Below are 288,358 nucleotides of genomic sequence, written 5' to 3' on the forward strand. Positions count from 1 at the left end.
CTCAGTGCTTGCCATATCTTCTCTCTTACTCGTAGCATTAGTAGTTGAAGTTTTTGAAACTGGAAGGTGCCTGAGGTGCTCGCAAGACCAAGATATAGCTCATTCTTCCCTGTATTGGCTCTGGAGTGCCAACAGTAGTAAAACATTATTTTAATCGTTAAAGCTCAGAGTATGACCTCTCCTTTATTCATTTTTGGTGAACAATTTCTGAAATCAGTGGATCTACCTGTGATTATTTGTTCAGCAGTGTTAGTAAAGGGCTCACACACTGGCCTACAGTAAGTCGCTAAAATGGAGTATAAACTTAAAAAAAAAAAAAATACTTACCAGATTCTCTTCTAAGTCACTTTGCTATCCTTGCTGTCCAAAACTGCACTTTGAATTTTAAATCATCTTAGGTTTGCTTTATGGAACAAGTGAAAGGCAAATAGAAATCTTCATAAAAGTTTGGCAGTTTGGTTAAAATAGCCAAAAATCTACAGAATGCAGAAATGTAGTTTTGTTATAAACAGAAAGAGGCCTATTTCTTTACATTTTACAAGTGTACCTCTGAATGTTTCTATATGTGGAATGTTACATATCCGTGATCTCTTACTGCTACAGTGGCAAGTTCACCAAATCATTTATGTAACCCAACAGCATCATACTTACTGTGTGTTGAAATGGGCTTCCACATTTCAGGTTTGTTACAGGCTGTTCATTGCAATGTTCACTGCCCACCCATCCAAGGGTAAGCCATGGCCTTATGATGCCACAATGGCCTATATCAGATAAACAAGTGCAGCAGTTTAAAAGGAACTACATAATCTCCAAGCTGTAGGTGAGGCACCACTTTACAAAAAAATTCCAAGGATGAATGTAGAGGAAAACACTTATTTCCTAATACATTAAGGCAACATTAAGTTTCAATCTTAATAGAGTGTAACCTCATCATTCTCTTATACAATGCCAGTCAGAGTGGATGTTTAATATTGTGCAACCTTAACTCTACCTCCCTATGTGCATGCATTGTAAAAAAATGATTTCAATTTGGATAATGTTACAGGAATCGAAAATTCACAAAACAGACCAAGACTGTAGGGAAAATCACTTTTATTCTATTGCATTATTTGGGAAATAGTAAGTGGTCACATAATTAAAGGCTGTATTTTAAGACATGTTCATAGGACAGAGAAAATTGCACATTCACCTTTACTTTGCATCCCCAACTAGAATGTTTCACAGTGCCACCTTAATGTTACAGTAACGCATGTTTGCACTCTAATGGAGATGAGGGCTGCTATATTAGACTAGGTCTGTACTTCAAAATATTCATTTGGCTCAGTGTCCGCAAAAAGACATTAAAAAAGAGTAGGGGACGTTAGCCCTTTATTATTATATACAAAATTATGTTAAAAGCACATTAAGGTTGCAAGTCAAGCATTCAAAGGTTAAGAAATGCCAGAATTAAGGTTGCCTGTGCAATTTTAGAACCCCACAAGTCTGAGTCAGCTGTGACAGGCCAGCCAGGGGTGTTTAATTGCAGTGTAGACATACCCTTTGTAACCATCTATGAAAAGTCTGGTTTAAGTGATTTGCCCAGCATGACACGGGAACTCTGTGGCACAGGCAGGCATAGGACTTTAGTTCCCCACTGCACCTTTCAACACAACCATAAAACCATCCTTTCTCTTCCTGCAATGCGCTGCCCCATTCGCTATATACCTGATAGTTCTACAGCCAACAGCCTCCTCTAGAACACAACTCTTTAATCCCTAGAGCAGGTTGCCTGTGCAACCTTAATTCAGCCCCCTTCTGTAAATGCATTAAGAATTAGTCTTTAATTACAGGGTTACACACTATTTTCTCCCCCAGAACCTCTGCCTCATTCAGTGCACAGACTGGATGGTGTTCACTTTATGAGCAGCTATTCAATATTTTATTCTATTCATTGTTCAATGTATGGCCCCATGCCTTATTTACTGCACATTATTCAAACTCTATTCTGAAGACAAATTATTAATTTCCTCATGGGCCATGGTGCTCATCACTAACAGTATCTGTGTTTCACATACAGTGATGAATTTATTATTTTCACAGCATCCCTATGAGATGGAGGTGGTATCCACATTTTATAAATGGAGAACTAAGGCAGAGAGAAATTAATGTAAAAAGTATCCACTAATTTTGGGTACCCAACGTAAGACTTCATTTTTCAGAGTACTTAATGTTATTACACAGCACTTTATATGTTCAAAGAAGATGCTCCCATTGACTTCAGTAGCAACTGAGAGTGCTCAGCACTAATAAAAAAAATCAGACCTCAGGATCTTAAGTCAGGCAGCCAGAACACAAGGGACACACAATTAGGATGTGTCTACATAGCAGTTAAACAGCTATGGCTGGTCTGAGTCAGTTAGTTGGGGCTCAGGCTGTGGGGCTGTAAAACTGTGGTGTAGACATTTGCGGGGTCCCACAGCTCTGGGCTCCAGCCCAAGCCTGAACGTTTAGCTGCAATTTTACAGCCCCACAAGTTGGAGTCTATATACCTTCTGACTGTTCAACAGCCTCCTCTAGAACACAACCATTTAATTGCTAGAGCAGGTCCATTCTGTACATTTAGAGCACACAGGAGAGAGAGGCTCCCTGCTCTCAACTCCAATGCCTGGACCCACCACAACCCAGGGCACCCAGAAATTGCATTTTCAGGGAAAATCATGCTCAGGGAAGATTGAATCTTCAGAAAATTGAACTGTTTTAGCAAGTCTCTACTGAGCATGTATGAATTGAGGTTTTTTCAGTCTTATGCCTTGGTCAAATTTGGACAGATTTTTAAGGGCAAGGCAGAAGGCACATGCCTGACACAAAGGCTACCCTCTACTAAATTTCAACTTCCTGCATGGGGGTGCTAGAGCCATTCTCAAAGTCAACAAATCCTGACAATCTTAATATCAGCAAAATGTACCCAGCCCTAGCCTTGTTTTCGGAAATGGCTGAATTGTTTTGGCTGAAACTTTCCAAACAGTTTAGCGGGGTTATAAAGCAACTGAAAACAGGGTCTTATAAAAGGGAATTGTCAAACAACCTTTATAAGGCAGTACAGCCTATAATTATGATGTCAATATATGTGTTAATTTCCCTCAATAATAAAAGAGCTGTAATCAACACACCATTTTGAACTGAAAGTGGGGGATGCTTGCAGTTTGAACAGCAGTATCAACCCAGACCTTTTTGGTTTGTATTAGTTGCCTCTGTTCTTTTATAGCTTCATACCTCAACTGCATATTCCCTAAATGTAAGCTATTTTACAAGTTCTAATACATCACTAGTACACAACCTCAGGCAAAATGTGCACAGAAGGGGCAATTGTACCTCTCTGATTCATGATGTACAGCCTGTAGTCTGAGCGTTAGAAATCACCCCTTCTTGACCCACGCCAGCCTCTGCATTGATGAGAAATGGCTCAAGTAGTGTTGAGTCATTCTCTAGCTTGGATTTACTGGTCATCATCTGTGGAAACTGTAAACATTTCAATAAGCCATCTTTAATTTACTAAAACCAGAGAATGCTTGTTTCTGATTAAATACATTATTCCTTTGATTTTAGGACCTTCTTTCAATTATACTCCCATCTATTGCTGATTGTGGCAATAAAATCAGAGTGATATGAGAAAACAGGTGGCTTTTCTCTTGTATGAAGATGGGCTTTTAGGAATTCAATATATGAATTGCAGCACTGTGACGTGACAAGGACCGAAGCATTAAAAGATTAAAAGAGCAGATATTGTAAAAATTGCATATTTAGTAAAAACTAGCTCTGTATGAGAGGATCAGCTGAGGTGCTCAGGCTCCCTGGTTTAAATGCGGACAGACAGACAGCAAGTGAGGTGCTCTCAGTGAGGGGGCCACAGGTTTTCAAATGAACTTTCTTTTTTGGCTTAGTGTCTAGGTTTTTAGTGATATTTATGGCATGCTGCAAGCCTTGCCTATTATTTGGGAACAAAGATTAATTGGAGATATGTGGTGGCTAATAGGGTATAAGAAGAAACAGGAAAGTGGATCCATGCATACTTGAAAACCAACTTTGAGTAACAGGTTCACAGAGCCAGCCCTCCCTTGTTATAAATTGGGCTCGGCTCTGGGATACATCAAACTGAGGAAGTGATTGATTAAAACTATGCTCCGCAGTAGGAGACAGTAGGAGTTATTTTTTCTTAAGTACAGTTTTTTTCTTAGATTATTAAAGGAGGAGAATTATCCTTGGCTATGGAAGTTGTCTTAACTGACAGACTCTTTGTGGGCAGGAGAGACCCCTACCTCCAGTGACTGACAGTCTGGTTCTGCCCCAAAGATGCAAGCAGGCTGAAGACCCACTGTAAAAATCTATGCATCTTATTCAAAGAAAGGAAATTTTCAGGTAAGCATGGATGAATTATCAGTCCAAATAAATTTAAGTTTCATTGTCCTTTATATTGTAAATATGTTGAGAGGGAGGAGAAAATATACAGTATTGTGAAAACCTTCAAATAAACACACAAGAAATTAAAATCACTTACTTCAGACAACAATGGACTTTCAAGATCTGTCAAATGAATTTTCAAATGTTATATATCCTTAAAGAGAAAACAGTTAAGAGTCTAATATACTAACTTTCCTTCAAAAGCCCTTTTTAGAATAATTGCATAGAATTTGCCATCCTCAAAGCAAAAAGAACAAAATGTAATCTCAAGAGAGTCCTTGAACCCTTATTCTGTGGAATTAAAATGAATATTTTGATCTGAAAGAGTCAAGGGGGGTACATAATTGCTACATATTCTTCTGTATGACTTTGCCTAGCCTGTTGTACAGTGTTGCTGCTAGGAATAACAGTTGCCACAGGTTCCCATACATGTGCATACCAGGGAAAGAAGTTGATCACAGAGGTAAGGCACAACTATGAAGTAGTGATTAGAGTAAGAAGTACAACTGGGAAGAGCCTGGAGTACCAGAGACCAGATTAGTATCTACATTTTACTATTTTCAACGGGTATCACGGAGGAAACAAACTGAAAAAACCCACAAATACTGTACTGCAAAACATTGAAAGTCAAGACAGTCATGTGCAAAACTACCACACATCCCCACTATTTGAAACTCAGGACATAACTAGTTTCTCAGTTTCATTCACCAAAGAGGATGCAGCCCATTCCTTCCCATGCACACAATCTGTTTAGAAAGTACATAATTTATTACATTGCACTTGTACATTAAGAAAATGTCATACAAAATGTAATTAAATCATTTGTACATACGGAGTAAAGGTGTTTATAATTGTCAGCACATTGGTATATACTTCTTTAATACTACTTTGTCATGATTGCCATTAAATCAAAAAACCCACACTATGCACAGTACGCTTGTAATTTTACATTGATGAATGTGGGCTTCATTTTACATAAGAGATCATTATATTATTTTGCATACTCTCATTCCTGTATTTACTGTGAGCTTTTTTCCCCCTTGCGCAAACAGAATGGAAAATGTTTATGCAAATTACACAAGTCTAGCTGTGTGCTATAGGCTTTAATGCTCCAATACTGTATTCCTCTGACAGATTTTCCAATTCTTAAGTGGTGTGAATGAACAAAGCATATTTTTTAAATATTTTCTAGATCCACCATGGAGGCAGCTTTTTTCCTCTGCACAGTAATCACATTGAGCTGCAAGTAAAAACAAACAGTCAATAGTTTCACTATTCCACGAAAATCTCAATAAGCAAAATGTCATGGAGGAGACAGAATAAACACAAATAACTGAAATTTTGGATACTTGAAAGAATTCTCAATATATGCCCACGGTTGTGACCCTATTTCACATACAAAAGAGTTTTGAATGACGGAGGATTGGGTAATAGAGGTTGTGCTATACTAAAATAAAATGCATGAAATGTAGAATTCAAATTATTTTAAAAAAATGCAATGTCTGTCTAAAGGATTGCATTTTAGTGGTGATTTTTCAGTGTTGCACCCCTCTTTTATGGGTATTAGACTATTAAGTAAAAACCAATCACTGACTATTTAATAGAAATATTACATTTTATAGATAGTGTCATCCTGAAATGGCTATACATGATACTTTATATACATACTGCATCACTGAAATACAAACCTTTGCGGTAGGTGGCAACAGCTAAGGGAACAAGTGACACATAGCAAATTATATAACAGTAGACAGATGAAATTGGGTCACTGTTACACGGGGAAACTCCTACTCTTAAGAAAAGGTATGTGGGATCTTTAATGTTGAAACAGTAGACAGGACAGATTAAACATTTGCAATATTTGTATGCAGGACATAATTTGCAGTGGGGTCATTTGAGTTTCAAGTTTTCTTTCTTCCTGACACTCACTGCAAAGGTGAAGCAAATAAAACTATGTATTTTCCATGCTGTTCATTTCTGCTTATTATCCCGGTCTATCAGACTGCAGTTCTCCTAATATCTTTGGACCTAACAAATCTATCTATTTTCCATCCACTGCTTGCACACTAATAAGTAGTAATGCACTCCAGAGGGTTGCACTCCAGCCAATCTTAGAGAGAGTAACATTCAAGACTACTGAAGTGTAGTAAACAGTTCAATTTGGGAGCACAATGCTAATGAGGAAGGGATGGTATAACTGTTCCATGTACAGGATCGTTTTCCTGCTAACTGTTTACAGCTAGGTAATTTTTGCCTTGTGATTCTAAAGTAGTTAATGTTATTACTGGAAGGGATGTGTGTGTATGGAGGGCATTCTGGTGCTGGATCAACATCAAACTCTTTTAAGCTGTAAAACTGCCCTCCTGACTTTGTAATTTGTCTAAAATGTATCATGACTGCTTCTTGGAACAGCCTGTCCTGGAACCAACAAGGGCAGAGTCAATTCTTGATTTAGTCCTAAGTGGAGCACAGAATCTAGTCCAAGAGGCGAATATAGCTAAAACCTCAGTAATAGCGACCATAATGAAATTAAAGTTAACATCCTTGTAGGGGGAAAAATGCCAAAGAAACCCACCACAGTAGTATTTAACTTCAAAAATGGGATTACACAAAAAAGGGGATGCTAGTTAAACATAAATTAAAAGGAACAGTCACAAGGATGAAATGCCTGAAAACTGCATGGAGACTATTTAAGACCACCATAATAGTGGCTCAAACGAAATGTATGCTCCAAATTAAAACAAAACAAAACAAAACAAAAAACAGTAAGAGGACCAAAAAAAAAAAAAAAAAAAAAAAAGAAGCCACTGTGGCCAACTGGCAGAGTAAAAGATGCAGTTAGAGACAAAAAGACATCTTTTAAAAATTGGAAGTCAAATTCTAGTGAGGAAAATAGAAAGGAGCATAAACTCTGGCAAGTCAAGTGTATAAATATTATAAAGCAGGCAAAGAAAATTTGAAAAGCATCTGGGAAAAGACACAAAAACTAACGGCCAAAATTTTTTTAAAGTACATCAGAAGACGGAAGCTTGCCAGGCAATCAGTGGGGCCACTGGACAACTGAGGTGCTAAAGAAGCAGTCAAGGAAGACAAGGCTGTTGAGGAGAAACTGAATGAATTCTTTACATTGGTCTTCACTGCAGAGGATATAGGGGACATATCTAAAAAGAATGGTTCATGTGTAGGTGACAAATCTGAGGCATCGACCCAGACTGAGGTATCTGTCAGTAGAGGTGGTTTTGGAACAAACTAATAAATTAAACAGTAATAAGTCACCATGACCAGATGATAATCAGCCAAGAGTTCTAAAGGAACTCAAATACGAAATTGCAAAACTACTATGGTATGTAACCTATCACTTAAATCAACCTCTTTGCCAGAAGACTGGAGGATAGCTAATAGCTAAAATAACACTGACTTTTAAAAAAAAAGTTCAAGAGGCGATCCTGGCAATTATAGGCGACTAAGCCTAACCTCAGTAACAGGCAAATGGGTTGAAACTATGCAAAAAAACCCAACAAATTATCAGACATGTAGATAAACATATTGGAAAAGAGTCAGCAAGGCTTTTGTAAAAGGAAATCATGCCTCACCAATCTAATCAAGGAAATCATGCCTCACAACTCTTTGAGGGGATCAACAAACGTGTGGACAAGGGTAAGCCTGTTGTTCTAGTATACTTGGACTTTCAGAAAGCCTTTGACAAGGTCCCTCATCAAAGGATCTTAAGCAAAGTACGCAGTTATAGGATAAGAGGGAAGGTCCTCTCATCGATCAGTAAATGGCTAAAAGACACGAAAGAAAGTGGCCAGTTTTCACAATGGAGAGAAGTAAATAACAGGGTCCTGCAAAGATTTTTACTGGGACCTGTATTGTTCAACGTATTCGTAAATGAGCAGAAAAAGGGAGAGAAGAGTGAGGTGGCAAAATTTGCAGATGATACAAAAGTACTCAAGATAGTTAAGTGTGAAGCTTACTGTGAAGAGTTACAAAGAGATCTCACAAAACTGGGTAACTTGGCAACAAATGGCAGATGAAATCCAATGCTGATAAATGAGAAGTAATGCATACTGGAAAACATAATCCCAACTATACATACAAAATGATAGGGTCTAACTAGCTGTTACCACTCAAGACCGAGATCTTGGAGCCATTGTGGATAGTTCTCTATAAACATCTGCTCAACGTGCAGCAGCACTCAATAAGGCTAACAATGTTAGGAACCATTAGGAAAGGGATAAATAAGACTGAAAGTATTATGCCACTACATAAATCCATGGTACACCTATACCTTAAATACTGCATGCATGCAGTTGTGGTTGCCCCATCTCAAAAAAGATAAATTAGAATGGGGAAAAGTTCAGAGAAGAGCAAAAGAAAAAAAAATGATTAGGGGTATGGAACAGCTTCCATACGAGGAGAAATTAAAATGACAGACTACATCTTGGAAAATAGATGACTAAGGGGGGAGGATATGACAGAGGTCTAAAAAATCATGATTGGTATGGAGAAAGTAAATAAGGAAGTGTTATTTATCCCTTCACATAACACAAGAACTAGGGGTGGGGGGTCACCCAATGAAATTAACAGGCAGTAGGTTTGAAACAAAAAAAGCAAACTATTTCTTCACACAACACACAGTCAACATGTTGAACTTGTTGCCATGGGATGTTCTAAAGGCTAAAAGTATAACTGGGTTTAAAAAAGAATTAGATAAGTTCATGGAGGATAGGTCCATCAATGGCTATTAGTCAAGACGGTCAGGGACACTACCTCATGCCCTGGGTGTCCCTTAACCTCCAACTGACAGAAGCTGGGACTGGATGATGGGATGGATTATTCAATAATTGCCCTGTTCTGTACATTCACTGTGAGGCATCTGGCAGTAGTCACTATCAGAGAAAGGATACTGGGCTACACGGACCATTGGTTTGACCCAATGTGGCTGTCTTATGTCTTCTCCCCAAAATTATGAACTGTGTGATGGAGAATCACTCTCCTCCCCACACGGCAACACATGCTTCTTTTTTAAGTTATTTACTTTTGTGGAGGGAGACTGAAAATTGTAACCTAAAAGTAAGAGGGTATATGATAGAACTGAGTAGACACAGAACACGATTAAAAATTTCCCCTCCTTTGACATTCCAACTTGTCTCTTTTTCCAGTATGAGACATCTGTCAACTAGTTAGGACCTAGAAATTCCTGACCCACAACTGTGTCTGTCTTAAACTAGCTTCAACTGCCTAAAAAAAGCCTAGACAGAGTTCTATAGCTGTGAAACGAAGACATATTTGTCTTCTGAATCAGAATGAGATTCTACAGGTGCCAGTCTGTGGGAGCTAGCACAACATCTGCATTTTATTACTATGAAGCCATCATTTCTAATGAATACAGCCTTACTGGTCAATTTGCAAGGGAGCTGGATCAGCTGTTCTGTGTAATCAGTGGTGATAGGTATTTAAACTTTATAGATTATTCCCTCATTCTGACATTGATTCAGTTTTGCACAGACTTAATAAGTGGGCTCCTTCCTTTGTTGCAGAGGATTACTAAAAACTCACATGCTTTCATTAATATGCCGACAACCACATAAACAGAGTTTACATCTAATTTATTTCCACAAACATATTACATGAAAGCACTGGATTTTCAGTGATGTGCCCAAGTGAAGTATTTCACTCATTCATAATGGTCAGAAGCTTGGAGTGTAGTTAAATATTCTGAAATGACACATTTTGCCAAGTTAGAACTGTATAGTTGTTTGTATCAGCTAATTTACTACATATAACAAACAAACAAACAATCAATCAATTACCTCTATCCTAGGGAGATTCCAAAACAACATTTTTTCTTGTAACATTCAAAGACCTCTTGTTATGCAGCTGTAATAAGGTTGCTTTCTGATTACAGTTTTGTACCTGTTGAGATGCTGTAGCTGCCCTCTGTTCTGCCTGTGTTAGTCGCCTTTGAAGTCTGTTGACTTTTTCTTGATGCTCCATCATTAATTTTTCATTCTGTATAAAAGTGAAAGATCTTATTACAACTGTAAGTTTCATATATATTGCAGTGAGAAAACTTTGAGCAAATGGAGTTTGGTCAATGCCAAATATTGGAACTATTTACCACCTACAAGACAGGAAATTATATACGCTTGTGATTCCGAATAATTTCCAGGTTTCAGAGTAGTAGCTGTGTTAGTCTGTATCAGCAAAAAGAACGAGGAGTACTTGTGGCACCTTAGAGATGCTGCTGCTAGCAGAAAGGAAATTATTGTATAAGAAATTTTTCATTCTTCAGCCTAGCATCTCTCACAATGATGATACACATGGGAAATAGCAAGCTGTGAACAGGAGAAGGGAGGGTCAGAAAAGTGAACATAAGAAATAGGAAAGACACTCTTTCTGAACTGCTCAAATAGCCAGGTTATGTCTGGACCACTACCTGCAGCACCTTCCTGCCAACAGGGGAGCCGCTAACAGGGAGTTTCAAGAGGGAGTTCTCCAGGTGAAGGAGGAGTAAATACGGGACCGTTGGGGTAAGTGGCTGTCTGTAGTGTGTGTTTGTGTTTGGGGGTTAGGTGCTGAGCTTGTGTTTGTCTGTCTATTTGAAGGACCGTGTGCTGTGGCCGGCAGTTGGAAGCTGTGAGCTTCTAAACAAGGTTTGAAATCTAGAAGCCTCTGTTCATTGGCTGAGCCTTAGTCAAGGGTGGGGCTATGAAGGATGCCAGGGCTTTATAAAGCAGTGAGCGAGAGACCAGGGGCCACTAACAGGGAATTTCGAGAGGGAGTCTGGAAGGGAGCAAGGTAGACTTGCCATTCTTTAAAACCTTTACACTAAACTATAATCAAAACTTCTTGATTTAAACAAAAACCCTATCATTAACCTAGGTAACTGTAGGAGAAAATGCAGGCAGAAGCCCAGCAGCAGAGTGGAGGCTATCCTGTTTATTGCACTCAGTGTAGCATGTATGATTACTTGCCCTGTGGACGGGTGGCGTACGTGTGCATTCGGTGCAAGGAGCTCCTGGCCCTCAGAGACCGTGTACAGGTTTTGGAGGCCAGGGTGGTGGAACTGGAGGAGCTAAGGAAGGCAGAGAGGTAGGTTGATGAGGCTTTCCGGGACACTGTAGATTTGTCCCACCTCCGGTCAGACAGCCCCTGCACTGTTAAGGAGGATGAAAGGCCCAGAAAAGGAGAGCAGTCAACGGGAACAGAGGGAAACCTTCCCATAGTTGGGACCCTCCTTCCAGATGATGTTGGGGTATCCTCTCGCACTGAGGTTACCTCTCCGGGGGAGGGAACTCTGGTCATTAGGAAAAGGCAGGTGTTACTAATGGGAGATTCGATCATTAGAAACACAGATAGCTGGGTTTTTGATGACCGGGAGAACCGTATCGTGACTTGCCTGCCTGGTGCGAAGGTTGCGGATCTCTCGAGGCATCTAAATAGACTTATGTGTAGGGCTGGGGAGGAGCCGGTGGTCGTGGTACATGTAGGTACCAGTGACATAGGGAAGGGTAGGAGAGATGTCCTGGAGGCAAATTTAGGCTGCTAGGAAAGAGACTGAAATCTAGGACCTCTATGGTGGCATTCTCAGAAGTGCTACCAGTTCCACGCGCAGGGCCAGGTAGGCAGGCAGAGCTTCAGTCTCAATGTGTGGATGAGACGATGGTGTAGAGAGGAGGGGTTTCAATTTATTAGGAACTGGGGAAACTTTGGGGATAGGGGGAGCCTATACAGGAAGGATGGGCTCCACCTAAACCAAAGTGGATCCAGATTGCTGGCACTTAACATTAAAAAGGTTGCAGAGCAGTTTTTAAACTAAGAGATGGGGGAAAGCCGATTGCTGCAGAGGCGCACGTGGATCGGACAGAGACTTCTCTTAGAGGAGAGTCTATTGATAGAGATTCTCTAGGTTTTAATCAGGAGGAGGGGATGAAACAGGACAAAGTAGGGGCAGATCAGACGAGAAACATTCACATAAAGAATCTGACACATCAGAAAAGGGCAGACAAATAAACAGTGACAAGTTTTTAAAGTGCTTGTACACAAATGCTAGAAGTCTAAATAATAAGATGGCTGAACTAGAGTCCCTCGTGTTAAAGGAGGATATTGATATAATAGGTATCACAGAAACCTGGTGGAGTGAGGACAATCAATGGGACACAATCATTCTGGGGTACAAAATATATCGGAAGGACAGAACAGGTCGTGCGGAGGGGGGGCACTATATGTGAAAGAAAATGTAGAATCAAATGAAATAAAAATCTTAAATGAATCCACGTTCCATAGAATCTCTATGGATAGTAAGTCCATGCTCTAATAAGAATATAACAGTAGGGATCTATTATTGACCACCTGACCAGGACCGTGATAGTGACGATGAAACGCTAAGGGAGATTACGGAGGCTATCAAAATAAAAAACTCAATAATAGTGGGGGATTTCAATTATCCCCATATTGACTGGGTACATGTCACCTCAGGACGAAATGCAGAGACAAAATTTCTTGATACTTTAAATGACTGCTTCTTGGAGCAGCTGGTTCAGGAACCCACAAGGGGAGAGGCAACTCTTGATCTAGTCTTGAGTGAAGCGCAGGATCTGGTCCAAGAGGTAACTATAACAGGGCCGCTTGGAGATAGTGACCATAATATAATAACATCTAACATTCCTGTGATGGGAAGAACACCTTAACAGCCCAACACTGTGGCATTTAATTTCAGAAAGGGGAACTATGCAAAAATGAGGAGGTTAGTTAAACAGAAATTAAAAGGTACAGTGACTAGAGTGAAATCCCTGCAAGCTGCATGGACACTTTTCAAAGACACCATAATAGAGGCTCAGCTTAAATGTATACCCCAAATTAAAAAACACAGTAAAAGAACTAAAAAAGAGCCACTGTGGCTTAACAACCATGTAAAGAAGCAGTGACAGATAAAAAGGCATCTTTTAAAAAGTGGAGGTTAAATCCTAGTGAGGTAAATAGAAAGGAACATAAACACTGCCAAATTAAATGGAAAAATGTAGTAAGAAAAGCAAAAAAGGAGTTTGAAGAATAGCTAGCCAAAAACTCAAAAGGTGGTAATAAAATGTTTTTTAAGTACATCAGAAGCAGGAAGCTTAACAACCAGTGGGGCCCCTGGACAATCAAGATACAAAAGGAGCACTTGAAGACGATAAAGTCATTGAAGAGAAACTAAATGAATTCTTTGCTTCAGTCTTCACGGCTGAGGATGTTAGGGAGATTCCCAAACCTGAGCCGTCTTTCGTAGGTGACAAATCTGAGGAATCGTCACAGACTGAAGTGACACTAGAGGAGGCTTTGGAATTAATTGAGAAACTTAACAGTAACAAGCCACCGGGACCAGATGGCATTCACCCAAGAGTTGTGAAAGAACTCAAATGTGAAATTATGGAACTATTAACTATACTTTGTAACCTGTCCTTTAAATCAGCTACTGTACCCAATGACTGGAAGATAGCTAATGTAACGCCAATATTTAAAAAAGGCTCTAGAGTCTAACTTCAGTACAGGGCAAATTAGTTGAAACAATAGTAAAGAATAAAATTGTCAGACACACAGAAGAACATAAATTGTTGCGCAAAGTCAACATGGTTTCTGTAAAGGGAGATCATGTTTTACTAATCTATCAGAGTTCTTTGAAGGGGTCAAAAAACATGTGGACAAGGGGGATCCAGTGGACATAGTGTACTTAGATTTCCAGAAAGCCTTTAACAAGGTCCCTCACCAAAGGCTCTTACGTAAATGAAGTTGTCATGGGAGAGGGAAGATCCTTTCATGGATTGAGAACTGGTTAAAAGACAGGGAGCAAAGGTAGGAATAAATGGTGAATTTTAAGAATGGAGAGGGGTAACTAGTGGTGTTCCCCAAGGGTCAGTCCTAGGACCAATCCTATTCAATCTATTCATACATGATCTGGAGAAAGGGGTAAACAGCGAGGTAGCAAAGTTTGCAGATGATACTGAACTGCTCAAAAAGAAAAGGAGTACTTATGGCACCTTATAGACTAACAAATTTATATGAGCATAAGCTTTCGTGAGCTACAGCTCACTTCATCGGATGCATGCAGTGGAAAATACAGTGGGGAGATTTATATACACAGAGAACATGAAACAATGGGTGTTACCATACACACTGTAACAAGAGTGATCACTTAAGGTGAGCTATTACCAGCAGGAGAGAAAAAAAACCTTTTGTAGTGATAATCAAGGTGGGCCATTTCCAGCAGTTGACAAGAACATGTGAGGAACAGTAGGGAGGGAATTAAACATGGGGAAATAGTTTTACTTTGTGTAATGACACATCCATTCCCAGTCTTTATTCAAGCCTAAGTTAATGGTGTCCAGTTTGCAAATTAATTCCAATTCAGCAGTCTCTCGTTGGAGTCTGTTTTTGAAGTTTTTCTGTTGAAGAATTGCCACTTTTAGGTCTGTAATCGAGTAACCAAAGAGATTGAAGGTGTTCTCCAACTGGTTTTTGAATGTTATAATTCTTGATGTCTGATTTGTGTCCATTTATTCTTTTACGTACAGACTGTCCAGTTTGGCCAATGTACATGGCAGAGGGGCATTGCTGGCACATGATGGCATATATCACATTGGTAGATGTGCAGGTGAACGAGCCTCTGATAGTGTGGCTGATGTGATTAGGCCCTATGCTGGTGTCCCCTGAATAGATATGTGGACACAGTTGGCAATGGGCTTTGTTGCAAGGATAGGTTCCTGGGTTAGTGGTTCTGGTGTGAGGTTGCTGGTGAGTATTTGCTTCAGGTTGGGGGGCTGTCTGTAAGCAAGGACTGGCCTGTCTCCCAAGATCTGAGAGAGTGATGGGTCATCCTTCAGGATAGGTTGTAGATCCTTGATGATGCGCTGGAGAGGTTTTAGTTGGGGGCTGAAGGTGATGGCTAGTGGTATTCTGTTATTTTCTTTGTTGGGCTGTCCTGTAGTAGGTAACTTCTGGGTACTCTTCTGGATCTTTCAATCTGTTTCTTCACTTCAGCAGCTGGGTATTGTAGTTGTAAGAATGCTTGATAGAGATCTTGTAGGTGTTTGTCTCTGTCTGAGGGGTTGGAGCAAATGCGGTTGTATCGTAGAGCTTGGCTGTAGACAATGGATCGTGTGGTGTGGTCTGGATGAAAGCTGGAGGCATGTAGGTAGGCATAGCGGTCAGTAGGTTTCCAGCATAGGGTGGTGTCTATGTGACCATCGGTTATTAGCACCGTAGTGTCCAGGAAGTGGATCTCTTGTGTGGACCGGTCCAGGCTGAGGTTGATGGTGGGATGCAAATTGTTGAAATCATGGTGGAATTCCTCAAGGGCTTCTTTTCCATGGGTCCAGATGATGAAGATGTCATCAATGTCGCGCAAGTAGAGTAGGGGCATTAGGGGACGTGAGCTGAGGAAGCGTTGTTCTAAGTCAGCCATAAAAATGTTGGCATACTGTGGGGCCATGCGGGTACCCATAGCAGTGCTGCTGATTTGAAGGTATACATTGTCCCCAAATGTGAAATAGTTATGGGTGAGGACAAAGTCACCAAGTTCAGCCACCAGGTTTGCCGTGACATTATCGGGGATAGTGTTCCTGATGGCTTGTAGTCCATCTTTGTGTGGAATGTTGCTGTAGAGGGCTTCTACATCCATAGTGGCCAGGATGGTGTTTTCAGGAAGATCACCGATGGATTGTAGTTTCCTCAGGAAGTCAGTGGTGTCTCGAAGAATGCTGGGAGTGCTGGTAGCGTAGGCCTGAGGAGGGAGTCTACATAGCCAGACAATCCTGCTGTCAGGGTGCCAATGCCTGAGATGATGGGGCGTCCAGGATTTCCAGGTTTATGGATCTTGGGTAGAAGACAGAATACCCCTGGTCGGGGTTCCAGGGGTGTGTCTGTGCGGATTTGTTCTTGTGCTTTTTCAGGGAGTTTCTTGAGCAAATGGTGTAGTTTCTTTTGGTAACCCTCAGTGGGATCAGAGGGTAATGGCTTGTAGAAAGTGGTGTTGGAGAGCTGCCTAGCAGCCTCTTGTTCATATTCCGACCTATTCATGATGACGACAGCACCTCCTTTGTCAGCCTTTTGGATTATGATGTCAGAGTTGTTTCTGAGGCTGTGGATGGCATTGTGTTCTGCACGGCTGAGGTTATGGGACAAGTGATGCTGCTTTTCCACAATTTCAGCCTGTGCACATTGGTGGAAGCACAGAAGTCCAGCCTGTTGTTTCGACCTTCAGGAGGAGTCCACCCAGAATCCTTCTTTTTGTAGTCTTGATAGGAAGGTCTCTGTGGGTTAGTATGTTGTTCAGAGGTGTGTTGGAAATATTCCTTCAGTCGGAGACGTCGAAAATAGGATTCTAGGTCACCACAGAACTGTATCATGTTCGTGGGGGTGGAGGGACAGAAGGAGAGGCCCCGAGATAGCCCAGCAGAAGAATCTGTCCTAAGAGTATAGCTGGATAGATTAACAATATTGCTGGGTGGGTTGAGGGAACCACTGTTGTGGCTCCTTGTGGCATGTAGTAGTTTAGATAGTTTAGTGTCCTTTTTCTTTTGTAGAGAAGCAAAGTGTGTGTTGTAAATGGCTTGTCTAGTTTTTGAAAAGTCCAGCCATGAGGAAGTTTGTGTGGAAGGTTGGTTTTTTATGAGAGTATCCAGTTTTGAGAGCTCATTCTTAATCTTTCCCTGTTTGCTGTAGAGGAGGTTGGTCAGGTGGTTCCGCAGTTTCTTTGAGAGCGTGTGGCACAAGCTGTCAGCATAGACTGTGTGGTATGTAGATTGTAATGGATTTTTTACCTTCAGTCCTTTTGGTATGATGTCCATCTGTTTGCATTTGGAAAGGAAGATGATGTCTGTCTGTATCTGTACGAGTTTTTTCATTAAGTTGATAGATTTCCACTCCATACGGCTAAATTCAGTGCCTTGCATAAAGACAGGTTTCAGAGTAACAGCCGTGTTAGTCTGTATCCTCAAAAAGAAAAGCAGTACTTGTGGCACCTTAGAGACTAAAATTTATTTGAGCATAAGCTTTCGTGAGTTAGAGCTCACTTCATGGGATGTATTCAGTGGAAAATACAGTGGGGAGATTTATATACACAGAGAACATGAAACAATGGGTGTTACCATACACACTGTAACAAGAGTGATCAGTTAAGGTGAGCTATTACCAGCAGGAGAGTGGGGGGGAAAAAACCTTTTGTAGTGATAATCAAGGTGGGCCATATCCAGCAGTTGACAAGAACAATTACAATTAACGATTACAGACCTAAAAGTGGCAATTCTTCAACAAAAAACTTCAAAAACAGACTCCAACAAGAGACTGCTGAATTGGAATTAATTTGCAAACTGGATACAATTAACTTAGGCTTGAATAAAGACTAGGAGTGGATGGGTCATTACACAAAGTAAAACTATTTCCCCATGTTAATCTTCCCCCCCCCGCCTCCCAAACTGTTCCTCAGACGTGTCTGGGTTGTGGCACTGCATGCTCTGGCCTGTGAGCTGTGCCTTGCTGTGATTATGATTAGCCACTAAAGACTCTGGGTACAGAGGTGAATCAGAAGAAAAAGGCTTTGTCACGCTAAGGACTTTGTTTGGAGGAAAATTCATGTAGGTTTCCTTGGAAACTTCGGCTCCAGATTTTCTCCTCCTGCCAAAGTAACACTCCCTTCTTGGATAACCTTGGTGTTGGTAGCAACTAACAGACTGCAGTGCTGGCTTTGATAGAGAGGACAGAGACCTCTCTGCAGTCTCAGCTACTAATTTCTCTAATGTTCCCCTAACAGATCATCACTGGTAAATCTAGATGCACAAAATATCTATTTAGAGTGAGTGATGACTATTCACAGAAGTAACATGACATCCTTGTAGCGACCGAGTTAGAAGCCATTGCTCATCACAAATCACATCAAGGATTTGACCAAGACAGGACCCAAGACATTTCACTCCAGTCAAGGATCATACCCCCCTAGAAGATGAACCACTTGTTTATCATGAAGTAGGCTTATCTATTAAATAGATGAAAAACCTTTGGTCTGAATAGCTATAGCTGAAGTTTTGAAATTGCTATGCAATGTTTCATTGCTCTTATGGTCTATGGGTCTTGCAACACTTTCTGATGGTGAGACATCCTCATTTGGATCTTATGATGCCCTCAAAGGAGGCATCAACTGGAAAACACATATCATAATAATGCCCAAAGGAAACTATTTTATTATTAAGTTTCTTGTAGGCCAAGACTGACATCCTGTCGTGGACAGACAAGGTGGATGAGGTAATATTTTTCATTAGACTGACTTCTGTTGGTAAGAGAGAGAAATTTTCGAGCCAGAGAGAGCTCTTCTTCAGGTCTGGGAAAGATATTCTGAGCGTCACAGACAAATGCAAGATGGAACAGATTGTTTAGCATAAGTAGTTAGCACATATTCTAAGGGACCATTCAAGGAAGAGTGGCCCCTTAACACCTATTGAGTCATAGGACAAAAAGGGGGGTTAATGGGTTACAGATTTTTGTAATAAGCCATAAATCCAATGTCTTATTACAACAATCTGTAATCCACTAACCTGTCTTTTTTGTTCTAAAAAGGGTCTTGTCTTATATTTGCAGTCCTTTGTTGCCCCAGGAATTACCAGGAGGAGGCCAGGAGGCTTGAAAACAAAAACATTTTAGCTTCTCAGAAAACAGCTAAAATAACAAATCTAAAAGAAAAAGATGGGACCAAGGAAAACTACTGCCTTGGAGGCAGAAGATCTGGCAGCAAGGAGGAGAAGGGGGTGTGGCTAGCACATGTTGTGATGCAGCTTTGAGCTGCCTCCAGAAACTGCAGACACGAGGGGTATAGTTCATGCATATCAGAAATGTGGGAGATGTGGGGCTGCATAAAATGGAGGTTACTTACCTGTAACTGGAGGTGCTTTGAGATGGGTGGTCCCAGTCTGTATTTCATAAGTGGGTATGCATGCGAACCATGTGCCTGAGTCTTTTTTTTTTTTTTAAATAAGTAGCGTCTGTTGGCCCACACATGTGCTCTCAACTGAGGGAATGAAAGGTGATGCAGGCAGATTCCTCTCCAGTTTCCCATTTTCACCACAGTCCAAATAATTCACAGCAGAGGGAACAGAAGGAGTGTAGTGGAATACAGATTGGAACCACACATCTCAAAGAATCTCCAGTTACAGATAAATAACCTTCCTATCTTCTTTGAGTAATGGTCCCAATGTGTATTCCACGTGGGAGATTAATAAGTAGTAGTCAAACAGGAGGTGGATGCCAGGACACAGAAGTGATAGTGGACTGTAATACTGCTGTCCACACAGCTGAATCCATGGATGACTGGGACCAGAACATAATGCTTCACGAAGGTATGCGAAGAGCTCCAAGTAGCTGCCCTACCTATCTCTAGTATAGGTACATCATTTGCCCTGTGGTGGAACGAGCTCTCAAACTGTGTGTGTGTGTGTGTGTGTGTGTGTGTGTGTGTGTGTGTGTGTGTGTGTGTGTGTGTGTGTGTGTGTGTGTGTGTGTGTGTGTGTGTGTGTGTGTGTCCAACATCCACTTAGTTGCGTCAATATAGCTTGAGCCCTTGATCGCTCTGCTATGAAGACAAATAGTTTAGGTTTCTTTCTAATGTCCTTTGTAGATAAAAGGCCAAAACACTTTGCATATTCAGAGAGCCTTCTCTCTTCCCCTGAAGCATTGGTTTTGGACAAAATACTGGTAAGTAGACTACCTGATTCTCATGAAATTCAGAAACTACTTTAGGGATGAATCTGGGGTGAGGGAGTAATGAGATCTTTTCCTTATAGAAGATCGCAAATGGCAGGTCCGCCATGAGCGCTCCCAGCTCACTGACTCTTCTGGGTGATGTCATAGCTATTTGAAAGGCCACCTTCATAGAGAGATGGGCCACAGAGCATGTGACTAGAGGCTCAAAGGGAGGTATAGTGAATGATGACAGGACAAAACTGAGGTCCCACTGAGGTGTGAACTTTACCAATGGTGGAAAGGATCTGAGAAGCACTCTCAGAAATCTAGTTGTGACAGGATGAGTGAAGATCATATGGTTATCCAGCAGAGGAGGGAAAGTGCTGATCACTGCTAAATGTACTTACACAGAACTGAGGGTGGGACCTGAAGACTTTGAGGTAAGCAGATACTCTAAGGCTATGTCTACTTTGGTGTAATTTATGTCAGTGTAACTTGTGTCACTCAGGGCTATGAATAATCCCCACCCCTCTAAATTATGCTAACCTAAACACTGGTGCAGATAGTGCTATGTCAGCGGGACAAGCTCTCCCATGGACACAGCTACTGCCTCTCATGGAGGCAGAAGTTATTAAGCTGATGGAAGAGCTCTGTCCTGTCGGCTTGGAGCGTCTTCACCAGAAGTGCTACAGCGGTGCGGGCTGCAGGGACGTTCTGGCCGCTGCTTCCTACAGCTCCCATTCACCAGGAACGGCGAACTGTGGCCACTGAGAGCTGCAGGCGGCCATGACTGTGGACGGTCAATGTAAGCAAACTGTCTCATGGCCCACCAGCAGATTACCCTGACGGGCCACAGGTCACCACTGTTCTAGAGAGTGCTATCCCAGATGTACTAGAAGTGTGACAGAGGCATAACTGTGTTCAAAGCTGTCCATTAATTATTTAATAAGGCACACTCTTCAAACAAACCTTCCTTTACTTTTAATGTATAATGGAAGGCACATTAGTTTATTCATACCTACAGATATTATGTAAACTCTACCACTCATAGTATGGTAAGAACCCTACCTTTTTTTACTGTGCTACTTCATAATGAATATAATAGGCCCACCTTTAAAAGGCATGCATGAATAAGATTAAATAATCTTTAAATAACATTTTCTGAGTCACCACACAATTTATATATTAGTAACAATGAAAGAGGATCTCTCCTTTCTCATGTTTTATGATTCGGGAGCAAAGTTAAGAGAGATTCTAAAATCTTCAGAGGCACTTATAAACTAACTACGTAACTCATCTGGATAAGGTTCAGTAAGATTCTACAATATGTGCATGTAGTTGTATCAAAGTAGTTCCCACGAGGGTCATTTTCTTACCTCAGCTATCTTTTCGTTTGCCACTTCCAGCTGAGAAATCAGCTCTTGTGTATGAAGTTTCTGTCGACTCAGCTCACTTCTATCAATCAGACAAAATAAGCTGATTAATGTACAGTAATGCATCTGTTATCCAAATAACTAACATTTAACAGATCCTTTCTAAAGGAAGTTTTCCTGGTTTAGTCCATTTTTAATTTGAATGTTGCTCACAATACACGCAGTCAGAAAATATCCCAACTTTAGCTTCTCAGTGATATATTAAAAAGGGTGATGGCAAAGACATGGTGTATTTTTTGTGAAGACCAACAGCCCTTGGAGTTGTCTTCAACATAAACACTCACATTTTACAAATATAGCATTAAGCACACTGAGTACACATACAAATTTTATTTGCAGTGTTCCCCGCTTACATGTTAATAAACTGATAAGTCAACTAAATTAAGGTTATATGATTAACCTAAAAAACCAAGCATATTGACCAATTCAGGGAAGTACCTCTCTTATGCACAGTCTGAAGTACATAAAGTATAATTGCTCACTTTAATCTTTAAAAACGTAGACAGAGATATGGCAATACAACTTTTAGAGAGAAAGGTACAGTAGCATGATATAACTACAAATGTTTAGGTAAGACGTTACTTAAGAGTAGAAGGAATTATGTAAATTGTAAGGTGGAAAAAGGATACAGGAAAAGGACAACAGCCATACACTCAAATGGAGAAAAGAGGCAGAAAGATAATTTTCAAACAGAAACTAATCAGCTGGAAAACAACCTCTCCCCCAGAGGTAATTCCTGTTTTCTCTCCGGGATTGTTAAACTTCAGAGCATTTTGGAATAACTTGTTCTGTATGAAAAGTGCTTCTAAAAACACATTCTATTGTATTATAACTGGCCTTCAATGACCTCAAAAAGATTGTCAAAGAATCATAGAGTTTAAAGCTAGAAGGGGTCACCAGATAATCTACTCTGACCATCTGTATATCACAGGCCACCAACACCACCCAGCACCAGAACACTAAATACGAAATCAAAGTAAATGAGACCCACAGAAGATCAGAATATTATGAGCCACAGGCAGAGAATAGGAGGGACTGAGGTGCACCAGTGCTCGAGGTTAGTGCAATGGCAGGGAATTAAGTGAAATATACCCGTAATCCTGGCAAGTGACCCACCCCCACATGCTGCAGAGAAAGGCCAACCCCCGGTCCCCCCAGCATCACTGCCCATCTGACCTGAGGAAAAAGTCCTTCCTAACCCCACATATGGTGATCAGTTAGATCCTGGGCATGTCAGTAAGAACCAGACAGCCAAGCACCTGAGAGAGAATGCTTGGTGCATCTCAGAGCCCTAGCCCTCTCTGCCCAGTGTCCTGTCTCCAGCCATGGAAATCCCTGACGCTTCAGAAGAAAGATATAAAAAGCCCTTCCCAGAATGCATAGGTGTGGGAGGGAGATGCCTTCCTGACCCCCGATGGTGAGCAGCTGAAACCCTGAAGCATGAGCTTCAGGAACATAAGACATAAATTAGAAATGAGCCCCAGCACTGTTGAGCCCTGGCCCCTACCATCACAAACAGCCCTGTCATACAACTATGTTCACAAATTTGTACAGCTCCCCACAACTTCTATAGGGAGTCTGTTCTAGAACCTGACCCTTCTGATGGTTACAAACTTTCTTCTAATTTCCTTGAATTTGTTCATGGCCAGTTTATATCCATTTGTTCTTGTGCCGCCACTGTCCTTTAGTTTAAATAACTCTTCACTTTACCTGGTACATACACCCCCCCGCAATGTGTTTACAGAGAACAATCATATTTCCCCTCAGCCTTCTTTTTGCTAGACTAAACAATCCAAGCTCTTCCAGTGTCCACTCATAAAACAGAATGATCAGGGGAATAGAGGGCCTAATAGCTTTTCTCTGCAGCTGTTCTAGTTTAAATTCATCTTTCTTGAACAAGGGTGACTACAATTGTTTGTACACAGTGTTCCAAATGAGAACTTACCAGTGCCTTATACAATGGCATTAATACATCACTATCACTACTGGAAATGCCTCACCGAACACATCTTAGGATCACTTTTGCCTTTTTCCTCCACAGCCACGTCACATTGGTGGCTCATGGTCTTCCTGTGATTGATCTACACAACCAGGTCTCTCTCTTCCTCCATTACAAACTCCCAGCTTGTAGCAGAAATTCTTATTATTAGACCCTAAGTGCATGACCTTGCACTTTGTAGTATTGAATTTCATCCCATTTTTGTCACTTCAGTCTTCCATAGCTTTCCTGCACAATATTCCAATCCTCCTGTGTATTGATGCTGCCTCCCAACTTTGTATCAGCAGCAAATTTCATTAGCACACTTCCTAATTTTTGTGCCAAGGTCATTAATAAAAATATTGAACAAGTTTGGTCCCAGGACCAATCCTTGAGGAACTTCACTAGTAACCTCCCTCTAGTCCAATAATTCATCTTTCAGAACAGTCAGTAGCCTTCCCCCATTTAGCCAATTCCTAATCTACCCTAGAATGCTCGTACTGATCCACATTTTCTCTAATTTAACTAATGATTTCATGTCAAATGCTTTACTGAAGTTTACAGTAGATTTAAGTACATTAAATCTACTGTACTTCCCTTATCTTAAAAATCTGTTATTTTCTCAAAGGAGGAGATCAGGTTAGCCCACCAATCATGGTCTACCTTTGGTAAACCTATGTTGTATTACATCCCCTTTACCTGTATGGTATGTATTACTTCCACCTCATATGTAGTAATTTCCATTTCTAGACACTGATTTCCATCAGCCCTACTGCCTTCATACACACATTCCATATCACAATTGTTACTTAAAACTGAGGCAAAGTATTCATTTAGTTTTTGGGCCATACCTAGATAATCTTTAATTTCCCTCCCATCCACACTGCATAGCGGCCCAATGTATGTAGTTCAAAAACTTGTCTCTTTCACTGTCATAAATATAAAGGGAAGGGTAAACCCCTTTAAAATCCCTCCTGGCCAGAGGAAAAATCCTCTCACCTGTAAAGGGTTAAGAAGCTAAAGGTAACCTCGCTGGCACCTGACCAAAATGACCAATGAGGAGACAAGATACTTTCAAAAGCTGGGAGGAGGGAGAGAGAAACAGGGGGTCTGTGTCTGTCGGTATGCTGCTTTTGCCGGGGATAGACCAGGAATGGAGTCTTAGAACTTTTAGTAAGTAATCTAGCTAGGTATGTGTTAGATTATGATTTCTTTAAATGGCTGAGAAAAGAATTGTGCTGAATAGAATGACTATTTCTGTCTGTGTGTCTTTTTTGTAACTTAAGGTTTTGCCTAGAGGGATTCTCTGTGTTTTGAATCTAATTACCCTGTAAGGTATCTACCATCCTGATTTTACAGAGGTGATTCCTTTATTTCTATTTACTTCTATTTCTATTAAAAGTCTTCTTGTAAGAAAACTGAATGCTTTTTCATTGTTCTCAGATCCAAGGGCTTGGGTCTGTGGTCACCTATGCAAATTGGTGAGGATTTTTACCAAACCTTTCCCAGGAAGTGGGGTGCAAGGGTTGGGAGGATTTTGGGGGGAAAGACGTGTCCAAACTACGTTTCCCAGTAAACCCAGTTAGAGTTTGGTGGTGGCAGTGGATATTCCAAGGACAAAGGATAAAATTAATTTGTACCTTGGGGAAGTTTTAACCTAAGCTGGTAAAAGTAAGCTTAGGAGATTTTCATGCAGGTCCCCACATCTGTACCCTAGAGTTCAGAGTGGGGGAGGAACCCTGACATTCACCAACAGAAGTTGGTCCAATAAAAGATGTTACTTCACCCACCTTATCTCTCTAATAACCTGGGACCAACATGGCTACAACACTGTAAAACATCTCTTATTATTTATTTTAATTTCCTTGGCAAGAGCTAATTCATCTGGACTTTTAGCAAGTTTACTTCATTGTTACATTTTCTAACCTCCACAAGGTAGCTTTCTTTACTTACTCCTAATAAGCTTTTTGAGGTAGCTGTTCATCTATCTGGGTCTGGAGCTTTTCCCTACAAGTTTTTTTCCCTTTTGCTTGGGATTTAAATCCTTGAGCTCTTTAATCCAGCTGACTTCATTAACTGCAGCAATTCCCTTAATTTCCCAAAGTCTGCCCTTTTGAAATCAAAACTCATAGTTGATTATCTGGTTTTGATTATCCTGCTATTTCACTGAAATCATGTTATCAACTCATGATCACTCGATCCAAGGTTATTTCCTACAACCAGCTCTTCTCTGATGTCCTCACTACTTACCAAGACCAAGACTAAAATGGCCATCACCTCTTGTTGGTTCAGTGATGATTTGATGAAGAAAACTGTCATCTTTCACATCCAGGAATAAGTGGGCTCTACCAGTATTAGCAGCATTATAATATATAATCTATATCCAGGAAGTTAAAGTCCCCTGACTATGACAATACTCAATAGTATTTATCACTCTAATAGTAGAGAGATCACTATCCATACCTGAATCTGGCCCTAGGGGTCTATGGCAGATCCTTAAAATTATCCTTACAGAACCTCTTTTACAGTCCTTCACCAAAGAGATTTTTGACCCAAACAGATTCTGTTTTTTCCTTACTATCAATTCATATTTCTTTACAGTTTATCACTTTGTTGATGTTCAGTGCTACCCCACCACCTTTACCTTTATTCTTCTCTCTCCTAAACAGAAAATACCTTTCAATTCTACTATTCCAGTCATGGGTGCTATTCCACTATTTTTATGTAATCCTTGTGTATCTGGTTTGACCTTCTGTAACAGTAGTTCCAGTTCCTCCATTTTATTGCCCAGACTCCTTGGATTCATGTACAATTATTTCAGTTGTTTTCCTAATACCTCAACCCGATTTTCTAGCTTGTGTTCCATTATCCCTTATTATATATTCATTTAGCAGATTTTCTTGCTCCTGTGTACTCAAGCCAGGCGTGGAGATGTCAGAAGTCTCTCCCAGCCTTCCCCCATATCTCCTAGTTTCTTTTTTCTAGGAAGAGGGTCTAGGAAGAGAAGACAACGATGGCTACTGAGGCAGCAGTAGAAATGATCCGAGGAGAGAGGAGAGAAAAGAAAGAAGATGGTTGGATGCAGAAGCTCGGGATGTACATCATCCTTGATGGGGTATTTGATGGAAGCTACTTATGCATGAACTATCACTAACTGTATGGGCCGTGTCTGTATTTAAATAGAGTTAATATTAAACTACACACATACTGATAAAACAAATTTTTTTGAAAATAAGGAAACTGTTAATTTTAAATCATCCAACACCACCTTCTTAAATATCACCTTAAGGTCCAAAGAATAATTCTGAATTCAAAATACTAAATAAGTCATTGAAAAATAATCTATTCCTTCTACACTTGTGCGATGAACTGTGGAACTGGCACATTCAACAGCACGGACTTTATCAGAGTGGATGTGATCATGTACAGTGCTACACCAAGAAAATATTTTTAGTTGGAACGTCACACCAAACTACTCTTGAATCTGTTAGGGTCTGCTTAGCAAGTGTCTGCAGTGTGAACTTCAGTTCACGGATATTAGGGTGCAATTCCTGTAATGGACTGTCACAGTGATATCTGGGGATCACCCAGCCCAGTAACGGGTTTTGTCACTGGCTGCCCTGTAACACTGGGATGCCTTAATAGTATGCTGTTATGGCTCAGATCCACAAGGACAAGGTCTCACCCTGACTTCCAATAGCCCAGTTACTCCTTGTAGGGTCACTCCAACAGTCCCAAGTCTTCCCAAGTTCTGAACTACCAGACATTCACACTATTCCCCTCTGGTTCATCAACCCCAAAGGGATGAAACCAGCCCCCCTGTTATCAGTTCACTTTGGCACATACATTCCACAGTTTGTGAACCAGATGCCTGCTTGGGTAAAAATAAACAAAAAGTTTATTTAATAGAAAAACCACAGATTTAAAGATGAAATAATAAGGGAAAGCAAAAACCTACAAGTTACACAGAAAACAAACAAAGATGCCATCTCAGGCTTTACACTTCCATATTAGATAACTTGTATTAGAAAAGGGATTTTATCTATTGCCTCTGAACAGTTTCCCAATGTACACACTAGCTATAGGAGGGATCCAACATTTCACCAGACAGCTTCTTGCCAACAGGCTGTCCCTCAGTTTCTAGATGAAAACTTCAGTTTTAAGACTCCTTTTTTTAAATGGCTGCCCCTGCCCCTTTTTTAAACCCTCTCCTGGCATAGTCACTCATGGTTATTCAGAGTCGGGAAAATTCCCTTGAATTGATAGCAGAATGCCTCAGTATCTTTCCATTAACTTTAACGGTCCACAACTGTGTTTTCCTGGGTTGCAGAGTGGATTGTTACTTGAGTCTAGTTTTGTGTAAACACCTGGCTTGTGAAGCACCTCTCTTCCTTTCCCTGTCTCATTGCTTGCAGTCCTGCTGTGAGGTGAAACTGAAATTGCACAATTTTCCATATACACAAATACATAAATTCATAACCATAGTCTGTATATAACTCATAATAAGCATGAAGTTCTGAGCATTACAACCTTTCATAAAAGACCTTACTCGATATACTTCCATAGTACACTAATGATAATTTTTGGGCCTAAACCTTCTGGTGTCCTCTTAGGGTTTCTGGACCCTGATTGTCATACTAACATAAGTTTAAAGGAAAGGATTTAGCCTTATAAATGACAAGGAACACTAAAAGTACTGGGCTAAAGAGCTGATCCATTCTGCTTATTAAAAAAAATAATATTAAAACAAAGAGAAAGGCTTTAAAAAAAGTTCATCAAATCTGTTTCTATTTAATATTGTCTTTTCAAAATAAGTAGAAAACAAAAGGTGAGCTGTTTAGTATTTTGGCAGATGGATGATGAATCTGCCAGCTGCAGCAAGTACCTACCGCAAAACTCTCATATGACAAATATAGTATGTGCCAGATGTTTTTTTCTGTTGAATTATATACTATCATATGCATCAGTTACTCTTAATAATTATGCATTCTGTAGACTGCCAGTACCTGCAGCTGTCTCTCATCCTTAAAATAGGCAGCTATGGCTGCCAAACATTATAGTAGTATATCCAAGAATAATGTTTTAGAAATGGAGGAAACCTCCTTCGGCTAAAAATGCTGTGTAATTCAATTAATACATTGTATGGTACATCAGAGTACACGGTTCTGGTCAACACCTATATTTAGACATGAAAACTGGAGATTAGTTACATACAAGGACAAGTCTGAAGACTTCCGAGGAATTTACATGACTACATGTGTAATGACACGGGCACTATAACTATGACATGGTGAATGAGAAAACTGGAAGAAAGATACCAAAGGCAGCTGCAGTCAAGTGAAGATAGTGTTTAGAATAAAATTAAAAGCATCATAACGAATAGAATCCTTGCCATGCAGTTTGTGAATTTATGTAATCGATGATCACTGCTCATTGATGAAAGCTTAAAAAAATAAGTAACTCATCACCTTATTTGCTGAAACATAACAGATCTGTTCTCTCAGCCAGTTAGATTTCAATGCAAAAAGCTACATTAATGCAATGTTAAAGTTACAAATGTAATCGTATAACTAAATCTCACAGCAACTTGTCCCCATATTATATTTTTTCATACTGAGACTGCTAAATGCACGTGTCAATATGTACAGTATGTGTATCAGTAGAAACTTTTTTCATTGACTGAAAATTGTGAATTTTATAGTTTCATGCAATTTTTAAATACATTCTTTTTTATAAAGAAAAAGACAGCTTGTGCTTAATGATGCTAGCCTTAAATGGCTCTTGTTAGCTTTGTAGATAAAAATTTCATTCTAAACAAAAAAGCTTAGAGATAAATATTATTGCCCTTACTCAGGTTGAGTAGTTCCTTTACTCTGGAATCATCTATGGATTTCAGTGAGATTACTGGCAGACTAAGGTATGCTCAATGCTAAGGAGGCAAAATCTATCAGAATTTGCAGAAAGATCTTAAAATTGTGTGATCTACTTTTTTTTTTTTTTTTTTTTTTTTTTTTTAACATTTGTAGGTTTCATTTTCTCCTCTGTTGAAGGCCATTTTTAGTATCATTTTACTGTTTGTTTCAATGAGATATTTGCAATCTTCTTTGTGAATATTGTTTTAGCCACTGTCCCTACCAGAATCCTGTTAAGGAGAAATATGCTAATGTTACATGGCAAGGAGGATTTCCTTAGGATCTGCTAAAACGTTATGGTCACTAATTATCTGCTAAGTCATTTTTAAACTTACTTCCTCCCCTCATCCCTAAATTTAGGACATATCATGCCACTGAAGTCTAAATACCAAGATGAGTGAAATAGAGTGCCTGGCATTAAGTGAGTACATTGATACAATAGGCATCATGGAAACTTGGTGGAATGAGGATAATCAATGGAACAATGCAATACCAGGGTACAAAATATACAGGAATAACAGAGTAGTTTGCACTGGTGGGGGAATGGTACAACATGTTAAAAAAAAAAGTCAAATAAGGTGAAAATCTTAAATGAATCAAACTGTACCACAGAATCTCTATGGATAGAAATTCCATGCTTGAGTAATGAGTGTAGCAGTACAAATGTACTACTAATGGTGGTGACCAGGATGGTGACAGTGACTGTGAAATGCTCAGGAAGATTTAGAGAGGATTCAAAGGCAGAGAACACAACAATAATGGGTGATTTCAACTATTCTCATATTGACTGGGTAAAAATCACCTCAGACCATGATGCAGAGATAAAATTTCTAGACACCATAAATGACTGCTTCTTGGAGCAGCTAGTTCTGTAACTCACAAGGGGAGAGGCAATTCCTCATTTAGTCCTAAATAGAGCAGAGGATTTGGCTCATGAAATAACTATAGCCAAACCTCTCAGTAATAGTGACCATTACCGCTGGGTAGTTAAGTTTAGCATCCTTGTAGAAGAGAATATATCAAAAACCCCACCACAATAACATTTTACTTTAAAAAGAGGATTTACACATGAAGGACAACACTAGTTAGATGGAAATTAAAAATAGCAGTTACAAGGCTAAAATGTCTGCAAACAGCATGGAGATTGCTTAAAAACACCGCAGTAGAGACTCAGACTAAATGCATGCCCGCAGTGAAAAACAACAGGAGGAGGACCAAAAGAATTGCCATGGTTAAACAACAGAGGAATGGAGGCCGCTAGAGGCAAAAAGGCATCCCTTAAAATGTGGAAATCAAATCCTAATGAGGAAAATAGGAAGGAGCACAAACCTTGGAAAGTAAAATGTAAAAATATAACATGGGCCAAGAAAGAATTTGAGAAGCATCTTGCTAAAAATAAATAAAAATTACTGTTATTTTTTGCAAGTACATTAGAAGCAGGCAGCTTGCCAAACACACAGTGGAACCACAAGACAACAAAGGTTTTAAAGGAGCATCTGAGGAAAACAAGGCCATTGTAGAGGATGTGGGAGAGACACTCATATCAGATTTCAGAGTAGCAGCCATGTTAGTCTGTATTCACAAAAAGAAAAGGAGTACTTCTGGCACCTTAGAGACGAACACATTTATTTGAGCATAAGCTTTCGTGAGCTGCATCCGATGAACTGAGCTGTAGCTCACGAAAGCTTATGCTCAAATAAATGTGTTCGTCTCTAAGGTGCCACAAGTACTCCTTTTCTTTTTACTCATATCAGAGCTATTCTTTTGGGGCAACAAATCTGAAGTAATGGAACTGATGTCAGACTAACTGGCCTACTGTTGCCTGGGTCATTCCATTTACTCGTTTTGAGCAGGCATCGCTGAATTCAGTGGGGAGTGGATCTTAAAAATTGATGCATCATGTCCCTTTTAGCTATGAGACGTCTTCAGAGAGGAATAATTACAAGTCAAGTTTGGAGGATATTTGAGTTATGGGTGTTGAAAGAGATCAATAGTTTTGAAAAAAGTGTTATTTCCCTCCAACACACTCATAACTCAAAAATTGCTGAATAGATTTTAACAGGAACAATTTCAGCTCATCATTAAGTTTCACCTCAAAAGAATTTACAACAAATATAAACGTGAAAATAGATAACGGAAATCTGATCACAATTTTAAATAGGCTTTGCAACTGTAAAGATAATAATACGACAGGACTGACACCATAACTTGTCAGCAACAACAACCAGCAGACAAAAATATTACATCTACATTCCAATGACAATGTCTCCTACTTCTAAAATAAACATTTTGGGTATGTTACAGCAATTCTATACCAGCAGAAGACCATTATCCAATGAAATGGTTCTATTCTATTGACATCTCTTAATTACTACATACTCTTCTATAATAACAGGCAGAAAGTCTAGAAGCTATTAGCACTAGGATGCATGAAAATTTCTAATCCATTGAGTTGAACTCCTGACCCAATGATATTTAATATAGAGGGGGAAAAAGGCACAGCAGTAGCATGGAAGTCAAAAGGTTTATATGAAACTGACACAGGAACATACTCTGTCAGTTCTTCATTTGGCTCTGCATATTTCCCACCTATGAGTATTGTGCTACCTTGAGATGCCTTATGGTAGAACCGTCTTAGCAGTGTTGGAATGCTCTCATGTCCCCACCTCTCCTCTGAGCATCACCTACATTCCGAGGGCAAGGCTGTAGTGGGCAGAGCACCCTCACCACCTCAGTTCCTTCCAACCACATTCTTGGACGGATGTGAAACATTCTGATCTCTTTGGAGTCTGAGTCTCTCTTTTCTTTAGATAGTTAGTGTTAGTTTTTTAGTACAATTAGTTTCTTTCCCAGTTTCAGGTTATGGCAGAATCTAAGCAGCAGAACAAGCCGGGATTCATGAGGTTGTGCTGGTACTGGAAAGCAGGCATTGAGGGCCTCCTCCTAACAGAGAGAATCAACTCTAGAGAGCGGGCTGTCAATCTCGTGTCCTTTAGTTTTTCCAGAAGTTCATCTGTCTTTTCACTGAAAAGACCCTCCCCCTCGAAGTGGAGATCCTCCAGCATAATCTTAGTGTCTAGAGCTACAGAGAATGAACCAGCATCCTGATAGTCACAGTAAATGTTAGTGATCTGGCAACAGAGTCCAAGCATCAAGGGGCTCAGACAGTGTTTGGCTACATTTTGGCCCTCCATTAAAATGGCATTTGCTAAACCGTTATTTTGACTGGTAAGTCTCCTGTAAAAACAATGCTATCTTCTCCCATAAATGGAATTGGTAGCAGGCCATGACCACCTGATAAGTCACCACCCTAATACCAGTGGACAATGAAGACCATTCCCTAACCAATCAATTCTTCCCCCACTTGTTGCAGGGGTGAAGTGTAGTTGTCCAGATCTTGCCCCATTATTGGCAGCAGCCACCACCAGTAAATTAGGGATAGGATGTGTATGGAAGTAAGAAAGCCCCTCAGAGGGTATCTGATCCAACTTGTCATCTTTCTTAGAAATAGATTGACAAGAAGCAGGTGTGGTCCACACAGATTTAGTTGGCTATAGCAAATTATCCAAAATGGGTGTGGACATTCTGGTCCTCAAAGTAGCGGTAAAGATATCAAGTACCAGGTGAAAACTCTCTTCCACAGGCACTGCAGGAGGATTTAAAGGGGACATCATATGATCCACCAAACTGTGGAATGGTTTAGCATCCTGGGAAGGAAAAGAGCCTGATGCCACCCACATGTTCATCTAATGTGATGGCAGTAATGAAAGCTACTTAGATAGATAAATGATAGAACGCTCAGGGTACTGAGAGTAGTTCAGAGGGCTCAAAAGGACAGTTTCATTAGTATGGCCAACACCAAACTGAGATCCCAAGAAGGGACAGGCTCTCTAACAGAGGGATATACATTTGATAAACCTTTAGACCAGTGTTTCCCAAACTTGGGATGCCACCTTGTTCAGGGAAAGCCCCTGGCGGGACGGGATGGTTTGTTTACCTGCCACGTCCACAGGTTTGGCCGATTGCGGCTCCCATTGGCAGTGGTTTGCTGTACCCAGCCAATGGGGGCTGCGGGAAGTGGCGCGGGCCGAGGGACACGTTCTGTGTCATTTGCAGACTTACTAAACCCCTCCCCGCATTATACTAACTGCTCGTGTCAGTCGCTTATACTAACTTTCTAACATGAGCTGGAAATTGGTTGTATCATTTCTCTCCTACCTACAATTCTGTTTCTTTCCAGTATCTTCTAGCTGTCTAGGTAGAGCTTCAGCAGTTCCTGATACAGTATATGTGAAACCATCACTTTTGGTGCTGGAAAAGGCCTCAACATTGGCGACACAAGTGTTTTCTAAGTTTGTGTTAACAGTCTGCCTCATTTCCGAAACTTCCATACAGTCTTTCATTTGCAGATTTTTTTTAACCTATAAAAGCCATTTTTCTGATGGGCCTTGCCAGGTCTCAAGACTGACTGGACTGTTTGTGCTTCCTTTCTTTGTTGGGATAATGGAACCCTCTTTTTCTCATACACATTTCATCCATCTATTCCCCCCTCCCCATCTACAATTCTCACTTGCTATATACTCTCCTGAACTTTGTTGCTGATTTTGAAATATGTCTGTTTTCCATTGTAATTTGTGACTTTGCTTTCTGTCTCTGCTCTGTTATATGCCAACCTCATGTTAAACCCATAGAATTATGGCCAGTTTTGTACACACTCCCTCAAGGCAGGAAAAACACTTTTAGCCAGTCTTCTACCAGAAGGATGTATCTATGTGAAAATTATCTTCTATTCTACAGAGATTCTTACATCACCCATCATCATAGTATCTGAATGCCTTCTAGTAGGGCATTAAGTAATGCGACTAACACTGGTCATATGTTATTTGGGCCACCATCCTCTCTCCACAGGGAGAAGTATTTACAGTGGAAGGTCTTGTTTTGGTAGAAATTTTTTAAATATACATATTGCTATGTATTTCTGTTAGAGAAAACAAAGTAAAAAAATTCACCTTGCCCTTTGAGTGCAAGGTGGTGAGGTTTGTGATGGTCCTTAGTTTTTGGGTGAGTTTATTCCATAGTCTTGGATGAGACCCCGAAAAAATTCTGGCCCCCCCGCGACTAGCTTTGCTCTTATTGTAGAGTTCTATTGTGCCAGAGGAGTGAAGATGTCAATCATCGTCTTTATCCCAGAAGTTTAGACTCAGACTTTAAAGCCAGAATGGACCACTGTGATCATCTAATCGCTGCACAGAACGTCATCCACCCACTCCTATAATAGACCCATAACCTCAGGCCGTTACTGAAGTCCTCAAATAATTATTTAAAGACTTCAAGCTTGCAAAGCAAGGAGCAATTCCAGCAACTGTCATGGGCGGTAAGGAGGAACTGAGGGGCCGTGGAGTTGGTTGGGTGCTTTATACAAGCACTATAGTCGCGTGGCAGCAGAGGGTGCTCGAGCCGCCCCGGCGGGTACCACTGAGGGAAACATTTCTGGCAACTATTATTGGTGTGCACCCACACTTGGAGTGGAATGCACACATACAATCACTTGAAGAATCAAGAACAGCTGTACAGATTATTACAGGTCTGGAGGAACAAACAAAGAAAGACTTAAATATTTATAACCGATAAGAGAAGGACATAACATTAGTCAACAAATATCTGAAGGGTGCAAACAAGGAGGGACAAGGAATCACTCTGGATAGAAAAGGGCAAATTACTATGAGAAAATTAATGAAATTAAGACAAGAAAAATTTAGCCTGAATTTCAGAAAAAACTTCCTAAGAATCAATGATAATTAAACTGTGGAACTGTCCTCTCAGGTATAAGATAGAAACTCCATTACCTGGGGTATTTAAAATTAGACTGTACAGTTCAATAGTAAATGTACAGAAGATAACCATTCTGCATTGGAAATGGGGTGGATGAGGTAACCTAATAGCTCTTTTGTCTCTCTAAGTCCCCTGTTGCAAATACACACATAATTAACTTTACTGATGTGAGTAGTCCCATTGACTTCATAGGGCTAATCACAAGTAAAATTAAACATGCATGTGTTTGCAGTATCTGCCCCAAAGATCTATAATTCTCCAACTAGTTTTAATCACAAATTACAAAATGATTAGATTAAATTTAGTTCTACAAAAAAGATGTCAAGAATCCTACTGTGGGACTTGATTAAAAGCAATGTTTTCTCCAGTGTTGTGACATCACTGGCATTTTATTTTTGTAGCTATTTAAAAAAAACAACTTAGGTAATTTACCCTTCAGTAGAACCTGATGGATCATGGAAAACAAAAGATTACAGTTAGAAACAATTTTAAATCATTTTTCTGTTCTTTCCTGATTCTTTATTACTAGAGTAATTACGTGGAAACAGAATCTTTGTTTATGATGTTTTCTGGTTCTTCTGCTTATTCTTCACCTGAAGTCATGATTTTATCTTTTTGACATTATAATCATAACTGCAGAAATAATTGTGTGTCATGTCACAAATAGAGGATTGGGATCTAAAAGTGAGGCATGTGGAGTTCCTGTTTCATGCAAATGTCCTAAGCAATAAAACCAAAGGGAAAGGGAATTATTAGAAATAAGCAGAACTGTCTGTAAATGTTAACTTTTTCAGGAGATGAAACTGGGACTTTATCTTGAATAGTGAATCTAAGTCTATTTATATCATACTAAAAAAAGAAAAGGAGTACTTGTGCACCTTAGAGACTAACAAATTTACTTGAGCATAAGGTTTTGTGAGCTACAGCTCACTTCATCAGATGCATTCCTATATATCATACTGTTTATTATGCACAGATTAACTGTATACAAGTGCCAGACAGATTTCAAATAGTATATTTGTAAAAAGATAAAGGCAATTCAAGTCTTTGGTGTTGGGAGTCAAGGTTTTCTGATGCCACCTACAGACACCAAAATAAAGTAGCATTTACCACCAGCAGCCCTAAACAACTGGTGCTAAGTGGGAAAAAAGGAACACCCCAAACTGAAATCAATCAATAGAGGGCTACTGCTTTCAATTCCTTAGGAAACTGTCTGATTCCTTGCTTACTAGAAGGAATGATCAAAATGACTGCACCCTTTTCACACATGCAAGCTAGACTGAAATTCAGCTTTCGGGGACTGGAAGGGAAAAGTGACATAAGTGGTATAATCAGAGTAATGTAACCTCCTCTGCAGATAGATCTTGATTAGATTTGGCTTAAGCCATTCAGTCACAAGTAAACTGAACATTTTAGTTTGGTTCTAGTAATTTATTCATGTCATAAAACCACCTATCATTAAACAATATGCAGGGGGAAACTTGGACAAGATACAGAGCCCAGTCTCTTATTCCTGGCCCCAAACCTACCTCAATTCTTTATAAGTCCTAAAATATAGTACATTTATCTCCAAGTTAAAATTCATATCACCACCATTATTTCCAGCTAGAGTAACATATATTACATATATAGTGTCAAAAGTGTACTAGGGACTTTATAGACAATTTTCAGAGTGGCAGCCATGTTAGTCTGTATCAGCAAAAACAACAAGGAGTCCTTGTGACAACTCAGAGACTAACCAATTTATTTAGGAATAAGCTTTTGTGGGCTAGAACCCACTTCATCAGATGCATGGAGTGGAAAATACAGGAGCAGGTATAAATACATGAAAAGATGTGAGTTCCCTTACCAAGTGTGAGGTCAATCTAACGAGACAATTCAAATTAACAGCAGGATACCAAGGAAGGAAAAATAACTTTTGTAGTGGTAATGAGAGTGGCCCATTTCAAACTGTTGACAAGAAGGTGAGAGTAACAGTAGGGGGAAATCAGTATGGGGGAAATTAGGTTTAGGTTTTGTAATGACCCAACCACTCCCAGTCTTTATGCAGGCCTAATTTGACGGTGTCCAGTTTGCAAATTAATTCCAGTTCTGCAATTTCAAATTGGCCGGACTGGCTCTAGGCACGTGCTTGGGGTGGCACAACTCCAAGGGCGGCATTCTGGCCATCTTTTTTTTTTCTTTTCCCCCCCTTGGGCGGCATTCCAGCCACCCCCGCCCCCCTTTTTTTTTTTTGCTTGGGCAGTTGCACTCTCGGAGCTTGAGGCGGCAAATTTTTGCTTGGGGTGGCAAAAAACCTGCACGTTGGAGTCTGTTTTTGAAGTTTTTTTGTTGAAGAATTGCCACTTTTAGGTCTGTTATTGAGTGACCAGAGAGACTGAAGTGTTCTCCTACTGGTTTTTGAATGTTATAATTCCTGATGTCAGATTTATGACCATTTATTCTTTTGCATAGAGACTGTCCGGTTTGGCCAATGTACATGACAGAGGGGCACTTCTGGCACGTGATGGCATATATCACATGGGTAGACGGACAATGAAATTCCTTGCTCTGAAGAGCTTACAAATGTTTTAATAAATGTAAATATTGTATATTTTTTCACCTCATGACTGTTGAGGTGGAGAGCAATAGACCTCAAAATGTTATAGCTTTGAGAGTTCCCACTAACTGACACGGTGGAAGCATGTCTCCAGAGTGAGACTCAACTTGTATTACTTGAAAATGGTCATTCTATTTCTTTTCATGACTTAACTTTTTCCATTCTCTTTCATAATTAGTTTATAAATATTACAATATGTAATAAGCATTTGCTAATTCACTGCATTTTAATTTTGCTTTATTGTACCTTCAATTATAATTATCAAAATACATGTATAAACTGAAGCGCTCAAAAGTCAGAATTACACCACGGTGCATTTTGCAGAACTATTGTCTTTTTACAGTAGTAAAAAGACTAAAAATGGCCATAAGCTATTATACTGCCAAGCATAATGTTTTTGTTTGGAGGCATAACCTTTGTTGTAAGAAGCACTGACCTTCTTCGTTGCCTCCAAGACTGACATTAGTATATTGAAACAGTCCTAGCTCCTTGCTCTCATTCTGGGCCAAGGTGAAACCCAATATCAATAATCTTCTTTTAAGAAGTGTACAGTATCTTTAGATGATGTCTGCTTGCTAATTTACTTCATAACATAAATGAGACCATACTGTGTTCTTATGGAATACAGTCTACATATATTCACAATGCTATCCTCTAATTTATGAGTGCTTTGCCACAAACCTAAGTTGAGCTTTGAAAGACAGGGATGATCATGAGCTCAGATTGAACAGAGTCCTGAGTAACTGAAAAATCCTGGATCATTTTTTCATTGAGGTATAAAAATATACTTGCCAAATATCATCATGTATTTATATAATTTCCTTCACTGAAATAACCAACTTGAGAAGGTATCTAGTATTATTTTAAATAGTCTCACTTGGTTTTTCACTTTCAAATTCCAAAACCTATTTTTTGTCCATACAGCTTACTTTTTAAGTTAGGAAATGAAGTAGCCAGCAGTAATGCTAAAAGGTCTCATTTACTGTTTATTTTTAAAAAATTTTTGGATTTCCCTCTATATACTGAGAACACTGTGGACTGAAAAGAGGATAAACAAGTGACACTGAAGGAATGGAAAATTAAATAGCTGCTGCTGGGAAATAAGAGGAGAAGCTGAAATATTTCAAATACCTGGAAAGGAGAGACTGAAATCACACGGAGAAAATTCTGCAATGAACAGTGCCAGGATTCAAGGCAAAGGAATGGTATAAGAAACTCAACCATGAGCAAATGGGTCAGTGATTCAGTGAAGAAAAACACTGAGTAACAGTGAGCTCTGGTGAACTGGGGTACAGAAAGGCCATAGCACAGTATGTTTTTGTAAAGGAGGTTGCAAATTAATGAGAAACAAACTTACCTAACATTATATAGCAAGAAATCATTTAACTTTTTATAAGAAAATTCTATTCAATGCCGCCATTAACATGATCTTTTTATTCTCGTATATATAACTGAGCCTCAAATGTCAAACACTAATTTCTCAAAGTGCCAAGATATAGCTCAGACTATCCTCAAAACACAGTGAATATCTGCTAGGATATACTGCTAAATGTAGAGTTTTCTGTTCAGTTTACAAAAACCAAAATGGATCTGCAGCCATCTACATGGAGGATCACAATGCTGCTGATCTATCAGAAGCTGAGATTAAGTTGAAATATGTTTTAAAAGCTATTTAAAGAAGAATGTTAAAGTTTGTGTAACTTCAAGGAAAACCTAACTTTGTACCAGGTGGCATCTAGCCCTTAAAATATGTTGAGAGCTGAGTGCCGATCAACCAAACTTGGACCCCAATCCAAAGCTCCCTGAAGTCAGTCTTCCCATTAACTTCAGTGGCCTTTTGACTAGGCCCTGGGTTACTATGCTAAAGGTTAGCTAGAACGAGTTTCATCACAGAGGAGTTCTGCAATGTCGCTATACTTAAGGGTGTTGTTGATTTTCCATTATAAGCCTTCTTTTTGAGGCATTCACCACTACGTTATTTTACTTTTAGATGAATCAACAGTAATATTTCTTAATTCATGGCAAAGCAAGACATTTTGCCTCTATTTTTTAAATAAGTATTTGGAATCTGTTAGATTCTAATATGGATGAGGACCTTATTTTCAAGAATGACTACCGAATAAATAGGGGAATCTGAGTGGGAAGTTCTGCTGGAGAAGGGAGAAGGCAAGCTGCTGTTCCTTAGGGACAGTGAGTAAGTTTTTGTGTTTTTTTTTTTTGTTTTGTTTCAGTTTGCACAGGCTGGTAGGGGGGCAGTGTGTTGTGAGAGAAGCAGAGTCCTGATTAGGCGATGAGGTTTGCCTGATTTGGGGGCCTATAAAGACAGCCAAACAGCCAGCCAGCAGCACAAAAGCAGCAAACAGAGGAGTTTGAGTGGGAGTTTTAGGGAGGGATTCTGTGGTGTTCTGGTTTTGTTTTGGTGCTTGTTTGTGTTTTGTATTTTTCCTAGGACAGATACAGAGGCAGCACTGGTAATGACCCAAGGAATGGAAGAAACAATGAATATGACCACATGTGGAAGCTGTGGATTATCCTGGAGTGGGTATCTGAAAAGAGCTTTGTATGTATGAAGTGCCGTCAAATAGAGCTGATGGAAGAGAACATCTGAGGTGAGGAGATGCAGGTGAAAACTATGGTTGAGTTTCAAAGAGGATTCAAGCCGATGATAGAAGGAAGGTGAGAGGACGCTGAAAGGAAAAGTCAAGACTCTGCAGATGCAAGCTGGACTGAAGAACTCTGAGGGGAGGCTGCTGGGTGAGGAGAGTGGCCAGTGGAAGCATCTGACTATGAGAACCAAGCAGAGGAAAAAGACTGGGTAGTGAAAAAGTAGAGCTCAGGAATAGGTTTGCTGAGCTGGAAAATGAAGAAAGGGCACAGCAGGTAGTAACTGAAGTGGGGAGGGCTAGAAAGAAGGGAAGAGTGGCTACACCTATAAGAAGAGGGGAATAGTCAACGGAGATACCCAGAGTTTGGAACCCCATAAGGATACAGTATGACTTGCAGAAGATTGCAAGGGAGAACAAAAAACAAGAGGACTTGCAGTCAGAAAGAATAGGAGGTAGGCCAGAGAATCACACCAACACCAAGTCTATGTGACTGGTGACTCCCAGTTACGAAGAACAGACAAGTCCATCACCAGAGCTGATCTGTAGGACAAAAGGGTGTGCTGTCTGCCAGGACCTAAGATACAGGATCTGGACCTGAGGCTGAAGAGGATCCTAATGGGAGAAGAAAAGAATCCACTGATTGTCTTTCACGTGGGAACAAATGATACAGCTAGATTCTTGCTAGAATGCATCAAAGGAGACTATGCCAGGCTGGGGAAGATGCTTAAAGAAATGGAGGCTCAGGTAGAATCCCACTGAAGATCACTTGAGCCTCCATTTCTTTAAGTGTCTTCCCAGCCTGGCACAGAAACTAGAACTACTAGTGCAGGAAGTGAAACCAGATATTATAGAGTAACAGAAACATGGTGGAAAAATAGTCATGACTGTAGTACAGGTATACATGGGAATGTGCTGTTCAGCAAAGACAGAAATAAAGGTAAAGGTGGTGGAGTAGCATTGTTATGAATGATGAAGTAGACTGTAAAGAAATTAGAAGTGATGGAATGGATAAGACAGACTCTGTTTGGGTCAAATCACATTGGTGAAGAAAGCTACCAGAGCTTCCCCTGGGACAGTGCTTGTGTATACTACAGACCCCCCCAGAATCAAATTTGGATATGGAGAGAGAGAGAGCGCTCTTTAATTTTTTTAATGAAATAAATACTACTGGGAAATATGTGATTATGGGAGGCTTTAATTTCCCAGATACAGATTTGAGGACAAATGCTACTAATAATGATAGGGCCCAGATTTTCTGGATGAGATAGCTGATGGATTTTTTCACCAAATAGCTGCTGAACCAACAACAGATGATGCCATCTTAGATTTGCTTTTGGTGAGTTGCGAGGACCTCAAAGAATAACTTGTTGTAGAGGAAAACCTTGGTTCGAGTGATCATGAGCTAATTCAATTTAAACTAGGGCTGTCAAGCGATTAAAAAAAATCAATCATGATTAACTACACTGTTAAACGATAACAGAATATCATTTATTTGAATATTTTTTGGATGTTTTCTACATTTTCAAATATATTGATTTCAATTACAGCACAAAATACAAAGTGTACAGTGCTCACTTTATATTTATTTTTCATCACAAGTATTTGCAATGTAAAAAAACCCAAAAGAAATAGTATTTTTCAATTCACCTAATACAAGTACTATAGTGCAAATTTATCATGAAAGTAGAACTTACAAATGTAGAATTATGTAAAAAAAAAAAGAAACCTGCATTCAAAAAAAAAAAAACCCCAATGTAAAATTTTAGAGCCTGCAAGTCCACTCAGTCCTACTTTTTGTTCAGGCAATCGCTCAGACAAACAAGTTTGTTTACATTTGAAAGAGATAATGCTGCCTGCTTTTTGTTCACAATGTCACCTGAAAGTGAGAACAGGCATTCTCATGGCGTCACCAGATATTTACTTGCTAGATGTACTAAAGATTTATATGTCCTTTCATGCTTCAACCACCATTCCAGGGGACATGCATCCATGCTGATGACGGGTTCTGCTGGATAACAATCCAAAGCAGTACGGACCAACGCATGTTCATTTTCATTATCTGAGTCAGATGCCACCAGCAGGAGGTTGATTTTCTTTTTTGGTGGTTTGGGTTCCGTAGTTTCCGCATTGGAGTGTTGCTCTTTTAAGACGTCTGAAAGCATGCTCCACACCTTGTCCCTCTCAGATTTTGGAACACACTTCAGATTCTTAAACCTTGGGTTGAGTGCTGTAGCTATCCTTAGAAATCTCACATTGGTGCCTTCTTTGCATTTTGTGAAATCTGCAGTGAAAGTGTTCTTAAAATGAACTACATGTGCTGGGTCATCATGTAAGACTGCTAGAACATGAAATATATGGCAGAAGGCAGGTAAAACAGAGCAGGGGACATACAATTCTCCCCCAAGGAGTTCAGTCACAAATTTAATTAACACATTATTTTCTTAACGAGCGTCATCAGCATGGAAGCATGTCCTCTGGAACGGTGGCCGAAGCATGAAGGGGCATACGAATGTTTAGCATATCTGGCATGTAAATACCTTGCAATTCGGGCTACAAAAGTGCCATCAGATGCCTGTTCTCACTTTCTGGTGACATTGTAAATAAGAAGAGGGCAGCATTATCTCTTGCAAATGTAAACAAACTTGTTTGTCTTACTGATTGGCTGAACAAGAAGTAGGACTGAATGGACTTGTAGGCTCTGAAGTTTTACATTGTTTTGTTTTTGAGTGCAGCTATGTGACAAAGAGATTGCACGACAGTACTTGTATGAGGTGAACTGAAAAATACTATTTTTTTTTATCAATTTTACAGTGCAAATATTTGTCTCAAAAAATACACACTTTGATTTTAATTACAACACAGAATACAATATATATGAAAATGTAGAAATACATCCAAAATATTTAATAAATTTCAATCGGTATGCTATTGTTTAACAGTGCGATTAAAAACTGCGATTAATCACGATTAATTTTTTTAATCGCAATTAATTTTTTCAAGTTAATCACGCGAGTTAACTGCGATTAAATCGACAGCCCTAGTTTAAACTAAACAGAAGGATAAACAAAAATATATCTGCAACTAGATCCCTGATTTAAAAAGGGAAAACTTAAAAAAATAAGGGAATTAGTTTGGGAAGTGGACTGGACTGAAGAACTCACGGATCTGAACGTGGGGGAGGTCTGGAGCTACTTTAAGTCAAAGTTTCTGAAGCCTGCATCCCAAGCAAGGGGGAAAAAATGTAGGGAAGTGTAACAGATCAAGCTGGTTGAGCAAGCATTTCAAATAGGTGATTAAGAGAAATCCTACAAGGAATGGAAGATGGGAAGGATCAGTGAGGAAAGCTGTATCTTAGAGGTCAGAAAGTGTAGGGATAAAGTGAGAACTGCCAAAAGCCAAGCAAGCATGGGACCTTGCAAAGGAAATTAAAATCAATAATAAAAGGTTTCGTAGCTATATAAATAAAAAGAAAACAAAGAAAGGAGAAGTGGGACAGCTAAACATGAGGATAGCAAACTAGGCATAGCCCAACACCCAAAATACTGTGTCTCAGTTTTTAATAAGGGTAATGAAAATCTTAGGGGTAGTGGCAGGGTGGCTAACTGGAACAAGGATATGGAAGTGGAAGTTGCCAAATCTAAGGTAGAAGTCAAACTCAAACAGCTTAATAGGACTAAAATCGGGGGGCCCGAATAATCTCTATCCAAGAATATTAAAGCAACTGACACATGAAATTGCAACCCCAATAGCAAGGATTTTTAATGAATCTGTAACCTTGGGGGTTGTATCCCATGACTGGAGAACTGCTAATGTAGCGCCTATTTTTAAGAAAGGGAAAAAAGTGATCCAGGAAACTACAGGCCTGTTAGTATGACCACAATTCTATTCAAGGTCTTGGAACAAATTCTGAAAGAGAAAATAGTTAAGGACATGGAGGCAAACGGTAACTGGGATAAAATACAACATGGTTTTACAAAACCATACAACATGGTAGATTGTGCCAGTCCATCCTGATCTCCTCCTTTGAGGAGATAAACTGACTTTTTATACAAAGGAAATCCAGTAGATCTAATCTACCTGGATTTCAGTAAAATATTTGATACAGTTCCACATGGGAAATTAGTTAAATTGGAAAACATGGGGATTAATATGAAAACTGAAAGGTGGATAAGGAATTGGTTAGAGGGGAGACTAAAATGGGTCATACTGAAAGGTGAACTGTCGGGCTAGCAGTGGAATCCCTCAGGGATCAGTCTTGGGGCCAATCTTCTTTAACATTTTTATTAGCGAGCTTGGCACAAAAAGTGAGTGTGTGCTAATAAAATTTGCGGATGACACAAAGTTGGGAGATATTGCCAGTATGTAAATTTTCATAATAGTAGCTGTGTTAGTCTGTATCCGCAAAAAGAAAAAGGAGTACTTGTGGCACCTTAGAAACTAACAAATTGATTTGAGCATAAGCTTTTGTGAGCTACAGCTCACTTCATCGGACGCATGCAGTGGAAAATACAGTGGGGAGATTTATATACACAGAGAACATGAAACAACGTATTACCATACACACTGTAACCAGAGTGATCAGGTACGGTGAGCTATTACCAGCAGGAAAGCCGGGGGCGGGGGGAGAAAACCTTTTGTAGTGATGATCAAGGTGGGCCATTTACAGCAGTTGACAAGAACGTGTGAGGAACAGTGGGGGGGGGGGGGAAGGGGGATAAACATCCCTCCCCCCCCCCACTGTTCCTCACACGTTCTTGTCAACTGCTGTAAATGGCCCACCTTGATCATCACTACAAAAGGTTTTCTCCCCCCGCCCCCCGCTTTCCTGCTGGTAATAGCTCACCTTACCTGATCACTCTGGTTACAGTGTGTATGGTAACTTCAAACTGGAATAGGTGCAGAGAAGGGCTACTAGGATGATCAGAGGAACAGAAAACCTACCTTATGAGAGAAGACTCAAAAAACTTGGCTTGTTTAGCCTAACCAAAAGAAGGCTCGGGGAGATATGATTGCGCTCTATAAATACATCAGAGGGATAAATACCAGGGAGGGAGAGGAGTTATTTAAGCTAAGCACCTATGTCAACACAAGAACAGATGTATATAAACTGGCCATCAACAAGTTTAGGCTTGAAATTAGATGAAGGTTTCTAATCATCAGAGAAGTGAAGTTCTGGAACAGCCTTCCGAGGGGAGAAGTGGGGGGCAAAAATCCTAACTGGCTTCAAGACTGAACTTGATAAGTTTATGGAGGGGATGGTATGATGAGACTGCCTACAAACAGCATGTAGCCCAGGGGTTGGCGACCTTTGGCATGCAGCCCATCAGGGTAATCCACTGGCAGACTGCAAGACATTTTGTTTATGTTGATCGTCTGCAGACATGGCCCCCCACAGCTCCCAGTGGCAATGATTTGCTGTTCCCAGCCAATGGGAGCTGCAGGAAATGGCAGCCAGCACCCCCCTGCAGCCTGTGGCTTCCCGCAGATCCCATTGGCCGGGAATGGCAAACTGTGGTCACTGGGAGCTGCAGGGGCCATGCTTGCGGACGGTCAACATAAACAAAAGGTCTCGCGACCTGCCAGCAGTCTACCTTGATGGGCCACATGCCGAAGGTTGCCAACCCCTGATGTAGCCAATCTGTGACTGCTAGCAGCAAATATCTCCAATAGCCCGTTACGGGACACTAGATGGGTTGGGCTCGGAGTTACTACAGAGAATTCTTTCCCAGGTGTCTGTTTAGTGGGTCTTTGCCACATGCACAGGGTCTAACTGATCACCATATTTAGGGATGGGAAGGAATTTCCCCCATGACAGACTGGCAGAGATCCTGGGGGTTTTTTTTGCCTTCCTTTGCAGTGTGGGGCACAGATCACTTCCAGGTTTAAACTAGTGTAAATGGCAAATTCTCTGCAACTTGAAGTCTTTAAATCATGATTTGAGGACTTCAGAAACTCAGCCAGTGGTTCTGGGTGTATCACAGGACAGGGTGGCCTGCCATGTGCAGGAGGTCAGACTAGACGATCATGATGGTCCCTTCAGATCTTAAAGTCTATGGGTCTATGAGTCTATAAATAGTATAATTAATTTTCATATCAATTGCATTCCACACTACATGCCTTGGTATGGGGGCACACAGAGTGTCTAAAATATTTAAAATAGCACATACAAAAATAGGTACAATTTATTTTATTTATGGGTATTTTTAAGGCTCTTGTCAATTAGTATCAGAGCATCAATCACAGAACATTGATTTAATGAAGAATTACACTATACCAAAGTCAAACATTTTTTGGGCAGGGGAGGGAGGCAAAGAATTGGTTTCCATTTTTACCGTATCTACATCATGGTGGACAAACTGATTCTTTTAGCTTCATTTTCTGAGGAGGGCTAAAATTATAGATATTTATAAGCACTAACTATGATGTCACCTCCAAATGTGACACCACTTGCTGCCAGACTTAGTGCAGAATATCTGCTACAGCGACTGAGGTACTCCACATGGCTTGCGTATAGATTTTAATATGGAAAGAATTGAGGTTTTTTTTCTTTTCTGCTCATTAAGGCAGTACTGTCTGATGAAATAGCTATTACACTAGTAAATAAGACATTAACTCTTTGCAGGACATCAGCAGATGACACCATGAGGACAATTTCTCACATATAAACAGGAACATTTCATGAAAAATATGAGTCACATTTTGAAGGTTCAAAGACCACAACAGACATGACAAACAGGTTGTTATATCCCATGTCAGCAGTTTGATGAAGCTAAATCAACAACTGAAGGTTCTGACCCATTACAGCAATGTTTTAGCATTTTTGTCCTACACATAACTTTGAAAGGGAAAGTGGCTATTTCCACAGATGATTTCACTCTTCCTAGAATGCTTTATTTAATTTATTTATTTTTAACGGAAAGGTGTGTTTAATAAAGTCCAACATCAGCCAGGATGACCCAGGATGCTGGATGGAGAAGAACAGTTTGAGTAGTTTCTTTGCTCTTGGATGTTTTTTTTCCTGTCTCTTTCAGCTCACATGTTGCTTTAGCTGACTGAATGGCTAATCCTCAGACGATACAATGTGCATTTACAGAGAGCAAACGCCAGATTACATTTGTTTACTCGCACAAATGCAATTGTTTAAAATTATCTTTCTGTAAAACACTATGAAAAAAGTTTTCTCCACTACTCAAATATTTAGAATAGATTATAGAAAGTATCAGCAAGAGTTAACTAATTACACACAGTCAGCTGTTCAAATAAGTTAATGCATACAAACTTGGAAGATGAGATGTATTGTTCATTACACCTCACATAAGAGCTCTGGGTTTTGATGGCTTCTTTCTGAAGAAGTGAAACAAGATTTTCTTCCTCTAAGAAAAAAATTGAAATCTTTGCTAAATAGCGTATATGGTGGGTTTAAAAAAAGAGTTCATAAAGCTCTCCCCCGGATAGCTATTCTAAAAATCAAACTATTTGGATCAGCATTCAGCCTGCCATCTCTAGGGCTGAATCTATATGAAAAGTTTTTGGCAACACTAAATCTTGTAGTTGTGTAGCATTAGCAACAATTTTAATCTCTCAGGAATCACTGCAAGTCTTCTAAACAGACTGTGGAAGTTGCTTCATTTCCTAAACTTTAGCAGCTCTCTAAAAGTATCTGTTCACAGTAACTGGTCATCTAAAGTGAAATTTAAAATTCAGTGTTGTAAATCTGGCTATGCGGAGATGTTTCATACCATGAATATGTATTAAATAAGGGGCACAATCTTGCTTCAATTCAAGTCAACAGGAGTTTCAACAGTGGTTTAAATAGTAGAAGACCCAAGATGATCAGCCACACTCAGGGAAGATAATGATTAACGTTAGGTGGTGAACATGTTCTATTAAAACTTTGCCCACCATTTAAGCAGGATGCTTTTGAAAAATTCAAATTTCACTAAAGTTTAAAGTCACAGTAAGCTATTTTCAAAACACACATTCTAGATGTTTAAAGAGACAATGTCATCTAAGAGGAAAAAAAGAATCGCATTGCTATTTAAAATATTTTACCCACTAAGATTATTATAATAAAGATAAGGGAGAAAAATCTAACCCATTCTGTAGGGTGTAAATAACTACTCAGGTGCAGGACAGTGGAGAATCAGGGCTAAAATATTGTTAAATATCTTTTCAGTTTCTATTGTCTATGATACTATTGGTCGTTCACTACATCGCTAAAACCCTGAAACACAATCAATACTAATAATTAAGTACATTTTTAGTGTGTCTTGTTCCATCCTCTCATTAGCCTATTTATATCTCTTCTCTTCTTGTCAAAACCAGGCACAAATCTTTTTCTATCCATCATCCTCTCCCTCCTGCTTATCAACAATTCTCTTCCCACAGATACATTGCTTTTCCTCCTTAAATGTACAATATTTGGTCATTTAACCCTTCCCCTTCTGCTGTCTTCCTTCCTCATCCATGACATACTCTGATCCTCACTCGCCCTTCGACTGCTTATTGGCCAGTCTCCAAAGCCTTCTCTATTCCCCGCTGCTATCTCAGATACAATTCCTGCTAAGTACAGCAAGAAAAAGTTAAGTTAACTTAGCTCCTGTTAAACAGAAATAGCTTTGGAACAGAGTTATGCTGCCAAACATTGTCAGTGTTAATGTGGGTCAGAGATGGCTTTCCTGTACTTTATACAAACTAATGGCATTTACAAGACGACAAGTTTGCTTTCTTCTCTAGAAAGAGAAACAAACAGTACGTGTGTTAGCAGCAATGTACAGTTATTGTAGGACACAAACTTCAGAGGTTATTTTCCCTGTTCCAGTTGGAGACCTGGGCTCAGCTCCAACTCAGACTAAGAGCATTCTGTTTCTGACAGCTGAAAAGGTTGAATGAGATTTACAAATAAAAGTTATGCTTCAAAAAATTCACCAGTTATCTACTACAAAGAGAACATCAGGAGCATTATGGTTCATTTTAGGACATGTAATCTGTTAAAAATAATTATATGTGACAAGTCTATCGGTTAATCTGAGGTTTAAAAAACCAAGCTTGTGAACTTTTAATATTTCCTTTTTAACAACCTCTTAAATGAAAATGTTTTACATTTCACAATACCTGTAAGAGCAAAAGTCTTTCCTTTTTTTAAACTTACATTTGACATTTATCATCTTCCTGATAAGGAATCTCATTAGCATGTGTGTATACTTGAGTACATCTTGCATTTCAGAAAATGAATATAGCTATAAAAATGACATTTTAACTTTCTCACATTAGTGTACATGCATACAAACTAATTCTTTTTGTGATGTGAAAAATGAATGCACTTTATCCACATTGAAAACACTGCCTAGTATATTTTGTTTTATGTCTGTGTTATTAGGATTGACTGCATGCACTAATACACAACAACTAAAGAGCACTATTCAAACAGTCTCTACTTGTCTACCTACAGTCTCTACTTGTCTATGGACTTTAAATCTAAAAAAACATGCCACGTGTCCCTGGGGATGAAAACACCACAAGCTGAAGAATCAGAGCAGGATAAATGGAGACAGTCTGATATGTTTGTTTGCTGAACTGATCAATTCACTTGTCATTTTTATTTAAATTAACATACGTAGGTACTCGAGTGTGAGGTGAAGATCTTAGGAGTTCAAGCTGTATCTGAAACTCAAATACAATCCTTTGTAGGTACCCTGATGTTGCCTGTAGCCATCAGGCTGCGCTGGTCAAGATGGGGAAACAGCCTCATTTGGGAAAGAGGATGAAATCACTCCCAGAACCACTGGATCTGGTTTAGCTTCATCTTCCATATACTCCAAAGGGGCTGGCTGATCTTGGCAAGGACATGGTAAGTAAGGTTCATGGTCTGATTCTGGGTGCGTAGCATAAGGATCCTAAGGGATCCAATACTGCCTATATGAGGAGGACCTCTTGAGAGGGTATCACCAGTCTCTTGGAAAGTTATATCTGGTCAGAGAATGGAACTCTGATCTCTTAGGGCTTCTGTTTGGGCCTCTTTCTCTATGAGAGGGTAGAAGCTCTTTTGGAGAGACTGACTCACTGGATGAAAAAACTGGAACCCGAACTACTGGCGAACCGGTAGGGTACTGAGGCTTGTAGGTGGGAGACGAGAGCAGCTCCATGTCCTCCAGAGTAACTATGTCTTTGAATAAAGACAGACGAGAGGAAGGGGAAGGAGGATAGGGAAGAGTAAAAATGTCATCTGGGGAGATGTAGTTCTCAGACTGCCCCAGGGTATGGGGTAGGTCAATTGGTAGAGCTGTTGGATCTGGTGCTTCCCTAGCCACAGTGGAAGCCTGATCTGTCTGGGGCCATGACGATATTAGCCCAAAGTGTAATCTCTACATCAAAGGGAGTGGCAGTGGATGTGTCTTTCAGTTTGCATATCAGAACCGGTACCAGAGTTGACAGATCCATGCTCCTTTGTACCACTTTTTCCTGTTGAGGTGGTTTACTTGGGCTTAAATCTTTAGGATCCATGCACAAGGATTCTTCTGACTTTGAAGAAGTCAGGGAGAATCTCTTTTCTTTGGGGCAGCTTTGGAAAAAAAAAGAGGGTTTGTCTCTATGTTTGTAAGAGTGCCCTTTACTCTCATGAGAAATCATCTTCTTAGGTTTGGAAGTCTTAGTCTTGACTCCTGAGCTCATACTTGGAGAGGCACTCCCTGGCCCAGGTCTGATTGGGGTCTTATGGCCTCCTCCTCCAGATATTTTATGTCTTAGCTCTCAACCCTCAAGTTCTTGGAGGGAAGGGGTGGCAAATACTACACTTAGCCGAGATGTGAGCCTGGGGTAGACAATAAAGGCAGCACTGGTGTTTCTCATTCACTGAAAAGGAGAGGGGGCAGGAAATGCAATGCTTGTATCCCAGGACTCTAGGCATAAGCCTATCCTCCCAGGGAAAATAACGAACTATGCCAGGACTTAAGACTAAAAGAGTAAAAATATAAAATAAACTATTTACAATATATTTACAGACTAAAACAGTCGAAGGAAGAAGCTGTGGACACAGAATATTCTGACTCCAGCCATGAAGCAGTAGAAGGAACTGGAAAAGTGCCAGTGTGCACTTTCCATCATACTCTCAGTTCAGAGCACAAGAAGAACAACTACGTATGTGCAGACCAATGGATACTGCTTGCTAAATATCTCTGAACTCAGGAGCATGGTACGCACACATGCTCACATTTGGAATACACATAGGGACCATCACTCAAAGAACTATTTAATATATATACCGATGAGAAGAAATACAACAGCAGAGCTGCTATTTGCACAACTTCAGAAACCACTATATACAGGAGATATGTCGTTTTCTTCTCATGCTACATTTAGTTGCTAGGTTTAGGAGAATCCTGCCAATAAGGAGAAGCAGTCTGTGGACTAAAGGGAGGCCAAGGAAAGGGGGCCTGGAAGAGAATGAGTGCCCTGGGACATTAACACACTCTTGCTTTGAGGTGTGCGCCAATGAGCCTTTCAGCCCAACTCACGTGGCGCTGAGGCAAAGAAGAACATCTGGAGGAAATGAAGCCTAAATGAAGACTCATCCCTAACACCCAGTTCCAAGAGCACTGGACTAAGAGAGCTTTCCCCAGAAGAGTGTGTACACAGCATATGTCTACATTGCAATTAAATACCTGTGGCTGACCCAGGCTTTTGGGGCTCAGGCTAAGAGGCCCTTTAATTAGGCAAGCCCACATGCCTACCCCACAATTAAGCAGCCCTTTAGCTTGAGCCTTGTGAGCTCAAGCCAGCTTACATTGGCCAGCTGCAGGTGTTTAATTGCAGTGTAGACAGACATACCCTCAGAGGTATGATCATACACTCCAGTGATAGTATTGAAGATCCTACATAAGCCAAAGATGGTGGAGAAGGACCCAGAGACTGGCTATGGCCAAAGAGACTCCAGGACCCTGGTCCAGCCAAAAACAAAGAGTGTAATAATGAAAACTAGGCAACACCAACTGGGATACTGTTTAACATAAAAGATGCTCTTAATATGGAGAAAGGTCCCTAATAACAAAATCTAGCCAAGAAAGAAAGGAACTGAGATGACAAAGGTCATATGGCTCTTTTATAACCCCATCTCAGAGCATCTGGTGTCATAAGAGAGACTCATGCAGCTCCAACAGGCCATGTTTTCAGAATGTTCCTGAAATTCCATGATTCATCCCACAACTGTAAACATACAGATGGTACCTTGAAGAACTGTAAATATAGGTGTTTTCATAAGCCAAAGTTAAGTTTTCTAAAATGAGTAAAGTTTACTTAAAAAACAGTATTAAAATAAAGTGACATATTGGAACTACTTTTTTTGCCATTACAAAATGTCAAAAACACACACAGTATTGTCTGTTTGGCAAGGTACAAAGATTGATTGCACTTACTTCAGATTATTGATCCTGGTTTCTGTAGTTTCTGTAAGCTTCTTTGTTTCTTCCCTCCACCGGTTCGTTGCTTTTTGCTGAGCCACCAACAAACGTCTCAGTTCAACAGTGGAATTTCGATTAGTGACTTCCATCTCTTTCAGTCGAACCTCAAACCCATGCTCCTTCACCGAATGCTCATGTTCCATTGTGCTTATCTACAGTAAAAACAAAAACAAAAAACCAACACCACAATAGGCCACAATCAGACAATAGAAGTTTGCAACTTTAGTCCAAGAATAAACCCCCCCAAAACATTCACTTTAAATGTGCATATAGAAATATGCTCATAAAATCCATTTAAAATCTAGGACAAATGTCAATAAACGGTAGTGAAGATTCTGATGAGTATTGTTTTTATAAATTGAATATATGCTTTATCCTTCTCCCCTGAATTCTGTAAACTACTTGTATTCTAAGAAGTTGAGCTCTCTGGGGAAGGGCTTACATCTTGTATGTTTGGAAAGCACCTATCACATTGTGAGAACTTCTAAAATTCAAGAACTACTAAAATTCAAATATTAAGTAACTGTGCAGGCTCAGTTGTGTGCTTAACTGAGACCTTGTTTAGGTGTACAATTGTACACACAGAGTACCAGGTCCTTACACAAGCAAATACAGCAACAAAGGTTAGATAACCAATTATGTTGAATATACATTTAGCCTATGGATACATCGGATTTCAGATGAACAAGAAAGCCATCTTGCTAGCTTTGAGGAGTCCATAGTCTGAATGTACAACCTGGAGTATAGTGAAAATCCTGTAAACTGACTTTGAAAAGCCTAGTGGACATAAGTATTGGTTAACTCAAAGTTTTAATTTGACGGGTTAGTGTGTAAACAATCACTCTCTCCACACATCCTTCCCCAACTCATGTTTTTCAGTTGTTTCTGTTAGTATCTTTGATCTTAAATGACACTTGTTGAAAATGCGGCAGAGAGTCCTGTGGCACCTTATAGACTAACAGACGTATTGGAGCATAAGCTTTCATGGGTGAATACCCACTTCATCAGATGCATGTAGTGGAAATTTCCAGAGGCAGGTATAAATATGCAAGCAAGAGTCAGGCTAGGGATAACAAGGTTAGTTCAATCAGGAAGGATGAGGCCCTCTTCTAGCAGCTGAGGTGTGAACACCAAGGGAGGAGAAACTGCTTTTGTATGTGGCTAGCCATTCACAGTCTTTGTTTAATCCTGAGCTGATGGTGTCAAATTTGCAAATGAACTGAAGCTCAGCAGTTTCTCTTTAAAGTCTGGTCCTGAAGTTGTTTTGCTGCAGGATGGCTACCCTTAAATCTGCTAGTGTGTGTCTAGGGAGGTTGAAGTGTTGTCCTACAGGTTTTTGTATATTGCCATTCCCAATATCGGATTTGTGTCCATTTATCCTTTTACGTAGGGACTGTCTAGTTTGGCCGATGTACATAGCAGAGGGGCATTGCTGGCACATGATGGCGTATATTACATTGATGGATGTGCAGGTGAATGAACCGGTGACGGTGTGGCTGATCTGGTTAGGTCCTGGGATGGAGTCGCTGGTGTAGATATGTGGGTAGAGTTGGCATCAAGGTTTGTTGCATGGATTGGTTCCTGAGTTAGAGTTACTATGGTGCGGTGTGTAGTTGTTGGTGAGATTATGCTTCAGGTTGGCAGGTTGTCTGTGGGCGAGGACTGGCCTGCCTCCCAAGGCCAGTGAAAGTGAGGGATCGTTGTCCAGGATGGGTTGTAGATCACTCATGATACGTTGGAGAGGTTTTAGCAGAGGACTGTATGTGATGGCCAGTAGGAGTTCTGGTTTCTTTCTTGGGCTTGTCTTGCAGCAGGTGGCTTCTAGGTACACGTCTGGCTCTGTTGATCCATTTCTTTATTTCCTTGTGTGGGTACTGTAGGTTTGAGAATGCTTGGTGAAGATCTTGTCGTGTTGGCCTCTGTCTGAGGGATTGGAGCAAATGCGGTTGTACCTCAGCACTTGGCTGTAGACAATGAATCGTGTGGTGTGTCCGGGATGGAAGCTGGAGACATGAAGGTAGGAATAGCAGTCGGTGGGTTTTCGGTATACGGTGGTGTTAACGTGACCGTCACTTACGTGCACCGTGGTGTCAAGGAAGTGGACCTCCCGTTTAGATTGGTCCAGGCTGAGGTTGATCGTGGAGTGGAAGCTATTGAAATCGTGGTGGAATTCTTCCAGGGTTTCCTTCCTATGGGTCCAGATGATGAAGATGTCATCCCCGGTCGGGGCTCTAAGGGTATGTTGATTTGTTCCTGTGTTAGTGTAGGGAGTGTCCGCAGTAGATGGTGCAGTTTCTTAGTGTATTCCTCAGTGGGATCTGAGGAAAGTGGCCGTAGAATTTGGTATTGGAGAGCTGTCTGGCAGCCTCCTTTCGGTAGTCAGACCTGTTCATGATGACAACAGCACCTCTTTTATCAGCCTCTTTGATTATGTCAGGGTTGTTTCTGAGGCTGTGGATGGCATTGCATTCTGAACGACTTAGGTTCTGAGGCAAGCGATGTTGTTTTTCCACAATTTCTGCCTGTGCACGTCGGCGGAAGCATCCTACGTATAGGTCCAGACTGTCATTTTGACCCTCAGGAGGAGTCCATGTCAAGTTCTTCTTCTTGTGTTGTTGGTGGGAGGGTATCTGTGTATTAGTGTGCTGTTCAGTGTTATCTTGAAAGTATTCTTTGAGTCGGAGATGGTGAAAGTAGGCTTCCAGATCACCGCACAACTGTATCATGTTTGTGGGGATGGCGGGGCAGAAGAAGAGTCTCTGAGATAGGACAGACTCTTCTGACGGGCTGAGTGTGTAGCTGGATAGATTGACGATATTGCTGGGTGAGTTAGGGGTACCACTGTTGTGGCCCCATGTGGCAGGTAGGATTTTAGACCGCTTACGGTCCTTTCTTCTTTGTAGAGGATGTACACATGCAATCCTACAAATTGACAGCTTTAGAAACAATTTTTTCTAAATTTACCTATATCAAAAAACTCCAAATGAGTATTTTTATATATAAAAATAAATAACGGGTCAATGGGGTGACGTGTCTCATTTCTGCAGAACTGCCTATAAATATTTGTATTTAAATTTACATACAACATTCAATAAGAATTCTAAATCATTACATCATATTTCTTTCGTAAGAATGGTATGGCCTAAAAGATCAAATTTTCAAAGTTGTTATTGGAACATTAGATTTTGAAGATTCACTCCCCCCCATAACTATCCTATTTGAATACACAAGATATAAATAGGCATATATTACCTGAAAAAGCAATGTAAACTGATATTTATTTTGCTTATTGCACGAATATAAAGGAGCACCTCATCTACTTTTTTGGCATTTTATAATTCTAGAATTCTTACAGTTAATAGAAAAACCTTAGTTTCATACTATTAAAATAAATTGTAACAAAAACAAGCTCAGGCTTTGAGTTATTTAAAAAACAAAACTCACTTCCATTTGTGCCCCCAAACAAATCCACTGGCACATGAATTCTAAAAGTGTAATGTAACGTTCACTCATTTTTTATAGGTGTAAGTTATATGTGACATTAAAGAGAATCTTTTTTATTCCAGTAGTGACTATTGATTTTTTTTTCTTTTCTGTAGTTAGAAGTAACATTGAAACTTATCATAAAATAAAGATTAAGGGGGAAAACTTCTTGAGTTTTGTTACTTTATGAGTAACCAGTCTTCCTCCTACATCCCACACCGTCTTTCACACAGAAACAAAGGAGAGAAATATTTTTTAAAACCTAGAAAATGTGATTATGAAACTATGAAAATTGGCATAAGGCTGATGAAGTACATGAAACTGCTTTTAACTTTTGTTGTTAAACTATTTTGATTTGATGGTATACCTTTAAAGTTTATGTATTCCATTAAAAGTTTTTTAAATCAGTTTCTTTTCTCTAAGTGTGTTGATGCAATATTATAAGTCTCAAAAAAAAACCCTGGTAACATTTGTCTATACATTCTAAAAAATTAAGCACTGTGGTATCTTAGTACCATTTAGTCACATAAATAAAACAACCCGCTAACACAAAGAAATGATAAGATTTAGTTAAGTCAGTAAAATATTTCCATCCTGCAAACTCAAGATTTATATTTTTAAAATGTAAAGTAATGAAAAGTGTGCATAAATCCTCTTCCCCTTTCACAAACACACAAGTGAAGTGTATACAAGGCAGGTCCATTTGGTTTATTGTAACCATATGATTGAGATTTTACCTCTGGTCAATCAATATACCTTTAACCACTCAGTTTATGACAAGGAGCCTTAAATGCACCAATGAACATGGAATGCTTTCTTAATTTACCATGTAACACAAAATTTTAAAGTTCTCCATATTATGTGGAAAATTAGATTCAGCCACTGGTTCTTGAAAAATGTAATGATACATACCTGAGTATGTTATGCTGATCACGTATCAATTGCCAAGGAAACAAAGGAAAAAACGTAAGTCAAGTTGAGCAGTTTTCCTCTGATTTCCATCCAATTAGCCAGCCATGTAATACTATTTGGTGAATTTTGTAAATAGAGTGTACAATAATTTTATTTTTTATTGCCAGCAAATTGACCTCTCTCTTAAATGTTTTAAATTCTCCAAGGTTAAATACTTTTTCCTGGATCTCTCGTTGAATATCAAGGGCAGTGCTCTGAAGGTGGTGACTTTTGGACTGTAACTGACTTTATTATCATAGCTGTTAAAAATAAAGTAGTCTTCACTACAATACTAGCTCCATGGGCTCTCCATATGCCAACTCCCTAATTCCCAAACCTCCATTCCAAACAGACAAGTTTTTCCTCTTGTCTTTATATTCACAAACATTGAATTTTATATTTTTGCCTCTAGTCATATCCATCTTATTCATCCCCGCTTCCCCATAGCCTATACCTCCCATCTTCAGTTGTTAAGACCGCAGAGTCAAGTCCCAGTCTGACAGAATTCCTCAGGTCATGTCAGACTGGGATACTTCAGTGGGGAACCACAGAAGGTTCACGAGGGAAGGCTGAAGATCAGAACTGGTAGCTGTGTTCTCCGAAACATTTTCACCTGCAAATCTCCCAACTCTCCAAGCTTGTTCCAACCATGTTGCAGTCCTTATAACTAACATGAGAAGGGGAAAAGGAAGAAACTGGCATGTGAAGATGCCTCAGAGCACACTGGAAAACACAGTGGTTAATGTTAATCTTGCTGTTTCGGAGATCTGGGATCAAATCACTGCTGCAAGCAGATATAACTCCACTGGAGCTCAGTTTGCCAATCAGTAGTGAGTTTGGCTCCAGTTAAAGTTAGATAACCAGAAATGTTTTATTATTTAGTCTGTTTTGCTGGTACCTTTAATTTAGCTTTTTGTTGTGCCTCCATGACCAGTTTCCTCAAGTCCTCTCCTTCTTTACGCAACTGTTCATTTTCTTGATGAAGTTTTAGTCTTTGTTCACTAATAGAGCCAGAGTTTTCTCTTTCAGAATCCAGAATGCTTTGCAGCTTGCGAACCATTTCCTGGCAACGAGATATCTCTTCCTCGGAGCTGAAAAGGGAAAACAAATCTCATTAGACTATCAACTCAGGAGTTAAGTCAAGTTCAGTCTACATTTTTCTAAGTTTCCCTATCATTTGTGTGTGCCTTTTAATTAGAACCTTTAATTATATTTTGTATTTTGAAGGCCAAATACTTATTTTTAAAATTCATAATGCTTGTCAACAACAATGTATTTGTGGATGGGTGAACATGTGAATTCTTTTTAATGCTTCATATTTAAAAGTACAAATATTTTTGAAATTAATTTTTATTTCATTGGGTGTGTGATGTCTATGTCTAAGAGGAACAAACAGCCACAAAAAAATTCACAAAAATATTTAATTCAATTTTAAAATTTCCTTTTTGTCAGCCTCAGAGAGGCCAAGCATTGAATGACCATGGAAAATTAACTATACACAAATCTTCATATGATAAATTAACTACATTAATTAAAAAGGATGGTTGCGTTTGAGATATAGGAGGTTGGATTTCACAAGGGAACAGGATAGCCAGAGTTGAGGCCAAAGTTCAGGAAACCTGCATTAAGCCCTTGGAGAAGGGGACTGTCTTTTGTTATGTTTGTACTGCACCAAGCATAAGTTTCTAGCCACTATGATAATACAAAAAATTACTAATACATAAGTAAATAATTAATTGAACTCAAATTTGGACTCTGGATTATCGTACGGCAAATTTTTTTGGCTGAATAGCTCATTTGCTGAAAAATTTATCTTCAGCTCGACCAAAACTGATTGTTGATTTGACATGAAATTGTTGAATAGTTTCAAGGGGACTTAGATGCCACTTGACTTCAGTGGTGGGGGTGCTCCCTTATACTCTATACTGTTGTGGGGGCAGCACTTACCTGGGATATGGGAGAGCAGGTGGGCTTCAAGTCCCCACTCTGCCTGATTTGGAACAAGGATTTAAACTTGGGCCTCCCACATCCAAGACAAGTGCCTTAATCACTTGGATACACAGTCTCCCTCTGGCTCAATTAATATTATTTATTGAAAGTAGAACAGCTTCAACAGGAGAGACAGAGAGAGATCAACCCAGAATTCCCTCTAGCCTAGTCGTTAGGGCACTGACCTATAAAATGGAAGTCGCAAGTTCAAATCCCTGCTCCCTAGCAGGTAGAGCAGGAAATTGAACCTGGGTTTCCCACATTCCAGGTGAGTGCTCTAACCATGGGACAACAGGTTATAAGTAGACTTGGAAGGGTGAGATTTTTTTAATTAGTAAACATCCATTTCACTGTACATACACAAACCAACTAAAAAAAAAATAAAACTTTATAGAGAGGCAAAGTGAGAAAAATGTTGCTTGAGAAATTAGAGTTTGATTTGAGGGTACTTACTTTGTGTATTTTGACACGTGATGTTGACCATTTGTGTTTTAATAGTTACAAAGCTTTACTTTATGAATCTCAATGTCTACTGTCATTAAATAATTGTCTGACCCCCTTCTAACTTCCCATAACTGTCAAATATTAAATAGAAATAAAAAATGCTTAAAATCCATGATTTTGTGCAAATGTGCAAATGTAAATTGATACAAATTAGAAAAAATGCTTAAGAGTAAACATCAATATCAGTCAACGTTATAAATAAAAGTCAAAATCAAGTTTTGCCAAACCTAGCTATAAGGGGATGGGCTGTATTGTGATCTCCCGGGGTTTTGTGAATGGCATTTCCAACTTATCTTTGCTTTAAATTTAAAAGGAAAAAAAATACTTGAAATAAAAAAAAAAAAAAATTTTCCCCCTTGGTTTTTTGTTTTGGGTCCATCCAAAACTCCACCCAACCCTAATTTGGCCAGCAAACTGAAAAAGTGATTATTCACAAGGCTCTACTCTGGATAATTTCCTCTCATTTACTCTATTTCTGTTAGTCCCACCTACATCTTGCCCCCACCTCATACCTCTAACTGCACCAATCTCATTATTCTCACTCATTTTGCCTGCTATCTACTTGCTCCTCACTCTCCTCTCTTCCCTATTTCTACCTTCCTCCCCATCAGCTTCCTGTTCCTTTTCCCCACTCTCCTCTAACTCCCAGAATCCCTTTCCACCATTCATTGACTCTTCTTCAATTTCAGATACTCCCACCCTCCACAACACACACAAGCAAGCAAAGCAAAGCACAGCAAGCTATATTGCATTCCTTTCCTCCACCCTTCAAACTCTATCTGTTTAGATTATAAACTTTTTAGGGGAAGGATTGTGGGGACTTACATTTGTCCAGTACCTAGCACATTTTGGATGCTACCACAATAATAGTATGGGCGTCCTGTGCAGTGGTTTGGGGAGGACAAAACCACAGATGGTATTATATAGACCAATTAGAACTCTACTGTATGCTGACTCTAAAAAATAGGAATTCTTCTGAATATTTTGCAAAAAATGGTTTTCCAAGCAGATAACATTAACAATTAAAATAGGATTATTAGCCAGAAAAATGGTTTCTATTTTTTCCTTTGTAAGAGAACTGCTTTCAGCTCTGATCTTGTCAAAAAATCTGTTTAGTTCTAAAATATGTCGTCCTCACTTATATCATCCAATGCTGCATATTTTAAAAAAGAATGATTATGACAACCTACTATTCATACTTCTGAATAAGAACTTAGGACAAAATACAAACACTTGACACAAGACTACTTGGATCACATGGAAATATTGAATGAAATACTGATTAGTAGGACATAGTGGTTACAGGAACTCCTCACTTAACGTTGTAGTTATGTTCCTGAAAAATGCGACTTTAAGCAAAACGATGTTAAGCAAATCCAATTTCCCCATAAGACTTAAGGTAAATGAGGGGGTTAGGTTCCAGGGAAATTTTTTTCACCTATATATAGGTTTTAAACAAACAATTTAATGCCGGTACACAGTGATGATGATTGTGAAGCTTGGTTGAGATGGAGGAGTCAGAGGGTGGGATATTTCCCAGGGAATGCCTTACTGCTAAATGATGAACTAGCAATTGGCTGAGCCCTCAAGGGTTAAGTCTCACACTCTACAAGGCAGCAGGAAAGGAGGGAGGGCAGACAGAGACAGACACATACCCAGTGTGTGTTTGAGAGACAGATATGCGCATTTCCCCTTTAAGTACGAAGAGTGGGGTCAGAAGTACACTGCCTTGTTAATTAGACCAGCAAGTTGGGACCAGGCAGCAGCTCCCTCTGTCCGTGTGTCCCCCCCGTTCTATGGAAGATGGGGTAAGCGGGGTGCAGGAGCAAGGGGCAGGGGGACACCCTGACATTAGTCCTCTTCTTCTCCCCCCCAACAAGCAGGAGTTTTGGGGAGCAGCTCCAAGGCAGAGGGCAGGAGCAGCACATTGCAGTGGCGGGCGGGACAGCTGAACGGCAGGCAATTGATAGCCTGCTGAGCAGCTGCTGCACAGGAAATTTAGGGGAGCTGATAGGGGGCTGCCGGTCCATCCTGGTTCCAACCACCCACCAGCTAACTGCAAACAGGCTACTCTTACTGCAAGCAGTAGACAAAGCAGGCGGCTGCCAAACGACATTAAAAGGGAGCATGCACAACTTTAAATGATCATGTTCCCTAATTGATCAGCAACGTAACAACGAAACAACGTTAACCAGGACAACTTTAAGTGAGGAGTTCCTGTACTTACTTCATTTCCAGTTGTTTAATTTTGTTTCGTGCCGCCTGTAGACACAGCTGAAGGTCATCTTTTGTACGTTCTGCTATCAGACACCTTTGGTGTAGTTCCTCCAGTTTTCTGTAATCACATTCACTTCCTCTGCCTTCACGGTAAATCTGAAGGATAGGCTTACATGTAAATTTCATTTTATCACACAGATGGCTGTCCTGTAGTATTGCTGCCTACATTAAGTTATCCATTCCATTTTCCATCACAGTTTTCAGTAACTGAAGGAATGGGACTTCCATTGCTACTACTGGGATAAGTCTTATAGATTTTGCAGTTAGTTAATTTTTCTGATATTCATCCTAAATCTTCTTTTGCTTAAATTTTCATTATTGCATCTATTTACACCCTTTGAACCATTTTAAACACTTCTTACTCCTATTTGGTTTTTATACCTTTAAAACAGTTGTAAGGCTTTTATAACCACAGTTAGACACATATCCTGAACATAGATAATACGACTATGCTGAATATATACTGAATAACTAGTTAGGAATTTAGAAACATTCTCCAAGAGCCATCTTTTGCAGTCCACCTACTATAACTCCAAAATTTATTAGAAATATAAAATGTATTTTTCAATTTCCATCACTGGATTTACAATTAAACAAAAAACAAACAAATACAAAACTAAGCATATGGTCTATTCTTTCACCCCATTTAACTCAATGATATTAGAGAAAATAGTGAAATAGAAACTTAAGACAATATTATACAATAAAGAAAAGTTAAAGTGTAAAACTGAATATCTGCATCTTACTTTCTCAAGTTCTTCTTCCACTGCTCGCTTCTCTCTAATGGCCCGTTCAATTTGACTTTGCTTGTCTGTACACTCCTATAAGAAGTCAAACCATTTTCTAAGGGCATTAAATATATCAAACCAAAAGAACAACAAAAACATGTGTTAAATGAAAGTTAAGGCTGCAAAGGGAAACACTCCAAAGTCAGGAAATACTAAAGCTAAAAGGTTGCTCTTGCAAACTTAGTTCACTTTATTTTTGCATGTGCATTATAACGTACTCTAAGTGCATCCTTTTTTTCCCTGCAGAGCCACCGTCTCATTCAGTGTATAGGTTAGATAAGGGGCAGTGAAAGTATGTGGTACTTTTTTAAATCCTCATTAGTCAATGAATGAATGCTTACCTAATTCACTGCACACCACCCACACTCCTCTGGTCTCCTACCTCGTTCTTTACAAATTCCTCCTTTATTAATGTTCACTGTACAACATCCATCCTATGCAAATCTTCTCTCAGTTACACTGGTACAAAATCTCATTTACTTTGTACTAACATCCTGATAAGTGCAAACAGAATTTGTTCCCCAGCCCTCCCAAAAAGTACAGATCCTCAAGAGTCACTTCATTCCTTATTTATTCCTGCTAATTTACTGAGTACCATCTAATCTCTGTCCTGAATGAGGCATGGAGAGATACTTAGGAAAAATGGTATGTAATCATATCACTAAAGATTACAGTAGTACATATATGTACGGTAACCTGGTACTGAGATGGGATGCAAAATTTCTCATGTCACTAATACAAGTTCTTTATCCTGGTGGCTATGTAAATATTATTATTTAAGAAGGGGACTGGCCACACACTAGTAGATACATAAAAACTTAAAAGCCAAATAAATATACATATCAAAGCAATACTACAAGAAATTGACAGAAATAAGAGAACAATTCTTAGTATTATTATACTCACAAATTCCTAAGAATAGTGAAAAACAAAGATAGAAGAATACAGCCAGGGGAGTACCTCATCACAATCCAGTTTACACCATTCTGTGGAACCTGATGTGCCCAACAACAGGTTGGATATACACATCTCTTGTATACCTTTTCCCATTCTTCCCACACAGATCTTAGATTATAAATTGACAATGTTTCTGCCCTTGCCCATGTGTGGTATTCTGATTAACAGACATAGTATTCCGGCGAACCATAATTTAATTTCTGACAGTTAGTATTCCATTTGCTTCAATTAATTCCTTAATAGTTTTGAAATATCATTGTGGTTAGCTCCATGTTTACCTTACTGCAGAAAGTGCCTAAAAATCCACTGTTTTAAACCTATTTGTGCAACTGGCAATGTACTCATTCTTTTGTGGTTTACTTATTTGTGCCAAGCACATATTGCTAAATTTTATAACCTTACGGCAAGTACGTAGGCTAACCTATTCTAAAAACAGGGCCTCAGCTAGGTCTCATTCTAATTCTTAACCTTTCTACCTACAGAATGCCTAGTATACTTAATCTTTAGTATTTTCTACTTGCATTTGGCAGTTAGATTATACATTAGTCAAAAATACACCCTTAACATATCATTTATAAACTAATCCATAATTGCCTACCACTAGACTTCAAGCATATTGCAAAGCCTATTTTATCAGCAATACATTTTATGTTCTCCTACTTGCATAATAGTGTTTCTTAAGCATCTAGGCATTCTCTTCACATATGGATAATAATGCCAAACTTCTAAACAAAGGTCATCAAGGGGTGAAAAGTACACACACACAAAAAAGAGAGTAAAGTTAATGTTGCTTGAGGAATCTTAACTTTGGCATTTCCTGGTTTAAATGGTTTCTTTTTCAATTTTAATATTAATTTTAAATGGAGCTTCCGAGGAATCTTTTAAATAAAAATTAAAAAATTAAACAAGAAAAAAAAATTCCACCATGTAGAATGCTGTGTTTTGTGCAAAATAAGCACTCAATAAGGCAAGAAAAGTGAAGTGGAATTTCTTTAATGCAGACCTGCTTGTGGACCATGATCTGAGTGGGGAAGGGTAGGAGAGAGGTCCTGGAGGCCAAATTTAGGCTGTTAGGTAAGAGATTGAAGTCCAGGACCTCCATGGTCGCATTCTCTGAAATGCTTCCAGTTCCATGCGCAGGGTCAGTTAGACAGGCAGACCTGCAGGGTCTCAATGCATGGATGACACAATAGTATATGGAGGAGGGGTTTAGATTGGGGAAGTTTGTGGAAGAGGGGGAGCCTATACAGGAACGATGGGTTCCACCCTAAACCAAAACGGAACCAGATTGCTGGCGTTTAAAATTAAAAAGGTCGTAGAACAGTTTTTAAACTACGGGCTGGGGGGGGAAAGCCAACAGGTGTGGAGGAACATGTGGTTCGGACATTCCTTAGGGGAGGATCTATACATGGAGATTCCCTATATCCTAATAAGGAGGAGAGGATGGTAAATGATAAAATACAGGGAGGATCTGATGAGAAACAGTCAAATGAAAAAAAAAAAGTCCCATTCAGTTATATCATGCAATAGGGGACAGCCAAAAAATGACAAGTTTTTAAAATGCTTATATGTCTAAATAATGCTAGAAGTCTAAATAATAAGATGGGTGAACTAGAGTGCCTAATATTAAATGAGGATATTGATATAATAGGCATCACAGAAACCTGGTGGAACGAGGCTAATCAATGGGACACAGTAATTCCAGGATACAAAATATATCAGGAGGACAGAACAGGTCGTGCTGGTGGGGGAGTGGCACTGTATGTGAAAGAAAGCGTAGAATCAAATGAAGTAAAAATCTTAAATGAACTAAATTGTACTACAGAATCTCTATGGATAGTAATTCCATACTGGAAAAATAAGAATATAGCAGTAGGGCTATATAACAGACCACCTGATCAGGATGGTGTTAGTGACTCTGAAATGCTCAGGGAGATTAGAGAGGCTATTAAAATAGAAAACTCAATAATAATAATAATAATAATAATGATGGGGAATTTCAACTACCCCATATTGACTGGATACATATCACCTTAGGAAGGGATCCTGAGACAAAGTTTCCTGACACCTTAAATGACTGCTTCTTGGAGCAGCTAGTCCTGGAATCCACAAGAGGAGAGGCAATTCTTGATTTAGTGCTAAGTGGAGCACAGGATCTGGTCCAAGAGGTGAATATAGCTTGACCGCTTGGTAATAGTGACCATAATATAATTAAATTTAACATCCCTGTGGCGGGGAAAACTCCACAGCAGCCCAACACTGTCGCATTTAATTTCAGAAAGGGGAACTACACAAAAATGAGGAGGTAAGTGAAACAGAAATTAAAACGTACAGTACCAAAAGTAAAATCCCTGCAAGCTGCGTGGAAACTTTTTAAAGACACCATAATAGAGGTTCAACTTAAATGTATTCCCCAATTTAAAAAACATAATAAGAGAACCAAAAAAACTGCCATCATGGTTAAACAAGTAAAAGAAGCAGTGGGAGGCAAAAAGGCATCCTTTAAAAAGTGGAAGATAAATCCTAATGAAGAAAATAGAAAAGAAAATAAACTCTGGCAAATGAAGTGTAAAAATATAACTAGAAAGACCAAAAAAGAATTTAAGAACAGCTAGCCAAAGACTCCAAAAGTAATAGCAAATTTTTTTTTTTTAATACATCAGAAGCAGAAAGCCTGCTAAACAACCAGTGGGGCCACTGGACGATCAAGATGCTAAAGCAGCACTCAAAGGCCATTGCGGAGAAACTAAATCAATTCTTTGCATTGGTCTTCACTGTTGAGGACGTGAGGGAGATTCCCAAACCTAAGCCATCCTTTTTGGGTGACAGATCTGAGGAACTGTCCCAAATTGAGGTGTCATTGAAGGAGGTTTTGGAACAAATTGATAAACTAAACAGTAATAAGTCACCAGGACCAGATGGTATTCACCCAAGAGTTCTGAAGGAACTCAAATGTGAAATTGCAGGACTACTAACTGTCATCTGTAACCTATCATTTAAATCAGCTTCTGTACCAAATGATTGGAGGATAGCTAATGTGATGCCAATTTTTAAAAAGTGCTCCAGAGGTGACCCTGGCAACTACAGGCCAGTGTGCCCCACTTCAGTACAGGGCAAATTGGTTGAAACGATCATAAAGAACAAAATTGTCACACACAGATTAACATAATTTTTTGGAACATGGTTTTTGTAAAGGGAAATCATGCCTCACCAATCTACGAGAATTCTTTGAGGAGGTCAACATGCATGCAGACAAAGGAGATCCAGTGGATATAGTGTACTTAGATTTTCTGAAAGCCTTTGACAAGGTCCCTCACCAAAGGCTCTTAAACAACATAAGCAGTCATGGGATAAGAGGGAAGGTTCTCTCATGGATTGGTAACTGGTTAAGAGATAGGAAACACAGTGTAGGAATAAATGGTCAGTTTTCAGAATGGAGAGAAGTAAACAGTGGTGTCCCCCAGGGATCTGTACTGGGCCCAGTCCTATTTAACATATTCATAAACAATCTGAAAAAAAGGGGTAAACAGCGAGGTGGCAAAATTTGCAGATGATACAAAACTATTCAAGATAGTTAAGTCCCAGGCAGACTGCGAAGAGCTACAAAAGGATCTCACAAAACTTGGTGACTGGGCAACAAAATGGCAGATGAAATTTAATGTTGATAAATGCAAAGTAATACACATTGGAAAACAAAATCCTAACTATACATATACAATGATGGGGTCTAAATTAGCTGTTACCACTTGTCAAGGTTCCTTCCCCACTCTGAACTCTAGGGTACAGATGTGGGGACCTGCATGAAAGACCACCTAAGCTTATTCTTACCAGCTTAGGTTAAAAACTTCCTCAAGGTACAAACTTTGCCTTGTCTTTGAACCCTATGCTGCCATCACCAAGCGTGTTAAACAAAGAACAGGGAAAGAGCCCACTTGGAAGCGTCTTTCCCCGCAAAATCCCCCCAAGCCCTACACCCCCTTTCCTGGGGAAGGCTTGATAAAAATCCTCACCAATTTGCGTAGGTGAACACAGACCCAAACCCTTGGATCTTAAGAACAAGGAAAAAGCAATCAGGTTGTCAAGGTTCCTCCCCCACTCTGAACTCTAGGGTACAGATGTGGGGACCTGCATGAAAAACCTCCTAAGCTTATCTTTACCAGCTTAGGTCAAAACTTCCCCAAGGTACAAAATATTCCACCCTTTGTCCTTGGATTGGCCGCTACCACCACCAAACAAATACTGGTTACTGGGGAAGAGCTGTTTGGACACGTCTTTCCCCCCCAAAATACTTCCCAAAACCTTGCACCCCACTTTCTGGACAAGGTTTGGTAAAAAGCCTCACCAATTTGCCTAGGTGACTACAGACCCAGACCCTTGGATCCTAAGAACAATGAACAATCCTCCCAACACTTGCACCCCCCCTTTCCTGGGAAATGTTGGATAAAAAGCCTCACCAATTTGCACAGGTGACCACAGACCCAAACCCTTGGATCTGAGAACAATGAAAAAGCATTCAGTTTTCTTACAAGAAGACTTTTAATAAAAATAGAAGTAATTAGAAATAAGAAATCCCCCCTGTAAAATCTGGATGGTAGATACCTTACTTACAGGGTAATTAGATTCAAAACATAGAGAACCCCTCTAGGCAAAACCTTAAGTTACAAAAAAGATACACAGACAGAAATAGTTATTCTATTCAGCACAATTCTTTTCTCAGCCATTTAAAGAAATCATAATCTAACGCGTACCTAGCTAGATTACTTACTAAAAGTTCTAAGGCTTCATTCCTGGTCTATCCCCGGCAAAGACAGAATATAGACAGACACACAGACCCTTTGTTTCTCTCCCTCCTCCCAGCTTTTGAAAGTATCTTGTCTCCTCATTAGTCATTTTGGTCAGGTGCCAGCGAGGTTACCTTTAGCTTCTTAACCCTTTACAGGTGAGAGGAGATTTCCTCTGGCCAGGAGGGATTTTAAAGGGGTTTACCCTTCCCTTTATATTTATGACACAGGTTCTTAAAAGAAGAATTTTAATTAAAGCAAAAGAATCACCTCTGTAAAATCAGGAAGGTAAATACCTTGCAGGGTAATCAGATTCAAAACATAGAGAATCCCTGTAGGCAAAACCTTAAGTTACAAAAAGACACAAAAACAGGAATATACATTCCATTCAGCACAGCTATTTTACCAGCCATTAAACAAAAGGAAATCCAATGCATTTCTAGCTAGATTGCTTACTAACTTTTTACAGGAGTTCTGAAGAGCATTCCTGATCTGTTCCCGGCAAAAGCATCACACACACAGACAGACCCTTTGTTCCTCCCTCCTCCAGCTTTGAAAGTTTCTTGTCTCCTCATTGGTCATTTTGGTCAGGTGCCAGCGAGGTTATCTTAGCTTCTTAACCCTTTACAGGTGAAAGGGTTTTGCCTCTGGCCAGGAAGGATTTTATAGTTCTGTATACAGAAAGGTGGTTACCCTTCCCTTTATATTTATGACACCACTCAAGAAAGATCTTGAGTCATTGTGGCTAGCTCTCTGAAAACATCCACTCAATATGCAGCGGCAGTGAAAAAAGCAAACAGAATGTTGGGAATCATCAAGAAAGGGATAGATAATAAGACAGAAAATATCATATTGCCTCTATATAAATCCATGGTACACCCACACCTAGAATACTGCATGCAGACGTGGTCACCCCATCTCAAAAAAGATATACTGGAATTGGAAAAGGTTCAGAAAAGGGCAACAAAATTAGGGGTATAGAACGGCTTCCATATGAGGAGAGATTAATAAGACTGGGACTTTTCAGCTTGGAAAAGAGGAGACAAAGGGGGGAATATGATCGAGGTCTATAAATCATAAGCGGTATAGAGAAAGTAAATAAGGAAGTGTTATTCACTCCTCCTCATAATACGGGAACAAGGGGCCCCCAAATAGGTAGCAGGTTTAAAACAAACACAAGAAAGTATTTTTTCATGCAACGCACTGTCAATCTCTGGAACTCCTTGCCAGAGGGTGTTGTGAAGGCCAATACTATAACGGAGTTTAAAAGGGAGCTAGATAGATTCATGGAAGATAGCCATTGATGGACCTATTAGCCAGGATAGGCAGGAATGGTGTCCCTAGCCTCTGTTTGCCAGAAGCTGGGATTGGATGACAGGGCATGGATCACTTGATGATAACCTGTCTGTTCATTCCCTTTGGGGCACCTGCCATTGGCCACTGTCATGGGACAGGATACTGGGCTTGATGGACCTTTGGTCTGACCCAGTATGACCGTTCTTATGTTCTTAGAGCGTGTACATCTCTCACTGAAGAAAGCAGGTGTGCCTGAAGAGCCCTGCTACACTTGGTACATGCTTTTGTGTACTGAATGAGGCAATCCTTACCGAAGTCAATAGATTTCCACATAACCACCAAAAGGTAAGTGTCTTATCAAGTGATTACCTGTGTGCAGTATTTCAAGTTTCTAACCAAAATCAATGAGGCACTAGAGCTGTCCAAAAGGGTTGCAAAGACTTTTTATAATGGCAAAAAATGTGTCTATTTTTCCCACTCTATTTGAAAATGGCCATATCATTTTTGCTAAAAAGCCAAAAAGAAAAAGCTCCCAAAAAACTATTAATGTTCAGGAAGAAATCAAACCTAAGAAGTTTCAGTCCAAAAGATGAAAGGTTATGCAATTAAAAAAGGCCATTTATAATGTAAACATCTTTGCAATATTTACTATAACTGTCACTATGCCCTTCAGCTAAAATACACAATATGTTCAAATAGCTGTGTGACTGATACCTGTTACTGTAGCACAGGTAACTACCAAAATGAGATTTTTTTTTAAACTTAGTTTCAGCATGCCTTTCCTCAAAATGAGAGTGTTTTTGCTGAACATAGGAGAAAAATTGAAAGAAAAAATGTTACTTGATAATCCATCATTAATGCTGTTCATATTCCTCAACAATGTACTTTAAGAAATGCAGCTTTTTACTTGACATAAACTTCATTATCTCAGCTGTTTGTATAGAAGATCTATGCATTCTATATTTGTTCATTGAGGTGACGTGCTATGTCTGTGAAAGCATCCTTGCATTTTAATTGTGTTCTTCAGCCTCCCCCTTTATCCAAAAATCCTCATTTTATTTATGATTTCAAAAGTTAAATGTAATAAAATTTCAGAACAAGAATAAAGCTAAGATTATTATATCATTAGTATAATCATCAGAGATAGCAAAAACACAGATCCTAGAGACGGATCACCCAAAGGAAGAAAGATTTAAAAAAAAGTATTTTGAATTTGTATTTAAACAGCCTACGTATGGCTCTAAACATACATTTGGATCACTATCTTGCTAAATTAACCCATGTCTAAGCAGATGTTTTGCAAAAGATATATACTAAAGTGAACTAATATGATTGAACATATCTAGTACAGATCTGTTGATTAAGAAGATGCAACAGTACATACTCAATTTTCAGAGCAAACCATGCTTTGAAGGAAGTAGGTGCAAGAGTATTGACTATAAAATTGCACCTTAGTTCTCAACATTTAGAGTAACTTGAAAGACTTTGCAGGCTGCCTCAAAGTCCGGAAAAATGAAGGACTGTGGAGATCTATTTCTCATGGGGAAATGTCTGATAACTGCAAAGCATTATTCTAGGTGGTAAGTCTTTGTCTATAAAGTATCATACATGTTCGTGTACCCTGTACTCACTGAATTAGAGGCTAGCCCTTGCTGTGGATGGCTCCTTTATGCTACCCCAACAGCAATAAAGGGGCTGCAACAGCTCCCCAGAAGATACCTCCAGGGCAGCTGTGAGGAAAGGATGACATAGCAGTCCCACACTGCCTTCCTACACCACTCTGTGCCAGTCACATAGGGCTGCCATAAATTGGAGCAGCCACTAGGGCTGCTCTAATTTACCCTTGGAGTCCATGGCAGTCCCTGGAGGAGCCCAGAATTATGGAGATGCAATGGTGGCATAAAGTCAATTTTGCCTCCCTTCACCTGAGTTGTGCCTTCTCTATTGCACTTCCAGAGAGGTATAGTACAGAATCTAGCCCACTATTTATTTACCTGGCAAGAAATGGAAATGCTATCACTTCTAGTATTTTCTTTTATTACTCATGCTGCTCTAAACTTTCTTGGTGAGAATGTGAGATGCAGACAATCAGAACATAAAAAAATTAAGAGTACATGGAAAACACCTCTCAAATCTGTTAAATCATTCAACTTCCTCTATTTGATTACAGGATGTGTGTTTCATTTATACAGTTACCCATGGACCAGGATTACAGTATGTATATCTAGGCTGAAAACTCTCTGGAGAAATAATTATCCAATATCTGTGTCTTCTATGACAGAGTAATTTACTGGCATGTAAATAAGTAATAGTTAGGGAGGATCCGTTAGGGCTGAAGCCAATTTAAACTCAAGCAACATTCTTATGGGATAAGAGAGATATAGTGAGTATTTCTGAAATCTTTCTTGACAGATACTCCATTCATTATTGTATATACAGCAGGTATATATGAGGAGAGAAAGAAAAGGGGTACAAGTAATCATGGAATTTATCTATCTTTAAAGGATAGCTAGTTAAAAATACCTTCCATTCAGTTCATCTAATGCAGAACACAAGAGTAGGAGAAAAAAACGGTTACTTACCTCTTGTAATGGTTGTTCTTCGAGATGTGTTGCTCATATCTATTCCAATTAGGTGTGTGCACGCCACGTGCACAGTCATTGGAAAGTTTTTCCCCTAGCAGCACCCATTGGATTGGCTGTGGAGCCCCCTAGAGTCGTGCTTTCATGGTGCTCAATATATGACCCTGGCAACCCAGCACCTCCTCAGTTCCTTCTTGCAGACTACTCCAACAGAGGGGAAGACGGGTGGGTTTGGAACGGATATGAGCAACACATCTCAAAGAACAACAGTTCCGAGAGGTGAGTAACTGTTTTTTCTTCTTCGAGTGATTGCTCATATCAATTCCAATGAGGTGACTTCCAAGCCTTAGTTAGGCGACGGGGTCAGAGTTAAGGAAAGGAAAGGAGTTAAGGATTGCAGCACTGCTCTACCAAAAGCCGCGTGGCGTGCCGGACGATGGCGTGGTGAGAGGTGAAAGTATGTACTGAGGACCAAGTTGCTGCTCTGCAGATTTCTTGGATTGGGACCTGGGCCAGGAACGCTGATGATGAGGCCTGTGCCCTCGTGGACTGTGCCGAAAAAGCCAGGCACACTGGCCAGTTCATAGCACATGTGGATGCAGGACGTGATCCAGGAGGATATTCTTTGAGATGAGACTGGAGGCTTTTCATCTGGTCTGCCACCACTATGAACAGCTGATTCAATTTTCTGAACGGCTCAGTGCGCTCGATGTAGAAAGCTAGTGCTCTTCGAACATCAAGGGAGTGTAATAACTGCTTTTGGGTACTGGCATGAGGCTTAGAGTAAAAGACAGGAAGGAAAATGTCCTGGCTGATGTGGAAATGCGACACCACCTTGGGGAGAAAGGCCAGGTGTTGCCTGAGTTGCATCTTATCCTTGTGGAAAACCATGTGAGGTGGGTCAGAGGTGAGGCCCGTTAGCTCAGATACCCTTCTCGCAGACGTAATGGAGACCAGGAAAGCTCTCTTCCGAGACAGATACAGGAGGGAGCAAGTTGCGAGTGGTTCGAATGAGGGCCCCGTGAGCCTGGAAAGGACTAGGTTAAGGTCCCACACAGGGACAGGCTGCCGGATCTGAGGATATAGATGGTCCAAACCTTTAAGGAAGTGACCAACCATAGTGTTGGTGAAGACCAATCCATCAGACACACGAGTGGAAGGCCGAGATAGCAGCGAGGTGTACCCTTATGGAGGACACCACCAGGCCTTGATGTTTCAGGTGTAGGAGGTACTCTAAGATGAGGGGTACTGGTGCCTGGAGGAGGGCTGTGCAACGTTGGTCACACCAACAATGAGAATCTTTTCCACTTTGCCAGGCTCTAGTAGAGGGCTTCCTGCTGCCGAGGAGGACCTCCCTTACATGTTCTGAGCACAGAAGTTCCATGGGGTTCAGCCATGAAGCTTCCAAGCTGTGAAGTGGAGGGACCGTAGGTTGGGGTGACAGAGGTGACCGTGGTCCTGAGTAAGTTGGGGAGAAGCGGTAACGTGACCGGTTTATCCACCAACAGCTCCAGCAGCGTGGTGTACCAGTGCTGTTGAGCCCACGCTGGAGCTATCAGATTACCTTTGCCCCCTCCTTGCAGAGCTTGAGCAGGACCTTGCGCATGAGAGAGAAGGCGGGGAAGGCATAGAGCAGGCGACCTCTCCAGAGTAGCAGAAATGCATCCATGAGGGAGTCTGGGCTGTGACCCTGGAAGGAGCAGAACATTGGGCACTTCCTGTTGTGTCGGGTGGCAAACAAGTCGACCTGGGGAAACCCCCACCTTTGGAAATTGAGGTGTATGACATCTGGTCGGATAGACCACTCGTGTGTGCAGAAGGACCTGCTGAGGTGGTCTTCCAGCGTGTTCTGAACTCCTGGTAGAAAGGATGCTTCCAGGTGAATGGAGTGGGCTATGCAAAACTCCCCTATGATGGGAGGCCCTTCAGCTGTGGGAGAGGAATGGGCTCCCCCTTGCTTGCTGATGTAAAACATGGTGGTGGTGTTGTCCATTAGAATCGCTGTGCACTGGCCTTGCAGTTGGGTCTAGAAGGCCTGGCAAGCGAGGCAAACCCCCCTCAGCATCTTGACATTGATACACAGGGAGAGCTCATCCTGCAAGCACAGGCCTTGTGTCTGTAGGCCCCCCATCCCAGAGCCAACGCGTCCATAACCAGGGACAAGGAAGGTTGAGGGTTGTGGAAGGGGACACCTCCGCACACCGCTTTGGGGTTGAGCCACGAGGGGAGGGACGTGAGGACTTGCTCTGGCACCATGACCACTGAATTCAAGCTGTTGTGCCCCCGGTAATAGGCCAAGGCAAGCCATGCCTGCAATGGCCTGAGCCACAGCCTGGCACGCCACATCACATAAGTGCAAGAAGCCATGTGACAGAGGAGACTCAGGCACCCCCTTGCTGTTGAGGTTGGGAATTTCTGGAGGCTTTGAATTATGTCCTTGATGGTTTGGAATCGAGACTCCGGTAGAAGGGCCCACACCTGGACCAAGTCTAACACTGCCCCAGTGAATTCTATTCTCTGGGTTGGTTCCAGGGTCGACTTCCCCAAGTTGCGGCTGCGTTTCCTCCTCTCGAACGTGCACCTAACCAAACAGATTTGGGACCGCACCTGTGCCCTGGGGAAGCTCCTGAGCAGCCAGTCGTCGAGGTAGGAGTAATTCCTGCACATGCTGGTGACGGAGGAAAGCAGCCACAACCGACATGCACTTGGTGAACACTTGGAGGGGCTATTGAGAGGCCAAATGGTAGGGACAATAGTGCCTAGGGAGATCATGCAGAACTTCAACTTTACCATGAATTTGTTGAGCCCACACAGATGTAGGATGGGCCTGAGACCCACTTTGGCCTTGGGGATTAGGAAGTATCAGGAGCAGAATCCTTTGTCCCTTAGCTCCTGAGGAACCTACTCCACCACTCCCATGGTGAGGAGCACCTGCACCTCCTGGTTAAGGAGTTGCTCATGAGAGGGGTCCCTGAAGAGGGATGGGGAAAGAGGGGTGGGGGCGGAGGGTAGGAGCAGAACTGGAGAGAGTATCCCACTTCCACCATGTGGAGGACCCAGTGGTCTGAGGTTATTTGGGTCCAGGCATGGTAGAAGTGGGACAAACTATTCAAAAAGGGTGGGGAAGGATCCAGGAATGAGACTGGTGAGCTGTCCTCAGGCGTCCCTTCAAAAGGCCTGCTTGGAACCCGACGATGGTTTGGGCCCTGGCCTACTCTGGAAGGCTCCGTTGTTCCTTCCCCTTCTTCTGTAAAAGTCCTGCCTTGGCCAAGGAGGGTAGGAGAGCTGCTGGGGCTGTTGGGGCTTGAAATGCTTCTGTTAGGTTGCCGGGGTGTGTATATCCAAGGATTTCATAGTAGCCCTTGAGTCTTTTAGACTATGCAGCTGAGAGTCAGTCTGCTCTGTGAATAGACCCGCCCCATCAAAAGGCAGGTCCTGCATTGTCTGCTGAATCTTGGGCGGTAAGCCTGAGGATTGCAACCATGAGATGCGCCTCATGGCAATACCCGAGGACAAGGTGCATGCTGCCAAGTCCACAGTGCCCAGTGAGGCCTGTAAAGAGGTCCGTGCCACCGCCTTGCCGTCCTCTACTATGGCTCCAAACTCCTCCCTGGACTCAGGTGGCACAAGCTCCTTGTGCTGGTTGGCAATCCTGAGCTGGAGCCCCCCCGTGGAGTACACTTTACGCCCGAACAAGTCCAGGCGCTTGGCCTCCTTGGACTTGGGCACTGGGGCTTGCTGCCCTTGCCTCTTTCTCATTTACTGCCGCAACCACCAATTAACAGGACTGCGGGTGCGTAAAGAGGTATTCCTACCCCTCTGAGGGCATGAAGTACTTCCTCTCAATGCCCTTGGCTGTGGGAGGGATGGAGGCCGGAGTTTGCCAGATAGTCTTGACATTGGCCTGTATAGTTTTGATGAGGAGCAGTCTCATCATCGAAGGACCTTCAGGGGCCAAAATGTTGACCACTGGGTCCTCTGACTCCTCCACTTCCTTGGCCTGCAGACCCATGTTGTGTGCCACCCTGCGCAGGAGATCCTGGTGGGCGCGGCTGTCTATAGGAGGCGGTCCGGAGATGGAAGTGCCTGCGAAAGCCTTGTCTGGGGAGAAGGACCAAGAGGCCAATGGGGGAACAGGGTCCTCCCGCCTCTCCTGCTCATCAGGAGCCTGATGACCTGATTCGCTGGCAGCACCAGACTCAGGAACCAGAGTTGCAGTTGGTTCCGAGGGGGCAGTGGGGGCACAGTGTCTCCACAGCATCCGCAGGGGTGGGGCAACTGGCTGAGGCCTCTGGCACCCTCAGTTCAGAGGTGGCCGATTGGGAGCCTTTAGACTGGGCACCCGGGCCTGGTGGTACACCCACAGGGTGGTACGAGAGGCTTGACTCGAATCGTAGGTGACCTTGGAGCGGTCATGATGATGAGGTCCCTTGCGGCCACAAAGGTGTCCAGGGTGGATGGCAGCTCCACCTCCTCGATGATGTGGGCCCGGAAGTCCAATGGCACCAGACTCGACAGTCCCCCTTGCGGGGCTGAAGTCAACGGTGCCATCTCCCCAAGCTTCAGCACTGGGCGCGCCTCACGAGGACACGCCCCACTGGCTGGCTCCAGAGGGGCGGGCCTCTGGGACTGAGAGCCACTCCTCCCTTGCTTCTGGTGCCGCTTCTATGCTGGGGAGTGGGAGCGGTGCCGGGAAGCGGCAGTGCTGTGGGTCTCTGCTAGAGTCTGTCCGCAGCGCCGCTTCCACCACTGCTGCCAGGGAGCTACGCACTGAAGAACTCAGTGCTGGATCCTGCCACACAGACAGCGGCTGAGGTCTAAGTGCTGCCTCCATAAGGAGCTGCTTAAGGCAAAAGTCTTGCTCCTTTTTGGTTCTGGGGCAAAACCCTTTGCAAATCCTGCACCTATTGGCTTAGTAAGCCTCCCCCAGACACTTCAGACAAGCATCATGGGGGTCGCCCACTGGCATGGGCTTGGAGCAGGACTTGGGCATGAAAGCCCTCCCAAGAAAAAGTAGTCAGGATAGAGGGTAAACCCCCCAGCCCAACCGCTATGAACTACTAAAATAAAAACTAATTAAAAAGGTATAAGAAACAGAGAGAAAAACAAAGAGCTAGGGAAACGTCACAGTTCCAACGACTGTCACTAGTGGTAAGAAGGAACTGAGGAGGTGCCAGGTCAGCAGGGTCATATATTGAGCACCATGAAGGCGCCTCTCCTGGGGGCTCCACAGCCGACCCGAGGGCTGCTGCTAGGGGAAAAAATTTCCGACGACTATGCACGCGGCGTGCACGCATCTAATTGGAATCAATATGAACAATCACTTGAACTATAGTTGACCCATAATTTTAATTAATTCCCTTTGTCCAAAAGTTTTAATTTTGAACAGAGAATTGACTAAAACAGAGAATCCACATTCACAAAATTGCTGACAATTGATATTGTCTAAATTTCAACCAGCCCTACTGAAAGTCTAAAACAGATTTTTTCTTGTATGTTTAAGTTTACATATCCATTACAGTGCACACCTTTTATAAGAATCACATCTATCCTAAATGATTTGATTCTTAAAAATGGTTGATTTTTACAAATGGTGTATTTTAGTTTGGTGGTTCTGATCACTATATGCAGCTGATTCTTATAAATGGAGTGTACGATAATAGATAAATACAAATGGACACGTGTCAATTTAACAAAAAGGTATTCAAAAAAATTTGACCAATAAAAGTTATTTTCTACACAGTCCAGAACGTACCATTTGAAGAGCAGAAAGTTCTTCTGTTAATCGAGAAATCTGTATATTGTAATGCTTCCTTGCATTCTCTACCTGCAATAATAATAATTAAAAAAAAAGAAAAGAAAAAAAAAGATATTTTACTTAATCTGCACAGATTATTTTTCTATTTTATGATGCATGTTTATGGGACTGGAATTGCTGACAGAAATGGACCATTGCTGTACACTAACATATGAAATACGGCCTTTATCCATGGAACACTAATGCTAACTAACCTGTGCCCTAGTACTTCCTGGGAGATCTTTAATTGACTCTAGAGAGGAAACAGAGATTCCTCAAGAACACAGAATTAGAGTTAAAAACAACTACACTGAGATAACACAAACAAAAGTGCATTTATCAGTGTTCGGCACTGAAAATTCTTGAGAAGAGAAAGAAGAAACTTTGTCCTCTAGATTTTAGAGGAAAGAGAAAAAAAGATTAATGAAGTAGTTAAGGTTAATGAGAATTATAAATTATACAGAAGTTATTAATTAGGTACATTTGATGAAGGGGATGAGGTGGACATGGAGCTGCAATCTGATAATCTTATGAATACTGTATGTGACCTATTTATGGAGATAGACTGTATAACTACATGAAGGTAATGCAATGTTTGTTATGCCTTCACTGTTTTACTTCAATGGGGACAGTTGGAAGAACAAGCAAAAAGACAACAGAATGACTCCCACAGATAAGAACATCCTGGCATACACCTGAAAGACAATGGGAAAAAAGCTATTAGCTTCCAGGATCCTATATTGGGGCAGGCAAACTTTTTGGCCTGAGGGACGCATCTGGTTTCTGAAATTGTATGGAGGGCCAGTTGAGGAGGCTGCATCTCCCCAAACAGCCAGGCATGGCCCGGCTCCTGCCCCTTATTCCCCCCCCTCCGCCCCACTTCTTGCTCCCGATGGCTACCCTGGGACTCCTGCCCCATCCAACCCCCCCGTTCCCTGATGGCCCCATCCAACCCCCCTCTCCTTCCTGACTGCCCCCCCAGACCCCTGCCCCATCCAACCCCCCCTTCTCCCTGACCACCCCCGGAACCCCCGCCCCTGACTGCCCCCCGCTGCCCCATCCAACCCCCCCTCCTTCCTAACTGCCCCCCTGGGACCCCTGCTCCCATTCAACCTCCCTGTTCCCCGCCCTCTGACCACCCTGACCCCTACCCACACCCCCAGCCCCTAATCACCCCCTGAACTCTCCTGCCCTCTATCCAACCCCACCCCCACTCCCTGCCCCCTTACTGCACTTCCTGGAGCACTGGTGGCTGGTGGCGCTACAGCTGCACCACCCAGAGCGCCAGGATAGGCAGCCACACCGCCCGGCTGGAGCCAGCCACGCCACTGCACAGCACGGAGCACCGGGTCAGGCTCGGCTCTGCAGCTGTGCTGCCCCAGGAACTCACAGCCCCACCACCCAGAGTATTGCGCCAGCAGCACAGTGAGCTGAGGCTGCAGGGGAGGGAGGATGGCGGGGGAGGGGCTAGCCTCCCAGGCCAGTAGCCCAGGGGCCAGGCAGGACAGTCCCGCAGGCCGAAAGTGGCCCGAGGGCCATACTTTGCCCACCTTTGTCCTATATCCTGCCACCTACTCAAAGTTACACAACTGTTTTGCCAGTGCTAGGCAGTAACAGATCAAAGGGCTATAAACAGATTTTTAAAAAAAAAATTTGTTCTCTGACAAGGGAGATGATCAAAAGGACTCAGTAGCTTTTAAAGAACACTCCCTGAAGCAGAAGTGGAGATCACTTTTCGTAAGTTAAGGGAAGATTGCGACCCTTACCCCAACAGTCTCAGTTCCACCCCAAGCGGGAGCATCTACCCAGTATATTTTTGATTCCCCCCCAGAGTAGGCTTACCCTGTATGGGTAGCTCAAAGCAATGTCAACCTATTAGAGGCCACAATACTGAAGATCCTTGACTATATGCTGCTCCTGAAACATGCGGGACTAGCATTTAACACTTTCTGAAGTTTCACTTGGTGGCAATATTGGTGTGTTGCACTTGAGTACATCCATGGTTGCCAAGCACCAGCCACAGACCAATTTGCAGGGACGCATGTCCCGGTGCTTTGTTTCCTTGCCGCAGCCCCATAAACTTGCCTGCCTAAAATTAAGTCAGGGAAAGCAGTACTATAACGTAGCAATCCACTACACGGCAGGATGTAACCCCGAGAGCACAGGGAGAGATGCCAGGAAGCTTCAGAGGCCCCAGCCTGTCCACTCTGTGTGGAAAGCCCGAGCATCTGGGCTGCAGCTCCTCTCCCTGCTGCTGCCCTACCCCCAAGCCTTCCCTCCTAGCCACAGTGCCAGGACTCTGGCAGGGGCTTCCTTAATGCCCCAGCCCATTACCTCCTGTGCAAGCAGTGGGTGGCCAGCTGCAAGCAAGTTTGTGGGGCTGCAGCCAAAGGAGGAAGTGCCAGCCCCCAGTGTCAAGGCAGGACGCAGCCTGGAGAGCACAGGAAGAGGTAACATGCAGCTTCAACACTTCTTTCCTTGGTTGCAACCCCACACATTTGCTAGTGATTGTTTTGTTTTGTTTTGTTTTTTCAAAAAAGTTGTTAATAAACAGCATGCCTGATGCTAATATTCAGATCCCAATAACATTAAAGTCAATGGGACAAGACTGACTCCTGATAAAATGTTGCTATTAGTTTCAGGATTATGATTAACGTGCATCCACTATATTATAATTCTTTGAAAAAATGTGAACACAAACTGATGTTTTACTTTTAGCTGGTTTTGTGAAAAGGTGGAAACTCCAGCTTTCATATTCATGTTTGTGCACGAAGATGAAAAGTGCTTTTCCCACCATGAAATCCTAGGCTATTCAAGTTTACATAGTCATTTTAAGACAAATCTGAAGAGCTCTGCGTGACTCGAAAGCTTGTCACTTGTGCCAGCAGAAGTTGGTCCAATAAAAGATATTACCTTACCCACCTTGTCTCTCTAACACTTCTCAGTGAAAGCCTCTTCTCTTATGCAGAAGAGCATTTGGAAATAATGCTCCACTGATGCAAAAAAAATGAGAAGGCAATTTTAACCACACTTTGCAGCTCACTCTGTGCTCTCAAGAGGCAATCAGCAACTCACAGGATCAGGTGCTATATCAGTAAATTAACTGTAGCTCTGGGTTTATCTCAGTAAAACATCAGGTATAATGAATGCTAGTGAACATATTTACAGAAGTGAATGTTTCTTTAAGAATCCATGTAAAGGCTCTCTCTACATCTGCACGGACAGCAACGTTTTAGGTCCTCAAGGCATTTGTGAGAATCTTTCATGAGTCTAAGAGTACATTTCTTCTATGCCATCTAGACACTTGAAGTTCTGCCAACATACTGTACATCCTTGCAGTAGAGAACTATACTGTTAGAATGCTTGCAGGAAGACTGCTGACGTTAACAGTGCACCATCAACTGTTTTTGATGCTGTAAAAAACTACTAGGGAAAACTTTTCTATATTATTATCTTGCATAACATCTCTGCACTATGAAAGATTTCTTTAGATCGAATCCGATGAAGTGAGCTGTAGCTCATGAAAGCTTATGCTCAAATAAATTGGTTAGTCTCTAAGGTGCCACAAGTACTCCTTTTCTTTTTGCGAATACAGATTAACACAGCTGCTACTCTGAAACCTTTAGAACAATGTTCATGAATTTGAATTGACATAAGCTTTTATCTTAGAACTACCAGCCCTTCCAGCTCTACAACCTCTGACAAAGTAGTAAAAGTATCTGCCAAAAATAATGTAATTAAGGTTCTGCATGTCATTCAAGTAAACCCCAAATTCTAGGTCTTCAGTTGTACCTGCCAAGTCATCAGGAAACCATCAAATGCAGCTAGGCTACAGCAGAACCACCTGACTGGCTATAGCAGTAAGGTGGCTTGCTTGTTGGCTGCCTGATGACTGAGCAAGCGCAGCACCAGACCTTCATTTCTGACATTTTTTTCATGTTTACTTGAATGATATGCAGACAATTAATTACCTAATTTTTGGCAGATACCGTTAATACTTTGTCAGAGGTTGCAGAGTTGAAAGGACTAGTAGTTCTAATAAATCTAAGACAGACCTTCATTCCTAGTTATTAAATATAAATTCAATTGTCTGGACAATTTTAATCTAGAGAAAAACTAAATACTGAAAACAAAAAGTGTTTACTGAACTAAGATACTGTTTCATGCTTGTCAAATGAATACATTAATTTTTAAGTATTTTGAACATGATGTCCTCTTAGTTTTAGAAAGTGGAAACTAAATTAAAAGGATGAGTATATTGTCACTTGCTACACTTAAGATCAGGAGCAGCATCTTGAAGTGGATAAGGATACTGGCAGATTGAAGTGCAATTGACAGTTACATAGTTTCCATGTCTGTCTACACTACAGTAGAACCTCAGAGATATGAACACCTCGGGAATGGAGGTTGTTCATAAACTGAAGTGTTCGTAACTCTGAACAAAACATTATGGTTGTTCTTTAAAAAGTTTACAACTGAACATTGAGTTAATACAGCTTTGAAACTTTACTACGCAGAAGAAAAATGCTCTTGTAACCACCTTAATTTAAATGAAACTTGCACAGAAACAATTTCCTTACCTTGTCAAAAAATTTTATACTTTCCCATACTTTTTTAAAGTAGTTTAACAATACTGTACTGCCTTTTTTTCTCTCTGCTGCCTGATTGCAAACTACCAATTACAAATGAGATGTACGGTTGACCAGTCAGTTCACAATTCTGGTGTAATTCTGAGGTTCTACTGTATTTAAAATTTATGACATGCTCCCATGAACGAGTTGGAATTAACTGATAAACTTAACAGCAACACCGAGACCAGACGGCATTCACCCAAGAGTTCTGAAAGAACTCAAATGTGAAACTGCAGAACTTTTAACTATGGTTTGTAACCTGTCCTTTACATCAGCTTCTGTACCCAATGACTGGAAGATAGCTAATGTAACGCCAATATTTAAAAAGGGCTCTAATGGTGATCCCGGCAATTACAGACCAGTAAGTCCAACGTCAGTACCGGGCAAATTAGTTGAAACAATAGTAAAGAATAAAATTGTCAGACACACAGAATTGTTGCGCAAAAGTCAACATGGTTTCTGTAAAGGGAAACCATGTCTTACTAATCTATTAGAATTCTTTGAAGAATTCTTGTCAAACATGTGGACAAGGGGGATCCAGTGAACATAGTGTATTTAGATTTCCAGAAAGCCTTTGACAAGGTCTCTCACCAAAGGCTCTTATGTAAATTAAAGTTGTCATGGGATAAGAGGGAAATTCCTTTCATGGATTGAGAACTGGTTAAAAGACAGGGAGCAAAGGGTAGGAATAAATGGTAAATTTTCAGAATGGAGGGGGTAACTAGTGGTGTTCCCCAAGGGTCTGTCCTATTCAACTTATTCATAAATGATCTGGAGAAAGGGGTAAACAGTGAGGTGGCAAAGTTTGCAGACGATATTAAACTGCTCAAGATAATTAAGACCAAAGCAGACTGTGAAGAACTTCACAAAGATCTCACAAAACTAAGTGACTGGGCAACAAAATGGCAAATAACATTTAATGTGGATAAATGTAAAGTAATGTACATTGGAAAACATAACCCAAACTATACATACAATATGATGAGGGCTAATTTAACTACAAATAATCAGGAAAGAGATCTTGGCGTCATCGTGGATAGTTCTCTGAAGATGTCCACGCAGTGCGCAGCGGCAGTCAAAAAAGGGAACAGGATGTTAGGAATCATTAAAAAAGGGACTGAGAATAAGACGCAGAATATCTTATTGCTCTTATATAAATCCATGGTACACCCACATCTTGAATACTGTGTACAGATGTGGTCTCCTCATCTCAAAAAAGATATACTGGCATTAGAAAAGGTTCAGAAAAGGGCAACTAAAATGATTAGGGGTTTGGAATGGGTCCCGTATGAGGAGAGATTAAAGAGGATACGACTTTTCAGCTTGGAAAAAAGGAGACTAAGGGGGATATGATAGAGGTATATAAAATCAGGAGTGGTGTGGAGAAAGTGAAGAAAAAGTTATTTACTTGTTCCCATAAGAAATAGGGGCCACCACATGAAATTAATGGGCAACAGGTTCAAAACAAATAAAAGGAAGTTCTTCACACAGCGCACAGTCAACCTGTGGAACTCCTTGTCTGAGGAGGTTGTGAAGGCTAGGACTATAACAGGGTTTAAAAGAGAACTGGATAAATTCATGGAGGTTAAGTCCATTAATGGCTATTAGCCAGGATGGGTAAGGAATGGTGTCCCTAGCCTCTGTCTGTCAGAGGGTGGAGATGGATGGCAGGAGAGAGATCACTTGATCGTTACCTGTTAGGTTCACTCCCTTTGGGGCACCTGGCATTGGCCACCATCAGCAGACAGGATACTCGGCTGGATGGACCTTTGGTCTGACCCAGTTTGGCCATTCTTATGTTTTAATATTTAAGGCTCTTGTATAGAAAAGAGGGGTTCATGTTGGTGGATCCAATTACGTGACCTTGGTTTTACAGCACATTGTTCAGTAGATGTTAGTTCTGATGGAATATTGTGATTCAAATGTGAATATGGGACAGATTTTTCCATTTGGGAAAACACAGACCCCCTCTATTACATGGTATTGGGTCCTGGCACTTCAGGAAGCAATGCGCCATTAAATAGATCAGTTACTATTTCATAGAAATGTGTAATTGGTGCAAAAATTAGTCAAGATAGTTAAATCCCATGCAGACTGCGAAGAGCTACAAAAGGATCTCTCAAAACTGGGTGACTGGGCAACAAAATGGCAGATGAAATTCAATGTTGATAAATGCAGAGTAATGCACATTGGAAAACATAATCCTAACTATACATATACAATGATGGGCAAAAGATGCAGTTCTTTTTTTTGAATATGGATGGCACTTACATTTCATAATATGTATATGATAAAATGCATGGGTATTATATATACTCAGAATGTGTGTGTATGACCTAGATGGACATATATGAATGAGACAGAGTTATGAAATGTAGCTGCTCATGCAGGCTCTGTATAGTCTTTCAGTTAAATAATGTATCTTTTTAACAGTTAAGGCCACCAGTTTACCATAAGAATGATGTATCTGCAAAGCTACATTTTATTAAACAAACATTGTAGTTAAATAGTAGGTTTGAAGTAAAAAAAAAAAAAACAGATTTTGAAATCATTCCTAAAAGTAGTTGAAGATGTTGCTTGTTTGTACACTTATTTAAAAGATTTCTTTTTAAAAAGGATAGAATCAGTTGTCTCAAATATGTATCCAAAGTGAATTAAAACAAAATTGAACCCCCAAAATAAAAAAATGAATAGATTGAAATAAACAGTAGTATATCACAGAGAACTAGAGCACTGTTTATAAGCTTCTTCACAAAAAAAGAAAATAGCTGAGGAAGTAGTTTTCCAAATATCTGGTAGGTATGTTTGGGGTTCTGGCCCAGCTAATGATTACTAAACGAAAGACAGTAGACAAAGCCATCTGAAAAAGTTTTTTTTAGCAGCCCATCAACATTAAATATATATGTAATGAGAGATGGAAAAAAGCCACGGTCAAAATGCCACTGGCTGTCTTGGGGATTTTTTAAAACATGCTTATATCCTTGACTGTGCAGGATGGATGTTAGTCAAATCTCATTTTTGTAGTCCCCTGCTAAAAAACTACTAAATTTTATCATTAGTTAAACACACTAGAAAAAAGTGAATGTATTTTCATTCTCTGATGCTTTTTATACTGCATCTTAATCCCCACGTAATTTAGCCTGTATCCCAAACAGACTCAACAATAGGTGGTGCCAGTCATTTTTCAGCTTTGTTATTAAAATGGGCCTGTGCAAAGGATGGATCATGTATGCAAGATTTTATTTTTAATAGTGTCTGTCAGGGCAGACCAAGAATAGACTGCAGTATTGCTTTCCTGAACTTGGCTTCTGACCTGGCTGCCATGGGGTATGAGTTTAAATGTTTAAAACAAGTCACTGGTTACTCCATATTGCAGCTCTCACATTGAAATGTTTCTTATGCAGGAAGATGCTGCTGCTTGTGCCCTGGTGCAGAGTGTCTCGATGTTTTGAAAAAAAGAGGTTTGCCAGCCATCTGGTATCAGGTGGAAATGCACTGCGTGATCTGTTTGGAGATTCTAGGATGAGAAGTCTTGGCCTTTTTCAGGCCAGATAGGGCCACAGAGAAATGGAGACAGCCTAAAGACTTGGTCCTGTTAAGGTAATAAAGCAAAGCTCTAGACATGTTGAAAGTATGCAGTTTCTTTTCTCATGGCATCAAGTGTGCCCTTGGCAACAAAAATGGACAGAGTAATTCATTAGTTCAGGTGAAATTCATTCAGAGACCACTTACAGATGAACTTTGGATATGGATTTCAGCACTACCTTGTCTTGATGGAAAGGTGGTTCAGCCATAAGGGCTTGGAGCTCACTAAGTTGAAGTGATGGCCACAAGAAAGATAGTCTTGATGGTAAGGTGAGCACTTCTATAGTGGTTCAAAGGGAGAGTTCAGGAGTTTTAGGACAACATTAAGATCCCAGGAGAGGACAGGTATAAAGGAGACTCTTGAGGAATTCTGATACCTTTATATATAAGAAGACAGAGTACAAAAGTACTCAAGTGCAACATACCAATATTGCCACCAAGCGAAACTTCAGAGAATGTTAAATGCTAGTCCCGCATGTTTCAGGAACGGCATATAGTCAAGGATCTTCACTATTGGGGCCTCCATTAGGTTGACATTGCTTTGAGCCACCCATACAGGGTAAGTCTACTCTGGGGAGGAAAAAAAAAAAAAATACCGGGTAGTTGCTCCTGCTTGGAGTGGAACCTGGGCTCTGAGACCCACTCCCTTACCAGGTTTAAGAGCATGAGTTGGAATGTCCACCCACTTGTCATTCTCACCCTGTGAGAACCCTGCAAGCTCAACTCTGTAGACGTGGGTTATGAGACATGCTGCTGCAGGTTTGGTTAGGTTTTTTTTGTTTTTTTTTTTTTGCAGTGTTGATGTAACCATGGAAAAATCTTTTCCATTTCAAGAAATAAGTCTTGTTGATAGAAGGCTTCCTGCTTTGTATGAGACTCTCCTGAACCCACAGCAAGCAGTCTCTGCCAGTAATGGCAAGTCCTCGATTGTGACTTATACCTTTCTTGGGATGCCCTGTGCCTGAAGCCATGATGAATGGCAATTGTCACGATGGCTGTCACACACCTGGTTGCTGCATCAGAAGTGCCCACCATGACCTGTAGGGCTGTCTTGGTCACTAGTTGACCTTTCTTAATTATGTTTAAGTTCCTCTCTGCTTTCGTGCAGGAGCTTTGTCAGGAAGCATGTCACCCATCCCATGTTAGAAGTTTTATTTGCCCAGTAAGGTCTGGAAGTAAGCTACTTGTAGCTGCAGTAGGCTAAGGCTAAAACTTTTGGGGGTCCTTGTGAGTCCTCTTACTTTACTTCACTTTTTTTTTGGGTCTCACTGACACTACTAAGAAGCCTGAATTGGGGAAGCGTAGTAGTACTCAAATCCCACCCCTTCTTGAATAATTTTGCAATGGGTGTTATCATGGCCAGTGTCTGCCTCTGGGCACTGGCAGGGTTGAGCATTTATGGGGAGGAAGATCCTGGCTAGACCAGAAGCTGACAAGCTGTCAAACAGCTTGTAGGATTCCTCTGATACAGCCAAGGTCTTGATATCCAGAGTCTCAGTAATCCCCACAAGGAGCTCCTGGAACACTTTAAAATTATCCGGTCCAAAGAATACTGCTTCATCTGGTAATGAAGATGAAAGTCCTTTGGCAATGAAAACAGGGCATTTGGTGCAACTCTGTCCCTGGATCCAGCTCTTCCTGGTATGCTGGTGAAGATGGTCTTGGCCATGGATGCTTGCGGGGAGAAGGGCAAATGACAACATCATCTTTCTCAAGAGGGCTGGACATCTGCTACTCAGTGCTTGAAATGATAGGCCCCAGTACCCCTAAGAGGAACATGAAGGCTTTAGAAATATAGCTACCTTGCTGAATATTGGTTCATCCAGTACCATTCCTGAGGAGCTGGTAGTAGCTGAGCCCTGAGCCAGTGGTAGGGCAAGCCAGTAATGTCTGTCATTATAGGACACTGAGCTCTGCTTTGAGTATGCTTTTGTGTTTGAAGTGGCCAGACTTTGACACCAGCGGTGTGGGTGCTGGCTCTTACTTTGGCACTGCCTTCTTCAGTGTTGCTTGTCTATTAGGTGGGGCACTGGGTGAAGCTAGCTTGTCTGCCAGCAGCTCTCTGGAGATTGTATCCTCAGTGTGTAATGAGACCTTCATGGACTGTTCCAGAAGATGGAGCTTTAGCTTCACATCCCATGATTTAAGTGTTCTCACAGAGAATGATAAGCAGACTCATAATCTGTTCGAGATTACCTCTAACAGAAGACACAGCTGATGTGCCCATCTTTCAAGGGGATTAGTCCATCGCAGGATAGACAGGGCTTAAAGTATGCAGGTTTTGAGTTCACCATGTTAATGAGCCCAGTACAGAGAGGTCTATGTATGGGCGCGAGAAGAGGTGATCTAGTGGTAGAGTTCTGTTCAGATGGATGGAGACAGTTCATTGTAGTCAACAGAGAAGATAAATAGTTCGGAAGATTTTCTTGAACACGTGTAGAAGTTTAGTCTGAGCTAAGAATTAGTGGACTGGACACTCACCAGGTTCCACCTTGCTACCACAAGCAGTAAGAGGGAATTGAGAAATCTGCACCACCCTTTATTCCCTCACATGGGAGCATGAGATGGCACAGGGCACATGTGTGGCCCTGACGGACACTGCAAATAAAAAAATTTGCTCTCTCACATACTGGGTGCATGTCCACCTACACTGGGATCCATACTACTACATACTCAATGAAGAACAGACTGATACACTGCTGAAATTATCATGAATTTGCTATACAGTGTTTCAAGAAGTAAATAAAAACAATGTTTATTCAAACTACACTAATTCAACTAGCACTGGAAATTATGCAGACGAGTGGGCTGTAAGAGGATAACATACTTCCTTTTTAGTTCTTGCAGCAGCATCTTGTACAAGCTGAGAAATTGCTTCTTTCATATTTTCTATCTCCCCTTCTTTTTGCTTCTCTCCGAGCAGGGCCTAGAAAAAACAATATGAAATACTGTAACTATAATTACCTTTAATAAAAATAGTGTGTTCTTTCATTAAAAAAAGTCAGTGATGACAATCTTTAGTAAACAGAAAAAGAAATGATGGCTTGCAAAATGGCATCAGAATACCACTGTTCGATACAAAAAAGTTAGGTAACTGTGTTGAACTTTTCATTCTGTTGGTTATCTGAACTCAAGCATGTCAGGAAGGCAATAAACTTGGACATGAGAATGGGTGACTGTTACTTTGCACCAAATATGCTTTCTGCAAGCCAGTTCAATGCAACCAGTTGATATGTGAGAACAGAATAATAGAATATCAGGGTTGGAAGGGACCTCAGGAGGTCATCTAGTCCGACCCCCTGCTCAAAGCAGGATCTAATCCCCAAATAAATCATCCCAGCCAGGGCTTTGTCAAGCCTGACCTTAAAAACCTCTAATGAAGGAGATTCCACCACCTCCCTAGGTAACCCATTCCAGTGGTTCACCACCCTCCTAGTAAAATACTTTTTCCTAATATCCAACCTAAACCTCCCCCACTGCAACTTGAGACAACTACTCAAAGGATGCCCCTTTAGATAAAATCTTAGCACAACAAACGAACACTTCAGTGTTGACCATGAGGGGTTATGAGGAAGAAAAATGGTGGAACTCATACAAAGTAGCAAGAAGATTCTCAGAAACTTTTAACTGGGGGACAATGAGGAATAACCCATGCTCAGAATACAAGAAACAAGTTTTCTGGCAGCAACTAAGGTCCTGGTGACAATTCGCATACCCAAAATAGACCTGTAAAACACAGAATAGATAAATACTTTCAAATCTTTACCTCCAGCATTCTTTGCTCAGTTTCCCGACTTTTCTTTTGCTGTTTCCATTTATTTCAATTCTTGTACTTTCATTTCCCCTTTGTATACCTGTTAAAATTCTTCACTCTTTTTTTGGATTTCCTTTCCATACAGTATCTAGTTAGAAAAGCTGGGGCCTGTCTCAATTCCACATTTTTGAGCGTGTTAACATGATAGTGGAATGGGTGCTTGCTAAAGCTTTGAACTGGTCTACTACACAAAACAGGCTTTAGAATAGTTACATCACAGTTAGGTCCTTTACACAGTAAAAATAAACCATGTTGCAATAGGGTCAGGAGGCAATTGCGTTGTAACTGAGTCCCCTGGATAAATTTTTGTCATGAGAACAGGCCCGTAGTAACTTCCAGTATTCAATGATGCAGTAAAGAATGTGTCTTGATGCCTGGTCTTACCTGATTTTTTTGTAGGTTAGCTTCTTCTAAGAGTTGCATGCTGTCTCGGACTTTTACTATAGCATCATATTTTTCCTCTTCTAGATCTGCACACTTTGCCTGTAGCTCTCTAGTTTGTTTTTCTAGAGCAGTCCTCTCTGTTCTCAACTGTTCAGAGTCGTGTACAGCTACACATAATCTAGAAAGTCCGAACACTCAGATCTCATTGGCAGAACTTGCAACTTGCTAAAAACACTTTCACTCTTGCAAACTAGTTGTTCTTGTATATAGAGAGTACAAATTTACTTGTAAATTATGATGTTTAAATTCTCTGGTAGTCTCATTTTTTAAATATGTCATCCTACTCTTCCATCACTGTCCCAGACAGAAATAGAATGAAAGGAGTTAACTTTGAACTTTTTGCATATAGTTAAAATGAGAAGGGTACTGCTATTCAGAGATACCTATACTGGGTTGCAGGCTTGTGCTATAATTTGCCATTTGTTTTTTTAAATTCTTTTGATACTTACTACTCGCCTTAAATCATAATCTTTGCCAAGGCAAGTCAGTTTGTCATACCACTACCAAATGGTTCTAGCACCACATATTAAACAAAAGGAATGCGTACACCTTAAACAAACAGCATTATACATTTTTACATAAAATATAACCATTTGTCTCCTGCACTCCCTCATGCCAATCAATGTCAATCATGTTCAAGCAATAATACTAGCTAGAGCAGTGATTCCCAAACTTGTTCCGCCGCTAGTGCAGGGAAAGCCCCTGGCAGGCTGGGCCAGTTTGTTTTCCTGATGCGTCCGCCGGTTCGGCCAATTGCGGCTCCCAGTGGCCGCTGTTCGCTGCTCCAGGCCAATGGAAGCTGTTGGAAGTGGCGCAGGCCGAGGGACGTACTGGCTGCTGCTTCCAGCAGCTCCCATTGGCCTGGAGCAGTGAACTGCGGCCACTGGGAGCCGCGATCGGCCGAACCCGTGGACGTGGCAGGTAAACAAACTGGGCCGGCCCGCTAGGGGCTTTCCCTGCGCAAGCGGTGGAACAAGTTTGGGAAACACTGAGCTAGAGTGACTGTAAAACGACCAGGTTTTTCCCAGTGCTGATGCAATGCTTTGTGTGTATGTACGCACACACAGAATTGCATGAGCACTGAGAAAGGGCTTGTAGTTTTATACTAGCTCTAAACAGTCTTATTGCTGGAACATGATTTACTTTATTGGTTGGCATGAGGGAAGACAGGAGAGAGACAGACTTTGATGCATACTCAGGAACGTAGTTGGGCTCAGATTAGGCATTAAAGGTGATGGTAAAGATAGACCGTAATCAACATTTTATGATTACACCTAGAGTAGTTTTTGAAGCAGCCAAGTTATTTATTTTTGGATATTTACAAGACAAAATATATATGGACACAAAAAAACCATTATATTAACTATGGCTGGGGGATCACTTTGGGTCCAGTTTCAAACAAATAAAAAGAGACTACCATGCCTAGTTCAGGCAAAAGTTCTTGAAAGCCACTGTAAAGCGCTTCAACTTGTGCAACACTTCAAGGCAATAAGAGCCCCTATTGTTACAAGTAGGCCAATGCTCTTGTACTGGCTTTTTGCTAGATTCTGCTAGTCACACTCATGAAGCAGGGACAAAGAAATGTGAATCTGTTAGAAAAATCACCTCAGAAGAGCTATAAATACTTCAATAAGAAAATTCAGTTATCAAGTCATCTGACAAACGTTTGATGGTTAAAACAATTTAGTGCAAAATTTTGGCCCAGAATTAATTTGTTCAGCCAAATCTCCTCCTTGGCAATAAAAGGGACAAGGGAGAGAAAAGACATCGTAATGGAAACCCTTAGTCATCCTCAAGTATATTAGCAGGTAATGCTATAATTGAAAGCATATCCTCTTTATTAGATATTCAATAAATCTTTATCACTGACATTAACACCGAAAAAAGTTGACCTTAGTGTGCTGTTATAGTGTCCTTACTAGTCTCAAGAGTTCCATACTGATACTTGAAACAGCTTTTACTTGTCTTAATGTAGAAGGTGGCTGAATGCATCCCAAAGGTGGTCAATTCAAGGGAATACTTTCAAACTGATGTTTGGGGCTTTAGCAGTGCCACTCCAGATAATGTAAATAAAATTTGTGAAACTTGGACAGACTGATAAGTCACTGGCAAAACTACGACATAAGTAAGATCAAGTGATTTGTGGTCCTCTAGTCTTTACTCAGGTGAGAAAAAGGAAGCCAGAGGCGACTCTGAGCGGGTAGGGAAATGAAGCAGATAAAATATAATGAGTAATCTAGGATAAATATCATCTGCATAAGAAATAGAGAACTTGATTACTCAAAATTAAAGAACTCAGACATTTAGAAGAAAACCTCTGCTTTCATGTCACTTCTAAAATTATCATCAATCACATTCAATGGCATCATTCATCTCTTTACCTCATCTCCAATTGTTTTATGCTAGACTGCAATTGCTGCAAGCGTTTGTCTGATGCTTCCTCTCTCTCCTGAGCAGATACTACATCTTCTTCCTGAAAATCATAGCAATTACTGAGACATTTTTTCTGAACTGTGCTTGAGATGCATGATATGGAAACAAACAATTTTAAGTTAATTTAAGTTTCATGTTTGCAACAGGATAATCACTAAAACTTTCAATACCTTTCTCTCCATCTGGGCTTGAAGGTCCACTAACAATTTGGTCATTTCATCAACTTTAGCAGTTGCTGTTCTCACATCTACTTTGGCTTGCCTGAATATAAAGAAGTCACTCAATTAATTACAGTTAGCTGAATGTGAAAAAAAACCAAAACCCAACTTAACAGGTCTTTATAAGAACAGCCATGACGTCTACACCATACCAGCAAAACTTTTCACGTATAGACAGCAGCAGCCATTGTCTGTTATGTGGAAGAGATTCTGAGGACACCAAAGAGGAGGTACATATGCCATTATACTGTTGAATACAGGTTTGTGGAGGACTCAGTGGCCAAAATTTTCCAAAGTGAGTTATGATTTTGGGCTCCTCAAATTTTTGAGTATTCAACTTGAGACATTTTAAAGGGGTTTGTTTTTCAGAAGGTAGATGCTCAGGACTTTCTGAAAATCAGGCCCCCCTTTAAGGTGTTCTGAACTGGGCACCCCAAATCATTAGCCATTTTCAAAAATTTCAACGTGCTTCAGAAGGTAAATAGGTTTGGCTGGGATGGTGTAGGAAGGGGAACATAAACTGGAGGAGGGCCAGAGGATGGCAGTTATGCCATTTTCCCCTGTGGAAATGAATGAAGCAACTCTGCTATTACCCTGACCTGGGACGGGGAAACAACACAGATTCCTTCTTCCTTTGCCCCCACCCAGTGTGCTGGGCTAAGTTTACACTGGTCATAGAACCTTACACACAAATAAACGACACTGAAAAAACACTAAGGTTGCAAAGTCACACATTCTAAAGTAAAAAGAAAAGGAGTACTTGTGGCACCTTAGAGACTAACCAATTTATTTGAGCATGAGCTTTCGTGAGCTACAGCTCACTTCATCGGATGCATACTGTGGAAACTGCACAGTATGCATCCGATGAAGTGAGCTGTAGCTCACGAAAGCTCATGCTCAAATAAATTGGTTAGTCTCTAAGGTGCCACAAGTACTCCTTTTCTTTTTGCGAATACAGACTGACATGGCTGTTACTCTGAAACCATTCTAAAGTAAGGAAATGCCAGAATTAAAGTTGCTTGTGTCCCCCTCCCTGGGTCCTTGTCCCAGCCTCTTTGCCCAGCCAGTCCCAGGTCCCACTCCACCCCCACAACTCTGCTGCTTGTCTGTCTCCCCTTCCTGTCTCCCAATGCCAGTTTCCTTGCCCAACCAGTCTCAGCCTCCTAACCCCCTTGGCTCTCAGTCTCTCCAGGCTCCTTGTCCTAACCTACTCCTTTCCCTCTCCCCAGGTCTGGCTTTTGTCCCCTCTGCATTTAAATCACATTTAAGTAGAGGCTTCCTACTCCACATTACCTGGGTGCCAGGTGGGAGACAGGCTCCCTGTTCTTAGTTCCAATGCCTAGCCCCTACCCAGAGCAGCTGAAAGCAACCATTACAGGGAAAGTCTTTTTTCTTCTCTGTAGTTTAAAGCTGGGGCATGGCATATGTGTAGTCTGGTCAGCACAAGGAACTGCGAAAGACAAACATGCCCAGCGCTGATGGAATTTTTGGAGATTTTAGCAGCTAAAAGCTAAGAAGTATCACTGAGCATGTGCAAACTGATTTTTCATAGACTTATAAGTAGAACCGGCATTCACAAGAGGAGGTTACTTATCTGTAACTGGAGATTCTTCAAGAAGTGTGGTCCCTAGTCATATTCCACTGAGGGTTATTTGCATGCTCCATGCGCCCGGAGCCAGAGCTTTTAAAGGTAGCAGTGCCCAGTGGTCCACCCATGCATCCTTGTTCCGCCTCATGGTTTCAACCAAGATGATAAAAGGCGAGGTGGACCAACCACGCCCTCAGTTCCTTCTCCACTGCAAATCAATCAGATCTTCAGCAGATGGGAAAGAAGGCAGGACTGGAATACAGATAAGGACCACACATCTCAAAGAACCACCAGTTACAGTAACCTCTTCTTTGTTGAATGAGGGTCTCTATTGTATTCCATTGATGGTGACTGACAAGCAGTACCTAGTTAGGAAGAGGGTGTGAGGACGAATGATGGAAGGTAGGATAGCCTAACTGAATGAGGCATCTGTCGCAGAATCTTGCACCAGAGCATAATGGGAAGAGAAGGTGTATACTGAACTCCACGTGGCCACCCTACATATGTCCATGAGTGGCATGTTGTGAAGCGTGGCCATAGTTGATGCTTGTGCTCTTGTGGAATGGGCTCCTACCCAAGGAGTGGAGACAGTACTGATAACTGATAGAGAGTAATGCACCCCAAAACCCACTTCAAAATCCTCTGAGTGGAGTTAGCCTGACAGTGGAACATGGTGAATGGAGGGGTCTGCCATCATGGCCCTCAATTTGCCCACCCTTCTTGCAGAGGTAATAGCTATCAGAAAACCGACGTTCATGGAAAGAAGGGAAAGGGAGCAGAAGGCCCAGAGGTTTGAAGGGCAACTTCAATGTTGTGAGGACAAGGTTAAGGTCCCATTGGGGAGTGATGGTTGAACAAGAGGATATATCTGCATGAGGCCCTTCCAGAATCATACAGTCAACAGGCGAGTGCAAACAAACAGAGTACCCCTCCATGGGGCTAGGGGAAGCACTAATGGCCTCTACTTTGATGGAGCTGAGAGCGAACCCTGACATCTTCAGGAACAGGAGACAGTCCAAGAGGAGAGGAATGCCTACAACCTCAGGAGCAAGACATTTCTGTTGAGCCCAGGAGGCAAAGAGTTTCCATTTCCCTTGGTAGGACCACCTTGTAGATTCCTTCCTGCTACTCAAGAGGACATCTCGCACTGCCGATGAGCATTCCTGTGTTAACAAAGATGCCCATCCAAAAAGCAGGCTCTCAGGTGAAGCATCTGTGGGTTGGGATGTCTGATCCTGCTTTTGTGTTGACCAAGCAGTTCCAGAAACACATCAGTAGTATAAAAGAAGAATGCTTTGACATGCGGAGATAAAGAGAAAACCAGAACTGGTGAGGCCAGAATGGGGCGATCAGAATGACTGTTGAATCTTGCGATGGACATGGGGCAGGAGTGGTAACTGATCCGACTAGCTGATGAATAAGGCATTGCCTTGGGAGCGGGCTCCATAGCCACCCCTAGAACAGCACTGGATGCATTTGGTGTTGATGTGAGAAGCAAAGAGATCCCTGACCAGAGTATCCCAATGGTAAAAAACGTTGGTGACCACAAAGTCATGTAGTTCCTGTTCGTGGTCAGCCATGAAATTTCTGCTGAGAATATCCGCAATCATGTTCTGAGTCCCCAGGAGATAAGTCGTTGACAACAGGAAACCATATGCGATGCACCATTTCCAGAGGTGAACTGCTTCCGCACAAAAAGTGCTGGAGACCTCATGCCGCCTTGTTTGTTTATGTAGTTGTCATAAATATAAAGGGAAGGGTAAACACCTTTAAAATCCCTCCTGGCCAGAGGAAAAACCTTTTCACCTGTAAAGGGTTAAGAAGCTAGGATAACCTCACTGGCACCTGACCAAAATGACCAATGAGACGACAAGATACTTTCAAAAGCTGGAGGGAGGGAAAAAACAAAGGGTCTCTCTTTCTGTCTGTGTGATGCTTTTGCCGGGGACAGAACAGGAATGGAGTCTTAGAACTTAGTAAGTAATCTAGCTAGATATGCATTAGATTCTGATTTCTTTAAATGGCTGAGAAAATAAGCTGTGCTGAATGGAATGGATATTCCTGTTTTGTGTCTTTTTTTAGCTTAAGGTTTTGCCTAGAGGGATTCTCTTTGTTTTGAATCTAATTACCCTCTAAGGGATTTACCATCCTGATTTTACAGAGGTGATTCTTTTTACTTTTTTTTCTATTAAAATTCTTCTAAGAATCTGATTGCTTTTTCATTGTTCTTAAGATCCAAGGGTTTGGGTCTGTGGTCACCTATGCAAATTGGTGAGGATTTTTATCAAACCTTCCCCAGGAAGGAGGGGGGGTAACTTTTGGAAGGATTTTGGGGGAGGGGCAAAACACGTTTCCAAATGGACTCTTTCCTAATAACATACTGGTTAGACGTTTGGTGGTGCCAGTGAAAGTCCAAGGGCAAAAGGTAAAATAGTTTGTACCTTGGGGAAGTTTTAACCTAAGCTGGTAAAAGTAAGCTTAGGAGGTTGTCATGCAGGTCCCCACATCTGTACCCTAGCGTTCAGAGTGGGGAAGGAACCTTGACAGTAGTAAACTATAGTGATGTTGACTGACATGATGAGACCATGTTGGGAGAAATGTGCTTCATGCTCTCCATACTGCATGAAGTTCTAGGATACCACCAAAAGGAAAAAAGAACTTAAGTTGGGAGGGGAGAGGTGAGAACGACATGGAGGGGAGCACTGGAGAATGAGTTCAGTGTAGCTACAGTTGTAGACAGCGGAAGCAAAGATGAGCGAAGGCAGCAATGTATGTGCACAATGACATGTGGCCAAAAAGGGAAGAACAAGTTCCGAACAGAACCGAAGGTCACAGAAGCAATCCATTCTAGCAGGGTCAAGAACCTGTCCAGTGATAGGTAGGCACGTGCGGAGACTGCATCGAAGCACGTGCCGATGAACTCCAGGGACTGTGTAGGGTCCAATGTCAATTTTTTGATGTTTACACTCACCCCCTATGAGGAGAGGGGTAGAAACAGAAGAGAAGTCAATACTTGAGCCTCGTGTCTGGACTGCATTGCCAGCAGCCAGTCAGTTTTCAAGATAAGGGAAGATGAGGACCCATTGACACCAGAGATAAGTTGTGTCACTGTGCCTCAGTGGTCACAACTGAGAATACAAGATTCAGGACAAACTGCTGAGAAATAGGGCAAAGACACCCCAAAACCGGTGGTTATTCTTCCATAAGATATACCAAACCATCAACAAAAATAAACTTCTGTCTCACCATGCTGGCTGATAGAAGTCAGAAATGCAGTATCCTTAGGTATCCTAGCCCTGGATTCACCATCCAGACACTAGACTTAATGATGAATGGTTATTTAAAACCAATTCCATCAACCAAAGGGTTCTTCTGATCCCAAAAGGGCCAGCCACATAGCCAGGTCAATATATTAACTCAGATCTTACCCAATAATCATGCTGTTGCCAATCCTTTAATATCTAACATATCTAAAGGTTTATTTATAAGAGAAAAGAAAGAGGTGAGAGTTAAAATTGGTTAAAGAAATCAAATACATACAATAATTGCAAAGTTCTTGGATAAGGTTTAAAGCAATAATGAAAAACTGCTGGCTTAAGGTCAAGTCTCTGGTTGCTTCCAGAAGACTGAAAACTCCTCAGTCCCTTGGTTAGAATGTCCTATGTCGATAGCACAGAGATCAGAGCAGGAAAAAGGCAAAATGGAGATGTTTCCAGGGGACTTTATACTTTTTGCCATATGGTGGGTTTGCTCTCAGTACAGTCAGTGGAAAAGTACAGGCACAAGATGGAGTCCAGTGTCACATGAACTGGTCACATGCCCTTGAATGCTTCAATGAGTCATAGCAGGGTCCATTACCATATTCAAGCTAGACCATCCACAGGAAAGCGCATCAGGTGGGGATAAGCTTTTTTCACGGCCCATTGTGTTCACTGATGGGCCATCAACTTGAATAGTCCATTCACAATGTGCTGGCTAGACTAGTTGTAAACTACCTTGTGGGTGTTACCACAGGAGCAAACACATAGTCAATATTCATAACTTTAGAGACAAAAATAATACATGCATACAAATAGGATAATCATTCAGCAATCCATAACTTTTCCATTGACACCTTACTTGACCTATTTTATACAAGATTTTTTGCAATTATATAACAGTGGTAGCAACAATGATCTACATGATCATATTTTAAATCATATAACATCACAGGCCACCACCATAGAGACCCTGGTGAAGACCCAGAAAGCGGTGGTAAGTCCAAACGGTAGAACCCTGCATTGGAAGTGCCGACGGCCCACTATAAACCTCAGGAATTGTCTGTGGGTCAGATGAACATCTATGTGAAAGTAAGCATCTTGCATATTGAGAGCTGTAAACCACATGCCTCTTTCTAGCGAGGGTATGATGGCTGTGAGCGTGACCATACGGAACTTGGGCTTACGTATGAAGTGATTGAGACTATAGAGATCTAGGAGTGGTCTTCATCCTCCCTTTTTCTTGGATACCAAGAAGCAGGCAGAGTAGACCCCTGCACCTTGAAAGGTCATGGGCACAGGCTCTATCGCCCTTCTCTGTAGAGGGGAGTCCACCTCCAGGGAGAGGACACCATCATTCAAGTCGTCCCAGAGGTGGGACAGGGGCAGGGGATGAAATAGCATTGTGAACTTGATAGTATAACCATGTTGAATGACATCCAGGACCCATGTGTTCATTGTTATCGCGCTTCAGGCTGTCAGAAAGAGTGTTAGACAATCCCCAAAGGGGATAGGGTGCAAGAACAGCGCGTTGCAATGTGGTTGATCGCTCTCTAGATACACTTAGAAATATCGCTTGCGTGAAGACTGAATGTGTGGTCTCAATGACTGATGGACCAGGCAGATGGGACTGTTGAATCTTTTGACGCTTGTGGGGAGGCTCATAGGGCTGCTGGCAGAAAAACTGAGGAGCTTGGTATCGTTGAGCAGGAGCTGGCCAATAGAATTTGTGCTTGGGTGCTGGTGTATAAATGCCCAGTGATCACAGGGTGGATCTTGTCTGAGTGAGTGCAGAGAATCATCAGTTTTCTGGCTGAAGAGGTGGGATTCATCAAAGGGAGGTTCTCAATCATGTTCTGTACCTTTCTCGAGAACCAGAAGAACGTAACCAGGATTCCCTCCTCATGACAATCTTTGCAGCCATAGTGCGTGTAGATGTGTCCACAGAATCTACTGCAGCCTAGAGTGTTGTCCTGACAACCAGTCTGCCTTCCTCTAAAATAGCCTGGAAACTGTCATGGTCCTGCTGGGGAAGCTTGTCTGCAAATTCCACTTACTCGCCATAATTCAAAAAGTCATACTTTGCAAGTAATGCCAGATAATTAGAGATGAAAAACTGAAGGCTGGCTGATGAAAAGACCTTATGACCCAAAAGGTCCAGCCTCTTACCTTTCTTGTCAGTTGGAGTGGAACGTGGGTGCTAATGTCTGGCCTGCTCAGTAATGGCCTAAATAATAAGGAAATTGGGTGGGGGGTTTGAGAAAACAAACTCAGACCCTTCACCGGTACATAGTACCATTTTTCTGCTCTCTTTGGAGTGGGCACACAAGTTGCCACGGTATGCCAGACAGTGCAGGCCAGAGGGAGAATGGCATCATTGATTGGCTGGTACTGATGCACTAAGAATGTCCAGTGGCTGATGCTGGCTGTCCTGCACCTCCTCCAGTGGCATGTGGAGGGCCTCAACCACCCTCTTTAACAGCTCCTGGAACTGGCAGTAGTCGGGGGAAGAAAGAGAAAGGAGTCTAGGACACTGCCGCCTCTGGTGACGAGGAGGAAAACTGCTCCAGATCTGGTGCTACCGTCGGCATCGGGCTGATCGATGCATCCTCCAACCTCGGTTCCGAAGACCTACCCGTTGAAGGCTGGAGTGGTGAGATTGGGGGGGGGGGGGGGGAGAGGAGAGAAGGAGGAGGAGACAGACTCCTCATGGGCAGATTGGGAAGGTTCCAAAGGTGGATACTGGGGCCAAGATCCCCAGTATGGCCAACCCACCCATGCAGCTGGGTACCAATGGCTCCTGTGCTGAGGGAAGGGTGATATTGCCACTGGGCTGGTGGAGCCTTCAGATACTCTTGCCATCACATCAGTGGATCATGTGCACCATCTGAATCTTCCGACAGTGAGAAGTCAGATCGTTGTTCAAATGGTGGAGCCACCGCCACTGAGAGAGTCACGGGGGACTGCTCAGGAACACGACCCGAAGACAGCAAGTCTAAAGCAGGGGAGTGGAGACTCTTTGGAGGCAAATGCAGCAGAGGATGCAGGGATCTCACCTTATCTAGGGCAAACAGTTAATAAGGTCCAGGAGCTGATTCGAGTCTTCCCGGTGTATGTAGCACATGTTCCACAGACAGAACCAGAGCCAGAACGAGGACAGAAGGCTGTCTCAGAACAGGTGATTCTCGTGTTTTCAGCAGTACTGAGCAGTACTGAGGCTCAGCGACCAGGACCGGCAGGTCCAACATTTTATGCGACTTCTTGTTGTGCTTGTGGGTCCTGGAACATGCCACATTTCTGTGGCTGAAACTCAAGGAGGATGCAGTGTCTTTCTTAGGTCTTGAGGAAGAGACTTACTGCCATGGTCAGGCACATGCTTCTGAGCCTCACAGCTAAACCCTGGCACCGGATCCGTAGTCCTGGTACTGGAGGAACTGGACTGGAGCTCTGTGATAGGAGACACACTCCTTGATTGCTCAGGCCAATTTATGGGGGCGTTCCCCAGCATGGATCTGACTGCGGTGTCATGGGGACCTCGATGAGGCGCTTCTTGAGGTGGAGAACCTGGCCTTTCCAGGTATGGGCAGGGAAGAAGAGGCAGATACTGCACCTGGATGAGACGTGAGTTTCCCCCAAGCAGCACTGGTGCTCATCGCTGATTGCAAGCGAGGGCAGGAAGCACAGATCTTGAACCTTAGTGTCTTCGGTATAAGCCAGTACCGAGGTTCTGGGAGGCAAGCAGAAAATCACCAAAGAAGTGCCAGAAAGTCCTTAAATCCTAAGAAAACTACTACTAATAGTAAGAACTACTACAAAAACAATAAAATGCCAACTATAAACAAGAATAAAACAGTCTTTTTAGAGAGCCTGAAAGTGTGTCACAATGGACGGGAGAACAGCAGCAGCTCTGATTCGGACCACACAGCAGCGAGACGGAACCAAAGGTGCAGTTGGTCTAACCCACCCTTTATCCCCTCGGTCGAAGCCAGGAGGCAGACCAAAGATGCATAGGAGGACAAACAGGCACTACTACTTCTAAAAGCTCTGACTCTGGGCATATGGCACATAACCCTCAGTGGAATACAACAGGGACCATCACTCGAAGAAGAAAATTCTAATTTGGTAGAACAGAGGATTCCACTGAATTTAGGATAGATTCAATAAAACTTTTGTCCACCACCATCTCCAGCTCGGGGGTACAAACAGCACCTTTTTGGCTTCTGGATATGGGGGCAGGGTTGGCAGGGAGGCAGAGCAGTGGGACTGGATGGCTCGTGTCAATTTCTCGTGCCAATAACTTAAGAAATTGTTAGTACTATGACTTATCAGAAAAGATAAACTCATAAATATTTCTTCAGATGCTACCCCGAACAGGCTGTTCAGTACCACAACAGAACAAGCCTAAATAAATCTGTGGGGTGGTCCATGGAAATCCAATCATTTCCCTGAAATTCTTAAAAACACCCTTAAAAAATAGGAGGAAGAGGTGGTGAGAACAAAGTACAGAGTTCATACAAACAACAGACCCTGAAAGAAACTGAACAATTTAAGATTCATCCCTTTCTATATTCCATAATACCTAAGAAACATAATTCTCTTTACCTCACTATGGTATATCATATACATGAAGCAAACAAGAATTATCCTAGTCATACAATAAAACTTTAAAGTTGTTCAGAGTATTTTGAATACTCCTACTTCATGAAGCCCAGAAGTTGCAATGTGATTTATTGCCCATACAACTAGGTTTTGTGCAAATATGCTACGCTAATAAAAATATCTGGCTGATCCTTAGGGCTCAATCCTGCTAAATGGGAGTAAAGAGTGCTCAGCACCTTAAGTGAATGGGAGCATTGAGCACCTCAGAGGATGTGACTCTAAATGTTCAAAGCTAGCCCCAAGATTATCTCTATGTTAAAGCTTAACACACACAGCATTAATGGGTGCAGTGGGTGACAGCAGCAATTTGCTTAACTCTAGATATAATTAATATGTAAATTATGTGAATATATGAAGTAGTATCTTCTATGTGATAAAATATTATACACACACACACTATGGTATACTGTATACACTGAACAGGATTTAACAATCAGCAGAAAACGTGCTCTGTCAGAATCTATTCTTACCTACATTTAAAGATGAACTGTGACTACTGCTAAAGACAATTATCGGTAACAGCTTTGTAATGAAGACAAGGCCAATGATAAAGTAATGAGTCAAGAAAGAATATAAGATAGAACGGTATATTTAAAAGGGTCTCTGATTTGTACCTCAGTTGTTTGCGTAGCTGTTCTAGTTCCATATTCTGTTCTGTTACTGTTTTCAGAAATTGTTGGTTAGCCTGTAAAAGGAGGAAAGAGTTGTAACTTATTCCTTGCTCTGTTGAAGGCTATTTAAATGCAAAGTCTTGTTATATGGTGTCTCCTTTATCTGACACTTAGTATGCTCACTAATAAAAGCAGGCATGCAGATTTATTCATTTATTCTCTTTAATCAATTTATTGCTTATTTTATGTGGGCTTATTCATTAATGCACTTACTCTTTTATCAGGCATCCTGTTAAGGTAGAGTAACTACTGTGACTAGAGGTACAGAAAATACTATCTTTAAAGAATTTCAAACTCTCAGTTTAAGCTCTTCTCTTAAATTATGGCTTGATTAAATTAGAAAACCATCTATTTGCTACATAAATCAGATATTTTTCACTAGATTACTATTTGAAGTTATAGAACAATTTTTGGAGCAACACAAAACATGATATGGACATTACTTAAGCTTCAGAAGATTTCTGTTTACAGACATTTTATAATATTTAACTAGTGTAGTTTAAAAAGTATCATCAAACTTATTTTGTGGAAAAAGCCAAATCCCATTTTTAATTATGGTCTGTGGATGAAGGTAAAAAACACTAATACACCTAACACCCTCAGTCTATAATGGGACTGAGGCTGTGAGTCTGTCAAGAAGGTCACAGATTTCGTGACTTTCCGGGACCTCCATGACTTCTGCAGCAGCGGGTGTGGCTGACTCCGGGGCTGCCTGAGGAGCTTGGGCAGCCCGAGGGTCAGCCGTACTGGCCGCTGCTGAGGCAGTCTTGGACCGCCGCACCCCCGCCCGCAGCAGCAATGGGGGTCCTGGGCCGTTGCACCCCCTCACCAGCAGCAGGGGTCCCGGGCCATGCATCACTGCCCACTCCAGCACTGGTGAGGGTCCCGGGCCACACACTGCCGCATGGCTCATCCAGAGCACTCGCAGCACCCCCAGGCTGTGAGCCCCCCCAGAGCACCCAAGGTGCCCCCGGGCCGCCCCCTACCCCCCCCCCCCCGCACCCACAGTTTAGTCAGTGGTATATAGTCATGGACAGGTCACAGGCCATGAATTTTTGTTTACTGCCCGTGACCTGTCCATGACTTTTACTAAAAATACCCATGACTAAAATATATGACCCATGAACCTCTCAATGCCAATGGGATTATAAAAATATTTTAATCCCGATATGTATATTCTGGTTCACCAAAGATCATCATCATGTGAGGTCATAAATGAAAGCCGGGATCATAATGTTCGTTAATATCATTGTGAACTGTATGTGCAGATACTATGTTAGGAGTTACGCATGCATGCTGAAAATATGTTTCTACAGTCTGTATCAGGCCAGAGTTCACAAAACAGGTTCTGTCACACAAGAGATATTTATTCACCTGTTGACATGTAAATTAGGTATTGTAAGCCAACACAATGGCTGTTCATCTACATATCAACTCAACAGGGGATGTAAAATCAATATGGAGGCAGGAAAATAAACTACAAGGGTCATCCTGACTCTGAGGTACACGATGAACTTTGGGGAATATAAGAAGAAGGCAAGGAAAACATCTCTTTAACCTGCACCTAGGAAGTAATCGGGTAGTATGATTACATTCATGAAAACAGGATCTCAACCAGGCTTAGTTGAAAGGCTGCAAAGGACATTTGAGTCCGAGAAAGTTCTTTAGACAGAAAGTTAGCCTGTTAAGTTTAGAAAAATCACATTATGATTTTGTTTTATATGTAATGCTTTCGTTTCCATTATCCTTTCTCACCATCTCTTGATTCTTGAACCTTTGATAATAAAACTTTTTGTTGTTTTCACTGTAACTATATCTCAGTGCTGTGGTCTAATACAAGGAGATGATCCTGAGTTGAATCATTCAAGCTAGTGTGTACACTGTTCCTTTAGAACAGCAAACCTGGTATATCTGTCGGTGTTCAGTGGATAAGGGGCCAGACACTTTAGGGGAATCCTTCAAAGGAACTTGTGTATACCTATTGTTAACCTGCAAGGCAAAGTCAGAGCTGGCATACCCAGAGTAGATTGTATGGGTAGCTAACAGGCAGTTGGTGTCAGGGAGCTGACAAGCAATTAAGCACCAGCAAGTCTCCCTCTTACTGGAAGCAGGGGGGTAACAAGGTGACTCATAGTCCTGAATGCCCTAAGAACCGTCACAGGGACTCCCACTGACATCAACAGGAGGCTTGCACAAACACCTAGGATAGAATATGGCCTTTATGTAGTAACTGAACTTTCGAGCCCTGATCCTGTAATTGTCACCAGACAAACTGACATTTTAATCCATATGGAGCCCCAAAGAACTCAATATGGCATTACCTGGCACAGGGTCCATCTGCTGGGAGACAGTTACACATTTGGAACCAGACATAATCTATTATGTACCTTATTGTTGTGTTTAACATGACTCTGTAGGAACATATGCTCACCTTTACAACCACTGCTATTTCTTCCCTTTTACTTCACTTCCTTTCCCATACTCCTGTTTCTCTCTCTTCCCTGTCTGCCTCTCACCATTTTCCCTCTGCAATTCCTTCCTGGCAATTACTTCTGATTCCCAACACCTGTGGGCTTTGATCTCACCTTTTTCTTAAAGGGATGGGGGAATATAGAGAGTGAGGAAAAGAGAAAAACCCACTGATTATCATGAGGCCAAATTACAAACCAGAAAGCCAAGGCTCAACCATGCACTAAGGCAAGTTTTTCAAACTGACTAACAGTTTGGGATGCTCAACCTGAGATACCTTGTAGAAGTCTAATTTTCAGGAAGTGTGGAACACAAATCCCTTGAAAAAAAATCAAGCCCCTTTATGGTGTCTCAAATGCGACACCCAAAATTGCTAGCCACTGGAGTTGGAGCAGAAGCCAACATGCAAGAGTGGAAGAGGTGGTTTCAAAGCCCCAGAAGCACAAGCCAAAAAGTAACCCTAAAAAGACTGACTGTAAATGGCAAGGACATCAATGTCATCTGTGACAAACCTTATAAAACACTGGTAAATGTGGTGGAGAACTGGCCTATATGACCTGTAATTATGGGAGACCTAGAAATGTGCTGGACAAACTTAGTTTTCTTTTGAAACAAAATAACTTTCTTGCCTTTTCCTTGCGAAGATGTTCACATTTTCAAGACTCAAATTAAACATAATGCAAACTATACACTAGGATGAAAGCTTGTCACCAATTTCTCCTAGAGATCACAAATTATTGTTTACCCCACAGCCGCCCAAGGATTGCACAAGACTACCACAAGCTTCCTACCAGCTGGCTGCCTGTGGCTGAAAAAACTCCTCTGCTGAGCAGCCAAGAGTGGTCAGCAGCACGGAAGTCAGTACAGCCGATGGGACTGAGAATAAAGGACAACTCCCAGCTCTGACAGACCCTATCTGTGGTCTTGGTCAAGTCACAAAGGCCAAAAAACGTAAAGTAATCAAACTAAAGTTTAGCTAACTCCAGAAATAAAAAACAAAACAAAACACAGATTTAATCTTAACACTTCCATCTGTAGTAAACTCTGAAGTTTAGAAAGGGAAGAATATCGATAACACAGGCTCCATATTATACAGAGGACAAGTCCTATTCTCTTTTCATAAGGTAGATACAGGAAGGAAGGAAGGAAGACAACTTTAAATGTAGAGCTGTAAGGCTTTCTGGATGGGCTACTCGCTAGATTAGTTACTGGGGAAGGGAGTAACACAACCTAGTTTACACAGTAAGGTATTCTTCCAGAGCAAAAACAATTAAGACAATTTATGATAAGGTCCAATTGATTGTAAATTATATGACATTATCCAAGGACAGCATGTTATGTGTCATGTTACTAGACATGTAATGTCTGGTGTCTTTATGACAGGTTTCAGAGTAGCAGCCGTGTTAGTCTGTATTTGCAAAAAGAAAAGGAGTACTTGTGGCACCTTAGAGACTAACAAATTTATCTGAGCATAAGCTTTCGTGAGCTACAGCATCCTTTGAGCTGTAGCTCACGAAAGCTTATGCTCAAATAAATTTGTTAGTCTCTAAGGTGCCACAAGTACTCCTTTTCTTTTGGTGTCTTTATGTTTTCCTTTATTGGCAATCCCCTGTGATGGGACATTCACTCCATACTAATCCTGAAAGGGTTAATGAAGGTGAGAAAGGGCCAATTGGAGTGATAGGCCGCATATGAGGGCATTAGGCTGGAGACGCAACCCCTCATTAGAAGATGAAGCTCAGGTGAGCAGGTGTGGGCTGGGCTAGCATAAAGCCAGGAAGCTGATAACAAAAATGGCTGCAGTGAAGAAGTCTATAGCCATTCTCTGTGCATTGGAGAGGAAAGGAAGGAACCAAGGGAAAGAGTAGACCCCTTATGGAGGGGCATACTCAGATGAGAGACGGGTGGAGAAGAAAGCCTGAGAGAGATGGGTAGGGAGCAGCCAGGTTGAAAACCGAACAGACCTTCACTGCACGTTGTAGGGTCTCTGGGCTAGAACCTGGAGTAGCGGGTGAGCCTGGATTCCCCTACTAGCCACTGATGCATTGGCATTGCCTTGACAGCAGGTCCAGTGAGCCTCTATACCCCAGAAGGGGAAACCACATAGTGACCTGGCTGGAGGGCTGAGTCCTGGAGAAAACTGCAGTTCTTGGAGGGAAGAGCGGGACCGCAGAGTGAGAGAAAGGACAACAGGGAGGGGGCAGACCGCAAGGGGAGACATCAGACCCAGAAGAGAGTTAATCTCCAGAACAGCCAGGAGTAGGGGCCACCTGTGGCAAGTACAGTACCCTGATACCCCCCAGAATATAAACTAACAATTTAATAGTTTGAAAATATGAATGCACTGTCCAGATGGAATCACTTACCAACTCTGTTTTCTCATTGGCTAATTGAAGTTGCTCAGTCAGTTGCTGAAGGCTAGCCAACTGATTCTAAAATAGGAAATACAGAGCTTGTAATCATCATCATAAAGGGCTTGTAATTATCCTAAAGGAATTTTAAGTTCAACTAAAAAGCATTTTCAACAAATTAGATATGTTATGTTATATGCAGTCAATGTTACTTTAATTTTTTGGATTTTAGTTCGATTATTAGTGGGATTCGACCTGGTAAATCTTTGGGTACATCACAGATTTACTACTGGGAAAAAAAAAGGGTCTAAAGCCTTAGGGTCAATTTCTAAGCAGTCACATAATGCCTCCCTCCTAAATGGGTACAAACCTAGCAAGATGCAAACATGCATAAACATTTGGACCACTTCCCTGACTCCAGAACACCCTCTATGCAACTCTTGTCACACAGGATCTGTAGAGCAGTTTTCTCACAGGTTATCTGGGAAAAAATGAACAATGCCTTCCACCCCATATTCACTTTGCGGAGTTTGGATTTCCTGACAGGTAGCTACATATAGCACCCTGCTGCAATTTAGCCCACAGACCACTAAACAAACAGTGCAGCCAGGGGTATGAACTGAACCTTTAAAAACAAACAAACAAACAAAAAAAAAAACACTTATTTTTGAAGGGTGCTGAAGAACCACATGACTGACTCTTGCTCTAGTTCATTGTAGTTCTTTATATATATATATACACACACACCTACTGCAATATGCATTCCCCATCTGATTGTCAATGGACATGAAATATAGCCTAACTGTACCATATGGATTAGAACAAAAAAGAGTGGCACCTGGAATCTACAATTGCCTCTGACCATTAAATAATATTTAGATGATTGCTATAATACATTTGGTGGCAGATAGATAGCTAACTAGTGATATACACCATTTTAAATTTGACTTACTTACAGCCCTGGAATTTCTCCAGAATACAATGACTTGACAAAATAAACAATACAATCAAAATTACTTTTTGCTTTTGCCCTTCTACCACATGAATCTGTGCTTCAGTCATGTGCCCCTGGTACCGCTGCTGGAGTTGATCTAGTTCCTGTGATACTGTCTGCCAGAGCTCTAGTGCTTGCTCTTTTTCCTAGAAGGTTTAAAAACAAGAAAGATTATATATAAGATTCTCTTAGCAGAACATGTTTATCTTAATGTACAACACTTTAAAAACAGGGAACCTTTTCCTTTATATTAAAGAAATTTAATATAAGTACTGTAAATGTGACTTCCTGTTTCTATTCTTTCACCATCAAGACAGTGACTACTAGATATCTTTTTTACTGAATGAATGTAGGAGACACACAGCTTTCCAAAGCATACCCACAGTCATACTACGCTATGGCTGGTATTGATAGGGATGTAGTTTTCATAGAGTCAGAATTTTATTTCTCTAGATACTTTTATGGATCTCATCCAAGATCTCCTGATGCACTTTTCTCTCTCCCTTCCCAGCCTCCAAAAAGCAGAATCAAGATGGGGTGTTTTTGTTTGTTTAAATAGATGAATTCAATGACAATTCATGGTTCTACTACTGAAGCCAGAAGTCCCATTTTGTGACTATTCACAAAAATACCAATTTTAGAGAAGTGAAAATGTTTCAAGAAAGTGTGACTTAAGATGACCGTGTCATTGTAAAGATCTGAACTGAATAGATTCTGCCTGTCTGCCTTTTTTTTAGCATAGCTCTTTTCAAAAGTTTAAATTAGAAGCGACATGTGGCTTCTATCAAGAGTTCTGAGACTGTCTGATTCAACATATACAAAGGTTTGAATACCAGCCAATTTGATTCAAATAGCTAAAATAAGCTCTCAGTTACGTGGATCAGCACCCAGTGAAATTATAGGAGCTGCACCTGTGCAACAGCAGAATTTGGTCTTTGTATACAAAAGATAGAACATCAGCCTGTTATAGTAATGATCTTAGATTAGAGAACCTAGCCTTTTCTAGCTTTAGATTCTGATTTTCTACCTTCCAAACAATGCAAAATTTTCTCATTTCACATTTACTATCTTTTTGACCAGTGTCTGCCAAAAATGATTGAGAATACATCTTGAAATATTCACCAGTGGATGTAGAAAGGCTTTACCGGGCCTCATCACTATTTCCCCTCTCTAGTCGGGAATTGAAAAAAAAAAAATAGTAATTAAGTATTTGTACAAAACACAAACTTTCTGAGTACAAAACTCAGAACTCTTTCAGACTGGTAATCAAAAGTATCAGTTTGTAGGTTACCCCCCTTCCCCCCAAAACAATCAGTAAAGAGTATTTTCATATTCCTAATCCAAAAAAGATGGTTATGAAGAAGGATTCCTTACCAACTGATGGAGACGTTTTCCCCAATGTGCAAAGGAATTAGCCAAAGAAATAAAGTAGCAGCTGTGTTTTAAAATCACTCACTTGATTGGCTAGTTGTAACTGATCTTGAAGGTTTCTTACTATTTCTTCATCTGCAAACACATCACTCCCCAAGAGAATGCCAGAAGGAAGGGCCTCCAGCTGTTTCTCAACAGCCTCTTTCAATTCCTCATGCAGCCTGTGACACAAATAATGCAATAAACCATTGCTTTTTCAACATTTAAAAAAAAAAAAAACATTTGGCGTAGCATAAGTACAATTAATGTAAAATTGATTACAACTAAATCTTTAAAACAAGTTATATTTTCAGTGCACCTTCTAAATGTAATTGATATTTCGAATTAATGTGCAATTGTCTTTGAGTATATTATAAAAATTAAGCCTAATTTAAAAAGCATGAATGTCACTATAAATTAGGTTAGAAATCGTAAAATTGTTTAATCTTCTCAAAGAGGTAACAAATTCATACAAGACCCTTGCTTTCCTCTCCAGAAGAAACTCATTAAATACTAAAGGCTTGTCTACATGGTGCATTAGTCCACACCAGAGGGGTATACATTTTTAGTCGTGACTAACTAGCCCACGTACACGCTGACGGTGTGCACTAAAAGTTCCCTAATACGTACTGACATAATGTTTGAAATGGGCCTACACTGATGTGCCCTAGGGAATTCTTAGTGCACAACAGCAGGTCCATACAAGCCAGTCGGTGAATGACATGCTAGTGTGGAGCATGGACTAAATCTTACACCTCTCCGGTGCAAACTGAAGACCCTTGTACAGAAGTCCTAACGTTATTTCATCCTGAAGTTCAGCTATTAAAAATAAAGTCTATAGCTTTGCAAGCATTTTTGTTGTGCTTATACGCCAGCTTCTAAAAATAAATTTTGCCTGTCATTGAGACTAACATTGTAGAAAAACAGTGGTATTAAGGATATAATCTGAGTCTCCATTTTAACCCCATTCCTCATGAATACTAGCACATATGTTGCTGCCTCTTATCCAACTTCTTCCTCCATGAAAGTGCATGTATGTAGAGTTAAAGCTCATGCTCAAATAAACTGGTTAGTCTCTAAGGTGCCACAAGTACTCCTTTTCTTTTTTCTTTTTACTTACTTCTAAGTTAGCCAAAGATGGGGGGTGGGGGGCGGGGCGACTAAATTAAGCTCAAGGTTTCAGGTGCTTTTCTAGGACTTTTACAACTTATGTTTTGATTATTTTTGCCTAAAACATCAAGGAAAAAACAAAGGCCTTCATATCTTCAGTAAACATAATTTTTGCAGTAACTGTATATTTAGTCAAGAGATCAGAATTGCTCTGGGTGAAAGCAAGACGGATGTGCTTTTAAATCATAGCATATGCTTAAAAAATATAAATTGTTATCCAATGGAGAAGAGTGGAGCTCTGCAAGGCTAGAGATAGATCTTTGCCATTGAAATGAACATGATTTCTGCTCTCCAAAGATTACTTGAGTGACTGTGCAAGGTACCAGAGTGACTGCAGTTGAGACTACTAGCAACTTTCTGTAACATCCAAACTTTAGTTTAAAAATAATGATCAAAATCATTGATCAATTTCATATGAAATTGATCAAACTTCTAAAATTATAACATTTTGACTCTTGCTTTTTTCCAAATGCTAAGGCAGTGTTCTGGAGCATTATCTTGTGGTGGCTTTTCCTACTAGATAATCTCCCTCATGTAAATTGTCCCACTCTCTTTCAGAGTGGCAGCCCTTGTAACTGCCAAGAAGAACTGAGGTAGTAGTCCCCTCACTGCACTATCAAGCACCTCCCAAGCATTTAAAACTAAAATAAATCCTCCTTCCTTACTTGCCTGTAAGATAAATGCATTGATTAGTTTGTGTATTGGTGTAAGTGTGGGTATGTTTGAGAGAACACCTTATTGAGGAAAAGTCAACTCTCAGAGTGACTCACTCAGAGAGCGCCTGCTTTGTGCAACTTCAGTTTCCTTCAAGGCATCCACATCCACCTGCTTTGCCTGATGGCCTTAGTCAGCCACAAAACCCCCAAAAGTGGGCAGCATTGGCTAGGTAGATAAGGATAGGAGAAGTACCATGGCTGGGGTGTCTGGGGATGCAGTGATTTGCTGGGCTGCTGTGAATCACTGATTGTGACATAAGGCTGTCCTCCATTGATGGAACAGTTCAAGGAGGACAATGACTGACAGTTTGTCACCCACGAGAAAATGAATTCCATGTAGTGTGCACCAACTGATGCAGAAGGATACAAATGTGCACTCCCATCTGCATCTATGGAGAGGGTGAAAAATCTAGCATGCAAAAAGTAGTAATATAGCCATGGTAATATGGGTAGCAGAAACATGGGCTAGCTGCCCCATGTACATACCCACAGGGTCTGGGCAGGTTTGTACTTGGGGCAGCTAGCCCATTCTAGGCCTCCCTGTGCTACAATACTATTTTCTACACATTGATGAAAGATATGTAAGTGCTACTTAAACTCTTGATCAACTGTGTAGTAAACAGATACCACAGACCTTATTCATGTCTATTAGGATTATTGGCATTATTAAGGGCAGCAGGATTTGGCCTTAAATTTGTAATCCGCTCTTCACCCCAGAGACACTCGAATGACAGGTTGCAGAGTAGCAGCCGTGTTAGTCTGTATCCGCAAAAAGAAAAGGAGTACTTGTGGCACTTGGAGACCAACAAATTGATTTGAGTATAAGCTTTCGTGAGCTATAGCTCACTTCATCGGACGTATACAGTGGAAAATACAGTGGGGAGATTTATATACACAGAGAACATGAAACAATGGGTGTTACCATACACACTGTAACCAGAGTGATCAAGTAAGGTGAGCTATTACCACCAGGAGAGGAAAAAAAACAAAAAAAACCACCTTTTGTAGTGATAATCAAGGTGGGCCATTTCCAGCCGTTGACAAGAACATGTGAGGAACAGTAGGAGAGGAATTAAACATGGGGAAATAGTTTTACTTTATGTAATGACACATCCATTCCCAGTCTTTATTCAAGCCTAAGTTAATGGTGTCCAGTTTGCAAATTAATTCCAATTCAGCAGTCTCTTGTTGGAGTCTGTTTTTGAAGTTTTTTTGTTGAAGAATTGTCACTTTTAGGTCTGTAATCAAGTGACCAGAGAGATTGAAGGTGTTCTCCGACTGGTTTTTGAATGTTATAATTCTTGACGTCTGATTTGTGTCCATTTATTCTTTTACGTAAAGACTGTCCAGTTTGGCCAATGTACTTGGCAGAGGGGCATTGCTGGCACATGATGGCATATATCACATTGGTAGATGTGCAGGTGAACGAGCCTCTGATAGTGTGGCTGATGTGATTAGGCCCTATGCTGGTGTCCCCTGAATAGATATGTGGACACAGTTGGCAACAGGCTTTGTTGCAAGGACAGGTTCCTGGGTTAGTGGTTCTGTTGTGTGGCGTGTGGTCTCTGGTGAGAATTTGCTTCAGGTTGGGGGGCTGTCTGTAAGCAAGGACTGGCCTGTCTCCCAAGATCTGAGAGAGTGACGGGTTGTCTTTCAGGATAGGTTGTAGATCCTTGATGATGCATTGGAGAGGTTTTAGTTGGGGGCTGAAGGTGATGGCTAGTGGCGTTCTGTTATTTTCTTTGTCGGGCTGTCCTGTAGTAGGTAACTTCTGGATCTTTCAATCTGTTTCTTCAATTCAGCAGCTGGGTATTGTAGTTGTAAGAATGCATGATAGAGATCTTGTAGGTGTTTGTCTCTGTCTGAGGGGTTGGAGCAAACGCGGTTGTATTGTAGAGCTTGGCTGTAGACGATGGATCGTGTGGTATGGTCTCGATGAAAGCTGGAGGCGTGTAGGTAGGCATAGCTGTCAGTAGGTTTCTGGCATAGGGTGGTGTTTATGTGATCATCACTTATTAGCACCATAGTGTCCAGGAAGTCGATCTCTTGTGTGGACTGGTCCAGGCTGAGGTTGATGGTGGGCTGGAAATTGTTGAAATCATGGTGGAATTCCTCAAGGGCTTCTTTTCCATGGGTCCAGATGATGAAGATGTCATCAATGTAGCGCAAGTAGAGTAGGGGCATTAGGGGACGTGAGCTGAGGAAGCGTTGTTCTAAGTCAGCCATAAAAATGTTGGCATACTGTGGGGCCATGCGGGTACCCGTAACAGTGCCGCTGATTTGAAGGTATACATTGTCCCCAATGATAGACTTCCAACTGCATACATATAAAATTTATCTTAAGAGGTGTCTGTCAAATCAGTTAACAGGCCTTGAAAAGTTTATCCAAATCTGTTTGCTGAAGGACTGAGCTTACCCAAATACACAGGTGCCCTGAATTGGACCCATTCAATCTCTTAGTTTGGGAATCCCACATTGTTTGAGTCTAAAGACTCCAGATTACGGCTGGTTATACTCTGGGCCTCCAATTAATGCTGCTCCCCACCCCAAATCAATTAGGTCTAGGCCACCTCCATTGAGGCAGTTAAAGCTTCCCTTCCATGCTGCCCTCAGAGTAGAGATTAATCAAGAGTGATATGCAGATACAACCATAAGAGCCAGAAATGTTTTTTTTAAATTGAAGATTCTGCAGATGCTAATGGCACTAACACAAAAATACTTGCTCTGAATGAAGTTTTTTTCAAGCCCTCTTAAAGAATCCTGATACCTGAATATTTCTGCAAATGCTTTAAAATTAACTGAAAGTTTTAGACTATTTTCCATTTGAACAGTATTTGATAAGTGCCAAATGATTAATAATACATTAGCATAATTTCCATTGTCATTAATGGCAGTTGTCTGCCTATACAGACAGAAAAAACGTCATGAAGTAGTAGTATAAATACTTTAAGACTAGATTTCAGTTACACAGTATCTTTATCGCACTGCTCACTTACAAAGGGTAGGTTTCCAATGTTACTCTGATAACCATAAGTAACCCTGCTCCTTTCTTTTGAAGAATTAAGACATACAGGGACAGTCAACTCAAATCCCACTTATATTTCACTTGTATTTACTGTTTTAGAAGCAATACCCAAGATTAGTATAAAAGGTTACAGAAAAAGATCTACGTATGCAAAAGATTAAAAAGCCTGAAAATTTACAGTTAAACTGTTTCCCCTGCATAGTTTAGTCTACTCCTCTTCTATATGTGGGCCTCTCACACAGCAACAGAAGAGAGAAACATACTTCGCCCCCCACCCCCTTTTTTTTTAAACTACAAAAATTGGCAAGGAGTCCCAGGGCCAGTTGCAGTATTTGAAAATACTTAACTATATTACAGGTTAACTTGCCTTTTAACTTTAATGTGTATGCATACATAAATATAACCACTTCTCAGCAAAACATATTACTACTTCACATAGCAAATACAGTTTTTACACCAAAATCAGCAGAAATGTCATAGTGACTGCTACATGCTAAGTCAAGCAGAGGCTTGTGTAAATAATTTAATTAATAATTTGTTTCAATTTGCACAAGGCCTCTCCTGCAGCCCCCCACCCCAGCTACCTCTTGGATTTCCTTGTCTCTTTGCTGTCTGATCCGAGTTCCTTCATAGCTGATAAGAATGTCACCATTTAAAGTGACAGTATATTTTGAAGGCCAGATGTGTTTTAATATCTGATAGTCAACAGAATAATTTGCATATAACATGCATACCTGGGAAAACAAATGTAAATTCTACAACTGAAGTGAAGAAAATCTGTCATGTAACAAATTACATGCTTGATTATCTCTCACCCTGCACACCTGTCACACTGAAAACAGCTTACATTTATGCAATAAGAGATCACGTGAACTAAACTGAATTACTTTACAGCACAGCAATGGTTATTGAGAGAGCATATACCACAGTGATTTTCTTAGATCACCACAAACACTTTCTGCTGGTCTATCATCTCTGATTTTCAGTCTTATTAGTTTATTAGCAATCAACAGATATCAGAAGACACTTGCACACTAACATAAGAATGTTGAAAGTTCAATACATTGGTGTATATGTCCACCAAGAGAAATGAACTGAACATGTATTTTTATGTAAAGCATATCATTCTTGAAAAGTACATTCTACATTTATTATAAATGACAAAGGTATTAATAAAGTGGACATGACAGCGGGTCCAGTCGGGATGCCAGCTAAGCATTTTTCTCAACACCAACATTTCTCTTAATATGAGCACTGAATGTATTAATTTTCTGATTTAAGCATCTTGGTTTATGTCACCCACTCAAATTTTGTTAATGTGGCTCAGTGACTACAACTGCTGACTAATCAAGAAAGGCTTTAATAGAGCTCTGACGTGAACTCCTATCTTTTGCTGCTGGGAGGTTGAAATAGAGTATGTTTTGTAACAGAGCTGGGAGCAGGGAAGGCTCCATATAGAGTGAGACTGAAGATTTGACCTGGAGCTGGTCATGACCCAGAATCTATGCCCATGGTAGATTTCCCCCTCATTCACCTGGTGAGACACCACAAGAATGTGCTGATGTTAGAAGTATTCGCAGATGGCAGATTTGCTGATGACATAATGCTGATCATGGCAACACTGTGTACAGTTCTTACTTTCATGAGTAATCTCACTGACTTTAATGGATAGCGAATACTATACTGTTATATTCGCAAGACTGCATCTGTATTTCTGGGAACATTAATAGTGTAAAAATTAGTGTCAAAAGGTGTGTGGAGGAGCGAGAGGATAGGAACAAATGTAGAATCCCAGAAGCCAGGGTACATTGGAAGCAGAGATCCCGGAAGAGACAACCTGCTATAGAGAAGCAGGAAAAAGACAAGCCAGTCTGGAGTCTATTCTCAATTACGAACATCACAAGTGCTTTAACATATGCATATTTTAAAAAAATGCACACTTTAAAATACACAAGAAATGTATACACTGACTTCTAAACAACCAAATGTGTTTTATTCCTCATTTATTATGTATATACATAGCCCAAATTTCCAAACCTGGGTGCCTTAACACACATTTCAACACTTAAGAGCCTAAGTTTAAACGTGCAAGTATGAAAATTTTGGCCACAGTACAGAGGTTCAGAGGTTTATCTCCAGGTCCCTAGAAATTTTTTTAGTAATATATTAATCAATTAAATTTACCTTTCATTTTCCTTGGTGACTTGTTCAAGTTTTAGTCTCATCTCGCCCATCTGTGCCTGAGAGAGTAAAATTTGACAGTGAAATTTCACATTTAAATCAAAGGGCCTTTAAGCAGTAAAGTCACACACTGAAATACCATTCCTTTAACTTTCACAAACTTAACTTTTATTTCTGACTAGCTATGTTTAAAGATGGAGAATTGTGTAAAAGTGATTTTTATTTTTGCAAGAGAATTAACGGGTAGATCATATACAAGTTTTATAATACAATAAAACATCTGCATAAATGTTACAAACATTGTATAGTGTTACAAGTGAACAGCTACACACAGCAGTAGCAAAGTCATCACTAAATTTGGTTTTTAGAGTTTAATGTGGGTGTTCCTGTGTAATGAACTCAGTTTAAGAACTCAAGCTAATATTTAATATTTCACTAAATAGGATTCTTGCCACTCCTACCTAATGTGGCAGCAGGAATACGTCAACGGGCATATTTAGTCTCTCAATGCCATTTCCAAGAGCATAGAAAGATATTGGGCAGGCTGGGCATACTCAATTTCTTTTCATAAAAATCCACCTCTCCCTTCAAAAAAGGCAGTATCCTAGTAAAACTTCAAAAGGTAGTACAAAACAGTTTCCTTCCGTGGAAATTAGTGCAGTAAGCTATTAGTACTAGAGGACTGAAATATTACTACTGATGGCAGCCACTGTGCTCTAAAATTAAGGTAATTCTAGAAGGTTGTAATTTGAGCACACCATGTACAAAGCTATAAACTAGTTTCTGGTCTACTTTATCTTCAGATTATAAGAATGTTGGTGCTTAATATTGAAGCAAACACTTCATTTACAAGATTTACAGTCCCACCTTGTATTGGACTTAGTTCCTCTTAATATTGGCACTTACAATTTTATTTTCTAATTTTTAAATGGAGAGAGAGAAAACTTTAAATATTGAATTGCACGTTTTTTCTAAATAAATAACAAGCATACATTTCTGGTGGTATGATTCATACCTGATAATACTGCAGCTGTTCACTCATTTCCTCCAGATGTTTATCATACTCAGAAATTAGAGGGAACAGTAAGCTAAAAGTGAAAGAAATGCATAAGATAATTATAGTTGCAGCGGTGTTCTGGTAATTACCTGGTTTTACAGAAATGCCCTTAACTACTATTCAACCTGAGCCAAAAAGAGTGTTTTTCTCTACTTCCTGATGGAACTATAAGATTAGTCAAATGAATAACCTTTGGTTATTACTTTTAAAGTATGCACATCAACTTAAAGAAAAATGAAAAGGAGTACTTGTGGCACCTTAGAGACTAACAAATTTATTTGAGCATAAGCTTTCGTGAGCTACAGCTCACTTCATCAGATGCATGAAAGCTTATGCTCAAATAAATTTGTTAGTCTCTAAGGTGCCACAAGTACTCCTTTTCATTTTGTGAAGACAGACTAACACAGCTGCTACTCTGAAACCTTAAAGAAAAATGTAATGCAAAGTTTAAGCGCATTTGCAAAACTTAGTTTTCGGCTATCAAAATTAAGCTACTTTAACTGCAAAAGTGATGTTAATGCAACATTATAGAGTGAAACACTAGAAAAGGGAAAAAATTAAGATTTAACATATAGACCAAAAACTGTACTCTTGTATGTGCAAGAAACAAAGCAGGAACATCAACAATAAGGAGGGTGTAAAATAATGCACTTTCATTCACATGTTGTTTTTCTTCCTAGTAGGAAAAAACTATTATAGTTCTTTCTTCTCCAACAGTTCAAGTTTTTCATACTTGCTTACTGACCAATTTGCAACCACAAGCAATTTGATCTACTGTTTAAAAATCACTACTCAGTTTGCCCCATTGTCTATATGAAGTCATATCTACAGAGATCCATTCTATAAATTGCCTATGGGAGGTTGTTGAATCTCTGTCATTAGAGATTTTTAAGAGCAGGTTAAACACCTGTCAGGCATGGTCTAGACCAGTGGTTCCCAAACTTGTTCTGCCACTTGTGCAGAGAAAGCCACTGGCGGGCCAGGCCAATTTGTTTACCTGCCATGTCCGCAGGTTCGGCCGATCGCGGCTCCCAGTGGCCACGGTTCACTGCTCCAGGCCAATGGGAGCTGCTGGAAGCAGTGCGGGCCATGGGACTTACTGGCCACTGCTTCCAGCGGCTCCCACTGGCCTGGAGCAGCGAACCACGGCCACTGGGAGCCACGATCAGCCGAACCTGCGTACGCAGCAGGTAAACAAGCCAGCCCAGCCCGCCAGGGGCTTTCCCCGCACAACCAGCGGAACAAGTTTGGGAACCACTGGTCTAGACAATACTTAACCCTGCCTTGAGTGCAGGGGACTGGACTAGAAGACCTCTCAAGGTCCCTTCCAGTCCTACAATTCTAATTGATACTAATTCTCCTAAATAACCTATTTTACTTTTTCTTCTATTCAGACAAAGCAGTGCTAGAGACCCCAACGGAGACGGAAGCCCTCTGGTGCTATTCACTGTACAAATACCTGCCTCAAACTTTATAAACTAAATAGACAACCTATCCTTTCTTCTCTCCATATTACAGACAGGAACTGAGACCTGAACTATTAAGCAATTTTCCCAAAGTGACACAGGATGTCAGTAACAGAGCTAGGTAGTGAACTTGTAACTCCCAAGTTCCAGTCAACTGCCTTAAAACATAAGATCACACTTTGTGAACAGGCTGGAATTTTTACACATACTTTTGTTAATCTGAAACTCAGAGTAAATAGACCAGCTACAATTCTGGTTTCAGCAGCAGGATCTTTTCACCGCTCCAGATCTATGAACTGGGGTTAGATAGAAGCTGGTGTGCCTCCCACCTCCCTTGTGTGGTACAGTGGACAAAAGAGATGGAGAGAGGATTTTTCCGAAACAGATTTATTTAAGAGCAGTAAAAATGAGAACAGGGAGTGGGGGCAAGAACTGTGCAAAGCTGCCTGCGTGCCTTGGCCTAGGAGCCGGATGTGCTGTAAGCCGCTTCCAGGGTGCAGCATGGTCAGCAGTGCCAGGACTGGCAGGAAGCCTGCCTTGGTACCCCTGCTGTGCTGCTGATAAGAAGCTGCCTGAGATAAGCCCGCACCCCAATCCCGTGTCCCAGCCCTGAGCCCCCCAACCCAGAGCCCCCTCCTATACCCCAAACCCCTCATCCCCAAGCCCGCCCACTCACCCCCACATCCCAATCCCCTGCCCCAGCCCAGACCCCCCCTCCCACACCCTGCACCCCTCATTCCTGGCCCCACCCTGCACCCCAACCCTCTGCCTCAGCCTTGAGCCCCACCCCTCCCCCCCAAACCCCTCATCCCCAGCTCCATTGGGTCACGGGCATCAATTTTCTTCAACTGGGTCATCAGAAAAAACATTTGAAAACCACTGTTCTAGGTTTTCTCAACCAGCAGGAATGAGGTTAAGATGCACTTGTCTTCACAGGCGATCGACAGGCTCCAGGGATCTGGAAGCTGAATTCATGGGACCGAAGGTGAGAGCCCTCAGGAGCCTGGCAACTGGTTCCAAAGATAAGATGTTGGAACTCAGAAACACCATGATGTTGAAGGTAAGTGACTTGATGTTAACAGTCTTTAACTTCTTTATGGCTGCTAATAATCTTGAACCGATTGCCTGGTCCGGAGGTCTTGGTCTGACGCAGTGCAAAAAGACTGCACCTTGACTGTCTCTATGACCGGACATCCCCTGAGCAAAGGGTGCTCAGACTAATTTAATTTTTAAAGACTCAGACGCCAAAATTCTGAGATGAATTGGAACTAATTCCAAATGTCTGTTGGCTTCTTTCCTGCCAAAGTTCCATAAAGAAGCTTCCCCAATACGGAGTCCGAGTTATCCTTTGCCTGAACTCCATTTTGGAAAATGGGGTAGCCTGTCTAACATGTATTAACAACAGTAAATGTAATAGCAAACAGCTAGAAGTGCATAGACCATTGTGATAAACATCATAAGGACTATATTGAGCACCAAATGAACAAAAATCATGCAACACTTTTACTAGTCAAAACTGTTCAGCTAATAAGCTACATAAACCATATTTTTCCTATTGTTCAGAAACTGGTGGATATAAACATTCACTATTTGTGCCATGTGAACGATCACTTAAGTTATGTGATTTTTTGCTTCTGTTCCCTCTTTGGATGACCTAGGCTTTATCAATAGGGATCCCTTTTCTCCACTCCCAACTTCTTTGTTTACAAATTATCCAAGAAGAGTTGTATTTGTTTGATTTAGCTTAAGTAATTACCCTAGAGCTTTCCAAAATGACCAAGAAACCACTTCTGGTGTGAACGTTCTTGTAAATATTTATTCTGGACATGTTAGCTTTAAGTGAACATTTTTGTATATAAAAACATGGTTGCCTGAATGTCTGTAATTAAGCAAATAAGAAGTATCCATAAACACCAGTGAGGCAAGTTTTATTAACTCAGTTTTGTTTGCTGTTTTCATTCAGGTGCAACCCTAACAGACTCAATATGATTTCTATTGCAATCTTGAAGTGAAGTACTAGTGATGTACCATTACGCTAATGGGAAATGACTGCCTGGTAAGGAGTACTGCAGAAAAGGACCAGAGATTACAGGGGATCACAAACTCAATGAGTCAACAAGATAATACTGTTGTATATATATTAAAAAAAAAAAGCAAAACATAATTCTGGGATGTATTAGTAAGAGTGTTGTAACCAAGACAAGTAGTAATTCTTCCACTCTGCTCAGCACTGATAAGGCTTCAACTGGATTACTGAGTCCAGTTCTGGGAGCCACACTTTAGGAAAGATGTGGACAAACTGGAGAAAGTCCAAGACAGAGCAACAAAAATAAAGGTCTAGAAAACATGACCTACCAGGAAAGGCTGAAAGATGGGTTTGCTTAGTCTAAAGGAAGAGAAGACTGAGCGGGGACATAAGTCTTCAAGTATATAAAAGGTGGTTATAAAGAGAAGGGTGATAAATTGCTCTCCTTAACTACTGAGGACAGGACACAAAGTAATGGGCTTAAATTGCATCAAGGGAGACTTAGGTTAGACACTAGTAAAAACTTCCTAACTGTAACTGTAGTTAAGCACTGGAACAATGTGGGAGGTTGCGGAATCTCAATCACTGAAGATTTTTTAAAAACACATGAGAAACACCTGACAGGGATGATCTAGATAAATTAGTCCTGCCTCAGTGCAGGGGACTGTACTAGATGACCTACTAAAGTCTCTTCCAGCCCTACATTTCTATGATTCTGACACAGAGGAAACAGTCTCTCTTCCATGTACAGCTTCCAATTTCCTTCTTCCCAAGGGCTAGTTAAGTGGATTCTTTGGAGGTTGTGTGTGTCTTGTATTGTTTTTTTATTAAAAGGAGAGGGAGATTGCTAAAGATACTTAATCCAGCATATAATCATACCTTTTAAATTCATTTTATTTACACTTTCGTGATTAGAAATGTATAAAACAAATAAGTTACTTGCTGAAAATGGCCATGCCCTACTATTAGAGTACATGACAATTTTTAAATAGTTCATTTAAAAAAAAATCTGAAAATATTACTCATGCTAAACTATGGAAAATAGGATTACCTTTGGTCAGTCAGCCAGGGTTTCAGTGTGTCATCACCCCTTAGGACATTTTTCTGTAACAGAGTAGTTTGCACATTAATGCACAAAACTGGAAGTTCTTAACTTGACTTCAGAGCTCAAATCTATAAAGAACTTGAGTACAAATGGAGTAGAATCAAAACTTAAATCATATCCCACATGTTTAGTTTTAGGCACATATGCACAATAAACTAATTTTTAGAATTCCTGTGGAATCTGAAAGAAAATTGTCATTGGCATTCTAGATGTGTCTTGGGATGCATACATAGACATATCACATCACAGAGCAAGGAATCCACTACGCTAGTGAGACTACATATGATTTCTATATTCACTTCTGGATAGAGGTAGGCACAACAGTCATTCACAGAAAAATGGCAAAAAAGGATAGCAGCTAATCTAACAACTTAACTCTGTATATAATGTCAGAAGTGTGCATGCTACATATACACAAATCTAAGAGTTGGCCTAATTATTCTTTCTTATAAAGGCAAGGCTTGAAAAGAACTGGGGGAACTAGGAATCTTTCCAGGGCATATACCATCAACTTCTGCAGAAATTAAGCTTTCATGAAATATAAACAAAAAACTTTTTAGCCCTTATGGTTGCAAATATACTCCTTTCACATTTGAATGGTTAAACTGATGCACTGTGATCTCCCTAAATCTGCAGACAGTGCCAATGTTTCTGCTGCTGCTCAGAGCAAAACAACCCCACCAACCAATCACTGTTTTGTAAGTTTTGCTGCCATTCAGAACCTATTGCTTAACAGTGAAACTGACAAGACAATCACATCACTTTCACTGAACTGCTGTTTGGGAAATCTACCAGCAACAGCAGAGGCCTGCAATGGACTTATTCACAGAGGTGAATGACTTACACATTTCAAACCAGCCTAACTTGTACTGGTGAAACTTATTTTTACATTTGTGCAATGCACCTATACTGAGGGCTTACACTAATGTAAATATCCTCAGTGTTGACAAGCCCTGATTAACATACTTGCACAGAGGTAGTTCTCAGAAGGTTCTCTGCTTGATGCTGTCTGAGTGCCGCATTTAGTCTCTGATCTGGAAAAAAAAAAAGTCAGACAGATACTGTATAAATCTTTACCTAGATTATATGATTGCTTAAATGGGCAGTTAGAAGTAGTTTCATTGATGTAGTGGATTGGAGGCATATGTCACTCTACATTTTAAGGAAAGTATTCATTTTTTTTTTAAATGTACAGATTTCTCATAAAAAAAGACCATCTTTGTAGGCCACACAATTTTTCTTGTAACAAACAGTAAATGCAATTTCTCACATTGCCCTGGTATTTTTTATTTTTTTAAAAATTTCTATAAAGCTGTTTGGCTCCTAAATAATGCAAATACAACATAGGTTGCAACATATATGTACGCATACTACTGAAGGAATCAAGCTACTGAGCTAGCCCGATCAGTTGGATGCCTTCACCATGCAGCTACCCTATTACACCTTAGATAATTAACCCAAGAGGGACTTGGCACGTTTTGGGGCAAAAAATCGTATGGATATATGCATCTGGGCATGGCTGACTACCTTACAGGATGAGATGCAGGGTTGGCAGTTTCCTGGGGGGGGGGGGGAAACTACTTTACAAAAGAGTGCTGGTAAATACTGGCTTAAATTGGGAAAAATTGCATTGGTATCCAGCAAGCAGAGAACGAATCTTTTCAAACTTTGGATATACCCATTCAAAACTGAGGAATAGGCTCAGTCTATCCACTACATCAAGGTTGGTATTCTGCTACAGAATGCTGCATGACCAAATGGACCCAGATTGGATGTCTGGAAATCAGCATGCTCACGATTGCTTAATGCTTCAAGCCTACAACTCTGCATTTTCATGTAAAATGTTTGACTTTTGTTTATATAATATTAAACTGAATCATGAGTGATATGTATAACTTCCTTGAGAAAATACTTGAATATACAGACTTTCATATGTTCAATATTATAGTTAACATATTAATATTATGCCTCCTGCAGTTTTACTCTTTATTGGTACAACCCCAAATTAAATTATCAATCTACTACCACATGCAACTAAAACTAAGTAATATGGTATGCATTCATGAACCACTTTTTAAGATACAAAATATCTTAAACTAGAACTAACTAGTTTTTCCCAGAGTGGTAAAAAACACCCCTGGTAAATACCATGCCATCCCTGACAAGATGGAGGGAGCACGTCAGAGTGGCTTCTTAGAAGAAGCTGAATGACAGCACAAGTGACATCCTCAAAAGAGGACACACTGCTTTTTGGGGAAGGCCAAATATAACAGGAACTCATGGCAGCACTTTGGGATCATAAAGAAAATGGGGAATTCCAGATTGGCTTAATTATTAGAGTACTAGTACAGCTGTGTGCGCGCATGTGTGTGAGAACAAAAAGCAAGAGTTTTGTTTTCTTCCTTGTGTCAGAGCTCTCTAGCATTTGGTAAACACAAAGCTGGGGGCAACAGCTTTGCATGGAGAATGAGGAAGAGTAAAGCGACAGGCAAATTAAGGAAAAAATCCATTAACACAAGGCAATAATTCCAAAATTAAACAAAAGTATACTTCATTTTTTCTTGATGTTTCCCACACAAAATATGAACCAGCACAACAGCTATACAGCTTGCTAAGGAAATGTTCATGGTAACGTAGCTACTCAAAGAAAATGATGAGACAGTGATGATTGTCTTAACTCCTTGATTGCTGCTTCAAAATTTCCAACTTATTTAAATAATGGTCATGCATGTACACTCTCTGCAGATAATGAACATACTGGCATTAACTTCTCACTTTGTTCTGAAGACCAGAATCACAGATTATCTGCTGCAAATTTGCAAAGTAATGTTTCTGCACAAAGTAGTAAGGGGTTCAGAAAAAAAACTTGAGGTAGTTCAGAAATAAGCACTATTATGAACTTTGAAAAAGGAGAGTCACATTTAAAAGCAACCTAACTTCAGTTTGTTTGTTTTTTTAAAGAGCTCTCACTTCCTAATGTATTTCAAATATATACATAAATAACTACTGGTGTTCTCCAGAAACATATTTATAAATCATTCTGTACACATTTTCTGTCACACTCTCCCCATCATTCTTTATGACTAAGGATATTTGCTTAAATATAGTATCTACATCCTAAAGAGGACATGTAAATACTACTACATATTTCTATAATTTTTAGTCACATGCCTCATGTGAAGAAGAAACAGTTTAAGATGGTATTTCAGCATATATCTGAAGGGTGGGGTTTTTTTTGTTTTTTTTTTTAATTCCCTTACTTTTGCACATCTGTGAAATCCATTTCTCAGGTAGGCCCTAATCCTGCAAACACTTATTTACATGCTTAACTTAAATGGGACTACTGAAGGGCAGAGAGTTAAGTACACGTGTTAGTATTTGCAGGATCATGGCAACTCCTGATCACCAGATGAGTGCATGTTGGGGTGAGTCTCACCTACTACAAATCAATGCTATTAAACAGAGCCCCACTATAGGTATAGATGAGGTCCTTTTAATAATATCTAACATTCTACATTCCTAGTGCATCCACCTTATGAATATAATAATAAATATAACAAACATTCACTATTTGAAAACCTTGACTTCTCAGCCATGAATCAAAAAACATTGAATCATATCAGATCTACAGTAAACCTCTAACCAATATCTCACAATTGTAACCTACGCTCACGTATAGGTGAGAATATACATACTACTAATAGCAGTTTGGATTGCATTCATCAATACCACAGGTCCCCAAACTGTGGGGTGTGCCCCCTGTCAAGGTTTCTTTCCCACTCTGAACTCTAGGGTACAGATGTGGGGACCTGCATGAAAGACCACCTAAGCTTTTTCTTACCAACTTAGGTTAAAAACTTCCTCAAGGTACAAACTTTGCCTTGTCCTTGAACCCTATGCTGCCACCACCAACCGTGTTAAACAAAGAACAGGGAAAGAGCCTACTTGGAGACATCTTCCCCCAAAATATCCCCCCCAAGCCCTACACCCCCTTTCCTGGGGAAGGCTTGATAAAAATCCTCACCAATTTGTACAGGTGAACACAGACCCAAACCCTTAAGATCTTAAGAACAATGAAAAAACAATAAGGTTCTTAAAAGAAGAATTTTAATTAAAGAAAAGGTAAAAGAATCACCTCTGTAAAATCAGGATGGTAAATACCTTACAGGGTAATCAGATTCAAAACATAGAGAATCACTCTAGGCAAAACCTTAAGTTACAAAAAGACACAAAAACAGGAATATACATTCCATTCAGCACAGATTATTTTATCAGCCATTAAACAAAAGGAAATCCAACGCATTTCTAGCTAGATTACTTACTAAATTAACAGAGTTTCTGAGACTGCATTCCTGATCTGTTCCCAGCAAAACCATCACACACACACACAGAGACCCTTTGTTCCCGCCCCCACCCCTCCAGCTTTGAAAGTATCTTGTCTCCTCATTGGTCATTTTGGTCAGGTGCCAGCGAGGTTATCTTAGCTTCTTAACCCTTTACAGGTGAAAAGGTTTTGCCCCTGGCCAGGAGGGATTTTATAGTTCTGTATACAGAAAGGTGGTTACCCTTCCCTTTATATTTATGACACCCCCTAAAGGGGTGCAGAGTACCTGGGCCAGGCCCTACAGGGGACATGGAGCACCACCCAGTCCTGGGATGGCTCCGCACCTGGCTGTGGGCCCAGCTCCCAGCCCCAGAGTCACCCCTGTTCCTCTCCCCCTCCCTTGAGATGCAGCCCTGCTCTCACCACCAGCTGGGGGGGGCACTCACAACCCTGAAAAGTTTGGGGATCACTGATCTATAGAGTACAGCGGGTCACTTCCTGTTTACAGAATGTAGCCCTATGGACATACCAGAAAAATGTTGTAGAGCTGGAAGTGCTTATTGTATATTTTAAGTTTACCTTCCTCAGAACCTTAGTAGTTTTATCTATCAATTCTATCAACACAGAGCATCCCTTACAAAAGAATAATGCTGATGCCAGTTTGTAGTGAAGCCTATTTCATGAACAATAACTAAAAAAGATGCCTATTCTCACCAAGCAAAAGGACAAAACATACATATTCTAATTTCATAGTCCCAAAAAGAAGATTCATGTGAGGTTTCTATGGATACACAAGAATCAAGTTTTATACAATTTAGTTGAATAAAAACAGAAATACCAACATCTCATCCCCAGTACTTCCGCTCTACAAATAAATCTCAAAAGATAACTAAGAATATTCCCTGCATATATGATAAAATTAGAGAAAGGCATTACTGAACACTGACCGAGTATGGGCAACACTGGGAGTGCTCTTCTGCACCATCTTAGACACAGCAGAAGTCCAAGTAGGTCCCCTTCCAACATGTCTAATCCTACAAAGCACATGCCAACCACCTCTCAACATTGTAGGTAGGTGGGGATGGGAAATGAAAGCTAAAAGCATCAAAGATCCTGGGACTGAATTTTTGTTTACTATCGTTATTAAAGACAAACCAGAGTTGTTGACACAAAGTTATTTTCTTAACTAAGTGTTAGGAGAGAGTTTTATAGAAAGTAACTCCTAAAATTACTGTACAACAGAACGGGGGAGGGGGCGAGGGGAGAGGGGTGTTCTGTTTGTTTACTCTGGGACTAGGAGGGTCAGGTTTCCTGTTCAGCATCTATCTTTCAAACACTCAGGGAATGAAACACAGTTACAGGTTATGGAGAAATGTAATTGCAAGACTTTAAATGCACAAAAATCTATTTTAAGTCTAGGTGGAGCTTACTTTGATCTCTTAGAAAGTTGATCTCTGTTGCCATACTTTAATCTGCATGTGCAGTCCGATGTTGGTAATAAAGAGATTCAGTAAACTGCTGTTTTTTCCAGCTATGCTGCAGAGCCTGAAAGAGACAAAAACAATAATCAATCATTTTAACTTTAAATAACAGCCTATTTCTGCACGTTAGTTTCATTTTGTTCAGGTCTGGCAAAGTATTACAGCCTCCAAACTGCAGGGGTGAAGAGCACAGGGAGCAGTGTTTTGTCAGTCAAGCCAATCAACTACCCCTCTTAATTTAGCTGATAGACCAGTGGTTCACGAAATGTTACAGGGGGGGTCTCAGGAAAAAATTCCCTAATGGCAGACAGAGCTGTCCCTAGGGACCCCTGGCAGCACAGGGCCAGCAGCTTGGGGCCCCTGGACTTCCAAGAGCTAAGCAGGTCAAAGCACACATATCTATCACACTGAGGAGATTTAAACTTCAAAACTCCTTATAAGAAATGAAAAGAGAAGTGGATATTTTTTGCTGTTTTAAAAATTAAAGAGACAGCTAGTATTGCTTTTTAAATTATTATGAAGAACAAGTTTAAGCTTTGTTGTAACGTGTGTTGTTTGCCTAGACTGCTCAAGACCTGAATGCTTATGTAGGAGGAACTCTTTGAATTGGCTTCTTAAATATCTTCATGCTGTTTCACGTTTGATACTCCTTGATGAATTATAGGAGCCTTGTCTTATAACAGGCTTATTCAAAGTGATACAAGCTACAAAAGTGAGATCTTGGAAGAGTGGTGCTTTTTCATAATGTAATAAAAATACTGTACTGATAAATAATAGTGTGTAATAAGCATGTCATAAAAACAAATTTTATATTTCCAAGATCACTGCTTTTATAATTTATACTCAGGGAAAGGAGAAAATCCCTGGAAATATTCATTTTTAGGAAGGGGTTCACCAGACATTTTAGTGAAAGGGGTCACAGGCTGTTAAAGCCCGGGAACAAGTGTGCTAAAACCCCAGGCTCCAGCCCCAAACCAGCAGCTCGCGCTCTGCCCAGGTGTCTCCCAGCTGCTGCACACTCCACCCCACCCCCAGGAAGTGCCCCGTGCTGCTAACAGGGGCGGCGCGGGCTCGCCCGAGCTCCGCCTCCCCGTCCGGCAAAACCCACCAGGCACTAGAAGGAGGGGGACGCCCGCCGACGGCTCCGCACGCCCTGCCCCGAGCGAACCCCGGGCCACCCCCGGGAAGGCAGCGAGTCGCAGCAATCGGCTGCGGGGGCACCGCCGCACACAGGTGTACAAACCCCGGGGCAGTTCGCGGCGGGAGACGACGACCCTGGGGCCAGAACGAGGCTCAGCGAGCCCGCGCAGCGACTCGCCCTGTGACCCACCCCCTTTCCGGTACAGCAGCCAGCTCTCACCTGTCCAACGCTTACCGCCAGCCCGCTAAAAACTAGCGCTACTTCCACCAACTGCCTTAGCGACCGACGCCGCGAGGAGCTGGGCCGCTCACGTGACAGAAATCAATCCACCAATCGGAATCCGAAGTAAGTGGAAAGCGGTTTCTTATTGGTGTAATTTCTGCATGACCATGCGGGTCCGCCCTTTTCTCCCACGTGGGGTAGGGACGGGCCGGACAAGTAGGCGAACGCCATCGTCCAGTGACGGGCAGCGGCGCGCGGTAGGTGGAATCGCCAGTCCCCTTCTATTTAGGGGAGCGGGAGCAGCAGCTGCCGCCGCCGCCGCTGCCCTAGCCTGTGCCGGGGAGTGGGAGCCGGGTGCGGGGCACACTTGGGTGGGCGGGGACTGCGGGCTAGGTAGGCGGAGACAAGCAGGAGAGTCAGGCCCCAGTAGAGCCCGTTCCCCTCCGGGGGCTGGGATGGATGGGATGGACCCCAGCAGACCCGAGTGTCAGCAAATATCTCTGACACCCACCAGAAGACCAGGTGCCTCACCCACCCCTCGCCCCTCCAGTGCTGGTCCGCAGAGGGTATGTCTACACTGGAACTAGACACCCGTGGCCGGCCCGTGCTCGCTGACTCCGGCTCCCAGGGCTCAGGCTTGCAGGCTGGTTAATTGCCCTGTAGATGTTTGGGCTGTGGCTGAAGCCTGAGCTCTAGGACCCTGCAAAGTGAGAGGGTCGTAGAGATCGGGCTCCAGCTGGAGCCGGGAAGTCTACACAGTAATGAAAGCTGGTGAGTCAGTTGGCGCAAGCCTGAGTTAACTGGCACTGGCCAGCCATGGGTGTCTAGTTGCAGTGTAGACATTGTCATGCTCAATGGGTATCTGTTATTGCTGTCAGCTATTCTATCCACTCAGGTGGCAGAGATCTGTGCGGTGGAGCTAACCCTGCTGATGACCTGTGTGGGTATACCTTTGATGCAATATGATGGAATTTGGTTTTGGGGTTTGTTTGTTTTAAAACCTAGGAAACTACAAACAAAAAAGTAGTAAAAAGAACATTATTAGGACTGCAAAGTCAAGCACTCAGAAGTCAAATACCAGAATTATAGTTCCATGTTCAACCTTAATTTGGTCCCTTTTTGTGTATGCATTATTATAGTTTTGAATTATGTGATCATGTACTATTTTTTCCTGGAATTTATTTTTATCCTTGTTAGAAATTCCTGAAATAAGCCAGAAATGTGTATTGGTCACTGCTAGTGCTTCTATTCTGACTATAAAAAGTATGTGGTACAGAGGGTACCAAACTCCATTTCTCTTTAGCACTATAAGGGATATGTGTAGAGATGCCAATAGCAGAAACAATCCAGTACCAGTAAATTTTGGCCCTACGCTTAGTTATATATTTAATAAGTAATTTAATGCACTCAGAGAGCTGTGAGTGTAAAACAATTAGCAGCGTTTGATTTACATATTGTTAACTTGAGGTTATGCTATACAAGTTTTTTCACACAGTTATGAAAGTTCCTTTGTTGTAGAGCCTGTTTAATCAGAATTTGCATATCTTGATTGACTGGTGAGCATTTTGGAGTTTTCTTATAGCAAACGCTCAAGCATAGAATTATGGGGGAGTACATATCTTTGTACTCTGTCACTATTTTAACCCATTTCTTAAGCAACAGCCTATGTAGATTTAGATGTTAATGTTGTTTTCCACTTGAAGAATAGAATTTGCAGTATATACTGTCTCACACATTAGGGTTTGATCATGCAATCCTTATGCAGGAAAATCTCTGGACTTCAAGAAAAAATGTGCATATCAGGGCTTCAGGTCAGGCAGTTAATGCTTTAATATTTCAAAGACCTTTACCAGACTATTCAAATCTGGAGCATGGAGTTCTGAAAATGGCATGAAGGCACAGGCAAAATTCTACATCCCTGTACAGAAGAGCAGACCTCACTTAAGTCAATAGGCCAAATTATCAGTAAAGTTGTACCTGCTTATATAATATCTGAATTTGGCTCTATGGTAGTTGTATCCACATATCTGAGAAGAGAATTTGATCCTCTGTGTTTTGCATACCTCTCATCCGAGCAGCTGTCTTTTCAGCCATCTTTTCTATGCATTTTTTCCTATAGTAATAGTGAATCTGTGGAGTAAGGCCTGGTCTAAACTATACGCTTAGATCGACGTAACTTGCCTTGCATTGACCTAGTTATGCAAGTGTCTTCACTTAAATTTGGCTCCCAGTGATATATGCCTATTTAGTAACACCACCTTCCAGAGCGGTATAGAGTCACGGTTAATGTAATTAGGTTGACACAATATCAGTGTAGACACTGTGTTGCTTATGTTGACAGTTACTGGCTGTCACACAATGCCCCATGCTGACAATACAAGTACTCCTGGTGAGAACACACACCACTGACACAAGGAGCCAAGTGTGCACACACACACAAGCAATTTAATAATTGTGAAGGCTGTATGCTGATATAAGTTAGGTCGACATAACTTTGAAGTGTAGACATGGTGTAAGATTCCAGGAATGTCACCCTTTACCCTTAAGCCTAGGATGTTTGTTGACTCAGTGTGAAGCAATGGAAGCAGCTACAAGCATGGTTGAGAACTTTTGTTCGGAATACCACCAGGTTCAATTGTCACTGGGTTTCACAGTCTCTTAAGGTAAATTTTGACTTTGAGTTACATCCATGTGGAGTGCAGCTACAGTAAAGCAGTGGCTCTCAACCTTTCCAGTCTACCCTGAGTAGTTCCAGACTGTACCCCTTTCAGGAGTCTAATTTGCCTTGCGTACCCCCAAGTTTCACCTCACTTAAAAACTACTTGCTTACAAAATGAAACCTAAAAATACAGAAGTATCAGCACATTATGACTAGAAAAATTGCTTACTTTCTCATTTTTACCACATAATTATAAAATAAATTAATTGGAATATAAATATTGTACTTACATTTCAGTGTATGGTATATAAAGCAGTATAAACCAGTCGTATGAAATTTTAGGGTGTACTGACTTCACCAGTGCTTTTTATGTAGTTGTGCAAATAACTAGATGAGTTGAATACCCCCGGAAGACCTCTGTGCACCCCCAGGGATATGTGTACCCCTGTTTGAGAACTACTGCAGGAAGGCATGTATCTATGCCGTGCCAGGAGTCCTAGATCATTGTGATATCAGAGGTAACTCAACCAGTCACCAGCCTTACTCTACAGCTAATTCCTATGAAATGGTTAAATAAGGGAGACTGTTCAGATAGAGGATTATTTGGCCCAGCTGTCACACTCATGCACCCAACTGCTACCCACACAAATCAACACATCTCCTAGTACAACCCACCCCCAGACACTAATCAACACAACCAGCACATGCAGTAACTCCAAACATATACAGCCCCTTAATGCGGCACACTCACTTCATTTGCCTCCAGCACGGATCAACACAGATCTCCCAGCACAACTCTCCCTGTGAAGGGAGCTCACTCACCATGGATGTCTCTTTGTGGCCAAGATGGACATAGCAATCTCTTCCTTTCCTGGTATTGATAGTCTCTCCCCTTGGTTCCCTCAGGTTCTGATTTGGGGTCCAGTGGTAGGCAGTAAGTGCTGCTCCCAAAAGTGGTGTTTCCCTAGATCACTTCCTACCAGTCCCCTTTCTCCCCACAACAAATTAAGTAAAGACATTAAATAACTGGAATCTGTAGAGTGCATGACAAACTTGGATGTGACCTTTAATTCTTTTTAAGTTGCTCATATAAAAGAAGACTGAAATCAAAAGTAAAGTCTCAGACCTTCAGAGCATCACAGGGTTTTCTCTGGGTGTGGTAAAGTCACTATAGCCTGGCATGCAGTCTTCCTTCCCAGGAGCTCTGAGTGTATGACAGTTTAGCTCTATTGTCTGCTGGCCTGTTCTTCTGAGTTCCTCCTCCAAGCCGTGCATGCTTTGCATGTGTGGTGTGTTGTTGGGGGAACAGAGAATGGGGGTTGCCTGGGCCCAGTGCAGCTGCTCAATCCCTTCCTTACTAGTGTGGGGTTTGTATACCCTATCCCACGCCCCTAGACCCAAATCAACACAAGCACCCACACAACAACACAACCAGCATACACAGTAACTCTAAACACACACAGCCCCTCATGCAGCATGGGCTTTCAGCTACTAGTATCTTAATAAGATGCATTATTTCCTCTTGTCACTTCTAGTACTTGCTCTCCTATAATTCTAACCTGTGAGACCTACCTTCAAGTTTTATGCTTAAGGGGGGAAGCATCACATTTCCTGCTGCTGTCAGGAATTATAACCACCTACCAAAGAGGTAAGAAAATCTTTTCATTATTGTTTTTCTTCTGATAAGTGGTTGTTTTTATGTCTTCTGCAGGGATACTCTCTGGATTTCCCCAGATTTTTTCTAATGAGGGAGAGGAGAAACATAATGGAACATTAAATGACTGAAAATCCAAAGTGCCTCTTCACTAAAGCTACATAACAGCACCAACATTCTATTTTTATTTTTAGAAACTATTACTAGTGTTTATGTATGAGTATATATGTTATGTGCGCACACAGAGGTTTTGATCCTGCATCATACAGTTGCAGAGTGTTGTACATGTAGGCACAAGGTAAAAAATGAGGAGCAGGACAAAGGAAGCATCAGATCCTGATCTGCATAACCACCAAATTACTGCTGTCTAATACCGGGGGGGAGCATGCAGCTTTATTTACATCCTCAGGCACACTCATTCTGTGCCTTTTTTTACCCTGAGCTCTTCAGAATAAGGGAACAAGCCCACAGTGGGCTTGAGGCTTACTTTCACTAAATGTGGAGAATTACACATAAGGCCCCATCCAGCTCCCATTTAAGTTAATGGGAATCTTTCTGTTCACTTCCGTGGGAGCTGAATTAGAACCCGAGTTGCTTAACCTTAATTGTGTCCACACACATCCTCTGTGTACACTTCTCCAAAGCACAGTCACCTTATACTCCTGTTGCTTAGTGCATAAGGAGTTATAGGATCAAGGTCTCAAGATTTATGTATGCAATTAGTGACCTTTTCTGATAAAACCTTTCAGACACAATTTTTTAAATACTAAAGTAACCATCTGATTATCCACAATATATAGTCCTTTTGTGGTTCTGTATATATGAAAAGGTTGGATGGGTCGGGGGTTCTGAGGGGGGCAGTCAGGGTGGATAGGGGGCAGGCTGTTTCGGGAGGCACAGCCTTCCCTACCCGGCCCTCCATACTGTTTCGCAACCCCGATGTGGCCCTTGGGCCAAAAAGTGTGCCCACCTCTGTTCTAAATAGTCACAATCGGAAGACCATAATATTAAGGCTGACTGGCTTTCCCCTGGCTTAGTTGCAACTAGTGATTATTACTTCTAAAAACTGGATCACTGTTCAGATGCATGAACTTTTCACAGAGAGCTTGGAATGGTTTGTGGAATTACTGCACGGTGCAATACACAGCTGAACAGCTCTGATCTAGCTAGATAATTTGCTAATTGTGTGTGGCTGTCCTTACCGAGTATGTATGTGCCTCAACTGTGTGCTGGATATAATTCACACCTGGTTACAGTATATGATCATGCTGTCCTCTAAAAGTTAACTACTGTTATTAGAAAAGCTTTTGTCCCATCACCTGTTTGTGTGAGCATGTTGCCCTCCAGTGGCTTCAGCCTAAAAAGGATATAAGACCTAATGCTTCTACACAAGCATGAATGTTTTTCTCCTGTTTATAATGTAAAAATCTGATACATTTTTTGAAATTTTCTAATTTTGGGCCAGACAATGACATGCTCTTACATGGGTAAACACTCTTTCTGCCCCCTCCACACCAGGTGAAGTGTACTGTTCCCTATGACAGAGTGGCAGAGGACATTCTTTGCTGTCTGCCTACTTGATCAAGATGTTCCTGCTTTCCCTTTGGTTTGTGGCAGATCTGGCATTACCCCAACATAGGCCACTGCCTTGCAGAGAGCATTTTTGTGAACTGTAAGTGCTCCTAAAAATGCCGTTACAGTATGTCTTGTAAATGTACTTAGTTTTGTGAACCTCAGACATACAAAGTATCACCTATGAAGTAAGCGAGTTCTTGAACTATCCTTTGTATCTTCTAAAACCTAATATAGTACAGCTTAGATTCTCACCTCTCTTTAGCCTCCATCTTCCTTTTCATCCTGCTTTCCCTCCTGTCTCAAAAAGACAGACAACATTCTGACTTTTAAAGTAGAAAGTCAGGATATTTTAGATAAATAGCTGCCATTAATATCTGTTTGTAATGATGCCTTGGCTTCAATATTCAGTCAAGCGAACATATAAAAAACAAATGTATAGATAGTGAAAGTTGCTTTAGGAAGTGCCAGTGGCTGGTTTAAAAAAAAAAAAAAAAACTTTAGTAAAGTATTTTGTTAGATTCTATATAATAAATAACTATAAATTTTAAGTAATAGAAAGCTGCTTCACAGAGAGCAGTCTGTAGGGGTTCAGATGAGTCTGGTGGCTCTTTAGAATAGTGTTTGGTGCAGTGTCATAGCTGACCAGGTGCTATTCCATCACAACAAGGATAGACCTTTAGTATTTAAGAGTAAAAGAGCGTGCAGAATATTCCTCCTGCAATAGGCTGCTTAACGGAGCATTCAGCACACATTGTTGAAGTGGATGAAGTTTTCTGAAATTCAGATTACTGTAGATCCTATACTACCACTGTTTGTGAGTAGTTGGAAGGTGTCGTGGGGGCAGGTGTAGCCATGTCTTTCCTTTCTTTCTGGATTCTCTGAGTGCATCCCCTCATGTATTAGGCTTTGTGCCCTTACTGTTATACCAATAAAATAAAAACCAGCAGGATCTTATTAAAGGGGAAAAGGCAAAATACCACATTTATTGTGAATACAGAAAGAATCATAGTAAGCAGTTAGTTATAGCTATAACATTCCATTCAATCTCATATTCGTTCATTCATACACACACACACATACACACACAGGTTCTGCAAGGTTGTTATCATAGTTACCAGCCTTAGAGTTGCTCATGCCAAGCCACTGGCCAGGTGGCCTGGACATGAGGCGGGAGCAGGGCCTCGTCAGATGCACATCTGATGCTCCTGGAAGTTGGTTTGCAGAATCAGACCCCAAAGTTCTCACTTTCTAGAGTCCATTTTTATAGGAATTTCTTCCTATGTCAGTCTATGGGAATTGCTTCATCATGCTGTTACTGAATCAATCAGCAGATGTCACATTCCTGACGGCTCCGTGCTGCCAGATGTTATCTTGTTCTTTGGTTCTCCCATTCTTGAGGCTGTTGGGTGGATTCCAGTCTGCCCTCCGAGGGTCCTCTGGTTATTTCCACTTGACGCCGCCTTCAGCCGATGGACACTGGATTCTTAGGCTGGCACCTCCCTGATCATTCAGTTATTATCACACCAAGCATCCATCCACATACATCCTCTATCTCTATTTTAATCACAATTGTTAACAAAGCGAGATGAATACAACAAAAGGGCGGGGAGTCTTTGGGTGCCGTTTCTGTTGTTACAGAGTATTGCTTTGAGTCTCTCTCTGTGTGAGTAGTTGTTGTTACAAAGAATTGCTTTGAGAACAGACTCTGTCTTAGAATGTACTAACACAATTAGCAGCTTGCAAGTTTTACACATAGAGGGAGAGAAACAGTACCAAAAACCAAGAGATCTCTTAATTAGTAATACCCTGGAATTTAAACTATGGGGAATCAAACTCATTTGTGATTTTAATACAGAACTTCTTTAATGTGATCCAACATTACTTCTCCTGGGTTGGAATTCCACAGTTCTCCTACTCTTAGACCAGGTCCTAGACTGTAATACCTTGCGTATCAACTGTGCTTACCCAGCAGGTCCAACAGAGTTCAACACCTGGAGTTCTTCCCTTTGGGAGTCTGAGACAGAGATGAATATGGTGACCAGACAGCCAAATCATTGTTTGTTTTAACAGTCAGAGCAAAGAATTTAGAGAAAAAGGATTATAAACCAACACAGTCTGCATGCATATCCAATGACTTACCATTCCTTCATGTTTGCCTTGACAGGCTGAATTTCTTCTGACACCCCAGCTGGTTTGGGATGTCTGCTTTCCCCTGACAGATCCCCAGCTACTTTCGCTTTGGAAAGAGTCTCTTTTTATCCAGCCAGAGTTCTTTTGTTCTTGTCAGTTCCCATACTTTTGCCTTTGTCGTCAAAAAAACAGTTCAGTAGGCTCTGCAGGAAGTCAAGACAGATTCCTCAGAGCCATTACCCTGTAACAACCGTTATTCCTGAGGGCATTCTGCGCCAAAAAAATAAAAATTATGTGCACAATATTTTAAAATTCTGCAAATGTTATTTGTCAAATAAATTTGGAGGCTCCGGCATGGCATTAAGGAGCACAGGCCACTGGCTGCACAGAGATGGGAGATCACTGTGCAGCTCCCCCCGGGATACGGACTCAGCAGTGAGGCTGCACCTAACCCTGACACAGCCTGCCCCAGAAACACACCAGGGCCCTTCTCCTCTGTGCCAGGTGCACCAGGTGTGGGAAGGCAGACTCAGTGAGGCAGGATCCACGTGTGGAGGGGCTTACTGTGAAGGGATCCAGGGGTGGCTGGAGAGGGTTCTGTGTGGGGCAATGTCGGTACAGGCGGCTCAGTGGAGAATCCAGATGCACAGGGGCTTGTTGGGGAGTTTTGAGTACAACGGTAATGAGATTCTGCAGGGGGGTCCGGGTGAAGGTGGTTTGGGCTCGGGGCGGGGGGGGGGGTCTGTGCATGGGGGTATAGAGCTCAGCAGGGAGTCTGGGAGTGGGGGGCTCAGTCGGGGGGTCCAGGTGTATGGGGAGTGGGGCTCAGCTGGGAGGTTCTGAGTGTGGGAGGGTGAGGCTCGGCAGGAGGGTCTTCGTATGAGGGGGTCTGGATGCATGGGGGTTGGGCAGATGAGGGAGCAGTTCCCTATAAGGGATCCCTCACCCTGCAGCTGAGGAGCGATGGGTGCAGGAAGTGGGAGAGAGGGGGCAGTTTGCAGAGCTTTCTGCAGCTGGAGAAATCAGATGCTGTATAGGGGAAGAGGAAGTCCTGTCCTCCTCAGCCCAGCTGGGACTAGCAGCTGAGCCTGGTGCAGGGTAGAAGCCACCAGCTGGGTTTTCCCCAGTTCCGTCCCCTGCCTCACAGTGATTTACCTCTCTGCTGGCTGCCCTGGGTATCGGAAATATACTGCTGAGGAGGGTTGCGTGACTGTTCTTGTGCCTTCCCATTGCTTTCCCATCAGAAAGTCAGTTTTCTGTGGGGAAGCAAAGAAATCTGTTGGGGAACATAAATTCTGTGCATGCATGGTGGCACAGAATTCCCCCAGGAGTAAACCCTCAAGTGTTTGCTGAGAGGTGGCTTACATTGAACTTTTCTTCCTTGCTGCTTATTTTCATTACATAAATATAAGGGGAAGGGTAACCACCTTTCTGTATACAGTGCTATAAAATCCCTCCTGGCCAGAGGCAAAATCCTTTCACCTGTAAAGGGTTAAGAAGCTAAGGTAACCCCGCTGGCACCTGACTCAAAATGGCCAATGAGGGGACAAGATTCTTTCAAATCTGGGGGGGGACGGACAAAGGGTTCTCCCTGTCTGTGTGATACTTTTGCCAGGAACAGATCAAGGATGCAAGCCTTCCAACTCCTCTAAAGTTAGTAAGTAATCTAGCTAGAAAATGCGTTAGATTTTCTTTTGTGTAATAGCTTGTAAAATTCGCTGTGCTGGAGGGAATGTGTATTCCTGTTTTTGTGTCTTTTTGTAACTTAAGGTTTTGCCTAGAGGGATTCTCTATGTTTTGAATCTGATTACCTATAAAGTATTTACCATCCTGATTTTACAGGGGTGATTCTTTTACCTTTTCTTTAAATAAAATTCTTCTTTTAAGAACCTGATTGCTTTTTCATTGTTCTTAAGATCCAAGGGTTTGGGTCTGTGTTCACCAGCACCAATTGGTGAGGATATTATGATCAAGCCTTCTCTAGGAAAGGGGGTGTAGGCCTTGGGGGGATATTTTGGGGGAAGACATCTCTAAGCGGTCTGTTTCCCTGTTCTTTGTTTAAATCGCTTGGTGGTGGTAGCATACTGTTCAAGGACAAAACAAAGTTTGTACCTTGGGGAAGTTTTTAACCTAAGTTGGTAAGAATAAGCTTAGGGGGTCTTTCATGCAGGTCACCACATCTGTACCCTAGAGTTCAGAGTGGGGAAGGAACCTTGACACAGCCCAGCTAGTAAACTAAGCCAATATATCCATACAGTAAACATTCCAATAACCAGGTCAACATACATTCTTCATAAATTATTGTAGCTCCACTTCCTTCACAGAAGGTTCTTTGTTTTAAACCACCACACTCCCCATTAATTTCATTGAAGATGTCTGTCATGGTCAGTAGCAGAATATGGTGGTTTATTTGCAGATAACCTTTAAAAGGATAAGCTTTACAGTTTACCTTTTTAATTGAAAAGTTACCTGAGTGCTGCAATGAACATAAAGACTCAGCAATGGGTTTATTAAGTTGAAATGTTGGTTTGGTTCTTAAGTCCCTGCATTTTATTGGTTTACAGCAGAGCAATCCTTAGTGCCAACTGTTTTCTGATCATTTTAATTTCTTCTATTTTGACGTTTACAAAACAGGTATTAATGTTACTTTGCCATGAAATAAATTGATTTTCACATTCACAAATCAGTGAAGTTACATTTTGCAGTGGAAATTTATAGTTTGGTCTAATGTAGAATAGATGTTGATTATTTTGGTAAAAATCTTTGACAATTTGTGGAAGATATGTTTTTGTGCACATGCACAGTTGCCATTTTTTAATCTTAACTTGGGAGATTGTATTTTCAAAAAAACAAAGGTAATTGGATCTTATTCTAAATGAATCGCTTGGCAATTTTATTTATTTTAATTATTCAAGTGTAACATTCCTGAAAGCATTAACTAGTAAAGACATACATTTTGTTTTGCATTTGTTTTAAAATGTTGAAAGATGTTTTTCAAATTTTCTGACATTTATTTAAAAAAAATTCTCATGTTAAGGTATTGAACAGAAACGCCTATGTGGAACCACCCGATTACTTCATGGCCTGGAGGTGGGGCCCAGAGGTCACGCAGAGTATTTTGCAACCACCTGAGCACTGAGGAGCCAGGCTTTGTGACAATCCACTATGACATTGTGGGGGATGATTGTGATGGGTCAGAGGGGCAGGACATTACCTATACAGATCTTTTGCCTACAATCCCTCCATATGGGAACATAGGTGGCCAGGGACACTCCTATAGACTACAGTACCAGAAGCAGCCACGGACTAGGTGTGTGATGAGAGGTAGAGAAACATATCTTTGCCCCACATGTTTCCAAATCCTTCAATTGGACTCTCCACACACACAGTCTTTTTGTTTATGTTTTGAATGTGGGATCAGGATTACATCATATGTTCTTGTCCTACAGGGTGAATTTCATTGAACACTGAGGTCCTGTTTTGAAAAAACAAGATCTGCTTGCTCTTTTCCTTCAGAAAAGGATGAATTTTAGGGGTCCAGGACTATATGTCTATAGCCCAGGAATAAGTTTTTAATTAAGTGCATATTGTGACCATCTTAATATTTGAGCTCAGCTGCTTTGTCTACATTTTTAAAAAGTGTGCAGCATTTGCTTTTATTATAAAACTCATTTGGCTAAATTCTTTTTTGCAGCAAACTAGTGCAACTTCTTTGACTTTAGCAGAGTTGCATTTGTATGTGAAGACTGAATCTGACCTCTGTTTTTAAGGTACTATGACCAAGCTTATTTTATCAGTCCTTGTATGTGAAAAGCAGAATTTTCAATTTAACCGTATTAAGCTGTGACAAGAATATTAATCCATTTTATGGCCTCTGTGCAGTCTCTCATTTTAATTTTGCTCAATTTTCTTTAAGCTAGTCCTTTCATTTAAAGGACATCATCCTGCATCCCTTATTCCTGGGAGAAGTCCCACTGACGTTCATTTGCATTTTCCTCATCAGTAAGAACTGAAAGATCAGGTACAAAGAGATCAATTATCCCATGTGCTAACTTGCTTTGAGTTTCATGCTTAAGATAACAAAATAGCATTGCATAAAATTTTGTATTTTTTTTTCTTTTAGACAATACCAACAGGACAGTCTTTTCAGCTAATCTTGGAATTGTTGACATACTTCCATTTCCAGTTGGTTTATAAAATAGTTAGATGGAATTTAAAATTGAACACACATGGGACAGTTTACCAGTGAGTCATGAGCCAGTAACTGTCAGGCTGAAGTCCGGCAGTGCAGGATTGCTGATGGAAGTAAGTGCTCTCTTCTTTAATGATCCTCCAGCACCACTTGTAGAGCCAGGAAAGCCTTTCAATGGACTGTGGGACTATGAGGGTAAGTGGAAATGTTTTATTGCAAACAAAAATCTTGTGCAAGACCTTGAGCAGTTTACTTAATTTGTGTACCAGTGTAGATGTTAGTGTTCCTGTGCAGTTGACGTATCTAGTTTTTGTTTTAAATCCTGTGGCAAGTTATTTCACCAGGCCAATATAGCTTGAACTGACAGATACATTAAATCTATTTGTTACAAATTCTGATTCTTTGATCACAATACAGTTCCCTTAAAGACGACAAAGTCTGGTAAGACTGTAAAGTTAACATTCTTTCTTCCCTTAATATGCTGAGTGTTCAAGAAGACACTTCACTACTACTACTGACTACTTATTTATGATGACACCTTGTATTCAGAAAGTTCCTTAAGCAACTTACAAACTTTACATTGTCCGTATCTATATAAATCAATTCTCTCATTATAGAAATACAGTCAACCTTGGAACAAAGAGTCATGGGTAGTTGTTTAATAGAACATACAACAAATTACATTAGTTTGGGAAAGGAAGTGGTGAATATGTTATCTAATTGAAACATATGAATATATGAGGGAAACAGAGCGTAAATACCTAAATAAGATTTTTTCCAACACAGTGGAGTTAACACCACTGTTGCTGTTAAAAGTGTAGAAATGCGATTTGTTAAAAAATATTTGATTTCTGTTATTAAAAAGTATAGAGGGATGGGGTGTAGTATAGAGGGATAGTCATGAGATCTCGAATGACAAGTAATGTCGCATCCTAAAGGATGGGGAGGAGGGGGGTGTATATTTAGAAATGTACAGATAAAGTGGCAATTGTGTTAATCCTAATGAATGAAGATTGTACTTTTCCTTAAAGAAACAGACAACTCAATTTAAACCAGTAATAGTTTAAACTGTAAAACAGTAACTGGCAAATTTTGATAACTCTTTTCAGCAGTTATTGAACTTCTTCCGATGGGAATCTATTTGAGAGATAATAAATTTGCAGGAGGCTACTGCCCAACAAAATTGACCCCACACACATTATGTGAAAACAGGGAAATTTTATTCATGTAATCTTCAGTGCAAAATTATGACTATCCCAAAATTTGTTTTTACAACAGTGCTGTTGTTTCTTCTTCTCTGTATGTCATTCTTTTTTTTTCCTTTTTCAGTTGTGCTCTTGTGAATGGGTCAGTCTGTTATGTTTACAGCCATGCTCCATCTTCTGTTGTGATTATCAAAGCACTAATACTAGTGATCTACCAAAAAGTTAACACCCATCAACCACAAAATTCATTACATCTAAAAAGTCAAGATTAATGCAAAATACAACGAAAATAATTTAATAACCAGATAGTAAATTGTATTTATTCCTTTCTATAGCCGAAATCAATAACTTCTATTTCTTGCTCTGAAAAAGTACGTCGTGGTGAGAGTGCACTATACTTTGTTCTGACATTGCAATAAATGACCTCAAGATTCATATTTAACATTCTTTGCTAATCTGAAAGTGGTGCGGTATTCAGGCCGTGAGACTCTCCCTTATCATACACTTTCCCATCAACTTCTCCTGAAGGGTGATACAACAAGGGCAGCTTGCTTCCAAGTATGCCTGCTGCCTTTGAACACTACTTCTATCTCCAGAGTCAGTCATCCTCCAGAAAAGCTAATGACTTTTACAGTCCAAACATTTTATTCCTTGGCTGTTTGTATCCTCCTCCGAGGATTCCTGCTTCAGCTGGTCTTAATGATAGGCCTCTGCGTGCAGCTTAATCTTTGTGTGTGTGCACATGTACACCTGTGGGTTTTTTTCTTTCTTGTCTTTTATTTTATGTTCAAGCCAGTAGATTGGAAATTCAAAGTGCCAGGTTCCTGCACTTAAGTGCTTTACTTATGATGTCCACTGTGAGTGCAATTGACTACAATCACTAAGTCCTAACCAATTTCACTCACAGCAGACATCACAAGTGAAGTGCTTCTGAGCTGTTGCTACTTTTGTCCCATTGACCGCTAACATCAGTTAGCAGAACTATCTTTTTCCCCTTGGCTCCAGCTTGAGACCCAGTAGTTAGATAGAACAAAGCAAAATCAAAATAACCTCTTTATTGCTGCTTTTTTTTTTTTAAATAAAGCTCCTTCTGGTGACTTTTTTTTTTTTTTTTTAAACATCTAAGCATTGCCATTCTAAATGATGATTGTGGCATATTGCTCATAATAGCTTACAAACTGCTGATGGCATAGGTACAATAAGTGGAATTCTAGAACGTAGGTTACGTTTCTGCATAAAAAGAATAAAATACTTTATTTAGTGAGAAGTTCAGAGGCGGAACAGAATAAATAATTACCATATTATATTGATGGCGTGTATGGGGTTTTTTTGTTTGTTTTCAGTTGTTGAAGCATTTTTCTTGAGTGAGACAACTAAGCGGTACTTAGAAGTTGAACTCTGTCCGTAAGTACAGTGCTTTTCTATTGTTTTTAAAATGTGTCACCTTACATTTTCAATGCCATTATATTAGCATTTCTAATGTTCACTCAGACACACACAATTGTGGAGGTGTGTAGGGAATAGAACAGTTGTGGTAGCTACTTCAGCCCTGAGATGTAATGGGAAGTCATACATATATGTGAATATAGGAGTATACTAATAGTTTACTTCAGCTGAATAACGTTGTTGCTCTATTTTAATATGGTCAGCCATGGACAACATTTATTGCTGTTGCTTTCTGGCAGAAGAAGAGTATGGAAAGTAAGTGATAAAATGCTTTCCATAAAAGTGTGGAAAATTAACATCCTTTCTTAGTATCTAGTTGATCTTTATCTTTCAAGCAAATAGGAAACAACTGCCTTTCTTTTGCTTTTTTATTGCTCTAACATAGCAAGAACTTGCTTTAACATATGAAGTGTCCAGAACAGAGACCAAATGGGAAGGCAGAGCTCATCTTCCTTGGAGATATTTTCCACCATGCACTGACAAGTTTAATGCATTTGCAATTCATGGGTCAGAAGCAAAGAGAACTTATGAAGCACTTTATCCTGTGCCTCAGCATGAAATACAGAAAGGACAGAAACCTGATTTGTAAGTAGAAAATTACCTCATCTGCATCACAATATATAATAGGCGTATTGGAGAAATTTTTGTAAAATGGAGTTACTTTAGTTATAAAATTAAGACTACCATCCTAGTGCTTTAATTATGCTGCTAAGCACCAGTTCCACAAGCACGCTTGTGTGTAAAGAGTTCTGTGGCAAATAGCTGTAATTAGAGGTTGATTTTTACTGCTATCCCTTAAGTGCATAGCAAATTATACTTTCAACACCAGTGGCATCTATTTCATCACAGTTCTCAACAAGATCAATAATTTGATTGTCCCACATTTTCCTGCCTAGAGCACCCTTTGAAATGCCAACCAGTAATAATCTTACTATATGCATCTCCAGTGGACCTGCTTTGTTTCTTCTCTACTGTTCATGACAGCCCTGGCCCAGTTTCTCATTTTGGAACTGATTGCAGTAAAGGGGGACTGACTAAATCAGTTGAAAGAGATTGTAATATTAAAAAAACAGACATCATCAACAGAAAAAGAGACAAGCATGACCTCACCCGGATTCCATTTTGGGCCTATTTATTGCCCTGACCGTGAAGTGAAGTCAGACAACGATGAACTGGGTTATAATACTAATTGCTACTTCTGTGCAATAAGGCTTCTGGTATTTGTGGTGTTTAAAAAGAATGCCTTCTCTTTTGCAGCAAACAAGGGAGTTCCAGAAGGATTTTGTGGGGGAAGGAAAGAATTTATGGAATATCTAACAATATTTGTGTGAATTCTCCCCAAACCTTTGTATGGGGGAGCATTCAGCATATAAACAGATTTTATTCCAATTTCAGTTTTGCTTTGTAATTAGTCTTTACTATTTGGTTTTTGACTCTTCAGGGTTAAATCAAGTGAAGAAAGATCAAAGGTTATTTGAAAAGAGGGGGAAAAAATCCTTCCCTTTAACAGTTATGTGATACTAGCATAGTGTGAGCTGTACTACATGATTTACTAGCTGGTACTTATGACTACAGCATATGTAATGGAAAGAAGACATCTAGTATTCTAATGCTCCAGTAGAGTAGCCCAAAGGGATGCACCAAGGAAGGCTTTTTACAGGGTTTTAATCAGGATTTTATGCATAGCTTTAATTTCATTCTTGTGTAAATGGGAAAGGGAGATTTCAGTCCCTATGTACCCATCCCTTTTATACCAGCCTAATTTTCCTCCCCTCTGTGCTTTTTTCTGCCTTTGATGTCCTCTTCCTCTTTTCCTTTTCCTCCCAAATGCCCTATTCATGTTTACTAACCCTCTCCAATCATTTCTCCTACCCCACCATGGCTCTAAAAGTAAATTAATAATAATAATTAATAAAGTAATGGAAATAAGCAGTGTTTCCATCATTTTCATTGTTGCCTATTTGGGGAGGGGGAAGGAGGGAGAGAGAAACCTGGTTAAGTACTGTCTTTGGGCTAGATCTTGAGCTTTAAGTAACATCACTGGTGGATTCTGGACATAGAGCCAGCATAACAGGCAAGGAGAGGGTCATTCCAGGGACAGCGGTGATCCTCCAATAGTCAGGGTCCTACACCAGATTCCCTCTCTACTGCTAACATGGAAGATGTGGCTGGAGGCAAGGGGTGAAGCGTGTCTCCCTTTTTACCGGACTGATTTACCAAGTGCAGTTTCAGCCTCCATTAGCAGCCAGTGTCCATTAGATCAGCCATCAGGGAGCTTTAACTTAAGTTTGGAAACTGGCTCAGTGCACAGCAGCCCAAAGAGTGCAGGAATTTAAAGGTGAGCTTAATGCAAGCTAACTTTACACCCAATATGTGCTGCTGCTTGGCTGTAGCTATGGATTTGGACCCATATTTTCAATGCAAGATTTGTTGAAGTCTTCTTACATAGCTCTACAATATTCCTAATTTATTAGATCTAGTTCTCACAAAACAGAGTATGGAAAATAAAGAGAACACTGGTTATGTCACTGTCCAAGAACTCAGGAAAATAAATATTAAATTATTTTTACAGATATGCAGCCATTTTTATTCTTAACTTCTGAGTGTAAAGAAACAAATCTCATACCCTGAGTAATTTTCCCCTTCCCCATTTTATTTACAGCCATCGTTTGGAATTTTTCAAACCACTTAACCTGAAGGTGTTAATGGGAGAAGATTGGAAACAGCCTGAATCAGATCTGTGGATGTCAATTGATTAGATAAACGGATTTAAAATATTTGATATGAGTCAGCGTGGATGAAGCTGTAAGAACCAACCTCTTCAGCTAAACTATGATAAGAGTTTTAGTATGCATTTATAAATGTCGTAAAAAAATGAGTGTTTGAAGGCCTTTTTAAACACCAAAAAAAGTCAATCTTTTAAAAAGTCAATTATCCACAGCAGTTACATCTAAAAATCATGGGTCAATGGTAGAGGCTCCTTTTGTATTACCTCATCAAGACACAGATGTGGAACTCGCCTGTTCATGTAAGATGGTGGTGAGCCCATTTAAGTCATTCAGTTCATGCCTTGGGCCAGCTACTGCAGGGAAAAAGATACTCTGACTAGAGTTGTACATTCAGGTTATAGTTAGGTTTCAGTTCTTGGAAAAATCCAGTGTTTGAGCTGGGATATTCAGGTTATACAGTATAATCTGCATGTTTCTCCCTTACATTGAGAGATTTTCACTGCTACATGGTTTTCATAACTTTTGCCATTGTGATTCTTGTTACCGCTGGTAATTAAGTGATAAATCTGTCCTATTAACTGAATCTTGAGCTTTTTCATAGTATTTATGTAACATTGCGCTCAGCTACATTACCTGACTTGTATGTTATGGAATGCTGATTCTACAATGGGGTTTGTTATATTGTATTTAACAACAATTTTTACATAACAGAGTTGCACAATTAATAAGGTAACCAAAATAGAATAATTGTTCTTTCCTCAGTGTCTTGTTTTGGGGGATGTATAGAATTCCTTTATGTATACTTTTTTTTTTTTTAAAGAATGTAGGTTCTTTGGGATATGACCCATGCTCTCTTGTGTTTGTACAGTACATAGCACATGGTGGAGTTCCACCAGTAACAAGTAATAAATAACTGAACATATACTATGCATATGAAGGCAGTATGGTCCAGTGGATAGGGCACCAGACTGGGAGTCAGGAAACTTGGGTTTTAATATCCACTGTGACATACAGCCTACTTCCTGACATCCAGTGCTGCTATGCCTCAGGCCAGGTCTACACTTAAAAATTAGATCGACATAGCTACATTGCTCAGGGCTGTGAAAAATTTCATACTCTGTGCAAAGTAGTTAGCTGCATCTTCTGTGGGGGTTAGGCTCACCTAAGTTGACAGAAGAATTCTTGCATCTCGGAGAGGTGGATTACCTATCATCACCTATTATCAATGGAAACCCCTCCTCTGTCAATATAGCAAGCATCTACGCTACAATGCTACCACGGCAAAACTGCCGCATCATAACTGCCACAGTACCCATGCTAGTATAAATGTGGCCTCAGTTTCCCTTTAGCAGATTGGGGTCTTCCCCATGTTTGTAGGGTGAGTTGAGAGCATTGGCCCTCCAGCCAAAGTCTTCTGGGGCAAACCAAAAGCTCCAGTAAACAATGAAATGTGCTAGCCCCCTTCTGGCCTCAGTAATCCTTTTCCAGCTCTCTCTCAATAGTCCTTTTCTTCTGGCACGAAAGTCAGTTTGCTCCCTGTACATAAGAATGGCCATACTAGGTCAGACCAAAGGTCCACAGAATCATAGGACTGGAAGGGACCTTCAGAGGTCATCTAGTCCAGTCCCCTGGCCCCATGGCAGGACTAAATATTACCAAGACCATTCCTGACAGGTGTTTATCTAACCTGCTCTTATAAATCTCCAATGATGGAGATTCCCCAACCTCCGTAGGCAATTTATTCCAGTGCTTACCTGGTCTTATCCATCTAGCCCAGTATCCTGTCTTCCGACAGTGGCCAATACCAGGTGCTCCAGAGGGAATGAACAGAACAGGTGATCATCAAGTTGTGGTGATTGAGGCAGGGGGGAGCCTGAGACCTCCCTTCCCAATCTGGGCTCCAAACCTGTGAAGTTATTGTTCTGCTTCACTTTTTGCCTGTCTTCTTTCAACACAGCTTCCTAGCCAATTCTCAGGCCTCTTCAGCTGAGCTCCTTGCAGGGTTCCATTGCTGGTCCCTCTCTGACTCTGCCATTATCCTAGCCCACGACTGTGCAGCTGGCCCTTGGCAGAACTTCATAGATTTTAAGGACAAAAAGGGACGTTATGATTATCTACTCTGACATATTCTGTATCGTGGCCACAGCACAGGCCATAGAACCTCGTTAAGTACTTTTTGCACCAAAGCCATAACTTCTGTTTAACTTCTAGCATATCTTTCTCTAATATGAGTCTTTAAATAATGACTTCAAATGTCAGAGAATCCACCAAAGTAAGTTCTTCCAAGGGTTAATTACTCTCACTTAAAAAATATTTCTAAACTAAATTTGTCTAGCTTCAATTTCCAGCCATTGGACCTTGTTATGGCTTTTTCTGCTAAATTAAAGAGCCATCTATTAAAGGAAATCTATTCTTGTGTTTCAGTCACATGTTCTGTGGAGTCCCAGTCCTATGACCGGGGAGGAAATTAGACTGGTGACAGCCAGGGCTGACCTCTTCTTAAACAGCCTGCTGACCATATAACACCAGCTATGCCAGTGATTTACATGACTTTGGGCAAGTCACTTAATGTTCCTCTGCCACATTTTCCCCATCTGTAAAATAGGATTAACAATGTTTATCCATCTTTCTAAAGTGCTTAGAGATAGATGGATGAACATTCTTGCACTGTGTCTGTGGTACCTGAACACAATATGGATATGTCAACACTGCAGCTGAGAGCAAGCTTCCCAGTGCAGGCAGACAGACTGATGCTAGTAAGGCTTTTGCTGGTGTGCTAAAAATAGCAGCATGGATATTGCTGCTCAGGCAGCAACTTGGGCTCTCCAGCCTGCCCGAGCCTCTGCCAGAGCTACAACATCCACTCTGTTGTTCTTAGCATGCTAGCTCAAGTCTGTCTACCCGGTCTGGGAGGCTCACTCCCAGCTATAGTGTAGAAATACATTTCCTATTGCCATCTGTGGAAGGATTGGAGAATTTTGGTGTTCACAGTTGTGTTTAACTGTGCAGTGTGCCTTTAAAACTGGCTCTACTGCACGTATCATGTTCTGAAGAAGAAGAAGGGAAAAGTTTTTCATACACTGCTGTTCACTGCCTTTTGCTTATTAACAGGCATAAATCAATTTATTTGCCTAAATAGTGTCTTAACAATTCATTTTTCCTTACATTCATGCCACACCGTCCGCATCTATTAAAAATTTGTGAAAAGTGAAAGCTGAGTTTTGCTAATACTAAGGAAATGGTACATATTAAAATATCATTTTCTCACCATGTGTTTAAAATTCAAATACTCTGGTTTAGTAAACTCTGTGGACTCTGCTCAGATTATTAAAACCATACCTGCTTTTGGGGTAGGAAGAGGTGCATGCCTTGTCTAGGGGCTTATAGCCTTGTGGAGGGTAGGAGCATGCATATTTCTTTGAGATACATGTGGGAAGGACCACACTCGCCGTACACTGTTCAGAATAGTCCTCCTGCTGCAACCCATTGTGTATGCAGGGGAAGGAGTATGGCCATGCACCCATTCCTAAATCTATCCTCTGTGTTGTTTCAGTCAAGCTTCCCCTTCCATAAGAGGCCTCATTCTGGCTGCTCTGTCTCACTGTCAAGGTTCTGCCTAGCCTTCTTCACTTTAGTATCTGAGGGCCAGATTTTTAAAGGTATTTAGGCTCCTATCTGCATTTTTGGGGACCTGAGATATTTAATAATATGGCCCTCAGTGCCTCCTAGGAGGTACTTGCTGCTTTTGCAAGAACGCTACAGGGATATGGGTATCCTTATCCCACACAATGCACCCATGCTGCAGAGGGGATGATTTGACTCTCCTATACATTCCTCTTAACATTTTTTTAGTGGCTAACTCTGCTTTGTTATGAGGGGGGAAATACTTCTCATTTCTTCCTAACCATATGAAGAAAATGTTTTCAAAGTGATATAGGGTTAGTTTTATTCCTCAGTATTTTGATGTGTACACAATATTTACTTTAGGCTCCCTTTCCATTAGTAGATTTATATATTCCAAAGCGAGAAGGGACCATTGTGATCATCTAGTCTGACCTCCTGTATAACACAGGCCATAGAACTTCTTCCCAAAAATAATTCCTCGAGCATATCTTTTAGGAAAACATCCAATTTTGATTTCAGAAATGTCAGTGATGGAGAGAATCTACCACAACACTTGGTAAATTGTTCCAGTGGTAAATTAGTTTAAAAGTTATGCCTTATTTCCAGTCTGAATTTGTCTAGATTCAACTTCTAGCCATTGGATCAGTTCATACTTTTCTCTGCTAGATTGAAGAGCCCATTATTAAATATCTGTTCCCCATGTAGGTACTTAAACTGTAATCAAGATTATAAACTGTAATGAGTTGCTGTGCTGGCATACCCATTCTCCATTCAATTGTGTGCTCTCTAACCAATAAGGGCAGTTTGGCTTTTCTGAGCTCCATTCTTATGCAAATAGATGACTGCAGTCTTAGTGTCACCAATTCTTTCTGCTCTCTTAATTAGACTTATAGATTTCTTGCTATAAAGTGCCATTTGTTGAAAATAGTAAGTATTGTATGTATAGTTTCTAGGCTTCTTTTTACACCTGCAGTGCATACACATTCCCCTGAAAATTACCCTGTAGTCTTGAGAATATTGATCAATCCAATAAATACTAGTTTAAAAAAATACAAGAGTTCTGCTATCTCTCAAAGCTGTCTTATTTAATGAAATATAGTCGTAGGCAAAAGGAATAATTTTCTTTTAACATTTCAGTATTTCATATATGCACTGTTTGATGTTTGTGAAACATTTAATTTTGCCATTTAAAGTAAAGCATTTTGAGTGTAAAGGGAAGGCTGTATTTAGTGCTTGTATCAAACAGATTTTCTTTTCTCATACTCAGCTGATTATCCTATATGTAAAGGAACAATAAGTCCAGTGATATTTACTCAGGTGGTTTTCAGCCCATTTTCCCCATCAGACTTCAAATTCTGTCCTTGGATGCGTCTGTGGGATTCTTATTGACTATATCTGAGAGAAGCAGATGAGTTACTTTCACCCTAAATAAAATTATTCTTTTGTTGCAATAGGTTATTACATTAGCTGTTTATTAAAATACAGATGATTATATAGATCATATACACCATGTATACTGTATGGAGAATATCTGCATGATAAGTTGCAGAGCTAGGTGATACAGACTTTATAGCTTTGACAACTTTTCCTGTGCTCTGTCTATTAATCCATCTCCTGTGGATTTATTTTAACATTTTAAACTTGGAGCATTTTTAAACTGTTACTGTCTTTTAAAAATCAGCCTGCCTGATCAATATTTCCAATGGGCAATATTCAGTCCATCATCAGTTACAGTCTAATATCTCATGGCCCAGGAGACTGAGTTATAGGAGTTTTATTCCTCTGGAAAGGGGATAGTCTCAGTAGGATGCATAGCACTTGATGCTAGCCCTGCAAGGAGTCAAGATAACTGATTTTATAGTCTGACATTTTTTGTATATGGAAAAAGTACTTTAGGTAATATTTAGAGGGTGGGGTTTTTTGTTTTTGAAGCCATAACTTTCTTCTCCCTCCTGAGCCCTGTATCGTAGGACTCCTGGTAAATCAAGGTATAAACCTGCTGCCATTGAAGGCCATGCCAAAAGTCTGCCTCCATTGGGCATATAACTGGGTGACTAAAGGAGCCTGGAGAAAGTCCCAATAAGTGTTTAAGATGCTCTTGAATATTCCTAATCTAGTTCTTCTATAACATGTGGCACATGGAGTGTATGTATGGGAGGGAGAAGGCTAATAAAGGTTTTATTAACACTGGTTTAAGTTGACCTGCGTAAGTCATTTGTGATCTCATAACTTGTGAGTAATACAGCTATCAAAAATGCATGCTTGTGAAAGTGCCCCATTTTTCTCTTTTCTCTTTTCTCACTTGTGGGTCTGTGATGTATGGAGTAGCTGCAGAATGGAACCCTATGATATTATATGAGTGGGAAATATCAATCCAAATTTCTGTTTGCTAATACCACCAACCATTCTCTCCTCACCATTTTCTTATGAAATGTAACAAGGTATGATTGGAATGAGAAAAAGACTGATTTCTAGTCCTCACAAAAGGTTTTATGCTGTTGTAGTTGCAGAACATCACAATCCCATTCTCTTCAGTCAGTCAGAAGATGGATTCATAAAGCCTAAAAATCTGTGTAATGTAAATGATCATTCACTGTAATCTGCTCAAAGCCTCATTCAGCCTGAGAAGGAGCTCTGTGAAGTTCAAAGGCTTGTGTCTCTCTCACCAACAGAAATTGGTCCAATAAAAGATATTACCTCACCCACTTTGTCTCATTCATACAAAATCATTCTTAGCTGTTGGCAACTGCAAAGTTCTGTATTTTTCTTTCTTTACTACTTTTTTGTTTTGTTTTGAAGTTCTGCTGATTCTAAATGAGCTATCCGCCTCTTTAAAATACGGCCGCAGTGTGTGTCTGTCTTCAGCGGAGGGTCCCACAGCTGCACCTCATCTTTCTTTCCAAATTCCAGAAAAGTGTGTGCACAAGTGTGTGTGCGCGCGCGTGCATAATCAGGAAACTTTCTGACAACCCTAGAGACTGAAGTAGCCGTAGAAAAACTGGCAATACAAGGATTTGGTCAATGTGTCTGTGCTCTGGAGGGACCACCTTTTTGGGATGAGAGGGTAATTCAATCTCCAAGTCTATTCAGACTTTCTTGGCTGAAAGTGGAAACAAGAACACCCTATCATGCCCATAGGATGATGGTTTCTGTGGTGTCAGATCCAGCCTTTATGAGCCTGCAGAGCCTATGGCTGATGCTGAGCCCTTCCATGCCTAAATGTAAAGGTGAATCATAGCTTTCATTTAAAAAAAAAAAAGCTTCTATCCCTTTTTCTTAGTAAGATAACTTTAAAAGAATAAAGCAATGCCTCTGGAGTACTAGCATTGAAAGTTTGTCCCTGATTTTAAATTTTTCTACAGTCATTCAGGCTGGCTTTTGGAGTCCAGAAAAACTATAGTCAGATATTCCTTGATTATTTTTTTTGGCATGGGAAGGTTGTTGGAGGTATTGGTGCTGCCCAGACAACAACAGATGATGCCACAGCCCCCACAAGCTCACCAGAATCTGGCAGCGATTCTGACCTTTGGCTCCAATGAAAGGCAGCTCAATACCAAGAAAGGCTATGTAGTGGCTTAAGGATGTGACTAATTTGAGCTCTGAAGCATTCCCTGAGGTCTTAATCAAGTCAAGTCACATGGACCAAAATTTACCAAGTCAGATGTACTAAATCCAGATGTGTGGCATTTGCAGTTCCCATTAACTTCAGCTTTAGCTGAGAACTTTTGAAAATTCCGCCACTTTTATATTGGCGCCTAAATATAAATGTAGCCCTCTAACTTTATACAATCAAGTTTGATGATTTTGTTCTTAGCCTTCGTTTCTGCATCTGTGAAACTGGGATAATACCTACTTCAAAGGGGTCTTTGTGATAATTAAGTAGTTAATGTTGGTGCATGTAAGTCCTGAAAACTTACACAAAGCCCTCCAGCTGCTGGGAATCTAGAAACCCTCAGAACCTCAGCTTTCAGACAGTTATCTCTTGCAAATGTTTCTAAGTGCTAACCTGGACACCAGTACAAGCACCCACTCTCCACTTCTTCTGCAGCAAAATCCTGAGAGGGGAGGCACCTACACATTTCCATCCCCAGCTCACATACTCTTTCTTTCAAAGTGAGCCATCCAACCATTGAGTGCTTGTCAAAGACTTATTTTATTAAGACTCTGCACAATTCTCAGGCCAGCTCTTTGCACAAGATTTCTGGAAAGACTTATTTTTTTCATGATCCCAGTCACTTGATGTGGGCCAGGGTTACAAAAATCTATGTGATAGGGTGAGGGTTTGTATCCACCTCTACAGAGCAATGTGGAAAGGGCCACTGACCTCTGCTCAAGGATCCAGTTACTACACTGGGGCCATGAGCGTGCAAACATTTATGCACAGGCTTAAATTGATACATGTTTAGCTCAACTAAGAGGATGGAATAGCAGCCTGTATGGCTCTCTGTGCCTCCCAGTAACTTCTTTTACCTAGGGAGGCACCCCAGAGGGCCAGTCACTTTGAGCCACAAAAACCCAGTTTAACTGGATATGCAAGTGAATCAGTTCTAGAGTCTGATTTTGTTCAAAAACAAAACTAAAACCTAGCTCTTTGTTTAAAATAAGGTAATTAGTGCTGTGTATTTTACATTACAGTGCTGGGTATGGTTTTCTTTCCTTTCCTAATGATCCATATTCTCCTGTGAGATGATTGAATTGATAACTAATATGAATAATTAACAACGTTACTGTTCTTTTTTATGTCACCAATTATATTTGGTGTATTGTTTTAGTAACAACACCTGTAGTTTATTTTTCAAATAGCAAGTAAGATTTCTTTAAAATATATGTATATTTCATTAAATAGATTGAGATTTATAGAAAAGTATATCTACAGTATTTCAAGGTCTCTCATACACCAGTATTATTCTGCGGTAATCCCTGGGAGAACAGAAATCAGGGCATCTGTATCTATCTCTAATATACTAAAACCTATACATTTAAGGATCATCTCCAATATGCAACCACATGCTTCCCTGAGCACGCTAAGTACTCCAGAGGTTTTCAGTGCAATATTATTCAATCTTTAGTTAATGAGCAGCATATCTTAGCCAATTTTTTGGTTGCTTGGATGGTTATGTAAGGCAGTTTTCAGTGGCCAAAAAAAAAAAAATGTAACAGACTTAAAGTTGCTTGGTGGTATGTATACCCCTTGCAGAACACTGAGCTGACTAAAACTCAAACTTCTGAAAACCAGGAAATACACTGTTAAGATTGCCCACACAACCTTAATGCTGCCCTCTTTCAGTAATGCCCCAACATGCCTTTACTCTGCCATTCCCACAGTTGCTGAAAAGTACAAGATTTTCATCTCCTTGTTAGGGACACACAGCTGAGCCCAGACTTGGCTCATTGCCCTCAGCTAATGAAGCTGGCACCTGATTAGCTGAAGACTCCAGCAGGCACCTGTAGCAGGCCTGGGACTCTGGCTACTCAATAGTGTTCCAAGTCTACAGCTGTGTTTCTGGTCCTGCTTCCTATTCCTGTGCTTGGCTCCCTTCTTGCTCCTAGCCCTCACTCTGGACCCTCCCCTCCCCGTGCCTGCTCCTTGTCCCTGCTTCTGCTCCTGGTTTCCTGTCCCTGATTCTGGTACTCTGGCTCCAATACCTGACTCCTGGTTTCTGGCTCTCAGCTTAGTTCCTGGACTTTATATGTTGGCTCCTGACTTGGCCATTAGGCCTGGCTCTGTTTCAGACCTTAAGCCTCCCTTCCGCCCTGACCATTAGGCAAAATGTCACCTACACCCTGGTCACTATGATCCTTTTACAACCTATTCACTTTCACCCACAGACTCCATCTACCACTGTTAAAGGACAAAAGGTTCGGAGAAGGTTGTCAATGCCACCTTTCTCTGTTTCTGTATGTAACAGGGTGACTTGTCCCCTGGGCTGCTAGAGAGACTGGGGCTAAACTAACTCTGATTACAGGATGAGCCCCATGGAGATTAATATAACCTCAATCAATAGCTCAGAGATTTGTGAACCATTCCATTTATCACAGATGTTCCCACCCTCCTCTTGAGTGGAGCCTGTAATATACATGAAGTATGACTGTTCTGAGCTCCCCACTCAAAGGGACAGGACTTCCTAAGATCCCTGGCTTACATTGGGGGCAGTGAGGGCACCTCAGACACTCACAAAAGGGCAAGCTCCCTCCCAGTCTGACTTACATAAGCGGGGTCCAACCTGTGTAGATAGGCACAGGCCCCGCAGATTGTGGCACACATATTAGAGCATTGAGAGTGGTTCAGCCAGCCCTCAGGGCAAGGTCCACCCCCATATCCTAGCCAGGGCCAATGGGAGGGGGGGCAAGGAGAGTTATTTGGCCTGGGTCTCAAGCTCAAAGGGGGCCTCAAATTTAGACAACTGTTAATTTTTTGGCATTTGATAAGTTTTGCAACTTGTTTTTATGCACATCCTTATTGGACCAAAATGTGACACGCTCTCTCAGCTTAGAGCTGCAAATTTAAGCAAATAAGAGATGTGATTTGGTAAAAGGCATAATTTTTTTGTTAACTGATATAGATTTGGTCATATTAAAGAGTTAAAAATGTTCATAAATATTAATAAAATATATCAGTTCTGATGGCACAAGATTAGACCGTGATGAACGTGTTAGCTCAGATTGGCTGATTATATAAACAAACCACTACGAGTGGCTGGTGCTGGATCAAGTGCATGTTGAAAGGTAGAGAATTATTACATTTTAGTGTCTTTATAGTTTTACATTTAGTTGACTAAGGAATTATTTATGTGTGAGAATTCCTCATTATTATCTTCATATGGTAGCTAAAAGAGGTGACTGGTTGATTGGTTGAGCCCTAGGTTGGTAGCTTGGCCATCATCATAGGCTTTCGTAGTCTATAGGCCCAGATTCAAGGTGAACATTTGTGAGGACAGTCTTGTACAGTGAGTTTTGTGAGGACACATGTTTGAAATTTTTGGACGTTATCCCGCTGTCTGTATCCATGTCTGTGCTTACTATATATATGTCATCCCTTTGTCTTCAGCTCAGCCAGTTATATTATACCTTGTGTGTTTGAGTTTTTGATTCAGTGATAAGTATAATAACCTGTCTGACTGTTTCATTTTGTGTTCTTAATTAGTATTTGTTTTAAGTCTTTTCAGCATTTGTGTACCATTCAGCATTTGTGTACATGTTTACAGTAGAGGATTTCAAGTGTAGATTAACTACTTATTTACAGCAGAATATTTCAAGTGTGGATAGGATGGAGCATCAATAAAGGTTGGAGGAAGTTGAAAGACTGAATACCATCACGTGAGAGTTCAACATCACACAAAGAAAATGATGTTGCATGGAAATCAGCCAGTAGGGCAGCATTAGCTGAAACTTCAGTTGAGAATTTACTCTTGACTGAACTCTCTACAGAAACTAGTAACTGGAAAAAACTTCTTGAGCGCATCCTGAATGTCATTCTTTTTCTTTCTGAGCGGAGATTGGCTTTCTTTGGTTCCAGTCAGCGTATTGGTGACTGTGCAAAGTGAAACTTTCTAGGCATAGTTGAACTCCTCAACAAATATGACCCACTTTTATCAGAGCATGTTCAACTTGTTCAAGAATCGCAAGACAGTCAAAGGCGCATGCAAGTCCATTATCTCTCCACACACATACGAAACCAGTTTATTGAGCTACGTGGGTCATTCGTACAAACAGCAATTCTTGATGAGATTCGAAATACCAATCATTTGACAATCATTCTTGATGCCACTCCAGATTGTTCTCACAAGGAACAGACTACTATGGCTATTTGATATGTTAAGATTGTAGACAGCTCAAAATTTTCAAATGAAGAAAGGTTTATTTTGTTTGATAATTTCACAAGAAAAACTGGAAAAGAAATTGCTGCTTGAGTACTAACAATTCTAGAAGGTTTTAAGTTAGATTTTCAAGTGTGCATTGGTCAAACCTATGACAATGTATCTAATATGGCTGGGAAGTACAAAGGTGTACAAACAGTTCTGCTTGAGCATAATTCAAACTGTATTTTCTCCAGCTGTGGAAACCACACATTAAACCTGGTAGGTGTTGACTGTGCTGAATCATGCAAGGAGGAAATTACTTACTTTGGAACTGTTCAGCAAATGTACAGTCTCTTCAGTAGCAGTCCACAAAGGTGGGAAATTCTGAAGCAGTATCTTCCTGTTTCACTGCATGGGATGTCCAAACTAGATCCTTTGCACAGATTGATAGTGTTCAACCAGATGCGCAGCATTTGAATTCAATGAGAAAGGCTTGAAATGATCTTTAATCTCTCAGTCTCACTGCACAGGCTTGAACTGAACTTCAGTTTATTCAGAAGCACATGTCCAAATTTGAATGCATTCTGATGATCTCTTTGTGGATGAAGCTACTTCATTACCAGACATCCAAACTAGTCTGGTAATTGAAGCATGCAATGCTACAATTGATGTTGAGAGGGATAACATTGAAAGTGTTATCAATGACATTCAACACATTCATGAATAATGGGATGCAATCCTGGCTGAGTCCAGATTAGTAGCACAGAATATTGGCATTTCATCTGAGTTCTCCACCAATTGCAATTTACCTACTGAATCCAATGCCGAGCAGCATTATTGGGTCAATGTCTTCCTTGTCATCATTGACTCTATTCAATCAGGTCAATTTGTACCCTTTTTGGGTTTCTGTGGCAGTTCAACAGACTGAGTAATGAAGATCTACTTTCTGCAGCTGAACAATTTCAGCAACAGTACAACAAAGAAATCTCAAAAGATCTCAGTGACGAGGTCATCTTCCTGAAACAAATATATTCCACAAACTTTAAATTGGATTGCAAGCCAAATGGGATTGCTTCAAGAAATACTTGAACTTGGGCTCTCTGGGGTGCTTCCTAATATCACAATTGCATTGTGTATTTTTGTCAGTTTGCCTGCATCAGTGGTTTCAGGTGAACGCTCCTTCAACTTGTTGAAGCAGGTAAAGAACTATCACCATTCAACTATGGGACAAGAGCGTTTGAATGGGCTTGCCATGCTTAATATCAAGTGTGACATTGCACGAAAGCTAGATTTTTCCTCAATAATTAGTGCATTTGCACAGAAGAAAGCTAGAAAAGCATTTGTTAAATAAAAAAAATTAAAATTATGTCTCTTTTTTTTTTGGTGCCTTACTTTGTTTTCATGTTTCGTAATTTTTTATTTTTATTATGGCTAGGGGCCTCAAAAGCTGGAAGTGGCCCGGGCCTCTCCAGACCTCTGAGAGGGCCTGATCCTTGCTTATATGAGGGGGGCAGGGAGAGGGGTCCAGAACCCCCTAGAGGAGCAAGAGCTCCCCAGGTCTGGTCATACACCTGGGAAGGGAGAATGTGAAGCTAACAGATGTGTCTGCCCATAGGTCTCTTTTCCCAATGTTCCACCCTCCAGTCCCCTAACCCCTGTGTCTCCCTCACCTGAGCCCCCAACCTCTGTCCTCTCCCCTACACCCATCTCCTTGCTGCAACCCCAAACTTCTGTCCCCCTACTCCCTCACTGCTCTGCCCCCCAATACCTCTCCCATCCCAGGAGGCATACACATGTCTAATTTTCCCCCAAAAAACTTTGAAGACATTGCCCACAAAATAAAATTGCCACCTGTCAGTTACAAATTGTGGTAACCTCCAGCCACTCAGTCCCAAAACTCCATTTGTCTTAGGTGGGGGGTTGTTATTAATTTATCCTTAGTTGTGTTAATTGAATGGTGAGTTCACAGCCATCAAATCTCAATGAACTCACTTTAACAGTACAAGCAGCTGAAGGAAACTGGGTTTTTCAGGGGCCTGTCACTCCGCAACTCTTTGGTCAAAGGACCCCCAGATTTAGATCACTAATGTCACTCCATACAGCACACCAAATTTCAAAGCAATCCAAGTAACTATTTGGATTTTAGATCACTTACAAGAATCAAGTTTTAAAGCATATAAAATAGCAGGAATGGAAACTCTTTAAACTTTTTACTGTATTGGAACGTGCACATTGTACAATGTTCTGAATGTGGGTCCCCCAAAGATTTAGTAGGTGCTGTGCACTACCTTGGGTAAAACTCAATAGATGTTTGTCAGAATGGTCTCAATCACATCAATAGTTTGATCTCTAGCTCTGTGCAGAAAAAAAAAATAGAAACTTTTTGAAAAATGACTATTTTTGAGGAGTGGTTTTATCTTTGCAACCTTAGCCCAAATGACCTTAAATTTGGCTCACTAACCCGACCCTGCACTCTCCTAAAGTACATCAAATTTCAAAGGAATCTGACAAAGCATGTCGATTTCAGAGGACTTAGAAAGGTTGACCTTAAACAGAAGTTGTGATGCAACCTTAACGGTAGTGGTGCTGCTGTGCCACTATAACTTACAATGAGTGGAGTTAAATTAATAATGTTGGACTGCATATTTTATGCTATTACCACTGTGATTAAGGAAATTGTTCAAAGTATCAAAATGAATTACCGCTCGTAACATACTAGTACAGAATGCTAATCTTTAATCATAGTCAATTATTAAAAGATTGCCAAGGACGGTAAACGTTATTAATCACCATTTAAATAGCAGAAATCAGAGATGTCCAGCAGTTACTTAGCGGTGATAGCAGGAGCTGGAGTATAAATGTGGTAAATTTTGTTCTGGTTTAATCTTTTAAAAAATGAAGGCTCTGTGTATTTTAGCTGTTATTGCAGCATGCATAGCTGGTTCTGCCCATCACTTCCTTCTAAGCAGGTATCAGACACTTTCCTACTGTTTCTAATTACAATTGGAAAAATGGCTCATTTAATTTTTATCTGTGAGGTGGTTTTAATTGCTATTACTATTTTTATTATAAAGTAAATCTAAAAATTCAATTACATGAATTTAAATGGAACTAATGGATGCATATTGTGTAATGCAGAAGCCGTTCCCCACACACAGAGGGACAAGTATGTGGCTTCTGGAGAGCCAATAATAGGTCCTCAGCTTCAGCGGAGTTAATGCATCAGATAGGAGGAAATATCTGTAAAGAAATGGCAGCCTCACTATACAAAGGTTGATGAGGACTAAGCAGCTCCCTCTCACTGCCTCTAAGGCTTAGGAATAAGGTAGTATCAGACTTGGAAATGGGAATGGAAGGTATATGCCCTGAGTGTGCTTCCACTTCTGATTTGGACCCATCTTTAACACTTAAGTGTTTTAATTTTGCCTTCCTTTGAAGCTTCAGGCCAACAAAGAGCACGGTTTGGGACTAGATGTAGCACTGGTCTTATTTAATATAACAGTTCCTGTTACTTACCCACTTCCTCCCCTTGCATAGCATCCAAATCCTAATACGCATGGTTTTTCCAACATGGCAAAACTCCTGTGAATGGTAATTCAGAGGAAATAATTGATTTTTAATAACACTTTCTTTTTTACATTTCCCTAAAACCCCCAGTTACAGGGCAATAGATGCCTCAGAACTATCTGTCTTGGTCCTTAGATAACTCTGATCATTGTGACATCTGAGGGCTGAATAGATTCTTAAGCAGTTGCAGTAAAATTTCATAGAGACTCCTTACTTTTGCAGAACCGTACACTGGAAATCTCAGCAACTGAGTCAGAATCCAGCATCAGATAGTGACAAGTTCTCATATAGTCAAATTATCTAGACTGATTAGTCTGGAAAATTCAAATATTAAGCTGAATGAATAATATACCTGCAAAAACAGAACTTTGACTTGTCTTAGCTTGTATATTTCTAATTCTTTCTGACTTTATTTTTTGATCACCCTTATGAACTCATACATAAACTTTAGGCTTTCTGCATTACTCACCCACTCTTTGTCACATCAATGAGTCTTTGGAGTTGGCATTTGGAAATGTTTTATGACAGTGTTCCCAGATACCTAGTTTTTTACTCTTTCTTGCCACTAGATGGAAGAAGAAGGTTATCAAAATGATGCTTTACCAACCCAGCTATCTTCATCCTATTCCACTCCCCTATATTATTCGTAAAATAAGGAATCCCTCAAAAATTGTGGTTGTATAGAACTGATTTTGACTGCTATATTTCTAAGTTGTGTGATTGTATGTCATATCAACAGAAATACTAAATTACACCATATCATTATCTATTCACAGTTTTTATCTTTTTTATGTTCCCTAAAGTAGAAATGTTTTCGTTAATAATCATCAGACAAAATCACTGGAGGGTAAAACGAGTGAGGTAAGTTTGTAAGAGTTATAACTTAAAAATGTTTGTGACATAAGAAAATGGTTTAAAGGATATGTTATTCTTCAAAAGTTTAATATGAACTTATGCACGCCTTCCAAAAAGCCGATAATGCCTTAAGTACTTTTCATAGAATACCAGGGTTGGAAGGTGTGGCAGTTCAATACAAGACAGGACATGGCTTTAGGCAAGCAAGCAGGCTGGTTTGCTGACTGGATTGCCCCCGTCAGCTTTTCCAGCTCCCCTTTTATTTCTCTCCCCCTTGTGCATTACATACTCCAACCGCAGAAGGCATCAACAAAGGAAATAATATGACTTTGATTAATATTCTTATTTACCAGCCTCTACAATCCTAGTTCTCAGGCCTTGAGCCCAGGCCAAGCAAGCTTCCCACGGTTACTGTCCTTTAATTGACTTCCCATGGTCCATGTCCTTGGACAGAGCAATGTGTGCATTGCTTCTACACAACAGTCAGGGTGTGCCCTGACTGTTTCCAGGTGCATGAACGCTAGGTGAACCCTTCAGGAAGGGACCTCAGGAGGTCATCTAGTCCAACCCCCTGCTCAAAGCAGGGTCAATCCCCAATTTTTACCCCAGATCCCAAATGGTCCCCTCCAGGATTGAACTCACAACCCTGGGTTTAGCAGGCTACTGCTCAAACCACTGAGCTATCCCTCCCCCTGATGAATAGAGGTAGTTTTCCCTCATTTTGATGAATAGAGGTAGTTTTCTTAGGCTTTGCCTGCACTAGCACTTTTGTCGGCAAAACTTTTGCCAGATAGAAGTGTGAAAAAATATACCCAGACTGACATAAGTTTCACCGACGAAAGTGCTGGTGTAGACATAGCTACCTCTGCTCATTGCGGGTGATTTAATTATGCTGGCAGGAGAGCTCTCGCCCACTGGCATAGAGCGGCTACACAGGAGACCTTCTAGTGGCATAGCTGCAGCGGTACAGCTGTGCCACTGTAAGGTCCACAGTGTAGACGTAGCCTGAAAGGAAAACTCTGAAATTTTCTTTATGCCTTTTGCTGCTTCTTTGTGGTATAGAAACATGACCTTAATCAGATTTTTATCCAGTGGAATGGAAAATCAGGACTTAATATTTACAGTGGAAAAAAACCAAGCAGCATAAAAAGTCTTCTTCAAATAATGAGGACATCTTTTGGCAACTTCAAAGAAGCAATAAAGCGTAGAGCTTTTTATTATTTATTTTCCTCTGTTATTTAATACTTTTAGAAGTTCTACTTTGTGTCTCTGAAAGACACTTCACAGAATCTTACCCTTGGTGTATTTTCAGTTCCAGACAAGGTAAATGTTTCTGAAGTGTGCATGACACAATTTTCAATATGCTTTATGTACAACTTTAAAAATATTAATTTAATCTTCTTCATGTTAACTCCATTTCTAAAGTGTACCACACTTTCCTTAATTACAATATATTTGTAATAACATTATTGAAGCTTGATAATTGCACGGTATTTCTCCTTTCCTATTCAGTAAACAACTTTATTTTGCTGTGTACTCGAGAGATGCTTCATCAAAAGTACTGGAAGCTGCTTTACTCCCGATTTAACCCTTAATTATGTTGGTTAACGCTTACTACAGCCAGACCCTTTGTGTTCACTTGCGTGTATGCTGGCATCATGGCATCTTTAATAATATCAGCAAGAGAATTCACGGTTCTAGAAACCCAGACTTGTACTAGTAAACTTCTGTGCATTCCATGACTTGTTTTTCTTCTGGTTAAAAGCTGCTGTAGTGAACACGACAGTGATATATGAAGCTCCAGGAGGCAATATGTATGGTTGCGTTAGGCATGATCATTTCAAAATGATATATTCAGGATTTTTAGTAGCTATAGTAATACACGAACAGTACGTTTGAGTATGTTGTGTATTCCACAACAGGCAAATTATTGTAAGGTATTTTAGGCTGAATATTCATAGGAATATATAATTTGCCCTTGTCGATCATATCATCACTCCATCTAGTTTAATATCCTGCCTCTAGAATTTCCCAAACCTGCTGGTTCACCTCACTAATTGTGCATGGAAGGATTTCTTCCTGATCACTGCTGCAGGCAATTAGCTTGCACTTTGGCATGAGTAATAGCTGTCATAAAATTATTCTTTCTTTTAAATGTTAGCTACAGTATCCTGCAGCTGTGAATTCCATAGGTTGACTATATGCTCTGCTAAGTAGTATTTCTTGTTCTATAATATTTTATTATAGGCAGTTTAAGTAGTGACACCTAATATTAAGGTTGCCAAATACTTTCAATTATTAGACCCTATTTTTAATTATTTATAACTTTCCCAAACTTTAATAGTTTGGGATGAAATATTTCATGTCAGATATCTGCTTCCAAATGAATTTTTGAAAAATTTCATTAAAAATATGTTTCTCAGAATAAAGTTAAGGACAAATGCATTGCTTTGCTCATATTAAAAATATTCTTGCAACTGTTTTGCTGAGAAACTATGATGGTTCCATGCTTTGGAGCAGGAACTAAAGATTAGATAGGGGGTCACACTGTTTTTAGTGCTGTGCTTTTTGCCTCTGAAAATTTCAGTTTGCACAAGATGAGTAGAGACTCTTTAGAGTTTGGCAAATTAATTCTATGAAGATTCCACTTGTACTGAGCTTTCTAGAGTCGGAGAACTGAGGCACAGAGAGAATGTCAGAAATGTCTACTAATATTGGATGCCCAATCTGAGATGCATATAACCTGATTTTTCAGAGAATTTAGCCTTTTTAATACTTTATTTCAGTGTTTCCCAAACTTGGGACGCTGCTTGTTCAGGGAAAGTCCCAGGCGGGCCGGGCCGGTTTCTTTACCTGCTGCGTCCTCAAGTTTGGCCGATCATGGCTCCCACTGGCCATGGTTCGCTGTGCCCGGCCAATAGGGGCTGTGGGAAGCAGCATGGGCCGAGGGATGTACTGGCCACCGCTGAGGAGGCCTGTCCTGGGGTATATATATCACATGGTGACCTGGCAACCAAGGGGTTAATGCAGGTACTGCTAGCCAATGGCGACTGGCAGCCTCACAGCAGCTGGGAAAATAAAAGAACTGGGAATTAGAAGGGTGGAGTGGCTGCCAGGGGAGCAAGCAAGCAACCTGGAGAAGGAAACTTGTTCCAGTAAGGTGCTGAGAAGCTGTGCAGAGACAACACCCAGACAAGGGATGACTGGATCTATGGGCTGGAAAAGCCTATAGAAACAATGCGAGGTAAGAAGGAGTTCAGGGCACAGCAGGAGGAGTTGCTGAGGCCTGATTCTGTGGTTTTAGGGTTCTGAGCTGGAACCCAGTGCAGTGGGCAGGTCTGGGTTCTCTGAGAGACTAGAGAATGGAAAGAATTTCCATACCCTTGAGCACTCAGATCAGCTGACCATGCCAAGTATAAGGGGAAAACCTACATATCTCAGTGGGACTGAGGCTAACAACCTCCATGGCCCAGAATGGGGCTACCACAGAGACGCAGGCAAGAGGCGCTGACTGACTGCCCTGCCAAATCAAGTGACCACTGGTGCAATGCTCTTTCTGGCCAAAAAGGGTGCTGTTGGATTGGCACATCAGCTCACACAGCCAAATGATACTACTCCAAAAGAGAGATCATTGTTCAACCTAGCATCATCATATTTTTATGCCTTTTTAATGCATCTAATCATCATCTTTTTTCCCCCTTAAAGGATCCCATACATTCAGAATCCATCAAAATAAATGGTAACTTTATACTGCTTTTGCTAATAAGACATTAAGGCACAATCCCCAATACCACAGGATGGTACCCAGCATTTACCCATTTTACATTATTTCTCTTTTTCCTCTTCTGTAATCTTCTGTAGTTGGAATACAAGATTACAAATACCTGGGACAGCACAGAGGTGATGCATGAGCCGGTGATCATCAGATTTGAGGCAGGTGACCAAGGATTAATAATGAAAGTGAATTCCCTATTCTTTGATGACCCTTCTGCCCCATCTGGTGAGCCAGGAAAGCCTTTTGATGGACTCTGGGATTATGAAGGTGAGAAATATAAATATATACACACATGCGCGGTTATGGAGATTAGATTTCAGAATGTGGAAAAACACTAACACCTATGTAGTAATATCTTCTTGTGACTGCAAACAGCCTGAAATAGCTCTGAGAGAATTTCTCCCATTAACTCAAAGTAGTGTTGACTCTAATGGTAATTTAAATGTCAACATTCTTATTAGCTCACCGGTGATCAAATCATGAAAAAAGGAGAGGGATGATTAAATGTTGCTGATTTTCATAATATTATGTGTCTTATTTTGTTGTCTCAAGTGAACAAAGTTTACCTTGAGTGGCGCTTGAAGAGTATTTATACCTTCCTACTCCTCCCCCACTCCCAGGATTTGACCCCCTCACAAGTACAATTTTCAAAGAAACGTATTGTGTAACTTTAGACCTCTGGAAGCTTGTTCCATAGTTGGATCTGTTCAGCTGAGAATGCTTTTTCCCCAGCTTTCATTTATTTTGTCTTGGGCTTTGTGATCTGCATTGTCCTAGAAGATCACAGTTGTCATGGTGGTTCATAAATGGAAATTTGGTCTTTAAGGAAGCTGGGACTTGGTGCATTAATTGCTTTGAAGATTAGGACTAAAGCTTTAAACTAGCAATTGAAGCTGACTGGGATACAGTAGAGGGATTTGAGAACAGGCCTGGTGTGCTTATGGTGGACTGTATTCTGGAGACGCAGCCAGCTGTATTTTGTACCAGCTGAAGCCTGTACATGGTCTTCAAGTTTGGCTTCATACACAGTGAATTTCAGAAATCCATCTACCAGGTGATGAATGTATGGATCACTTTGGCCAGGTGTTATGTGTGGGGAAAGAATGAAGCTGGAGGTTTTAAAAAAAAAAAGGCATTTTTAAATACTGAAGCTGCCTGGTCATCCACACTTCATGAAAAGTCAGTGAGCCTGTGCACCACTTTGATGAATGGGGACTTTATACTTTCAATGGAAGACTGGGAAAGTGTGTATGATAGTTCTATATAGCAGTGTTTCTCAAACTGGTGTCTGTGAGGATACTCCAGGGGGTCCCTGGGCCCCGCTGATCAACTCCTCCCCCTCCCTCCCAGTGCCTCCTGCACGCTGGGGAACAGCTGTTCAGTGGCTTCATGTATGAAGGAGGCGCTGGGATGGACGGGGGAGGGGGGGGAGCAGGGATGGGGCATGCTTGGGGGAGAGGGGAGGAATCATGTCCGGGGCCACTGGCCCTGCTGATCAACTCCTCCCCATCCCTCCCAGTGCTTCTGCACGCCAGGGAATAGCTGTTCAACGGCATGCAGGAAGCACTGGGAGGGACGGGGAGGAGTGGGGACAGGGTGCTCAGGGGAGGGGGTGGAAAGAGGTGGGGAAGAGGAGGGGCAGGGGTGGGGCAGGAAGAGGTGGGGTGGGGGCAGGGCCTGGGGTTGAGCTGTGGGGTTTGAGGATCCCCAAAAAATTTTAAATCAAAATGGGAGTCCTCCAGGTTGCTAAAGTTTGAAAACCGCTGCTATATAGCATTTTGTCTTTCCATTGAGCACCACTTTGGTCTTGCGTGGGTTCAGCTTGCGCAGCTGCTCTTATTCCAAGAGCTGATTTCTTGTAGGTGTTCTACATTTGAGTAGTGGTGGTGGCTGCATCACTTGAGGATGAGGTATATTGTTGAGTGTCATCAGCATACTGTTGGCAGCTGAACCCATGGTCTCTCACTATCTCTCAGGTGGGTATTAAAAAGAAGCAGGGATAGTATGGATCCTTGTAGGACCTCACAGGTGAGGGCCTTCAGAGTGGGGGAACCATCACCACACTCTGGGCTCTTCTGGAGAGGTACAATTGGAACCACTGTAGTGCTGGTCTATTTACTCCTGCTGTTGCATGTAGGAGTGTTAGCAGTACCTTGTGGTCCAACTTGTCAAAAGCTATAGAGAGGTACAGCAATATTAGCCTAGAAATCTTGGCCATAAGAATGCCATCTCTTAGTATCGCCACAGCTGTCTATGTTCTGTGCTGTTGTCTGAAACTTGCTTGTGAGTCTTCCAAGGTGGTGGTTTATGTAGCATTGTTGGAGCTTGATTGCTACTTTCTCAGTTATTTTGTCTAGGAATGGGAGGTTGAAAATGGGATGTTAGCTGTGAGGTTTTCAGGGTTAAGTGATGGCTTAAGTATCAAATGAACTATTACATTTTTTCAAGAAGCTTGATAGGTATACGTCTCTGAAGGAGGCAATGACTATTTCCATTAGTAGTGGGCATCAGTCTGTTGCATTGATTGCATTGATTACACGGGGTAGAAGGCTTATTTTGCCTCCTTATTGCTGTGGTGTAGTCCTGTAAGAGTTGTTTGTGCTGCTGGTGGGTGGATTCAAAGTGTCTTTTTGTACCATGGGCATTCTAACTTTCTGCCTATGCACGACTTCTATAGTGGTTAATCTGTGAATCAAGGTGATCTTCTTGGTCAAATTGGGTGAACGGGTGTGTCATATAGATTTCCTTTTGTTTAATGGCTGGTAAAATAGCTGTGCTGAACGGAATGTATATTCCGTTCAGCACAGCTATTTTACCAGCCATTAAACAAAGTAAATCTATATAACGCATTTCTAGCTAGATTACTTACTAACTTAACAGAAGTTCTGAGGATATCTGAAGAGCATTCCTGATCTGTTTCCAGCAAAAGCATCGCACACACAGACAGACCCTTTGTTCCCCCCCATCTCCAGCTTTGAAAGTATCTTGTCTCCTCATTGGTCATTTTGGTCAGGTGCCAGCGAGGTTATCTTAGCTTCTTAACCCTTTACAGATGAAAGGGTTTTGCCTCTGGCCAGGAGGGATTTATAGTTCTGTATACAGAAAGGTGGTTACCCTTCCCTTTATATTTATGACTGATGCCTTTGTCTCAAGCCACCCTGTGGTACTGAACATCAAGTGATGGTTCTGTTGTACTAACTCATCAGCACCTTGTCCTCCTGTGCTGAGTTGCAAACCTAGAGAATTCAGGAATCTTCAGGGGTGGATCAGCATTTGGATGCTCACTGTCATTGTGGGAAGGAAGAAAGGCAATGATCTTGTCTGGACGAGGTTATGATCGTATGGAAAATGGTATGTTGTTGTTGTCTACAATATACACTCCTAGGCTGAAGATAGGATCCAACATATGTCCACTTGCATGTCTGGGTCTAGAGCAGGGGCGGGCAAATTTTTTGTCCCGAGGGCCACATCAGGGTTGCGAAATGGTATGGAGGGCCAGGTAGGGAAGGCTGTGCCTCCGCAAACAGCCTGGCTCCCGCCCCCTCCCACTTCCCGACCCCTGACTGCCCCCCTCAGAACTCCCAACCCATCCAACCCTCCCTGCTCCTTGTCCCCTGACCGCCCCCTCCGAGGACCCCCCGCCCCTAACCTTCCCCCTTGGGACCCCACCCCCATCCAACCCCCCCCGCTCCCTGTCTCCTGACCGCCCCACCCCCCCGCAAACATCCACCCCATCCAACTGCCCCCCGGGACCTCCTGCCCCTTACCCAACCCCCCATTCCCCCCACCCCCTTACCATGCTGCTCAGAGCAGCAGGACAGGCTTATTGGAAAGCATGGAAGGTGGGCAGGTATGAGCCATGCTGCCCGCATGGCGGCATAGCTGCGGAGAAGGGGAAACAGCGGGGGAGGGGCTGGGGACTAGCTTCCCCAGCCAGGAGCTCAGGGGCTGGGCAGGATGGTCCTGTGGGCTGGATGTGGCCCACGGGCCGTAGTTTGCCCACCTCTGATCTAGAGCCTGCCTGGGAGAATCCCATGGTTTCCATGTAGACCATGAGATCAAGTACTACTGTATCATGTTCATTGTCTATATGGAGGTTGAGGTCACTGGGGACAAGGAATCTGAGGGATTCCAATACCATGCTGGACAGTAGCTCTAGAAGTTTCCTCCAGGAAGTTGATAGGCTTTCCATCTGGAGGTCTGTAAATCACTAGGAGCTCTAGTTTTCTATTGTCTTTGCCTCACAGATCATTGGGATGCACTCAAATGTTTTTGTTTGGTAGGTGTAATGTCTTCTGCAGCCGAGGTTGGAAGGGAACAGAACTATCTCAATGACTCCTCCTCCTTTTTCTGGTGCATTGTAGGGTGTGCCTCAAAATGATCAGTTGTGTCAAGATATGAAAAATATTTAGTTTGTTAACAAATTAAGAGTCTCTGAGTTAAAATATTATGCTCTGTATGTACGAGAAGAATTGCTAAAATTAATCCTATAAAATAAACAGTTATATTTAGGAGCAACTGGACGACAGATGAACATAAAACGTGTTTTGGAATATTAATTTTCTAGAAGTCTAAGAAGGTTTGCAGTTAAAATTACTTAAATATATATACACATGCTGGCTGAAGCTGACTGAAAAAGAAACTATTTTTTGAGAAACTTTGAAATCTTCTATTTTGCAGGGTTTTAAAGGTTTTTTTTGTTTGTTTGTGAATGTCTCTGCATCAGGTTTTTTTAAATCAAAATTGCATTTGAAATTGAACACTTTCATTTACTGAACGTTACTGAACATGAACATTTCATTTGCATTTTACAAACATTTCTATTTAACATAAATGACATTTTTAGTTAGGAAAAAAAGTTGATGATGATTTTTGATAATAAAGTTGATTAAAAATATCCCAAAAAGTTTTGAGAAAAGGAACGTTCTGAAGATGTCAACAATTTGTAAATAAAACTTCATTTTTAAATAAGGCAATTTTTCCTCAAGAAAACTTTTTTGTAAAAAATGTTGCCCAGCTCTAACAGTAGCATTCTTTCATATTTTGGATTGCTTACCCATTACAAAGTGCAATGCTGCAATGCAGAAACAAAAGTGTGTTTATCAGGCAGGAGAAGACTGGTTCAGAACAATCAGAATTTTCACTAAAAAGTCAAGCGAAACCTTTTAGAATCCTGGTAAACCTTTATTTAAAGGCTTCTTTTGGTGGCAGGTTTCTTCAGGGGTAAGGTCAAAGCAGACTAGTCTACCCTATTCCTTCAATACCAAATCTGTCCCCTTCCAAATATATCAGTGTTTAACTACACAATATGCCTAGAGATCCCATCACAGACAGTATTTGTATTTGTCATGTGAGAAAAATAATCATATTATGAATATGTGAGTGTATCACATTATTGAGACAGTCTTTCCATCCTCACAACTCTGCAATGCCCGAAACATCTTAAAGATGAATAAAAGAATAATTTAGAGGACATGTGGTTTATCTGTGAAGACTGAGACTATCCCACGGATATAATCACAGGCAGTAGCCTTATGGTATTCACTTTTCCTAAGTGCAAACTTTCTTAATTCTTGGAATTGTTTGTTTGTTTGTTTGTTTTTTTTACAGTTGTTGAATCCTTTTTTCTGAGTAGTGAGACTAAAGACTATCTCGAAGTGGAACTTTGCCCGTAAGTTTTGATTTATAATACTGATGATGCATTGTTGATGTTTCTCCTCTAAATCCTTGTTCTTTGTAACCTTTATGTTCAGAGGTATTGCTGATTTTTTTTTCTTTTTTTGTTTTTTGTAAGTGGCATACTGTACATTGACGTTGGGGGCGTTAGTTTCAGGCATTAACTATTTTTTAATGAAACCAGTTTATATACGGGTGTAACGTATGACAGGGAGAACTGGAGGCCTGAGTGTGAGTGAGGGGAATATGGAGGTGCTGCACGTGGAGAGGAACAGTCAGCGGCTAGATGAATATAAGATGACAAGTCAGGACTGGTGCTGCAGTAGGGCTTGTGGGGTGGGTAGGGAAAGCTAGCTTGAGTAGTTAAACTTTATTCCAATTTTACACCCTTTTGATAACTCTATTTGAAGTACATTGCTGTCCCAGCTCTTACATATATCTTACTGTGCATATTATGTGGACCTCAAATTCTAGGTTGTAATTTGTTTGCAACCTTGGATCTTGTAAAAGGACTCCCCCGCTGCACTCCCAACATCACCTCTGCTCTTAGTAACACAGATAAAGAACAGAGAAAACTTTACGCAGGCAGCAGCTTGGCCATAGTATGAATAAACCTGGAAGGATTTCCCTCCCCACCGCCATTGTTTTATGCTGCAGAGAATTCCAGCAGCTTTATGCCTTAAATTAGGCATACAAAGAATGCTAATTACACAGGAAAAGCTCCAGTCCATAGGTAATGAGAAATTATTGAAAAGGAAATGCAGTGATATAAAAAGGAGTTTAAATATCTTAATGTTTTCCAGAGTTTGGTAGCTAAAGCTGGTCGGGAACTCTTTGACAATTTTTTTTATTAGAAAATGCACATTTATTGAAACAAAAACTTTTTTCAGACCATATTGGGTATGATGAGAGTTTCTCAGGTCCAGGACAGGGGCAGGGGAGAAAGAGAGAGATCCCAAAACAGCCCAGTGGTTAGGGAACATATCTAGCCTCTAACCACTCGGAGAATCTAGGGCCTCTCTATCTCAGCAAAAAATAAACCTTGGTTTTGCTCTGCATCAGAATGGAACCAAATGTCAAAACCTCAACATTTTTCTCAAAATGGAATTCTTGTTTTCCAGCCAGTTCTAGTGACAGCTATTTTATCAAATTTTTCTCATCCATGGCCCCAGAGATCTTTGGATTCTTTTGCCCCCATAACCCATAAACCCGAGAGACTAAAGACTCAGAATGTTAGTTCATCCATGAAAGCTCTTGGCTTGTCACTCAAAGATTATCTTTATTAATTAGAAAAATTGTCTGCTCCATTTACACTTAATGGAACATATCCTGTATTCCATCCCACGTATGGAAAACTGCTTCTGAGTCACAGCAAATGTGTAATCACTTATTTTTTAAATTTAAAAAATGTGAAGATTCATATAAACTATTAATAGTACTGCTCTTGAAATGAGGCATTTATATACACTGCATAATGACGGGTTTATTTAGAACTCTTACTACTTGTGGCTTGGCAGCCAGCTGTAATCTGACTAATTAATTCTGGTCATAAATGTGGGGTTGTTTATTTAAAAAAAATTCAGGGGCTAAGTGCAATATTTAATTGTTTGTTACTAGAAAAAATAATGGTAGTCATCTAGTACTACCTGTTTCTTGGGGGGGTGCTAATTATGGTTTTGATGTATCTTAGCACGTGCCATATTACAAATTAAAATAATGAATAGGGAATGGAGAGATTACCACATTAGAAGTCGGGCAAGAGACTCAGATGTTATCAGAAGCCACCAGATTGATACTTAGGCAGCTCATAATTGCATCTAGACCCTGAAGATGCTGTGTATCATGGTGATCTATTTATTTTTATTGGCTTTATTTGTAACATATGGAGATTCTTGGTAAAAACTTAACCACTCCACTGCTTACAGACCTACAGTTAACTTTCAGCAACAAGTCAAGGACCATGTGTTCCTATGTATTTGTGGGTTTTTTGAATTTTTTTTTTTTTTTGCAGGTTCAAATGATCAAAAGTCTTATATTAAAAATTTTAATTTTTCTGAGACATCATATAGATTTAAACCACAAGAGACACTGGCATTAAGCTTTCTTAAAAACACATAATGTAGGACAAAAATCAGGGGAATGAAATGGTGAAAGCTAAGAATGTTAGTGTGAGGTGGGTTAACCCCAACTGCTGCTGCCTCTTTGCCATTTTTCCAAAAGTGAGCATTCTTGAGTTGCATGCACATGCACATTTCATCTGTCTTTAAGCATACATTTTTCAATTCATAACTATGAGATGGTCACGCATGATGAGCAGTAACTTACTCCAGAAATATTCCCCTTGGAATCAGTGGGGCTATTGGTGGCACTACGCAGCGTAAGTAAGAGTATGCGAATTTGGACCTTAATGAAAACAATCTACTCTAGATGTCCAGTTCGCAAATTTCAAGTTCCATTCCTAAGTTCGTTAATACAAACCTCTATTGTTATTTCCAGAGTACCCAGATAGAAATATGCCTTGTATGTCATTTTACTTATTTTTATAATGTATATATTTTTAAAAATCCCATAAAATCTTCAATCCTAATTCTGAAAATTTTGGGCCTGATTCTGTGAGTTGCTGAGTACCTTCTGCAGGTTGCCACTCACCCTCAAATTTCATGGGGTTCTCTTGCGTGAACTGAGGGTGCTCAGTGTCTCACAGGTTCAGGGCCCATTATTGTAAATGAAACACTGCAAATATTGTATCAAATCCATAGAGGCACAGCATTTTAAAAAGCATACAATATGCTGCAAGTTGTCACCACATCTGGATCAAGCTATATTATTAACTATGGGTCTCTACACAACTAACTAGAACATATTAATTAAAATATATATAATTATTGAAAGATCAAGCAATCATACATTCTTCATGTTTACAGAGAAGGGGGAGTTTGTTTACTGAGTTTGTAAACAGAGGTTTGAGTAAATGGAAGTTATTTATTTAACACTGACATAAATGATGAAGATATCTCTCTCTCTGTGTGAAACAAGATGTTACATTGATTGTGGGCTGGTAGGATGTTGAAATCTCACTATCTTTGGGGCACTTGTTTATAGAATTCATCACTGATTATGCAGCTGGTCTTTAAATTGATTTTCCTATGTAGTAATTAACTTCTGATGTAGCAAAAAAGTTAGATGATGAAGTTTTGATTTATTCTCTGTGTCTAGACATAACTTAAATTTGGGTACCATTTTAATTTGAACTGATCACTGTTGTAATCTATTCTAATGGGGATAAAATAGACCACTGCCTTTAAAGTGTCTGAATGCATATGTTTGTCACTTCCATTACCAGTGGGAATTAGGACTGATCAGTCAACTTGACTGAAGTCTTCAGGGAACAAACTTCTGACTAGTTGAAGATGAGATTAGATGTTAAATTAAATTCTTCAATATTTTACAAGGGAGGACTCTGAGCTAGTTATGGAATTTGTTTTGACATTATAACTGAAATTCTCTTTTTTTCTCATGTTTATCTTTGGCTAGGCATGGACAACATCTTGTATTATTGCTCTCTGGAGGAAACTGTTTTGAAGTGAGTAATGTTCCGCAGAAACATTTAACAATGAAATGAAAACTAAAAACAGCTTTTTTTTTTTTTTTAAGTACTTGTTATAGTGTTTTCCCTTGTACTCAGTTGCTTGTAATAGCTGTTCAGAAAATAAGATTTCTTTCATCACTAATTTTGCTGTTTTTTCCACTTGGCAATATTATTATTTTTGATCTTTGTGTTTTAAGGAGCACAAATGAACGAGGGTCTTTTATTATTACTTTATTTACTCTGATCTCAATGATATCAGAAAAGTTCCAGGGACAGGGATTTTAGGGCTTGATTCTGCAAGGTACCTCCTGCATGGTGCCATTTCTCCTCACCTCTGAATGATGTATCTCACAGAACGGACTCTCAGCACCTTACTGGTCAGGAGTTAGCTTGTGTTCCCTCTCCAGGCTGGTTTTTTAGCTTAGAACAAAGATTCTCAAACTGTTTCACAGGATGGACCATATATTATTAGTAAGGCTAAGATTTTTGTCACAGTTATTTTTAGTAAAAGTCAGGGACAGGTCACGGGCAACAAACAAAAATTCACGGAGCCCGTGACCTGTCCCTGACTTTTACTAAAAATAACTGTGCAAGCCGCGTGGCAGAGGTGTACAGTCTTGGCTGTGGCCCCCGCCGCAGGGCAGGAGCGAATGGCCCCAACTGTGGCCCACACCACAGGCCACAGGGCAGGAACGCATGACTGTGGCTGTGGCCCCTGCTGCAGGGCAGGAGTACATGGCCCCGGCTGTGGCCCTGCTGCAAACATTGGGGCACGAGTGCATGGCCCCGGCTGCGGCCCCAATGGCAGGGCTATGTGGGGAGCATAGCCCCAGTTCCAGCCCTGGCTTCAGCTGCGGACAGCTGAAGCTGAAGAAGTCACAGAGGTCCAGTGAAGTCACGGAATCCATGACTGCCGTGACCTCTGTGACTAAATTGTAGCCTTAATTATTAGTGAACTTGTTTTGTGGACTATCCTTCACTCCCCACCTATCCAGTTCATAATCTTTAAACTACAGCTATTATCTACATAGCGAGTATTGTTAGAGAAGTATTGAATGCATTTTTAGTGGTCTCCAATGCACTATAGTATTTGGAAACAAACAGGAGATCCAACAGCAAGTGACCAGCCAGCTTTCCACAGACTACCAGTAAGTGTTCTGTAGCCTACAGATTGGAAATCTTTGACATAGAACATAAAATATTGTGAACTAAATGCTCAAAACTAGGTGCCTAGGTTGTTATTGCAGAAATAGGCACACATGAGTGAAGATAGTGAAGATTTACATAATTTACCTGTTTTCAGCTATGTGAAAAAGTGAGGTAAAGATCCTGACCCTAGCTGTGCACTCACACAAGGGAACAAGTGGGCCTGCGGTAACCGTTGATTCACCTGTGCCTGCTGCTCATAGTGTGAAGGAAAGAGCAACTACCACCAAGATGCTATTCCTCTTCCTGTAAAGGGGGGTGGATAATTGGTTAGCAGGGTCTGGGACTGGGCAGAGTCTTGGTTCTGCCCCCTCAATGTGTTGGCCAGCACATCTGAGATGGTACACAGAGGAAAGTGAGCTGCTCCAGAGAAAGGGATGGTGCAGTTTACTTGTCCGCTAGAGGAAGGGGGAAGCAAGGAAAAGAACTGAAATATTCCTGGGGAAGATTATTAGGGGAGGATTGTAAGATTACTGTCTACCCCTGAATATTGATGGTTTTCCTTTAAATGTTTGCAATGGAAAAGTCTGTTCAGGTGATCCTGAAAAGAAAAGAGGAATTGAGTTTGTTCAGTTTTTTACTCTTTATGGTGTATAGAGAAGACCTAAAAGTGTTGCTTTATTTTTAATATTTTTCCTGCTGTTTTTAACCTTAGAAATATTAAAGTCTAACCTTCTCTAGTGTTAAGAAAATAGGAAAACAGGAGCTGCTATACTTGTTCTGACCAATAGTCCATCTAGTCTAGTATCCTGGCTGTGACAGTGGCCACATCATAGTTATTCTGTGATCAACTGATACACCCTGATCTTTCCCTGCCTCTGTCTCGTCCAACTGATAAATCCCCAGTTTATAGCAAAAATTCTTGTTGTTAGTTCCTAAGTGCATGACTTTGCACTATTAAATTTCAACTCTTTCTGTCTTCTTAATTTTAAAGAGGTGTTGTTGGTAAACTTGTGGGGTAACTCAAAGTGTATTAGGAGCTCCCTTAGCCGCTAGATGAATTGACAGGTGTGCTGAATCTTTTTCCCAGTTGATATAAGGTAATATAGGGCGAGTTAATGAATAGGAACAAAATACAAATTATTTTTAACAACCTGAATAAAGACCTCTTCCCATCTCAGTTAATCAGGTTTACTGAGCTATCACAATAATGGGTCCAGTACAAAATAGATGGGTAAGATACATGCTCCAATGTCTGAATGCTATCAGTTTACCAGTGCTTTTCCCTCCCACCCCCGCCAGCTTGTACTGAAAAAACAAACAAACTCACAACCTTCCAGACTTTCAGTTTCTTTATGAAATATAGTTTTGTATAATTTTCTTTATATCTTTCCATTGCAGATAATCTTTAAAGGAGATTTAGACTCTTATTTAGGTGCTTATAAGGGAGCTTGAACACTTTTGAAAATCTGTCTCTCATAGACTAGTTTTGATTGGTTCATTTCAGAAAGGACCACTGTAACATTTCCAGACTTCCTTAAGCTCAGGAAGTGCATATTGTATAGGGATCTGATGTTTATATTCTACATCATATTTTAATTTGTTTTTTACTACTTTGTGGTGGCTGAAAAAGAAATACAATAAAAACAATTGTTAAAATATGTTTTAAAAAAGGAAAAATCCCTAAGGCTCTTTTCTGAAAATGAAAACATTTAAAAAATTACTATAAAATATGTTTTCTCACTGTACAGGATTTTTTACAATGAGAATAAAATAATGTTATTTCTCAATATGAGTCCTCGGAAAATGCAAAATGGTGTTCATTTTATCCCTGTTGCTCACTTTGCCAACTATTTCACTTCATGGTAGGGCTCTGTCTGAGGAATACTAGCTTCAAGATTAAATACAGGTCATTTGTTTTTAAAAACGATTTAAAAAATTTAGAATAATCATGGTAAAATAATTTCTGTAATATCTTTTAAAAATTAATGGATTTTCACTTCTTTTGTTTTTTACTGACAGGTTTGCAAATTGCAATCACTGCTCTCTTTAGCCTCTTCCCCTGCTGTTTTTTTTTTTCTTGGTGGTAATCAGGGATAAAGTAAAATTTACTATCATTTGTGTTACTGCCTGTAACATAAATCATAGTAATAGTACAGTTTATTTGAGTAATACCTGTATGCCTGCTAATCAGTTGTAAATTGGTTCCATGGATGTAACTATCAAATTAATAATGAAAAAAATTCACCACTAGACACATTCTTACATCCAAATTTTGGTTACACTATGTAAGCAACTGAGGTCACTTTAGACCTTTTATTTATTTTTATTAATATTTAAATACTGAGCAGTCCAATATCACTTGAAATCCTTGTGTTGCACATATACTTTTACTGTTGGCTCACAGTGTTAGTTAACTGAACATTGCACTTAAGGCTTCCGTTGAGTTGAACAGGATTTCTGTCTTGCATGAAATCTTTGGCAGATGGATTTTGTAAGGTCAATACACTGTAGTAATGATGTTTGATTTAGCATGAGGCTCTGTATCTTTGTGAGAATTCATCAGAAAATGTTCACCTCCTGTATTGACAAAGGATTTTTAAGGTGAGTAAAGTGCAATTTTAAAAAGTGTTCTTGTAGTTAAAGTGCCAGTCCTGCTCTTGTTGAAATAAATGGCAAAACTCCCAGATCTTGCCCTGGGGAATGAAATATGGCTAATATTTAAGCAGTGATGGCTGATGGGTTATTGACCAGCTGAGTGAGGAGCCTTAACGTTCATGTAACCCCTTGTCTCCTGCAACTGGTGTTTCACTTCCAGGAAATGACCAGTCCAGAGATTGCTATTGTAAAAAGGGACTCTGTCAACATAAAGATCACATATATGTTGTTACAGACCTGTTACAGGTATTCTAACACCTAAGATTACTATAACTGAGGCTAAAGAGAGAGTGAGACTTGTTTTGTTTTGTCGGATTGTTTATTGTGTACATACTTGACCTGTATAATCAGTTTCATTGTTTCCCCTGTAGAGTCAGATAGTTCATCAGATCATCCAGTTATGTTTGGGTCTTTCACAGGGTAACAGGGGAGAGAGAAATTCCAAAACCAAGGGTATGAATTTTAAAACCATAAACACTGACTGTAGGACTCAGGTGGATGTTGTACGTGAAACTACGTTTAACTGATGTTCAATTTGATAGTGTTCCTTTACTTATGAACATTTAAAAATGTGAGGGGGTGGGGAAATAAAGAAATTACTTTTTCATGTTTTGAAAAATTTAACTGAACAGCATATTGCTACGCTTATAGTCTCCTGTTTACAATACTGGTCTTTTCCCAGCAGTGAGAAACAAACTACTTTGATTTTAGGAACAAGTGGTTCTGTTTGTTTGAAGAGGAAAAGTCACTGGGCTTGAGATTCCTTGACATACAATGGCATATATCAGAAGTAACTCCACTGAAGTCAAGGGAGTTACACCAGTGCAAGAGTAATCAGATTATGGCCTATTTATTCTTCCTCACGTCACGTCATCTTAAAGGACAAGATGAACATCCAAAGACAGAACATAATTTGACTTAATTCCCTGTTCTGTAAAGACTAGTCCAATAAATAAAAGAATAGTATTGCATTCTCTACAGTCCATTAGTTTGCAATATACAATGGCATGTATAGAAATCTGGACTGCGTAGTAGCAAACTTAAAACATATTTCTTTTTCAAATACCAATGTCAGGTTGATTTAAAATCCACTATAGTCATGGAATCATAGTTCAATTTCTGTACAATGCAGGCATACCAGGAAATGATGCAATGGAAATATAAAGAGTTATGATTATTTTTCAGCACAATTCAGTATATTTTCTTTTCATTGACTTGGCTCAGTCGGTTGTAATTGAGGATAATGTATTCTGAAAAATCTTCTTTACTGACAAAAATTACTTCAGAGCATCAAAATATCTTGACCTTTTGTTATTGTGTTCTTTTAAGGAATCAATGCAGGGATTCATTCTCTCTGCATCAGAGTCAGTGACCACATGAGTGAGCATGGCTAGTTCCACAATATCAGTCATAGCAATAGATTTTTCAATTGCCAATGAGTAATACCCACAAATGGTAAGATTCTCAGAAAAGAGAAAAAACAAATTCTCATAGAGCCCTGTGTACTTCAGTGTAAATGAAAAATACTCCCAACAAACCTATTTTAAGGCAGTGTTAAGCAGAGAATATTACACATACAAAGGACAGGAAATTTCAGAGTAACATTTTTCACATATGTACATTATATTAGCACCTTTTATTACATGGTCACACAATTTATCGTTAAGGGTATGGCTGACTTAATTTATCAGCAGCCCTCCTTGCCACCCACCCCTCTGTATGTGTTTCAAGGTCCTTTCCTGCAGTTACTTCCCAATGGGTCTTTATTTTGACAAGAATGTGATAGTTCTCTACTCCTTTAGTAGCTAAGCCAGATTCTACACTATGACTGCCAATTTGTAGGCTTCCTGTCGACCAAATTCTGTTATTCTTGTGTTGTGGACATGGCTCAAGAGGCAAGGTGTAGGGGTAAGTGTAATACCCAAAAGGCCTACCAATGACACAGCCATGGGAAGTAGTGAAAAGGTTTGACAGAAGCTGGGAGTGGGCGACAGGGGATGAATAACTTGATGATTACCTGTTTTGTTCATTCCCTCTGGGGGACCTGGCATTGGCTACTGTCAGAAGACAGGATACGGGCTAGATGAACCTTTGGTCTGACCCCAAACAGTCTGTCTTATGTTCTTATGGCTGCATGGCTATTGGTCTTCAAATTGTACATGGAGGTCAGAGTGATTTTTCATCAGTACCTCTGATGGCTGCTACTGTCACCAGAAAAAATCTGGGCAGCCACTGATAGGGTTAATAGGATTATATAGAAATTACAGTAAAAACTTACAGAATTCAATAGAGAATGATATCCTGTCCATAGGCTTTTGAAATATCCTATATAATTTTACAGGAGAACATAATTTTCTATTGTATTCTGTAAAGTGGTCAAAAATTTGAAGCTTTCTGTAGAAATGATTGAACCTTTCAAAAAGAATAAGTAAAACTCTGATGCATACAGTGTTGAATCCTGAAAGTCATTCAGGTGATTAATCATCAAGTCGAGGAGTCTCCTGATTTTTGAAAAATCTAGTTATTTTAGAAACTGAACTGAAGATTTTAAAAGCAGAAGGGCTGCCTGTCAAGTTGAAGGAGAATTTGCTTTGGTTGTAATTAATAGGCTTACTTGTAATCTTTCAGCAATAGTCAGGGGGACAATAGATATACTGTGTTCCACAAACTCTTTTTTCTTAGACTTTCATCCAATTTCAACTACAGTCACTGTTCTCCTTAGCTTTTAAAGATTTTTAGCTCAAATTTGAATGGGAGCTGGCTTTAACCTCACTCTGTACCTTTCCATAATAAGAGTGAGTATAACCCTGCTTTAGCAAGCCGTTAGCTACTGACTATTTTGAATGGTAACAGTCTGTGCCTTGCATAATGTATAAATCCAAGAATACATGCACGCACACACAAATGTGTTACCACTTTATTAGACCATTGTACAGATGATGAGTAGAAAAGTTGAAAGTAGTATTGTCCAGAAAGAGTGTTGAATGATCTGCAGAGAAGGGCTGCACTCTTTGGAGGGTATATAAACTTGCTATGTAATACCCAAAAGACCTAGCAATGACACAGCCATGGGAAGTAGTGAAAAAGTTTTCAACCTACAGTATCATTAAAAACAATTAAAAGATAATACACTATCGGTGTCCCACTGAAAAGGGGTTTGTGAACCTGTTTCACAATCGTTGTCACTTTAGAACAGATGTCCCCAAACTTGGGTCCCCGGAGCACTGGCTGATGGTCTGTGGAGAGCTTGCTGGGTGTATTGTGCTGGCTTCTTTTCATTTTCAGCTTCCAAATTGTATTAAAATATAGCTAAAAATACTTTGCTTTACTTCCTAATGTTACTTTTCCACATAAGTGGTTGCTGTAGTTGTCAGAGACCTATGTTTCTCAAAATGTGAGGGAAGTGTTTTGTGCCATCTCAAATAGGAGGGAAGTGGTCTGTGGGAATGAGAATAGCAGGGGAATTGGGATTTGGAGGTGAAATGGTACAATTTGTGTGTTAGAATATAGTTCACCCTCCCTCTTAAAAATGTTTGCTAACCCTTGCCTTAGAATATATATATAGTACATTTGTGAGGAATTTATTCTTTTGGCTCTGATTTTATTTTATTTTCTAGCCTTCAGAAGAAGGAACCTGAGTTCCAAATTGTCTTCTTCATCTCCACAGGCAGAGGAAATAATAAATAAAATAAATCCATGGATCTCTGCCATGGAGAGGAGTGTAAGTGGAGAGTGCTGTTTCTGTGGCATTGTCCTCTTACCTCTTCCCCTTCCTCCATGGGACTTGGGAACTGCACATGGGAAGGGGGGGGGCAGGGTTAGAAACAGGTGGAAGTAGGGGCGAGGCATTCTCCATGCATCACTTCTTCACCAACCCTATAGAAATTCTATATCAGTTTTTATATATACCTCCTTTACATGGTAGACTGAAGGGAGACCCTGGCATTCTGGGGAAAACGTAGTGGAACAGACCATGGCAGCACTATTCCATTAGAACTATGCAGCGGTGTAACCCAAGTGAGGCAGTACAGCTGGGACCCTGGAAATATTTTGATAGCACATGGACAGCACCACTCACCCAGGGATTCTGCCTCAATATTAAAATATAAATACACTTTTTCATCTGTGCATCCTTCAAGAAATGAGGTTATACGGTCCTGCAGGGATTGATTATTGAGGATTAGATTAGCAGAATCTGTTCCCCTTATCAAAAGCATTGCATTCCTTCTGAAGTGCATTATTAACGTTACAGCTTGGCGAAAGAAAATAGGTAGTCAATTAAAATGATACCAACTAATCAATGTCAATTTCTGTGACAGAATTCAGTTGTGTTTTGTATTACAACACCTGCACTTGTATCTACTTGTAAAAGTAATATCCAAGAATTCTGTTCCATATGCAGTTACATTGTTTGCTGCATGAACATATCTTCAACTGTCTTTGTTTTCATTATTCTAAATTTACATGTCAAATTCATTACTAGAGAGAGATAAAATAATCCATATATTATGGATAAACAATTATGAAATAGTAATTGATATTTTAATGGAAATACTAACAGACTCTTAAATCTAATGTCATTTATAAGTATTCCCTATTATCTAGATCATTAAAAAACACACTCATGTTTGTCTGAAGGTGCCTTAGTTCAACATGTTTAGTGATATTAATTTTATATTTAAATAACAAGGATGCCATTTTGATTTTTTTTTTTAATCCTGTGTAAAGAAAGGACTCGACTTGATATTTAAAGCAGACATAAACTGGAACAAATGGAATGGCACAGCACTTATTCCTTGGAGGTATTTCCCACCTGGTGTTGACAAGATGAATTCCTATGCCATCCATGGGTCTGGAATTGGAAGAACATATGAGGCTCTTTATCCAATACCTAGAGAGGATATTGAACCAGGACAGGGGCCTAATTTGTGAGTACAAAATCAGTATCTTATTTATGCTTGTTTTCTCTTTTGTCTGTGACGACTAATACAGCGAATTTGGGAAATCCTTCCTACTGCACTGTAATGTGGTGAAAAATACTTTCAGCGTGACACAGCTAGGAATTATGAAACTGCCTTTTGGGTCTCAATCCAAAGCTCATTGAAGTCTGGAAATGGAAGTCCTTTCATTTACTTTAATAGGGTTTAGATGAAACTGCTAGAGCAGAGGCAGACTGTAATCTGAAAAAATACATTTCAGCTGATGAGAATACAGAACTTCCTTTTTTAAAAGTGTTTTTCATTCACAATTATGAGAAATGTATATACTAGAGGAAATATAATACCGTGACATGCAAACAAACTGTAGAAAGCATATTCCACTAGTTCTTCCCCGTTCATTAATGGATCCAATTCAAGGTTCCAGTACTAACTTACAAAGCCCTGGTTGAACAAAGCACCTAAGCAGGTGCTTGATTTTAAGCAAAAAAGTCCCTTCAAAGTCTCCATTGGCATTTTTGTCCCAGATGGGTCATGATTTTTTTAAAATTATGGGCTGGATTTGCAGCTCTGCTCTGGCTGCTTCGCGCTGTTCTGGATGCAAAGCGGACATAAAGTCATTTGTTCCAGTATGTGAGGATTCCCCCTATGCAGGGAAATACTCAGGTAGAATAGAACTGCTATATAAGCTCCTACTCCACCCTCTCTCCTGACCCCAGAGCAGGACGCAGCTATGCTGTCCCTAAACTTCAGCAATCTTTGCCAAAAAGGTTTCTTATGGTGTCTTTACATTGTAGCTGGGGAGCAAGCCTCTCAGCCCAGGTAGATAGGGCTTCAGCTGCCATGCTAAAAATAGTTGTGTGGACATTGTAGCTCTCATGGAGACTCAGCCTAGCCACCCAACTCCTAGGCTTGCTCCCAGCTGCAGTGTAGACATAGTCTAAGAGCCAGAGGTAGCTGGATATAAGTTAGAGGGAGCAACCTTTGAATGAGTTAATTCTTTTTGGCTTTGTCAGCCAAATGACCTTTAAGTTTTTGGTCACAATTTTGTGTGCTAAATTATTTGTGGGCACAAATGATAGTTTTTTGATATCTGTTTGATTTGTGAGAGCAAAAGCAGCATTTGTGTCCTCAGTAATTTGACCTTGAAATACTATTTCAGCTGGCATAGTTAAAATATTGACATTTACTTCTTGCAGGAGTTACAATGACTAGAGCATTTGTCATGTTTTCTGTTCAAAAGAGAGGGAATCCCACAAATAGAGCTGTGAAAGTGAATACTGAACTGCAATAACTGTCAAGATTTTAATAGCATCTACTATATTTACCCCCAGAAATGATTATGTGCACAAAAGTATAGGGTCCAATGATTGTGTGTGGTGTTCTGAGTGCAGATTTTGGTTCCAGCTCACCTTTGAAGCAAACTGTTCATTCTGAAGTGTATTATTAAAGTGAGTATTGAAACTTGTATTCTTTACTTACAAGTTGCTTTTTTTTATGCCTGTTTCTCACCAATAGCCATCGTCTGGAGTATTTCAAAAAGTTCAGTCTAAAGTGGATTATGGGAGAGATCTGGGAGCAACCTGCATCAGACCTATGGAAATAGCTTAATCAGTGTCTACAATCAAGTAACTCTCTAAATCACAAACACAGTTATTAGAAAACAAAACAAAACAAACCCAAACAAAACACCCTTACCCCCAAATTATTTAAAAGTATATTTTCAAATTGCTAGAACTAAGTTGTATTGTGTCACAGCTTCAAATTGATGTGGCAATTAAAATAAATAATTTAAGAGGCTGTTTCTTTTGATCATGTTTTGTTTTATATTGATTCTTTTTAACAATTAAATGATAAAAAGGGGATAATGGGTGTTTTAAGGCATAATGGGTGTTTTAAGTTCACTCTTTCAAGGCATGTTTTATCTTCCTAAAACACTTCTTATAAAGTTAATAGAAACCAATTAAATTATTTTGATCTGTCTGTGAAATACAAATGATACTAATATTCGTAAGCTAGACACTAGTGGTGCAGTCAAGAAAAGAGTGTCTAGCCCAGGTAAGCTCTGTAGTCACAAAAGCCACTTCCTAGTGTGGGTGTGGGAGAGAAGTATCCCTGTCTAGCAGCTGAAGGCTGTCTAATTATAGCCATTATGGAATTTTTTTCCTTCTCTGGTTTGGAGTCTGACTTTGCAGATTACCATGTAATATATTTCAGTGTGACTTTTGGGAAATACTGTTGGGGGAGTTACTAAAACCAGGTATTATCCTTGATAGAGGAATGTCAGTCTGTTGGATAGATGTTTTTTTAAAAGGGACCATGATGCAGACTCATGGTGCTCTCAGAGGATGAAGCTGGAGATCAGCATAAAGACATAAACTAAGGCACTATATCGTGCAATATTTACTTTCACCCCTACAAAAAATTATTCTATTCTCTTCAGGGTCCAATACCATACAGATTACTCTTTTTGGATTATAAAGAGAACTTTTGCTCCAAAACAAAATAAGGGGGCAGGACAGTTACTCAACTCTTAGAGGAAATCTTACAAAAAAAAGAAAGTACAGAATTTAGACTGTAAAATTTTAGGGCAGATGCTGCCTTTTATTATGTGTTTTGCACAGTGCCCTGCACGATAGGGGACACTGGCTAGGGCTTCTGGGTGCTATTGTAATACAAATAACAAAAACATAATAAAGGAAGTGAAGCTCATATGCATGAGTTCTTTCTCCCCAGACAGCTCCATAACTTGCCACCATGGAGCTTTTCACTTTGGTGCTGGAAAACATCCGTGGCAGGCCAGCCTTTCCCCTGGAGCCACATGGATCTCAAAAGATCTGTAGGTTCTAGAGGCTGAAAACTTTGCTGCTTCTACAAAAGATGAATTCCACTCTACCCCACTGAAAGAAATCAGATTAAACTACAGAATGGAAATCTTTCACTGTTGTCAGAGGTGATCTAGTCAATATAAGATAAGCTGTTAGTTCCAGTCACATCAAAACTAATCATGATTGCTTAAAGTACATAAGCAGAATTGCTGTAAGTGGTCTATTAATAACGACTCTGTTTTGAACTTAGATTTTTATAGATGCCTGGAAGTACTAGAGTTGATTGTAGGGTCTTTTTCCTTTACAAATGTTGGTTTTCAGGGTAATTTTCACTGGACTATTACTGACCATTCAAGGTGTCCTGTGCTATCTTATCCAGTTGTCAGGCATCGATAAAATACTGCAATCCACGAAGCAGGTGATAATCAGTCTATTTTCCTGCCTACAGGCATTCCACATCATTTGCTGATTTTAGAACTTTTCAGACTCTAGTAAAGTGGATTTTGGAGTTCATATACCAGTAGTCCAACAATGAGACAAAATGGAAACACAGTGTAGTTAAGTGTATTGCAGAGTTATGTGCGTTTCTAGAAGCTGGATCAAATATGATTCTGGCTTAAGTAGGCAGAACTCCTCATGAAATCAGCTCCAGAGCTGAATTTGGCCCAATATCTTTAAAGCCTTCTCTTGCATTCCTTATAATGTCACCTTAAATGTGAGTTTAGGAACTTTAAATGAAAGTGTGTAAAGTTCTCTTTGCAGAGTGTTATTAACTAGAGGGATTCTGGATTAATTCAACAGACAGGTCTGTTCTTTCAGCCATAAGCCATGCTGTCAGGGAAACTTAATTACACTTTAAGTGGGATGCAAATGAGTTGTGACACTACATCATTTCACATGAAAGGTTCATTACTTACATTAACTTGCACAATGCTCTCTCCTAAGCATAAGCCTCATTACAATTTTTCTATTTTTTAACATGGTTAAATGTGAGGAGGACTTTTACTTTTAATATGTTCATTCTTAACTGCATGTCCATTTTAATCATTTAAGCTTTACGCTGTTGCATTTATTAAATCAGTATAAAATGAACCAACATATCCATACAACACACTGAAATAAAAGTCAGATACATCATGTCTGTTCCCACCAGCTCATTCTGAATTCGTTTATCCTTTTTACATGCAGAGTTGTGGCATGTTAACTTGATATAGACATCTGTCTTTAGATCTCCTATGTGACTGGCATGTATGCTTCTCTACAGGTGGGTGGGAAGAAAATATCATAGTTTTTAGTGCTATAACCAAAATAATCCTGGGTTGTTTAACAACTTAATAATCATCAATTTAGGATGACCAAAAATTGGTAAGCAGTGAATCAAGGATCAGTTGTTGAGTCAAAAAAGAAAATACTGCATAATATGTCTTAAATACCTAAGGAGCCAATAAAAATCAGTTGCCTAATAGAGGTTGGTCTTTATAAAGGACGAGTGTGGTAGTACTGGAAACGGTGGGGATAGTTTGAAGTAGTTAAGACAGAAGATTGTCCTTTGGAAGTAGTGCTTTTTATTCAGGTTTCACTGTGCATTTTTTTCTTCCATCTCTGAATGCTGCATAGTATATTTGTACATTTCTACCCCTCCTCCTATACCTATGGGTTTTTTTAATACCTCTCATATTTTGAGGTGGCAGCAATTCTGGTCCACTGAATTACTTCTTCTTTGCCAAAGTATAGGATCAATATGGAGCAGTGTTATAAAATATATTGCAAAAACAGCTATTCTATCTCTTAGGTGCTGATTTTCAATGTACATAATAAGAAAAGGAGTACTTGTGGCACCTTAGAGACTAACAAATTTATTTGAGCATAAGCTTTCATGAGCTACAGCTCACTTCATCGGATGCATTTTTTTCCACTGAATGCGTCCAATGAAGTGAGCTGTAGCCCATGAAAGCTTATGCTCAAATTGGTTAGTCTCTAAGGTGCCACAAGTACTCCTTTTTCTTTTTGCGAATACAGACTAACATGGCTGCTACTCTGAAAAATGTACATAATGTAACCAATATATATAAAAATAAATTTAATCAAAGCTGCCCAGCCTCAATGAGAAAGTTCTGAAAAGTACACTTATGTCAAAATGAAGCAATTCTTTCTTGGACCCATTCGTATATCTGGTAATAAAGTTATTTTCAAACCCAGACTAGCTTTGATCATCAATTAGATAAACCTCAAATTGCAGCTAAAGCAGAGTCATGGAGTCAAGACTCCTGGGTTCTATTTTCACATCAGCCAATAATTTGTTATTTGACTTTAAGCAACTCATATTTTTTCTTGTTGAATTTAGTGCTCATGCAAAATGTTGAGTTTGTCTCCCTGGTGATCTTCTGGCAATTGAAGTTCAGTACTTACCAGATATGGAAAAAACAAGGATCAGTGCTAGTTTCCCTGTATTTTCCTGCCTATATGCTTTACCTCTGATCTCAAGGGATGAAATGACCATTCTATTTCCAGGCCCATTCAGGCCCCAATAAGCAAATGACTTAAGTTACATGCTTAGCTTTAAGCATGTGAGTAGTCCCATTGATTTCAATGGGATCACTATGGAATGGGACTACTCGCTGAAATCCGTGGGACTGCTCATGTGCTTAAACAGCAGGATCTGAGTCATTGGCTTTTTTTTGCTGAGACTGCCAGCAAGGGTGCCTGTTATCATTAATGATGTTTGTGATCTGGACATCTGACTACAGGGAAGTCAACTACCACCAACAAACCCTTTACCTTTAGGCCACTGAAGAGTCATCAGATGGTAGTAACTTCTAATTGGTACTAACCTGGATTTGAAATAGAAACCAAGAGACAAAATGTGTCATATACCATTAGCAATCACCTGAACTACCCATCCCTTGGCAAATCACATCTCTCTCTATATATATATAAACTTTTTTGTGAAAGGCGTATTACATTGATTTCTTGCACTGTGACAATTACAAAAATAGATGAGCCAAAAAATGCATAGATGAGCAACTGCTCATTACTTGGTGGTCTATTTCAGTGGAGGGATTGGCAGGGTGAAGAAATAAATGCCTATTACTTGATCAGTATAAGCCCCTTCCTCATTCTTAATTTTCCTGTGATTTTATGTAAACAATGATACAATGGGGAACTGCTAATGGAAAATTTATTAGGTAAGCAGTCTCCCTGTGACTTTTCATTTTGTGCATCTTTGAAATAAATATAACAATGGCTCATTTAACTGCAAAAGGTCTGCAGTGTTTAAGAGTATCCAAATTGATAAACAGTTTCTCCCCAGCAACAAAATAATGTGCATCTTCTAGAGGGACTTTGAATATCATCAGTCTTTCTCTTTGTTTTTTTTCATCCCTCTTCCATTAGACTATAATATGAAAGTGTCCGGATCTCAAAAGTTTCACACTAATTTTGGAACCCATGTGCAACTGCTTGTTTGTCAGTTTTGTGTTTACATTGCAACTGCCAAACAATATTCCACTGAAGACTAAATACTCTTGAACCACATTTCTAGAGCTGAAAAATGGCACATGCTTAACAGTCCTTGTGCCACCAAACCAATTTTAATCTTTCCATTGCTTTGATAATATCTGCATTGTTATATCAGCACTGCTTAAGTTAAAAATGGAACTGGTTGGAAAATGAGGGGGAATATGCCAAAATTTTTCTAAAAGAATTGTCCCTTTTTTGTTGAAAAATTTCTAATTTAGAAGTTCAAAAAAAATTTGATCAGTTCTTGATAAAATATGATATCTTACATTTGAGTTCTTGTCTTCAGGAAACGTTGATTTATTTTAGAGCTGTTTTTGATTCCTGAAAATATCATATTTAGAGATGGCTGTGATTTCTAATGTTGTTGTGTAATGCCTTAAATTCTGTGACAACTATTTGGACGGGTAGAGTACAGTAGTGCTGACTACACGGATCGTCCAGAGCCCCAACTCATATGTCCCAATAGCTAACAATGTACACTGTTGCATTGTCTTTTATGATAAGTTAGCATCATGAAGAACACTGCCACTTTACTGGTCCCTTTCTGAGATAGAGCTGAATTATGATCACAGCCTACCAGGGGTTGGTGACATGAGCTTCAGCCTTTCTGCAGAAAGTGGAAGAAAGTGTTCCCAGGCAGGCATGGAGAGGTGAAGATAACAATAAACTGTCTTGTAAACCCAGTTGCTTTTGCTCAATCCCAGAATCTGTTACTCCAGCATGGGGAATTACCATCTTATTTCACAGAGAGAAGCCACAACTAGGATCCACTAAGAACAAGCCAAACAGAGGACCAGAAGCACAATGCACTCCTTCCAAGATTTTAGCCCATTCACTCAAGAAATAGTTGTAGAAGTGCTAATGGTAATTAGGACCACCACCTATGGTTTAACACTTGGATAGGAAAAGATAGTAGAGAACAGCTGGGACTCCTATTAAAATCAACTGTCAGTACCTCCTTTGGGTTTAGATTGTGCCTGTTAAGCACTGCTATGTGTAAGGGGCAATGTGTAGCTGGACCAGTCTAGGAAAAGGCCCAAGGAGGAACTGTGACTCAGAGTCACAATTCCCTCTTTGTGCCAAGAGGAAAATAATTTGCTACAAGTCCCTTACAGATGCAACATCTTCCCTTTCACAGCAGCTCAACTCTGCTGGCTGGTGTATTGGGGCAGAGGTTGGCTCCTGTGCCTTCTTCCTCCCTTCTCCCTCAAGGGAAGTAGTGGCTTCATGCATCCTGCTCTTTCCCCTGTGCCTAGAGCAGAGGTCCATGCAGGAGAAGCAGGGAGCAGGGGTGATGTTAAAATGATTATTTATGCAGGCTATTATCAAGACACTAATTTAACCATAAATTCCTTTATTAAATCCAAAGGCCAAATCGTATTTATACAATTGCTATAATAATGTCTTAAAGCCTGAATAATAAGCAATTTACTACATCCAAACAGTAACAAAACATTTATAATTATTTGGTCAAGATACTTACAAATGGACACAATCCAGGGGTGCTTACACCTATATTGGTCGGCTCCAGCATATTCAGGCAGAAATTAGCAAGGACCCCCTTAAGAGTCTACTTTTACACCCTTTAACAAGTGATGTCATTGCCAATTGCTGACTTCAGCTAAAAACCAATCAACGATAGTTCACCCTTATTTCCAGTCTTAATCCAGATAAGATTTATAACCTCCTTTATTCATAAGGTTTTTCCTCCCTATCTCTTCCCTTCCTTCATGCTGTCCAACAGTTTTTCATTTGTGCTTAGGCTCACATAGATCTTAATTTATTCAATTCCACTGGTGTGTGGGGTGGAAAGGACCATGTTGGCTCTTTTAAAGACAGATTCTGTTTGTCTTATTTAAAACCTTCTGCAATCACTACTATAGGTCAGAGGCCTTGTTAGAAACATGCTCTTCTTTCATTAGCTTTTCTTTGAAGCAGACATCCTCCCTACTGATTTCCTTCTGGCCTTAGAACTCATTACTTTCAAAGCCTTTCTTTTACTTGCTAGTTGGAGCCTTTCTTTAAAATGCATATTTCTTTAACCAAACTTAACTCTAATTTTATATTTATTCTTCAGGGGCATTACTGCCTCTTTCACCTCTATGCCATTTATATACATTGAATTTTTCCAGTATTTAGGTAGGCCAGTGGTGGACTGGCGAGAGACTGTATGGTGGATCAGAGAATGATAATGAAAACTGGAGAGGAATTTGATGCGGGTGCAAATGATTTTATGGGATGAGATGAGAAGTGACAAGATTGAACAGGGAGTGCAGACAAATCAGAGCAAAAAGGGGCTAACATAAATTAAGCCTGGAGGAAGAGACAATGTATTCATCTATTAATTGTATTCAGTAATCCCCTTTTTTAAATAAATGGATGATAATAAAATTACTTCATATTTTCCCTCTCATAGACATAACCATGTTAGTATTTATTCAGCTAGTATGAAAAAAAATTTTTTAATATACATAAACTTTAAGCTAAATTTTGGGATATTATTGTAGAGTGGGATTTTTAAAAGTGCCTAAATGACTTAGCCCAAACCCCATCAAAAGTCAGTGGGACTTATGATCCTAAGTCATTTAGGAGCTTTAGAAAATCCCACCCAAAATGTGAAACTATAAAAGTTACAACCTTCATCTCCACTGCTCTGTACCTATGCAGTCACCTAAACCAATGCAATATGGATTTAAATGCTACCATTCTAATTTGGTAGCAGTTTACACCCACTTTGCACAGGTGTAAATGGCTACACACGATAGCAGAGAATCAAGCTCTGCATGTTCACATTCTGAGCTAAAAGAGGCCATGTCTACACTACGAAGTTTGGTTGATGCGAGTTACACTGATGTATAGCCACTGACTGTAGTATGTCACTCATGTGCATGCATACTTGGGTACTTATATAAGTGCTGTGTGTCCTCACTGCAAGTGGTTGTGTCAGTGTAAAACACGGTGCACCATACTTAGGTATTTTAGTGTGCCCTGCACTGCTGAACAGCTCAATGCCTTGTAGGACATTTTTGTAGTGCTCTGTGGGATGCTGCCATTTTGCCCAGAGATTTCTGGGAGCTAGAGGTTAAGATCCCACCATGCCACTTTCTCCTTCCCAAAATGCTTGTTCCATCCCATAATTTTCATGCCATTGTTTAAAGCTCCCACACTCTTGTGTGCTGCTTGTTGGTCTTCACCATCTCTCTGGCAGAAGCACGGACTCTGCACAGCTCAGCATAATTCTTATGAACGTTGCTGACTCAGGATGCACATGTCTTCTGTATTTGCAGAACTTGAATGAGTACTACTACAACTGGCTGTGCGATGGAAAAGATGTGGAGATGTTCAAGTACAAGAACTGGATTGCAGATGGACACTGTGGAAAAAATGCCAATTTGCTGCTGGTATGCACAGAGTAGCTACACACAGTGGATTGCCACTTCTGGGGCAGAGCAAGGAGCGCTGATTGGTTTGTAATGCAGATTTGGATGGTGATCAGTGGCTGCAGAACTTTCGGATGTGACAGGTCCCTTTCCTGGATCTGTGTACTGAGTGCGCCCCAGCCCTCCAAGGATACCAAAATGAAAGCTGCATTGACCTTGGAGAAATGAATATCCATCATGCCTTGGAAACTTGCAACACCGGATTGCTACCAGTGGGCAGTTTTCCTATCCTATGGGGTTCTATTAAAGGAGTTCTTGAGACCTCTCCTGAGCCTCAGGGCTTCCTTTGTGCACCTCTACCCTCAGTTCCACATGAACTAGTGAAGCTGCAAGGAGCCCTCCACTGGACATGGCAGAACAGCGTGATGCCCAGTCCTATCCCGACTTGCAGACCTGTCCTTTAGCCAAGTCAGAGATCCTAATAAAATTCTCCAACTTCATTGAAGAGCTGAGCCGGGTCTATACCCAAGTGGCAGTTGTCAATGGCGAAATAGTGGAACCATAACAAGCTGAAGTCTTCCCTCATTTTGAGATTCAGGGTAACGACCTAATATCATCTTGAGAAAGATCACAAGGCAGAAGAAATCCAGACTCAGCTCACAGGCCTCAGGCCAATGGAGAAGGCTTCCCTGATTCCCCTCCGGCTGGTGAGCATATCATTCCAATGCACTGGGATGGACATAGCTGGCCCCTCAAAAAGAGCACTATAGTCTACCAGTACATTTTGGTAGTTGTGAACTGTGCCCCCCGAGTATCCCGAGGCCACACTCTGCACTCTATGAATGCCAAATCAGTCACTTTATGATTATCTTTGCCCTCATTAGGGTATCACAGGAAATTATACTGGACCAGGGAACAAACTACATGTCCTAGACAATGAAGCAACTCTGTGAGATTTTGAAAATACAAACCCTCTGAATGTTAGTCCACCATCCCCATACAGATGGGCTGGGGGAATGGTTCAACAGAACCCTAAAGAATATGCTAAGAAGGTTCATCACTATGGATATCTGACACTGGGACCAATTACTCCCTCTCCTCCTGTTTGCCATATGAGAGGTGACACAACCCTCCACTGGTCTCTTGCCACTTGAGCTATTATACAGGAGACAAGCATGAGGGATTTTGAACCTTATTCGGGAGATGTTCGAAGAACAGTCACCTTGAACTGATTATGTGATACAGCACATTCTTAACCTTTGGGAGAAGCTTGAAGCTCGTTCACCAGGGAGAAAGCTCCCAGAGAGAAACCTGTAATAAAGGGGTCCACCTTCAGGTATTTCAGCCTAGGGATTAGGTTCTCTTATTACTTCCCAGTGTAGAATCAAAGCTCCTGACCTGCTGGCAGAGGCCTTATGAAGTGGTACAATCAGAAGGACGTGTGAATTATGAGATCTGTCAACCAGATGGATGGAAATTCCAACCAGTTTGCCATGTGAACTTTTTAAAGCTACGGCAGGCTCGAGAAATGTATGTATGATCTTTGGAGGAAAATAGTTGCTTGCAGAATCCTCTTTTATACTTTCTAATTGCTTTTCTTGTTTTAAAATTTGTAACATTGTGTAAAACAGAGAAATTGAACCCCTTTTTTCAATTTTGTTGTGCAAAAATTAATTACTAGAGATCTATTGTTACTGAATGTAAATCTTAGCTCTCAAAGAGCACGAAGCTGTTCAATTTTAAAAATAACTGAACTGTGTTTAATGTAGTCAGAGAGAAAAAATGTCTTCAAAAAAAGGTCAGGATTTTTGAAGGCTGAGATATTTAAAGGTATAGGCATTGCTCCGTTCAGGAGCCTCAATCTCATTTTCAAAGGGCTTTAGGCATTTAGGAGCCAAAATCCTGTTGACAGTCTAAATCCCTTTTGAAAATGAACCAGTTTGGCATTGCAACACTGAGTGAGTCACACCTAAATACCTTTAAAAATCTGGGCTTGGATGCCTAGAAAGGTCTGACAGAAAGTGAGGGGCAAAGCTTGCTTTATACATCAAGGGTGGGATTTTCAAAAAAAGCTCATTACTGGCCTATCTGAGGTCTGATTGGAATCAATATTTTACTGGAGTGGCCTAACAGATAGGTCACTTTTGAAAATCCCAGCCCAAACTTGTTTCAGAAATTATTGACTAATGTGTAAGCGCAGTTTCTCCATATAACTGAATTGAGTCTGAATAAATACTAAATTAGAATTATTATTATTCAACTAGTTAGCAACCTGAAGCTCATTTGAAATGATCAGATGTAGAATGAGCTAGGTCAGGTGGGAATGAAACATAATAGTAAATAAAAGAACGAAGCATTCCTACCTGACAATGTCTAGGTTGATTGCCTAATGTGTAATGACCTTGTGCCAGAAGATCAAACTCTAGAGCTTGGAACAATCCTTTACACTTTGTAAGAAAACTGGCTATAAAAATATTTCTAAACAACAATGTATTGGGGAAAATGAACCATTGTAACATGGCATTCAAAACTAATAATCTCTAGAGCTAAGAATTATTACTTAAAAAAAAAAAGACTGTTCAGACATATACAGGCCTGTACATAGAGCAAGTTAGAAAATCAGTACAATTGGGAGGAAAATAATGGTTTAAAACATATTGAAGGAAAAGAAAGTATCCCAATAAATCATCTGTCAGTGTAGATAATAGAATACTGCATCATTTTCTATCAGCTAGAATAAAGGTTATACACAGTTTCTTACTTCCCAAACAGTATGATCTTGCTGCCATATTTAATATTAGCTTCCATCGTGACTGTGGGCCAGATTGTAACTCTACACATATTGGACATATAAGACCCCAAATAAATCCCCCTGTAGGGTCTCCATTCATCTCAGCTGCAGGTGCAGTAGGAGGAGATGGAGGAGAGAGTAGGAGCTGCACATCTGTTACTTCCCCCCAGCCTAGGTTGGTAGAGTAGACTGGGAAATGGGTAGCACTTTGGCTCTGCCCCCATAATGCATTGGCCAATACAGCTGGCACCAGAGAGCTGAGTAGGAGGAGGAATTAATCCAGGGGTCCCCAATGCAGTGCCCGCGGGCGCAATGGCGCCCGCTGAGGCAGTTGTGTGTGCCCGCAGGACACCGCGCAGCCGAAATGCCGCCGCCAAGCGCGGCCACGGTACAGCTGCCCTCCAAAATGCCACCGAGAAGTGTTGCCGTTTCTCGGCAGTATTTCAGCGGCGCGGTGTCTGGCGCCCACCACAGTCTTCTGGGAATAGGGATATGCTAGAGAAAGGTTGGGGACCACTGTATAATCTATTACTGATAAGTGTCTGGAAGGGATGAAATTGTGACTTGGATTCCTCCTGAGGTAAGGCAGCAATGTACTGACCCATTGACAAAGCAGTGACTATAAAGGCACAATCTACCCTTGTGTGTTTTATAACGGAAACACTTTCATACTTTTCTGTAATTGGTTGTAATAAGTTCTGAAGACTCTAAACGATGTCATTGTATTTAGTAATTATAGTAAAGCCTCCACAGAGGTTTTGGAGAGACAATGGCAACTGAAAGAGGGAAGAATACAATTTTCCCAGCAAACATAACATGTTGACTGCAAATATTATTCAAAGCATTCTGAATAAAAATAGTAGTATAAATGGGTAGCTTGTCTAGCTTTGAATACTATGATGTTAAAAATCACAAATATTTACATTTGAAAGAGAAACACTGGGAAATTTTGATGTCTTTACAGATAATAGCCTGTAACCAGAAACACTCATTTACAATAACATTTATAAGTATTATCTTCCTATAATAAAATTGCACAGAAGTTGCAGTACATTATATATTAAAACTGAAATGGACGAGACACAAAGGACCAGATTCTGTTACCATTACATTAAATGAAAAAAGAAAAGGAGTACTTGTGGCACCTTAGAGACTAACCAATTTATTTGAGCATAAGCTTTCGTGAGCTACAGCTCACTTCATCGGATGCAACCGATGTAGCTCACGAAAGCCTATGCGCAAATAAATTGGTTAGTCTCTAAGGTGCCACAAGTACTCCTTTTCTTTTTGCGAATACAGACTAACACGGCTGTTACTCTGAAACCTTACATTAAATGGTACCTTAGGACAATTTGATTTTGATGGGACTACTTAATGTCACTTAGCCCTAAATAGCACCCACCCTACAATGGCAATATTGGACTAGATAACTTAATGCTACAGGTCTTTTTTCATTTTGATCTTTTTTGATTCTGGGCCTTACCCTGATTTCATAAGTCAGTGGCATTTTTGCCATTGACCAGAAAGAATGCAGGATTAGGACCTCTGTCTGAGTTACAAATTTAAAGGTATAGGCATTGCTCCATTCAGGAGCCTCAATCTCATTTTCAAAGGGCTTTAGGCATTTCATTCTTTTTTTGTTACTATTTCTAATTGTTTAAAATTAGTATGTTAGGTGTTAAAATTGTGAAGTAATATAAAACATGGAGTTTTGATCTATTTCTCCCTCCTGTACTTTAACTGATGTGAAAATATTGTGTCAAATTAAAAGTTGTTTTTTGTTGTAGTTGTTGTTTTAAAAGAACCCTACACAACTATAGCTGAAGAAAGTATTAATGAAATTACAGTGTATGTGGGATGCAGAGACTGTGCTGGAAATACATATGCATGAAGCTTCAAGAAGCTTTGTTACCCACTAATTAAGCACAGATCGGTCAAAACAGCCTGACATACTTATAACCTTTAATTTTCTGTTGCCCTTAAAGGTATAAAATGTTCACTTCATGGTGTGTTTACTTTGGGCAGTTCATATCATCTTTGTCATGGAGTCTTTGCTAATGGCTTCCTTCTCCTGAATATACAAGTAAAAGTGCAAGAAGGCATTTAAATCAATAAAGCCAACAAATAAACAGCATGTGACTCATGCATGCCTTTCCAGTTAAGAAAATACATTGGATAGGGCATATTGATGTTTCTTGTAACTAGCCATAACGAATGTTGACTGCAGAAGTCTATAGGAGATGAATATCTAATTGGAATTATGTTTACAAGGAACTGTTGTAGCAAGTGAATGATAGTGAGAAAAATCTGAAATACAGCCTTCTATTACTGCATACTTCCAATGCTTACAGAATCGCTTCTAGCAGTGTTGCAGTTATCATTTGGAAATATGATCATATAAATGTGTTTTAGGGCTTGATTTCAAATATGCATTTTATATCAGTATCTTTTCTACAAATACTGTTTGTTTAAGAAGAAATCTGTAAGTGTGAATAACCATCTAGAAGTATAATGCAAAATTGGATGTGTATTAAGAAATGTATTAAATATATCTATAATAATTTACTTTTGTAGCCTACTTAAATGCTATGGCTCCTGTTTAGCCAACCCCCTATTGTCTTTGGCTCAGATCCTCAAAAGTATTTAGGTGCCTAACTCTCTCATTGATTTCAATGGGACTTAGGTGCCTAAAGACATTTGAGGATCTGGGTCTTTATTCTTTTTCCTTTATTTCAAGTTCCTGCTCTTACTTGGGATCATACACAATTTTGTTATCTGTTGTGTGAGTACTCCGACCTGTACTGCGCTCGAGTTTCTGTAGCGTATCCACTATGTTCTGCCGTCGTCATCTACTATCTGCATACTTAGCTTCCTCCTGTCAGACATTTCTTTCTTTGTCTCAATAATGTCCACATGGATGCGTCCCATGGTGATGGAGTGCTGATGTACTTTGTGTTATCACAGCTTTCTCCGAGTGTGAATTCTTTGCAATCTTGTTTCTTCAGGAAAAAATCATTTCAAAAATAGGAGTTTGTTTACAGCATGGCTTACTGCTTTAGGTTTCTAGGAAATCATGTGATTTGACCAGTGTCTCAGAATAGATGACTGTTTCTGTCCAGTTAGAATGTGGGATTTTCCTGACATCTGGACCTTTATTCTAATCTCACTTCTTTTACTATTGGATTAATGGTTCAGATACTTGTTCATATTTCAGAACATTTTCAAGACTATTCTTGGAGCAGTGGGCCAATTGTTGTTCCCAGTTACACCAATACATGTCCGTTGAAGTCAGTGGAGTTGCACTGGTATAACTTAGAAGAGAATTTGACTTTATCTGCTTATATGTCCCCATTGCCATAAAAATCATTAAATCATAGAAGTGTAGGACTGGAAGGGACCTCAATAGATCATCTAGTCCAGTCCCCTGCACCCGAGGCAGGACTAAGTAATAATTAGACCATTCCTGACAGATGCTTGTCTAACCTGTTCTTAAAAATCTCCAGTGAATGAGATTCCACAACCTCCCTAGGCAGTTTGTTCCAGTGCTTAACTACCCTGACATTTCAGAAGTTTTTGCTAATGTCCAACCTAAATCTTCCTTGCTATAATATAAGCCCATTTCTTCTTGTCCTATCTTCAGTTGTTAAGGAGAACAATTTTTCACCTTCCTGCTTGTAACAACATTTTACATACTTGAAAGCTGTTATCATGTACCCCCTTCAGGTTTTCTCTTCTCCAGACTAAGCAAACCCAGTTTTTTCAGTGTTTCCTCATAGGCCATGTCTTCCAGAACTTTATTAATTTTTATTGTTCTCCTCTGGACTTTCTCCTATTTGTCCACATCTTTCCTGAAATGTGGTGTCCAGAACTGGACTCAAACAGTTGAGATCTTTTCAGTAGAGTGGAAGAATTATTTATCATGTCTTGTTTAAAACAATCCTGCTGATACATTCCAGAATGATATTTTCTTTTTTTGCAACAGTGTTACAGTGTTGACTCATATTTAGCTTATGATTCTCTACACACACCCCAGATCCCTTTCCGTGGCACTCCTTCCTAGGCAGTCATTTCTCATGTTGTATGTGTGCAATTGATCCTTCCTAAGTGGAGTATTTTGCCTTTTTTCTTATTGAATTTCATCCTGTTTACTTCAGACCATTTCTCCAGTTTGTCTCAATCATTTTGAATTTTAATTCTATCATCCAAAGCACTTGCAACCCCTCCCAACTTGGTATCATCCTCAAACTTTATAAGTGTACTCTATATGCCAGTGATGTTCAATCTGTGGTCTGCAGTCTATGTCTAAGATTTCCCAAGGAGTCTGCACCTCCATTACAAATTTTTAGGGGTCTGCAAATGAAAAACAGTTGAAAACCACTGCTCTATGCTATTATCCAAATAATTTATGAAGATATTAAACAGAACCAGATCCAGGACCAATCTTTGTGGGAACTCACTCGATATGTCCTTCCAGCTTGACTGTGAATCACTGATTACCCTCTGGGAATGGTTTTCCAACCAGTTATGTACCCACCTTACTATAGTAACTGGGTCTCGGTTGCATTTGTCTAGTTTGTTTTTGAGAAGGTTATGTGAGACAGTATCAAAAGCCTTACTAAAGTCAAGATATACCATACTACTGTTTCCTCCCTATCCACAAGGCTTGTTATCTGTCAAAGAAAGGTATTGGGTTGGTTTGACATGATTTGTTCTTGACAAATCCATGTTGACTGTTACTTCTCACCTTATTATCTTCTAAGTGTTTGCAAATCGATTGCTTAATTATTTGCGCCGTTATCTTTCTGGGTGCTGAAGTTAAGCTGACTGGTCTGTAATTCCTTGGGTTATCCTTATTCCCATTTTTATAGATTGGCACTATATCTGTCCTCTTCCAGTCCTCTGGAATCTCCTGTCTGCCATGAGTTTTTGAAGATAATCGCTAATAACTCAGGTATCTCCTCAGTCAGCTCCTTGAGTATTAAGTCATTTTTAACTTGTTCTTTCCTTATTTTAGCCTGAGATCCTACTTTGTTTTCATGGATGTTCACTATGTTAGACATGTGATTGCTACTAACCTTTTTGGTGAAAACTGAAACAAGGCATTAAGCACTTCCACCATTTCTGTTATTGTCTTTTCCCCCCTCACTGAGTAATCAAACTCCTGTATTCAACTCTATAAATAGATGTATTAAAATTAATGTTACATGCAAACTAATCATAAACATTTCAAATTCCCGGAGGAAAGCTAGTGAATACCATTAAAAAAGAGAGAAATTAAATGGAGCCTTCTGAATTTAAAAAAGCAAGTATACTTCTGTACCTATCATAAACACAACTGTGCCTCTATGCATTTTTGTGGCTCAGTTATTTTTGTAATCATGACAGTGAAATAAATCAATAAAAACTCATGTTACTATGCTTTCCACAATTTTTTTAGATAGAAAGATTACTGCTCAATGCCTATAGAAAAGTCCAACATGCAGTGTTAACCTTTTGTGATGCATCTTTCAGCTCAGTGTATGGTATCTAATTAAAATATATGCTTAATAAATATTGACTGGTTGCTCTGCATAAACAAATGCAAGAAAATAAGTAGAAAAAACAGAGTAAATTACTCTCAAGGGGAACTGTTTATAGATGAAAATTCTGAATGATTTCAGCAGTGAATCTGACTGTACCTTAGAAAAAAAAACTGTCTGAATTCACACTGCTCTAAACAGGGAAAACAACAAGGCATGTCCACACAGTGGATTAATCCACACCAGAGTAAATTCTGACGTGCACTAGCATGTCATGCACTAACTGGCCTGTGTGGACCGTGCTGGCATGCATTAAAAGTTCCTTAATGTGTGTGAATGTAATGCTGTCAGGACTACATTAATGCACACTAGGAATCTTTTAATGCATGCCAGCAGGGTCAATGCATGCCAATTAGTGCACAACATGTGGTTGCAGACTAGAATTCATGCTCCTCTGATGCAGACTAATGCACTATGTAGACAAGCCCTAAAGCCGTTTGTGTATGGTTGGACTCTTGGTTCACAGTCCATGGGGGTGTGCCTCAAAAACCAAGGGAAATACTATACAGATAGAGTCATAGAATATCGGGGTTGGAAGAGACCTCAGGAGGTTATCTAGTCCAACCCCCTGCTCAAAGCATGATCTAATCTCCAAATAAATCATCCCAGCCAGGGCTTTGTCAAGCCTGACCTTAAATCCTCTAAGGATAGAGATTCCACCACCTCCCTAGGTAACGCATTCCAGTGTTTCACCACCCTCCTAGTGAAAAAGTTTTTCCTAATATCCAACCTAAACCTCCCCCCACTGCAACTTGAGACCATTACTCCTTGGTCTATCATCTGGTACCACTGAGAACAGTCTAGATCCATCCTCTTTGGAATCCCCTTTCAGGTAGTTGAAAGCAGCTATCAAATCCCCCCTCATTCTTCTCTTCCACAGAATAAATAATCCCAGTTCCCTCAGCCTCTCCTCATAAATCATATGTTCCAGCCCCTTAATCATTTTTGTTGCCCTCTGCTGCACTCTTTCCAATTTTTCCACATCCTTCTTGTAGTGTGGGGCCCAAAACTGGACACAGTACTCCAGATGAGGCCTCACCAATGCCGAATAGAGAGGAATGATCACGTCCCTCGATCTGCTGGCAATGCTCCTACTTATAAAGCCCAAAATACCGTTAGCCTTCTTGGCAACAAGGGCACACTGTTGACTCATATCCAGCTTCTCGTCCACCATAACCCCTAGGTCCTTTTCTGCAGAACTGCTGTCTAGCCACTCAGTCCCTGTAGCAGTGCATGGGGTTCTTCCGTCCTAAATGCAGGACTCTGTGCTTGTCCTTTTTGAACCTCATCAGATTTCTTTTGGCTTAATCCTCTAATTTGTCTAGGTCCCTCGGTATCCTATCCCTACCCTCCAGGGTATCTATCACTCCTCCCAGTTTAGTGTCATCTGCAAACTTGCTGAGGGTGCAATCCATGCCATCCTCCAGATCATTAATAAAGATTTTGAACAAAACTGGCCGCAGGACCAACCCTTGGGGCACTCCGCTTGATACCGGCTGCCAACTAGACATGGAGCCATTGATCAATACCCGTTGAGCCCAATGATCTAGCCAGCTTTTTGTCCACCTTATAGTCTATTCATCCAGCCCATACTTCTTTAACTTGCTGGCAAGATTACTGTGGGAGACGGTATCAAAAGCTTTGCTAAAGTCAAGGAATAACACGTCCACTGCTTTTCTATGATGAGCCAGTTATCTCATCATAGAAGGCAATTAGGTTAGTCAGGCATGACTTACTCTTTGTGAATCCATGCTGACTGTTCCTGATCACTTTCCTCAAAGTGCTTCAAAATTGATTCCTTGAGGACCTACTCCATGATTTTTCCAGGGACTGAGGTGAGGCTGACTGGCCTGTAGTTCCCTGGATCCTCCTCCTTCCCTTTTTTAAAGATGGGCACTACATTAGCCTTTTTCCAGTCATCTGGGACCTCACCCGATCGCCATAAGTTTTCAAAGATAATGGCCAATGGCTCTGCAATCACATTCACCAACTCCTTTAGCACCCTCGGATGCAGAGCATCCAGCCCCATGGACTTGTGCTCATCCAGCTTTTCTAAATAGTCCCGAACCACTTCTTTCTCCACAGAGGGCTGGTCACCTCCTCCCCATGCTGTGCTGCCCAGTGCAGAAGTCTGGGAACTGACCTTGTTTGTGAAGACAGAGGCAAAAAAAGCATGGAACACATTATCTTTTTCCACATCCTCTGTCACTAGGTTGCCTCCCCCATTCAGTAAGGGGCCCACACTTTACCTGACCGCCTTCTTGTTGCTAACATACCTGTAGAAACCCTTCTTGTTACTTTTAACATCCCTTGCTAGGTGCAACTCCAAGTTTGATTTGGCCTTCCTGATTTCACTCCTGCATGCCTGAGCAATATTTTTATACTTCTCCCTGGTCATTTGTCCAGTCTTCCACTTCTTGTAAGCTTCTTTTTTGTGTTTAAGGATTTCACTGTTAAGCCAAGCTGGTTGCCTGCCATATTTACTATTCTTTCTACACATTTGGATTGTTTGTTCCTGCAACCTCAATAAGGATTCTTTAAAATACAGCCAGCTCTCCTGGACTCCTTTCCCCCTCATGTTATTCTCCCAGGGGATCCTCCCCATCTATTTGCAGGGTAAATTCACCCGGTGCAAAGGGCCAACACAAAGCCCATGCATCACTTAAGTTCCACTAAAGACCTATTTTGGGGGCTTAAGTGGGACACGGTCCTTTTGCTGACTCTCAAATGAGGTAATTTCCCCTCATAGTGAAAGATTTCTGCCCCAGTGCCAACATGATGGAAAAGACTTTTCTGCCATTGGGAGTGATATGGTCTTGATGCCAGATCTTCAGCTGGTGTAAATTGTCATAAATCCATTGGCTCAGTGACTGCAGATTTGGCCCATTTACAATGGATCTGAGATGCACAATGTGCTTACATCTTTAGGAGAATTATATTAGAGAAGGTTGTTGTGGTAGTAGAAGAATAATTTCAAAACATTTTTTTTAATGAAGGTAGGTTCTAGTGGTGGTTTCTTCAGGAAGCTTTCTCTGCCCATCTCAAATTACTACTTGTTAAGTCTGAATATTTTTCAGAAAAGGCTTAAGTAGGAATGGGATGTTATTTTAAATTAACATTAGAAGTAAAATTATTTTTATAGTAAGTCCACAAACAGAACATGAGTTGCAGCCATTTTTCTGAGCAAGTGTAGGCTGCTTTTAAAAGGTTAAATGGGATGCCCCAAAGATCTGCATTGGGATCAGTGTTATGTACTTTATTGATTTGGTAGATGGAGTTTGAACAGTGGGGTAGTAAAATTTGTAAATGACACAGTTATTTAGGTTAGTGAAGTCAAGAATTGTATGAGGCTCTTCACAAGAACACAACAAAGCTAGGCATTTGGGCAAAACAAAGAGAGATGGAATTCAGTGCAGACAGTGCAAAGTAACATATGTTGGAAGGAGCAACTTGAACTATTCACACACAGACGAGTATACTACTCATGCACACTGATAATCATACATGTAGTAACTCAAGAAAAAGACAGAGTTGTGCTTGTGGATGGTTGAAGGTATCTGATTAGTGTGTAGTGGTGGTCAAGAAAACAAACAAGGTATTAGGCAGAATTCAGAAGGGGATCGTGTACAGTACAGAAAATATTATAGTGCCATAACATCAGAGAATGTCCAGAGAAGGGTAAGAAAAATGATTAGAGGCATAAAAAGATTTCCATGAGAGAAGAGATTAAAAAGACACCTTTGTACCGTGATTTATAGCATGTATAAAGTATGTTTTACCATTTAAAAGATTTATTGTAGCATAGCAAGTTTCATTCATATGCAGCAGTACAGTATGAAGTATATAATTTCAGTGCAATATTTCCTTAATGGTATCTCATATTACCAGGCATTAAAATTAAAATAGTCCATTAATAAAGAAAAAAATGTGCTTGTTCAATTATCATTTAGCTATTTAAAGGCTTGTGGAGCTTTGTTTTCCCTGCAATCTTTGCCTAGTTAACGGTTTAGCAATGTGTCTTATATGCTTTAGACAATTAGGGTGACCAGATGTCCCAATTTTATAGGGACAGTCCTGATTTTTGGGTCTTTTTCTTATATAGGCTCCTCTTACGCCCCACCCCTGTCCTGATTTTTCACATTTGCTTTCTGGTCACCCTATAGATAGTTGAAAACAAAAAGAAGTATTTTATAGTTCTCAATAATAACTATCTAGTCACTATTCATTTTCTTGACTTTTGTTGCAGAAACATTAATCATGATGGACTCGTTTCGTATGAATGTATGTTGTAAATATCTTTTAATAGGAGTTCTTCTGCAATTCAGCATCATGTTAAATAGCATATTATTTTAAAGTGCTATTTTGCTCACCTAACAAGCAGCCTGCAGCTTCTGCATCTGTAATTTATCATCAATTCCATGCCTGCCAATGTTCTGTTTGCCAACAGATTTCTAGTGAAAATAGACTCAAAAAGGTAAATCAAACCCATGCTTAAAATGTCTGAAATATTGTACCTTGGAGCTAACCCCACCTTTGGGGTTGATTTTTTTATAACCACAATTTCCTGGAGATGGCAGCAAAGTACACACAAGCAAAGTAAAACCAGCCACAGCACATAAACAGGCAAAGAGATTAATGATGCTGTGCAGTACTGATGATGACTGACTAAATGCATCAGCCTTTTCTGGCTTAAAATGACAGTGTAGGTAAATAGAGAGCTGATGTATTTATCAACTGGGTTTTTAATTATATTGGTTTGCATCCAAAAACCCACAGAATCCCTCCTTTTTTCTACTCCCCTTTCAACAGAGGAGAGTTCACATTGCTTTATTCTTTTCTTTTACTGTCTTTGTTTTACTATAAACAGATACTTAGAAGAAGCTTTCTGATTAAAATTTCTCAGTTTTATGCACCAATCTTTATTATTCTTACTTTATTTTTAAATAACTTTTCCTAATCTTGGGCACAGGCTGCATTTCAATCCTTCTCAGTTGTCATGTCTTCAGTATTCATAATGGTATGATTAACTGGCAAGATGATGCATACTGTAATAACAGATTGCAAAGGACGTCACATTAGACATCCTAAGAGCCCTTTTTCTGCCAAAGTATACATACAATAATGCCTTGGCAGACATGAGTTATGCCCATCGTACCTTGAATAACAGGAACCATATCACTTGTGAGTGCCGGGAGGAACGTGATTAAAATGAAAAAGGGAGAATGTGTTGCTGCCACATTGCAATTGGTGGTTTCAGTGTTAAACTTGCTAGTCAAAATGCTGTTGGGTGGAATCAATAAAAGCCACAGCCAGGACACTGCACAAGTTAGCAGACTAAGGCCAGGTTTACACTACAAACTTGCATCGGTAGAATTACGTTGCTCGGGGGTGTGAAAAATCCACACACCTGAGTGATGCAAATATACCAACCTAACCCTCAGTGTAGACAGCGCTATGCTGATGGGAGGGTTTCTCCCTTTGACATAGCTACCGCCTCTCGTGGAGTTGGATTAACTATGCCAATGGGAGAAGCTCATAGTAACGTGTTCACTGAAGAGCTGTGCGGCTGCAGTGTTTTAAGTGTAGATCTGCCCTAATGCAGGAAAGTTGGGTTTAGTGCAGGTTAAACAGGAATCTTTGTAAAAGAGACACATTCTCCCTGTGTTACATTGTAACTGTTTTGCTTGTGTTTCGTACTGGTGAAAGGTACCAGTTTGACAGCCCTGGAGAATGAAGTGATTTATCCACAGGTTACATACAGCACAGGTAGCTTCCCCTGCCCTGCCAGACCGAAGTGCTTAAATCCCAGCATGGAGGCACCACTTCTAGGTACCCGCAGGGCGATTTTATTTTATTTGGCCTCTCTGTTGAGATGGTCAGATTAGTACTAATTGCAATAGACCTTTTTGTGATGTGAACGTTATGCCCACCAACAACTGGAGTGAGGCCACAAGCCCATTTCACATACCTCACCCTATCAAAAACGATATGGGGGGGGGGGTTCAAAATGTACAAAGGGTAGCTTGGCTCCCAACTCCAGCTGAAAGTCAGTGGAAATTGGGTGCCTAATTCATTTGTTCCTGTGAAAATCTCCCCCCAGGCTGCTAATATACAATATATATGAACATACAGTGTTTATTCTCCAGCCAGATTTGACAATCTCCCTTATGTGCATACCGTCACACTCGGAATGAACAGTTTATATGTTGTAAATATGCATATTGGTGGCTATCTAGTTGCAACTAATAGCCACACAATTTGGGATCTTCCACTAGTCTGTCTTTTATCCATGCCAATTTATAGAAAAATAAATCAAGTACACTCATACAGATGTATCCTGTATACATGTGTAGACTAATGCAAATATTGTTTATAGCTCATTTGCATGAGCAAATAGGACCTAGACATTTTAAAACACATGGTTTAGCCATGCTACACTATTTAGCTTTAGGAAGAAAGATTTTGATTTTGTATTGTTTAAATGATCTGTTGAGTACCACCATGCTCAGCTTACCTGAATCCACTGTAGACTTGGTCCAAAGATAGGGGCAGATTGTGATATACTTACTCACATTAATTCATAGATTTTAAGACCAGACTGGACCATTATGATTGTCTAATCTTGACTCCTGCATAACACAGGGTTTATTTACATTAGAAAGTTTCTCTTGTTTAGTCTAAGGTCTGAATTTAAACCAATTTAGTTAAACTTGTTTTTTTTTTAATACTCTTCTTTTGGCTTACTTCAAAATTTTTTAGGTTTAAATCGGGTTTAAACTAAACGGCAGTAAGTCACTCAAACTGAAATAAGCGAGTCAATAACAGGGTTTGCACCAGTTTAACTGAAATCATCTTAAAAACAGGATTTGAATTAAATTGGGGCAACTTTGCTATGTAGACAAGGACATAGACCTTAAAATTTAACCTAGTAATTCCTGCATCAAGTGTATAATTTCTGGCTGAGTTAGAGTGTATCGTTTAGGAAGACATCCAATCTTGATTTAAAGATTTCAAGTGCTGGAGACTCCATTATATCCACAGGCAAGTTGTTCCAGGGGTTAATTACCCTTGCTGTTCAAAATGAGTGCTTTATTACTGGTCTGAATTTGTCTGGTTTCAACTTCCAGTCTCCAGACCTGGGATCTTATTGTGCCCTTGTCTGCTAGCTCAGTTAAGTAGTACCACATTTCACAAACAGAAAAGGAGTACAAGTACTCCTTTTCTTTTTGCGAATACAGACTAACACGGCTGCTGCTCTGAAACCTCACATTTCACAAGTAGTTCTGTTGACTTCATTGGGACTACTTATGGTGCAAGATATTTGACATAAATACAGATATCATAATCTGGCCAATAGTGAGTCAGTTCTTTGGGTGTAACTTGTTTGATTCCTGAGCATCCAAACTGCATACTTTAGGTGCCAGGTAAACTGGAGTATTTTGGTGGATTTAGGGATAGGTCAAGTATTTAAACAATCTTGCATATTCAGTGCAATGTTCATTATCCTAGCAAGTGAATAAGCACTTTTTATGTGCCAGTTGCTTTGTGTGACTTCCTTGTGTGACATCTTCTAACCTGAGATGATTCCCAATGATAAACCAACCCTCTGATCATTTACCCTAACTAATTTTCTCACCTAAATGTGGCTTGCTCAGACTCTTATTGGATATTCCCGCACTGCTTTAACCGTGAAAAAATGTGGAGATCTGTGAACTACTAGCATCTAAGCAAAGAATGCAGGAGGTACAACAAACAATATGTTAAAAATGTGATTGGTGAAACGTAGAGTTTCATAATAACTGGATGTTCTGGACCTTCATAGTAGTTTTCTGTAAGATTTCAATTTGTCTGCTTTCAAGGGGATTGTGCAGCTTCAGCTGAATCAAAAAGTGCACATGTGGGACAGACCCTCAATCTTAGAAATGAAAAGTGTGCCAACGCATACATCCTTAAAATAGTAGTGATATTAGGCCAAGTTTTCCAACTCCGATTATAAATGACAACAAATTAATTATAACTAACCCGGTAGCTTGTTAAAGACCCATCAACATCTGGTTTGTTTATTTGTGTATATAAAACAAAACATGTTGCAGCCTACAAATTATGTACATGGTTAACCATGCAACTCCATGTTTCTGTTTCCTGTAGGGTACATGCTCCTTGTACTTTCTACACTTATTTATTGCAGCTTGTCCTCGTTTAGACTATTAACTCTTTGGGGCAGGGACTGTCATCTTAATTTGTATACTGCCCAGTAAAATGGATCCTTTATTATGACTGGGGCCTCTGGCACGATCAGAATATAAATAGTAAATAATAATTGTGTATTTATTTCAACCTTTGGACCTTTCCTGCATTAGGATATCTTGTAGATATTCATAGGGCATTCATATCCTGTTCAAGTAACATCCCACTAGAACTGCAGAATGAGACACTTTATTGTGAGAATAATTTAGCAGAATTTTTAGGGCTAATACAATCAAGCCAAGATACTGTTATTCTATGTTTGTTATAGTGTTCTCAACAGTCTGTGTTTTGATTGGATATCTATTTCACCTCTGACCAACAATTTAGTGAGGCTAGAGACAAGTGTGAAAGCAAGCAGAACGATATGCAAATTATACTGCAGGACATTAAAATAGGCTGAAATGGAGAAATTCAGACTTCTGCTGAACTGCTTGTAATTTTTAGAAAGTTCTTGGAGCACTAATCTTCTGAGCTTCATTCCTGTGACAGACTATAACAAGACAAGAAAAATGAAACAATGAGGGGTAAAAAAGAAAAAAACGTACTGAAACCATTTTTAGTGACCAAGACCGAAATAAGAATGGACAACAGTATGAAACCCTTTCACTGTTGTTACAAGTGTGTTCTCATTACAGTCTCAAGACTATAATGTCTTTGTGATTCTCCTTGGATAATGACCTCCTGCTGTTGTGTGCCCTCTAATGAAACCCATTTATGGGTGTTTTTCAGAGTTCCATGGTATGCATTCAAATTTTCTATATTGCCATTAAATCTCTGTTAACTAAAAAAAAGTGGCAACCTGTCATACACCAAACTAAGTCCTGAAACTTACTTCTGCAGCTTAATACTCAAATTGTTTTTGCATAAATAGCCGGTTTCAGTACCTAAGACTGACTGTGGTTCTGTTGGTTGTGGTGGGTCTGAGCTCATTTGTAGTGGCAGGGAATAAATGATGGACACCAGGATTGAAATGGTAGCCCCCCTGAAATTAGTGCCAGAATTTCACCCCAGATTGGTATATTTATTAAGTCAGAGCATTGGTATATCACCAGCACCAGGCTTACTGTGCCCAATTGAAGGAATGCTTTTATCTAGAGCTGATTCTTTTACCATGGCAGCTTTTTGTCAAAATATTGCTTTATGCCTGATATCATAGGACTGAATCTTTAAGTCCCTGCTCATTTTACAAGAAACTTCTAATGCTTTGCAACTCAATGAGCTACATTCTTGTTTACACTTTTGCACCATTTGAGCAGCACAAAGGGGCTAGAAAGCAGAAGGATCTAGACAGCTGATTCCACCATTGTAGGAAGGTCCTGAAAATTTCACCATTGTAGGAAGGTCCTCAGTTGGAGTATTGCCAGCATGGCTGTCACCTTTGTAGAACTGCACCCCATCCCCCACATTGGACCCAACTCGGGGTGGGGGGGTGCTGGAGTATGGAAGCATGGTCAGAGTGAGTTGCACTCTAGCTAGGCTCACGTAATGTAGGATCCTTCAGGGATCATAGTCAGCTGGAAAAATTTAGAGCTGCCCTGAGGCTGCTGTAACCTGCACCAAGGTTGTGAGTGGAACAGATCTGCCCTGAGATCTAATGAACCATAACCAACACCATGGTAATTCCCCAGCACTGCTGCAGGGTGTGGAATCTCAGAGCACCACAGAGTCTGGTCCAGCATTTCTCCTCATTGCCTGTGGGCTGTCTCATTTACATGTTCAATAGGGATTTTCTATTTTGATTTGGTCTTTATAATAGTAGGCACCATTAATGGCTGGTATAGATATGGAAAGCACATGCAACCTTTTTAACTTCCCAAATTATTTAATAACCTTCTTCTTCTCCTTTGGGACTGACTTTCCCAGGCCTTGCCTTTTTTCCCCAAAAGAATGTTTTGTTTTTGTTTTTTAATTTGAGCAAAATTATTTCATTCGCTGCATGGAATCAGCCCAACATAGAACCAGAAGGCATACCATGTGACTTCTACTATGTTACAATTCCCAACGTGAAATTTGAAATACAACATCCAAAGGTGATGTCACAGATGTCTAGCTAGCAAAAGAAGGTTGGGCCAAATTTATCTTTTGATGTAAATGGGTGAAATTCCATTTCAGTCAATGGAGCTGTGATTTACACCACCAGGTAATCTGGCTCTCTGTGTCCAGTTCTGACTAATATTTCATTAACATGAAAAACATCTGAACAAATGTATGTTCCTGTGTACAACCTGAACTTGAGAAAAGGCAAAGTCAAGTATTTTCAGTACCGAGGCAAACATTTTATACAGCTTTACTATCAATACATAAATATATTTACCTAAAAATATAAACAATTAAATGATCCTCACATGGGTAAGTCCGTTTGCACTTATAGGATCACTCTTCTGCCACTACTGTCACTTTTAAATTATTAGGATTCCCAGTATATTGTGAAAGATACACAGGAGCCACTTCAGAGATCATACAGAATGCATCTTTGTAAGCCCAAGATGTTAAAATGACGGTAACTCACACTGATCAAGGAATAAGGGTAAATCTTACTATGGGCGTGTTTTTAATGCTATTGAAAATATAATGAAACAAGCCTAACCAGTGTGCTGAAATAGGCCTTGAATTATTCTCTCACACATGCTGTATGGTCACCAGTTGCTTCTCTAGGTAATTTACAAGGCTCGCTGCTGTATGATAAAGCACAGGTGCTGAGGCTGTCATCCAGAGCAATGATTTATTAGCTTTTGTGATACTATAGACCTAAAGTAGCAGGCACTAAATCAAGAAAATGTATACTGAAATAATATGTTTTCCAATGATGACCCGTGGCGACTCTTTAGCTGTTCTTGCCCTTTTACCACTACTGTTGGTTTTGCCATTTCTTCTCATTAGTTTAAAACCCATGGGATTCACTTTCTGTCTTAATTTCTCAGCAGCCAAGATTGCTTCAGTGCTAGTTTTATTGCTATGGATTTCTAGTTGATATGTCATACTACCAAGGAGCCTAGTCTAACAAAGAGAAGGAGAGAGACCTCCAAGGCAAATGACATCACAGAGAAATTCAGACAGCTGCAGCAAATCTCTCTTATTGTGCCAGACTCTGGTAGTCTGCACCATCCTTTTAAGCAATACTGGCATATGGTAAAAATACGTCTCTGTGTTAGTCTGAAACTTATTCTCTACAACATTTTTCTTTGACGAAATTCATTCAAAGGTCTCATCTTCCAGTTTTCATGACAGTGACTATCAATCAAAGTCACTGCCTTTTGATTAGCTGAATACCCTTTGAACAGATTAGAGAAATCTTTAATTACTATTAAACGCCTGCCAAGCATGGACTTGGGGTGAAAAATCAGTCAGTCAATCACTAGATCTGCGCCTTGTAGATTCTGAATTATAATGAGAGAACACTTCAGAAAAGTAAATGAAATGTAACAAAATGTGTACATTAGTAAAGCAGAAGACATTCAAAGGGGAATAAAGATATGTAGACATTTTAAAAGGAGGTAAAAAGAAGAGAGGATTTGATCAGGGACCAGAGAATTCTCATTTGTGACCATGGGAGCCATGTCCTCTCCCATTTGTGATCTACTGTCTCTGTGATAACTACAGTAATTGCTTATTGGGAAGAGCAACATTAGGAGAATATTTATGTATGTTTATAGTGTGATATGTGTTTTGTTCTTTGTGGAGAAAAAAATTTAACACCACTCTCTACTTTTGCTCTTCATTTAAATTCCTCCCATCTGTTGTTTCCTTCAGGTAGAAATAAGGAGAACAGGCATCTGGCAAGATATTGTCTGTTGGGGTCCCTCAGCTCTGGAGCTCATTCTCCTTCTTGGTCTGACAGATCCCAAATCTCTTGAACTTTAGGGCATGTGCTGTTAGACTCATCTGTTTTCTTATACTCCTGATGAAGTGGCAACATGAGGAACATGGGATGGACAAATGGAGGGGGAGGTAGGGCTGGGTGAGTTACTTTAAGGCAAAGTCCATTTCCATGTGCAGTTATTTGTACCTCTGGATTTTTTAAAATCTTTGTATTTGTAAATGTGGTTAAAGCCACTTGAAGAGATGCTTAAAATAAAGGTAAGCAAAATGAATACCAGATAAGAATATGGAGCAAAAGGCAAACTGATGTCAATAAAAATGAAAATAAAAAATGTTTCATTATCTCTAGATTCATACTGTGGCTGATATGATATGAATAGATAGATACTAGCTATACGTATGAGGAGGTATAAATGGTTGCTATTGTATACTAAATGGAATAAAGGCATTTTTTAAAATCAGAAACATGCAACATCAAACATAATGAGAGTCAAGTGAGAGAGGTATTTGAGACTTTACTCCTCTTCAGGTTGGAGTGAAACCAGATTCATAGCTGTAGAAGAACTCCATAAACATAATTCACTGAAATGAGAGTGTGATAAAAGACCTTTTGCTTGCCTTTTGCAGGGATAAATTACACCCAAAGCTACAGAAACGTTCTTTTCTAGGTTCAGATTAAGTGGGCTTGTATAATAAACATTTCTGTAACATTCAGCTACTTAAGCCCAGACAGCTCAATTAGGGCTGTGCGATAAAATACAACTTCTGTGCACTTTGTGAGCACTTAATGTGACTGAAAGCCTGTTAGCAAGAAATCTTTCTGAAAATAGGTCCTGTCAAGTGTTTAAGGAAATTGAATTGGCATTGTATTTAAATCACAACGCTGAAAACCAGGAGATTTCTGGATGCTGAGTAATTTAATTATATTGTCATATTTGAGTTTCTTTGCTGTCTGAGTCTCCTTTATTTATTATATTTAATACATTATAAAGCTATGAAAAAAAGAAGGGGAAGTTACTCACGCAAGCTGACAAAAGCCAGGAAATTTAAAGTTAATGCTGACAACGCCATCCTCATTTTATGGAGTTATCTACAAAACGCTGTTCCATCATGGGAACTAAGGTTAGAGTGTCAACTGTGTGACTTTGAACTTTGCATTTGTTCATTTGCAAAACAATTTTTTAAAAAATCCTAGGATTTTCTAAAAAAAATCTTGTGAACAGCACAGAAAGCAATTGTACAGCCTATGTCACAATTATGTAGTCTCTTATCTATAGTAGAAATTAAGCAAATGCATAGTTTGTCATAATACAAACATTTGTTCTTGTTACTACAGCTTGGAATGATTCCATCAGCTTCAACAACTGCTATGAATTTGATCTGAGAAATAACAAGACATAATGTCAGCACAATAATATAGACCAAGATAAACTCAATCAAGCAAAGCTCAATCAGGCACAGGAGCAACAGGCTGCTCTGAAATAGTGTTACAGACTTTTCAAAATTATCTGTGTGCCAGAGGACCCCAGCATGTGTGCTTTCCACCCTATGCTCCAGGAACAATTTGGAGGCAGAGTGTTCTTGTGGTGGGCACATGCAACTGAAAGCTAGAAAACTTTGGCTCTTGTCCCAGGTCTGTCACTTAGCTGGTTTATATGATCTTGGACAAGTCACTGTGCCTCCATTTCCCCTTTGGTAAAATTTAGGGTGTGGTGAGGCTAAGTCAATTAATGTTTAAGAATGCTCTAATGGTCCCTTCTGGCCTTAAACTCAATGAAGTTATGAAGGGCTTAAAGTCACATCTGGGGATTCAGCCCATTGTTTAGAAAAATGAATACTTTACAACAAATACCAAGTCCAGCCTCATAAGAAGAAAGCACTATATCACATTAGCAATCCCAGAAGACAACCCCTGTCTACTTTTAATTGCTTTTCCTGATGGAAATGAGGAGTCTAGACCCCTTAAACACTAGTAATTATGCACCTGTTGAGTGAAGGACCACAGGGAGACTACTTTTAGGTGTATTAATTATATTTAGATATGTTATGTATGCATTGTATTCTGAAGAGAGGATAGGACTGGCTTGGAATTTTTTTGGTGAACGTAAGTTAAGTAATATTTTGGGGGTACCTTATAAACATATAAGTAAAGATTCATTCATAAAATGATTGTGTAGTTAAGGAGATCAAATAAGATCTCATTTTTCTTTCACCTATTCAAGTGGCTGCAAATGTTTCTGGAGATATTACACCGGCCATAATTAACAATAAAAGTTTTATTTTTAGTATGGATCAGATAACAATCTGCAGGCAGCCACTGTTAATTTTATAATTTATGTAGCATAACTATGTTAGGAACTGTATATAGTGTGAGATGGATACTCGGCAAGTGCTGATGTTTCACGCTGATATAGCTTGAAGATGACAGTTCCATCTTGTCATACTAACAAACTGAGAAATTGCTGTTCCCTTTAGGGCAGAGAGCAGCTATGAAAATCAATGTTTGGGATGCCATTTTTGCACAATAACAGTTTCAAATGTGTTTGTTAGTTTTACATTTTCTGATTCACAAATAATCAGAATGCAGAGTTGTCATAAATATAAAGGGAAGGGTAAACCCCTTTAAAATTCCTCCTGGCCAGAGGAAATCTCCTCTCACCTGTAAAGGGTTAAGAAGCTAAAGGTAACCTCGCTGGCACCTGACCAAAATGACCAATGGAGAGACAAGATACTTTCAAAAGCTGGGAGGAGGGAGAGAAACAAAGGCTCTGTGTGTCTGTCTATAGTCTGTCTATATTTTGTCTTTGCCGGGGATAGACCAGGAATGAAGCCTTAGAACTTTTAGTAAGTAATCTAGCTAGGTACGTGTTAGATTATGATTTCTTTAAATGGCTGAGAAAAGAATTGTGCTGAATAGAATAACTATTTCTGTCTGTGTATCTTTTTTGTAACTTAAGGTTTTTGCCTAGAGGGGTTCTCTATGTTTTGAATCTAATTACCCTGTAAGGTATCTACCATCCTGACTTTACAGGGGGGATTTTTTTTTATTTCTATTTACTTCTATTTCTATTAAAAGTCTTTTTGTAAGAAAACTGAATGCTTTTTCATTGTTCTCAGATCCAAGGGTTTGGGTCTGTGGTCACCTATGCAAATTGGTGAGGCTTTTTATCCAACATTTCCCTGGAAAGGGGGGGTGCAAGTGTTGGGAGGATTGTTCATTGTTCTTAAGATCCAAGGGTCTGGGTCTGTAGTCACCTAGGCAAATTGGTGAGGCTTTTTACCAAACCTTGTCCAGGAAGTGGGGTGCAAGGTTTTGGGAAGTATTTTGGGGGGAAAGACGTGTCCAAACAGCTCTTCCCCAGTAACCAGTATTTGTTTGGTGGTAGTAGCGGCCAATCCAAGGACAAAAGGGTGGAATATTTTGTACCTTGGGGAAGTTTTGACCTAAGCTGGTAAAGATAAGCTTAGGAGGTTTTTCATGCAGGTCCCCACATCTGTACCCTAGAGTTCAGAGTGGGGGAGGAACCTTGACAAGAGTATTTTGGCAAATATTAATTATGTTAAAGGCCTATCATATGATTATGAATGCTCTTTTAATTTCCGTTTTATTGCTCCGTAGGAAAAATCTTCAACGCTTCTGAGTAAAAGTAAATACTGAGATGTTGCAATTTTCATTTGACGAACCAGTCAAATATTTACTATGACATAGTAAACTGTTTTTCATTACTTGCTGGAACACCTCTTGTACTGAATGATTTAATTATATACCGAGGAAGTTGCTTTTGTGTTCAGGTAAGGAATTTAAATATGGTACAGTTGAAAATAACAGCTGAAGGCTAACATAAATGGATTCTATATCCTTATAAGGATGCAGATACACCACTATTTGTTTTTCTTGGTGGGTCTATTTTTATGGTAAACATCAAGTGGAATTATTACTTTATAACTGTGATATAACAATTAGCTATATTTGAACTTGGTCAGTGATTACAGAGATTTCTAGGGCTATTCCATATTCTTAAGAAAAATGCCAAATGGGTTATTAACATTTTTACATCTACATTCTGTATGTGCAGTTCATAAAGAGAAAGGAAGGAGCTATTCTACTAGGTTGTTTTGGAATCCAGAAGTAGGGAACATAAAGGAGTTGTGAATGAGAGTGCAATAAGGATACTACTAGAGAGATGCCAAGAAGGGGGATATGTGCGTCACAGATATCTATGGGTATTGACGTAGACTGGCTGCTTCACACAGACTGTGGCATGCAAGAGATGTGGATCCCTGTGTGGATCCTGGTACCCTATCCCTTCATGCGATGCAGTGGGACTGCAAAAGTTCTGTTGCCCCCACAGAATAATACCTTTAGCATGGATGATTATTATTTATTTTACAATTATTCTGTAGTAGCTCCTAATGGCCACAACCAGGCTGGCCTCCATTGTACACACTATCAGAGGCTCGTTCACCTGCACATCCACCAATGTGATATATGCCATCATGTGCCAGCAATGCCCCTCTGCCATGTACATTGGTCAAACCGGACAGTCTCTATGTAAAAGAATAAATGGACACAAATCAGATGTCAAGAATTATAACATTCATAAACCGGTCGGAGAACACTTTAATCTCTCTGATCACGCAATCACAGACATGAAGGTCGCTATCTTACAACAAAAAAAACTTCAAATCCAGACTCCAGCGAGAAACTGCTGAATTGGAATTCACTTGCAAATTGGATACTATTAATTTAGGCTTAAATAGAGACTGGGAGTGGCTAAGTCATTATGCAAGGTAGCCTATTTCCCCTTGTTTTTTCCTACCCCCCTCCCCCAGACGTTCTGGTTAAACTTGGTTTTATGCTGGAAATGGCCCACCTTGATTATCATACACATTGTAAGGAGAGTGGTCAGTTTGGATGAGCTATTGCCAGCAGGAGAGTGAGTTTGTGTGTGTGTGGGGGGGGCAGACGGTGAGAAAACCTAGATTTGTGCTGGAAATGGCCCAACTTGATTATCATACACATTGTAAGGAGAGTGATCACTTTAGATAAGCTATTACCAGCAGGAGAGTGGAGTGGGAGGAGGTATTGTTTCATGGTCTCTGTGTATATAATGTCTTCTGCAGTTTCCACAGTATGCATCTGATGAAGTGAGCTGTAGCTCACGAAAGCTTATGCTCAAATAAATTGGTTAGTCTTTAAGGTGCCACAAGTACTCCTTTTCTTTTTGCGAATACAGACTAACACGGCTGTTACTCTAAAACATTAGTTTAAGTTGTGAGTATATTATTCCCTTAAAGGAATCATGGATTTAATATGTTTGGACTGTCCAGGAGAGGTCTGGGCACTACAAGACATACATTTCTGGGGGGAAGTCTGGGACTGGGACTGCGTTGAGGTCACCCTGTAGTATAACCAAGGCTGGTGAGAGCCAGGGTGTGAATGGCAGGCTGCAGTTACATAAACACATCTTGGAGTGACCTACATGCTGGCAAGCCATTTGTGAGTGGTCCAGGTTGGGAGCTACAACACGAAGGCATTGCAAGACACCTCAGGTTGCAGGGCCCTCACAGGTGTAGATTACATTCTGGTATGTCACAGTGGGTGTAAAATATTCCTATTCAGATTAGATAGTGTATAGTACTCATTTTGCATATGTGCAAATGGCTACAGAAGGTGCAAAGTGGAACATCAGTTCCATGATACTTCCTGGGTACTAATGAAAAAAGAAAAGGAGTACTTGTGGCACCTTAGAGACTAACAAATTTATTTGAGCATAAGCTTTCGTGAGCTACAGCTCACTTCATCGGATGCATGCAGTGGAAAATACAGTGGGGAGATTTTATATACACAGAGAACATGAAACAGTTGTTTGTTTTTATGGTAAACATCAAGTGGAATTATTACCTTATAACTGTGATATAACAATTAGCTATATTTGAACTTGTTTCATGTTCTCTGTATATAAAATCTCCCCACTGTATTTTCTACTACATGCATCCGATGAAGTGAGCTGTAGCTCACGAAAGCTTATGCTCTAATAAATTTATTAGCCACAAGTACTCCTGTTCTTTTTGCGGATACAGACTAACACACTGCTACTCTGAAACCTGTGTACTAATGGTACATCAGGCACATTAACAGGTAATCACAACATGCTATGACCAAAAAGTATTGGTCACACTATAAGCAACTCTCAAGCAGTTAATTCCAAAGACTTTCAGAGCAAGGGGCATATTGTGTATCTCATTTACCTCTGTTTTATATGTGTATAACTCCACTGACATCAAAGGCATTACTCTAGTTTACCAGATAAGAATCAGGGTGCAATGTTCGCTAACAGGCTGCTAGAGGAGAGAAATTACAAGCGTGAAGTTTCATGAGAGGAAAACCCCTCACAAATGGAACAAGAGGGCACAAAAGTGTTAAAGAGCAAACACAAAATACACAGATTCTCATGAACCAATGGTGAACCCACACATCCTAGCATGCCCAGGGCTACACTTGTTTAAAAGAGTGGCTGAGTCCACTGTCAGTGGAGTGATAGGATATTTCTGTACAGTATAAGTGCAGGGGGGTCAAGCCAGTGCCCATTGTCAATGTGATTGTCAAATGTCTTAAGGTCCTAAAAAGTATTCAGCAATGGCACATGAGTTGAAATAAAGGTCAACACACAATCAACAAAAAGTATGACTCTGCAACATCATTCCCTGCTGAGTCTGTAGCTTTCCAGGCTCTCCCTCTTGATCCTCTTCATGGGAGGACTCAGACACTAGTCATGAGGTAGAGGAGACCAGCATAGTAGGATCATACTTCCATGCAGACCCCTCTTGCCCCTGGAGTGCAGGTACTCGTACACATAGCTTAAATCAATATTAAGAGTTCCTAAAGGATGTTCACCTTCCGTGCCTTCTTTAAGTTCCAGCGTAATGTACTTGTGTATTACAGATTTTTCAAATGTTATTTTCCAAAAGATTATGGCTATGATATAGGCACTCTTTCTGTTGGGAATAAATAAGTGATTGAGACAGTGTTTGGTGTAAATATGCAAAAGAGGGTTAACAAAATGTCTCTTTTCAAAACAAGAATCTTGGGGATTTGATATAGAAAATCAGTGTTGGCACTGTACTGCATGGAAACTAGTAAACTAAACAAAGCCTTCCAGAAATGAGACAAAGGAAATCTGTATCTGCTCTGTCATAGCAGCAGATTCAGTAAATGATGCTCAGGCCCTAAGGGTAATCTCAGGTTTGAGTATGATTTATAGAGGTTTTTTTTTTTTTTTTTAAAGGAACAGAGACAGAGTTAGTTCTACCATCAGGAGCATGTAAATAGATTGCATTCAAAATGTAAACATGAAGATAAAACCGTGGTCTTAAAAGTGAACTGAGTTCAATAGTGTATAAAACTAGATTTTGGAAACAGATCCTTTAATTACTACCATATTTCTAAATATGAATAAAAATGTATAATAAAATAAATACATACATCCTATAGTTAAAATCCTGAACCATTAGGTTCCTGGTCCTTTAAGACAGTGAGTATTTTGAGGTATGGCGGTTAGTGAGAGATGAGGAACCTCAACACCTGACAGGATATGCTAAACAGGATCAGGAAATGTGTGTATGTGTGTGTGTATGTGTGTGTGTATATATATATATATATATATATATATGTGTGTGTGTATATATATATATGTGTGTGTATGTGTGTATATATATATATATAGGGCCAATCACCTGAATAGTATCAGTGATTTTAATTGGACTACTTGAATGAGTAAGTGGATCAGGGTTTGATCCATAGGTTTCAAATAAATACATTTTAAAATATTCTTTCTGTATATATTTATTTAATTTCTTATTGAAACCTGAATTTAAATTATGTTGCCCCAGAATCAGTTGCTGACACCATCATAACTTCTAAAGACATGCCAGAAATGGAATTCCCTGCTGTGTTTTGAGGATTAGAGATGCCATCGGGTGTTGAAGGGAAAATCTGAACTTTAAATTTGGCAGGTAAAACATTTTCTGTTCGTTTTTGGCTATGTTTAAAAAAAATTGTCTCAATTTTGGGTGGATAGAAAAAAAATACATTCATTTATTCTTTGCCACAGAAACTGTCAGTGCTTTTTAATTCGAGCAAGTGGGAACTAGGTTCAGCTCTATTTAGCTGTAATATTGTAGAGAAATCCTACTCACAAGGAGATATGTGAAAAATGTATTGAATTAAAAATATTAATGGAGAGATGGGGTAATCTAATGCTTGTTGGTGAGGACTGATTCAAAAGGCCTGGATTCTGTTTCCACTTTCTCACTAATTTGCTGTGTCCCCTCAGGCAAATCACTAACAGACAAATTTTCAAAAATGGCAATGTAATGGGGCGGCTGCCCCACTCCATGAGAAGAAGGGCTGGAAGAGGTCAGAGAGGCTGCGCAGACTGGCAGCCAGTCAGTAAAGGCCTGTGCAGAGCCAATCAGGGCCAGGCTGCCTAGCAAAGGAGAAGGCAGTCTCCCCAGACCAGCAAGGGAGGAGGACTGGCTCCTGATAGAAGGAGTGGCACCCTGGACAGAGCTGTGCTAGGCAGGATAGTGGGAGCGCTGGCTGACCCTGCCAGACTGCAGGCGTTGAAACAAAGGCTGAGTGGGTGCTAGGGCTACAGGGAAGTGGCCCAAGGAAGGCAGGCAGTGATGGGGAGTGGAGGAAGGCAGCAAGCGGCTGGGGCCCAGAGTAGTGGGCGGGCCTGGGTTCCCCCCCTTGCACTGCACTTTGCCATGTGGGAGCATTCCCCATGGACTGCACCTTGTCCCTGAGGTAAGGGACTAGACTTTGGGGATGGCAGGTGGACATGAAGGCAAGTGTGGACTAGGACTGCTGATATGTCCCCGGAAGTGGGGAGAATGGAGTAGTGGGCACTGCTGGAGGGCGGTGTCCTGAAGAGGACACCGTGGTCCAGAGAGCAACATGTGTCCTGGTGGTGGAGACAACACAGCTGAGCAGACAATGGGCGAGACACCAGCCAGAAGCAGGCGCTCTGAGGCTGGAATGAGCTAATTCCCAGACTGATCAGCAGAAGGCACCACGGTGGTGAGTCAGCGCTCTGTTACAGGCGACCACAAAAAAAATCTCTGGCCAATTTTGAAAACATTGACTTTAATTTCTGTGCCTCAGTGTCTCTTCATGTAAAGTGTAGACATTATTATCAGAATTATCTTTCTTTCATCTTGTTCTCGCTCTCTCTTTGTTATTAGGCACTTGGAAATTCTCAGAAGAAAAGTACTACATGAGCCTGATCCAAAGCCCATTAAAGTCAATGTAAAGACTCTCAGTCGAGTCAATGAGTTTTGGATTAGTCCCTATGAGTGGAAAATATTGTTAAGTGACAATGGAGACTTTTGTCTGTTCCCCTGTGTGTCCTTAGAAGGGGCAAAATATTTTCCATGTTGTATTTTTGCCACAAGAGAAAACAGAGTTTAGATCGAGAGCTTAATATAGGTTAGTGATTCATGGGTCAGGTTAAGAATATCTTTTCATAACTATTCTTGAGTGGATTTCCTAAGGCTTTCAATTTTTAGTTCAGATATGTATCCAAATATTTAAACAGATTTTCCAATCATATTTCCAGTACTTCCTTTTACTGGAGAAAGGCTGGTCATCATTTCCTCTTTCTCCTGGCAATATGTTGTTTCCTTTTCCTGTGGTATATGAAACAAGATCTTCATTAAGCTCTTTGGACTTTCCTAAAAATACTTGAATTCAGCTCAGTTAGGGTAAGAGTTACAGGACAAATCTTCACCTCATTCTCAGCTGGCTCCTCCCATTCCCTTTAATTAGCAGTGTAGTTGAGGGTAAACTGTGTTTACCTACTTCTCATTTTGGCAATATGGAATTTTAGTTTAGGTCCATTTACCCACTTTTTAAAAACTACTACACCATTGCTCTTTCTGCCCTTCTTCAAATCAGTTTACAGTATTGAAAACAAAATCTCCAAGTCCGCATATGATACTAAGTTTGGAGGCAGAGCAAATAATACAGAACAATGCAATCGGATTCAGAAGGATTTGTATAATTTAGGAGACTAGGCCAGCAGATGGAAAATATAGTTCAATGTAGAGAAATGTAATTTAATTAAAGAAAGGAACCAATCTAGGAAATACATGCTAACTGGAACAAGCATCTAGCACAATGATCAGGAAAAGGGTTGAGAGAGAGTTTCAAATATTTTGTACAACAATCATTCCCATTGCAAATTAGACACTAGGTTGTATTAAGGGGCTAAAATATCAAACAAAGAGGGATAAAACTATAGTGGATACCTAATAGCAGCCACTATAAAAATTGCAAAACAATTTCATTATAATCCTATTTATATAAACATAGTATTTTATGAAATACTAACCTTTTTGAGAGCAGAGGAGCGGAGCTGAAGTTGTCCATGTTTTGACGACAGGTTAAATTGATTTTTTTGTTGTAAAAAATTGAGTAAAATCTTTTCAGCTGTTTGAATAATGGGAGCGTTCCCACTTTTTTTAAACCAATAATTTTTTGAATGAGGGCTTCAGCAAAATGGCTGAAGTTTGAAATTTGGCCTAGAGCCAAAGCCTACTGAAGTCAAAGGGAATCTTTCCACTGACTTCCAGTGAACTTTGGAGCAGGCTAATAGTCCTCCTTGAAGTCTCATGCCTTTACTTGGCTTTGGGATTGAAAAGAAAGTTCTAAGTAATTTAAAAATCACTTTTGGGCATGGTCAGGGGCAGCTGTGAGAGCTTTTTAGCAGAGTGTAAAATCCCACTTGTGAAATCAATGCAGGTTCTTTCCGACTGGCATAAGGACTGTTGCTCTGAGGCTGCTGCTGGGACAATCCGCATGAGGGAGATTGCAAATATCTCGCTGAAATACACACAGGAAAAACTTCTAAAATACCTGCCTTAACATCAGGGATAGGAGAAAATCCTCATCCTGCAATTTAAGAGCCTCCCATTAATAGACACAGTATATAATATAGCTGAAAATTCTGAATTTTATTTTACCTACCTACCAGAGAGATCACCTCTGCCCCCAGGATGTACTGCCACAGCTGTGCTCAATGCAGGCTCTAGAGCTCTTTAGAAACAAGAGGGAGCTGTTGGGAGACTGTCCTCTGGAACTTGCTCCATCCTCGGATTGCAATAGCCTGAATCTGATCTACCAGCCACATTGAAAAAAGCATTTATTTGATTGGGTTTTGGTGGACGGTTGAGGGTGGATGATGGAAAGAAGCTTTGATTATTGGCTGAATTAATTTGTTGCTATTTGGTTAACACTGCTGGTGGGCCGAGTTTGTTATTCATATGTGATTTTAATGCCCCTGCATGGATAGCAGTCATCTAGTCTTGTGTGTTTTTTTTTTTTCTGGTTAAAATTGCATCTTAAAACAGATACTGTTTGTTACAGAAATGCAGGTGTAGATTTTGTAGTTGCTGGCTGCACCTGAAAAAAGTGAGGCTGACCCTCAGTGCTTCAAAAAATGTAGTCTTTAATGTGCATACTGCATAGTGGGACCTTTGTTTATTTCAGATGAGACCCTTTAAAAACCCAACTTGACCAGAATTTTTATATTACAAGTGACAAGGATGATTAAGAGATGCAGTTGTTAGGGTCCTTGTCCTCTGTATCAGACGGTCCGTGAAACACATGTTTTCTGCCAAGAGAGGTACCATCTAGTAAACTATGTAAAAGCTCTGCTAAAGTGAGGGAAAACATTTCCTCTGTTTTGAATGGATGTCTAGACCACAAAGTTTGGATCTATGGTTGAACTGCTCAAAGGATCAGGGATGATTTAGATTGGAGTTTTGTTTATAGTTTTTTTTTTTAATGGATTTTTCACATATACTCCTTTTATCCATTTATCACTGATCTTTCTTTTTTCCCTTTTTAAAGTAGGTAGCCTATCTTCTGTTCTCCACTTTTACTTGAGGGAGATACACCCAGGAAAGATAGTATTCTGTCCCTGAGATCATGTAATTTCTCTCTCACATTTTTAATAGCTTAAAAATCTCTCTTGTTCTGTTGCCCTTAAATAAAGTCAACAATCAATTTGCCTCATCACCTATTTTACCCAGCACATAGATTACTCTACTTTATGTTCTTACTTGCATTATTTTTTCTTCTGATTATAGTGTTAATATATAACATCTGTATCATTGCTAACATTTTTATGCCTTAAATCCAAATCTAATAACTCCTTCATTAATGCATCATATTTTATTTCTTTCTGCTGCTTCATTCCAGAAGATATGCTAATTAATGTCATTGTCATAAGTGATTGCATTGCATCTCGGGGCCATATCTTTAGAAGCATTCCCAATAACTACAGCTGGGCAAAAATTTTTGCCCAAACAGTTTATTGGCGGAAAAATGAAGTCAACCCAAAATTGTTCGCGAATTTGACATGAATTTGCCGAATAGTTGCATTCCAAATTTTTTTGGCTGGATTCACAAGGAGACTTAAGCACTATTCACAAAAGGTGGAGAGGAGGTGCTGGTGCCCTCCCATAACCTTTTAGTTAGGACACTCACCTGGGATGTGGGAAACCCAGATTTGAATTCCTGCTTTGGAGTAAGGACTTGAATTTAGGTCTTCCCCCTCCCAGATGAGTCCCTATCCACTGGGTGTGCTTCTCCCCCCCCCCCCCCCCGAGCCTGCCAGAGCTCCTCTGCAGAAATGTGGCGTGGCATAGCTGGTGCTGTTTGTGAGTGTTTTTTGTCAAGATGGAGAGGGAGGGGAGCTGGGGCACAGCTGTTTTATGTCGTATTCTTCACTCTGAAACAAATTTACAGCTGGCAAGTGTGATGGAAATTGCTGCTGCTCAGAGCTTCATGCAGTGTGATTCTGCTCCCAATTGGATAGGTTACAGAATGATGGAATTGAAGGGGGATCAATGTCATCTGTCATTGCTGTCATCAAACTTGCTGCACTGCCAGTGAGATGCAGGGTAGAGGGGGATAGACAGAAGCTTTGAGAGGCTTCCCCTGCATGTTGATGCCTTAAAGTCCATGGGGTTGGGTCCAGCTTTCTTTTTGGCTCCATAAATTCTATATGGATTAAAGGTCATGCCCCCCACCAGGTTTTTGCTGGCACGAACTCTGTCCTCCCAACTTAAATGTTGGGGTTTTTAAAAAGCATAAATAAACAGTGCCCATCCTATGGTCTGGGTGTTTAGTCCACAAATGAATGACAAAATAAAACATAAAGGATGGTAAGCTTTTCAGGTCAGGGTTCCTCTTTGTTATGTTTGTACAGTACTTAGCATAATGCAGCTGGGTTCTCCAGGCACTACTGCAATACAAATAATAATAAAGGAAAATGAATATCTGCCAGCTAAGATGAGGCTAATATCCAACCCTTAGATTCCCCTGTCCTAAAAATCCAAGTCACGCAATCAAGGGCACCCAGAAGGTTAACAGATCTGGGTGCTAGTGGATCAAGAACGCATGGGCAGGCAAATCTCAAAATTAAATAAAAAACCTCTTGGAAAATAAGGGCCCAGCCCAATTCTTAGGTTCTTACCCTGCTCCCCTGGGACTGTTTACATTGACTTCAACGGGAGTTGGATCAGGCTCTCACTGAAGTCCCATTGACTTCAGTAAGAACAGGACAGAGACCCAAATTAGAAACTCTCTTCGAACTGAGAGAGTCTTATTTAACTTTTTCTCTTCCTCATGTCTTTGCATAGAGGGCAGGGTGGTTGCAACCCCTGGGTTGAGAATACAGGATATATTTAATCTTCAAAACAATGCTATGAGTTAGGTGAATATTCCTGCCCCAGTTCTGTAGTTGGGGAAACTCTGGCATGGCAATATTGGGTGCCTTGTGTGTGGCCACAGGGGAAATTAATGCCAGAGCTGAGATAAGAACATGTTGTATTACAGAATCTTCCAGAGACCTAGGAACTACGCAACTTGTTTTGAAGACATGTTCTCTGACCCAAAAAACTGGAGTTGTTGCTAGCTTGTAGTCCTGTGATTAGATCAGGCTTCTCTCAACAGAGTTTACTGGGGGAGTGGGAGCTCCGTTACTAATCTGATTAGAGATTATGTAGTGAATTACTTTAATGCTGTCATGACCACTTGATGGGACAGACTGGAGCAGCTCACGTAGGACTACTGGTGTTTGCAGGTGTTCCCTGTATCTGATGCTCTCCTACATGCTCTTCCTGCAAGGTGCTGAGCATCAACTGAGATTCTGAACAGCTCATCAACCATTGGTTGCTACAAAAATTTACAGTGATGAGAACCTGGTATGATCAGGACCTTGTGGGAAATCTTTGCAGTTTAAAGGCTCAAGGGGAGATGGATGCCCCAAGCTCTTCTTTCTTCTTAGAGTGGTAGTCCATGTGTACATTACATATGTGGGTATGCATGTGCACCATGCACCTGAGTCTGGTGATTTTTAGTAAACTGTGTCCATTGGTCTGCACTTGCACAGTTCTCCTTGTGCTCCAGACTGAGAGTGTAAGGGGCAGTGCTAGACTGATACCTCTCCAGTTCCTTCTTACCACCACATGGCCTGAATCAGAATCCTGTGGCCACAGCTTCTTCCATCGTTGCTTCAATCTGTAAAGATGTATATATTGTAAATAGCTATCAATATTTCACTTTTAGATTTCTAGCTTATAGTACTTAGTATAGTGGAGTTTCATTAGTTCTCTCCCTGCCTTGGGGAAATCCTCCGCTGAGGACAAGGACTATGTCCTTGTTTAAGAATTGCATTTTCTGGCCCTGCAGTGAGCGACAAACAGCGAGCCTGCCTTTACTGCCTTAGTGAGACTTACATCTCGGCTAAGTCCAGTATTCACTGCTCCTTCTATCCCTGGTCTAGTGATAAGCAAGAGCTCAGACTCCAAGAACAGGTAATGGAGAAAGCCATGAGACCCCAAATCAGATCCAGGCAGGGAAGGACCCCAGCCCCCATACATTAGCCTCAATCCATAGGCAGCATGCTTCTGAGTACAAGCTCAAACTACAAATTCCAAGCCGAAAGAGTCAAAGGCTTCTCATGAGAGGGCCCTCTCACAAGCACAGAAAAGGATACTCTTCTAAATCTGCCCCCCCCCCCCCCGGGATAGTGTGGCATTCAGGAGTATGGATCCGTCAGTTCTGATCTTGGTTCCAACATATAAACCAAAAGACAGGCATCTCCTGCTGTTACCTTCAACATTCTGATTTAGACTCTATGCCGGTACCAGTATGGCTCCAGAGAGATCCAACCTCCACTGTGACCAGGGAAATGTCGGATCTGACTGCCCTTACCCCAGGGTGTAGGTTGAATCAGTGGTATCGGAGATGTATGTCTCCTTGAAGGACATTTTTGGTCACCCTTATCCTCAGTCTCCTCTCGTGTCTGAACTTATTTAGAGACATTGTTACACTGGAGGAAAATACCGCATTGAGGATACGGGACTGCTCTCCTCTTCCAGCTGAGAACATAAGTACCCATTGTGATGGGTTGGATCACAAAAACCACCTTGGGAACTGCCAACTGATGTGCTGAGACTACTTCTAACCCATTTTCCTTGCCAGCTTGGGTCTCCAGCAACTTGCCTTGTTTGAGTCAGACACACTTGCGTGCTGCAAACACAGACCCAGGTCTGAACCATGTCCCCCAACAGCTGCAGGCTTAACTGAAATCAGCTTAAGAAGTGTTCCTGTCTCCAACACTCAGATGCCCAGCTCCCAATGGGGTCCAAACCCCAAATAAATCTGTTTTACCCTGTATAAAGCTTATACAGGGTAAACTCATAAATTGTTCACCCTCTATAACACTGATAGAGAGATGTACAGCTGTTCCCCCCCCCGTATTAATATATACTCTGGGTTAATTAATAAGTAAAAAGTGATTTTTTTTATTAACTACAAAAAGTAGGATTTAAGTAGTGTCAAGTAATAACAGACAGAACAAAGTGAACTACCAAGCAACATAAAATAAAACACAAGTCTAAACCTAATACAGTAAGAAGGTGATTACAGATAAAATCTCACCCTCAGATGTTTCAATAAGCTTCTGTCACAGACTGGATGCCTTCCTAGTCTGGGCACAATCCTTTCCTCTGGTACAGCCCTTGTTCCAGCTCAGGTGGTAGCTAGGGGATTTCTCATGATTGCAGCCCCCTTTGTTCTGTTCCATCCTCTTATATAGCTTTGGCACGAGGCAGGAATCTTTTGTCTCTCTGGGTTTCCTCTCCCACCCGCTTCTAAATGGAAAAGCACCAGGTTTAAGATGGACATTTGACCATGTCACCTGGTAATCCTGTGAGACCCCAAGCCTTCATTCCTCCTAGCCTGACTCACAGGAAAGCCTGCCTGCAAACAGAGCCATCCCCAGTCAATTGTCCTGGTTGATGGGAGCCATCAAGATTCCAAACCACCATTAATGGCCCACGCTTTGCATAATTACAATAGGCCCTCAGTTATATTTCATATTTCTAGTTTCAGATACAAGAACGATACATACATACAAATAGGATGACAACACTCAGTAGATTATAAGCTTTGTAATGATACCTTACAAAAGACCTTTTGCATGAAGAATATTCCAGTTACATTATATTCACACTCATTAGCATATTTTCATAAAATCATATAGAGTGCAACGTCACACCCATCCAATGGTAATAACTCCCTAGCAGACAGTCTCAGCAGACATTTTTCCACAGACAATGAATAGAAGATTCATGATTCCCCACTACACGAAAATCTTGTTTAGGACAGAACACTGTCTTGGGACCTTTACACCTTGCAGACGATCAAGAAACTCCCCCCTGTATTTCTCCAGAGCAGCTCAGGGCTGTGGCTTGAAGGATGATGCCTTTCTACTATCCTGTAAGGACCACTTCAGATATACCTTCCTTCCCATCCCACTTAACACCATAAGTCATGCAAAAGATTCATCACAACAAGGTTCAGGTCATCCTCATCACAACCAACTGGCTGAGAAACTTCTGGTTCTTGGACCTCCTGAGGATTTCAATCCATTTTATCATCAACATCCAATCAATGGGTCAAGCACTGAGACGCTGTAAGTGGATTTTGGGCTGCATCATCCAAGTAACACACTGGGGAGGGGGGGCTGTGAGTCCATTGCGCCAGAGCACAAGCAACATCTGCAGCATCTGTGCGAGACTAACCTTTACTACACATATGTAGGGCAGTTATACCCTACTATACTCTGTATATACCATTACAAAATATTAGGCATTGTTCCAGACTTCTACAGATAGGGACAGCAGTGTTATGGATATTCATACCATTTGCATCCACCTCCTGATTAACTACTGCTTACTAATCTCCCACAGGTGGAATATACATGGGGACCATCCCTCAAAGGAATGGAGGTTACTTTTCTGCAACTGGATGCTCTTTGAGATGTATTGTCCCTATCTGTATTCCACTGCCCATTTTCCATCCTCTCTGCTGCAGATCATGACTGATTCATGGTAAGGGAAGGAACTGGAGAGGCATTCACTCGGTTCAGAGCATGAGGAGAACTGCACATGTGCTGACAAACAGATACTGTACTATAAATCTGCAAACTCAGGTGCATGGTGAGCATGAGTACCCACGTCTGGAATACACATCAGGAACCACATCTTGAAGAACCTCCAGTTAGAGATAAGTAACCTCAATTTCCGTCTTTCTTTCTTATGACAAGATAAAAAGTATTTGTATGGAGCAATCATGAAATCGTTTGTTCGGGTCAATTCAGGGTCTCTATTCCTTAAGCATGTACGTTGAAATGTAATAAATGCATGTATTTATAGGCCACATGTGCTCTTCCTCTTCCTCTTCCTCTTATTTAAGGGTGGCAGTTCTAACTAAACTGGATGTCAAACACCTGCTGTTTTCTGCACATTTCTATTAAAACAGACTACAATGCAGAATAATATCTCTACAAATATTCAAAAATGAATATCATAATTAGCCTGTCACACACAATGACAGACTTAAGGAAAGAGGAACTAAGTCAAACAGAACAAATCAAGAGTTGGCAAGGAAAAATGAAAAGAAACCACAATTGTTCCCTGAAGTGTCCTTACACCGTGGCTTGGCTGCTCCCAGCCAGAAAGAGCACAGACGGAACTTGCATTCTGTCGTCTTTTAATCCCTGCTTCAGCTGTCACTCTCCAGAGCAAAAACTACCTTAGAATCAATTTATGAAACTTCACACACACAATGCAAACAGCTAGACTTTAGCATAAATGTCACCAGAGGATATTATGAGAAGGAAATGAATTACACTTTTTTTAATTTGCAACCTTCCTCTCTTGTGGATGATTTTGCATTGCCACTGTAGTCATATGGCAAACTCAGTGCTTTTCCATCTCTTTACAGCAGCACATGCTTATGTATCAGAGCCATTAGCAAATGGAAAAACTCTTCAGACAGAAACAATACATTGTTTTAACTTTGTCGCATATGTTTTACATCTGTGACTGAGATTACAATGAGCTGCTCACCTGAATCCCTGAATGAGTGTTTCTGTGCTTGAGAATTTAATGGCCATTGGAACAGTAGATTCACAATGAAGTATGTTAGTAAAAAGTTAAATCCCATTCCACTATTCATTCTGTGAAATCTTCACATTAACTCGCACACAGTGCTGTGCAATCCGTGATCTTGTATTCATAACCTCTATGCTCAGCCAATCACATGAATGTAGCATAGACGTTATCAGTACATGGTGGTTTGCTTCAAAAGCACAGGCTCTTATGGGGTTACGTAATTAACACACTCGGTAGTAGGTCTAACATGGTCTATCAGTATGTGTAAATGCCCACTATGACCAGGGTTGCTGCCTCCTGGTCTCTTGAAGTTTTAAGGCCATGTCTACACTACCACTTATGTTGGGGAAAACTTATGTCAGTCAATGACATGAGTTTTTCACAGGCATAAGTGGTAGTGTGCACAGCTCAATGTCAGTGGGAGAGCTTCTCCCACTGATGTGGCTACCGTCACTTGTTGCGGGGGGGTGTGTGTTAATTATGTGGACTGGAGAACTCTCTCTCCCTCTCTCTCTCTCGTTGGCATAGAGTGACCATGTGAGATCTTAATGGTGCAGCTTGGTAGAGCTGTGCTGCTGAAAGGTCTCTAGTGTAGACATAGTCTAAATGTGGTGGCGTTGTACCTTTTTATCCTGGAGATATTTTAAAGGGTGGTATTAGGTGACTGCTCTTCACCAAAGGCTTTCTCTCATGACTCTTTTTGTTACCTCTTTCACGCAATGTGAAAGTGAGGCTGTTAAGTTATATGGGCTGAAGTGTTTTTAGAGTGCTGATGTCTAATTTTAAATTTCCGTGTCCTCCTAGCCTGGAGGATGTGGCTGAGTATTTCTTCCAAGAGTCTAGGCCAGCTTAAGGCATAGATCAGCACAAGCTTTCTGTAATGTAACCCTAGTAAACTATTGGGGCTTGAACAGTATTAGTATTTTCCTGAACACTAAACTGATCTCACTGAGTTGGACTTTGAAGCTTTGCAATCCCCAATTTTAAAAGAGGTCATGTTGTTCTGCTGTCCATGCCTGGGTTAATAATATTTTTCATCCTTAGATCTCAAACTGCTTTACAAAAAAGCATAAAAATATTAAAAGATGAAACTGAGGCACAGAGAGGCAAAGTAACTTGTCCAAGGTCACACCACAGGTCAGTGGCAGAGCTAGGAATAGAAATTACATCTTGTGATTCCCAATCCTGTTCCATATCCATTAGGAAATGCTGTCATCCAAAATTATCTGAGCTGGAGAAAGCAAATTCAAAGCCCGGGAAAAAAATAATTAGGCCTAATTGCTGTATTGTTCCAGTGATCCAGGTGTAACTGCATTGAGTTCAGTGGAGTTACACTGTTATAAAACTGGAATAATACAATGGCCTTCAACATTACAGAGAGATCAACTATCATTATCTGGTGCACTTCTTATGTTGTGGGTTCTTTGCTGGATCTGATTGAAAATGAGCCATCAATAACTGATATATACATGTAAAGAGGTTCTTTCTAGGAGTGACAGTGTACAAAGTTGGGCTACTTGCCTTGAATTGCCTATTGAGGAAACCTCTGTAAAAATTAATCTTGCTGAGAGAACTGATGGAGCCCTGCAAAATACTGAAGCAGTATAAAAAGAGTGACAGAAATTGACCGTTCATATTTCATTTGGAAATGTTGGTTAAGACTAATAACATTCTGGAAAGAGAGGTGGAGCTCTTCACAGAACAACAATTAGATCACCCAATATTAGAACAATGGGGATCTCAGTAGGTATAGGCTCACCTGAGATATTTATACTATGTTTTCCAAGATAGTGGTTGGGGTGAAATTTTAAAAGACAATGTGCTTAATGTAGGGAAGAATTGCGTAAGGAAAAAGGGAAGGAAGGGAGATGTAGAGAATCATGATTGCTCTGTTTGTGGACAGAAGAGACCATAAACTTTGGAAAGATGAAAAGCAAACTGGAATCATGAAGGGGAAAATATAACTTTAGGGATACTGAGCAATTACTCTCCTAGCATGAACCAAATTCAATGTCGTCTGATGTGGCACTATTGGGACATATTTCAATGTCAAATACACTTTAAAAAAATCATTCATCGAAAGAAAAGTTACAAAATGACTAAATCAGCCAAGACAGGTGTCGCAGGTGAGGACAGTCAGGGGAATAGTTATTTTTTTTGATAGTACCAGGGAATGTATTGCCCTTTATATACAGGGAAAAGATAAGGAGTTTGCAATTTAAATTGATGATAAGAATGAAGTTTGTAGAAAAGTTGACAAAAAGAACCTTCTTTGAAATGGGGGATGAGGTAATAAGGATTCAGCTGCTCCAACAGTATCTACATTGCAAAAACTAACCACTCAGCTCTGACAGGACTCCATATTTATACCACTTCCTCTCTTGTCCATGAAAAGCTTCCATGTGTAAGCCCTTAGTGTCAGGCTGAAGAAGGACATGTAACTGTGATTGTGTGTTTATGCTGGAATGTTGGCACTTGGCACTAGTGTCTGTGGTCAAGTTGCCTTTATTACAAATGATGGTAATTGCTTTGGGTAGCTGAGGGCACGTATATCCTACTTCTATACAGCCTTTTCCTTGTTGAAGTAGCGCAACAGCTGAGCTGAGTGTATGAAGGATTCTGGCCAGGGGAAAAAGTCTCCTGTCTCATTACTTTGGTTGTTGTGCACTAATAAGCAGAATTTGAAAATGTATCTCATTTGAAAGTGAAATTTTTTTCTAGAAATCCTGTGAAATCTTTTGATGCAAGCCACAGAAGATCACCTGCTCACCCCTCTCATTTCTCAAGAGCTATCTTGGCTAATGCTCAACAGCAGTCATAATAAATTAATTCAAAATTATCTGAGGCAGCTATGAAGATAAAGGGCTTGATTCAACTGTTAAAGTTTTATGCCAGCGTGACTCTACTGAGATGGACTCAGTGAAATCAAAGGCATTACATCAGTATAAAACTGGAGTAATGCAGTGGTGAATCAGGACACAGGACTGTGTGTCCTAAAGACACAGGACAATACGGATGTTTCAAGAGAATCCATTTTACAGTTTTCTATAACACTGATCAAGGTAGTGTCCAAGCAGTGAATATAGAGATCCAGGGGGTGATCTGGTCTGAAGTGTAGAATGTGCTGTACGCAACATTAGTGTGTGATTTGACCAATCAATATTTAAAATTATTTTTATTGTAGCAAAGCCTAGAGGCCAGGGGCTCGTTGTGCTAGGCAATGTGGAAATGTATAACAGAGGTGGTCTCTGCTCCTAAGTACTTAGATTGTAAGTATAAGATAGGGTAAATACAAGGAAACAATGAGACTATGCTGATCATCGTGAGAAGCAGTGTCAGAGCACATCAGCTGCCTAATCAGTGCCAGACTAATGAATTTTTAAGAATATGTCTACACCGCAGTCATATGGTGTGATTTGCAGCTGGTTGAGACATACTTGGGCGTGCTTTCATCTAGCTAGTTTAGGTACTGTCAGCAGGGGCTTCAGTGGGGGCTGTACAAGCCCATCTGGAACCCTGGGTAATTACTCAGCCCATGCTGCTACAATTTCTGTGATATGGTACTTGTGCCAGCTAGATTAAAGCTAGTTCAGGTATGTCTACACAAGCTGCAGCCACACCCTGTGACTGCAATATAGCTATACTCTTAAACTGCCAAGTAGCTGATCTTTCACATGTGGGGTGGTACAGACTGTGTGAATTGATTTGATATCAAGTAATAGTTTCAAGAATTAAATCTTGCAAGTGATTCCCTCCTGTACACAGTGCTATACTTTAAGACACAGGTTCTAAACCGTACTAATCAAGTTTGCATTTGCTCTAAGCCTGATTCAAAGAAATAAAAGGGAATCTTTCCATTAACTTCACTGGCTGCTTTTGGTCATGACTTGAATGAAAAAAAACCCAGTCCATGTAAAGCTCATTATCCAGCACTCACTCACTTAAGTACTAGAAACCCCATGAGGGAGCTCCTTCTTGCAAGTTTTTATAGCCCACTGCTAACCGTATAAAAGATTAATAGAAGTTCTGGGTGCTTATAATTAATCAAATATCTGAACCTGCTAAGGCTCATCCCTTAGTAGCTCTTTCAGGCTGTACTGCTGTTCTTTGGCTCTTTGACAGCAATGCAGATATACCAGTTACCCCTGGTGGGTTTTCCTGCCTCTTGGCTGGGAACTCTGACGCCTGGTCTACAGTGCAAAGTTAGGTTGATGTAACTTTGCATTTACCTAGTTGTGCATATGTCTACACTTAAATTTGTTTCCCACCGATATAAGCTATCCATTACACTGACCTAGTAACACCGCCTCCCCTAGTGGCATTGAGCCATGGTAGATATGTTGAGGCCAACACAGTGCTAATGTGGACACTACATTGCTTATGTCAACCCTAACAGTCCTCCAGCAGCAACAGTCACACAATGCCCAGCACTGACCACTCTGATCACAATTGTGAACTCCCCTGCCAAGGGATCACAGAGTGTGGAAGCTTCCCCCTATGTTAAAACTCTGCAAATGTTTGAAAGCCTCTTCCTGGTTGTCAGTCTTCACAAGTGCACCTAGCAGCTCTCCATGGTTGTGTGCAACTGCCCAGCTGACAATGCTGGCTACATGCTCCAGATGTGCTCTGGCCTACAATAGACAGGAGATATTGGATCTCCTGAGCCTGGGGGGAGAATAGGCTGTGTAAGCACAGCTGCAGACCAGCCATTGAAATGTGGACGTCTGTGAGCAGATTGCATGGGCTATGCAGGAGAAGGATGATGACAGGGATCATTAGCAGTGCTGGGTGACAGTAAAGGAACTGTGGCAGGCATACCACATGCAGCTTTTTATAAATAGCTGTATGCCATAGTTGGTGGACACCCCACTACCACCCTGCAGACCACTGTGACTACCTTTTGATGACCCTGAGTCAGAGCCCCTGGCATGAACAGCAAGGATGATGGTGAGGATGGGGTATAATCGACCCAAGGGTGTCCAGCTATGCTATGAGCCAGGACCCATTTGAAATTCCATCAGAGTCTTGAGGGGTTCCCCTTCCACACCTGTGGAATGCCTGAGCCTGAGGAGGAGGAGGAGGAGGAAAAGGAAGAGGACTCAGAATGACATGTTCAGTGAGATGCTGAACACAGGGCCTGGAGGGTGAACATTGCAGACAGCCTGGAGAAGGAAAGTGGACAGGAGACAGGCCCAGAAATCCCAGCAGGAAAAGGTGAGAGATTCATCAGGACATAAGGGGGCTTCTGTGGCAGAAAACACAGATGCTACAGGCTCTTGTGGACCTACAGATGCAACAATCCTGGGCTCGCCACCCTTAGCAGTCCCTGGAGAGCTCCATTACAGTACCTCTCTATGCCTCTTGTCAACATTCCATGTGGCATCAGGCCGCTTCCCTACACCTACTACTCCACCCCAAGGGACATTAAGCCCAACCACAGCTTCACATACAGGAACCATAGCTGTCACTGGTGTGTGTGTGTGTGTGTGTGTGTGTGTGGCTAAAATGGACATGAATGATCCTTCCTTTTCTTAAGTGCTGTTCCATAAATTTATGGAAGCTTTAATATATTTCGTTTAACTAGCACATAATTTTTTTGCAGTGTTTTTGTTACTCAGTAAAACTATTTTTGAAAATAATTCATCTTTATTAGTTCCTAGCATATGCTGGGATCTGCCTGGTCATAGTTAAAGCACCCACCTACTTGTTAGTGTACAGTGTGACACAACTCATAGGATCAATAACAAACACAGTATAATAATGTACACAAAGCATCACAAAATCAGTGTGGTGCATTGACCGTGTTCTATTCATAGATGTACACCAAGCAACACACAATTCCTAACAGGCCCCAAATAGCAGGGTGAGGTAGAGCACCGTGTTATTGTGGCTCACTGTTAAAGTGCTCTTTCAAAGCCATTCTGAGCTATATAGGTCTGCATTGAGCTCTTCTAATAGCCTGTGTGTCTGGCTGTTCAAACTCAGCAGACAGCCGCTCGACCTTGGCAGTCACTTTTCTCCCTTTCCTTCGCAGATATTATGCAGAATATAGCGGGCAGCTATAACCATTGGGGGTATTAACTCACTGAAATCCAATCTTGTGAGTAAACAACTCTACTGCCCCTTCAGTCTACCAAAAGTGTATTCAACTGTCATTCTGCACCTGCTGAGTGAGCAGATGAATCTTTCCTTGATGCTGTTGAGGTGGTCGGTGTATGGCCTCATATGCCACAGGAGTAAAGGGTAGGCTGGGTTCCCCAGGATCACTAATGTTGTTTCCGTGGTAAACCCCCACAGTTGGGAGAGTCCCTGCTTAAAGATGTGAGCACCATGTTTCCTAACCAGCCAACACTGATGTTGGCGAAGTATCTCTGGTGATCTACCAGTGCTTGTACAACTTTAGAAAAACAGCCCTTTCTGTTGATGTACTCTGGCAAGGTGGTCTGGTGCCAAAATAGCGATATAGTGTCATTGTGGCTAGTTCTCTAAAAACATCCACTCAATGTGCAGTAACACTCAAAAAAAAAAGCTAACAGAATATTAGGACCCATCAGGAAAAGGATAGATATTAAGACAGAAAAATATCCACTATATAAATCCATGGTACGCACTCATCTTGAATACTAGGTGCAGTTCTGGTTGCGCCATCTCAGAAAAGATATTAGAAGTGGAGGGAAAAAAAAGGGCAACAAAATTATTAGGAGTTTGGAACAGCTTCCATATAAGCATGGATTTAAAAGGACTGGGCCTTTTCAGCTTGGAAAAGAGATGATTACAGAGGGATATGATAGAGGTAGGGTGACCATCTGTCCCTTTTTTAACAGGACAGTCACATACTTAGGCCCTCTGGCAGGTGTCCTGCCTTTTTTAAAAAAATGGGCATATTGTCCTGTATTTTCCACTCCCCAGCTGGTCAGTCAGAGGTCAGCGCAGCCCCAGTTGCATCTTGTTTGCGATTGGCAGATGAGTGCAGGCAGGCGGTGGCCAATCAGTGAGAGCATGTGGTGGTCTCAGGCCAGGTGGAGAGGCTGGAAAAGGCAACGTCAGATAGGAGGAGAGGCAGCCCTGTGGGGCCGGGGTGTGTGTCACCCATCCCTATGTGAAACCTAAAGCAGGGGTTCTCAACGGGGGTCCGCAAGCCCTTTTGTGGCGGGGGGGAGAAGGACACTGGGCACTGATGCTGAAACCCAGAGTCTGAGCCCTAGCGCCCACTGCGGGAGTGAAGCTGGGAGCCACGGGGCTGAACCCTGATCCCTGGTGCCGCCACCCCATCCTCAGGATGAAGCCCTGATCCCTGCATTCCCCCCCCCACCCGATGAAGCTGGGAGCTGCGGGGTTGAATGCCTGAGCCCTGGCGACCCACACAGGGCTGAAGCCATGATCCCCAGCACTCCTGTGGGGGTGAAGCCCCAATCCCTGGCACCCCTCCCCCCCCCCCACTGGACTGAAGCCCCGATCCCTGGTGTTCTCTCTCCCTCCCCCCTGCTGAAGCCAGGAGTGGCAGGGCTGGATCCTGGATCCCTGGTGCTCCCCATGGGGTAGAAGCCCCCTGAGCCCATGGGCAGAGCTGGGGGGTACCAAGGATTTTGCCTCCCCCCAAACTGCAGTGCAAGTGCAGGGCAGTCCAGGGGACAGCCCCCACCCATGCCTCCTTCTCTTCCATGCCCCCTGGCCAGTTCAGAGATGGGAAGCTGGAGCCGGGCAGTGTGGGGCAGCTGCTCCTCTGGCTGGTGCCATGGAGCAGGCGGCCATGGTGTTACCTCCTCTCCTGCTGCTGCAGGGGGTTGAAGCCACGCCTCAGCTCTCAGCCCTGTTTTCTCTCAAGGCCGGTAAGAGCTGCAGGATGGGGAACATGGGTCCATGGCTGGCAGAGCCCTCAGGGAACAGGGACCGCAGGGGAGCCCTCCTGGCACACAGCCTCTAGCTACCCGCTCCCTGCAGGGCTGGATTAACCTTTTGTGGACGCGGTTCCAAACATATTTGTGGGCCCCTATGGAGGCAATTGAGCATGGCGCAGGGAGGTCAGTCCCCAGAGCGAGGGGCCAGCCAGGGACAATGGGGCATGGCATGGCAGGGGCGGCCCTGCTCTGCCCCACCCAGCCCAGTGCAGGGCACTGGCCACAAACTGACAGTTGCCAGACACACAGTGGCCTGCCCGGCCCTGTACTGCCTACATGCTCCTTCCACTTGCGGGTGGGCCCATGCCATGCCCCCCGCACCTGCTATGCCCAGCGCCCCCGACCCCCTGCACAAATGCACAGCACCCTGCAAAACACTACCCTTTCCCTGCGCCCCTCCACCCCCAGCCCCGCCTGCCACACCTGCCCAGCACCCCACACAGAACCCCCCACTCCCTAGTGCCCTAACACACAATCTTCCCCACCTCCTCATAGTTCAGCACCCCCACAGCCCTCTCCCCCAGAGACCCACTGCTCCCAGCTGCACTCACTGACCGTGCTGGGAGGTGACTGTGTCTGCTGGGCTGAGCCAGCAGCGCAGCCAGGGCTGGTCCCAGAGCAGGGAATCGCTCCAGCCTCTTGGGAGTGGTGCAATCAGCCAGGCCAGGGCCTGCCCTGGCCAGGCTCCCACAGGTCTCACTTTCCTGGAGGGGCCCAGCCAAGTCCCCCCCCCCACTGCCCTCCAAAACTGGCCAGGCTTCTGCACCAGTCCCAGGTGGCTCAGCTCCAGGGAGATAGGCGCAGCCCCACAGGTGTTGGGAAGCAGAGACTGCCCGGTACCAGAGGTGCACTGGGGTCCAGCCAGGGGGCAGAAAGGAGCTGGAGGATTGGGCCAGGGGGTGGAGAGGAGCCCTTGGCTGGCCAAGAGGAGCAAGGAGTGGGGGTGTGGGGGGGACGTCTCAGGGCGCAGTGCAAGCAGAGCTGGCCATGGTCCCTTCTGGGCATAGGCCTGGCTCCATGGTGCCACTTCTGCCATTATAAACCTGGGACTGCCTCCCTGCACGCTGAGCTAGCCCCCTGCGTGCACACAGACCCTAGCTACTCCCTCCCTGCACCATGAGACACCCCCCTGCCCGAACATAGCTGCTAGCAACCCCTTCCCTGCACCCTGAGCTACCTGCCTACACACAGCCCCTAGCTACCTCTCTTTCTACACTCTGAGCTACCCCCGCCCTGCACCCTGAGCTGTTTTCAAACTTTTTGAGCTGAGCCCCCCACCTTTGAGTTATAATTTTTGGCTGTGCCTCCCCCCACAACCAAGACAGTCTGGGTGGCCTGCTGAGATGAATCAGGGGGTGGAGGGGGCACTCTCTTCCACAGAGCCGCCATATGGAACTGGCTTGAGCCCCGCTGGCCTCTGCCCCCAAAATAGAAGTCATACTATGCCTATGCCCGAGGCCCTACCCTGGCCCACACCCCCGAGACCCCCCCTTCCCCTGCTGGGCCCTGGAGTTTTTATAGCTTTTTTGGGGGAAGTGGGGAGGAGTGCTGCATTGTTCTGACTGATTGCCATTGAACATGCTTGAATTCGAGCAGTTTTACCAGGTGTCCCGTATTCAGCATAGGGAAATATGGTCACCCTACACAGAGGTCTATAAAATCATGAATGGTTTTAAGAAAATGAATAAGGAAGTGTTATTTACTCCGTCACATACTATGAGAACCAGCGGTCACCCAATTAAATTAATAGGCGGCAGGTTTAAAACAAAAGTAAGTACTTCTTCACACAACACGCAGTCAACTTGTGGAACTCGTCAGGGGATGTTGTGAAGGCCAAAAATATAATGGGGTTTAAAAAAGAATTAGATAAGTTCATGGAGGATAGGTCCATCAATGGCTATTAGCCAAGATGGTCAGAGATGCAACCTCAGGCTCTGGATGTCCCTAGCTTCTGCCTGCCAGAAGCTGGGAGTGGACAACAGGGGATGGATCACTTGATGATTGCTTCTTCTGTTCATTCCCTCTGAAGCACTTGGCATCGGCCACTGTCAAAAGACAGGGTACTGACCTAGATAGACCATTGGTCTGATCCAATGTGGCCATTCTTATGTAAGAAGGGTTTTCAGTCCTCTCAGTTTGCAGGTATCTAGATATCTGCACAGTTCTCAGAATGTGTGCCAGTAACAGGAGTATCCATGGGGAGGAGAAATGCCCCTGCACAGCATCCTGGGCTGCTTCTTTCCCAGTAGTTGCATGGCTGGGGTGAGAGGTAGAGGATGAACTGCCTAGGGGGAGTTGCTGTTGTATTTTCAATTGGAAATGTGTCCAGTCACCAGGAGAACATGCCGAATGGCTGTTCCCTGCTTCCATTGCCTCTCACCCTCCAGATCTAAAGGGCCTCTACTGTACTGAAGTGCTTTGGTAGTATTAAGTTGAAAGGAGGGAGAATGAAGTGGAATGGCTGCTCTTACCCTTCATGTTTTGCCTGTAAATGATCACAATTGGTTAATATCCATATTGTGTGGAGGAGGGTAACATGTAGCTCAGTAGTTGGAAAGAGGATGGATTTCTTTAAACCAACGATATGGGGAAAGCACTTTTTTACCATTGAAGCATTCTGATTATTTTGCAGTGATTTTATTTTTGAAATAGAAAATGCATCTAGTACGCACATAATTCAACCTTGAAAAGTTATTTTCTGTAGTTTTATTGGAATTCATTTCAAAGACCTATATACAAGTTCTACGTTTTTACCTTCAGCTTTTTCCCTGCACTGCATTTGAATAAATCTTCTGCAGAATACCAATAACTGACAGCCTGGAACAGATAGTTACAAACAAATAGCTTCACTATCTATCGGCCTGATCCTGCAGCTCCTTCATGTTTGGAGCTTCCAATGGAAGTTACTGGGGTTTGCGCATACGGAGGGTATGTGGAATCGGGACCAATGTACTTTTAGGGGGTGGTCTAACACATATGGAATTGAGTAAAAAATGCACCATTCTAGTAATTTCAGAATTAAGGAGGTTCTTTTCACTGACTTGGTTGTTTGAAACCCATCCTCAAAAATGAATATTTGGCTTTTCCCCTGCATTTTCTTTCCCCCTCACTTCTATACCTTTCACTCATAGCATAAGGAATGTATAGCATGGCTGTCAAAGAAAATGTTTTAGCATTCTGAAATTACAGGATGCTGAAGAAATGACTTAAATGTGCAATTAACACCTGCTGTATTTAGAACAAATAAGAAGCTAGTCTGTACTTCTAGCAGCGCATACTGTCAGATCAGATAACACTTACTAAGTAAATACACCTATTATGGTACCTACACTCTGATCCAGACCCCACATAGATTTCAAGCTAGTCCATTTCATTGTACCATTCTGAAAACTCCTGGTACCACAGCCAATGCCACTACAACGTATTCTCTACCCCTTTGCATGTTTTTCAAACACCTTTTGTCATTGGCAAAGTGGTGGGCAATAGAGAACAGAATCACAAGAATACTTTGTTCCTCTGTCTGCTCATGGCTTGGAAGATGTGCTGTTTTGGGATTCAGCTGTGTACTTCAATATTAAAGAAGCTTATGGTGTAATGAAAGGAATTACTCTTGTTAACATGAAGTGGTATTAAAAGAAATCTTTGGTAGTGATTAGTTGCTTCCCATAAAAGAAACCTGAACAGCATTCCTATGTATCCGATATTTGCCTCCACAGGGGCCTAGTGTGCAGCTGTCAACAAATTGTCTTTAAAAAGTCTTGGATTCTCCTCATGAAATACACCTTTTAGGAGCTCAGTGTATTTATCCTGATTTGCAGACCCTTAAGGATAGATTGTTACTTGTTTTCCTTCCTGTGCAAGGGAATGAAAGGGAGTTAGAATCCTCTTACATCCCTTGGGCCTGGGCACAGAGGATAAGATAGTGCCGCCTGCCTCCTTACTCCTTCCTTAGAATAGGTCAGTGGGCAGGGGCAGACAAGGGGCAGGGCATTGATTTGTTACAGGCCAGAAAAATTCTTAAACTCTATATTTCCACAAATGTATTTTTAATAGTTGATCTTTTTTAATATCAGCTGTTCATCAATTTTTAACTCAGCCTCATTCCCAAAAGTTTGGTAGTGAGGATGCAATACAATGTATGCAGGAATCTTTTGACCCACCATGGAAATGCACCCACCTCTATGGTGAATTTGTGCATAGCCAGGGTGTATGACAGTTTAGGAAAAGAAGGAAAGAATACCCTGACTATTCTGTCTTCCATTTCTATACTACCTTATAGTAATTGTATCGCTGTGAGATATGGCATGATTCTTTGGTAATTTATATATGAAAAATGATGTCCTTAGCTTGTCTAATAGTAAAAGCATTCAACTACCCCCATTTCAGGGTAGTGGAAATATAATAGAACATTGATGTTTACAGGCATCCTTCTATGATGAGGTGTACAAACCCCACATTGGGCAACAAGGGGTTAAGGGATTATTTTGGGCTCAGCAAGCCTCACCCCACCACACTTGGAGCAAATGTTCCATCTGTTGGAGGAATTAAAAGGCCAGGGAATTAGCATATTTGGGTGGCAGAGTTGCAGGTGAGCAGACCAGCATCCCACAGCTCTAGCAGCACAAAGCAGAGGGAAGGCTCTAACACAGCTGCCCAAAGGGGCCTGCCCTGAGGGAAGGGATGACCCACCCAAGAAAGGTTGATAACCTTTGGACGTTGATAACCCCCTCTTACTTATTTTAGTTTGGATTTCCCTACCAGGGGAAGACTTGAACTAAGCTGACCCCGGCAGAGGGTATGAGAGGAAGAGGCCCAGGGAGGATAGCCTTAAGCAGCCTTCGCTGCCAGACTACTTGTAGTCCAAAGGGTCCTGGGTTGGAGCCTGGTGGAGTGGGAGGGTCCGGGATCCCCTCCCCACAACCCCCTTGGCAGTCAAGGGTTGTGGCTGTGACCACTAGGCCCTGCTCTCCAACCAGACCCCAAGTGAGGACCATTACACCTTCCTATGTGAAATAACTCGAGTAGTTGTCATTTAACACAAACTCTGGTTCTTAATTATAGGTTTTCATTGAACTTTGCATTATTTTTCTGGAGTAAGTTGACATGCAGTTTACTTCCTTAACATCAAATAAAGGAGCTACATCTCTGAGAGCTTGCATGAGCTGATGTTATACATCATAAAACCAAGGGATCAAATTCTGCTCTTACAGGGGAGTGGCTCTACTTGAGTGGACTTGCATGTATACAAGTAGGAGCAGAATTTGGCCTTTAAGAAATAAACTTATTACATCTTCTTGTCAATGCAGGATTATTCCCTCTTGTGTAATCCTGAATGTATCATCCCAGTTTTAAATGAATTAAGCAATAGGGGTTCTACCAATTCCGTGGTAGATTATTTCTCATCTAATAAACTCCACTGTTAAAAAATATTCAATGATATTCATCATAATTTGCCTTTGGTCAATTTAATCCTGTTACTCTTAGATATACTACCTTGTTGCACCTTAAACAATGTCTCTCCCCTGTTGATATTTACATTCTTCAAATCCAGTTATCATATGGTTATTTTAGTCTTTGCTCAGAAGTAATTCCCTCCAACCTCTTAATTTGTATTGCTCTTTTTTCAATTCCCTCAAAATTTCAGTATATCTCTGGTATCAAGGTGCCCAGAACTGCTCAGAGTTTTTCTATGGGCACATGCTTTAGTGACATGTAAAGAGAGGCTATTGCCTCCCTCATCTGTGATGTGATGCCAGAGTAATTTTGGGATGCATCCACAGAGTGAGTTTTGTTTTAGTTTTCTGCTGCCATATCGTGCAACAAAAGTGAGCATAAGGCCTGATTTAGTGTATGTGGGAACAAGATACAAATTGAATCTCCAGATTAAAAAAAATGGATAAAATTTTCAAAAGTGCCTAAGTCACTTAGCTGTAACCTCATTCCTAAGAGACAATGACTTTCAATGAGGCTTAGGCACCTAAAGTGCTCTTGAAAATTTTACCCTATTGCTATAAAATAACAAAGCTTTCCTAAATCAGAGCCTAATGTAGTACAAAGTGACAATGCCATGATTACAGGTGGGCAAAACCAGGGATGATTTTAGTTTTGCTCTCTCTTTCTCTTAGCTAGTGGGCCAGATTCACCCTATTCCTCTCCTGCTTCACCCCCTCTCACACTTAAGAAATTATAATACTAATGAATAAAAATCATATTTGGAATAGTAAACCTCTCATCCAAACTTTACCTTGCCTTTCAGCAGCTGACTTGGACTGTGTTTGGCACAGCTGGAATATTGAATCCATTTAGTGACCCACTTTTCATGGCTGTTTTTTAGATTTGCTCTTGTTTACAAGCCTAGTGGCTACACTTGGAACCATAATGAAGAGCAATCTTACTTGGCAAAAGGCAGTGAGTACATCTACCTGGGGATAAAACTGGCACTGCTGGCTGGGTCAGCTGACTTGGGCTGCTGGGCTACAAATTGCTGGGTGGTTGTTCAGGCTCAGGATGGAGCCAGAGCTCTGGGACCTTCCATCCTAACAGCAGTTTTTCAGGCCCACAGCCCAAGTTTCCGTAGATATACACACCCTCACTAGCCCAAGTCAGCTGACCTGGGCCAGCCATGGGTTTTTTATTCCCATAAAACCAATCTAAAGTTCACCCACTCGCAAGAGACTTGTTTAAAAGGCTTCCAAGAAAAGCTGCTGAGTAGCGGGGTGGGGTGACATGGGGAGGGAATATTGGACACAGGAACAAAGGATTTGCCATACACAGTCAGATTATAGACTAGGTTAATCTAATGGGAAACTCAGTATCATAGGAAATCCTAGTGGTCTTGCTCGCTCTCATTGAAGTCAATCTTCAACTCCCATTTACTTCAGTGGGAGTTGGATTAAATCTATAATGCATTTAGCCAACTGGGCACTACAGTTTTTTGGGAAATTTCATCCTGACCCCACTCTGTGATCATCTTATGCCCTTGTGTGTGGGTGGGTGGGGGGTTTGACATACCCTTATCAGTATCTTGTCTTGCCTAGCTGCAAACGTTGTTAGTAGTCAAAGATAATCCAGTTCTTTAAAAAATGTGTCATCCTTTGGTATTGAATTTCACAGGTTATACAGGTGAAAGTTAATTCCTAAATTTCCCCATTTTAGTTCTGATGTATTAACGTGGTTAAGTTTACGTGGGCATGGATGGTTTTTTCCAGCATAACTTTACACATTTTAGTGATAATTCCTAATACGTATAATTAATGGCAAATTACTATATGTAGATCAGCTTGCAGAATAGAATTAAAGGTTATTCTTCAGTGTAAAGTGTTTAGTCAATGGCAATTATCTGTAATGCTTTTTTTGCAACTAAATTACAGCAGGCCCTTGACACTTGTATGTTAACATTATTACAGAAGACTAGAGGCATAATTCTGCAGTGTGATTTTAAATATTATTTCCAGTAGCAATGAGCCAAACAGTTCTTGAAAAAAACCTTGAGCATCTGCAAACAAGTTTTGTGTGTGTGTGTCTTTCCTGTAAATGGAAGGTTTTTTTTTAAAAATTCCCTTGGATATTGTAGTAGGAAATGTGAATCCATAAAGGGCAGTGTCAGTTCCTTTCCCTATATAATATACACACACACACACACACACACACACACACAGTACACTACAACAATATTCCAAAACACACTAACTAGTGTAATGTTCAGTGTTTTAGAGATCTTTAATGAGGGTCTTTAATCAGATGGGATTTCTCCCCATGGTGTAATAATTGTGGAAATATGGAGGTTTAGGGAGAGATGAGACAAGGACGCAGGATTAATCATAGAATATCAGGGTTGGAAGGGACCTCAGGCACTCATCCAGTCCAACTCCCTGCTCAAAGGAGGACCAATCCCCAATTTTTGCCCCAGATCCCTGAATGGCCCCCTCAAGGAGTGAACTCACAGCCCTAGGTTTAGAAGGCCAATGCTCAAACCACTGAGCTACCCCTCCCCCCAGACATGAACATTGATCAGGTTCAGCTAAGGTTCATGGTTCTTGTTCATTTTTTAAGGACGAAATCACAGGTACAGATTTGAGTCCAGATTTGAAGATGCCAACAATGGGCTGGGTCCAGGCTGGGAAGAGAGAGGGCTGATAGCAGCCCTCCCAAGTGAATGGAAACAATGAAGGAAAGAATGATTATCTGCACTATGCCATTTATTGCTGGATATTCCCAGATATGTTAAGTGAATAAAGTTGTTGCCTAATTAAACCACATCTATAGAATCTTTTAGTTCTTCCTGCATGGCTGGGACAAATGCAATGCCTGTAAAATCATTATGTCACTCCACACCATCACATATTCTGTATATGATGCTGAAAATGTACTTTTAGAAGTACTATAAAGCCAGGTGCCTCAGTACCATGAGTCCAACAGTACAGCACTCCGGGGAAGAAGGAGTTAACTTTACAAGTTACCTAAAATACAGTAGCTTCTCTGTACGTTTTAATGTTTCAGTTTTAAGGTCTCTTTCGATCTTTCTTACTGAGAATCTCAAGACTTATGCTATTGGAAAGGGGGAGATTTCTGGCTTTTCGGTGATCTAAATTTCTTTTTTTTTTTCTAGCCATACGCAGTCTCAATATATTCACCCTTAAACAAGCCATGGGTCCAGAACTGAATATTATCATCCAGTCAGTGCCATTTTGGGATGTAATTACATATGGGGGGCGGGGAAGAGGACATTTTTTCCTGGATATTTTTCTTTGCATACATCTGGACAGATTTAGTGGTGTTAGTTGTAGTCTCAGGGGAGATGGATCAGGCACAGAGTGCAGGTGAGGTAGTCAGAGGTACCTGAGAAATGTAATTGAACACATGGTTCTGTAACTTTCCCCAGGCTATTACAACCACATACAAAGGGCATGTGTATCTTTATTGTTTTTTGGATGAAAGGCATTATATAAATGGAACATGGCAACCTGGAACAAATTAATGGAAAAAGTTCTCAGTTTGTACCAGCATAACATGTTCTAATTTCTCTCATCACAAACAAACCAATGGAAATAATGGATTTTTTTGACCTTTTCCACAAATTCTTAAGATTACTCAATAGGTCTGGATTAACCAATGTGCACTCAGTGCCCTTGCAGAGGGTGCTCATTGTTTTGTTGAGGAGGCCCCCAGTCGTGGGATGGGGGTGGGAAAACACACACAACCTCCCCCCCCGCCAACCCTGGACCAGGAAGGGGGTGGGATGATGCATAGGGAGGTCCTCGCTTGCACACTGTGTGAGATCCAATGGGCTGGAGGAGGGAGCTGGGACAGGAACTGGTGAAGGCTAAGCTTGCTCTCCAGTTTCCCACTTCAGGGGCAGAAACTGTCCCTGCCCCCTACAGGGCAGGGAAGGTGTTTGGGGGCAATTCCATAGAGCATGGGGCCCCACAATTCTTTAATCTGGTCCTTATACTCATGCAAAGAGTAGCAAATCAAAGTTCATTAGCTCTACTACTCCTAAATTTTAGTAAGAAAATGCTTGCATGAGAGGAGCATACCTCAAAATCTCTGAGCCCAACACACACAAGTCTGGGATTATGTGAAAACCAAATCTGAATTTTGCAAATGACCCTTATCTTTAGGGTTGGAAGGATTAGATTTTTAATCTAGTAAATGTTGCTTTCACTGTACACATACCAATCGACAGAAAAATATTTCCATTGATAAGCCAAATTTACTGATCGGTAAAGTGAGAAAAATGCTACTTGAGAATTTATAAATTTGATTAAAGGATATTTACTTTGTATATTTTGACATACAATGTTGACAATTTGTGTTTTTTTAATGGTTTATAAATCTTTAACTTATTGAATCTCAATGACCACTGCCATTAAATAATTATTGCCTGACACCCCACCCTTCATTGTCTGACCCAATCATAAATTCCCACAATTACAGAAAATTTTAATTTATCACAGATGCTTAAAACTCATAATTTTGCACAGCTGTGAAAATTTAAATAGATATAGAAAAAAATGCTTAAAAATAAATATGGATATTAACTGTTGATAAAAAATTAAAACCAAATTCTGCCACGCCTTCTTATCTTTGAAATCTAGTTAATAAAGCCCAGAATAAAAAAAACACTGAAACTTTGGGGTGCATGAAGATTGGACTAAAATGTTATGGATTTGGTCCATCTTTCTTGGATATATTCAGTCAACAGTACAATAAAAATGTGAGCATCAGATATTATCAGCATACTTTTAATATCAGCTGCTTCAAGTAATTTTATTATTTATTATAAATCCAGAAGAAATAGTTTTTTTTTTAAAGAATGTTACTTGACAAAGCAGATTTCTTCTTTTCTTTTTCTCCTGTACCCCAAATTTCTGAAGGAACAGGCACACTTAATTTTGTCTACATGCACTAGGAGAAATTTAGGCTTATTAAAGTCCATGTCTTTTCAGTATCTATCACAAAGGCAAATGAACAGTCTATAGTGTTGCCTGCTCTCTGGATTGCTCTGATGATCATGTTGCCATGGTGATAACAGAGCATACAGGTTCATGAGACAGGATTAGTAATACAGCAGTTTGAAACTTAATCAGTGTACCGCTACTTCTCGCCCATATTTCAATATCACTTCAGTAAATTGAATTCCAGTCAGTTGTCAGTCCAGTGTATTCCCCATGGTTTCCTTCTGCAAAAATTGCCTCTTTATTCTCTGCACTGATGATCATACAGAAATTGAAGTCTGCAGCTGTTTGTCATGCTAGTTACACAACTCTCTCACAAGTAATCTTTGTGTGTTGTGTCTGCAGCTAATGCTTAGAAACATTTGGGGTTGAAGATGTGAGTTGTGATTTTTGCACAATAATATATTCCTTTTAGGAAAATTTCAGATATTAAAAAAAGATTTATGTATATGTGACAGAAAAATTACCATGTATGTGTGTTAAGTTTCAAAAAATTGTCAAATTTTAGGAATATGTTGAGCAAAGGATTTTTAAACCCTTATGGAACTTTATCTCTAGATGTCCTAGTAATAGGGTCTCCCGCATCACTGATTGAGCTCACACATTTCTTGGAGAACTAAAACTTTACAACAATGGATAACTTAATTTAAAAGCCACAAGGAAGTGGAAATTTATGTATTTTTAGTGATGATGTAATTCACTGCCATTATATTGTGCAATTTTGCACATGCTTCCCAGGTTAACAATTTTGGGCATGTTTTGAAGGATAACCCTTTCCCCCCAAGATTTTTAGTTTTCACTAGCATTGTGCTATATTCCAATGATCTACTGCATACCACTGCCAACATTTGTAGTTTTTCTTCATACAACACAATAGATGTCCTCATCTAGGTCTATAATTCTTTTCAGGGCTTCTGCTGATGTCATAAACTGTGGGAGAACAATTGTGATTGTTTAGGAATAGCAGCAGGTTACTGAAGGTGAACTCAGTCTTGTGTGTACTCCAGGGTCACCTATAAAAAGTTGTTAGATAACATTGAAACAAAACCAGAGCTTAATTTGTAATGAAAGACGTGCTGGAGCTCAAGCAATTATTTTACATTCATAACGGATGCAGCAAACCTAGAGGTGCTGGGGCTATGCACTGCCAAGCCTAGAGGTACTGGGGCTCAGCCCTAGCAAGCCCTGGGACAAATTAAGCACTGAACAAAAGCCAGCAAAAGGAAGGCAATTCAAAAAGTTTGCCACACTACCCTTTGAACCCTAACTCCTTTAGGATCTCTTGACAAGGGGTGTATGGCTAACTCCAGGGAAAAGAGAAATTTAAAAAACCAGCTCCTAAGTGATCAGAGGAGCTAGTGAACAGGAGCAGCAAATGGGAGTTTTGCAAGAGAGGTGTGAGAGGCAGATACACCTAACAAACACACTCTGAATGTAGGTCAACACTTCCCTTCTCCCTCCACCCCCCCGCCTCCCCAACAAGCAAACAAATAAACACAAGAAATAAAATCCTTGCAAGAGTAAAAATATTGCAGGCAGAAGTCTGGAATCAGAGTGGGGGCTATTCACTTTAGTGCACTGATTGCAGCGTGTACAGTTACCCGGTTTGTGGGCAGATGGCATATGTGTGCACAAAGTGCAATCAGCTCATGCCCCTCATACACAGTATGGGCTCTTGATGCCAGAGTGGCTGAACTCGAGGAGCTAAGGGAGACAGAGGTACATAGACAACACGTTCAGGGACACAATAGAGCAGGCCAACCCTCAGTCTGACAACATCTGTTTTGTTAAGGAGGATGAAAATCTTGGGGAAGCAGAATATCAAGCTAGAGAGGAAGGAAACAATCCCATAGTTGGGACCCTCCGACCAGATGATGTCATGGTATTCTCTTGCACTGAGGATACCCCTCCTGGGTATCCAGGAAGATCCAGATAATAGTAATATGGGATTCAATTATTAGAAATATATATCTATATATAAAATGCAAAGGTTGCAGATCTCACAAGATATCTGGCCAGATCTATATGTAGTGCTGGGGATGAGCCGATGGTCGTGGTACATGTGTGTACCAATGACATAAGGAAAGGTAGAAGAGAGGTCCTGGAGGCCAGTACGTTGCTAGGTAAGAGATTAAAATCCAGCTCCTCCATGATTGAATTCTCTGAAATGCTTCAAGTTCCACATGTGGGGCCAGAAAGACAGGCAGAACTTCAGAGTGTCTGTCAAGGTCCCTCCCCCACTCTGAACTCTAGGGTACAGATGTGGGGACCTGCATGAAAAACCTCCTAAGCTTATCTTTACCAGCTTAGGTCAAAACTTCCCCAAGGTACAAAATATTCCACCCTTTTGTCCTTGGATTGGCCGCTACCACCACCAAACAAATACTGGTTACTGGGGAAGAGCTGTTTGGACACGTCTTTCCCCCCAAAATACTTCCCGAAAACCTTGCACCCCACTTCCTGGACAAGGTTTGGTAAAAAGCCTCACCAATTTGCCTAGGTGACTACAGACCCAGACCCTTGGATCTTAAGAACAATGAACAATCCTCCCAACACTTGCACCCCCCCCTTTCCAGGGAAATGTTGGATAAAAAGCCTCACCAATTTGCATAGGTGACCACAGACCCAAACCCTTGGATCTGAGAACAATGAAAAAGCATTCAGTTTTCTTACAAAAAGACTTTTAATAGAAATAGAAGTAAATAGAAATAAAAAAAAAATCCCCCCTGTAAAGTCAGGATGGTAGATACCTTACAGGATAATTAGATTCAAAACATAGAGAACCCCTCTAGGCAAAAACCTTAAGTTACAAAAAAGATACACAGACAGAAATAGTTATTCTATTCAGCACAATTCTTTTCTCAGCCATTTAAAGAAATCATAATCTAACACGTACCTAGCTAGATTACTTACTAAAAGTTCTAAGGCTTCATTCCTGGTCTATCCCTGGCAAAGACAAAATATAGACAGACTATAGACAGACACACAGAGCCTTTGTTTCTCTCCCTCCTCCCAGCTTTTGAAAGTATCTTGTCTCTCCATTGGTCATTTTGGTCAGGTGCCAGCGAGGTTACCTTTAGCTTCTTAACCCTTTACAGGTGAGAGGAGATTTCCTCTGGCCAGGAGGGATTTTAAAGGGGTTTACCCTTCCCTTTATATTTATGACAGTGTCAATGCGCGGATCAGATGATGGTGTAGGAAGGAGGGTTTTACATTTATTATGCACTAGGAAACTTTTTGGGAGAGGAGGAGCCAACACAAGAAGGATGGGTTCCACATAAACTAAAATGGAACCAGACTGCTGGCATATAAAATTGAAAAGGTTGTAGAGAATTTTTTAAACTAAGGGCTAGGGGAAAGCCAACAGGTGTGGAGGGGCGCACAGTTCAGCTGGAAACCTCCCTTAGGGATAAACTTATTGGAGGGGGTATTCTATGTTCTAGCAAAGAGGATAGAGAAGAAATTGGTGAAGTACAGGTCGGAACAAGTGAGGAAGAGTCAAATGTAAGTGTCCCATTTAAATATAAAGCTCATGAAGACAAGCAACTGAATACTGACAAAATGTACAAATGTGTATATACAAATGTTAGAAATCTAAATACTAAGATTGGTGAATGAGAGTGCTTGGTATTAAATGAGGATATTGATATAATAGACATTATGGAAACTTGGTGGAATGAGGATAATCAATGAGCCAAAGTAATACCAAGGTACAAAGTATATACAAATGACAGTAGGTTGATGAGAGGGTGGCACTATATGTGGAAGAAAACATCAACCCAAATAAAGCAAAAATCTGAAGTGAATCAAACTGTACCATTAAAATCTCTATGGATAGAAATTCCATGCTTGAATAATAAGAATATAGCGGTAGGAATATTATCAACCACTTGACCAGGATGGTGATGGTGACTGTGAATTGCTCAGGGAGATTAGAGAAACTACAAAGGCGGAAAACACAATAATAATCATAGAACCATAGAAATGTAGGACTGGAAGGGACCTCGATAGGTCATCTCCTCTGGTCCCCTGCACTGAAGCAGGACTAAGTATTATCTAGACCATCCGACAGGTGTTTGTCTAAGCTGTTCCTAAAAAGCTCCCAGGACAGAGATTCCACAACCTCCCTAGGTAATTTGTTCTAGTGCTTAACTACCCTTACACTTAGGCAGTTTTTATAATGTCTGACATAAATCTCCCTTGCTGCAATTTAAGACCATTAATTCTTGATCTGTCCTCAGTGGATAAGGAGAACTATTTATTGCCCTTATCTTTATAACAACCTTGAAGACCGTTATTATGTCCCTTCTCAGACTTTTCTTCTCCAGACTAAACCCATTTTTTTCAATCTTTCCTGGAAGGTCATGTTTTCTAGACCTTTAATTATTTTTGTTGCTCTGGACTTTGTCCAATTTGTCCACATCTTTCCTGAAGTATGGTTCCCAGAACTGGACACAATACTGCAGTTAAGGCCTTATCAGTGCTGACTGGAGTGGAAGAGTTACTTCTTGTGTCTTGCTTGCAACACTCCTTCAATGGTATTATATTACTGACTGATGTTTAGTTTGTGAACCCCAAGATCCGTTTCTGCAGTACTCCTTCCTAGGCAGTCATTTCCCATTTTGAATGTGTGCAATTGATTATTCCTTCCTAAGTGGAGTACTTTGCATTTGCCCTTCTTGAATTTTATCCTAAATATTTTAGACCACTTCTCCAGTTTTTCAAGATCATTTTGAATTCTAATCCAGTCCTCCAAAGAGCTTGCATCTCCTCCGAGCTTGGTATTGTCTACAAACTTTTTAAGTGTACTCTCAATGCCATTAGAATGGGGGATTTCAACCATCCTCATGTTGACTGGGTAGATGTCACCTCAGAAAGAGATGCAGAGGAAATTTCTAGAGACCATAAATGACTGCTTCTTGGATCAGCTTGTCCTGGGACTCACAAAAGAAAAGGGAATTCTTGATTTAGTCCTAAGTGGAGCACAGGCACTGATCCAAGAGGTCAATATAGCTGAATTGCTCAGTAATAGCATCCATAATTTAATCTAATTTAACATCCTTGTAGAGGGAAAATGCTAAAAAATGATACTTTGGTGGGTTTCAACTTCAAAAAGGGAACTACACAAAAATAAGAAAGCTAGTTAAATGGGAATTAAAAGGAACAGTCTCAAGGGTGAAATTCCTGCAAAATGCATGGAAACTATTTTAAAACACTGTAACAGAAGCTCAAACTAAATGTATTCCAGTTGCCCAAACAAACAAACTGTAAGAAGACCAAAAAAATAAAAAGCCACCATAGCTAAGCAGCACAGTAAAAGAGGCAGTTGGAGACAAAAAGGCATCTTTAAAAACTGGAAGTCAAATCCTAGTGAGGAAAATAGAAAGGAGTATAAACTCTGGCAAGTCAAATATCTAAGTATAATAAGGCAGGCCAAGAAAGTTTTTGTCGTTTTTGCTAGTTACTCTTCACATTCTAACAGATTTTTTCTTAAAATACTTCAGAAGCAGGAAGCCTGACAAACGGTCAATGGAGCCACTGGATAATCAAAGTGCTAAAGGAGCAATCAAGCAAGACAAGGCTGTTGCAGAGAAGCTGAATGAATTATTTGCATCAGTCTTCAGAGGATGCGAGGGAGATTCCCACAGTTGAGCCATTCTTTTTAGGAGACAATTTGAGAAACTGTCCAGATTGAAGTGTCAATAGAGGCAATTTTGGAACAAATTAATAAACAGTAATAAGTCACCAGGATCAGATGATATTCACCCAAGACTTCTGAAAGGACTCAGATATGAAACTGTGGAATTACTAATTCTATCACTTAAATCAGCCTCTATACCAGATGACTGGAGGGTAGCTAATGTAATGCCAATTTTTAAAAATGGCCACAGAGGTGATCCTGACAGTTACAAGCAGGTAAGCCTAATTTCAGTACCAGGCAAATTGGTTGAAACTACAATCAAGAACAAAATTATCAGACACACAGATGAACACGGTATGTCAGGAAAGTCAACACAGCTTTTGTAAAGGGAAATCTATTAGAATTCTTTGAGGGAGTCAAAACCATGAAGAAGAGTGATCGAGTTGATATAGTGACTCATTCCAAAGGCTCTTAAGCAAAGTAAGCAGTCATGGGATAAGAGGGAAGGTTCCCTCATGGATAGGTAACTGGTTAAAAGATAAGAAACAAAGGGTAGGAGTAAATGGCCAGTTTTCAAAGTAGCGAGAGGTAAATAGCAGGGACCCCAAGGATCTGTATTGGACTCTGAGACCTGAGCTGTTTAACATATTCCTAAATGATCTGGATATAGGGTAACAGGGAAGTGGCAAAACTTGCAGATGATAGAAAATCGCTCAAGATAGTTTGGTCCAAAACTGACTGCACAGTGTTACAAAGGGACCTCCTAAAACTGGGTGACTGGGCCACAAAATGGCAGATGAAATTCAATGTTGATAAATGCACATTGGAAAAAAATAATCCAAACCATACAAAATGATGGGGTCTATATAAGCGGTTACCACTCAACAAAGAGAGGTTGATGTTATAGTGGATAGTTTTCTGAAAACATTCACTCAAAGTGCAGCGGCAGTCAAAAAAGCAAACACAATGTTAGGAACCATTAGAAAAGAGATATTTTCTATTTTATTAACTATCTTCTATAATATCACTATGTAAATCCATGATACACCCACACCTTGAATACTGCATACAATTCTGGTCATCCTATCTCAAAAAAGATATATTAGAATTGGAAAAAGTACAGAGCAGAGCAATGAAAATGATTAGGGGTATGGAACAACTTCCATACAAGGAGAGATTTAAAAAGATGGAACTGTTTTTAACTTAGAAAAGAGATGATTATAGGGGGATATGATAGAAATTTATAAAATCATGAACGGTATATCAGGAAGTGCTATTTACCCCTTCACATAACACAAGAACTAGGGGTTACCTAATGAAATAAATAGGTATCAGGTTTAATATAAACATAAGGAAATATTTTTTTCACATAATGCGTAGTTAATCTGTGGAACTCATTGCCAGGGGATGTTGTGAAGGCCAAAAGTATAACTGGGTTCAAAAAAAGAATTAGATAAATTCATGGAGGATAGGTCCATCAGTGGCTATTAGCCAAGATGGTCAGGGATGCAACCCCATGCTCAGGGTGTCCCCAAAACTTCCAACTGCCAGAAGCTGGGACTGGATGACAAGGGATGAATCACTTGACCTGGTCTGTTCATTCCCTCTGATGTATCTGGCAGTGGCCACTGTCAGAGACAGGTAAATGGGTAAGATCCATTGGTCTGATCCAATATGGCCGTTCTTATGTTCTTAACTCCCTATCCTTATTTTTTCTTTTGTAATTAAGCACATTGTAATTATACACATGTGTAACAGGTATTGATTTTACAGCACCAGCAATTTGCATTTCTATAACTCTTTTCAATTGTCTATCACAAAGTGCTTTATAAACAATTAGCCAGGTCTCCAATAGTCAAGTGTGGTAGGTAAGTACCATCACTCTGTTTACAGACAGAAAACTGAGGTGGTGAGAAAGAAAACAGTCTACATTAGATTACTGAGTGAGTCATGGCCAGAGCTGGAAATAGAACCCAGGAGATCTGCTTCTTAATTTCCTGCTCTAGCTTCTAGACCGCATCTGTTCCCCAGGCCTGAATGGCAATCAACACATTGTCCAGACACCTTGGAAGAAAGACAGGAGGCAGTGGATGTGGTGTCAGTAGGCTGCAACTTTATTCACTTAAAATATTTGAGGGTACTGGTAACAAATTATACAGGGCAGGTCGGTCATCATTCTTTTCTTAATAATTTCCACATAATCTCCAACCAGGTCCCAGCTATTCTGTTTTTGGGACCTTGCCACCCTCCTCTCACATGAGGTAAAAATGGCCTATAAAAAGATGGGGGTGGGGAGGGGTTGGCTCCTTACTGTTCCAGATGTAGGAGCCCCAACCCTCCCTTGCTTAGCTTCCTTAAGACGTATTTTCCTTCAAGTCCTTTTCCAATACATTTTATCTGAGAACCATATCTCTTCCACATTGATTACTTGCACTGGACATCTGCCACAATTTTTATGAACTAAATTAAGACTGTACTGCAGGGGGTCCCAGACCTGCTTTGGGGAAGGTGAAAACACCCACATTGCCATGGCCAATCTGGTGATGAGGGAAAATTCCTTCCCACTCTCCAAGGAAAAAGGCAACTAACATAATGCCACAGTGGGTCAAGAGGGAACCGGGTCTGTTTGCCAAGTTCATGCATTGGTGGGTGCTGCCAGCTTGATCCTGGAAAAGAAGGCCTCCCCAGGATGGCATGGGATATAAAATACCCGCCTTGCTCCTACTCTTCCAGGTAGCAGGAAGGGTAGCACAGTGACCTTCCCCTGATGTAGCTCCAACTGATTCCTGCCCTTCTTGTTTATCCCTGTAAATTTCCCCCTCCTTCTGACTCATGTAGAGGAGCCATTTAAGGGGCAGCCCTCCTTTTCTTCCAGCTACCTGGACAAAGACGCCCTGCCTGGAAGGTTGTGGTGAGTGCATTGGTACACAGGGATGGGAAAGACTTTATATCATTTATAGCTTTCAGTTTAATTGCCTCTGTTATTTTAGCTCAGAACAATAACAGAGTTGTATATTCATTTCTTTTAACATTAGGGGTTTTCTTTGAGCAATAAATTATTTATAATAAGTGGCTGATTATTTGCACAATTGACTGCAATCACCCCTCTTAGCTGTTACAGTCTGTGGCACATAGTATGTATTAATGGACACTTTTGAAAACAATGACTGTGGAAAGGCACAGCTAAGGAACTTTAAAAAACACATATGATTGACTGCATTGCAGTTGCTGCAGTTCTTTGGATAAAAAAGTTTGTCAAATAGCTTTGATCACATGTATTATTGACTCGAAACTAATGTATCAGAAACGTTCAATTAAAAGAAAATCTCTAAAATGTATGGAGAAAAGATGTGTATGTGGTTCAGGCACAGTAATGGAAATCAGAGGACCTGGGTTCTGTTTGTAACATTGCCACAGACATGCTGAATCATCTTGGATAATTTACTTAGAATCAGTGCTTCAGTTTCCCCTCCTGATAACACTACCTATTTGCCTCAAGTGGTGTTGAGGGGCTAAATTTGATAGTAAGTAGAATTCACGCATGAAGAAGAGAACTCTCCAAACCACCTCGGCCCTTCATTGGAACTCCGCAGTGGGTGTCCACTGGTTGAATGACTGTGCAGGGAGGCTTCTATGCCCAGTCATGCTGTGGAAGGAGTCTCATTCACGTTGTGCTGAGCCTATGTTGGTGAGGATTGGAGTTATAAGGGTGGAGTACAATATGAATATTGAGTGATCTTTAAAATACTCTACATATTTACACTTTTTTTTTTGGAAAGTAGTTGCTATGTATGTGCATGTTCCAAAACAGAATAAGATTGGTCTCATTCTTCCCTGAACTAGATCATTTTTACCTAATTGTAATTCCATTGACTTCAGTAGAGTTTCGCCTAATTTATACTGTATTAAATGAGAGAGGAATTAGGCCTGACAGACAGATTCTCAATTGGTGTAAATTTAACATAGGTGAAGTAAATGGAACTAGACTGATTTACAAAAGCTAAAGATCTGGCCTCCACCCTCTTTTTTGAACATAAAAACATAAGAATAGCTATCCTGGTCAGAACAATGGTCCATGGAACCCAGTATTCTGTTTTCCAGCAGTGGCCAGTGCCAGATGTTTCACAGGGACTGGACAGAACAGGGCAATTAGCAAGTGATCCATCCCCAGTTGTCCAGTCCCAGCTTCTGGAAATCAGATGGGGTTTCTTCCCTGAATATCTTGGCTAATAGCCACTGATTGACCTAACCTCCATGAACTTACGTAATTCTTTTTTGAACCCAGTTATACTTTTGGCCTTCACAACATTCCCTGACAATGAGTTCCACAGGTTGACTGTGTGTTGTGAGAAGAAGCACTTCCTTTTGTTTGTTCTAAGCCTGCTGCCTGTTAATTTCATTGAGTGAACCCTGCTTCTTGTGTTATGTGAAGGGGTAAATAACACTTACTTACTCCACACCATTCATGATTTTATAGACCTCTACCATATCTCCACATTAATCTTCTCTTTTCTAAGGTGAACGGTCACAGTCTTTTTAATTTCTTCTCATATGGAAGCTACTCCATATCCCTAATAATTTTTGTCACTCTTCTCTCTACCTTTTCCAATTCTAATATATCTTTTTTGAGATGGGTGGGGACAAAAACTGCATGTAATATTCAAGGTCGGGGCATACCATGGATTTATACAGAGGCTTTAAGATATTTTCTGTTTTATTATCGATCCCTTTTTTAGAGGTACCTAACATTCTGATTGCTTTTTTTACTGCCACTACACATTGAGTGAATGTTTGCACAGAACTATCCACAGTGATGCCAAGATCTTTTTCTTGAGTGGTAACCACTAATTTAGACCCCATTATTTTGTATGTATAATTGTGATGTGCATTTATCAACACTAAACTTCATCTGCCATTTTGTTGCCCAGTCATCCAGTTTTATGAGGTCCCTTTGTAACACTTTGCAGTCAGCTTTGGATTTAACTATCTTGAATAATTTAGCACTGTCTACAAATGTTGCTACCTCACTGTTTACCCCCTTTTCCAGATCATTTATGAATATGTTGAATAGCACATGTCCCAGTACAGATCCTTGGAGGACTCTGCTATTTATTCCTCTCCACTGTGAAAACTGACAATTTATTCCTACCCTTTGTTTCTTATCTTTTAACTAGTTCCCTCCTATCTCATGACTGCTTACTTTGGTTAAGAGCCTTTGATGTAGGAACTCATCAAAGGTCTTCTGAAAGTCCAGGTACACTGTATCAACTGGATCACTCCTGTCCACGTGCTTTTCTAACTCCCTCCAAGAATTCTAATAGATTGGCAAGGCATGATTTCCTTTTACAAAAGCCATGTTGATTATTCACCAACATATTGTGTTTATCTATATGTCTGAGAATTTTGTTCTTTACTATAGTTTCAACCAATTTGCCTGGTACTGAAATTAGGCTTACTGGCCTGTAATTCCAGGATTGCCTCTGGAGCTTTTATAAAAAAAAATCTGCATTATGTTAACTATTAGCTATCCTCCAGTCATCTGGTACAGAGGCTGATTTAAGTGACAGGTTACATATCACAGTTTACAGTTTTGTAATTTCATATTTGAATTCCTTCAGAACTCTTGGGTGAATACCATCTGTTGTCAATTTATTTCAAAAGCTCCTCTCTTGACACTTCAATCTGGGACAGTTCCTCAGATTTGTCACCTAAAAGGAATGGCTCAGCTGTGGGAATCTCCCCCATATCTCTGCAGTGAAAACTGATAAAAAGAAGTCATTTATCTTCTTCGCAACGACCTTGTCTTCCTTGAGTGTTCTTTCAGTACTTTGATTGTCCAGTGGCCCCACTGTTTGGCTGGCTTTCTTGCTTCTGATGTACTTTAAAAAATTGCTGTTAATTTTTGTGTCTTTTGGTAGTTTTTATTTAAATTCTTTTTTTTTGCTTGCTTAATTATACTCTTCCACTAATTTACTTTTCCACTATTAAAATACTTAGAGCAGGTTTACATTAGGCAGACAAACAAATTGCATACATGAATGAACAAACACTCAGAAATAAGAGCCCGGCCTTGCAAAGGGATCTTTGTGGGCAGAACCTAACATACCGTTCAAGTCACGAGGAGGTAATGATCCATCAGCATAGATTACTTTACATGGTTAGGTTGAAGAACCGTGATGTACATGATTAATACTACATCAAACATAAAAATCCTAGTTATACCCACCCCCATGAATCAGGAGTTAGATAACAAATATATTTACTGTACAGTAGTTTAAAGTGGAGGAACAGGATTTCTCCTATTGGGAGACATTAGTCCATTGCATTTCTACATATTTTTTCACAATTATCCTTGCTCCTTTTGGTAATAAACACTGATGCTTAAACAAAACTTAAGGTTTGCTCCCCAACTCTCCAGTTTCTTCAACCAGTGGACCTCACAGTGAAGACAGAATGCTGAATTTGTAATATAAGTTTCCATGGCAATTAGCTACCTATTAGAAAGACAGGATGTGTTGACTTCATGTTAGAATCAAGCAGAAAAAGAAGGCTGTTTTACAAAGAAATATCTAAATGTATTTGTAGAGAAGCAGAAAATCATTGATAAAGTGAATTACTTTTTTCTTTAATGATAAATGTCCTTTGATTTCAAGTTTGCTTTGGAGTTAAACTCCGACGTTAACTATTCAACTTCTAAGTTAATATTCTGAGTTGCTCTGCTAGTTTTTGGCATTTGGTTCCCACATTGACCTCAGTGGGAATTCTGCATGGAGACCTAGAACAGAAATTTAATTGAGCTCTGTGGTTCAGGTAAAGGAACCAGAGTGTGGGTGTGAGAGTATGAGTTTGTGCTTAGTTTGTAGGTTCTGTAGGCTTTATTATCATTATTTCCTTTATTGATTTTTCCCCCAAGAATAATATAAAAAACACACTGAGCAAGACACTTGAATTAGCACAAGACATTATTAAGAGTTTACGCAAAAAAGAATGCAAACGTGCAAGTCTTTTGCTTTATACTTTTGGGTTCCTTATTTTTCTGGAAGTCTGGTGAATGATCACAGCATTACTGTACATTAGTTACAAATATAATCTAAAATTGTGGTTTCAGTAATGACATCACTTATGGGCAATGACATGTCACCACTGCATTAATGCATCCACCAGACATCAAATATTAATGTAAACTCTTGTGCTTTGTCAAATGAGTTTTCATTTTTCTTTAAATGATAAAAGGGTATTCATATTAGACCACTGACAAAGGTTTTCCTATGCTGTTCTCTACTTTGAGATAGAATAGGTATATAGTTATTACATCTCAATTGATGTACTGAATAGTTATTTTAATTTTACCTCACACTGAACAAATGGGTTGTCTTTTTGGGACACACATGATTGTTTAGTGTAGAGTGAGACAAATTTTTTGATAAATGGTTTATTCACCCTCAAGTGCAGTTTTCCGCAACCGAAACAATTAACGAATTCTACACTAATTTGCTGAATAGTTTTGACCATTTTTTGGGGGAGATAGCTATTTTAAACTATTCATAAAACTATGGTGATGCTGGCTTCTTCCCTTTATAACTTAAAGAATGTTAGGAACCATTAGGAAAAGGATAACTAATAAAACAGAAAATATCATAATCCCATTACATAAATCCATGGTACATCCACACCTTGAATACTGTGCACAGTTCTGGTTGCCCCATCTTAAAAAAGATATATTAGAATTGGAAAATGTACAGAGAAAGACAACAAAAACTATTACGGGTATGGAACAGCCTCCATATGAGGAGAGATTAAAAAGCGTAGGGCTGTTCAGTTTAGAAAAGAGATGACTAAGTGGGGATATCGTAGAAGTCTATAAAATCATGAATGGTTTGGAGAAAGTGAAGAGGGAAGTGTTATTTGCCCCTTCACATAACACAAGAACCAGGGATCACCCAATGAAATTAATAGGCAGCAGATTTAAAATAAAAAAAAAAGTATTTCACACAACACAATGAACCTATGGAACTCATTGCCTGGGGATGTTATGAAGGACAAAAGTATAACTGGGTTCAAAAACGAATTAGATAAGCTCATTTAAGATAGCTCTGTAAATTGACTATTAGCCAAGATGGTCATGGATGCATTGACAGGCTCTGGGTGTCCCTAAATCTCTGACTGCCCGAAACTGGGATTAGACGACAGGGGTTGGATCACTCACTAATTGCCCTGTTCTGTTCATTCCCTCTGGAACATCTGGCACTGGCCACTTTTGGAAGACAGGCTATTGGACTAGATTGAACATTGGTTTGACCTAGTATGGCCATTCTCATGTTTTATTCATCATAGAATATCAGGGTTGGAAGGGACTTCAGGAGGTCATCTAGTCCAACCACCCCCTGTTCAAAGCAGGACCAATCCCCAGTTTTTGCCCCGATCCCTAAATGGCCCCCTCAAGCATTGAACTCACAACTCTGGGTTTAGCAGGCCAATGCTCAAACCACTGAGCTATCCCTCCCCGCCCCCCTCTGATTGATACATGGTAGAGTGATTGCCCAGGATGTAGATGACCTCAGTTTAAATCCCCACTCTGCCTGATTTGAAGCAGGGATTTGAAGTTGAGCACTCTAACCACTGGGCTGTAGGGTATTTGGCAGTGGTGTGCTCTCAGTCTTTCCTGTTGAAACTGATCCATTTTGTATAAATTATCGGGTCTGGGGAGAGGAGAGAGAGAGAGAGAGAATGAAAAAGACTCTCTAATATAGTGGCTAGGGGACTCGCCTGGGGGACTTCTGGGTTTTAATCCCTGCTCCACTGAATATTTAGCAAATGAACCCCAAAATCAGTTATTTGCACAGCTCTATTCCAGCACAGCACATAATCTGGTAGGTGTATTGGGGAAAAACCCATCCTATGCACAATGCCTGAAGAAGGCATATGCGTTGCTTAAATCCCACTTAAATCCTCAAAAATAGGGCTTGGGAAGGCATAAGTTTTGTGCTAGATCTGCATTGGTGGGAGAGTGGGGGTAAGGAGCGTGTGGGCCTCTTTATGGGCCCCTTTATTGCACGGCAACCACTTTGCCAGGGCTATGTTGGAGTCATGCCCCTAGTGAACATGAGCAAGCTCAGTCTATAACAAACCCCAGTGAGTTACAGTAACTATTTTATTTGATTCCTTTCAGGCACAGAATCCTGAACAACCATATAGTTTGGCCCAAAAGATAAGCCTGCAATTGTTTTGAAAGTTTTTCAAGGAAATGCAATTAGTAATGAGATTTAATGTAGCCAGCACAACTGAATGTGATGAGAGGAGTTGTTGTTCTTTTGTTCTTCCAATGTAAGTAAGATAATAGCAAGAAAGCAATTACATTACAACTAAATGAATTAAACAAAGCTCCAAAACATAAATTAGAATTTAACTATGCCATTAAAAACTAATTTAATTTGTGAGTCATCATTATTATATAATAAAAACCTACTGCAAAACGAAAAACAATCTCTTGTGAACACTAGGAAAAAAGTAATAAATCTCATGGAGCAGATGAGTTTCTGTTATATTAGTAAAGAGGAAAAGTGCTGAATGGATGTTTCAGTACATAATGAAAACTAGGAAGTAATGGAACAATTGGCCAGCTGAATTTTAGCCATAAATGATTTTATTGTTAAGGGAAGACCTTGGAGAACATTGGAAGAAAACATATGTGGTATTGATTTTTTTTAACATAAAACTATTTCTGAATCAAGAAAAGCATGATGAGACTTCAGATGCCATTATGCCAGCATATGTTAGATGCTGTACTTAGTTTCAATAAATGACTTCTACCATGTACTCATGGGAAGACTCAAGCCAACTGCTTTATATATAGTTGCAGGTATAGTAAAAAAGGATGTTAGCAAATGCATATGTAAAATTATATTTATTGGCCTCAAATATAAATGTCTTTTAATCATTCCACAGGTTGTTCACCAAAACAAAAACTACTTTACATTTTGCTGCAACCTAGTTTAACAAAATATTTTTTTAAAATTTTTTCACACTGTTTTGGCCTACTGTGACTGAAATCAGTGGGAATTCTGCTGCTGACTTCAATGGAGCAGGAGCAGGCCTTTTCTTATATTTATACTATATAAATTTACTGTTTACGATTTTTAATCTTAACTCTTGTTGGCTCTCATTATATTTTGTAATAGGTGTCAAAATGCATGACAGTGCACTTATTTTTCAGCATGAATACATTTAATACTATTGCTGTAGGCAACAAACAGTCTTAACAATGCAAACATTTGTGCTTGTTTGGAGAGATACCAGTGGTGACTATGCAGAGAGCTAAATCCATTAGGAACTGCAGAAAGGAAACAAGTACAGTTTTGTTGAGGTACTGACATTATATCATACTGCCAGCAGATGGGAGTGCAGCACTTTGCTTTTAGTCTACCAGGAGTCTAATTTTAAAATTATGACAACAATTTTAATCCAATTAATGAGAAGTAGTCATAGGTTCATGTGTCTCATCCTCATCCCAGCCCAGGCTGTGGAATTATATATGCCCCTCTTTTCTCTCTTCTGCTCAAAACCAGTTCAAACTTACAACCCCTCCACTCCCCATGATCATGTGACATTGTGCGTAAGAGTACATGAAATTGCTGTGTTGTGTTTTTCTTTGTGGATGTTCATAAGGTCACACACTGAGGCAATGATAGAACTATATAATTTTAAAAACTCATTCCATTTAAGTAATCATAATCAGCCTACCTACAATTCTCCCTGCAGTGTGAAGCTGGATACTTTCTTGGCTCAGCTACTGTGGCATGTCACTGCATGAAGCTAAAAGAGCTGTCACTTTCTATCCCAAAGGATTGGATTAAAGTAACATGTAATTTAGGCCCCAGTCTTACATCTAAGCAACTTTAAATACATGAGTTGACTTATTGAGCTCAATGGGACTACTCAGGTACATAGTTACTCATGCGCATAAATCTGGATCAAGTCATTGTTTGTAAATCAATATGGTAAGCTTACTAGAGTGCTTTGGTATCTTTGCACACAAAGCACTACATCAATATCAGTCGTCATTATTATTATTATTATTTATTATTTACTTGAAAAATGTCCTTCTGCAATTCAACTGGACTCATTTCACCCACCAGATTTAGTGCCCTCAAAAAGGAAAGACATATAGGTCCTCTGGGCTTACAATATTTATTTCGTTGTTGGTTGTTTGTTTATTTATTGCCATAAATGTTTCTTGTATTGTTTATATAGGTGCATAATTACTTCATTATAACAACATCGCAAAGCAGGAACCTTATCTTTTTAGGAGAGGGATTCTTTCTGGCACAGAGCCTGTTATTCAGCCTTTGGATAGGAAGCCTGAATTATGTAACACAGTGTCCCTCCCACTGCACACTCATTTGAAGCACAGTTGGTTGGTGGGAGATGGACTTTGGACATAAACTTCTAGCCATTATGTAACTTGGGAAACCTCACAAATCTATTACATGTATTTATAACTAGTATTATTGCCTCTTCTTCTGACACCAATGTCCTGTTCTGACAACAGTGTCACCTCTCTGCTGAGAAGCAGCGGATGTGTTTAAGGCCTTATAGGTCAGCTTCCCAGTGAAGAAGAAATCAGTGGCAAAAACCCTGAATATAGTATAACTTGCTTTATTTATGCACGTACCCCAGCCTGGAAATGTCATGGTCAAACAGCATGCAGTGTAATCCCTTCTTCCAGAAATTCCAGCTAAACACCAATGCCCGATTCCAAGGGAGAAATTCAGCCTCAATAATTGTCTCTAATTAGAGCCCAAAAAAGAGAACAAACTCTCCTGCTGCTCACAGAGCTTCCTTTCTTTCCCCAAGCTGTCTTGACACCTGTCCTTGAATAACCCAAAGTTCACAACACAGCATGTCTTGCCAAGAGTCCAAATTTACTCTCATGCTAAAACCTTGGAAGACTATGTGCACTAGTGTCAGTAGTGATGCCTACCAAAACAGTATTACTATAAGAAGTCTTGGAACAGGTGAGAATGTACTATGCTGTGCTGTTCCTTTATTCTAGCCGTTACACTGATTATTACTTGCAGAAGGCTGGAATCTGCTGCCCATAGTCACATTAAATAGTGTCTAATGCAGCAATTAATCCCATTGAAACCAATGGGACTTCATATAGAATAACGTACTGTTAGAATTTTGCTCAAAATTAGGGCCTGGTACAACAAATCCTTGCTGGTATGAAGTTGCCTTTACTTATGTGAGTAATCCTATTGAAGCCAATGGGACTATTGTGAATGAGTGTTACTTACAGGATTGAGTCATTAAATTGCACTAGAGTGTCAGGAATGGGTAGTTTAGATATAATGTACAGCTACAAAGAAGTGATTTAAAATATGTATAGGTAATCACCCATAATGGTTACAGACTTGTTGTCGCTTAAAAGAAACCTCAATTAAAATTGTTATGAATTATTTACACATTTCCCCCCCTTAAATTTGATTTAAAATTGAGTGGTGGCTTCAGGTCAGAATTTTATGTGGAGACCTGTAACCTTCCTGAACAGTATATGCACTCATTAGCTAGGGGCACATTTGAGAGTATACTTGAGTTCTATCCCATATCGGCCAGTCTGTTAAATAAAGATCAGGCTTTTTCCCTGAAGTCCTACTGCTGTGTTGTCTCATATTGGAGTATGCATTATGCAGCCCCGAACAGATGCCTCTACCCATGGACTCTTTATCAGGTCAATGGAGGTGGTAAGCTGTCAAATTAATAGCTATGAGTGTTACATAGAATTGGGATGGCTGTACCTTTCATTTTACTTTAATCATTTTTTCTGAATGGGACAGTTCACCAATGGCAGGACTGAGATTACCCCAGAACTACAAGAAACAGCAGCCATCAGCTGAGCCTTTTTGTTCTATGCTCGCTGCCTACCTTTACATTATACCGGTAGGCTGAATGCAAACCAGAAGTGCAATTATATGAGTAACACTTAGAAAAATTTCCAAAACGTCTGGTACATGCATATACTACCTGAAGGATATGCCTGGGGGTATCTCTGGCTTTTGGTCTTTCTAATTGTAGGTATATATGACATATTACTATTTATAACCGTGTCATGGTGAATTAGATAAGAGGATTTGTATGTCCTATATACTTCATGAACACATTAAAGACAAGAGGTAGATGAGCACATAGTGAGAAAGTGTGCATATTAAAACCACTATCCACAGAGGGAATTGGATCTAGATAGGTTGGTTGGTCTACTTCTATCGTGAATTGTTGTATATTGTAGCCTGGCAAACTTTCCCATATCAAACAGGTGACACCTGCAATTTAGGATCTTAACCAGTGTTTTGCTAAATCACAGATTACCACTATGGGGACTCCTGTTAGGCAAATGGAAAACTATCAGATCTTAAAGTGTACTTCTTCTCTGAAAAGTGGCTATGTGAAAATGCAACCTCCTTTCTCATTTTGTCTGCTCCCTATGTGCAGTAAGATCTGGACACTAAAATCAACAAAATAAATTTGCTATTTGCCAGCGACCTAGATTTCATTCCTCCTAATAAATCAACAGAACTACTGTCTAAATTCTAATTACCAGGCCAATCAGCTGCACCTTGTTGCCCCATATTACAGGCAAGTGTGTCACACAGATGTTATTGAAGGTCTAATCTGAAGACATTGGGGTGGCATAGGTATCAAGGAGGGCCTATAACTGCTTGAAAGAGCCATAATTGCTGGTAAGGCTTAAGGAAGAAAGAACTCAGGCTGATTCTTAGGTCCCAGATGGAGTCATCAGGGTTTGCAGGTAGAAAGCCCATCTTTTTGCTTGCAAACTGGGCATATTTCACCTAGCAGTCATTGTGAGATAAACATGAAATGATAATATACTTTTCTCCAAAGTAACTCTGCAGAGCAGAACTGCACTTCCATGACCTTTTTCTGTACTATTTCCCAAACAGTCTGATTTATTCATTGTTTAACGGGAATTTTTAGTGCTCATGTGTTTAAACGCTTGCTCTCAAGAGGTTAGGAGGGAAAAGCTAACTCTAAATCACTGTTGGAATTTCCTTGAATCTGTCTGTTCTGGTCCCTGGCATAAGTTAGAGGAATCTGTAACTTAAGGCAGCCTCTCCACAACTGACTATGGGTCACTCCATAGCTCAGAACATACATAGCACTAAGGGTATGTTTACACTCTGAGCTGAAGGTATAAATTCCAGCTCGAGGAGACATACTTGTGCTAGCTTTAATTGAGCTAGTGTGCTAAAATTAGAGTGTAACTGTGGCAGTGTGAGCAGCCAGCGGATCTAGCTGTCCCAAATGTAAATCTTTCTGAGACCATGCCCCTTGCATGTTTCCTATGTATATACTGGCATAACGCTGTATTGGAGCTGGGGAATTCCTAATGGGGGTATTGGGACTCTGTTTTTGGCTCCTATATGCTGCCAGATGTATGGGGCTGGAGTAGTAGCTAGAATCTAAATATCCTTCTAGCAAATATTGCATTTGTGCACCATGTTTAGACCGATTTATCTTCTACAATCCAGCCAGTGGAGGGGACATATTCTTCCTATGGAAATAATCCAGTACAGGAAAGGTGTGAGACATCAACTATAAGAATGACATGCAGATGAATAAACAATGGTGTTAGAAGTTATTGTAAACATTTGCTATATTGTTCAGAACTCAAACAAAAAGGCTTGTCCCTTCTGTCCAGTCAGTGTTTGTTTTCTGGATTGTCTAGATATCAGAAGGTTGTCTAGAAATTTTTTTAAACCATATTTTATATGTTTTAGATAATGGGAAATTAAGGGTTTTAAGTATTTTTCAAAGTTTTTATAGATTTAAATGTTCATGGTTGCAGGAAATTATAGGGCTATGTCAGACAGTAATTATTTAATGGCAATAGACATTGAGAGTCAAAAAGTTAAAGCTTTTTAACCATTGTAACATACACTGTCAGCATCACATGTCCATATATGCAAAGGAAATATCCTTAAATCAGACTCTTTAGTTCTCAAGCAGCATTTTTCTAATTCTGCCTATGTGTAAATTTCGATTATTGATGGAAATATTTTTTTTGTTAGTTTGGGTGTATGGTGAAATGGACATTTACCAATAAAAATCTAATCCTTCCAAGCTTAATTTTACAGTACCCCCTTAATATAATTTCTCATTTAATTCCTTTAGATTCCTTTAGATTTTTCCTTTAGCATTGATATTGTAGTTCAGCTAATTCTAACACCTCTCAATTATAATTTATAGCTCAAAATGTTTTTTTTTCCCTTTAAAAAAGCATTCTTGCTTATTTATCTAATTGTCACCTTTGGTAATTTATGCAACCATAATGCCTTGGGCTGTGATCCTGACAGCTCACAAGCTAAGCAGTATGGAGACCCTCCAAAAGAACAGCTGGTGTCTGATTCTTGTCTCAGTAACACCAGTGCAATTCTGGGGTAACTTCAGATTAGTTTCTGCAGTTTGTGCTAGTGACTTAGTAAATTGGCACTTTTCCTTTTGAGGCCATGCTGAATGAATGTCTTCTGTGGTGTTAGAAGACAATGGGTAACAGCATGCAGTTGTCTTTTTAGATGTAATATTAAACTAAGGTCTTGGATATTTTTGGTTGTTAAGGATCCCATGGTACTTTTTTGTAAGAACTGAAGTATTTTCATTAACCCTGGTGTCCCAGCCAAATTCTATCTTGGGCTACTATATTCTGTCTACTTAAATGCCCACTCCAGTTGCAGTTGGACACAATGTTCTCTTGCGTCTGCCCTGATTCCTAAACTGTTGTGCAATGTTTCTATATACTGTTAAAGTTGCCATGTTTCACCCCAGGCACAGCTGCTGTTCAAGGGTGGATGAAATAATCTTCCCAGAAAGTCCCAATTCTGCAAGTATATGCACTTGTGTGGTGGTCCCAAAGCCTGCACAGAGCCCCAGTAGAGTCCAAGGAATTCTGTGCCATCCAGAGGGTATGTAACTAGCATAGCTGCTTGCAGGATTGAGGCATTAGTTTTCAAATTGTTTTGGGATCCTTTTGAATGAAAAGCAGTCTACAAATCTATTATCTAATCTATTAGAGTTCTTTGAAGGGGTCAACAAACATGTGGACAAGGGGGATCCAGTGGACATAGTGTATTTAGATTTCCAGAAAGCCTATGACAAGGTCCCTCACCAAAGGCTCTTATGTAAATTAAGTTGTCATGGGATAAGAGGGAAATTCCTTTCATGGATTGAGAACTGGTTAAAAGACAGGGAACAAAGGGTAGGAATAAATGGTAAATTTTCAGAATGGAGAGGGGTATCTAGTGGTGTTCCCCAAGGGTCCGTCCTAGGACCAATCCTATTCAACTTATTCATAAATGATCTGGAGAAAGGGGTAAACAGTGAGGTGGCAAAGTTTGCAGATGATACTAAACTGCTCAAGATACTTAAGACCAAAGCAGACTGTGAAGAACTTCACAAAGATCTCACAAAACTAAGTGATTGGGCAACAAAATGGCAAATGACATTTAATGTGGATAAATGTAAAGTAATGCACATTGGAAAAAATAACCCTAACTATACATACAATATGATGGGGGCTAATTTAGCTCAACTAATCAGGAAAAAGATCTTGGCGTCATCGTGGATAGTTCTCTGAAGATGTCCACGCAGTGTGCAGCAGCAGTCAAAAAAGTGAACAGGATGTTAGAAATCATTAAAAAAGGGATCGAGAATAAGACGGAGAATATCTTATTGCTCTTATATAAATCCATGGTACATCCACATCTTGAATACTGCATACCAATGTAGTCTCCTCATCTCAAAAAAGATATACTGGCATTAGAAAAGGTTCAGAGAAGGGCAACTAAAATGATTAGGGGTTTGGAACGGGTCCCATATGAGGAGAGATTAAAGAGGCTAGGACTTTTCAGCTTGGAAAAGAGGAGACTAAGGGGGGATATGATAGAGATATATAAAATCATGAGTGGTGTGGAGAAAGTGAAGAGGGAAAAGTTATTTACTTGTTCCCATAATATAAGAAATAGTGACCACCAAATGAAATGAATGGGCAACAGGTTCAAAACAAATAAAAGGAAGTTCTTCTTCACACAGCGCACAGTCAACCTGTGGAACTCCTTGCCTGAGGAGGTTGTGAAGGCTAGGACTATAACAGGGTTTAAAAGAGAACTGGATAAATTCATGGAGGTTAAGTCCATTAATGGCTGTTAGCCAGGATGGGTAAGGAATGGTGTTCCTAGCCTCTGTTTGTCAGAGGGTGAAGATGGATGGCAGGAGAGAGATCACTTGATCATTACCTGTTAGGTTCACTCCCTCTGGGGCACCTGGCATTGGCCACTGTCGGCAGACAGGATACTGGGCTGGATGGACCTTTGGTCTGACCCAGAATGGCCGTTCTTATGTTTTTACAAATGAATATATTATTATTATTTTTGTTATGCAGAATGAAATATTTTCTTTACGGAAATGCTATCCAAACTCTTTCACTACCCAGTACTGTTTCAGTTCCTTAGTTCTTCACTCCTGGTTATTGCGTTTGACTCTAGATCTAATAGATGTTAAACACATGCTCTATATTGTGTTCTCCAAACTGTTTCAGAAGTGTCACAGGGAAGGGAACGGATGGACGTAACTCTCCTCTCCTCCCTCAATAGCCTCTTTCCTGAAACACATCCAAGATCTGAACTGATCCTTTTCCTTTTCCCCTCGGAATAGGGTTCCTCCCCTTCTCCTAGATGTTGATTTAAGAAGTAACATGCAGGTGCCTTATTCCACTATGAATACTAGAACCACTCTGCTTATGAGTTAGTGGGTGGCACATAGATTCTGAGTTTTGTTGCCTAAATGGCATCGATTACCTGAGATAAGGATGACAGTCCTAGAATTTTGTATTGCTCAATGAGTTCCATCTTAAGTATCTATTTTTCCCCAAATGGTATAGATTTAGGGGAGTGTATTCAAAACAGCCTGCTGGGTTTTAGCTTCATGACTCTGAGAAAGCCAATAGGAGTTACATAGTTAAACCCTCCACATTTCTTAGAAATGCACACTAGTTTCTCAAAACTTTCTAAATATCTAAATTATCCTGACCCCTTCTAGCTTCCTGCTTGCCCTCTGCTATTCCACTTTCTCCTCTCCCACAGTGTATTCAGAGTCAGAACGTGTATATCACACATTGTGTTCCAACATGTCACTTTACTAGTCTCCAACACAATGGTAAAATCTCCTTTAATTTATATTTGAAGCCTCTGTTTAAATATCCTACATTCCTCTTTTCTTAGTTTTTGGCACTGTCAAGCACTATGTCAAAAGTTTTAGCATTTCACCCACTGTTGAGTCCAGATCTCTTCCCTGCGTAGTGCTTTCTAGCCATAGTAGCCACAATTGGAACAAATCTGTTCTGTCGTGAGGGATTTTTTTTTTAATAAATCGGAATTTATGGTGCACAATTTCTTGCAACAGAAGGCTGCAATGCAAACCTTTTCAGCTGTCACCTCTATCCATTGGAGATTTAGCTCTCTTTCTTGTTGTTTTGTCCTTAGATTCATTATCTTACCTTTCTCTAAATTGAATTGGATAAGCCACCTATCTGCCCATGCTTCTATTCTACCCAAGTCATTGTGAATTTTATTGCTTTCCTACTCTGTATTTGCTGGGTTCCCCCATTTTGTAGTGTTAGTACATTTCATTGCCTCACAGCATTTTCCTTTTTTCTGGTCTGTAAAGTAAATAAAATCAATACTAATGTTACGGCACTCCACAAGTCAACTCCTTCCAGCTGGAACAGCTTTCACTCACAAGCACCTCCTGGCTTCAATATCCTAGCTGGTTTTTATCCACTAAAGTAACTCACCACCTACAACATATGTTCGAAACAAATGTTGTACATTTTGCAAAGCACCTTTCAGGGCATTTTACTCGAAGTGGGGCAACACCATTTCCAGCCAGTGCTGAAGCAAGCTGACTTAAGTTATTTAAGCTCTTAAGGAAGATGAACAAGGGCAGGGACAAAATTTTATCTAGAGGGCACTTTCAGAGTGCGTCCTGCTCTTTGTAAGAGCCATATATCTACTGCCTCTCTGTTCACTGTCTCCTACATACTGTGGGGATCTGATGTGTATTGTAATGCCAGGATCCAGATCTTTAGCTGATGAAAATTGATGGCACTCCATTGACCTCTATGGACCTATGATGACTTACATCAGCTGAGGATCTGTCCCAGGATGTTTAAGTGATGAATGACATTGACACTGTGCTGCGATGAAGTTTTGCCATCCTTGAAAATTCGTTTGGGACTCTTTGAAATCATGGCTCTGTACACATATCGGAGTCATCAACTGTGATCAAAACCAGGATATTCTATGCCAAGAGGACAAGGCCCTAACGTATGAGCTAAGGGAACAGCTGTAACAGTCCATAAGTAACAGAGTGCTATAGCCTCTGGGATCAGTCACTAGAAAGAGTCATCGTCTCCACATGGTAAGACAGTATTAGGTGTGGGACTGTCCAGAATTTGGGGCAAAATCTGCTTGCCTTACTCACACTAAAGGGACTGGCGAAGAGGGACTAAGCAAACAGGATTTCTCGTTTAAAAGAGGAAAATTCCAGAGCGGAGAGGACGGGCGGCAATCTTGCCTTCCCCAAACGATACTCTTAACAGCAGATTCAACACAAAGTAGATTAACAGTGTCAGATCATCTACCTTCACTTCCCTTAGGGCAGCAGACATATCATACTTCATAGGGTGTACCTCAAAATATTTAAACCTTTCAAAATACATACTACAAACATGTATTACAAAATCAGCAATTATTATTTGTACTATAATAATGCCACCAGGGCCCTATTAGGATTGTGGCCTCCTTGTACAACTGGATTGTGAGAAAGTCCCAGCCCATGAAATTTTACAATCTAAATAGAGAAGACAAAAGGTTGGAGGGGAAATAGAGAAACCAAGAAGTGAAGTAACTTGCCCACTGTTGTATAGCAAGTCAGCGGCTTTAAGGCAGTTATCTCCTATGAAAAATAATACATTTTAAGAGAGGCTTAAAAAAAGACAATAGATTCATTTCCTTGTGAAGCCCATTGTATATCCAGGGCATGTACAAATGAAAGAGAAATTCTCCTGTGCCCTTTGACTTGACAGTAAATTCCAAACACAAGAATCACTATCCCCTGATTTTTCACAATATGAATGTTCTCTTCTCTTTCTTGTTCATGATCTTTTACACTAGTTACAGAACAGTGTTCTAACAATAACACTTAAAGCAACATCAGACATAATGTATAGCGAACAAAACTGGGAGTATTGATCTGCCTGTTGTAAGCAAGATGATCTGTTTTATTACCTGTTTTTTTAAATAAGTGTCTATGATCTTGCTTCATCAAAGTCATGTGTGTGGCTGGCCTCACACAGCTTGGCACAGGACCAATTCAGATTTAATGCTTAAATGTTAAGTTGTGAGCTCTCCTGCAGTGATTAAATGATGACAAAGTCTTCAAGGACTTTAGGTAGGGGGAGGAGGTAGGACAACAGAGAAGATAACTTTATATAGTACAGCCATTGTTTAAATCCCTTGTCCTCTTCTGGTAACTGATTATTATGCAAATTGTTCTTTCTAAACTGCACAGTTCAATTATGTTTGTCAGGATAAGGGCCAAATTGGGTTTTATAGATTCATTGGAGCTTTTTTCCCTCCCAACAACTCTCACTTTGTTGGAGTAAACAGAAGCAACTCTTACTACATTTTATGGAAACATTTGGGTTGGAAAACATCTCTGGTGTTTAGTCTTGTCCACCCTCTTGCATTCGTGGTTATAAAAGCTTCCTTGGCAGAGGAGTATCTAATCCAACCTCGAGTATCTCCAGCTAAGTTAGCAATTCCATAATCTGTCTTGGGAACATGTTCAGTTGTCTCTACCTTCTGATAGTCTTTAGCAGAGGTGAAAGTAAGCCGGTACGCCCCAGTACGGCGTACCAGTAAGAGCTGGAGCGCTGTACCAGGACTGGCTTTCTGAGAGGGCAATTTAAAGCCCTGGGGTAGCAGCGGCGGGGCTGTGGCAGGGATTTAAAGGGCCCCGGAGCTCCAGCCACTGCTACCCGCCCCCCAGGGCCCTTTAAATCCCAGCCTGAGCCCTGCTGCCCGAGCCCTGGGTTAGCGGCGGCGGGGCTCTGGCGGGGATTTAAAGGGCCCCAGAGCTCCAGCCGCTGCTACTTCCCCAGGGCCCTTTAAATCCCCGCCAGAGCCCTGCCGCCGCTACCCCAGGGCTCGGGCAGCAGGGCTCAGGCCGGGATTTAAAGGGCCCTGGAGCTCCAGCCGCTGCTACTGCCCCGGGGCCCTTTAAATCCCCGCCTGAGCCCTGCTGCCCAAGCCCTGGGGTAGCGGCAGTGGCGGGGCTCTGGCAGGGATTTAAAGGGTCGCGGAGCTCCAGCCCCCGCTACCCTCCCAGGGCCCTTTAAATCCCCGCCTGAGCCCTGCTGCCGGAGCCCTGGGGTAGCGGCGGTGGGGCTCCGGAGGGGATTTAAAGGGCCAGGGTGGTAGCGGTGGCTGGAGCCCCAAGCCCTTTAAATCCCTGCCTGAGCCCTGCTGCCGGAGCCCTGGGGTAGGGGTGGGGGGGGGGGGGGGGGGCTCTGGCGGGCATTTAAAGAGCCCTGGAGCTCCAGCCACCCCTACTGCCCTGGCCCTTTAAATCCTGGCCGGAACCCTGCTGCCAAGGGCTCAGGCAGCAGGGCTCAGGCGGGGATTTAAAGGGCTCGGGGCTCCGGCAGCTGCTACTATAGCGGAGCCCCAGGCCCTTTAAAGCTCTGCCAGAGCCCAGAGCCCTGGGGTAGCGGTGGCAGCCGGGATCCCCCAGGGTTCCTCAGTGATTTAAAGGGCCCGGGGCTCCACTGTGGTAGCGGCACCTGGAGCCCTGGGCCCTTTAAATCGCCCCCGAGCCCCGGGGCTCCCAGCCACCTTTGCAGCTGGTAGCTCGGGGGTGATTTAAAGGGCCCCGGGCTCCCAGCTGCCACTACTGCAGCTAGGGCCCGGGGATTTAAGGCCCTGCCTCTTCCGGTTGAGGCCATGCCCCCTGCTCAGGACTCTGGCGTACTGGTAAGTCCTCTAACTTACTTTCAGCCCTGGTCTTCAGATACAGTTTTCTAATATTCAACCAAAATTGTCCCTCCAACAGGCTCACAAATCCATCATTCTGCATTAATTTGACTCTTCATAGAGATTAATTACAAGGGCTAAGGCCTTGTTCCACTAATAGACATAACAAAATTCTCATTGACCTCACTGGGACCAGTATTGGGCCCAATAAATGAGGTTTCAGTTTTAAATAAGAGATACAGAGGGCTTGATTCTCAACTGCCTTGTATCTAGTGTAATCATTTATACCTGTGCAAAGTGAGTATGAAATACTACTCTGCACAGGTGTCAGTGATATGCAAGGGCAAAGGAGTATCACGTTGCAGTGCATTGTCAGTGAGGGTGAGCCAGGAGAGAGAGAGAGTGCAAAAAATAAAATAAAATAAAAAATCACTGTTTGTTCTGCTTATTTTACTTTCCAGGCTAACTATGTGTGTTTTAATACACCCATTTCCCCAACACATCCTTACTCCTTTTTTAAAAACAAACAAACAAACAAACAAACCTATAGTTCTTTCAGAAATGAAACTGTAAAATAACTGTCAGATATTGCACATCATAAGCCAATACTATGCAACATGTTGTATGTATCCTCACTTGTTATATACTTCTCTATCTCTTACTGTGCAGTACTTACTCATGTCACACTGGGCTGAATATCATCATGAGCGCGCTTTCTTCTCTGCCTGTTGTAGCTCACCTTAATGAGTAGCTAGCTAGCCATGAACGTATTCGTTGTCGTCGTTGATCCCATAGTAGCTGATCTGATGAAACCTGAAAAAAACAACCTACTATAGATTTCACTATAACAGGAAAAAGACCAAAGTGGAATTTAAACAGTCCCTGCTGGACTTATGTTGGCGATCACCAAACTGTAAATAAAGTGTGCGTGTGTGTGTCTATATAATTACTGAGAGGGCGGGGAAGGGAAGGTCTAACTTTACTAGCTGTTTTGAATCTCAAATTACACTTTGTTATTTAGTTGATGTTAAAAGCTAGAGGATTGCTACAATTCACAGCAAATACTCTCATAAGACTACTTAATGCAACAGTAATGTGCTCTCTTCAGAGGTGCATTAGAAATGCTATTCAGCTACATGCAGACTCTACACACTATATATAGTGCTATAAGTGCAATTAGCCATGCACCAGCATGACTGCAGCCTTCATGCTGTCCAGGATCTGGCTATCAGTGGTGAACAGCATCTTCTGATTTTCATAGTATAACTCCTCTGACATACTCTTCACTGAGTTCAGTCGCAGTATGGATAGAAGCTGAGTAAAAGAATGGCGTGAGATTAAAGTAGGCTACTGCTGGCACCTCATTCCAGTAGGTGCCTCCTGTTTCCTGGCTGGCTTGGTCTCTGGGGGCCTGCTGCATACCAAACACTCCTCTTCCACAGGACAGTTCTTATGTGTTTGAAAGAAAGAATTTGTACCCCAAATAGCACATTCTCCTTTTCTCACTGACAAGCAACATCACAAAGGCAGCTGCTAGGAGCATAGCATAGCATGGCTGTCAGAATCTAAAACATCTGTGACTGAGTCAGCCTTCTGAAGAGGAAAAAAATCTACTCTGTGAGAGAAGCTACTTAAAAAGAATTTACAAATATCACATCCCATTGTGCAACAGTCTAAAAGTGACCTTTAGTACAAAGATGTCAAGCTCTTGCCTGATTCCCCCAGAACTTGTGGTAGATTATGTTTCAGGATTGTTATTTTAGTGCAAATTGCAGCAAAGATGGCTTTGGAAATGTTTGGATTCAGTAAACCAGAATGCAAAATGCTCCCCAAAGTATATTAGGAATTGAAATATAGTTTGACTAACTGCCTGGTCCTCCCTTCAGAAAACTGTCCAGTGCAGATTCTCTCTAGATGGCAGTGGAGTTCTTTCATTTTCAAGTCTGCTTTCTTTCCCTACCCCCTCTCCTTCTCTCGGAGACTCATTTCCAAATCTACTTCACTATGATTTAACAGAGCTTTGATGCTGCAGGATGTTGATGTGCACTAATCAGATTTTTTTCCTAAAAGGATAATATACTGCTTTTTCAAAGTCAATTAACACTTAGGGCAAATGAAATGGGGAGAGTGAAAGGTCAATTACTAAGGGATGGCCACAAAAATCTTTTTGGTTTACCCAGCATTCATCCAGGGATTGCAGATCATTGGGAAAAGAAAGGATATAGTAATTAGCTCATTTCATGTCTTGATGACTACCAATAGGATGGTTTAATAAGTTTATCTGTTTTATTTTCAAACAAACATGATTGGTGCTAATAACTGTTTCAATTAGCCCAAGCCTGTGCAATTTCAAGGTTTCTTGCAGTCACCAAAGCAGATGGGAGACTGTCGTGACAATTTATGCATCAGGCAAAAGCTGGCGGAGAGAATCTCATGAAAATTTCAGGATTGGAATGTTAATATGTTTTATGTAAGAAAAATACCCTGGGTTAGCCTATTATAAAATGAATGAGGGAGAGAGTGGTCCAGTAACATTCTCTTATAGCCCAGCGTCCAGTTTCAAACAAACTCATTGCTAATAAGCTAAAACTTGCCATTTGCAGCTAAATGGCAACGAGTCATTAGCTAAACTTCTTATATCATGACTGTGATGTATTTCTAACTCGTTATGAATGTAAAGATTTTAGTAAACTGGACCTCAATTCTGCAAAGTCTCATGGCCTTAATATTGCCTATGTGAGTAACCTCGTTTGAAGTCAATGGGACTACTCTCATATGTAAAGCTAAATTTGTGTGTAAGTATTTGTGGGACTGGGGCCTTAATTGGAAAGGCCACATTTGAGATTTCTGTCAAGGGAAAATCCATTTGTGGATTCTTTTTTTAATCTGAAATTTAAAAACCCACTCATTACAAACTAAATTAGCAACTCATTAACTTTTAAGTTTAATGCTGACAGTACATTAGACTGGACAGGCTTCAGTTGAGTTTGTGCTTTCCACACACCTATTGTATCTTAAACGGCTTTCCAGTCATGCTTCACACTTAAGACTGCAGGAACAGTTCATTTCTCTCTCTCGCTTTAAAAAAATACTCTGCTGAGTTTAATAACCTTTTCCTTTTTGAATAAAGAGTTTCTGTTTGCACTTACATGAAAGAAAAAAGGCCAGTGCTACAGGCAGCAGGAGATTATTTCATGCCTACCTACTAAAACAGGGTTTTCAAATAGCACAAGGGACAGAGAAAATGTATAATGAGCAAACTCTTGTGAGGTAAATTATTGTTTGGGATTTTGAATTGGTTCTTTACAGCTGAGGGGGAAAAAATTCTGCAAAATTATTGTATGCCGCATTTGACTTTTCTGGAAGTAGTGACTTTTCTGGATGGCTTGTTATCCCTGCCCTGCCGCTCAGCCTGTGACAGTGCCAGCAAATGAAGCAGAAGGTATTGGATCAGACTATCAGACGTGCTACCTCACTTGCTTTCATGTCACAAAATCAAATCTCTGGCTGCATAAATATGCATGTACTACATTATCAGCTACACCACATGCACATGGAAACAGGAATGGTGATCTTTTTGCTTTGAAAAGCACAGCCGTGTAGCTTTTGAGCTAAAAGATTATGATAATGATATTTAGTGTGCACAGTGCTTAACATCTTCAAAGCTCTAATATTAATCCTCACAATGCCTCTCTATGTATTACCCCCATTTTATAGATAATGTAACTGAGGCACAGTGGTTAAGTGATTGACCAAGATCACAGAGGGAGTCAGGGTCAAAGATGGAATTAGAACTCAGGAGTTCCTGGTCCCCAGACTTACATTCAAAGCAATAGGCTACTGTCAAGTTTCCTTCCCGACTCTGAACTCTAGGGTACAGATGTGGGGACCTGAATGAAACCCCCCTAAGCTTATTTTTACCAGCTTAGGTTAAAACTTCCCCAAGGTACAAACTATGTTCCTTTTTTCCTTGGACTTTATTGCTGCCACCACCAAGCGTCTAACAGATATATAAAAGGGAAAGAGCCCGCTTGGAAATGTCTTTCCCCCCAAAATCCTCCCCAAACCCTACACCCCCTTTCCTGGGGAAGGCTTGATAAAAAATCCTCACCAATTTGCATAGGTGAACACAGACCCAAACCGTTGGTTCTTAAGAACAAGGAAAAAGCAATCAGGTTCTTAAAAGAAGAATTTTAATAGAAGAAAAAGTAAAAGAATCACCTCTGTAAAATCAGGATGGTAAATCCCTTACAGGATAATCAGATTCAAAAATATAGAGAATCCCTCTAGGCAAAACCTTAAGTTACAAAAAGACAGAAAAACAGGAATCTACATTCCATTCAGCACAGCTTATTTTCTCAGCCATTTAAACAAAACAGAATCTAACGCATATCTAGCTAGATTGCTTACTAAGTTCTAAGACTCCATTCCTGTTCTGTTCCTGGCAAAAGCATCCCACAGACTGAGAGAACCTTTGTTTATTCCCCCCCCCCGCCTAGCTTTGAAAGTATCTTGTCTCCCCATTGGTCATTTTGGTCAGGTGCCAGTGAGGTTATCCTAGCTTCTTAACACTTTACAGGTGAAAGGGTTTTTCCTCTGGCCAGGAGGGATTTTAAAGGTGTTTACCCTTCCCTTTATATTTATGACAGCTACAAAACTCTCTCAAAGGGACTCTTTGGTAACTGCCAGTAGACTATTAGACTTTATGCCACAGTAGCCTCTCTGATAGGCCACCCAGGAGAGAGCAAGAAGAACACAAATACTGGAGCAAACCTGATTCCATCCAGCAGGGCACATCGCTATATGTGTGCACTTATGGTGGCACCATTTAGTTTCTCTGGTTTAAAAATGATATACTGATTTATTTTTTTGAGCTTGATTCATATTACTAATTTTGGAACTTTTCTGACTCTGATTTAATTGTCCACTATTCAGTCTCAGTTTTGCAATGACTTATGCATGTACTTAATTTTATGAATGTAGTATAATGTTAAGCATGTGTGTAAGTCTTTGCAGGATTGGAGGCTTGATTATCAAATTTCATAGTGTGGTGTACATAAATGGAATTGTTCTGGCTTTGGTTTCCATCCACTGAACCTTTACATTTCTAAATACTGTGCCAGTCTGCAGAAATAGGATCTAGTTTATTCTCCAAATTGTTGCTTCTTGCTCCATAGAGGAGATACACTGTTTTTTGCAGAGAGTTTACTTTAGTTCTTTCCATTTGTTGGGTTTTTTTAATTGAAAATGTTATTTTAGACTGAAAACAGATTTTGCTCCTTGTGCATGGAAACATAATAGAGAGGTTCAGAGGTTCAGTTGGGAGAAGCACAAAAAATGTGTAAAATAAAATTCAACTGGAAAACTTGTGAGAACTGCTGTTTGCATGGTATTTTAGCAGAACCAGGAACTGAAGTGGTGAGTGAAAATTTGAAGCAGGAAAAAAAGTTAGGTGGCTTAGACCATTCCCTAAGGGCATTCTTTTGAGCCTCATATCTGAGCCAGCCTCCATTGAAGTCCATGGACATTTTGCCATTGACTTTAATGGAAACGGCTTCAGGCAAAATTGGAATGGAAAGTTAAACCACAACCTCAGAGCATCAATCTGTGTGTATGTTATGTTCTGGGAAGCCCATGCTTTTATCGGTGCACGTGCTATGAACTCAGAATTTTTACCTGGAATAGGCAAGTGAGAAATGGTTTGGAAAGATTTTTGTGGGGGCAGCTGCAAATCAATTACAAAGTGCAAGTTCCTCAACTATTAATTTTAAGTGCATAGATTTAATCAGTGTTGTTTAAATCTTTTTCGTACACTTCATTTAAACTCTACAGATGGAAAAAAATTGATTAACTATAGGAAAAAGCACAACCTTTCTACCCTGCAGGGCAAGACAAATAAAAATAACCAAAAAACAAAAAAACCCCTTCCTCCATGAGTTGGTGTCATGATTCATTTCAAACAGCTTGATATTCCTGGATGGGTACATACAAAACAGAGCTGTAAGAACCCTGTGCCACTTAAGCCTGCTCTCAGTTCTAATCTAAGACCAGTCAGAAAGTTAAGGCAAAAATACATTTAGTTCTGAAACAATGATTGGAGCTGGAGGGAGTTAAATTAAGGGAAAGGGTTAAGAGCTGAACATTCTTTGGCTAAGCAATGCCAAAGGAACAGACATGAGAATAGTCTACCAATAGTTGAAAGGTATAAGCACCATGGTGAGAAAGGAATGATGGGTGGTTCATGAGGATATTAACTAGCAGCTAAGGCCCTGACCCTGCAAACTGTTCCATTGGCCTGATCCAATTCCCTCTGAAGCCAGTGGGAGTCTTTCCTTTAACTAAAAAAAAAAAAAAAAAAAAAAAAGGAGTACTTGTGGCACCTTAGAGACTAACCAATTTATTTGAGCATGAGCTTTCGTGAGCTACAGCTCATCACGAAAGCTCATGCTCAGATAAATTGGTTAGTCTCTAAGGTGCCACAAGTACTCCTTTTCTTTTTGCGAATACAGACTAACACGGCTGTTACTCTGAAACCTTTCCTTTAACTGAGTTCAGCAGGGTTTGGATAAGGTCCTGTGTAGGCAAAATCCCGCTGATTTCAACTGACACAACTTTGAGCTATATGCATTCATCTTACTGGCTGGATCAGGGCCTAAGGGATGAAATTGAGATGGAGGAAATTTAAGCTGAATATCAAGTAAGATCTTTATTGGGTAAGATGAATTGGGTAAGATGAATTCAGCTCTGAAATAATCTTTCAAGGGAAAAGTGGTAAAATGATCCATTTCTTGGTAATTTTAAAATCAGACAGTATAAAATACTAGAAAATGTACTGTAAAGCACTAACCCTGCATTATCAGGGACTATATGGTCCTGGAGTATTATACACTTACAGAGTTGGCATAAAATGTAGCACTGGTGATGGCATATTCTTCTTCCACACCATGCAGTGAAGGGGAACATATAAATCACAGCAAGCAGAAGCAACTATCAAACTCAATCAAGGAACTCTGAAGCTTTCATAGGGATGCATACTCCTCTGATCTCATCTGGGATGTCACCTGCTCTCACATTAAAAACGCATTGCTGTATTTAAATGGATGACTGACTAATTCAACACAAAATAATCTCTGGATACTTTGGTCACTGGATAGGCTATATGCAGCATGCTGTGTGAGTAATGATTGTGCTGGCAGTACAATCAGGGTTCTTACTTCTGTTTCATATCCAGGGACTGTCCTTGGGTCACTGTCATTTAAAAGGAGATCCCATAAGAAAACAAATCATTTTGAACCATGCTTTCCCATGGTCTTATTAGATTGTCATTGGTATCTATAGCTCTGGCTTAGTACTCCCATGGGCTTTGAGCTTTTTCCATACTCGTGTATCAGCTTCTATATAGCACCCTTTTTTGGAACGAGCCCCTGTGAGCATGGGGTCAAGAGTAAGGGTACATTGTCATTTCTGAACAGCTTCTATGTCCCTTATGTTCAGGAGTGAGTTTCCTTCCTTCAGGAATCTCCATCCTGGTCCCTGA

The 288,358-nt window shown here is 40.7% G+C and overlaps 3 protein-coding genes across 8 annotated transcripts; 2 read left to right on the plus strand and 1 right to left on the minus strand.

The window, feature by feature from the left end:
- Positions 1 to 5,376: 5,376 nt before the first annotated feature.
- SCLT1 (sodium channel and clathrin linker 1) lies at positions 5,377 to 130,911 on the minus strand. 2 transcript variants are annotated; one of them, XM_074950852.1, is made up of 22 exons: positions 130,804 to 130,911; positions 129,393 to 129,507; positions 124,605 to 124,672; positions 123,585 to 123,637; positions 119,000 to 119,072; positions 117,988 to 118,043; positions 110,939 to 111,074; positions 109,506 to 109,628; positions 108,504 to 108,569; positions 103,612 to 103,682; positions 93,446 to 93,536; positions 93,224 to 93,315; positions 90,783 to 90,960; positions 89,412 to 89,510; positions 78,327 to 78,398; positions 62,914 to 62,988; positions 62,118 to 62,263; positions 58,296 to 58,488; positions 52,919 to 53,115; positions 21,525 to 21,603; positions 10,254 to 10,452; positions 5,377 to 5,677 (listed from the first exon to the last, which is right to left on the minus strand). In XM_074950852.1, the coding sequence occupies exons 2-21, from the start codon at positions 129,424 to 129,426 to the stop codon at positions 10,261 to 10,263; spliced, it is 2,094 nt and encodes a 697-aa protein (XP_074806953.1). In that variant the 5' UTR covers positions 129,427 to 129,507; positions 130,804 to 130,911; the 3' UTR covers positions 5,377 to 5,677; positions 10,254 to 10,260. The 2 variants fall into 2 exon arrangements, with proteins under 2 accessions (XP_074806953.1, XP_074806954.1); XM_074950853.1 differs by having other exon boundaries at positions 5,378 to 5,677; positions 10,357 to 10,452.
- Positions 130,536 to 154,702, plus strand: C4H4orf33 (chromosome 4 C4orf33 homolog). Of its 5 annotated transcripts, none has more exons than XM_074950856.1 (9): positions 130,536 to 130,929; positions 135,001 to 135,113; positions 142,519 to 142,594; positions 142,741 to 142,845; positions 142,948 to 143,211; positions 145,565 to 145,625; positions 145,871 to 145,922; positions 146,053 to 146,252; positions 148,330 to 154,702. In XM_074950856.1, the coding sequence occupies exons 5-9, from the start codon at positions 143,031 to 143,033 to the stop codon at positions 148,424 to 148,426; spliced, it is 591 nt and encodes a 196-aa protein (XP_074806957.1). In that variant the 5' UTR covers positions 130,536 to 130,929; positions 135,001 to 135,113; positions 142,519 to 142,594; positions 142,741 to 142,845; positions 142,948 to 143,030; the 3' UTR covers positions 148,427 to 154,702. The 5 variants fall into 5 exon arrangements, with proteins under 5 accessions (XP_074806957.1, XP_074806955.1, XP_074806956.1 ...); XM_074950854.1 differs by lacking the exon at positions 130,536 to 130,929 and adding an exon at positions 130,976 to 131,063; XM_074950855.1 differs by lacking the exon at positions 130,536 to 130,929 and adding an exon at positions 130,976 to 131,063 and having other exon boundaries at positions 142,745 to 142,845.
- An 8,673-nt stretch (positions 154,703 to 163,375) lies between these two features.
- LOC141986378 (UPF0462 protein C4orf33 homolog) lies at positions 163,376 to 187,718 on the plus strand. The gene is made up of 7 exons (XM_074950811.1): positions 163,376 to 163,410; positions 164,190 to 164,247; positions 168,103 to 168,283; positions 173,627 to 173,687; positions 177,227 to 177,275; positions 185,814 to 186,013; positions 187,541 to 187,718. Exons 1-7 carry the CDS (start codon positions 163,376 to 163,378, stop codon positions 187,626 to 187,628), a joined length of 672 nt encoding a protein of 223 aa, XP_074806912.1. The 3' UTR covers positions 187,629 to 187,718.
- The last annotated feature ends 100,640 nt before the right edge of the window (positions 187,719 to 288,358 follow it).

Source organism: Natator depressus, chromosome 4 (genome assembly GCF_965152275.1).
Source record: "Natator depressus isolate rNatDep1 chromosome 4, rNatDep2.hap1, whole genome shotgun sequence".
NCBI lineage: Eukaryota > Metazoa > Chordata > Testudines > Cheloniidae > Natator > Natator depressus.

Bases quoted from the DNA above. Each gene is read 5' to 3' on its own strand.
- SCLT1 (XM_074950852.1), bottom strand. From the start codon at position 129,426: ATGGCAACAGAGATCAACTTTCTAAGAGATCAAA. The intron at 123,638-124,604 runs GTATGTTAATCA...ACTCTGTTACAG, and splicing joins TGAGAACTACCTCTGTGCAA to AAAAATGTCCTAAGGGGTGA. The intron at 62,989-78,326 runs GTACGTTCTGGA...GACTTCTTATAG, and splicing joins AACTTTCTGCTCTTCAAATG to GAGTGTACAGACAAGCAAAG.
- LOC141986378 (XM_074950811.1), top strand. From the start codon at position 163,376: ATGGTTTTTCCAACATGGCAAAACTCCTGTGAATG. The intron at 173,688-177,226 runs GTAAGTTTTGAT...ATCTTTGGCTAG, and splicing joins CTCGAAGTGGAACTTTGCCC to GCATGGACAACATCTTGTAT. The intron at 186,014-187,540 runs GTGAGTACAAAA...TCTCACCAATAG, and splicing joins CCAGGACAGGGGCCTAATTT to CCATCGTCTGGAGTATTTCA.
- C4H4orf33 (XM_074950856.1), top strand. From the start codon at position 143,031: ATGGAATTTAAAATTGAACACACATGGGACAGTTTACCAGTGAGTCAT. The intron at 145,923-146,052 runs GTAAGTGATAAA...GCTCTAACATAG, and splicing joins GCAGAAGAAGAGTATGGAAA to CAAGAACTTGCTTTAACATA. The intron at 146,253-148,329 runs GTAAGTAGAAAA...TTTTATTTACAG, and splicing joins AAAGGACAGAAACCTGATTT to CCATCGTTTGGAATTTTTCA.